This window comes from Epinephelus lanceolatus, chromosome 17 (genome assembly GCF_041903045.1).
Source record: "Epinephelus lanceolatus isolate andai-2023 chromosome 17, ASM4190304v1, whole genome shotgun sequence".
NCBI classification, from domain to species: domain Eukaryota; kingdom Metazoa; phylum Chordata; class Actinopteri; order Perciformes; family Serranidae; genus Epinephelus; species Epinephelus lanceolatus.
In genome coordinates this window covers 13,639,505-13,927,862 of record NC_135750.1, presented here as the reverse complement: position 1 = coordinate 13,927,862, position 288,358 = coordinate 13,639,505, and the positions used below count along the sequence as shown (strand labels likewise).

Genomic DNA, 288,358 nt, shown 5'->3' with positions numbered 1-288,358 from the left:
GAATAATAACTTCCTAGATATTCTTGATCAATGTAGATGAACATTAATGTTTTTGGTGATCCCTTGACCTCCTCTCTGGCGCCACCATCAGGACAAAATGTCCACTTTTACGCATTTTGTATTTGCAAGACTAGGAGATGTAAAATAATGGTGTCTTATAATCTTTTGTGGGATTGGCCAGACGTTTGACATAATACAGAAATAGAAATGAGATGAAATGAATTATGGTACACAAGAAATATTAAAATGTCATTAATGTGAAGACAACTACTTACCAAAACTAGAATTACAGTCTGCCTCCAAAAACTAGTCTGCAGTTTATATCCATGTCTGTCCAGACTCATATTTAGCCATAACAGTTCAATCAATTCAATCAATCAATTTTATTTATAGAGCCCAATATCACAAATCACAATTTGCCTCACAGGGCTTTACAGCATACGACATCCCTCTGTCCTTATGACCCTCGCAGCGGATAAGGAAAAACTCCCCAAAAAAACCCCTTTAACGGGGAAAAAAAAAAAAAAAAGTTGACAATGCTTCAAACGGATGTTAATGTAAAGCAGCTACATATTCTAAAACATGGATGCTTCACACACATCTTGAACCCAACAGCACAGAAGACCTATACAACGGTTTCAATATGGGCACCCAAGATTAGTGTCACCAATTCAGTATCTGACGAAATGTGTCCCCTGCTGTTCCTGGGTTGTGGCGTTAAATAGTGACCAGAAAAGTGTTTTTGCAGAACATTACGACGTCACAGTCAAGCTGGCCTTTGACCTTTAGGATATAAAATGTCATCACTTCACCATTTAATTCTACCAGATATTTTTATGAAATTTTGTCATAATTAGTGTATGAATTCTTGAGCTGTGGCCAAAAGATGTTTTGTGAGGTTACAGTGACTCTGACCTTTGACCACCAAAATCAAAAAAGTTCATCCTTGACTTACAGTGGACGTTTGTGCCAAATTTGAAGGATTGCCCTCAAGGTGTTCTTGAGATATCCCTTTCACAAGAATAGGTGACAATGACCTTGACCTCTGACCACCAAAGTCTAATCAGTACATCCTTGACACAAAGTGTACGTTTGTGCCACATGTAATGAAATGCTCTCCAGGCGTTCCTAAAATACCTTGTTTGTGAGGATGAGATAAACGGACAACCCAAAAACATAATGCCTCTGACCACAGCTGTCGCCGACACCAAGGCATATAAAAACGTAAAATGGCGGCGTCCTACTGAAGGCATTCACGAAAATGACATGGACGCATGACACTGACTTTTCATCGCTGAGTCCAGATGGACGTTTCTACGAAACTTGAAGTAATTCCCTCAAGGCATTCTTGAGATATCACATTCACAAGGATGGGATGATGTGTGGACAAACGAATGGGTAACCCAGAAACACAATACCTCCCGCTACAGCTATTGCCAGTGTGGAGGCATTAAAAACATATATTACTGTGTATCACTTGTCCACTTGTTAAAGTCTTACATTGATGAAGTAGAAAGTGTTCACATTCCCCATAACATCCAGGAACAGATTGCTCTCATAAATCTACCTTATTAATAATACACCCATAATTAGAGTTGAAAAATGTACAGCTGAACAGCTCACTGACTCTCTACTGCGTTCAAACTCTGTCACTCAGAGTCTCTCACAAACTGTCTATCAGGCAAAAAGTAACTTGTGTCTAACAGCTGAAGTCTTTTGGAACAGGTCATCAATGAGAGCAGACAGCTCAATCCATCACGACGCTCACATATTTCATAGCCCTGTGATATTAAGGCACTTGTCCCCTGAGACTCCTGAGACAATCCAGCTCTCCTCCACATAACTTAAAGCCTGCTTAAAAAATGTACCGGGGTCTGTCTGTTAATGTCTGTGGGAGAGAAGTGGATATTAAAAAATCAAGTGTGCCTCAGCCAGGCACTTCACCCATCTGGTGCAGAAGGACTGTAAGACGAAGCCATTATGAAACAAATGTGCCCACACTAAGGCTGTCGATCAACTGCAAGATTAATTAGGATTAACTGCAATCGGTCACATATTTCGACACATATTGAAAGTCCATGATACACCACTTTTAACTAAAACATCTTCAGAATCACAGGTAGAAAGTAAGGCTGCAGCTGCATCCTTCCAATGCTGCATTTCTACACTGACTGCAGCAAATCCAGCTGACAAGACCCGTTTCTCATGTCTCTTTGGATGCATCTGAGAGACACTGTTTCTTTTTGCCGGAAGGAAACAACTCAGGCATCCCAAGGTGCATCGATCAGTTGATCAATGAAGCATCCGAGCGAGACTCCTCCACTTGTTAAGTTAGGGAGTTTTACAATCCCATACTGTATTTATTAGATGGTCTTTTCATGGGATTTTTTTGTTTAACATAGGGCTGGGCGATAAAACGATTTTATCGATTAATTCGAATTTGTAGTTTAGGCCGATTTGTTTTAATGAAAATCGAGTTTCTATTTAAAATCCGCCACTGGCGCTCCACGCTGGGCGAGCGGGGAAGAACTCGTTCTCAAGAAAGGGAATGAGTTCTTCAGCGCTTTTGTGTGCACACCTGTGTCTGTGTCTGTGTGCTCACCTGTGTGTGTATGTGTGTGTGTGTGTGTGCGCGCATCAGGGCCGAACTCCGCCGTGCGCGACACAGAGAGCAGAGAAGGATTTTAGACACGCACCGTGTAGGGACATAAATGGTGTTACCAACGGCAAGCTGGCAGACCCCCGAACCGTAGTAAAGGGACCTCCGAAGACCATTAGCTCCTTTAGCTTGTGTTAGCTTGTTGTGGCAACAACAAATAAACAACGGGACTTTATTTTCAACACTGCAGGGATGATGTACAGCCTCTCCATCAGTGTCTGCCTTTTACATAGAGGGAAATAACTCAAAAACAGCATGCAGAACTGCGTAGGCTTCTTCACTGTGAACAACATAGCACATGCCTCACTTTCTTCCTAGAGCACATCCGTCTGACATCACACACCACACCCGGCGCACTAACATCTCATGCCTCCTACATCAACTGCACACATACACAGCTCCACACACACACACACACACACACACACACACACACAAGCCACACACATCAGGCTCAGCCTGTAACATAAGGCTATTTAGTTTGTTTAATAAAAGGACAAGGTATAGACCTGTTCTATAGTAAAGGTAACCTTAAATGACTTCTGTTGTGATCCAATATGATGGTAAGGGAAACACTGCCGTATGATAAGAAAGGGGTCCGGTGGGGAAAAAAAAAAGAAAAAAAAAAAGAAAAAGAAAGGGGTCCGGTGGAAAGCGATTACAAATGCAGTCGCCATGTATATTGCAAGAGATGTGGTGCCCATATCGTAGGTAACTGGACTTCTTTCGCCTCACATCCAAGAAGCCTGGAACTGAAGAAGCTTCTTGGGTGAGAGGCGAAACGTCTTCAAGGAACGCAAATAAGTCCAGTTGCTTACGATAAAGCACTTATGACAGCACCGACTGAATCAAAGGCTACGATGTTCAACACAATAGCTTCCCATACTGAGTGCACAAGGACGCTGCACGGGTTATTACATCTCCAACTGTGAAGCACTAAATAGAGGGTCATACAGAGTGTGCCAGTAAACCCGAACTCCATTAGCGCTTTTAGCACTTCCGGTTCTCTCGTCTAAAGTCAATACGTTTTTTGAATGGGATTTTGGAAAAATGCCTCAAATAAGGTCTGTGGTTAACAAAAGCTTAAGCGAGTTTGAGGTTTTGTTCTACGACATAAAACACGTCAGTAAATACACTACTTGTGAATGTTGAAGCTTTTATGTGTCGTAAAAAAGGCGGTTGCTAACAAGTTGCTCAATACGACTACAAACCCTGTCGGGGACGTCATCACCCCCAAACAGGCGAGAGTGCTGGCAGTCCGCCATTACAGCTTCTTATTTAGCTTAAACAGTCCGATTCCCCCATTATACAATGTTTTTAAAATAAAGCGGCTGAAATCAGTTGAAAGCTTAGTGGCGGTGACATCAAGAGTCATGCGACCATGGAGTAGTCATGTAGTCCGTAAAAGCCTAACGTTAGCTTTTTACTTCTGGCGATCGCATTTAAGCTTCAAATGCGGTATGAAAGGTGTTCATATGTGAAGATTATCTCGCTGGACAAAACCTGTAAGTATCATAAACTTGTGTTAGCCACAGAGCTTATTTTCTGACATAATCCAAAACGCAATGCAAAAATCACATTCACTTTCTCTTCCGGGAACCAGCGCGATGCTAAACTTCCAGGTTTTGACGTCAGCCCTGGCACACTCTATTATGAAATAACCTAAAGTTTCGTGGGCACTGTATACTGGGCTGTGTCTGTGTGTGTGTGTGTATTAGGTAGCTGCTAGGTTGCTCATCTGGCAGCTGCAAGTCTGTCACTATTTCCTTCCATGCTTCGTCTGTCTTAACGTGATCAAACAGGCAATGCTTCTGCTGCCTCAACTCCACAAGGTTTTCCTTTTTGATGGAATCCCACACATTTCTTTCACTGCATTTTGCCTCCACGGTGAGCTGCTAGCCACTTGTTTGGGTTTAGCGCCAGTGTATGATTTCATGCTGCATTTCTATTCGTAGCAGCAGTCACACAGTGAGATGGTCATGCCAAATTTCTCACACTGTCAGAAATCTATCCCAGGTTGTCTTTGATCGCAAGACTGTGACAAAGGCCATCCTCGAACCTCTCTCACTGTGCGACGTAGGACCACCGTTTTAGAGCCGTGACCAAACATATCGCCACGTTTCTTAAACGTTGCTCATTGTTCATCTGGGACAGCCTGAAATCACACAGTGTATACAGGGCTTTAGCCACACATCCAACAAGCCAGGCTTCACCTTTAAGTGTTTCCACTTGTAAAAATGCTGTTTGAACAACTCTGATAGAGAAATACTTATCTATGCCATATGCTGCTGATTGTTTTAATACTGGAGACACCATTTCACTCACATACACAGACTAAAGACAAGTGATGGAAGAACGACTCAGATCTTACAACACCACAGTGTAGAAATACTCAATTACAATTAAAGGTTTTGCATTCAAACTCTCACTTAAGTCAAAATACAGAAGTTAAAGCACCAATATAAATATATAAAGCACCAAAAGTTAAAGCACTCATTATGCAGAATGGCCCATATCGAAATCATATTACATTATTTAATTAGAAATGTGCACTGTGCATCACTGTAATGTCGCAGCTGGTAACGGTGGGCCTAATATTAATTACTTGATATGCTGTTGGGTTGCTTATACATCACAGTTAATAAGCTGATTTATCTTCTGCATTAATAAGATACATGTGTAAAGCAACTAATAGCCTGTGCTGTGATGAATACATGGAGCTGAATAAAAAGTTCCCTCAGGATGGAGTGTAGGAGCAGAGAGCAGCACCACATGGAAACACTCAAGTAGAGTAAAAGTACCTTACAAGTGTGCTGAAGTACTTGAGTAAATGTAGTCAGCTACCACCACTGGCTATGATGAAAAATAACCATGTGTGAGCTCACCTTGAGAGACGTGTCTTCAGTGACAGGTGTGGGACAGTTTAGTCTCTCTGAGTCCTTCTGCACGTGAAGGAAACGTGTTTTACAACGTTAGCGAGGTCTCAAGTTTATAAATCAGCTTATTTCATATTACTGAGTGAAACTGTTCATGCTGCAGTCCTGTTTACCTCTCCTCTTCTTCCTTCGCCTCCTCCTCTTTCTGTCACGTCTCAACTCCGCCCTCCCGTCTCTGCATGTCGGTAGTTCACTTATCAAACAGCACATAAACTACACTTAAACACTCTTAAACAATTAGCAAGCGTCCATTTTCTGTTCTCGGGCAACGTGTGTTAACTTTCCCTCTCCTCCTTGCTTTGTTTTCGGTTTCTTACTGCGGAAACTGAGCTCTAAAATTCGGTATCCAACAGAACCGTGATTGGGCTCATCACTGTCAAACCTGAGTGCAGGTGTGGACTGAACCATTTGCGGTTTATCCAGAGGGGTGCTGCAGGGGGGGACAGAGATCAGTGGTGTGTTCTGAATCACATAATTTTTGTTTTTACTTTTAGTTGGGACTGAAAAAGCCCTTAAAAAGTACACACTGTTGCATGCAGTACGCACACAGTCGGGACATACTACTTTTTCATTACATTACCCCTGAACTTTGACCCCCTTGCTTTTATATCCGTTACCATGGAGATAAAACAAACGCTAGCAGTAGTTTCACTTTAAAGTTATAACTGCACAGATTGTAGATTCTAACATATTATATTTGCAACAGTGAAATTACATCTGCAGCTCTATGTCATTGGTATTTTTATAGTTATGTCCTATTGTTTGTAATATTTAGGATTATTTTGGTCACTTAAACAATTAATATTCCTGTACTATTCAGCTGCTTGAATGCACTGTCATCCATCATTGTGACTTCTGTCACCTGTCAATGAGCCCTCATCTGTTTGCAGCTCAGTCAAGGATTGTGGGTCTGAATTAGTGTTGTCATGATACCAAAATCTTTGTTTCGGTACCAATACCAGTATGAATTTCGACACTTTTCGATATTCTTCGGTACTTTTCCTAAGGAAAAGTCCTTTTGGATACAAACCTTTAGAACAATAAATAGTAGGGGTGTAACGGTACCAAAAAAATCATGGTTCAGTCAGTACCTCGGTACGGACGTCACGGTTTGGTAACTCAAATCTTCCACCAAGTTTGTGTTGTCTCGTGTTGTCTCCCTTTGCGAGGCAGAATTTCTCTTGTCTTTTTTCATGTGCGCCAGCTGCGAATGTTGATACAGGTGTTGTCATACACACCACTTGCGCAATCTGTGCTCCAATAGGAACAAGAAAGGCATTTGTGTGCATAAATGAATTAAATAAATTAACTAAATTAATAAATTGAATCAATTTCAAAGTACCGGTATTTTCCAAATGCAGTATAGTACCGTTTGGAATACTCTAGTACCACGGTACTATTTTAGTACCGGTATACCGTGCAACACTAGTCTGAATAGACAGAAAAGCATGCTGGCTTGCATACTGCAAAATCACACTGGATGTAGTAGAACATCCTGGTATTTTTGGCATACTGCATTTGACACACTATGTATTGGGACATGCTAAACCTTTTTTGCTGGCATACTGTATGGTATGGTAGAGTGGGTACTGGAATGCACAGACAGTTATTCATCGCACCATGTTAAAATCTGTTTCTTAATCCCTTTATTATTGTTTATTTACATAGTTATGAATATTAGTTTTCTTTTTATGAATTTACTTGTTTTACTTCTCATTCTGTAGGACAGAAAATGTGTGTGATGGAAGTTTTAAGCAGTTTAAACATAAATGTAGAGAGTTTGTACACTTAAAGTGGCAATGTAAATATTAAAAATATATATATAATAATAGTAATTATAATATATACTGGAGAGGGACACACACCTCCCAAAATATTTTAATATGCTCCAAATGTCACCCCCAATATACTGATAAAATACATGTATATATAAAGGACAGGCAACCACACATTAAAATAATTATTGGCAAAGGTGATCAGAATCATAAATAAACATAACAATTTGCCGTTGTTAGTACTGCAGTTCTGTGAGTGGTTTGTCCAAGTATTGTCCAAGTCATCCCCCCTCAAACCCTCGTTCTGTATTCATAAGGTTCATACTGTCTTCTTATTGAGAATATTTTAAGCGGATATATGACACGTCAGCAGCACGTCGGATGGCGCTTCTGAGGAAGACTGGAGTCTCAGTCGAAACTGTCAAGCGGGTAAAACACATCTCCGTACATCCTGTTCTGTCTGAATATAAGAAAACCTTAAAATATCCTCGTTCTGTATATTTAAAAGGGAAGCACAATTCTGCATCAAGACTTTATATTCCTTAAGCAATAGAAAAGGTGTGAAACCCTAAATTTGAAAAACTGAACCCACATTATTTGTTTACATATTTTAATTAAACAATTGTTCAGTCTATAAAATGAATATAGCTGTATTTAACATTGCTAGATTACATCACTGTAACAATAATACTCCAGACACATGCATTAAGTGTGAGCTGCATGAAGTCTCTCTGTACCATCGCATGTCGAAAGATTATCTGCTTCAGGAGAAAGCGCTCAGTTTGATTAATTAGACTGCTGGTAATGAGGTCGCTCTTTACCCCAAACTGTGCATTTTGAATACTCATCCTAAAGGCTTTTATCACCTTGACATATGGAGGAGAGAGAAATGGAATCGTTCTATAATTTTTTGGAGAGTAATAATGGTGAAGCACTTGGCTGACAGTATAAGTGGATGATGCATAATTTGCACTTTATTTAGGGAACTGAATCTGTACTCTAGTATATGTTAGGCCACCCCTTGTGTTTTTTTCTTTCCTATGTTTATCTCAAGGGCCAGGGAGTGTCTTTAATTTAGTTGTCACATTGTAGTTTAGAGGAGGTTACAGTGTAGAATCACACACAAATTAGGTGTGATTCTGATACTGTCTCTGATAGTCAGTGTCCTTAAAGCTGACTGTGCATTTAAAGCATCATGCAGGGAGACAGACTTGACAGTTACTGTAACTGAACAGTTGAATGAATATGAATAAATATATGAAATGTAAAAAATACAAGTTTTGCTTGGTGTCACATACTAATATTTCAGTGCAAAGTGGAGCTGTGTGTTTCTAAAATGTTGCATATTAGTTCTTTTCTGGGCTTGTGCCATAATAATTTTGTTCTTCTTGAAAATGAAAATTGAGATATTTCGACACAAAATACCAAATTAAGAAAGATTTCTTCAAAAACAAAACAGTGTTTCCACATGCTATCGCTTCCTGACAGCTGAGGCGTACATATGCCAGGCTCCTCTGCCTCAGCCCTGATAACTGCACATGCAGGCAGCAGTGGCTCAAATAAAGAAGTCTGGATCAAGTGCAACAGGCTTAAACAAACAAGGCAGCTGGAGGAAATAGAATCACAGATTCAGCTGGTGTTCAGCGTGCAGCGCTTTGGCTCGGCTGATGTGTGTGTGTGTGTGTGTGTGTGTGTAGCACTTGTAGCGATAACTGATTATTTCTTGGAATGCTGATTGTTGACACGCTTTCAGTTTCTCAGGGTCGATGTGTCTCGCACGTCTTGTTGGAATCATTCAACATTAAAAGAGCTTCAAGTAATCTGACCTCTGTCAGCTGCCTAAAAGCCAGAAAAGTCAGCAGCTGCTGCAGAAATCAGATTCTTTAACGATTGACAAACAGCTCTGTCAGACACACTCAGCTCATTTCATGCTGCTGGGCAGTAAATCTGTATTTACCTGACATTTTAACTGTATGCATGCTGTGTAACTGTGTAGCTACATGCTGTGACTTTTTGCTCACAAAAGGTCTTTTTAATTCAGTTCATCCGGTTTAAAACTTCAAAGAAGGACGGAAACATCACAGAGATTGGAAAGCAGTCGATTAAGATAAATTAAGACAAAGAAAATACTGCATGCCTATTACAAACTGTACAGCCAGCCAATCACAGACAAGCTGCTGACCCACGCATTTCTACTAAAATACCAGTTTTACAATCACATTATATGGCCAAAAGTATGTGGACACCCCATCATTTTTGGTACTTTTGGTCTTGGGACTCTCTTAGTCTGCACTTAATCCCTTACTTCCAGTTAAGGGAAATCTTAATGCTACAGCACACAACAATAGGCTCGTTCGGGATGAGCTGTGCCTCGCCTGGAAAGCAAAGACAAGATCAGGCAGTAGCAGCAGGGCGCGGTGATAAAAAGCTGCTGTCAAATTGGACAGTTTCCAGCAAAGATGCTCTGTTTCCTGCAGCCTTCAAAGAATTAAAAGGAAAATACAGGAAATATTTACATTGCATTAGATCCATCTGTAGGTTAGTTTGCAGATCAGATATTATTATTGTTATTTACTACACAAGATGTGTTTGTTAACAGATGAAATCTTCACTGTGTTACATTTTAGACTGCACTGAAAATTAGAAGTTTCTACCAAAGAAGAACCAGTCAGCTCTTTGATCAGGTGACAACCAGGCATTTCCCATCATGCCCTGGGTGTTGCAGTCAGTGGAAAGCAACTGCTACTATGATGTCATCCATTGGCTTGTGGACTCTCATTTTAAAGCCTCAAGTTTGGCATTTTTGCCGTCACTATCTTGGTTTTTTGGAGCCAGAGGTGACCATATTTGAACGAGAGAGTGGAGCTTTGGAGGAGTGAGGAGTGGATCTGACAGGGTGGCTATGGCTGCGGAGGTAGAACAGGCTGTCCTCTAATTGGAAGAGATGTGGTTCCACCCCAGCTCCTCCTGTCTGCACGTTGAAGTATCCTTGGGCAGAATACTTAACACCAAGTTGCTCTTGATGGCTGTGCCATTGTTGTGTGACTGTGTTTACACTGACAGCAGTTGGCACCATGTGCAGTAATGGGTGAGGGTGACTCTGCAGTATAAAGTGTGTTTTGAGCAGACAAAAGACTAGAAAGGCACTAGACAAGTGCAAGTCTATTAACTATCTGACACATAAACCATAACGACGTCTGCATAACGTTAAGCCTTAACAAAATGAAAACAGGTGAGTTATATAAAAATTCGTCCTCCATGCAGTTGTCATGAACAAGTAAATTAGCCATAGAGACCAAAAACGTTTTCTGCACCAGGACATCAACATGTTTATTTCTGCTGTAAAGTTTGACATTTTAACATAGGGGGGTCTATGCGGATTGACTCTCTCCCAGAGTCAGCCTCAAGTGGCCATTTGAGGAACTGCAGTTTTTGACACCCCTGCTTTGGCTTCATTTTTCTGCCTAAAGGTCGGGGCAAGTTCGGCATCAAAGTTGGACACAGATCTAACTTGTCAGTGAAGATTCTCAGTCATCCAGGTCATGATAATCGTAAGTGCTAATATCGTAGGCAACTGGACTTGCTTGCGTTTCTTGAAGACGTTTCGCCTCTCATCCAAGAAGCTTCTTCAGTTCTAAATGATTGGTATGAAGTTGCAGGCTATAAACCCTAACGACACACATGGTGGCCAGGTGGGTCAATGACTCACATTGTGACCTCAACGACTCTGAAACTAAGAGCTCATGTGACCCCTATGACACTGCAAGGGTTCTCACCCACACAGGTTTAGTCTACAACTTCCTACCAGTCATTTAGAGCTGAAGAAGCTTCTTGGATGAGAGGCGAAACGTCTTCAAGAAAAGCAAGTAAGTCGAGTTGCCTACGATATTAGCACTTACGACACAGATCTAACCAGTATGCATTGTACAAGCAGGATATTAATACTAAAACTGGGACCCCAGCTAGTTTTTTTCAATCAGGAGAGACTCGTTCTGAGAGAAAAGAATATTTATTTACATGTGCATGTAAGTATGAGAAATGTCAAAAGTCATTTCACCTATTCCAGGAGGGTGGTAAAGACGCAGCAGATTGGGGAACCCCCCCTGTGGAGTCTAGGCACTGGTGGTGGTGATGAGATGACATGAAAATGAAGCTGAGGATCTGGATGTGAAGAGGAGTGGGCTTTTGATGAGCTCATCCTGGGCTCTGGATAAGGTGACTGGAGATGAATAAGGTGGAGGAGGGTGTGATGATTCAGCCTAAAATGGCAGCTGCAGCGGCAACAGAGAGCCTGAAAGAACAACAGTTCCGACGTGCACAAAGCCAGCTTCCACATTGATATTTTCTCCAATTTGGTGTGAAAGAACTTGACTGAGGCCTGACCTCAACCCTATCAATGACCTCTGGAGCACCAACTGTGAGTCAGACCTGATCACCAACATCAGTCTGGACCTCACTGATGCTCTCATGTCTGAATGAGAGCAAATCCCTGCAGCCATTATCTGGTAGAAAGACTGAAACCAGACGAGTGGAAGCTGTTATAGCAGCACATTATTGCTCAAGGTTTTGGAATGAGATGTTTAACTCATATATGTGTAAATTATTCAGTTGTTCATATACTTTTGGCCTGGCACTGTGTGTAGAGCAAAATAAAAAATATATATATGACTTTACTGAGCAGTACATTACACGTTTCTTTTATGCTGCAACCATACTGTTTTTGTCTTTTTTCCTTTCTTTTATTCTGTACTGTCTGCCTGCAACTTAGTTATCCACAGCACTCTGTTTGGAGTACTTGTTTCGAATTGTTTCCAATACTTAAGACAAGGAAAATAACACCGAATGGCTGATAACATCTCCTCAGCTGCAGTCTAGAATCTACATTTCAAAACGGAAATGTAGCAAGACTGAGCGTTATTTTTGAAAATTGGACATGTTCAATTTTCAGGAACCATAATTTTATCATTAACCGTGTCAATCAAATCAATGACCACACAAAGTCATACATACATAATCAGCACAGGAAGGTATTAAAGGTAATAGAGAGGAGGCTGAGGGGGCGAAAGTGTAGCCTGTGACATGATGGAAACAACAACAATGGCTTGATGAAGATGGATGGATGATGGATGTGATAAACAAGCATGCAAATTGAAAACAGAGTGATCAGTTGCTGTTGTCAGAAGTTGATTGGAACTGTTCTCTTGTTTCAAGGCATGAATTACAGAATCACGAGGACGAGATCTGAATCATAAGACGAATTTTGAGTCAACTTTGCGCCTTTGGTCTCTTGGTTTTGTGTCTCTCTGGGGCCAGAGAAGTCAATTTCATATTTTATGTTTCTTTGAATTTGCTTTCACAAAGCTCATTCTGTATTTAATAGATTCTCAGAACTCTGAATCAAATTATCCTGCTTTCAGGGTTGTAGCCATTACTTCAGAGGTGAAAGGGACAGATAATTCTGGAGCAAGATGATTTTTTTTTGCCGCAGGGAGCCAAACCAAATAACCAAAGACACCTGATGACTAGGAAAAGAGGTCATCTTTTAACGTCAGCTAACTGTTATCAAAAAACGCATAACTCTGGCTTACATGGTTTGATATAAAGGTTTTCTGCCTCTTGCTGGCTTGTTTGCTGCACATTTTTGTTCAAACATACATAACATCCTCCCTGCTCTGCGCCCAGAGAGGCAACAGAGGGAGCGTGCCACCTGCTTTGATAACAAAAGAAGCAGAAAGTGCGCACCTTGCCCGCCCAAATGAAAACGAACTCTGACTTGTTAAAATGAATTGAATGGCTGTCAAACTCATTTTACAATATGGAGGACATAGGGGACAGATACAGCAGCTGCTCGGGGCGACCACGTGCGTCCACGACACCCTTGTGTACTATAATGGCTCCCTAAGTGAATTCAGCATAATAAACTGTCCTTTTCTCCAGAAATCATCAATGCAGTCTCACTCCCAGCTCATCAAATACTGACTAGATGCCGACTCACTGGGGCTCCTTTAAATGTCATAGTATAGAGGGCAAGAAAGTCAGTATCGGTGAACAGGTCAAAGAAACACCAGACTTTCACCCAGCAGACCGCTGCCCATGTTAGACCAAAAGTGTACATAGCATAGTATGCTAATTTGTCCAGCATACTATGCTAATGACAAGTTGCATGACATTATATTATGACAGATGTACTTAAAGCCAAATTATGATGTCTTTTTTAATCCTACCCATGTACTCTATACGTAAAAAAGTCAACGTAAAAACAAAGTAAACCTACGTTGAATATCTATTTTGAAACCAAGTTTTCATTTCCAACACATTCTCACTCCGACCTCATCGTCAACATTTGGTCGTGGACTTGAAGACTATAGTGTTGATTGTTGACATCCTGAGATGCCGTGCCAACTTGCCTGGTACATGCAATGTCGGATTTTCAAAATACACTTTTGGTTTCACAGGAAATGTACAGTTTGTATACAGTCTCTTTCAAAATATAAGCACTACATCGGTACAACACCACAAATTGACGTTTAAACAACAATCACACTTGGTTACATTTAGCCAACACGCATGTTGTTAGGTTTAGGAAAAGAGAACAGGGTTTGGCTTTACAATGTTATGGAACGCAAATGTGACCTCTTGGGTGAAAGTCAGTGGTTGTTGGACCCACCCACCTCTCCTCCCACCCACACTACTGGGACTTCCACTCCCTTAATTTTCATTGTTGTCCCGCCACACGTCCCCCTAATGCCACTGGGTGCCATTAAACAACAATGGTTACCAGCTGTGTATAATGCCGATGTGAAAAGATGGCCCTTCTCGTCGGTGTCAGATGCCATAAGTCTTTGACCAAGCATCAGTATTCTATGACTTTGGAGTGAGATTGACATTTCACATTAAAAAAAAAAGTTTATTTTTAAAGATACTATGCATAGTTTCACATGTAGGGCCACTCACCAAGCATTGGCAGTAGTGTACTTGAGGGTATAGTTTTCCTGGCTGTTTACAATATACCCACCTACCAGCCAAAAGCCAGTGGAATATATAGGAGTATATACTGTTCCTCCTCTGTAATCTACCCATCTTCCCAGTAGTACATCCACCTCATCAGCCACCACTGAGCATTGGTATTTGACGAGTTGGGAGTGAGAGTGTGTTGCAATAATTAAGCACAATATTGGAGTCATGTCACACTCACCGCTCTGCTGCACTCAGTTTCTCATTTAACAAACATACTGTTAATCATTCACCATTGAATTTGTATTGCTTCTACAGCATTAACCACCATTAATGAAACACTGGCAGAAGTTTAAAGCCTGAGAAGAAAAGGAGGGCTGGTGTGTTTTTAACCAGTGGGATGTTTTTAAATTAGAATCACTGAGTGTCATTGACATCAGCTAATTACATAAAAATTGACAGAGCTGAGGCAATTAGAGTTCGTTAGGGAGTAAAAACAGTATCTCTGTCTCTGTTGTTGTACCGAGTAGGTGTTGAGTTTGCAATGACAACTTATGGAACAGGAGATAAAGGCCTGTCTCTATATGGTCTTTGCCACTCTTTAGTTATGATAAATGACATCAACTGTATTTTTTTTAACTGTTGAAATGCAATCCAGTCGCCAGAAGAAAATGTTGGCATGTTTAATTTCTTTCATAACATTTCTAAAGTGACTTTGTCATCTGGAGGTGGAGGGGAAGGTGGATGGTGTGATACTAAGTGAGATGCCTACCAAGCTGCAGGTCACTGTTCAAGATGAAGACGCAACAAAACTGGTAATTTTAAAGCAACCCACTGATGTGTTTCCAGCGGCTTTTTGGCCACCAAACATGGTCATTTTTTTAGCAACCTGTTGCTCTTTTCCACGAGGGATAGTGCCATGAGAGACGATTGTATTTACAGATACATTGCTGCATTTCGTGACGGGATTGTGTCACGGTATTTTAGGCCAAAACACAATCTTATCCTAACCATTATCAAGTAGCTTTTGTGCCTAAACCTTAACACACATTAACATCAGCATTACTGAAACATAAAATTTCAAAATATCAGCATAATAATGGACAAATGTAACATATTCTTGGTTTGCAGAAACATACAATACAAGCATTTATTCTGGCAACTGGGTTGTGAGATGTTGTCACTGCCACACTGTCACATCTTGTCAGTGTAAACCAGTAAGCCAAGGCTAACAACTCTTATTTTGTTTCTTATTTTCCCCCTCAAAAAAGAATGAAATAACATTTGTAACATTAATAATTTTTTCATTGTTCATTTTAATGTGAAAAATACTCATAATACAAAAATTAGAGTGAAAAATTAAACATTTCAAATGCTAGTTGCAGTGGAACAGCTGCATGCCTTGTTCTTTTGAAAAAAAAAAAAAAACCTCTGGAAAATCAGCAACTCATTTTCATTACTATCCATTTTCTTCTTCTCTTTCTAATACCATATGATTTTCTGAAATGTGCTCAGTCTCCTCAGATGAACCTCTGCGGCCAAAAATTGTTTTCATTCATAAAATCCAATGAAGTGTGAAGCGTGTTCTCCAGATGAATGGAAAACTGTGAATTCACAGATGTAATGTAATTACACCCAATTATCCAGATGCTAATTAACTGGAGAGATCACTGCCCGCTCTATTCAGGTGGGTTAATATGCACCAGGAAAACATTATTTATCACAGTGTTGTCTTTTCTCTGTGGCTCATTATACGTTCAGTTCATTTGTATGTTGCCCGCATCTGACTCCTCTCTGTTCACAGTTTGTGTGCAATCTTTTTTATATTCATTGTGCTGTGCCTCTGTATTGTGGTGTGTGATTATGTTGTGAAATCAGCACATCTTGTGGGCGGGGGAGAAAATCAAAGTTTCAAGTCAGTCAAGACAAATACAAGTCTTCATGTCTGAATGCCTATTATAAAAAGTTGCCTATCAGTGCTGTGATAATATTAACATTTACAGCATTGATACAACTGTCCATTCAATGCTGAGGTCTAGATATATACACTCACAGGCCACCTGTTCAACTGCTCGTTAACCCAAATTGCTGATCAGCCAATCACGTGGCAGCAACTTAATGCAGTTAGGCATGTAGACATGGTGAAGACGACCTGCTGAAGTTCAAACTGAGCATCAGAATGGGGAAGAAAGGTGATTTAAGTGACTTTGAACATGGCATGGTTGTTGGTGCCAGATGGGCTGGTCTGAGTGTTTCACAAACTGCTGATCTACTGGGTATTGTTGCTGACCGTGTCCATCCCTTTATGACCACAGTGTACCCATCTTCTGATGGCTACTTCCAGCAGGATAACGCACCATGTCACAAAGCTCAAATCATCTCAAACTGGTTTCTTGAACATGACAGTGAGTTCACTGTACTCCAATGGCCTCCACAGTCACCAGATCTCAGCAGCCGACAAATCTGCAGCAACTGTGTGATGCTATCATGTCAATATGGACCAAAATCTCTGAGGAATGTTTCCATCACCTTGCTGAATCTATGCCACCAAGAATACATTCAGTTCTGAAGGCAAAAGGGGTCCAACCTGGTACTAGTAAGGTGTACCTAATAAAGTGGCTGGTGAGGGTACATTTTCAGCCACTATATATAAATGTTCAAGTCATGAGGTTACACAAGGCCTGTCTGTCTTTGTTTATTATATCTATATATCTAATAATAAGATAAGTGTTTCCTTAAAAGTCCAAGTCAAATTTCAAGTTCAAGTCTCAATCTCACTCATGTAAATTCTGATTGGGTCTCAGGTTCTTAATCTGCTATGAATTTCAGTTACTTGCTAAACATTTGTTATGGTGCTACATGCGTGTGTGTAGAAACAACTGATGCAAATCAATCCATACAAACCAGTTTGCCACTGGGCAGAATGTCTTATATGGATTTTAAAGAGCAGTGAAGCCCAGTTTTGCCCAAAAGCAGAGAACTACTGTGCCCACTCACACTGACAAATTCATGCTATTTGAGTTAGACAGCATCCATTTACTTTGAATGACAACATCAGTGAAACCAATGAGCCTTCTCTTCTTCCAGTGTTAAGTAAAGAAAAATATGCCAAGACATAACAGAGACAATAATGGATAAAGTAAAAGATAAATAAAGAAATATACACTGACATTTTGAAGAGAATGAAATAATAATATCACCCCATGAGTAATAATGTGTCTAACGACAGCTGACGCTTGGAAATATAAAAAAGGAGAATGCTTGTCTCTTGAAATTTGATTACATTAATGTAAGAAACTAATTAATTCCTTCCACTTGTTCAGAGGCCCAGGGGCACAGTATGGCTCTGTGTTAGTACCCCTAATATTTTAATGAGACAACTGTGCTCGACAGAACTTTAATGTGAGGTCCAGCTGAGACCAGCTCTGCTCCTTAAATGTTTGGGCAAAGTAAAATTTAAGTTCTCAGTGTTGAACGGCAGTCTGGTCTTTGGTCACACTTAAAACCTTCAGTACAGAGATGGCCACCAAGAAACGAGCTGTTTGTTCTGTGCATTTCTTGTCAGTCAGGTGACATATTAATAACAGCAACTCCTACCTGATTTGATAGTGTATTAGTGTTACAATCATGTGATATTAAGCTGCTGTTTCTTGCATTCTTGGCTCACACTCTGATTCTAATCTCATTTCATACACTTCTACAGCAGTATAACACTTACACAGTGTTTCCTAAAATGTAGGTCCATATTGTCTTCACATTAGCAATATTAAAATATATATTAAATCCTAAAAATGAGTTACTTCTTTTTGTTGCCATAGGAGATAGGAGGCAGAATCGCCCTTTCCTGCTGGCCTCCTTCTCTAAGTTTTAGCAGTTTCCACATGTTTTCCTGAACTTTTCAGTGGTTTAGACTTCCTAAAATTGGCTCAAATTGAGCATATAGCATGCAATCCATTCGGTTATTTACCTACACTTATTTCCATAATGGCCCAGGCTGCTCTCATGCATCTTATGCATAAGAACAGCCTGCAATCGTACTGATACCTATGAAAAGTAATGCATCCATAATCTGTGTATAACCCATGTAATCAGGCAGGGCGGGATCTTGTGACCAATGTGCTGATGGGAGTAAAGAAGGAGGAGGTAGTATAAAGAGTGAAGGTCCATGTTAGAAGGCAAGTTCGGGTGGTGGATGGGTCAAAAACATGTGACTTTCCCCCAGGAGAGCGGTGTTAAGAACTGTGTGACACCAAGTGAACTTTGAGTTAATCTGAAGTTATGTCGCCATCATGTTTCTTTCCCTAAATCTAACCCTTCTTAACTTTAAGTTAACTACATTACTTTATGTTAAGTTTGTAATGTGATGATGCCCAATCATGTTTCTTTCCTAAACCTTACATATGTAACTTTACGTTAAGAATGCAACATGATGACACCATTTGCAGGGCGCTGTTTTGTTAGAGGTCACACAGACTGTTGTATGGCGATTTACAAACCAGATATACATACTATGTTATCAGGATATGTTAAATGGCTGTGCATCTGGGTTACTCACTGAACCATAGGCCCGTTTCCACTGAAGAAGTTCCTGGTACTATGTGGGAGGCAGGAACTACTACAGGAACGTCCTCCCGCTCGGCCCTCTCAACCGCCGTGTCTCCACTGAGAGAGCGGAGTAGGAGGAAGGTTCCTGTAAAGTTACCAGGCTCTGGATGTGATGTAGTCGTTGCGTGACCATTTTAAGTGGGGCGATTTAGGGGAGTAGGGACGCTGTTAGCTGTTAGCCGATAGTGGTGTCTGTAATAACGCCGGTCATGGTCCGTTAAATTTTTTTTTTTCCAGCAGATGTCTTAGTTACAACATGATTGAGCTAACTGGAGTAGTTTCATGTCATATCTGACAACGGAAGGCTTTTAACAGATGACGTCTTGATGTTAGCTTTGCTGCTGCTGTTAGCTGTCCCTGTCAGCTGCAGCCACTGATGCTTTCTAGACATCGTGATTTCCCAAAACTGAATAAATACCACACAAAACTGCAACACAAAACTGCTTTGCTAGCTCAATCATGTTGTAACTAAGATATCCGCTGGAAAAAATATTTTTTTCACGGACCGTTTATTGAGTTACTGAGTTATTACAGACACCGCTAACGGCTAACAGCTAACAGTTAGCCCAGCTAATCTACGATAACCATGTTATTAATTACAAAACGTCACATCCCGCCTTGAGTATATCCAATCAGCACCAAGTAATCCCCAAACCCCAGCCAGGAGTTTCTCGGGGCCGTTCTGAGTACCTACTCCGAGGCAGGGACTTGTTTAGCCCCTGTAAATGTTCCGGAACTCTGTCCTTCGGGGGTGGTTCCTGCAGTGGAGACAAGCACCAACGGCCCCGGCCCCGTAAATTTACCCCGAAGTTCCTGCGGTGGAAACGGGCCTCATAACGTATAGGTGCAAACCCTCAAATGAAACTTCACTTTTTGATTTGCCAAAATGTTATATTATACAGCTGTAACCAACTAGAAACTAAATGGTGCTCAGGTGGAGCACACAGCTAACTTACTCATGGGCAGTGCTGCACTTCGTTAAGTTTAGTTTACTTTATTTTGCACAGTTTAAAAATACACAAGAATAACAGATAAATAGTACATGGTGCAGGAAGAGGCGAAAAACCCAGTAGGCTTATTTGAACCCTCCACCTAAATTTTAAAATTTCACAATGTTATGTAGAGCACAAAATTAACATACAAAAAGTGATGAGGGCAAACTAAATATATAAAGTAAATAAAAATAATTACCCACAACATGATGGGAACTTTAGTGCCAAAACTTAAAACCAACCTGGTCTCGCTCCAAAGTTGTTGAAAACCATATTTTGGCCAGTGACTTTTGGCATCAGACACAGACAAAAAAATCTGTCCTTTCATGTCGACATGATATGCGCCTAGGTCATTATGGTGTAACGGTGCCTGGCGACATCAGGGGGAACCGTGGTGGGACAACTACATAAGTTAAGTGGGCGAAAGTCTGAGTAAGGTGGGCAGGAGCTGTGGTGAATGGGTCCAACAACTAGTGACTTTCACCTGGGAAGTGGGTGTTTGCTTCCCATGTGATTCCCTTCTTTCTTTTTTCCTAAACCCATCCACATGCTTTTGTTGCCTTAACTCAGCCATGTGCATGTGTAGGCAAAACGTAACCACGTGTGTTTGTTGTTGATGGAAATCCACATTTCCATCCACGTTTATTTTGAAAGAGACCGTATGCAAATGTGTACACTTCCTGTGAAAATGATAGTGTATTCTGACAACAGATAATGCATGTAATAGGCTGAAGTTGACACGGTGTCACAGAACCTCAAAAACCAATGCACTCAGGGTACTTTGCACGTCATATCTCAACATGGAAACTCTACGACCAAACGCCGATATGTGACAAGGTCAGAGTGAGAATGTGTTGCTTAAAACATATACAGATTGCAGATGCAAATGGAGGATTAAAATAAATAAATTGAAAAACAACAACTGAAGACTTTTTCTTCATCAGTATATTTTTTGACAGCACTAAGGCACGTACCATCAACATGGTTTTCAGATGAATGACTACGGCTGAAATGGGACTGCAGGGCTGGTGAATCTCACAATGTCCAGGGCCATAATTTGATCCCAATCTGTCAAAACATGAGTATGATGTTGTGGTTGTCATGCAGCTGTTGTATTGGTGCTGCTCACCCATCAAGTTAACACTAAGATGAGATGAGTAGTGATAGCCAAATGAGAACAGATGCAAATAGTCATCATGTGATGGGGACATTTTCTAATTGCTCGAATGACTTTTCATAACTTTGATTCCACACATGCTCCCGGGAACAAAATGCAATCCACAACATTATAGCAGTCACGAGTTAATTGCCAAACAGAAAAAAATAAAAAGACGCCGACATGTGTGCTGGAGGCCATCCACTGGGCACATCACTTCACTCACTGCAGCTCTGCCTGACTGAGTTTAAACTGTTGTTTAGGGAATGCATGCAAACATGTCAAAGCTCTGATAGGTCCATTAAAATTCAGTATTTCTGTGCAAATATTAGGGATTTTTTAAAACAAACTGACTCATACTTTGACCCAAAGTCCTTCACCAGAGGGGTTGAACAAATATCTCTCATGATGCGTGAAATTTAAATTCCTCTTAATATTGGCCCTTCAAAGAAGTGACAGTGTGATACCCCTGTGAGAGAAAAAAAGAAAAGAGAGGAGCGTTGGAGAACAGATTGGTAATTAACACTGCTGTCATGCCGAGCCATTAGGACCCACACTTTAGACACCGGCACTCCTCTGCAGAACAGACTATAAGACAACAGTCATTATGTTTATATCGCGGAGTCAAATTTGATTTAGTCTGCTTTAAATTTCTTCATTAAACCTTCCAAAATGGAGAGGGTTTGGGTTTTATAGCTCGGCTGTGGGGCATGAAATGAGACTTTAACCACTAACCACTTTGGTAAGTCATTAACAGAAAGACATGGAAAGTCTTCAGAGACATTACTGCTTTTTGTATTAAGCCCAAAAGTGTGTGTGAGCTAGATTTGTTTTGCTTTAAAGAGGTCATGCGATGTTAATTTCACTAACTTGTGTGTAATTCCAAAGGACTGCGCAGAGAGGTTAAATATCTCTGGGGTTTCCTTACATTACTGCACATTACATAGATTTAATGCTTTAAAAACCCCTACTCTGGAATACATTTCAGCCTCTAAATGAAGATTTCAGCCCAGGAAAAGTATGCAGAAAATGGAATTATGCTATGAAACGAGAAAGTAAAAGAAACTCTAATTTGCAAGTTTTAAACACTGGTTTTGTGCTGATGTGTTCAACAGTAACAAGCTGATGTGTTCATCTTATACCCAACAAAACCACATGAAATACTGGAGTGCTCCATTACTGATAAAATCAGTCATCCACCATCCATAAACAACACCGAGTGGGAGTGGGATGAAGGGACTTCGCAGGCAGGTCCCTCAGCTTGGGCGGATTATGAGACAACAGGCCCCTGGGCACAGACGTGCAAATGGCCCCATCACCACCCGACACAGGATCAAGACACACTGTGTTTTGTGTCGCTTTGTAGTTGCTATATATGTATTGTCTGTTGTCTGTGGTCATTTTGTCTCTCTATGTGGTTGTTTTGTGTCTGTCTATATTTGCTTCCTGTCTTACTAAGGTGATATATGGCGCTGTGGCTTAGTTGGTCAAAGCGCCTGTCTAGTAAACAGGAGATCCTGGGTTCAAATCCCAGCAGTGCCTTTTGGGGTGCAGTAGCTCAGTCTATAGGGACTTGGGTTAGGAACTTAAGGGTCGCAGACTCAAGGTCCTGTTGGGACTAAAACTGGAGTGTGGACTGGTAGCTGGAGAGGTGCCAGCTCACCTCCTGGGCACCACCGAGATGCACCTGAGCAAGGCACCAAACCCCCAACTGCTCAGGGCACCTGTCCATGGCAGCACCCTCACCCTGACATCTGTTCATATAGGTGCTGTTTGTGCATGTGTGCATTTTGGGCCTGTGTGTATATGTCTTTCTGCATTTGCGTCATGTCTTACTGATGTGATATATGGCGCTGTGGTTTAGTTGGTCAAAGCCCCTGTCTTGTAAACAGGAGATCCTGGGTTCAAATCCCAGGAGTGCCTTTTGGGGCGCAGTAGCTCAGTGCATAGGGACCTGGGTTGGGACCCGAAGGGTTGCAGCCTCAAGTCCTCATCTGGACCAAACATGGAGGTTTGATCGGCAGCTGGGGAGGTGCAAGCCCACCAAATGCCCAGGGCACCAGCCCATGGGCAGCACATGCGTGGGAAAAATTGAATATCCCCACGGAGATAAATAAGGTATGTCTTCTTTCTTCTTTTGTGTCTTTTTTGTTTGTTTTTATATGTTTTTGTGGTTATTTTGCCTGTTTTAGTAGTTTTTTTTTTCTTAAGTCTCTTTGCAGTGCATTTGCATGTCTTACTGTGGTCATTTTCTCTCCTTTTGGTTGTCTGTGTCTCTTTGTAGTTGCTTCATGTCTTACTGAGGTGATACATGGTGCTGTGGCTTAGTTGGTCAAAGCGCCTGTCTAGTAAACAGGAGATCCTGGGTTCAAATCCCAGCACTACCTTTTGGGGCGGCAGTAGCTCAGCCCATAGGGACTTGGGTTAGTAACTGAAGGATCACAGACTCAAGGTCCCACTGGGACTAAAACTGGAGTGTGGACTGGTGGCTGGAGAGGCCCCAGTTCACCTCCTGGGCACCGCCAAGATAACCCTGAACAAGGCACAGAACCCACAACCACCCATGGGCAGACCCCCCACCCAATGCATGTATAGGTCCTGTTTGTGCATGTGTGTGTGTTTCGGGCCTGTGTGTATAAGACGACAGAGTTAAAAAACTTGAATTTCCTTCAGGGATTAACAAAGAGTAACTCTTCTTTGTCTTCTTCTTCTTTGTTTTTTTGTTTGTTTTGTGTCTCTTTGTGGTTGTTTTTCCTGTTTTAGTAGTTGCTTTTTTTATAAGTCTCTTTGCAGTTTGCATGTCTTCGAGGTCATTTTATGTCTCCTTTTGGTTGTTTTGTGTCTCTTTGTAGTAGCTTCATGTCTTACTGAGGTGATATATGGTGCTGTGGCTTAGTTGGTTAAAGCGCCTGTCTAGTAAACAGGAGATCCTGGGTTCAAATCCCAGCAGTGCCTTTTGGGGCAGCGGTAGCTCAGTCCATCGGGACCTGGGCTGGGAACTGAAGCATAGCAGCCTCAAGTCCCTGTTAGGAACAAATATGGAGTCTGGACTGGCAGCTGGAGAGGCACCAGCTCACCTCCCGGGCACCACCACGATGCCCCTGAGCAAGGCACCAAACCCCCAACTGCTCAGGGCACCCGTCCATGGCAGCCCCCTCATTCTGACATCTCTTCATTTAATGCATGTATAGGTGCTGTTTGTGCATGTGTGCATTTTGTGCCTGTGTGTACAAGACGACAGATTGAAAAAAAAATTGAATTACCCCTCAGGGATTGATAAAGTATATCTTCTTTTTTGTTTGTTTTGAGTCTCTTTATGATTATTTTGCCTGTTTTAGTAGTTATTTTCTTTCTTGAGTTTCTTGAGGTCATTTTGTGTCTCTTTGTATTTGCTTCCTGTCTTGCTGAGGTGATATATGGCGCTGTGGCTTAGTTGGTCAAAGCGCCTGTCTAGTAAACAGGAGATCCTGGGTTCAAATCCCAGCAGTGCCTTTTGGGGCAGCAGTAGCTCAGTCCACAGGGACTTGGGTTAGGAACTTAAGGGTCGCACACTCAGGGTCCCGTTGGGACTAAAACTGGAGTGTGGACTGGTGGCTGGAGAGGCGCTAGCTCACCTCCTGGGCACCGCCGTGACACCCCTGAGCAAGGCACCCAGGCACCAAACCCCCAGCTGCCTGGCGTGCTGTCCATGGGAACTTCCCCCACACAATGCATGTATAGGTCTTGTTTGTGCACTTCGGGCCTGTGTGTATATGACAACAGAGTGAAAAAATGTAATTTCCCTCGGGGATTAGTAAAGTATATTTTCTTCTTCTTCCTTTGGGTCTTTTTGTTTGTTTTATCTCTATTTGTAATCCTTTTATGTCTCTTTGTGGTCATTTTGTCTCCTTTTGTTAGGTTTTGTGTCTCTACGTAGTTGTGTCATGTCTTACTGTGGTGATATATGGCACTGTGGCTCAGTTGGTCAAAGCGCCTGTCTAGTAAACAGGAGATCCTGGGTTCAAATCCCAGCAGTGCCTTTTGGGGTGGCAATAGGTCAGTGCATATGGACCTGGGTTGGGAACTTAAGGGTTGCAGACTCATGGTCCCATTGGGACTAAAACTGGAGTGTGGACTGGTGGCTGAAGAGGTGCCAGCTCACCTCCTGGGCACCACCAAGACACACCTGAGCAAGGCACCAAACCCCCAACTGCTCAGGGCAGCCACCTCACCCTGACATCTCTTCATTTAATACATGTATAGGTCCTGTTTGTGCATGTGTGCATTTTGGGCCTTCTTTCTGATACATGGTGCTGTGGCTTAGTTGGTCAAAGTGCCTGTCTAGTAAACAGGAGATCCTGGGTTCAAATCCCAGCACTACCTTTTGGGGCGGCAGTAGCTCAGTGCATAGGGAGCTGGGTTGGGACCCAAAGGGTCACAGCCTCAAGTCCTCATCTGGACCAAACATGGAGGGCGGATTGGTGTGTACATGTCACCTTGGAGATATATAAAGGTATATCTTCTTCTTTTGTGTCTTTATTTGTTTATTTTATGTCTCTTTGTGGTTATTTTTCCTGTTTTAGTAGTTATTTTCTGTCTTAAATCTCTTTGCAGTTGGTTTGCATGTCTTTGCAGTCATTTTGTTTCTCCTTTTGGTTGTTTTGTGTCTCTTTGTAGTTACTTCATGTCTTACTGAAGTAATACATATGGCACTGTAGCTTAGTTGGTCAAAGCGCCTGCCTTGTAAACAGGAGATCCTGAGTTCAAATCACAGCAATGCCTTTTGGGGTGGCAGTAGGTCCGTCCTTAGAGAGTTGGGTAAGGAACATAAGGGTCGCAGACTCAAGTTCCCATTGGGACTAAATATGGAGGGTGGACTGGCAGCTTGAGAGGTGCCAGCCTACCTCCTGGGCCCTGAGCAAGTCACTGAACCCCCAACTGCCCAGGGTACCTGTCCATGTCAGTCCCCTCATTCTGACATCTGTCCTTTTAATGCATGTATAGGTCCTGTTTGTGCGTGTGTATATTTTGAGACATGTACATATGACAACATGTCTCTTTGTGGTTATTTTGCCTGTTTTATTATTATTTTTTTCTTCAGTCTCTTTGCAGTTTGCATGTCTTTGAGGTCATTTTGTGTCTCCTTTTGGTTATTTTGTGTCTCTTTGTATTTGCTTCATGTCTTTTTGAAGTAGTACCTGGCGCTGTGGCTTAGTTGGTTAAAGTGCCTGCCTAGTAAACAGGAGATTCTGGGTTCAAATCCCAGCAGTACCTTTTGGTAGTAAATGCCTTTTGGGGCGGCAGTAGCTCAGTCCATAGGATCTTGGGTTTGGAACTGAATAGTTGCAGATTCAAGTCCCCTTCACGACCAAATATGGAAGGTGGACTGGCAGCCGAAGAGGCGCCAGCTCACCCCCCAGGCACCACCAAGATCCCCCTGAGCAAGGCACAGAACCCACAACCACCCATGAGCAGACCCCTCAACCCAACACCCCCCCCCATCCAGTGCATGTATAGGTCCTGTTTGTGCATGTGTGTGTATTCTTGGCCTGTGTATATATGATGACAGATTAAAAAAATGAATTTCCCTTCAGGAAATCACAAAGAGTAACTCTTCTTCTTCATCTTATTCTTCTTTGTCCTTTTTGTTTGTTTTGTGTCTCTTTGTGGTTGTTTTTCCTGTTTTAGTAGTTGCTTTTTTTATAAGTCTCTTTGCAGTTTGTTTGCATGTCTTTGAGATCATTTTGTGTCTCCGTTTGGTTGTTTTGTGTCTCTTTGTATTTGCGTCATGTCTTACTGAGGTGATACATGGTGCTGTGGCTTAGTTGGTCAAAGTGCCTGTCTAGTAAACAGGAGATCCTGGGTTCAGATCCTGGGTTCAAATCCCAGCACTACCTTTTGGGGCGCAGTAGCTCAGTGCATAGGGACCTGGGTTGGGACCCGAAGGGTCGCAGCCTCAAGTCCTCATCGGGACCAAACATGGAGGGCAGATTGGCAGCGCCAGACCACCAAATCCCCAACCACCCAGGGCACCCGCCCATGGGCAGCCCCCCTACCCACCCAGTGGTCCTGTTTGTGTATGTGTGTATTTTGGGCCTGTGTGTATATATCACCTCAGATATATATAAGGTATATCTTCTTCTTCTTTCCTCTTTTGTGTCTTTTTTGATATTTTTTTTGTGTCTTTGTGGTTATTTTGCCTGTTTTAATAGTTATTTTCTGTCTTAAATCTCTTTGCAGTTCGTTTGCATGTCTTTGTGGTCATTTTGTTTCTCCTTTTGGTTGTTTGTGTCTCTTTGTAGTCGCTTCATGTCTTACTGAGGTGACATACTAGGAACGGGAGTTTAAAATTAGATGTAGCTATAATTTTTACAGCACATCAGGTAATGTAATGAAATGAATGAAACTATTTTAATTGCCTTGTCCCTATTAAATTAAATTAAAATTCAGATTCAAACATATGGCACTGTGGCTTAGGACTGCGCAGAGAGGTTAAATATCTCTGGGGTTTCCTTACATTACTGCACATTACATAGATTTAATGCTTTAAAAACCCCTTCTCTGGAATACATTTCAGCCTCTAAATGAAGATTTCAGCCCAGGAAAAGTATGCAGAAAATGGAATTATACTATGAAACGAGAAAGTAAAAGAAACTCTAATTTGCAAGTTTTAAACACTGGTTTTGTGCTGATGTGTTCAACAGTAACAAGCTGATGTGTTCATCTCATACCCAAAACCACATGAAATACTGGAGTGCTCCATTACTGATAAAATCAGTCATCCACCATCCATAAACAACACCGAGTGGGAGTGGGATGAAGGGACTTTGCAGGCAGGTCCCTCAGCTTGGGCGGATTATGAGACAACAGGCCCCTGGGCACAGACGTGCAAATGGCCCCATCACCACCCGACACAGGATCAAGACACACTGTGTTTTGTGTCGCTTTGTAGTTGCTATACATGTTTTGTCTGTTGTCTGTGGTCATTTTGTATTCTTTGTTTTGTGTGTGTCTGTATTTGCTTCCTGTCTTACTGAGGTGATATATGGCGCTGTGGCTCAGTTGGTCAAAGCGCCTGTCTAGTAAACAGGAGATCCTGGGTTCAAATCCCAGCAGTGCCTTTTGGGGTGGCAGTAGCTCAGCCCATTTGGACCTGGGTTGGAACCTGAAGGGTCACAGCCTCAGGTCCCCATCGGGATCAAATATGGAGGGTGAACTGGTAGCTAGAGAGGTGCCAATTCACCTCCTGGGCACTGCCGAGACACCCCTGAGCAAGGCACTGAATCCCGAGCTGCCCAGGGCACCTGTCCACGTGCAACTCGCTCACATACTATAAAGTCTATCTTCTTCTTCGTTTGTCTTTTGTTTGTTTTATGTTGAGGCAGTTCAACTTAGGACCTAAATGCAAACAGGATCAGGACATGGGAAACATTTAAAGGGAGTTTATTGTAGTTTGAAGAAATGGAGCTGAGGGCTTGAATGAAATGATGGCTGAGGTGGGCAGGGAGTGGCGCAGCAGAGCAGGCAGATTATCTTAAGGCAGAGCAGTCCAAATCGGAGACAAAGGACAAGAACGAGGCTGGACATGGCAGGTTATGGTTGAGGCTGGCGTGGTGAACCTGGGACACAAAACAGTGTGAATTGATGTCCAAAAGTACAAAAAGAAAAAGTGTCCAAAAACTAGAGGCTAGAATTGATGTCTGTAACACAGAGGAGACTGAATGATCTGGCAGAGTCTGGGTGTCTGAGCCGGGGTTTTATACTGCAGTGGTTTGATTGCAGATGTGGTTCAGGTGTGCAGGTTCAACAGCTGCTGGCACTTAAAAGGATTGGCAGGGGGTGCGAACCAGAAGACCACGCCCACCAAATGCACAGAAACAGACTGAAAACAAATGTCTCCTTGCGTTTGTATTTCCCATTTTTGTAGTTATTTTCTTTCTTAAGTCTCTTTGCAGTTCCTTTGCAAGTCCTTGTGGTTATTTTGAGTCTCCTCCTGGTCAGTACTTTTTCATTTTTGGGCTGCAATGATCATTTTTATTATCGCTTAATATGTCAGTTATTTTCCCAATGATTTCACAAGTTGTTTTGTCTATGACATATCAGAAAAAAATGTGAAAAAAATGTTGATCAGTGTTTCCCAAACTTAAGATAGTGTCTTCAATGTCTTGTTTTTTTCAAAACCCAAAGATATACAGTTTCATGGTTTCTTCATTCCTCTATGACAGTAAATATTCACATTTAAGAAGCGTTTTAGAGTGAACCTCTTGCCCACTTTCCCGGGAGTTAGCATATAACTCCCAGGAACTTACATGTACTTTCCCGGGAGTTAGAGCATAATTCCTCCCGGTCACGTAACATATACTTTGCAGGGAGTTAGAGTATAACTCGCGGTCACTTAGCATATTCTTTCCCGGGAGTTAGAGCAAAATTCCCGGTCAATTACCACATACTTTGCCAGGAGTTAGAGTATAACGACGCAGTCACTTAGCATATACTTCCCCAGGAGTTAGGGTATAACTCCCGGGAAAGTACATGTAAGTTCCCTGGAGTTATACGCTAACTCCCGGGAAAGTGGGCGAGAGGTACACTCTAAAACGCGGGCTGTCTTATTAAGTGTTACCAAAGGTTCCCTTACACTTTGGTTCCTCGGTAGGCTGGTTCAGTAATCCATCCATGTCCCTCAGCAAAGTCTTGAGTCTCCAGGGAATGACAGGAAGTAGGAAAACAGAAGCCATCAGGAGTGCTACTGAAGCAGCAGAAGGATCCTCTACATGGCTGTGGATCAAACAGTCCATCCTGGTGGGGTTGCCTGGCTGAGTGCGTGATGTTGAAAGACCCCAAACCCCCAGTGACCCCAGGCTGCATCACTTCATCCGGAGCTGTATGCTACAACCAGTGTAGGTGCTGTGAGTGGGGGAGCTTTTGTTTTACGCCTGCTTTAATTGTCTGTTATACATCAGGATAACTTTAAAACTTGTTGACAGATTTTAATTAAACTTGACAGGAAGTTAGCACACAGCCCAGAGGAGAAGAGATTAGCTTGAGGTGTAGATCCTGATCTGGGCCCCGGGATTTCGGGAGAGTTTTCTTGATGTTTTGTTTGTTCATGTGTCTGGATCATTTCTTCCATGGATTATAGTTCTGAACTGATTGATGCATGCAGTGAGTGATTGGCTGCCAGACATGATTATTGTATTATGGGCATTACACACTCTGCAGTCGACACGGCACACTGTGATTCAGAGTGCTGGTTTTAAGGACTTTTGCAGCAGGAGAAATTACAGGAAAGCTTAAAGGAAGTAATTACACAAGACTGATTGTCCTATAAGAAGTGATTTGCAATGATTTGGAGATTATAGATGATCCATGTAAGTCTGTGCTTTGAAAAGTCCCATGACGTCTATCAGGGGTTTTCACACACACAAACATCAGCCATCATTTGTTTTCCATTTGCTTTCCTTATGGAAGTGACTTCCATCTTCTGAAGCATTATGGAAACCTAAATACCAGCAGAGGAAAAGCAGGAAGCTTTTGTGTGAGCTCATTCGCTACATTACAAAGTCACAACCTGCACACTAATGTCTTGAGGCCCATAAATCTAAAGTTACTTTCACTTTGCCCTGCACAGATGAAGTTGCAGCTGCTCACAGAGAGTAACACCAAACTCCTGAACCATTAATCTTTCCAAAAAAATAATCATGTTGTTCTCCACGTGAGAACAGAAATTTGTTCCATACATCATAGCTTCAGTCTCCATGCTCCACATGCTTCACAGGCTGACAATTTATTCCATGCATTTCCATCCAGCTCAGTGCAACTATTTCATGGTGGCTTCCACTGCACTGATGGACTCACACCTGTAGGCTACGGCTTCCAGCTTCTGCACGAAACACAACCTGAATACATATCATGGACAAAAATGGAAGGCATGCATCGCTCGCTGCCTATACGACATTGTGAGACTGAATATGAGGTGGTGTTTTGTCTGTATTATGTGATGTACCTCTGATAGTAGCTGAAAGACTCAAAATGTTCAAAATGACATTTTTTTCAGGTTATTGTCTGATGTACCTGCATAAAAAGCTGCAGGGCGATGAAATGAGGCAATACCACAGAGCTACTTGAATGTTTTATATTGCTTTGGTAGTTGGGGATGTAAACTGAGCCTTAGGCTGGTTTATAGTATTGATGACAAGAGTGATGTGTTAATGAGTGTGGTCCGCTGGGCTGAACTAAAGACACTGAAAACAGGCCTCAAGCTCAGACAGTGCAAGAATCTTAAAAAACAACTTAATTTTAGTTTTATAGAATTGAGACTTTACTCACAAAACATGTGGGGATGTCACCTGTACCAAACTCAAGTTTTTATTCACAGGTTGCTGATGCCTTGCTGATGCCACGTTGGGGCTCATTTATACTTCCTTAACGTACAAAGAAAAATACGTCCGTTTGAGATGTTGTAAAGGTCACTGCCCTCATACATCCATGCATTCTTTATGATGGCATAGATACAACCAAAAAAATGGCACTGGAGGGCAAACGTTTCATACAACAACAAACAAGGTGATGAGGGACAAGTTTGTAATATTGTACCTTTAGACAGGCAGCGTTGTAGATGGTGGTGGTCTGTGAGGCCATTACATACATTGCTACTATCTTGGGGGCCGTTTGTAAAGTGGCTCTCACTGAAATTAACTGCAACATTTTGCCACATTTAGCCTCAAACAACATATAAAAAAGCGGTCCAGTTAGGAGGCATTTTGGTGCAGTGGATTGGTCACAAAACACAGGACTTTCCCCAAATAACTCTGAGTCATTTTGAGTTACAACCTCACCATGTTTCCTTTCCTAAACCTAACCAGTTTAACTTAACAGTAATTATGTAACCTTATGATCAGGATGGAATGTGACTCGTGGGGCGCTAATTCGTAGGATATTGTTTGAGTGAAATTGTGCCATATAAAACATAATAGCACGAACTTTAGTTTTAGTATAGTATTATATTTTTATCTACCATCATGTGTACACAGACTGTTTACAGTGATGTTAAGATGTTGAGAAGATGTTGTAATGTTTTCCCATGACCATCAGGAGACCATAATGGAGAAGGGTTTGTCAATTCCAAGGGTATATAGTGTGGCGGGGGCAGGAAAGGAAAGTTGTTGCCTTGGGAATTTCACCCAAGGAAGTCATTAAGACTGCTTTAAGCAACTAAGCTCACACAAGTTTAAATGAATCCACAGGGTCAGAGATGTGTTACCAAAAGAAGAGCAAATGTATTTGACAAAAATGAACTAACAAGATGCAAACAGAAACAGCTCCAAGTGGGGCGATCTGTGTCCCCCAGCAAAAGCTGTCAGCCACACTGTACGGATGAAAGGAGTGCTAAAGGTGTGCCATGATATCGACCACGCTGTCAACCACACCAAACAAAGGCTCCATCGCAGAGAGATCAGATGGAGAGGAAGGAGAGAGAAGGAGATGTGGCAACCCACCTGGATATATAGGTGTGCATGGTGCAAACGGCACTGCCTATAATGTCATGTGAGTTTTTCTTTGAACACAGGCGTATTTCCAGAGTGGCAATCTAAATTACTTGCAAGGGCCATTCTCCGCCATAGACGTTGTTGTAGGGCCAATTCTCTCTAAGGGCCCCGGGGGAACTGCATTACCTGCATTGTTTATATTTACGCCCCCATCCTGCTCCAGGAGTTCTGCTTGTTCGGGTCTTAAATCTCATTTGTGTGTTGTGTATTCTTATAAACATTGTTTAATTTGCAACTCTGAGTTTTTTGCAGAGGCATCTTGCAGTGTGTGTGTGTGTGTGTGTGTGTGTGTGTGTGACTGCACTCCCTCACTCATTAAATACTCCCCTGACACTTAATAGTTTACTCAGTGAGCAGTACATTTCGGGCTCTTATGAATTATCATAATTTCCATAATATGCGGTGCATTGCATTGTGGGATTGTTAGCTGAAAGTAGTGTACACATAAAAGCTTTTTACATTTTAAAGTGAGCATTGCAGAGGACACAAGGTCACATCACAGAGTGGCACAGCAAAGTTAATCTACACATCCTTGTTGAATAGGTGGTGCTAAAAGCTTGGTCACTGCTCACATGGCTGTTTGTACCATCAAGTCCTGTGTGCTAATGTCTGCACACTGTCTCTTTGAAGCAGACAGTGAGACACAGCTGAGCTACAACCTCAAACGTCAGCAGTGTCACACTTTGCTATGGGTCAATGACTCAAAAGTTAAACTTGATTTCACAGATTGACTTTGCCCCTGTGTGTAAATTACTGATTTATGTTTAAACGCTGGTATTAAAATTCTATACAGGCACTGAGACCAAAATCCCTCTCTTTTTCCTCTCTCCATCTCGTCTGTCTATCCTCTTTTATCTCCATCTTTGTCCGTCTCTCTCTTCCTCTCAGACTAAATGAAATGGACATCAGGATTACTGGATCTAATGACTGTTGCTGACTCCATCTACGGGGAGAGTGGAGGCTAAAACTGCTTTAGAAAGTTTGTTTTCTCATCAAGTTGAATCAATCACCAGCTGACATGCGCAGTTGTTCTGCATGTGGAAGATTCGCAGCTACATTCAAATGTAAAAGCAGGTACGTATGTGACAGTCAACTGGTTTGTCCATTTTTGTCTTTGCTGAGTTTGAGAATAACTTTAGTTTGGTTTCATGATAATTCTTAACGGTGCAGTGAGTAGGATTCAGGGGTATATAGTCACAGAAAGAAATATAAGTATGTTTTCTTTAGTGTATAAGCACCTGAAAATAAGTAGAGTAGAGGATGGGTCAAACAAACTCCGGACTTTCATCCAGGACCCTGCTGTTTGTTCCTGTCTGAATTTTAATCCAAATAATGGCCAAAATGCTTTTGTTTCCTAAAGTTAAGGATTTTAAGTTATTTTGAAAAGACACAATACATGTCATCAGTGTAAACTGTCATGCTGTCCGTATGTTCATGGTCAAAGCTGCAGTACTTGAAGAGTAGGGATGAGAATGCGTTGGACGACATTGGCAAGTGGCCCATCTGCGACTAGAAACACTGACACTAGAAACTGCTTTTTGCAGTGTTTTTACCAGGTCTAATCACCTCATCAATTTGTTTTGGAGAGGATGAGACCTCTGCAGATAATTTGGCTCCTGAAAATGACCTCCTGAACAATGAACACTGAAGGAACCTCATCGGGAGTTCAAGCTTGGCACATGGGAGACGTTTCAGGTGGTTGCAATTTGCAGTCCTCAGCACTAGATGCCACTAAATCCCACACACTGCTCCTTCACTGGCTTCACTGGTTTATAACTTTGATTAAAACCTAAAATACAGTGAACAGTGATAAACAAATTAACCAATCAGTAAATAAGCCTACAGTGTTTCCTATTCATGATCTGACTTTTAGGGACAATAATACACATCGTTTTTTTGTTTTGTTTTTTTTTTGCTAATAGCATCCTTATCCTCCTCAGACCCTGTGTCTTCATATGTGGACATCACAATTGGGTTTACTTGACCTTATACTTCATTTTACTAAACTTAGACCCGTTCTCGTTCGTGAACACTTTTGTGCCATCTAGTGGTCGTAAGAGCACAATACACTAATCCATGTAAAAACAAGATGGCAGCCATCTCTGCCAAGTCAGTCTGCAGCTGATCCCAACACCAATGTGGACAAGGTCCAAAACCCGATCACATTTTATGTTTGAAACTTGATTATTCATGATTAATAGTGTTTGTAGTTTGTTTTTTTATCAAGACGTTGGGACCTTATTGTTGACTTTCTTATGGTCTCGTTTGAGGACATTGGGACTTAATTATCGTCTCGTTTGAGGACATTGGGACTTTATTATTGTCTTGTTTGAGGACATTGGGACTTTATTGTCATTGACAATGTTTAGTTTTTTAATACTTATCAGGTCCTACTGATCCCAAATAGCTAGGGGACATTAAAAATGCATACCAAACAAGAGTTTGGGTCTCAGGAGGATACAGTAGCTGTATTTGGTGGGCACATAGGATGATCATTTTTTTATTTAAGTTTTTATTAATTAATTTTAAACAGACAAAAACAACGGAAACAACAAAACTGACACATTGTTCCAAGTGATGCAAACAAGATACACAGTAAACATGAGTCAGTAAAAGAAAATTACCAGAAAAATAAATAAAAACACAACAAACCCCCAATTAAAAGGAAAAAAAAGGCAGCAATAACGTATCAGTTTTACATCTCATGAATATCACAGAGCTTATACATATATATGTAGGGATGCATCGACCTGGGAACTTCGGCCAATCTCTAAAATCAACACCAATACCGCCGCTATGGCCGACAGCAGAAACCCACCAACAATGACATGATCTCTACAAAAACAAAGACATGCCTATACTAAAATCAAATTTTGTGCTAAAAAACACTATATAGCCTAAATTTGAAAAAAATAATATCCTTTTTCACCTCCAAAAAAAATTTCAAAAAAATCCAAAAATCATTGGATTACCATTTTCTCTCAACAAGTCACAGCCACCCCGAAGATCACAAGCAGCCAGCAATAATAGGCCACTTGTACATCCGAATGACAATGAGATGTCGATCTGACAGCCATGTTGAGGAAAATAAATAAATAAAAATATATATATATATTTTTTTTTTTTGAATAGTATCAGCTGATACCGACCTAGTTACTGACACATCGTGCATCCCCACACATATAAATACACATACCCATCCTGTCAGCTAGGACCCTACACCATCCCTAATGCAAGCCAGAAAAGCCTGCCACATTTGGCTTATTTTGCTTGGAACATTGTTTACCCTGGCAATCATATTCTCAAAAGCAGCTGTCTCTGTCATAAGCTTAAGCCACTCTGCAAATTCTGGCTTACATGGGCTCTTCCAGTTCTGTAAAATGATTCTGGCCGCTACCATACAGCCTGTTAATATCAATCCAAGCTCTGCCTTTGTTATGCTTGATGGTATGAGAGACTTGTCTCCTAACAGACATAGCTGTGGTGATTCTAATAGAGGTAATTTAAGCCACTCTTCAATTTTTTTCAGTATCATTTTCCAGAAAGGAAGTACCCTTGGACAGTCCTATATAGCATGAAGAAATGTACCCTCTTCTTTATTACATTTCCAACACTTTTTGTCCTGGGTTAATCCCGTTTTAAACAGTTTCAGGGGTGTGAAATAATATCTATGTACAATTTTATAGTGGATAAACTTACATCTCACATCCCTCGTAGCCCATCCCACATTTGAAATCACATCTTGCCATGTTTCCTCATTAATCTTTTTACCAAGGTCCTTTTGCCATATCAATCTCAGACTTTCCCACATTCTTTTTTTGTATATTTGACATTTTCTTATAAAATCCTGATGCAGAATGTAAAGTATGAGGTAAATTAAGAAATTTTTGGACCTCATTCTCCTCTTCCTCTACCCTTTCCAGCTTAAAAGTGGATTTCATACTACTCCTGAGCTGCAAATACTTCCAAAAATCCCCTTTATCAGTTAAGGATGGTCATTTTTTGAGTAAATCAAACTGTAGCTAAAACTCAATCTGAGCAGAGGTGACAAATCTCTTGTGTCTCAGTGCAGATGGAATTCTCTTCTTCATTGAAGCCACACCTGATGATTTGGCTGAATTCTGCAGTGTTAACATTGTGCTGTGGGACTATGCGCTGAAAAACTGCCCATCTGACAGAAACTGGCAGTGTCGCAGAAATGCTGATGAGATCACGTGTCCCAGGGAAAATAAACTTGATGAAGTAAAGTGGTGGAAATGTAAGAAATATAATGACTTGGGCGTAGAGGAGTGTTAATTATCCATCTGCTCTTTTTCTTTCACTCACTCCTGTTCATTATTCTGCACTTCTTTTCCCACTGCCAATTCACTCTTTCATTCACTCCCTCATTCTGCTGGAGCGATATCACAGTCTCTCCTCTCCGGCCTTGCCTCTCCTGTTGGCGGGAGAATTTTGGGATGGCAGGAGGCTCAATGGGTGTCGGGAGGTTTAGGCGCAGAGTCCAAATGAGAGTGAGAAAGAGAATAGGAGGATGAGGACACGGAGGAGGGTGAGGATGAGGAGGCGGCGATGGATGAGATAATGAAATTGATGCAATGAGAAGAGGATGCAGTAGGCCTAATGGGATGATCAGTGATCTAAAGGGAAAGGAGGACATGCTAATGATGAGAAATGGTGTTAATTCAATTTGGATGGAATAGGGGACAAAAAAACCTTCAGCTGTTTCATTATTTCCTTTCTCCATCGAGTCTTCCTTTTTCTCACACACTGACTCCAAGTCAGTGCATCTTCTTTTGTTTGCTTTTTTTTCAAACTAGAAAACAGTATGTTCCTTTTCTCTTTCTTCCCTTTATATTGTGTCAGTTGAATATCTTTGAGTTTTGGACTGAAGTTGGATGAAACAAGCACACTGAAGACGTCGCCTCAGGCTCTTTGAGACTGTAATGGGATTTGTTTCACTGTTTTCTTGCATTTTATAGACTAAAAGGATAAATGGACTAATGGATTTATGGGGAAATAATAATCAAGAGCTTAATGAATACATTAAAAGGCACTACCAAACATTTACATCCTCTCAGTCATGCAGGGAAGCTCTTAAAACAGGTAGACCTATGAGATTCAGACCACCATCCTCACATACAAAATGAGACACAGAGGCAAAACAAGTTAAGACCCAAAACACCTACTGACTACAGCCTCCTTCCGCTCAACCGGTGCCTGCTGCTTAGCTTTAACATTAGTAATGTTGCTCTGTACCCAAGTGCACTTGCATCATCAGCAACCTGACAATTGTTTATGTCGGTGCTACAGTGTGGAAAAGATCCCAAGCTCACACAATGATGTTGACCTTCACATTATGCCTACTATTGTTGATTTTTTGGAGAAAATGTCAAGAAGGACCCTCTCACCTGTTTTCCTACTTTATCACCTGTGGCAGGTTAGATGATGAGATTAAGGGGTATTGTGGGTATGCACATTTGGTCCGTTTCCAGGTTTTGGTACAGTTTGTTTTCACACCTGATGCAAACTGTACCCAAGTTCACATGAACTGCTGACGAAAAAGCTCCGCAGAGGCTGATAAAAATGGCAGAAAGAATCATCGGCTGCCCTTTGTCTTCTCTGGAGGATAGCTCCAGCTCCCGGTGCCTCTGCCGAGCCAAGAAAATTATTAAAGACTGTTCCCACCCTGGTCACAAACTGTTCTCCTCTCCTGCCCTCCTGTAGAAGATAGAGGAGCTTAAAGTCATGCACAAATAGACTCAGAAACTATTTTTACCCGTGGGCCATTGTTGAATATTCTTTTATGACAATAAAGGCTTTCAATTCTATTCCATCTATTCTACCCAAGTACACATTAACTGTACCTGAATTCACATGAGCCGTACCCAAGTACAGAGGAACTGTACCCAGGCTTACATGAACCATACCGAAGTACACATTAACTGTACTATAAGTTCAAATGAATCGTGCTGAAGTACACATGAACCGTATTTGTTATTTGAAACACCTAGATTGTGCGGCTTGGACACATCGTCAGTGATGAACTCAGGGTCATAGGGTGTTTTGGGTCTTAGATCATCAGACACCCTCACCTGGGCGACCCAGCCGGCGGTGATCAATCCCCAATTTGTGTCAAAGCAGTGCGCTACACCATGGAGCTGCCCTCTTGATCCACAGCCACCTTGAGGCTCTTTCTGAAGCCTCACTGATGTTTCTGGTGGCTTTACTCTCCTGCAGCCCTCTGATGCCAAGGAGCCTGAGGGCCCGGTGCACAGATTGCCCTGAGAAACCCCTGCAGCCCACTTCGATTGGCTCACAGCGAGCCTTCCAAACACTCTCTCTTTGGGCCTCTAACAGCTCAAGTTATTTGCCCTTCTCTCACTCACAGACCTCCTCCATTCGGTCTTCCCAGGGGACTGTAAGTTCCAGAAGCACTACTTGCTTTGTGGAGTCAGATGTTAAGACTACACTTGGCCTAAGTGACGTCAGATTTGGTCTTAACATCTGACTCCACAAAACTACCTTTTCAAGTGGAACCTGACAAGCCATGCCCACTTATGGTACACAGTGTTCCCACTTATCAAATGAACTGGACTTTGGAATCAAGTGTGCTCGAATCCAGGCCCGGACTCCTGATGTAAAAGCCTCCTTGATCACAACAAGCAGACAGACACAGCAGATAAGATTTGACAAGGACAGTGTACTAGCGGTGTAACAACACATCGATCTGGATCGATATATCAATTCAGTGAACAACAATCCAAGATTATTGATGCAAAGTTAAAACATCAATACATATCCCTAACTACTCATCTCTAAGATATGCCTTTATTTTGAAATTCTCACGGCATGTCTGTGTCCCCATTTCCATCCAAGTGCACCCCTATCCTGAACATTCAAACAGTGCTAGTGGCCTGGCACCAGGCAGATAATGGTAAGGAGCTAACAACAAGACAATTAGGATATTAACTGACATTGTCACATATTGATCACCAACAATCACATGATATCACTTAAGACAGTTTATCAGATTTTACAAAGCTCAATCTGGAGCCACAAAAATAAAATAAAATAGAATAAATTAAATTAAATTAAATTAAATTAAAGTAATACAAATTTATACAACATGTTTTCCAGATTCAGTAGCTTTCCCAAACACCTGAAAACAGACTCTGATGTTTATACTTGGTGTAATTCCCCTTTAGGTAAGACTGTAAATAATACTTTCTGTTTGGTATTTTGTCTTTGCCTCCTCACTATAATCAGAAATGCAGCCTACAGCTGTGCATTAAAACCGTACCCACTGGCAGAGATAGCACTTGCTCTTTAGCAGCTGGAACGTACATGTTATTGACTACCTCATCAAATTTTGTACAACAGCACTTCAAGTTTTCCATCAAATGTCTTTGGGGTCTGGAGGCACCCCAGACAGTCATTTTTGGTTGAGTGATGAGTTGTAAACATCCATGTTTAACAGCATGAGTGGATGTGTGTGTGTGTTTGTGTGTGTGTGTGGGAAGCATATAGACGAGCTTTTAGTTCACAGCAGGTTGTGTGTCGTATCACTGTGATCCTGCTGAGAGATTATGGGGCCCACACAAAGCAAACTGCCCACTGTGGTAACACACACACACACACACACACACACACTTCTCCTGAGTGAGTGATGAGAATCATTCCTCATAAGCCCACTGCTGCACTGTTCACTCACACGAAACAATAAAAAAACATACTCACTTTATTTGTGTGTGTGTGTGTGTGTGTGTGAAGGAGAGGGAGAGACAGCGAGACAGAGAGACAGAGAGTATGATGTTCCTCCAAAATGACGAACACCATTTGGATGGCACCATATTCATCAATGAGTACATTAAGGCAGGCGTTTCCACACGGACACTGTTCCTGAGATAATGAAGCGATCCACATCATCATGTTCCCGGTACAAACATGGCGTATGTATCCAGCAGCCGTTATTTTGATTTTGTGAGAATATCAGTGAAAAAAAGGAAGTCTGAGTGCCTGACAAAGATGAATTAACATACTGATGAAAGATGACGTTTTTGGGTAGGTTGAATCATAATGAAGTGGAACAAAACTCAAAAACAGAGGGGACACCACAGAACTGTGACAAGGCAAAATATGTGAGAGTGCAGAGCATGTGAGCGGAGTGGAGCGGGGAGCGGAAGGATTTTGTGTTGAGCGAGGAGCGGCTATTTTTTAAAAAAGGTGGAGCGGAGCCTTATCTCTTGCTCCAATTTCGCTCATGCCCCACGCAGAATGCATCTTTGCACCTGCGCACACCCACACTATTTCCTTCCAGAACTATGGAGTTTACTGTGTACTTCAGAAAAGAAACTGAGAAGAGAAGCAGCGGTACCTTGGAGAACGGTCCCTAACTGCGGGGAGAGGGGAGAGGGCTTCCCTGGAGAATCTACCAAGCTCATGTTTTATTTGTGAATAGAAGATTACAGGTTAGGGTAGTACAACGCAGTTTTTTTGAGCGGAGTGGTGAGCGAGTGGAGCGGGATAAAATTTATGATGGAGCGGAGCGAAGAATGCGCAGAACCAAGCGGAGCGGATGAGCGGCGCAAAGTGACAGGTCTGCGAGCGAGGAGTGGAAATTTTCACCCGGTCTGCTCCGCTCACATGCTCTGTGAGAGTGTAAAGGTAACTTGTTAATTCTCACAAACATCAAACTTCTGATTATTTGGTTCCACATGAATGTGTAGAAACTGGGTTGGCATCAGGGATAGTGCCTAAGCCTAAATAATTATCAATAAGAATTTTTTCAGTAGTTGTCAGTTATTTGTCCTCTGCTGTGGCCCATTTGTCCTTTGATGTTCCCCAAGGCTCCAGCCTGGGTCCCCTGTTGTTCTGTGTGTACATGCTGCCACTGAGACACATCATACACAGTAAACACAGTTTTCAAAACAACTGTCATCCAGATGACATGAAAATTGTCTAAAATCTTCCTTTTTGATCCATCCATCTGGCTATCCATCCATTTTCAACCACTTATATCTTGCCAGGGCAGCAGGTTAAGCAAAGTATTCCAGATGTCACTCTCCCCAGCAATATTTTCCAGCTCCTCCTGGGGGACCCCAAGGCGTTTCCAGGCCAGACGAGATATGTAATCCCTCCAGCGTGTTCTGGGTCTGCCTGAGGGCCTCCAATTAGTTGGACGTGCTCGGAACACCTCTAACAGGAGGTGCCCAAGAGGCGTCCTAATAAGATGCCTGGACCACCTCAACTGACCTCTTTTGACGCCAAGGCGCAGAGGTTCTGCTCTAAGCTCCCTCTGGATATCCAAGCTCCTTAACCAATCTCTAAGGCTGAGCCCAGCCTCCCTTCTGAGGAAACTCATTTGGGCTGCTTGTATCCGCGACCTCATTCTTTAGGTTATTACCCACAGCTCATGACTCGTCTTTTTGATCCTCCAAAGTCAATCACAATTCACAAAATCACCCTGGACTCTTGTCTACAAATGTCAAACCTGCAGCCAGAAACCTACTTGATGACCCCCTCGTTTGAAAAACAAGTTACAAATGTTGCTCAACTGTATTTTTATCAACTAAGGGACTTCCTCAATTCAAGACCAAAAGAGACAGAGATTTTGCTGTCAATGGTTTCCTAGATTGTATTTTAGCCAATGCATTCGGCCTCTTTTACTCTCGATGTGGACTTTTCCCCTTCATGCAGCCAAAGCCTGCTCAAATGTGATTGGCTGATACTATTTGTACTACAAACGGACTACAAACTCGAACATGAATGCTTTCAGTACCAAAATATTGTCTTGTTGCCTACACACTCTGCATTCATAAGCAGAGATCTGTTTAAAGAGATTAAAAAATATCAGGCTTACTGAATCAGCCACATCTTTTTAATCCCTTTATTTAAAAAAAGCCTTTTATTCATGCTAACATATGTTTACTTGATTATTTTATTGTTTAATGTGTTTTGTCATTATTACTATCATAATCATTTTTAATTTAAATTACTGTTGAATATTAAGTTATATTTTATTTTTAAGAATATTTTAAAATAATATGTATTTTACTTTCATTATCTGATTTTTTTTTTTTTTTTTTACGTTACAGTAGTCCTGGATTTTGATTTAAGGTTCAAGCATGTAAAGTACTTTTAAACTTTGTGCCATAAAACAATGTTAATTGTTATTATTAGTATAATGTCTGAAACTCTTGTAGTATTAGAAAGTGAAAATAAATGTGGTATAATGCAACATATATTGCTAATTATGCACCAATTTATTTCTATTTGAGGAAAAAGATGTGTTAAGCCTGATTCATTCATTAATTTGTTTTTTATTAAATAAAGTGGTACTGTAAAATTGTAGACTTCTCAGTTAGCTAGTTAGTTTGTATTGGATGGAAAAACAAGGCACTGACATTTACAATGTCATTACATTTTTGACCAGAGTTTCTTTCATGTCACTGAGGTTGCCAAGTGTCTTAGTTGGCTGAGCTAATGAAGTCTAACTCAGGTAAATTATTTCTGCTTCCAGAGCCACTCTGCTGTTCCACAGAAATGTTTGTTCAACTCAAAACCTAATGTGACATCGCCTGATGTCAAGGGTGGGTGGAGGAGAGCTGGGGGCTGAATTCGATTAAAACATGTTGTAACTTATTTATTTCAGATGTAATTTAAATTTTAATGATTAGCAAAAAACAAGCTTGAGCGAAAACAAACTCCAGAGTAGATTCAACAAATTTGTTGCATTAAAAAGTGAATCCAGGTGCAATTTGACTTTCACATGTGCCAGTTTAATGTGTGTGTGTGTGTGTGTGTGTGTGTTGTATGACAGATGAGTCATCCGTCACTCTGTTCTCAAGTGAATGAGTGCATTTGCGGTGCTCGCCAAGTGAAGTCAACAGACCTGAGTACTTGTTTCCCTCAGAGAGGAGATCTGGCTGCGCCGCCGTGATCCCGGCTGTGTTTTCTTGGCATGGTTTAGGTCAGAGATGAGCGACCGCTGAGGGAGAAGAGCCTGTAGGGTTTCACTCCAACCAAACACTACACTGATTAGTACACCTTCAGTTCAGCTGCTGTGCTGTTTTGCAGGATAGGAAACGGTTGCCCAGTCATGGTTCGGGGCCACTGAACACCTCAGAGAGTCATATGAAAGTGCAATCAAATACAAAGCTGTTCTGTGTGATCATATTCATTCTGCATCTCTATCCTGGCAGCAGCAGGAGGTTGATAATGAAAATGAGGTGATCCATAAACAGTGGTTATGGGAATTGTGCATATTTTCCATCCTGGATTTTATTCTCTAAAGGTCATTGAACTAAACAAGCCCCCTGCTAACTGCATAGGTGTCTGTTTACAGGGATGATTTTATTGCTGTTTCTTACTGTGTGCAGAGAGCGGTTCAGCCGGCCTTGGTCTTCTCTTTATTAGACCGTCCTCCCAAGAAAACCAAATAATCAGTAATTTCATCAAGTGCCCAAGAATGATAGATATACGATTTATGTGCGTTAGTGTGAAAAATCCCTTTAGAGGCTGCAGTAATTATGATGGAAGCAAAGGAGGAAGTCCGTTGACGTTATCATAGAGTGACAAAGTCCTGATAGGGAGGAGGTCGGGATGGATGGATTGATGAACAAAACATCAGACTTTAACTGAGGAGAGAGCCGTTTCATTTCCTAAGCTTAACCTCATTTTATTTTTTTAAAATTGATGGCAAAGGGGATCTCCTCTGTTGCTCTTCCTGACGTTCCTTCCATTTTTTTTTCTGGACAACCGTCATCATAGAGGTCCCAGAACAGAGCCATGCCATCAAATATGAAATTGTGAATAGAAATAAAGCTGTCATTGACTAAAGTAGTCCTGACTGAATTGTTATTTGTGTTATTGGGCAATATGATAGACTGTAAAAATAATGGACATAGCTAATATGACATCAGCCAACAGTTTGTGGACCCTTGTTTTCTACTGCAGAGACTGGATCACTTAATTGGCCTAAAAGGTTCTGCACTGAGCTGGTTTAAATCTTATTTATCTGATCGTTTTCAATTTGTTGACGTTCGTAATGAATCATCCTTACGTACCAAAGTTTGTTTTGGAGTTCCACAAGGTTCTGTGCTCGGACCAATCCTATTTACTCTATATATGCTTCCTTTAGGTAACATCATTAGAAATCACTCTATAAATTTCCATTGTTATGCGGATGATACACAGTTGTATTTATCGGTGAAGCCAGAAGAAAGTAATCAATTAACTAAACTCCATAACTGCCTTAAAGACATAAAAAATTGGATGAGCACCAATTTCCTGATGTTAAATTCAGACAAAACTGAAGTTATTGTTCTTGGCCCCAAACAACTCAGAGACTCTTTATCTGATGACATAGTTTCTCTAGATGGCATTGCTCTGGCCTCTAGCACTACCGTAAGAAACCTCGGAGTAATATTTGATCAGGATTTGTCTTTTAATTCTCATTTAAAGCAAACCTCACGGACTGCATTTTTTCATCTGCGTAATATTGCGAAAATTAGGCCTATCCTGACCCGAAAAGATGCAGAAAAATTGGTCCACGCTTTTGTTACCTCAAGGCTGGATTACTGTAACTCTCTATTATCAGGTAGCTCTAGTAAGTCCTTAAAAACTCTCCAGCTAATTCAGAATGCAGCAGCACGTGTACTAACAGGAACTAAGAAACGAGATCATATTTCTCCTGTTTTAGCTTCTCTGCACTGGCTCCCTGTAAAATCCAGAATTGAATTTAAAATCCTACTGTTAACTTATAAAGCTCTAAATGGTCAAGCTCCGTCATATCTTAGTGAGCTCATAGTGCCATATTATCCCACCAGAACACTGCGCTCTGAGAACGCAGGGTTACTCGTGGTCCCTAAAGTCTCCAAAATTAGATCAGGAGCCAGAGCCTTCAGCTATCAGGCTCCTCTCCTGTGGAATCATCTTCCTGTTACGGTCCGGGAGGCAGACACCGTCTCCACATTTAAGACTAGACTTAAGACTTTCCTCTTTGATAAAGCTTATAGTTAGGGCTGGCTCAGGCTTGCCCTGTACCAGCCCCTAGTTAGGCTGACTTAGGCCTAGTCTGCCGGAGGACCCCCTATAATACACCGGGCTCCCTCTCTCTCTCTCTCTCTCTCTCTCTCTCTCTCGTATCCTATTACTGCATCTTGCTAACTCGGCCATTCTGGATGTCACTAACTCGGCTTCTTCTCCGGAGCCTTTGTGCTCCACTGTCTCTCAGATTAACTCATATCGCAGCGGTGCCTGGACAGCGTGACGTGTGTGGTTGTGCTGCTGCCGTGGTCCTGCCAGATGCCTCCTGCTGCTGCTGCCATCATTAGTCATTAGTCATACTTCTACTGTTATTATACACATATGACTATTGTCACACAAGTATACTGTCAGATATTAATACATACTTTCAACATATTGTACCACAGTAGCCAGAACTATAACTATAATATTATTACTTTCATTAATGTTGTTGTAACCTACTGTCATTACCTGCATCTCTCTCTCTCTCTCTCTCTCTCTCTCTCTCTCTCTGTCTCTCTCTCTCTGTCTCATTGTGTCATACGGATTACTGTTAATTTATTATGCTGATCTGTTCTGTACGACATCTATTGCACGTCTGTCCGTCCTGGAAGAGGGATCCCTCCTCAGTTGCTCTTCCTGAGGTTTCTACTGTTTTTTTTCCCCGTTAAAGGGTTTTTTTGGGGAGTTTTTCCTTATCCGCTGTCAGGGTCTTAAGGACAGAGGGATGTCGTATGCTGTAAAGCCCTGTGAGGCAAATTGTGATTTGTGATATTGGGCTTTATAAATAAAATTGATTGAATTGAATTGTTTTGAAGCCTAAAGATAGGCATACGGCTGTTGCCATCATGTTTTTGTTTTTTGTTTTTTATCTAGAAGTGACAAGATTTGGGCGAGAGGGTGGAGCTGTGAAGGAGTGAAGGGTGGCTCTTGGTGAGAAGCCAAGGAAAACTTCACCCCTCATACAGTTGTCATGTGTAACCGGTGGTGTTACAAATGAACAAGGAAATTAGCCATAGAGACCAAAACTGTTTTTTGTACCAGGCTGTAAACATTTCTGTAGTAAGGTTGGGCAACATGAGGGGTCTAAGTGGATTGACTGGCTTCTGGAGCCAGCCTCAAGTGGCCGTTCAAAGAACTGCAGATTTTTGCACTTCTGCATTGGCTTCATTTTAATAATGAGTAATGAACCAAAATCCTTACATATCCCACAGTATGATGAGCCAGCAATTCATGCATAACCCACATATTTTGAAAGGCTGCAATCACGTGACCAATGCGCTTATGGGAATAAAGAAGAAAATGATCCCAAGCCGTCCAGTTGGGAGGCAGGTTGGGGCGATGGATGGATCACAAAGCACAGGACTTTTCCCAGGAGACCGGAATTCGTGCAGTGTAAACTTTGAATCATTTTAAGGTATGACCTCACCAGGTTTCCTTTCCTAAACCTGACCACAGTAACTTTACATTAATTATGTCAAGGACAGAACGTGGCTCGTGGGGCGCTAATTTGTAGGATATTGTAAGAGTGAAATTGTGCCACGTAATCATAATAGTACAAACTTAGTATTAGTATACTATTGAATTTATATGTACCAACTTCTTTACACATATTTAGTGTTAACAGTGATGTTCTGGTCTCAGGTATTTCCACAAGTTGGTGCTGTTCAGGCAGCTGGTAGTTGGAGGAAGAAGAAGAAGGAGAAGAAGACGGGAGGTGAGGTCATAGGGTTCAGGAGGTGTAATGGCTTGACTGACCCTGTGTTGGGACTTTACTAAAGTTATAAGGAAAACCCAGAACGTGTTGGCATGTTTCATTCCTTCTCATACACCCACGTTGCTTACAATATCATACAAACTATTGTGTGCGCATTTTCTTTGGAATATCATATGATCAGTTTTATGAGGATGTTGATAGAGAAGAGGCTTTAAAGGAACTCCCAGCCCTTGCTTTAGGTTTTGCTTTGGTATATCACGGCACTGTAAAAAGTCTTGACCTTTCAAAATCATATCTGGCTTACCAGTGACTTCACTGATCCTCACTCCTTAATATTATCAGAGAGCATTTTTACAGCACTGCCATCGAAATTCCCTCTGCCTCATCCCTGCAGTGGAGTTGTGGGATAAAGATGGGGTGTTCATTAATACCCTGAAATCCTTTACATTTCATATCCATGCAGCTCCAGCCAAGAATAGAGAGTGTGACCTACGTGATCAAGGTGAAATTGAAATTAATTTCACATTCCACTGTCCATTTCTCCCTGTTCCTGTCCATTTCATGTCACTTTCTCAGTGTGTTTGATGTGAGTTATGAATGCACGCTGCAGGACTGTTTACACGCTGACACTGTTGCAGGTCAGTTTTTTGTATTACATGAATATCCTGATCAGAACCCTGCAGTCTGAATGCCCATGGTCTCCTGACTGGCGCAGAGATGGTGGTCATTTGTTCCTCCCACGGCAGAAACTCTCAGCTGGTCGTTCTGTTTTTCTCTGTTTGACGTCTGGTTCTGTTTCCTTTGTTCTTCCCACTCACGGGGCAACTTGGAGGGTTTCTATATAATTGGAACTGGAAACTTCTCCTCATGAACCACATGTCCCAGTGGGAGCAGGATGAACTGTGCCTGTAAAGTTACAGGCACAGTTATTATCCCTTCACCGGTAACAGAATATCCTCCTGAGACCCTGTGTGGACATGAGGACATCACATTTTGGGTTTACTTGTCCTTATACTTCATTCTGCTTAACTGAGACCTATTGTCCTTGTTCGTGGACACTATTTTGTGCCATCTAGTGTTAATAAGAGCACAATATACAAATTCATGTAAAGAAAGATTGCAGCCACCTCTGCAAGTCTGCAGCCGATCCGGACACAAAATTGGACAAGGTCCAAAACCTGATTATGTATTATGACTGCAACTTGTTCATTTATGATTAATAATGTTTGAAGCTTGATATGGATATATGGATATGACAAATTTGACCAATTTTAGCAATGGAAACAAGCTAAGACACTGTTAATTAGGAAGTACTCATTTGAAAACACTGGTACTTTCTTATTGTCTCGTTTGAGGACACTGGGACTTTATTATTGTCTCGTTTGAGGACATTGGGACTTTCTTATTGTCTCGTTTGAGGACATTGGGACTCTATTATCGTCTCATTTGAGGACACTGGGACTTTATTATTGTCTCATTTGAGGACATTGGGACTCTATTATCGTCTCATTTGAGGACACTGGGACTTTACTATCGTCTCGTTTGAGGACATTGGGACTTTATTATCGTCTTGTTTGAGGACATTGGGACTTTCTTATTGTCTCGTTTGAGGACACTGGGACTTTCTTATTGTCTCGTTTGAGGACACTGGGACTTTCTTATTGTCTCGTTTGAGGACACTGGGACTTTACTATCGTCTCGTTTGAGGACACTGGGACTTTATTATTGTCTCGTTTGAGGACACTGGGAGTTTCTTTGTCTTCTTTGAGGACACTGGGACTTTATTATCATCTCGTTTGAGGACACTGGGACTTTACTATCGTCTCGTTTGAGGACACTGGGACTTTATTATTGTCTCGTTTGAGGACACTGGGAGTTTCTTTGTCTTCTTTGAGGACACTGGGACTTTATTATCATCTCGTTTGAGGACATTGGGACTTTCTTATTGTCTTGTTTGAGGACACTGGGACTCTATTATCGTCTCATTTGAGGACACTGGGACTTTATTATTGTCTCATTTGAGGACATTGGGACTCTATTATCGTCTCATTTGAGGACACTGGGACTTTCTTATTGTCTCGTTTGAGGACATTGGGACTTTATTATTGTCTCGTTTGAGGACATTGGGACTCTATTATCGTCTCATTTGAGGACACTGGGACTTTCTTATTGTCTCATTTGAGGACATTGGGACTCTATTATCGTCTCATTTGAGGACACTGGGACTTTACTATCGTCTCGTTTGAGGACATTGGGACTTTATTATCGTCTTGTTTGAGGACATTGGGACTTTCTTATTGTCTCGTTTGAGGACACTGGGACTTTCTTATTGTCTCGTTTGAGGACACTGGGACTTTCTTATTGTCTCGTTTGAGGACATTGGGACTTTATTATCATCTCGTTTGAGGACACTGGGACTTTACTATCGTCTCGTTTGAGGACACTGGGACTTTATTATTGTCTCGTTTGAGGACATTGGGACTCTATTATCGTCTCATTTGAGGACACTGGGACTTTATTATTGTCTCATTTGAGGACACTGGGACTTTCTTATCGTCTCATTTGAGGACACTGGGACTTTGTTATCGTCTCATTTGAGGACACTGGGACTTTATTATCGTTGACAATATTTAGTTTTTTATACATATCGGGTCCTACTGATCCCAATAGCTAGAAGATATTACAAATGCATACCAAACAATATTCAGGTCTCAGGAGGATATGGTGAGAAATCCCCAGTGGATCCTCTTCTCTGTCTGATTCAGGGAAGCCCTAAATGTATTCCTTCTGGAGACGACTTGGCAGCATTAAAGTGTGTTTTAGTTTCTGTGAGGTTGCTGACACAGTGACCCGAGCCAAACACCCGTGCTGTACGGGACAAAGTCCACCAACCCTGGTCATGTGGTCTGTAAAATGATGTGACACGAGGTGATGAGTGTGTACCGAATGGAGGCAGTTAATTATGATTTATGTCAGTCATTATGAGTCATTTTTTCTGTCATTTCCCACCTTTCATTATGACTCATGTAGATACTATGGAACAACATGAGAATTTACAGGGGATTAAATTAGATCAGGGGTTAGCTGGAGGTTACTTAAAGGAATAGTTTCCAGTTTCAGCCTCTTTACACTGGCTCCCAGTATGTTTTAGAGTAGATTTTAAGATTTTACTGATTACTTTTAAGGCTCTTCATGGTCTCTTTCACAGCTATATCTCCGACCTCTGAGTGCCGTATGCGCCAGGACGTACTTTGAGGTCCCCGGGCAGAGCTCTTCTGTCTGTTCCAGAGGCCCGGCAGAAAACTAAAGGGGACAGAGCGAAAGTGTGTGTTGTAGCCAATCTCTGATGACACCATGTCATAGGGACACTGTGTGCTTCAATGGAGTTTGCCCTGTCTTTGGTAGCTGTCACTGAGGAGAGTTCTTTTCAACACATGAATAACATTGCCTGTGTTTTCTGATGTGCCTTAGTGCTACATACTGAAGGCCTCTCCTTTACACCGGTGACTCTCTTTACAGCCATCTGAAGGCAGCAGGCATCTGTTTCATCTGTGCTCTCTAACTGGAGGGATGTTGTGCTGCTTACATTTTGAGCGACCAGCGCAAGGGGACTGTGAATCTTTTAAAATGTCTCGCTCTGCTTACAACTCTCTCAGGACGGTCTGTTCCTGTCATCCTTTCACCTGGTGAATCCATCCTAAACACTGTTTAAGCGGGTTCACAGCTGTGTGTCATCTCTTCTTTTTAAATGAGGCTGCCCAAAATATCGCCTGGAGCTCCACATTGTTAATTATAATACAGGTCGATGTGAGGCTCTCAAGTCCCAAAAAACAGTAAGTTCCCTCTGGAAACTCTCTGCAGGGGTCTCAAACTGTCAGTGCATCATGTTGGGTAGAGCCCTGCGATTAAACTGGGACATAATAAGCCATGATTTACACAGCTTTCAATGCACACACCTACTATAATGCAGTCTGTCTGAGCCCTCCGTGTCCCAGTGCGTTATATACGCGCCAAGGGAGTTTGATCAGGGAATTACCAAAAATGTGTTTGGCACGCTCCTCATGCACTTGGCAGGGCGCACCTGACTGATGTGGCCATGCTTGGTTCACAATAGTAGAGCCTGTAGTGTCTACCTGTGTGCACAGAGAGTCTTATTGTCTTGCACATATGCTCTATGGGGTGTCCTATGCGTGTGCAGTTTCAACATTTTCTAACTGCACAGACGTGGACTAACACTGATGGCAGATTCATCTATGAAACCATGCTGTAGACAGTTTTTGATACACTGCCCCCTATAGTTTGGGAAGATACCAGCTTGCTTTGAGGAGAAACATGCAGAAAGTATAAAATATTCAAATGTTTCTTTATCACGATACTGTGTTAGCTCATGTCTGTGTAGAGAGCATAACTGAGGCTTCAGAGTTAGATGAGAAAACTGATATCACCCTCATGTCTCTCATCCCAGCCAAGAAATAGGTATCAATCGTCTCATTTCGGCGCTAGAAGAAGAATTCAGGCATGTTTGAAATTGTCAGTATCTCTTAAATCAGGGTTAAAACTGTCTCTTTTTCTTTTTCAGAAAAAAATGGACAATTTCTAAATATAATTCAAGTTTTTATTGGTTTGTAAGGCTCAGTAAATGGCATACATATATATATAAGGCATGTCTTTTTTATAATATGGAGGTGGACTCCAGAAGATAAAGAAAAATGAACAAATAAGTCCTGAAGGAAAGACAAGAAAACACACTAATTAACAACACATGTCACACATATGTCCTCATATGACACTCTACAGGGTCACATAATCATAGATCAAGTGTATAATTATGTAGGCTTATCTTCCATTTTGATATGACTCCATAACCGGTCCCAACGAGATGCTCCTTTCTCTTGATCGCCATTTAATCTTCTGAGCAAACATTCATAACATGCTATCTGAATCAATGAAATGGACGGCATGATGGTGCAGTGGTTAGCATTGTTGCCTCACAGTTTGCATGTTCTCCTCGAGTCAGTGTGGGTTTTTTTTGGGTACTCCAGCTTCCTCCCACAGTCCAGAGACATGCAGCTAAATTGTCCGTAGGTGTGAATGTGAGTGTGAATGGTTGTCTGTCTCTATGTGTCAGCCCTGTGATAGTCTGGTGACCTGTCCAGGGTGTACGTTCACTTGTTCACTGTCAGCTGGGATAGGCTCCAGCAGTAGCAGTGCTGTACCCTGAAACTTAAAGCTCCTTACAGCCAACTTTCATACATTTTCCACAATCAAACTGCAGCAGTAAAAAGGAAACTTCAAAGCAAAAGTTCAGAGTTTGGTCATGAGTTAAGACACATGTCTGTGTCCTGCATACAGCAGCTCTGTGTGCAGACTCTGCAGAAACCCGTATTTATACACCAACTACTATCACTGTGTGCTGCAGGCGGTGTGATATGCAACAGAGCTGCAGCCAACTGTGAAGTAGCTGAACTGTGCCAAAAACACACCGAGAGTTTGTAATGAGGACTGAAGTGAGGAGTAATATCCAGTGTGTGAAATTGTTATTCGACGTCAACAGGACATTTGTCCCGAGACTGAAGATAAGCTTCATCCTGACTGAACAAAACTCAAATTTATATGTAAATCCACTTCCTCAATTGAAACTAAAGTGATTCCTTCCGCAGCTCTCTGAAGTAATATGAAATTTATCACATTAATGTGATAGAATGCGGTGTTTTTCACAGATACTCGTTATCCTGAGCTGAGCCTGCTGAGAGGACAAGCTCAGGGTGTCAATTACAATTTCTTTATTTTTTGTTCTGTTTAAATTCTAATTTTTTTTTTTTTAGTGACAATAATAACTTTGTTATCGCTGTCACTGCGGGATGAATGCCTACTGCTGCTTACTGTCCGCTGCTTTTCCTGGCTGTAATTATCTTATTATTTAATTAGTCTTTCTGGGAACAGAGACCTGCCAAGGGCCTTCTCACTCTTCTAATGTATAATTATTGATGCATCAATTGGTGTTTGCCTCACCGGTGTCATCCTGATGACACTGGGACAAAACCAGAGGAAAAAAGAGAACAACTTTAATCCTGTTCGTGCAGATTACCGCACAAAAAAGCTTCTGATCAACACATCACCGAAGGCAAATGCAAGAAAACAAAAACATCAAGGTGAAAATGAACCATAAAATGAAATGACAATAGGATAAATTATGGCGGAGGCAGAACAATGAAAGACATGGAAAGAGGATCACGTAAATACATATAATCCCATTTCACCTTATCTGGCCTTTTTTAACTGCAGTAAAATTTATTGCATCAGCAGATGTTTTTTTCCACATGAGTAAAATTTAAGAGCATGTAACAGATGTCACCAGATGTTCAAGTGTGCTGCAAGGTCACTGTGTTTTCTTTTTTTCTTAAAATACATGAAGTCATGACCACATGGGAAGCTTTGCACAGTCCCCACATGACCTTGTTGTCCTCTGCATGATATCAGTTGTTCCACACTTCTGCTGTACATGTCTTAAAGGCACAGTTTACAACAGGATCACAAATACATATTTTCCTCTTATCTCTTGTGCTATTTATCAGTTGTTTTGGTGTTGGAGATACCGGCTGTAGAGATGTCTGCCTTTTCTCCAATATAATGGAACTAAATGGGACTCAGCTTGTGGTGCTCAGAGTGTCAACAAAATTCATTACAAAAATAAATAAATAAATAAAAAATCAACAGCAAGATCTCTTTCCAGAAATCATGGTAACCCACAGACCTTGTTGTGAGCAGTTTCATGTAGGAACTATTTTCTGTCTACTAACTACACCTGCCAACTGTATCACTGCGCAAAAGGAAGAGTGCATCTACTCATTTTAATGGCGTCCTCCTCAGCTGAGCTATAATGTTAGCTAGCTCAGTGAAGCCAAGTGAGCTAGTAGTAGATGCACACTTCCTTCTGCGCAGTGATACAGCTGGTGGGTGTAGTTCAGTAGAAAGAAAATAGTTCCTACATGGAGCTACTTACAATAAGGCCTGTGGATTAGTGGGTCATGATTTTTGCAAAGAGACATTGATTTGAGTTTCTTTTTTTGGCGTTTTAAGCACCACAATCCAAGTGCCATCTAGTTCTGTTATATTTGTGTCAAGTTTAGACTTTGAGTGTGTCTCAACTTGCATACTTCTGTTAGTACACTTCAGTGTGACTCACTATGTACACTGCTTATTGCATGGTGCACAAATGTCAACAGGGTAGTGTTGTCTCAAATCGCGCACTGCCATTTTGCACTTACCAGAAGTGACGACAGCTATTTGCTTTAACTGCCTCTTCTTCTTCTTCTTCTTCTTCTTCTTCCTCTTCTTCTTTGTCTTCGCTTTAAACAGCAAGTTGCAAACAGGTGGTGGAGCATTACCGCCAACATTTGACCATTATCGTCACCCACACATAAACCAAACTTGAGCCAAAACATCAATGCTGATTAAAATGTGCTGCCATAGCTAGGTGCAAGTTAGCTAGCTAGTGAATGCTAACATTAGCTAGCAAGCCAACGCTAGCACTCGCATTGTTGTTGGCGATACCAAATCACTACACACCCAATCTGGAAATCCATCGGTAAAAAAAAAACAAAAAACTTTTTTTCCTTCCTCTACCTCTGGAGGCACAGCCTGGAGTTTTTCGACTAACGGAAGTGCAGGGGCCTCGGCGATTGCTCACGCCCTGCACTTCCGGCGGTGCTCCCAGGGAATCGCTGTGTTGTTTACAAATACTTCCCAACAGAGTTTAGCTATATATCACATTTTTCATCTCACTGTATCACCGTGTAGACTAATCTGATGTTTGTTAAGCCTATAAACACAATGGTTGAACAAACGTTACTATTTGTGTGTGCACGTTTTGTAAATAACATGGTTATCGTAGATTAGCTGGGCTAACCGTTAGCTGTTAACGTTAGCCGTTAGCGGTGTCTGTAATAGCCATAGACTGTATAAAAATAAGGTAATAACTCAATAAATGGTCCGTGAATAAAATATTTTTCCAGCGGATATCTTAGTTACAACATGATTGAGCTAGCAAAGCAGTTTTGTGTTGCTATGTGTGGTATTTATTCAGTTATGGGAAATCACGATGTCTAGAAAGCATCAGTCGCTGCAGCTGACAGGGACAGTTAGCAAAGCTAACATCAGGACGTCATCTGTTAAAAGCCTCCCGTTGTCGGATACGACATGAAACTACTCCAGTTAGCTCAACCATGTTGTAACTAAGACATCCGCTGGAAATTTTTATTTCTTTTCATGTTGACGAGACGGCGTTTTGGGTGGAGCGGTCACTATGGACACGGAGCTTGCTGTTTCTGTAGGTACACATTTCCTGGGGACACCTGCACGTCTTGGTCACGCCCCCTCCATTGTGATTGGCTAAAGCGCAGCATCGTTCAAACTCAAACCCCCGCCCCCCCCTCCCCTCTCTAGTCGTCTTTCACAGAGAGATTACTACACACCCAGCAAACATCACTGACAGCTGTATTTGACAACAGTGTTGGTTCTTAGTGCAAAAAACATGTATAGCTTATAGCGGTATAACGAGGCGGTGTTCACTGTAGCCAGCTCAGGCTCCTTGTTATCCCCAGCCGCCATGTCAGATGTTCCCACTATGTCACAAAGATGGCGACTGTTGAGGATGAGAAGTGTCCACCATTCTACACTCAACTTTTGGATCCTTTTGAGGTCACCAATGAAACAATTCATTTTCCCATACTATACTAACACACTCAGCGCACTGGTGCACTCAAAATATTAAGTGTTTAGCACAGAGGTATTTGAGACACTGTTTGTCTTTCCCTTCTCCCTTTGTTTCTCTGTGTTTCCCCCTCCCTGTTGTTCCTGGTTGGTTCATTTCGACACTGGAATCGAAGTGTTGTCATTCAGGCTCACATAAAATCATATTGTGAACATGACTGTCTATGACGCAAATATATGTCAGCTAGGAAAGCTACCACTGGTTTCACCCTGTCAGCCCACATTGTTGTTTGTTTTGTCAGCTGACAGTTAGGAGATTGCTACCACTGCCTGACAGACTACGCCCCATTAAACAGCTCTCCCGGCCCTGTTACATGCTAAGCAGCACTGATATGGAGCCGACCCAGTGTTTGTGTGTCTGGCTGACGCTCCGCTCACCTTCTGCTGCCAGTTGCCCTGCACACCTGCAGCTCATCCACTAATCACAACTCAACAGTGTATCTCCATGGTTCCTCACTCCAGTCTTCATCAGTTCATCATCAGTGTGGTATTTTTTTTAGACCAGCCTGTGTTCTGGCTCAGTTTTTTTCCCAAGTTGAACTTTTGATTGTCTGGTTAATCCTCGCTTTCCAGTGTCCCAGGTTAACTCTTCATCTGCAATCCTCGTCAGCCTGCTTTAACCAGTCTCCTGCCAGCCAGCTTCCACGCCTTCCTGCTCTGCCTCAACCTCCTTACTTCATCATTAAGATATATTTCACTATCAAATAAACCTTAACTGTCAAGTTAATCTGTGTTCTGCTTTTTGGGTCCACTATTTGGAAACACAACATCTCTATATGACCAATATCTCCAACACTTGGCAACTCAAACTAAAACAATCTAGACTGTCTCTTTAAAGCAGTGGTGCAAATCCAGGTGTGCCGTGGGATTTTGTGATAACCACCAGTATTTTTGCAATATTCAACTGGGCCTGTACAAAAAGTTATGAATGATTTTTTAATTGACTGTATCAGTATATTCTGCACATCCATTCCCTAATAAAGAGGCAAAATTTCAATTTAATTTAATTTAAAAAAGCTATTTGCTGCCGTTCACGCGTGGGAATTATAAGTGTGTGACACTTCACATTATCTTACATTATTTCCCATTTAAATAGATGTGTTATTGGTGCTTTGATGTAATTTTAAAAAGTTTAAAATGGATTCTTGAATCATTTTATTAATAAATATCTCATGAGTAATAGTTGGTTATCAAATTCATGCTGTGGTAAGAGTGATAACACATGTTATAGAGGCTATTGTGCAGATACAAATTTACATAAAGCTCGAAAACCACTGCTTTAAAAGGGACCACTGTCAGTAATTCCACTTTTTAAAAAAAAAAAAAAAAGTCTAGACATATTCTGCATTTTTTAATATCAGTTAATCCCATGAAAAACAAAACAAACAAAGCATGATGCCTCATATTCCTCTGTGAAGTAGAGCTCAATTGTAATAAAAAAAAAAAACGATTAGAAAATCATCAGAGTCACAATGTTGCACTGGGTGACATATTCCTCCCTGCTGCTTGTAAATATGTCAACATAACTAAATGATTAAATAAACTATATGTTTATGAGCCATTTTTAAAGACTGACATCTTCAGCAGTAACTAGTGTGCTTTGGGATGAGAGCCACAGACAGAGTATAGAGACATTCCCACCTTAACCTTGTTTCCTTGTTTGTTGCATCAGCTCATACCAGCTTGCAAGAGGTAATTATTTTTCCTACTGTTTATTGCACCCTGCTAACTTCAATAATCCAAGGCAAATACCTTGAAAAGCTGTGTCCTAGTTATAATATCAGACTCTCTCTTTCCCTGTTTTTATGTTTACTAAACATTTTGGTTTAAATTCTCTCCCCCACCTGTCCTGTCCATCCACAGCTGTCTTATATCAATAAAGGCAAAAACACCCAAGAAATGGCTGATGTTGACAGCAGCATGAAACACCTTTGTTACATTTTGTCTCACCTTAGGAGTGCCAAGTAAAGGACAAATGTAAAATACATGAATAAATAACTGATAAACTGCTGCAGCAGCTCTCTGACAAACTCACAGGTTGCTAAATGAGTTGTATATTTCTATACTGTGCGCCTCAGTTTAATGATTACGGGTCCTTTTTTTCTTGTCTCACACCCACTGTCAGGAAAGTGTTGCTCAAGCAATTAACCTGAGCTGATAACAGCCGAGGGGCATCATCTCTAATAAAGATCTGTGGCATCCCATGAGTGGCAAACACAGATTCCAGCCCTGCGACGACATGTTAATGATGATATCTGTTGAATCTGTAACACGCCAACACCAGGCTGCCGGCAAGTTCCTGTCCTCTGAGAAGCTCAGAGTTGTGCACAGACTGTTTCACCGTCATGTTGCGTAACTCATGTATTCCTCCTATCTGTCTTCCCCGATGCATCCGCCTTCCTCCGCTTTCATCCCTCACTTGACATGTGTCCATCATGCACCCCTGCAGCAGGAATTTACACTTCATAGGCATGCCTCCTATGGCGGCGCAGCGCTGTGGTAGGTGTGATGTGGCTTAAGCTGTAATGGCATGACTATGGGCGCTGTAGAGAATGTATATCCTGTGATAAGGCTCGAGCTGACATGCGGACTACCTTGTAATCACAAACGGAGGAGTCTGAGATGAAGGCAGTGGATCCTGGCTGGCAGCTCAGATGCTTTTCCTCTGTAGTGAAGTCAGGAGTGGCTTTAAGATCTGTCTCATGAGGACAAAGTAGAAATGTTAAATTCAAGTTGTCTCCCGCTTTGCCCTGTCCTTTTCTGCACTTTATCTCCATTATCTCCATGATTAAGCATGACTCTGAAGATAGAGGGGAAGAACTCTGCTCCGAGCCTGTGCTTTGTACGCGACCCACAAAATGACTATTACACGTCAGCTTTTATAACTTAGAAACCTTTCTACAGAGTCCCCATTTGTTCCCACAGTGCTGCAGACTGCTGGCCTGTTGCCATCAGCCACTAGTCCCAAACTGCGGTTATTGAGTCGACTGGAAAGAACATCCCTGCAGCCCTGCCATGGCAGGAGGTCCCACACAGGCTCCTGTATTTCAGCAATGTTAAATAATACAAAGAGCCTAAACCCAAACATATTTAAATTTGAATAGCATGCGCATACTGAATTTACCCAAGGAGACACCACTGGTTATGTACATTCCCGAGCCATATTTTCCATTTGCTCACATCACTGAGTGTGTATCAGTGTCTTTTGGTCCAGCAGACACATCAGGCAGCAGCTACCAGCCTGTTATATCTGCACCAAGGAAACCAGATGGGAAAATTAAAATGAAAATAGAAACACCAGCATGGTGCCAAACATGGCTCTGAAAACAGCAGAATTTACTGCCAGGGTTTCTAAAATCACAAAGATGTTTGGAACCTCAAATCCTATCAGTTGAATCCCGTCAGAGCAGGATGGTGAGCACCGCGGACAGCTCCCGTGTCCCCGAGGGTTCCAGGATCAGCACCTTGGACAGCGGTCAGGACACGCTGCAGCAGAGTGCTGTAAGTGATCAGAGGATGGTTGTTGGACTCAGATGGTCGACCTGGTTAAGACTAATGCAGCCTGATACAACAGCAGTGGTTCCTGCCTTTATTAATGTTGCAATGTTTAGAGATGTGACTCAACTTTTCAGCTTTTATTTGAGAGTATGTAGTTTGTTGTACTGTTGCAGAGCACCAGCACGTCCCACAAATGTTCGATCAGGTTGGGATCTGTGGTATTTGGAGGTCAGGTCAACGCCTTGAGCTCTTGGTCCTTTTCCTCAGGTCATGCCTGAACAGTTTTTGTGATATGGCATGTTGCATTGTCTTGCTGGGGGGCCACTGCCATTGATAAGTGCCATTGCCATGAGGGGGTTTATTTTGTTTGCAACCATGTTCGAGTAGGTGGAGCACATCAAGTAGCATGCACATGAATGCCAGGACCCAAGGTCTCCCAGCAGAACAATGCACTGTAACAAGACGATCAATGTTATTCACTTCACCCACCAGAGGTTTTAATGTTCTCGCTGATCGGTGTATATGTTCCTTGGCATCACTGAAAATGAGGATTCTCCCCCAATGTGTTTGTTCAGATTACACGTATATGAGCTGAATTTCTCATCAGCAGGAGGAGAGGATGGTGGATGGCTTGTCACCTAGGCGAGATGGCTGCCAAGCAGCAGACAGCAGCAGACCATTGCTCAAGAACAACAAAAGCCTACATTTTTTAATTGGAGTTTGGGACCTGTCCATTCATGTCTGTAGCTGTGTCTTTGGGAAAAACATAATGTTTTGACAGGTAGTTGTTGTGCCCTAACAAAACCACACATTAATCACAGCTTTCTCACAACATAAAATTAAAACATAAAGAAATGTTTCAACATATAAGCCTAATATGAAATGTAATAATAATGCATTTTATGAATAGGTGCCTTTCAAAGCACTCGACACCTTACAAGACACTGTATCAACAACATAAACAAAAATCTTACTTATACTTAACACTAGGTATAAAGTCATCATCATGAAGTTTCTGTGTGTGTGTGTGTGTGTGTGTGTGTGTGTGTGTGTGTGTGATCCAGTAGCTCTGTGGGTAGAGTGGTGCTGCTTTGGCCTCTGTCTTTATGTGTCACAAACGTATTTCACATCACATTAATAAACAAAACACAGAGTGAAATTCCAAAACAATGATATTAAATGACCAGGGCCGTTTCTAGAATTTGAAGACATGGGGGCGTAGCTCGGACCTCTTTAGGGGGATCGGGGGGAATCCTTCGCCAGGATATTTTTTGGATAAACAAGCTCTATTTTAATACTTTTTTATGCACTCTGGCATCTTATCTACCCTTAAAAACATTATTTTCCCCAGATTAATTACAAATTGTTATTTAAAAAAATATTAGTATCTGTTGGTAATTAATATCAAGTTAAAACAGAACTGCTACCATTAATATTTAGAGCATTTTGAGGTACTTGTACTTGAGTATTTCCATTTTATGCTACTTAAAACTCCTCTAAATCTCAGGGGGAAATGTACTTTTTACCCAACTACATTGTCTACTCTAGTTACTCAGGGTCAGATTAAATAAACAAAATGTAATCAAATAATAAATGATGATGTATTATAATAGATTTAACTACCTAGTAGTATACAAAGCATTAAAAATGAGCTCCATCTTTATCAGCTGCACACGCACACAGAATATGTGCTGCTTAAATGACACAGAGGACCCAAAACCTGCAGTATCACACACAGTGTAGGGGCTTTAATGCATGACCTGAATGACAGATTAGTAGAATGAAGGCTTTTTTATTAGATCTGGGGCTTTGACAAAACATTTGGAGCTGAAGCCTCGGACCGCCAGGCCTAATAACGCCACTGTTAATGGCTGCCACGTTAGGACTCTGTTCCAAGTCGAAAATAAACAAGTGAAGTCTTTTCCGTCGGGTGTTGCAGCCTGATGAGATGAGCAGCTAATTGATACCAACACATGTGTTGTTGTTTTGCTTATCTCCACTTCAGCAACAGTATTGGAGCATGTTCGGCTTAATGACACAGAACGGTTCACTTACAGATTTTATGCTACAGCAGAGAGTTCTGCCATCAGGCTAAATGGATTCGTTTTCATTTCCTTCATTAAGTTGATTTCTGCAGGGCTTGGAGGTGCCTGTGATGTGTGCTAGACTCCTAATTTAGATATCAGACAACTTCAAGAAAATGACACATATCTTCCATAGTTTTAGGCAACAGGATTTTGGAGAGCAGAAGACTTCACACACCTTCCATCTTCTTACACCATTTCCTCTCATGCTAAGCTACACTTCTGGCTCATTCCCCTCTCTGCTTCTAAATGAAATAAAATCCAATCAGTGAGCCGCATATTTCTCTGTATTTTATCCCTTGCATATGGGATCGACTCACTAATTTGTCGATGATGCCAATCATCTCATCTGTTCCTGTAATTTTCTCCCCTCAGAGCAGCTGAAGCTTTTTATTATGTTTGTCCTGCCAGTGAGGGTCTCTGTTTCTCCACATGTTCATTCCCTCACTTTTCTGTATTTTTTCTGTGTATTATCACTCACCCTTTTTTAATGTTTCCAGTGGATTTTTAATTTCGTTGACAAAGATTTTTCATCAGCAACCTTTATCGATGACGAAAACGAGACGATGACGAGCTAAAATAGATCTTGATGCTAAAAACTAAGATGAAATCTATGCTTGATTTTCACTGATGGGACGAGAGGTGACAAGAATGTTTGTGGTGGACTATCGGACATTGAAAGCTGTGAACGGCCGTGCCTCAAATTACTTTCAAATGCTGCGTGAGCAACAGGCTTTCAACTACAGTAAATAGGATGTTTCACTAGCCAGCAAAAACACACACCAGAGCAGTGTCAGCTGTTGTTGCGAGTTGTGAGCTGTAATTCAGCATTGAATAATCAGCTGTGTGTGTCTGACTGTGGATGGTGGAGCTGCTGAATGGATTTGTGGAGTTTGTTAGTTGCAGCGGTGGCAGTTAGCTCCACTAACTGGTCTTCACAGCTCATCTCCGCAGGACTCCACTCAGTCTGGACTGTGTCAGGAAGGTTTATGGTTTGATGGTGTTTGACAGACAGGTAGGAGGCTCAGTTATCTGTGAGTGTGGCTGTGCTGTAGCAAACAGTCTGATCTAAGATCAGTTTTCTCTGACAGAGAATAAAGTTAAGTTTTAATCACCAATTCTGGAAGACACGAGTTTAAACCTCCAGACTGTCATGTTGCAGAAGTTACTTTTCAGCTTCTTAACAGTCAGATGGAGAAGTCGGAGTTTACAGTGAACCTGGGGACAAATCCTAATTGTCTCAGATTAGTTATTTGTGGAGTCAAAGTTTCTGAGAGGATAATCAGAGAGATGTTGAGCTTTTCAAATTATCAGTAAGTGTGTGCTCGTAAATCAGCCCTTAATCCTGTCAAACACTGCTGGAGAAATGACAGTTTGTAGTGTAGAAATTATTTGTAGTTGTAGAGACAAATTGTCTAAATGAACTTTGTATACAACTTGTGACCTTGATTCTAATTTCTGATACATGAAGTAGCCAAACTGGATTAGTTTAAAGATGAAAAAAAAAAAAAAACATATAGAAAATCATAAGCCCCGTTTCCAAGCACTTTCAGTATGGCACCTTTGGAACCAACAGTAACCCTTCAGACATGGTACCTAGACCCTAGCGTTTCCACTGCAAACAGTACTCTTTAATGTGGGCGGGGTTGTTGTCACTCACTGCTCTGTCCAGCACTCACTGTATTTCCTTATTATCGGTGACACAGATGGAAGTCTGCACCTTGTTTATCGTACACAGAACGAGGCTGCACGCCCACATTTTCAGAACAAACTAAAACAGGCTGCAGTGAGAGTCTCTCTCCATGGGATATTTAAAAATAGTGAGTTTAGAGTCAATTAATCTAATGGGATGGTCAAAGTTGTCACAGTGAAATTTAAGGTGTGCTGATGGATTCACATCATCAACTCATGCACTGAGTTACATTACAAGTTAACGTTCCACCTTAAAAGTTGCCGGCAGTCGGCCCAGTGAATTAAGTTATTTTTTCTTTGACTCCAGCTGCTGTGAGAGGCAGCAAAACATCCTTTTATTTTATAGTTACAGTTTACTACTAAAACTCTCCACAGTATGAACGGTGGTTACATGAGCCTCAAAACCAGCCACAACTCAGCCCTGAGCAGAGTGACCGTCCTCTACAGTCAGACTGCAGTGTTCACAGCTCCACCTTTTAGTACCAGATCTGTGTGCTAGGTACCCCAACAGAGGGGGGACCAAACATGGGGACGGTACAGAACGGTTTGTTGGTACCATCCACAACTTTTCACAGTGGAAACAGAAAAAAGTGAACTGAAGTGAACCAAACTGAACTGTACCGTACTGCTCGGTGGAAACTGCTAAATCGACTAAAAATAATGACTAAAATTACCAATTATTTTTACTCCCCCAGCCCATGATATCAATATGCTCATTCCACTACCACCAGTGTGACTACATTTAGAAACAGATGATGAGGGAGGAAATATTTTTTCTTTCCAAATTCAATGGGTTTTTGCCCTGTAATTATCATTAGCCTGTGATAGTCTGTTTATTAATCAATAAAATCTTACACCTGCCTCTCCTGATTAAAATTCCTCCTCCTAATCGCGGCCTGATGAAGCCTTGCCCTTCCTGTCTACACGACATGTAACACCTTCCAGCCCATCTGAGAGCGTCTGACATCTGCCTTTAAAAATGTTCACATCTTGGTTATTTTCCAAAAGACGGAACACTAAAGTGGTCTGTGCCAAATGGGGTCAGTAAAGTGGTGAGCGCTCAGCTTTCTGGGACGTGTAGTATCTGCCAACAACCCTGACCAGGCACCTCACGACTGAACACCTTTGATCCATTCAGCTGTGCCAACAACTGTTCTGCTGAGTAATGTTCCCGCCGCAGCCTAATTTCACTTTGTTGCGTCTGCAGATAGTGTGTTGTTGCTGTAGGGCACTGGCGCCACGCACACACAATCCCCTCTCCCTTTCTTCTTTAGACTTCCTTTCTCTTCATCTCGTCTTTTAGTCCTGTGGTGGAATGTGGATTCTTCTGGAAGCAGCTTTGTCTTTCGACTCTTTTTATCTTGTAATCCCTCTTTGGTCCGCCGACTGTTGCTGCCGATAGATTCTCTCCTTTTCATCTAACATGCTAAAAACACGGATCAGTTTGTGCTCTTCTGCTGCAGATAACTCAAAGTGAAACCATGCCACTTTCTTTATAACATGGCAGCCAAGTGCACACAGAGCAGTCAACCATGTGCTGTTTTGACATTTGAAGGGTCACTGAAGACTGTGTCATGGACAGGGTGCACCATGGAGCTCACCGGGCACACTCGTGCAGCTCTTTGTAACTTTTACTGGATCTAATGCATCACACTGTGACAGAGCAGACTTTACTAAATGTGTGATGCTCAGAACATTTTCTTCTTGATTCCTCTTCTTGATTGTTTATAGAGAGCAAAAAGTATTTTTCTCAACCACCTGCAGCTTTTTAGATGAAGCACAATCTGTGATCCACAAAACAATTTTATGTCTTGTTAACTCCACGAAGAATTGAGTCTTTTGACAGTCTGTGCACTCACAGCTTTCTGCTGCAGCGTCTTTTTAGTTTCTCTCTGTGATATATTGCTCTGAGCCGGTTGACTAAATGGCCTTTATTTTACCTTGTATAGCTTTTCAACCTCAGGCAATTGTCAAGCTGACCATTAATGCAATTACTGTATCCCTGTTAAGGCTGAGCCCTGAAGCAACAAACTGTATCTTCTAAACCCTTGATCTTTGAGGGAACCTGTGCTGCTCAGCTTCAGAGCAGGTAACATTTCCAGGGGTTAGGGAGGAGCAGAGCAGTCACCAGGAGAAAACTGCAATGAACGTTTCTGCAAAACACAGATACCATACATGTGTATGTTTCATATGTTAACATATCACATTTAGTTCTGATTACATGTGCATGAGCTGACTTTGGCATCCGAAGGTGTAGGGAAAGGTAGATGCGTGACACCTAAGCAAGACAGCTGCCTCGCTGCAGACCATTGTACCAGACCAACAAACAACAAAACTGATTGTTTTTAGCGAGGCTTTAGCTTCATTTCCAGCCACGATTGTGCCACTAAAAGCAAGTGGTTTTTATTGATGTCAGAAACATTTTCAGCAATGCTAATGCCACCAAAAGCTGGTGTTTTTTGTAAGACATGCAGGGCATTTCCTGTTCTGATTGTGCTGCCAAAAGCAGAATTACAGCAACATTTCCAGCCATGACTGTGCCACCAAGAATAGGTGTTTTTAGCAAAACTTGGGTGGCATTTCTACCCACAAATGTGCCACTAAAAGCAGGTGTTTTTCACTGAGACAGTCGTTGCAATTAATTAGCAAGACTTGGGTGGCAATTCCAGCCATGATTGTGCTGCTAAAACTGAGTGTTGGGTTTTATGCAGGACTTTTGCGGGCATTTTCAGACAGCCACAATTGAGCCATAAAAAGCCGGTATCTTTTATCAAGACATCAGGGGCATTACCAGCCATGACAGTGCTGCTAAAAGAGTGTTTTTTTTACCAAGACCGCAGCAGCATTTCCAGACATGATTGTGCCACTAAAAGTAGATGTTTTTTTTTTTGGGTTTTTTTTTGCGAGACATGCAGGGAATTTCCTGCTGTGATTGTGCTGCCAATAGCAGGTGGTTTTGGCAGAATTTTAGCAACATTTCCAGCCACTAATGTGCAACTAAAAGCTGTTGTATTTTATCGAGACATCAGTGTTTGTTGCAATTAATGAGCAAACCTTGGGTGGTAATTCCAGCCATGATTGTGTTGCTTACCGAGACAACAGCAGTATTTTCAGCCACAATTGTGCCACCAAAACCAGGTGATTTTTCCACTATGACATCAGTGGCATTTCCAGCTGTGATTGGGTTTTAAGCCAAAAAAAGAGAAATATTTTCTGAACCATATCCATAAAGTGGTTTTTGTGCCTAAACATAACCACACACTCACCACAGCATTGCTGAAACGTAAACAAGACGTACGTTTGGATATCTGCCTGACTTTAAAGCTCTATAAGAACAAGGATGAATGAATCGGTTGGTTCTCATCATTGTGTATACAGCAGGTGTTCTATTACAGTATTTCTACATGTTACTGTGCATCTTTTATGTTTTTTTTTTTGTGTTGTTGTTTGGCTGTAACTTTTTTGTATGCTGCTGTCTTGGCCAGGCCGCTCTTGTAAAAGACGTCCAGGACTTATCTGGTTAGATGAATAAAATAAAATATATCTGCTACATAATAACGTACAAATGTTGCATATCCAATATTTTCAGAAATGTTTGAGCCAGTGTCTATTGTGGTGATTGGGCTGAAGAGTTGTTTAAATGGTTTTAAACTTTCTACATGACTTTTGGTGTTCGTGATGTGATGGAACTAAAAATCGAAAATTCAATTTCGCAAACGCATCATTTCAGAGACAGCATGATATTACAGCAGGCATACAATAAATGTGCCACTTCTACAATGTCTAAATGTTGAGTTTCTAAACGATGGAGAAGTCAAAGTGATGGAATTCTGTTCAGTATTCATATCCTGCACTGTAACTACAGTGCTTAATCCTTTTCACACATTGGGACACAGCTGAGGGAACGAAATGACTCCCTAATGGGAACGGATCACTGTCTCCAGGGGAGAAAATGAAATATAAGGAAGAGAGATGTGCAGGGCAGGACAGGAAATCATGGCACCGTGACTTTGACATGTCAGTCCTCTGCTTGTAAAAATATACCGACTGAAGTTTGAGGTGCACACAAGTCTGAGTGGCTTCCAGAGTTTGACGTTATTAAAAAAATTAAAAAGTAATTTAAGTTCTAATCATTACAATTCTATGTTGTTATATCAAACACTTTCTCATAGCTTGTATTTTGTCAGCAATAGTTGTTCCATGTATTTGCATCCTCCAGGGCCTCTCTGTAGAGCAGTTTTCATCATAACCAGAGGAGTCTGCAATTCCTGCACAGCGTTCACACATGGCTTCAGACATGGGTTTCACAAAGAAAATGCATGCATGTTTTCAAAATGATATGTAAGAACATATTTCATGTAATGCAGAAAACAGGATTTAATCATATGTTCAGTGTTGTGTATCATTGCTGACTCTGGTCCTTTTTGTGAGCAGCATGATGCAATGAACCCTGTGAGCCTGGTGTGTTTGCTGGCCTCAGTGCTGGGTAGTGCATGTTGTCATGACGTGGTGAGGGAGAATGCAACAAGAGAAGGACCCAAATACAGACAGTCAAAGCAGCAGGGTGAACAATAGAAGGCCAGGATGGGCACAGGCAAAAAGGCAAGAGCTCAGAACAGACAGCAGGAATCAGAAATTTATAGGCAGATGACTAAAACCCACATTGCAATCTTGACGAGCTGACAGAGGAACAAAGGATCTGAGCTGGTGTATGTGGAGAGTGTCTGATGAGGGAATGAGATGCAGGTGAGGAGGTGAGCAGGGAAGGCCAGGCTAGTAAATGGGATCAGGTGTGTAGATGGGAGTGGCCCTCAGGTAATGAGGGATGGAGGGAAAGTTCCAGGGCATCTGGTGGCTGGATGGAAAATGGCAATGGAGGCGCATTAGGAGTTGGGAATGTGGCTGGAGAGGAGGGACAGAGAGACACACTGACACTTGTGATTTTAAATGAAACTCTTGAAAGTGATGAACCCACAGAAAATTATCCTTTGAGTGTTTCCAATCATTCTTTTGATTTACAGCCCTTTAGCAGCAGCAGCTGTTCTCATTACACAAGCTGTAAAAACCTATGTGCGACCTGCCCAGAACCAAACACCTGAAAGACACAGTTAGCTGCTAAAGATCCAGGGGTCTCATTTATACAACAGTTCATAGGATCCATACTAAAAATGCACATACGGACACGAGCCAGAAATGACGTGCGCCGAAAAAAATATAATAATTTCTACAACCAGGCTTCCACCTCACCATCTGCGTCGCCAATTTCCCTTCTCCAAAAAGTTCATAAGCATGGGTCAAAGATTCTTCCGTCAAATCCGTTTTCATAGATCACACCTTTTGCGTGGGAAGTGCCGTACGCCTCTTTCAGGCCTTGTTTTGTGCATATGCAACATTTATAAATAAGACCACAGATATTTTTTTCTGAAGTTGGTGAAGACCAAATCAGAGCTACAATTTTTTGTCAGGATGTTGCTCTGTGTGTCCTTTATGTGTAAATAGGTAAGTGTGAAAAAGTTTGCCACAAAAACATACTAAGATAATTATGTCAGAGTTTTGAGCTCGTTCACCAACTTTTACGCATTAAAACTTTAGGGACTGAATTGGGAGGTGTCCTGGACTAAGAATTTACATAGGCAAATCAAGTTCCTCCTTTCCTTCTTGCTCACTGATTTACATTCTCAGTTGCAAATTTAGTTATCATTTTTTTCCCACAGCAAACAAAAGAGTTCAAACACCCAATTAAAGATGCAAGCAGCACACAGCTGTTTCTCCATGATTTCGCCTGCTGATTTTGTCAGAGAAAAATTCACAAGTTCAAAAAATATTTAGCACTGTGCAAGGGCCACATTCTCATGTCAGTGCTTTGATTAATACATTTTTATCAACAGAGGCTATATACCATATATTGCTATATTACAGGGGTCAGCAACCTTTACTATCTGAAATGGCATTCATAATTTATGTTTTTAGGTCCAGTTTTACCACTGTAAAATGTAAGAATCACTTTAACCCTGTAGCAATGAAAAATTGAAACTAAGATGTTAAAGAATAATCTTTTCCATATAATGTTTTGTAAAAGCCACATAGAGCCACTGGAGAAGGGATGAAGAGCCACATGTGGCTCCAGAGCTGCAGCTTGCCTACCCCTGCTGTATTAGCAGAAACCAGTTAAGGATGTTTTCACACCTGCCCTGTTTGATTCGGTTCAACTGAACTCAAGTTCGTTTGCCCCCTAGTGCGGTTCATTTGGGCAGGTGTGAACACAGCAATCACACTCAGGCGCACAACAAAATACTGAACCGAGACCTTCTTGAAGAGGTGGTCTCGGTTCAGTTACAAACGAACTCTGGTGCAGTTTGTTTGTGGTGAGAACGTGTTCCGACCTGGATCTGAAGCAACTGCAGTCACATGACACGTTGTTTGGGTAAAACATGAGCATGTTACAGTCCTGGAGGATTATTAATGTGCACCTCCTCCTGTACTGCCTTAATATGCACATTCAGCACATCCAATGCATCAAAACATTGTTTTCTAGTTGGAGCCGCGCCTCGTTTTCAAACTGTATGGTTTGACTAAAATGAACAATGACAGAAATATAGTCCACGATGAGCAGCGCTAAAATCAACCTGCGTAGTTGTCCCTCCATTGTGACATTAGAAAGTGTCACATTTATCTTGCAAGTGTACTCTTCTTCAACATTTGGTTTACTTCCTGGATTTTTCCCACATGGAAATTCTGACCAGTCAAAAGCAGCTTTCTCACACAAGGCATTTGATCTGGTCCGCTTGTAAATGCTGCCGTGAGAACACGAACCAACTCTGGGCAATTATACAACTTTTTTAACAAAATCAGTCAATGATTCAGACCAAAGCAAGACAACTCTAGGTCTGAAAGCTCTAATTCTACGTAAAATTAGTCATTTAGCACCCCTTTATAGCCTGAATGGAATGGTCCTTTGTTTCATAACCACATTTTCCCCCAACTGCGCTGATTTGACTGTGAGATTGGCGGTTAGATTGAGCTCCTTAGATCGAATCAATTAATCAACAATTTGGAGTCACCCCTGACTGATCAGATGGAGCTCTGGATCACTGAACATCACCTCAGTGGCACAAAATAACCACAAAACTGTAATATGTTGTCGGACTGCTATGTAATGTAATAAATCAGAATCCAAACACGCCAGAAAAAACAACCCCAAATCGTACAGTGAGGGATTATGGGTATTAACAAACAGCTGTTATGATCTGATAGTCAACAGTTACTCAGGCATTTAAAGCTGAGCACAACTCAGCTCAGATTTCACTACAAAACTAATCCTGTCTGTCCTCTCACCTGGCAGTGTGAGCACCAGAGCAGGCCAGTGGCAGATGTCAAATATGTCTTTTTTGTGTGTATGTTTAACGCCACGCTGAAATCTCTGACGACAGACGAGCAAATAACAAGTTGATTCTGAGTGGCACCAACCAAATCCAAAAATGCATCAAATTAAACTTTTCCACTGTGGCTCAGATCAAAGAAAATGAACTGCACTTTACCTGTGACTGCAAACTGATTATACCGCCTCACTAAGTCACTCTGGATAAGCGCTTCAGCTGAGAGACACTTGGTGGCAGAAACGGAGTCAGCTGAAAGGAAGGCGAGAGACAGACAGAGTGACGGACAACGGCAGTGACAGACGGCGAGAATAAAGCAGAAGAAAGACAGCAAAGTGAGAGAAGCGGAGGAAGAAAGAGACGGAGCGACGGGGCAAAGAAGATATGAAAGAATGGCTAGTGGGAATGAATGAGAGCTGTGAGGATGTTTCCGGAGGCTGTTTAAGAATTAATCCAACAGTGAGCAGTAAGCAGAGCACAAATACATGACAGCCAACCGCAGAGCTCCCTGTGCTGAGGCAGCTAAAAGGGAATATTATAAAGATGCAAATGTGGCCCATTTACTGAGGTGCAAAAACTCAGATTGGAATTTTGGATGCGTGTGTGTGTGTTGGGGGTGTATAGACGCATAAAATCAGAGACAAGGACAGGGAGGCAGACACACAAATCCTGGCACACACCACCGATTAAACATAAGCACACACACTTTGTACTTTGATACTTGTGAGGATCATTATTTACATAATACACTCCCTAGCTCTTTGCCTTTAAAGTGCAGTGTGTAGGATTTAGGGGGATATACTGGCAGAAATGGAATATAATATAATAAGTATGTTTTCTTTAGAGTATAATCAACTGAAAATAAGAATTGTTAAGTATTTGTTGCATTAGTATGAGCCGTTAATATCCACAGAGAGAGCTTTTTCCATGGAGGTCGCCATGTTGCATCGCCATGTTTCTACAGTAGCCCAGAATAGACAAACCAAGCACTGAATCTAGATAGGAAATATTAGCAGGTGCTGGGCTCGCCGCCCGTCTCCAACACGCCAAACAGCATCAGAGAAACACTGACTTGTAACATGAAACTGTTTTTTTTTTACTATTCAAATCACCTGGGATCTCGTTTATAAAACATAGAATCCATACTAAAAATGTACCTACGGACAAAAAATGGCGTGTACCAAAAAATGTTTAACAATTTCTCCTATCAAGCTTCCACCTCACCATCTGTGTCGCCGATCCCCCGTCTCCAAAATGACCTCTGCTCTGATTGTTTAGAAGAGGAGACCACTGCAAACAATTCGGCTCACAGTAAAAACCTCCTGAACGTCTTGATCAAAAATAAGGGGAGAACACATCAAGGTTTCAGAGAAAACAGGTAAGCACACATTTGCAGGTGTTGGGCAAGGGGGTCGTCTGCGATGTTCCAAACCATATAGATGAAACATTGATTTTTAACGTGAAACTGCTTTATTCAGTGTTTTTCCTGGTTTTAATCACCTGATCTGTTGGCTTTGGAGAGGAAGAGACCTCTGAGGATAGTCTAGGTGCCCCACCATCCATCATCCCCTCCACTAACAGATGACAAAGTCGGCTCATGTACGACATCGCTTTAGAACAGGAGTGTCAAACATACTGCCCGCCAAAGGGTCAAAATCGGGTGCACTAGAAGACTTTGCACACGAACGCATTCTCACTCCGACCTCTTCACATATTGACATTTTGGTCATGGACTTTCCACGTCCACATACGATGTGAGTACGTTTGTTGTTGACGTTTTTGGACACTGTGTCAAGATCTCTACTTTCAAGATACACCTTAGTTTTCACAGGAAATTTACCATTTGCATACCGTCTCTTCCAAATTAACGCACTACATCTGAGCAACACCGCAAATTGACATTTTGTTTTTTCCTTCAACAACAAACGCATGTGGTTAGGTTGAGGGAAAGAGAACAGGGTTTGGCTTTAGAATCTTAGAGGACACAAACATTACTCTCTTGGGTGAAAGCCTGTGTTTGTTGGACTCATCCACCACCACTCCAGACCGCCCTACTTGGACTTCCGTCGTCTTAACTTTCGTCCTTGTCCCGCCAAGTTTCTCCCTGACACCGACAGGTGCCATTAAACTATAACAGCAACCAGCCACGTATCATGCCGATGTTAAAGGACACCTTTTTTTGTTGGTTTCTGACATGCCAAGTCACTGCCCAAGTGCCGAATTTCGACGACTTGGGAGTATGACCGTGCTCTGCAAACCTTATATTGATACACCTGTGAATGCTAAGAGGTGTCAGGTTTAAACAGTGAGTGGACACTTAATGTAAAATGCTGCGTCAGAGGCTTTTCGCCCTGACCAGAATACAGCTCTCTGAAATAACAATGAATACATACTGTGGTCATATTTAAAGATATTAAATACTGTGAAACCAATACCAGCAGCTTCAGTCCAAAAGAATCTGTGTCTTAAAATTATATTAGTGGCACCCTGCTGCTGAGGCACTGACAAAACTTCAGAGTGTTAATGATTTATAAGGCAGGGGACGACTTAACCTGCCTCTTCAATAGCTTCCACTTTGGTGGGACATTATGAAAAAAGTCGCATGTAATGAAAGTGAGCAGCAGACTGACTGAAAGTGGAAAAACTGAGACACACTGTTGAATTTGCACGTAGTATTTCTGAGGATGTCGCAGGCAGTTTTGTAATGGAAGAACATTTTCACAATGCACTTTTTTACACTAAAAAAAACCCCCAGATAAATCTGAAGGGGTTGTTATTCAAAGGTTATTATGAAGTGGTTCAAAGCGTTGATACAATATATATGAAATATACAAAGGTAACACATCAGTGGTTTGAAGAAACTGCCAAAGAAAATGCCAACATTTTCTCCTGGCAACTGGGCTGCCTCTTCCTCCAAAACAAGCTAGCTACCTCGCTGCATTCATGCAAAATTCAGCCAGAAAAAAAGGGTCACACATAATGGCGACAAGTGTGTATAAGATCAGAGAGGATTTCAGGTAAACTGCTTCCAGCAACAGCTCATTTTCAATGTCAAATGAAAATGATCATGGCGGGATGGATTCATCACTCAGTGTGATTTGTTCGAGAAAAACACAACAAGAATGACTCCCCTTCCCCAAAAACAGGAACACAATGTCAGGCTGAATGAATGGAGCGAAACAAAATAGTAATTCAGTCTGATTATCAGCCGGCTCACTCTCAAGGTCTGAAACTCAGATTGGTCCTCACTGAGATAGAAATACACACATACACACACAAAAACCACACACAGCCCTAATTCAGCCGGCTCTGAATAGATTACTCCTCCTACATTCAGAGGCTCGAGGCGTTCGCCATTAGCTCTCTGCAGCCCAATACCAAACCCTGAAGGAATCCAAACATTATAACAGCCACAAAGGTACAAAAGTGCTGCAGGGAACAAAACATTTCCCCACAGGAAAACGTCTTCATGGAGGCTCCCTCATATTTTCACAGTGTGCTCATTTTCCCAGGTGAGCACTCAATTCCAGCGAAGCTTCAGGGTGCCGTCTGAATAAACTTTCATTAAAGGGTTTCAGTCAAATGGAGAAATTTCAGCTGTGCTGCTACATGAGAGGAGGATCTGAAAACTAGTCACCTTCTCTGCCGCTCAGCATTGTGTTGCTGTCCTTTGTACGCGCTGATTGCTAAGCAACTATGAAATTACGGGAATTATAAATGCCAGCTTATTCCTCTGCGGTAATTATTTTAGCTTTTAAGTGTTGCTGTCTCACAGTGGCAGCTTAATGCCTCCATTATAATTATAATTAGTGTGAGAGGGCGTCCCTCCACCAGAAGGTCACCGGTTTGATTCCAAGAAGGTCCAACGTGTCCGTCGCCTTCAGAGTATCCTGAAGCTGAACTCTGGAGGCTGACAGTGATTGAAGAGAAACTGTGACATTCTCTTATTTCCTCGTACTTAAAATTGTGGAGCAGAGGTACAAACGAAATGCGGTCAGGGTCAGGGTGGTATAAAAATACACTTTTCCTTTAATACTCATGAGCTGTGCATTTTGTTTTTGTTTGTGATAAAGATGGTGGTCTGTGGTGAGCCCCCACCCTCCGTAACATCCCTTCAGAAAGTGTAGCGTGTAGTGTGCTACAATTGTGCTTCCAGCATCAGCAAATATCCTACTCTGTTCACACACGCAATACGTTTACATGCAAAGGTAAGTCGAGACTGGGCCGTTTAACTGGACAACTGGCGGGAGGGGAATCGATGTATTGTCCAAAGTTTATCCGACTCCACTACGATAGCTGGCTATAAATGCCCCCTTTCAGCTTGTTAGTATTGGACCTGTTTCCAGTTGACCTATTACGTCACAGACCAAAAAATCGACAAACAAGTTAGTTAGCTAGCTGCAAACTGGTACCATGGCGTGAACTTCACAGCTCTGTAGATTTCATATGTGCTGTTGAATACTGAACTCTGTCAGCTGACACAGCATGAACTGTGTCTCCTCTTAAAGGACAACTTCGGTATTTTTCAACCTGGGCTCTATTTCCCCATGTGTATGTGTGCGTATGATTCATGGGTACCACTCGTTCTAAAATTGGTTCAGTATTGAGCCGCGAAACGAGCTAAAACGGTAACGGGGGCAAATGCGTCCCGTATAAAAGTGCTTTTTTTCGCCACTGACCGGTTCAGATCGCCAGTGTTATCTCTGTAAATAGCATATGGTAGCGGCCCTGGGGCAGTGGTGAGTGTGAATGAGTGGAGTCAGCTGTCAGTCAGTGTTGGGACAGAAAGGCGGAAGTTGTCCCCGCTTGATAATGTAAATTAGTATGGGACGCATTTGCCCCCATTACTGTTTTAGCTCGTTTCGCGGCTCAATATTGAACCAATTTTAGAACGAGTGGTAACCATGAATCATACGCACACATACACATGGGAAAATAGAGCCCAGGTTGAAAAATACCGAAGTTGTCCTTTAAGTCCAAAAATGCACGGCCCTGGATGTAGATTTCACCATTTGACTTCCGGGTCAAATCTCTGGGCAGAAACTGTGGAGCATGGCCAGTTTGGGTCTGACTGACTGTATACACGCAGGAGTAACTCAACTTCCAATCACATTATTTGGGTGTGTTAGTCCGACTCAAGGAAATTCGATATGGTATGATTTCAGTTGGACTAACAGGTTTATGTAACCCGCTGCCTCTTCACCTCCCCTGGACTCTGTGTTGTGATTTTTCGTTATAGCTGTGGTCGTGCAGAGAGAAGGAGGCAAAAACATGGCATCCTCGGGGCATCGGTAGCTTAGTGGATAGAGCAGACGCCCCATGTACAAGGCTGTTGTCGCAGCGGCCCAGGTTCAACAGCGCCTCTTACTGGCTGGTAGCTGCTGGACATTTACATGTATTTCTAAAGTCTGGTTTTAGTCAGACTAACACAATTAATAGATTTTCTCTAATGTCATATAAACGAACCGACTGTCAATGCGCAATATACAACACTGGTTCTTAGCAGTGTTGCCCCACCCTGACCGTTGGCCTTGGATTATTATTTAGGATATAAATTTCATCTCAGTATCCCAATTTAAGGACATGACCTGAACACAAGCTGTACTGACTGAGCCTTTAGGGTTCCCTCACATCTCCATGTACAGCCTTTCCAAACTTTTCCAAGACTTCTTAAGCATCCATGAGAAAGATTTTTGGCCTAGCCCCACTTGCCTGGTGATTTTCAAAGATATCAAACTTAAACTCTATTTAAACATAATTTTAGCTATAGCTGGCGTCCATGAAGGGGGAGATGAACCCGGGAACATACTCGATGGTGAACTAAACCATGTCACACACGGACACATATTAGAGCTACATTAAGTCGACAGCTACAGACAATTAATTTGCCATAATGTTACATGACGTGGACGGTTATCCACGGAACAACCAAATTCCATGACTTTTCCATAACTTTCAATGATTTTGACTGATTAAATGACTTAACCAGGCCTGGAAAATGTGATGGTGAAATTCCATGACCGTGGGAACCCCGACTGCCTCGTCCTGCATTAGAAAAGCACACAGTAAAAACAACCAAAGAGCTAACAGAACAATGGCAAAGCGTCAGGGAGAGGAAAGCACTGAATTTGTCAGAAAAGATAACAGAGTATTTTTGTCAACAGGAAAACTAATCTCTGATGTAAGATTCACAGGAAATAATTTGCTCAAAGTTCATTCACTATTTGCGTTAATTGCAAGGGCATAGATTTAATTTCATCATTGGGGGCACACATGAAACGGGAGGGTGGATAGCATCAAGAGCTTCAAACACTTAATTTCCTATAATCTGTTGAATATCCATGCACAAATTTGTGCCTGCATCCAGCGTTAATGTAAGGATCAAATGTCTTTGTCAATAAAAGTCCCCCTGTTATTATTGTAGAGGACAAACGCACATTTTCAACGGTTAATTGTACAGTTTATGAGTTGTTTTGTATTGTTGTGCATCAATTATGTTGTGAAATATCCATAAAATGTGTCTCTCAGTCAGGGGGCTTCAGTTTACTTGATATAAAAGGTGTCCCTGAAAGAAACAGGATGTGAACCACTGGTGTACAGTGTAGTACAGGATGTATTTACAGTACTTTAACGTTCAGTTGTTGCGTATTGCAGCTTTAAAGCTCTAAGCTGCTTGTGTCTGCACAGCCTCAGCATATCTGGAGAGATAGTGGCTTGTTAAAGGATTTTTCGTTAATAAGCTCCATTAGGCCATGTTCATAATGTTCACACAGAATTTTCTATTGTGCTCCAAAAAGCACTGACTGTTTTTTGCCACATGAAACAGCCAACAGTGCATATTGCTTCTGTTAAAGAAGGAAATAAGAACTTAGGTGATTCCTCCTCCATGTTTGCTGTCTGGTGAGACACAAACCTGAGCATCTTGATTATTGTGATTGACATATCACAATAATAATAAAGTGGTGGACGTCACTGAAATATGGTGAGCCGATCTGAAGATATTGACGGTGCAGAGGACTCAAAACACAAATAAAAAAGGGAGGAGAATAAGATTGCATGACTGAGAAAGAAAATGAAATCGGGCTCAATTTTGAGGCTGCACTTGACCATCAAAGCCTGCTGCTCAAACCTCTTGCGTTTTGAAAAAACTCTCAAAACACACAACAACACACCCACAGATAATCTGCCCCCCCCACCCCCGCCACCTCACTGCTGGGTGGAACAGCGTGAGTTAGTAACACTGTCAGTGTCTGGACAAATGGCCCGGACATCTCTGACATCAGCACCACATTCAGACTTGTGTGTGTGTGTGTGTGTGTGAGAGAAGACACCTCCTATTGTTTCACTCCCTCATTTCACATCTCTGCACACACACATTTAGCGCTGAATAAATATACATGCTGAACATCTATCTGACAGTTATTCAAAGCAGATAAAGTAGATTCTTAATTCACCGGCCATCAGTGAGGAGTGTGAGGTCACATCCACGGTGTGCAGACTGCACATGTGATAACTCAAAGAGTGTTCCTGGAAAGTAAAGAGGGCAACAGTTCAGACGGTAATACAGATAATTTGCTTACCGTGAAAGAGTGCTTGTCTGAGAATTACAGCCCACACTAAAAGCAGCCGCACAGCGAGGGAGGGTTGTGTAAGACGACAGCACCGCAAAATACTAACGCTCTGAAAGAAATGAATTAAAGCCTTGCTTGCGTAAGCTGGAACAAACTCTAGGCTCTAGCCTATTCTTAGATGCTTACTTATTTCGATCTGACGTTAAAGCCTTTTTGAGTTCACTGAGCTGCTTCTGATTTAAAGGATACAAGATGAGTTTTGCTTCGTGTTTTTTTTAATTCATCACTTAAAAAACAATGAAATTAAGGTCACAGCACGATGTATGGTGTGTTAATGTAAGGCGAAATCATCATCAATCACTCTGCAGTTACACCTCCAAACCACTAGTAGGTGGTGGGGTTTCTGTGAAGTGCTGTAAAGTTTAGTTGATTCAAAACACACATTAAACACACATTAAACATGGCTTAATAGAGACCATTTCAAACACAAGTACACAAATCAGCTTCACTATAACTCGCAGCATTCACAGACAAATACTTGTCTTTATCTGGACACATTTTCCCCACAAATACAACATGCTAATGTTATTAGCACAAGCCTATGGCATTTTACATTGTATAAATTAGCCTAGCAGCTGGCATAGATCTCCTCTTCTCATATAAAACCTAAAACCTAAAAAACTTTTAACAAAGGTAATGGTACAAAATTCGGCTCCATTACAACTCACAAGATTCACATACAAAACAACTGTCTGTCTTATACTAAACATGATTTCCAAACAAATACAAATGTTAGTAGCACAAGCCTATGACATTTTACAAATTAGCCTAGCAGCTGGCAGAGATTTTTTTTTCTCATATGAAGCCAGGATAAATCACACACAAGACTTAAAATAAAAATTTTTTGTAGAGGCTTTATTGTCTTCACAATTTATTGTTTCTTATCTGTGAAATTAAAGTAAATAAAAGCTTACTTAAATTTCAGCTTACAAAAATTGACAGGAAGTCTGTGTCGCTGTGTACATTTCTGGGGATGGGCAAGTCAGACTAAATGTAACCACACGACACGTCGCTGCGACACAGGGGGTCTGCCCATTGGTCCGACAGCCCGTTGTTCCAACCATATTAAACCCATTGTTTTGAAGTCCTGTTGTTCATCATGATGCCCTGTGGTTAAGGTCTGGTTAGGTTTAGGCACAAAAACCACTTGGTTAGGGTCAGGAAAAGATCATGGTGTGCCTTAAAATGAAAAAGAAAGTGACAAACACATAAGCTGTGAGCCTGCTTCGCCTCAAGCCTTTCCCAGCTGACCCAGAGCCGGTCGCGGTGCACCATCTAGGCAGAAATACGCCCGCCAGGAGCTGTTCAGCACCGCAGAGAGCTCCCCACACAACCCCGACCCCAGAGTTAATAACAGGAGGTTATGGTGTTTCATTCTCTCCTCTCTATGACACTTGTATCTCGACCAGTAGCCTACTTTTGTTGCGTTGCTGATCCTCTATGGTACACAAATACAGTATAGCCTAGTATAATCACATATCGGAACAATGGGAGGTCGGACTAATGAGAGGTTGGAACAATGAGAGGTCGGAACAATGCTACGGCACCACGACACAGACCTCCTGTCTACTTTTCTAAGCTGAAGCCATTTCCCTCAGTGGAAATGAAGCTTTTATTTACTTTGATTTCACAGATATGAAACAATAAATTGTGAATACAGTAAAGCCTCCACAAAAATGGCATTTTAAGTCGTGTGTGATTTATCCTGGCTTCATATAAATCAGGATATCCCCTCATCGCTACGCTAATTTATATCATGTAAAATGCCATAGGCTTGTACTAATAACGTTAGCATGTTGTATTTGTGGGGAAAATGTGTCCAGATAAAGACAAGTGTTTGTCTGTGAATGCTGCGAGTTATAGTGAAGCTGATTTGTGTACTTGTGTTTGAAACTCTCTCTATAAGCCATGTTTAATGTGAGTTCAATGTGAGTTTAATGTGTGTTTTGAATCAACTAAACTTTACAGCACTTCACAGAAACCTCCACCGCTGACTAGTGGTTTGGAGGTGTAACTGCAGAGTGACAGACACCACCGCACAAGTATAAATGCTCACAACAGTACAGGCTACGGTGCAGGGTCTGCCACACAAGTGTAAATCCCCCTCAAGTGTCCATAAACCCACTTAGAAATAATAATAATAAAAAAAATGCTTCAGAGCTTGCCAGATGTTTTTCTGTTTTCTTCAGTATCAAAGTAATCCATCGAGAGCTGTCTGTAAATCTGTGGGTATTTCTGTCACTATTCATGTGAACAACAGAGTGAAACACTACGAACGCCTTCCAAGAGAGACTGTCTGAAAATCTGCACCATTATCACAACATTTAAACAATATAATGCTGGATATAATCCACTGGAAGAAAGGACATTTAGATGTGAAACTTAATCCTGTAGTCTAGGATGGTGAACTCTCTGGTCAGCAGTTATTTTTCAAATACATCAACACTCCTTACTCTTGGTTCAGTGGCTTACTTTGAACGATTTTCAATTCTTCTTTACTGAAAAACATGGTCTTTACTTGTGCCCACACATCACAGAGACTTGAAAACAGTCCACCTCCAACATAAGCCACCTGTGGGGCTTGCTGTCAGCAACAGCTTTTAAGCTTGTTGTTCCCACTTCTACACAACAACCGTCTTTAATTGCAAACATCAAAACTGCTGCTTGAAGTCTGTGAAAGCAGAGTGTCATGTACTTGTGCATGTGGGTGATTTATTGCCTGATCTTTGAGACTGAGGGAGTGATGAGTGTTGACGACAGGCTTTCAGAGTGATGGCGTTCTACAGAGGGTGGCCTACTTAAGAGTATCAAAATATTTAATTCTATATTACGTATAAGTATCAAACATGAGATTCTGGGTGTTGAAGCAGTTTATAAATCAAAAGCAAGACAAGTGTGTGACAGAGTGATGTTTTTAAAAGGTATCTTTCCTATTACCAGCACTGAAAAACCCTAAAGAAGTTTAGTTTTAAAACATGAAACAAAGAGTCTGGTCACACCTGGTATTAACATGCATCTTGGGTGCTTAGACCACAAGTGGACAGCCATAATTACAAGTGTAAATGACCACTGAGATGCATTGTGATCCAATCACTCAAACCGCTTGCTGAGATGGTCTGAGACATATTTGACCATATAACTTTTGTAGCGTAAATGCTTAATGTGTCTTGATTTGTCCTCAACAAGGACCATGTCATCAATGCAGGACATGGGGGTTATATTGGTGATGGTGTGCTAACGCTATATAACTTGCCTCTTTTACGACGAGTTGGATGAAGTGTTAAGTGACCATCCATCGTTTGGCCTTATTGAAGGAGACATGTTAAATTCTGCTGGCAGAGAAATCTCCAGTTGTACCCACACAGACATAACGAGCAAGCAGCTAGCGAGACTGTGGGTGTAATAACTTTGCACAGAGCTCTCTGACCATGTTTTGTAAGTGAGGTAGGTGGTAACAAAATTGAACACAAGTGGTCAGCTGGAGACAGAGGTGTAAAGACAATGGGCCTGTCCCAATACCCACACTTCCCCTGGAAATACCCACTTCCACTTGGTTGTGCGCGTTCATGTTTAGGCTAGTGGTGTCCCAAAACAGAATTGAGGTAGTGGAAGTGGTTTCCAACACTTACCCCCCCCCCCCCCCTAGATTCCAAGGGAGACCCGACCCACACTTCCAACAACGTGGAAGATGAAATTTCCCAAACACCTTGCAAAGTCAGCGACTTCGGCAAGTTTTGGAAAAGATCAGAACTAGAAAACGTCGATTTGCATGAAGTGGTGTCTCATTTCTTAGGGAAAGATCTCTACCCTAATATTTCTCACTTCCCTCATCAAAGGTTATCTTGCAAACGAGGGCACTCAATACCAAGTGGAGGATTTAAGGGGTAGACATGGAATTGGGCCAATGTGTCTCGGCTGTCTACTTGAGTTCAGATCATCATATTGTCAATACCAGGCTCAAAGAAAAAATGCAAATTCCGATATATGAGAAGCAAATGTTTGTATTTTTAATAGTCAAATGACTTAAGATCTATAGAAAACATGATGGTATGAGTATAAAGGATGGAATGAGTGAAATATAGAAAAGTGCACATTTTCAGAAAATAAACCTCAGGAATGAAAGTTTTCTTTTAAACATCGTCAGTTTAAACAACATTTTACTGTACATAAGATCAAACAATAAGCAGTCCTTCATCAAGAACATAATAGTGAACTGAAGAGCTCAACATCCAAGTGGCTGCTTTTAGCAGTCGGAGACAGAACCCTGAACTATTACAAGAAGACTGCATGAATGTGTTTCAGTAACAGGTACACAGCAGAACCATTGATCATTTTGTCCAGCCTTACCTAGCTTTAGTGTACGATCACATTTTGTTCCTTTCCTTAAGTTTGTTCGAGGAAAGAGATAAAGTGCAGTAGGAGTCTAGTGAATGTGTAGTGGATGTTTTACAGCTGAATACAAAGTAAACTACAGAGGTGCTTGGCATCTGAATATCTGAACCATTATGAAAATGGAAAAAAAAAGTTGCTGAGAACAATGTGAGACATTTTTAATGCTCCCTTAGCAGCTCTGTTGATATCACTTTCAGAAAATAAGTCAGTGGTTCACTATGAGATAAAGAAGTTATTTCTGCTGTCAACACAACAGAGGTTTGAAAAATGAAAATAAACTTTAAGTGATGGAGCTTACTCAAATAAGTAAAAATAAACAAAAAATACAAATAATAACCAAACTCTAGCCCAGCCCAGATATTTCAATAAAAATTGCACATGAAAAATAAGAAAAAAGGCAGCATCTTATGTCTATGAAGTGAAAAGATATACAAATTTAGAGTGCTTATTATTTAATAGAATAAACGCAGTGACTGGAGGCATGTGATGGTAAATGTGGACAACACAGCATCTCTCGAAGAAAAAAAATCTACAAGACAAAAGTTGATTAAATCGTTTATCAGTTTTTTGAAAGAATAGTTCAGCATTTTGGGACATGTTTTTTTCAGAGTTAGATTTAATAAAGATCCCATGGATAACAGTGGTATTAATCTTCTCATTGAGCTCTGAGCAGAAAAAAGAAAAAGTGGGCTTTCCAAAATGTTGAACTATTCCTTTAACTGCCTGCTTGCCACGTAGCTGTATATTAGTAACGTGGCTCTACTTTAGTATTTAACTATTCAAATAAATGTTTCAGATTAAATAAGATAACTTAAAGGTTATGTTTTTACTTTAGAGCCATCGTAACATAGAACATATGTGTTGGGCTTAAAGCAGCTAAATGCTCCCTTCATTTTATTAAGATAGTGTTCAGCCAAAAATAGATGGTGTACAGTACTCTAAGTGGGTTAATTATTTAGTCATCTTGGGGCGCAGGCGTCTCTTAATGATCTGATGGTCACTTTCCTTCTCCTCTGGCTCTCTGCTGATGATCTATAACGAGACAAGAACAAATTGTTAAAGACGTGTGTGTATTTGTGTGTAACAGTACAGCGGCATGCCAAAGTTTGGGCACCCCTGGTCCAAATTTTGTTTACTGTGAGTTGATAAGTAAGTAGAAGACATGAAGTCTAAGATGACACATTTCTTTTACAGCTTCAAAACAACAAAAATGAAAAGGGCCTGAGGCACATGTTTGGGCACCCTGCCTGGTCAGTACTTAGTAGCATCCCCTTTGGCAAGTATCACAGCTTCTAAATGCCTTTTGTAACCAGCTAAGAGTCTTTCAGTTCTTGTTTGGGGGATTTTCTCCAATTCTTCTTGCTAAAGGCTTCCAGCTCTGTGAGATTCTTGGACCGTCTTCATGCACTGCTCTTTTGAGGTCTATCTACAGATTTTTAGTGATGTTTAGATCAGGAGACTGTGAGGGCCTCTGCAAAACCTTCAGCTTGCACCTCTTGAGATAGTCTATTGTGGATTTTGAGGTGTGTTCAGGATCAGTGCCCTGATGTAAAAGCCTCTTCTCTTTTTTTTTTTTTTATTTACAGATTTCAACTGAATCCATTCTTCTGTCTACCTGTAAAATGTTTGCTGTACCACTGGATGCAACACAATCACAAAGCATCATCGATCCACCCTCGTGTTTAACAGCTGGACAGGCGTTCCTTTTTTCTCCAAACACACCTTTGCTCACTGCACCCAAAACGTTCTGTTTTAACTTCATCAGACTACAGGACTTGTTTCCAAAAAGCACCAGACTTGTTCAGATATTCCTTCTGCAAACTTTCTACACTGAATTTTGTGGTGAAGACACAGAAGAGGTTTTTTTCTGATGACTGTGTCACAGTAGAACAGTGCACCACCACTCCCGAGTCTGATCAATCTTCCTGCAGGTCATACAGGGATTTCTATTTGCCTTTCTAACAATCCTGCAAGCAGCTCTCTTGGAAAGTTTTTCTGGTCTTCCAGACCTCAACGTGACTTCCACAGTTCCTGTTAACTGCCATTTCCTAATTACATTACAAGCTGAGGAAACAGCTACCTGAAAACACTTCAGTCTTCTTATAGTCGTCTCCTGCTTTGTGGGCATCAGTTATTTTAGTTTTCAGAGTGCAAGGCAGCTGTTTAGAGAAGCCCATGGCTGCTGATTGTTGGGACAGTGTTTCAGGAGTCAGAGTATTTATAAAGCTTTGAAATTTGCATCGCCTGGCCTTTCCTAACGATGACTGTGAACAAACCAGAGCCCTAAGAAGCTAATTAAGGTCCAAGACCCTGTAGAAGTTTTCTGAGAGGTCAAATGTCTTGGGGTGCCCAAACTTTTGCATGGTGCTCCTTTCATTTTTCTCGCTCTAAAATTGTACAAAACAAACAACAACAACAACAAAAAAACTCTGCTTAAAATGTTGAGAAGCATGATTCATCTTTAACTCCATGCCTTTTGGAGATCAGTTCATCTTCAACTTCATTAGCTACTCACAGTAAACAAAATTTTGACCAAGGGTGCCCAAACATTTGCATGCCACTGTAAGCTTTAAGAGGCACAGACCCAATCTTTTATTGTGCTTTGAGAACTTAGTCACAATAATCACACAAGTTAGTTATAATTAGTATTGATTAATAAATGCATCTTTGTTTATTTTTGCACTTAGGTGACATAACTGTAAAAAGGTCAGTTCCAACTGATCTGATGTGATCTACATAAACAATGTAGAAAGCAACTAGCCTTTACTAAGATACAGATAATTACCATACAACACGTACTCTGAGAACCACTCAATACAGTGCAGCATGAGAAGAAGTCTGCTGCTATTCATTTTTTATGGCATGTCACTGAATCCCTTCTCAAGGCTCTGTGGGATAAGTGCCGTGGGATTTACAAGTGGTGCGAGAAAGAGATTTGGAGTTGAAAAATTGTAAACTTACACAAATGAGGGAAACATTTGCAGCTGCGTAGAGACACAGTATAACAAAAGTATGTCCCTTGCCCCAGATATTACTAATGCAAGCAAAAACTAAGTGCTACTTGGCACCAAGACTCATAAATAGTTGAAGAAAGTGCAAGTTGCTTAAGAAAAACCAAGCAACATTAACACACTCACAGAAAGTCTTAGTTGTAATAAACTGGGATGCAAATGGAATTTGTTTGTGCTGCTCAAAGCACTTAAAAGTTCTTTAGTCAAACAATTCCTTCAGTGGAATCAATGAAAACTGTCCAGAGTGAAGAACTACTACTGCTAAATGGCAAATATTTGGTTCAACTAACTCAGCTGTTATCTCAAAGCTGTTCCTGCTGCAGTATAAGTTGCTTTATGGCTCACTAGTTTCCCATCTTTAGTTGCAGGGAGTACATCATAGGTGACGAGCCTTGAAATGTTAAGGTCAGGTTGGACATGGACATGTTTTGCTACTTAGACTGTCCAGTAAGGCAGCTGAAAAAAGACTAGAGTAAATAAGTAAGTGCTCTGATATCTAAAACAAAAATCTGTTTCCTAATACCAAATACAAGCAATGAGGTATAAAGGATAGTTTTTATGTGATAACCTGTCAGGGTGACTCTTGATTGGGGTATAAAGCTTGGCATCCATTAAAATTCCATATCAATACTTTCATTGATACCCTATTTTGAAGAATACAACCATTCTTCTACAGTCTACAGATTAGCTGGGCAAAATCAGCATAAATGCCGTTGGAAGAATTAAATGAGGAGGCACCTTCTTTCAGGGTTGTTTGCAATTTGGAATACTTAAGAGCTTTCCATCTATCCTTCCCTCGACACACTATCCACTTACAACTACAATAAAGTCCTAAATGATATTGATGGCGACTTAAAGAGATGGGGTGTGCTCCCTATCTCGACTCAGCCTAGACTTTCACTAATTAGAATGAATGCATTGCCTCGTGTCAATTGTATTAGCTCAATGGTACCTTAAGTCCCACTGGATAAGCGCTGGAAGAAGTTGCATTCTGTTAACAGCACCTTTTTGTGGAACAAAACTCCAGAAATAAAGCTTCTACTTTGAAAAGAAAAATGACCAGGAGGCACTAACCTGCATAAGATTGAATGGTACTAATGCTAATTTGCTCTGTGTCTACTTAAATGTTGCTGAATCCGAAGACTTGTGTGTCATGGTGCCCCGCTGAAGAGCAATTACCGTATCCACATCACCTACCATATTTGATATATTCCAATATGCCCACTAAGAAAGTGAAACAGAACTTTGGGACAAATATATCATTCTTCCGCACCAACATTAAGTCCAGAAATTTTTACTTTTGAAAAATAGGAAGCCAATACTTTTTCCATAGTGGGGAGACAAGGGTGTTAATACTCTACAAGACATAATGGGGCGACACGGTCTACTTAAGTGTTATTACAGTTGTGGGCAGCAATGTGTGTTCATGGTGTCCCATGTGGCAATGATTTAGAAACTCACCCCCTAATTGACCCTTTGCTAAGTCCTACCCCTGAACTGGCCAATCGTGACGTAGCATTGGGCCAGCTCAGACCAGCGTCCAACAACAACAATAAAAAAAAACACAAAAAAAAACAGCTGTGCTCCATTGACTCCAATGCAATCGTTTCCGCTTTCCTTCATTTTCAGGCTGGTTTTTTCGATTTGGAGCTAAATGTTGTGCCTGGGGCACGTCGTGTATTAATGATACTCGTTAAATGGAGAGGTTGGAAAAACACATACGTTTCTTCCCTGTTCCAAAACCAAAATCAAACCCTGAAAAGTGTAGGGTTAGCTAGCTAGCTACTGAAGATATAGCCTACTGAATGTATACACATGCTGCTTTTGCTTTTCAATGATTTTAACAGAGAAAAAAAGACCAACCCTGCTGTACAGGAACCAGATATTGAACCAGCTGTGTGGCATCACAGTGTGTGCAGATGAACGGTGTTTGGCTTCACCCAGAGCTCTCTGCTCATCCGGCAACGGGGGTCCGGGTGCTGGCGTCGGCACGGGGGGGAAGCCTGCTCACCTGCACACACTGCGATGCCACACAGCTGGTTGAATATCAGCAAAGTTTCCCTTTATATTCATTGTCTTCTGTGGCGATCAGCAGTGATGTAGTGGTTCACTTTTACACTGTGATCTGTAGCCTATAGTTCGGCTTTAGCTTCTATCTATCTTTGTCTTTTTAACCTGTTGTTGCTGCTGAGTCAGTTTGACATCCTGGATATATCCTTCAAACACAGACTGTAGACCCCTCTGTCTGCTTCTCTCTAGAAGGCTTATATAAACCTTTGATATTAATATCTCGTCAGATATGGACTGGCAGGCTACATGGTCAAATATCTCCCCATCGTCCAGAAACCCAACCCATCAAATGATACATTAACTCACAGGTGTTATCTCACACCTCGAATATTACATCAAATGAAACAGAGCTGATCCATATTGTGACTGATGTCCAGGCATTACTGTTGGCACTTTTCTTCATCTGGTTTGGCAGTGCCCAGAGATTAATAGATTTTGGAAAATGTCTCAAGTATCATAACTAATTTTTTTATAGAGCCATCCCTTACTCACAGTGTCTGCTATTACTCAATGACAACTCCTCTTAGGCCCTAAGTACAAATGATGGGCACCTCTTGTTAGCTGGTCTCATAGCTGCCAAAAGAATAGTAGCCTGTCATTGGAAACCAGCACGTGCACTGTCAGTGAGGGAATGACTCTCTTTTTACCGGGACATTGCACAGCTGGAGGTTTTTACAGCACAATCACATTAAGCCAGCCACACAAAATAGTACCTGCTGGTAAAAGCTACTAAAGAAAGAAACTGTTTTACTATAAATATTTGTGGGTAACTGGCTTTTTTAGGTATGTTTTCATGTCTTTTGCCTGCTTGTTTACTCATTCAAAATATTATCCATGGTATATTTTGCATTGGTTGGTTTTTATATAAATATCTCTCCATCAGTTGGTACACATACATGTCTCAAAACTAAAATCAATATGTCCCGTGCTCTTACAACCTGATATTGTCAGAGCTGATTACAAGGGGGGGAGTTTAAGTCAAATTTAAAGGACTGAGAAAATGCACTATGGGTCATTGTGATTGCTCCTAACATTTTTACTGAAAATTATTCCTGTTTATGTATTTAAAGTGTTTTTTGTATGGTATTTTAACTGGATCTTGTGCTTGCTCATTTATGGTGTGTGACAGTTGTATTAGTCTGTTTGTGATTACTGTAATGATGTTTATGCTGCCCTCGTGGCCAGGTTGCTCTTGAAAAAAGACTTTTAATCTCAATGAGACTTTAACCTGGTTGAATGAAATGTGTGTGTTTGTGTACAACAACGACTCTTAGTGCTTATATAATGAGCTCCTGTATGACAGCACTTACTGGATGTGAGGGCATGTCCATGGGCGAGGAGATCTCAGGCCTGTAAAGTTTTCTTTTGTTCTTCTTGGCTCTTAGACTGAGGGATGAAGAGGAGGAAGACGAGGCTGCTGAGTCTGCATCAACCCGACCGCTCACCAGACTCATCATCTTCTTGGCTGCAGAGATGGAGACAATTTCAGAAGAACATGCTGAATAGAAACTTTAGACAGATTTAGATCTTTTAATTGATTGCTTAATTTTATGTTTAAAGGTTATCAACTGTGCTCGGTGTGTGAATTTGACTATGAATACATCATTTTAAGAGCAGACACATAGCATTAGTGTAATTACTGTAAAACCCGTCACTGAGTGGCCTGTCAGACAATACTTGTTAGCGGGATACCAGGGTTTTCCCTGGGTTTTTGGAGACCAAGGTGGCAAAGGCCTGTGGCGGGGGGCATCTTGACAGCTGTACTTTTAGATACGTTCCCCCCTCTATTAAATATGAAAGGAGGCCCCCACAAGCTTTACACTGCTGGCTTGTATAATCAGAACAGACATGTCCCGTGATTTTCAGCCTTGTATGATTATACTTACCCTTTACAGCAGGCACATCCTGACAGCTGAGAATATGACTGTCAGGTATTGTCCCCCCCTAAATGTGAAAGGAGGCTGAAAATCACAGGACATGTCTGTTCTGATGATACAAGTCAGAGGCGACGTCTTTCCACATACGGGCTTCCTTCGCCTTTCATATGGGGCAGAGCTCTGTGGGTAACAGTAGTAGAGACACAGCCCGAGTGGGAACCGGGATCTGACACAGCACCGGAGGGAGAAGCAGGTCCGTGGAGCTGTGCGCCAGACTAAAAAACAAGCATGTCGCAGCGAATGCGCGCCGCTACGGCGTTGCTTTGGGTTGTCAGCGCACATGATGCGCGTCTACATTAGAAAGTAATGGGTTTGTGTGTGCAAAAGACGCTACATCTGAACGCCCCTCATGCACACACACACACACACACACACACACGCTTTAATCAAGGCGGCGGCCAAAATCACCCAGGCGGCCCGCCTTTGTCTTAGGCAGAGAAAACCCTGGATACAGTTTGTCACCATGTCACTTTTATCCTTTAATCACTGACATACTTATCTTTAAAACATTGTAGCATCTGTAACACTGTCATGGTTTTAATTTACTGTTCAGGTGGAGGAAATAATCAAAGGAGCAGACTGCAAGGTATAGAAAGAAAAGGATGGGAGGAGGAGAAAGATCAGTGATAAAACGGATGGAGGAGGGAAAGGACGGAGAAAGAACAGTAGATGGTGAGAAGGAATGAGTGATGGAAGGAGGGAAAAGATTAGGAAAGAAAAGAGCGAGGTGTTGGAGGAAGCAAAATAATGAAGATAAAAGACGACGAGGGACAGGAGGGAACTGCAAGCGGCAGAGAGAGAGAGAGAGAGAGAGAGAGAGAGAGATGGAGGGAGGATCAGATGGCGGCAGACGAGCACCCTTGCGTCGGAACCCCGGGGCGACAATTAATTGACCGAGTGAAACTGCCGGTCCCCGAGGATAAAACTCAGAGATGACTCCGGTTGATTCCAATATGTTCCCTGTCTTAACTTTCTCCTCTAAGCCATCATTAGTGTCCCAAACTTGCTGCCCTTGCCTGGTTACTTTGTCAAACCTGTGTTATCCTTTGCCAAATAACTCCGGCAGGAACTCGGAGCTTTGTCCTTGTGTGTCCTACGTTGTTTTGCTGCACACAGGTTTTCAAATAGGAGATTTAAAAAAACTCTACAAATCCATCTGGGCCATGCGATTGCCTCCTGGACTCTATCAGTAAATGACTGGAAGTGAATGAATATAATGCATCACAAAGCAGAGGGGAAGATGCATTGTATATATATAAGCAAGCTTCGGTGTTTTTATGCATGTGTGTGTGTGGGAGGGTAGATTGGTTCTAGAAAGCCCCAAGCCAGTGACCTTGGTGTTCTTTTTGATCACACTTTGAATATTAAAGCTCATTTTAAATCTCACCAAAAATGATTCTTAGTATCTCAGTAATATTGCATCAGTAAAGCAATTTCTGGAAAGGGCAGATACTGATAGACTGATGCAGACTTTTATCATTAACAGGCTTGATTACTGCAGCGCTCACATTTTCTTCCAAGATGCCTTTAGATAATTTGCCGATCATTTAAAATGCAGCAGATCATACGCTCACCAACATTAGAAGAGCAGAATGCATTACACTTGTTTTAATCATTGCCTATTGGTTTCAAAACAGACTTTGACAAATCTCATGAGAAGACCAGAACCAACAATGTTCATCTGTCTCTCAATACTCTGACTTCCCAAAACAGTTCACAGATATATAACGTCATTTTCTTTAAAAGGCTACTATAGTTTTAAACAAACACTACTCAAACAGGAGGAAATAGTTAATTCGTGGGGGACTATTTCCAGTGGTGGATTAATATTTATTTGGTAAGTCTAGTGAGAATTTGTAGCAGTAGGATGGTGTATGTGGGACAATAGTCAAACTAAATTAGTGTGTGCTTTTATGGTAATGAGGGAACATGTCACACAGTGCAAGAGACCTGAGGAAGCAAGAGTTGATCAGCATTTTTAAATTTAAGTAACTTGGAGGGCCTTGTTTGGTCTGTACTCAACTCAGAATTTCGTCAGTCAAACTGGATTTGGTCGTTCAACATGAATATTCAACTATTCATTCCATTTTTCTCCATACAAAGTTTGAACAGGGTTCGGCAGGACAGTGCAAATCATGTAGTAAACAAATCAAGTTTGCTTTTCGAGCTAATGCGTGCTAACTATACTGATAACCTATCTGAAATGTGCAACCTTTTTTTTTGCCAACACCAGATATCGAACTCCAAGAGACTGTATCATATTAAGTTGTGTGAGCTGCAACTTCACCACTTCTATACAGAAGGTCTCTCTTTCTTTAGGCAGCTGCCTCCATCTCACGCCGGATTAACACTGGACGTGGAAGGGCTGCGAAGTGCAGCGATTTTCTGTGGAGGGTTGCAACGTCCTTTCAGTGCCAATGTTAAGCTACTCGGCTGTTCACACAAGATGCGTTGCTGCACTGAGCTCCAGGGCCGGCTCACTAGATGCAGCATGTCTGGTGTGAATGACCAAGCGACTGCTGACGCGATAACTGACATATTGAGGCGCTTCCATGTCCACTGTGAACATGACGTCACTCGGACTCACCCTGGGTCTGGGTCTGCAGCTGTCTGTACCGAAGAGCAGTGTGAAAGCAAGGAACGCGGAGATTGAAACAACACCAGAACTGAACTACACACTGACTGCCAAAAACAAACAAACACAAAAAAAAAACCAAAAATACATAAATACCCAAACAACTGCACGACTTGAAGGAATCTCAGTCTACTGAGGGGTCCCTCACAGATCATTTGAATTTCAGGGGGCAGCCCAAGCCTTTCTTGACTTCAAACGAGTTTAATTTTTATGTATTGCACTTTTAATCATTGAACCTACAAATTTAATTTACTGGATTTTAATTTCTTATGCAACATAATCTGTGGTTTTTGGAAAGTACTCTACAAATGAAGATCAATATATTTACATAATTTGTAAGGGGCATTCTACTTCGTTTGAGCCAATGATTTTTCTTTTTTTCTTTTATCTTTGCCACATTCTAATTAATTGAATAACAAGTGTGCTTACCCCTTCCTGCTCAGAAATGTCATCAGCTGATTAAAAAACCGGTATGTGATGTCACTTTGCTGCGTCATCATATTTAAGTTTGAAATAAAATATTCGCTCCTCACTCTCATAAATCTCCAGATAGAAGAAGCAGATAAAAGTTAAATGTCTCCCACAGTAAAGGATCACACACTGACACACTAACACACTAACCTTTACTGCCGAGCAGCGTGGGGGAGCTCTGCAGGAAGTCTCCGATCTTCTGCAGAGTTCCTTCCTTTCTGCTGTGGATGCTGCTCTGGGAGTTATGGCGACCCGCTGAGGAGGAGATCTGATCACAGACGACAGTGAACCGAGGTTACTCTACCAGCACGTACAGTGTAAAAAGCTGCGGGTGGCTTACAGTACAAACATACTGAAAAATGACTGGTCTAGTTTAAAATAAAAACTAAGATGGATGACAAACTTTACAACATCTATGAATTTTTAGAAAACCACTTCATGGGTCACAGTGGAGCAACTGTACTTAGTGTAATTGTGCACGCATACAGAAAGCAGAAGACATTTGCTGTGTGTTCTCCATAGTAATAGCAACTCCATATCTAAGCAATTAATCTAGCAAGTAAAATATTATAGTATAAATCACACTGACAGCCAAACCTACAAAGACAGAGGACCTTGTGCAAAACAAATGTGGCCTCCTGATGTAAGAATATGATGACTTCAACTTTGCGCTGTATGAGTAGGTTTTGCTACAATGACGCTTTAACTGTGAATTATTTATGTTAAGCAAGTATAGCATGTATCAGAGCACATCTTTATGGTTATGAATGTGTCTGCACGTCTGTAAGTGTGTGTGTTTCTGTCTGGTTGTCACCTCCTCCTGGTGTGGGGTCAGCTTTGGCGTCAGTTTGGTCCTTGTGTTCCTTCTGTTCTCTGCCTCCACCTCTTCCTATCAACACACACACGCACAAGGACATACACAATGAAGACACACAAACAAACCAAGTGTTGAAGCTCTGAGTGTGTACTGAGTCATCCGTACCAGAGGATTAGTAAGAGGCTGATGAGCAGAGAGGTTAGGAGGAGGCACACAGTTAAAAACAACCATGAAATGTTCCATAATGACAGGAGAGTTTGGACAAAATGGGGCAGGTCATTAATACGATGTAGACATCAGGAGAAAAACATTCTGACAATTTGCGCACCGGCCTCAGCGGTCGCTCAATTCCACTTTTACCACTTTTCCAGCTGGAATAATTCTCAGGGAGCGAAAACGAGCTCCAATTTAGGGTTATTTACCTGCCACAGGGGCTTGAAGAGTTGACAAGCTTAACTGCTACCAGTCAAAATATGTTGTCTGGGAGTCTCAGAAACACCCAATTAATCTTTAGTTTTTTACTTTCAAACAAGATTCCAATGTCAGTGACAAGCACCATTGTCAACCATGTGTGGAAAACCTTTCATTAAATCTAAACAAAGAAAACAAAAACGCGTGTCTGACGTCTGCTGCAGTTCCTAGTCAAAACAATCTTGGAGGGAAGCCTCTGGCTCTCAGGAAGAAAGTAAAGGAAAATCTTTAATGGTGTAAAATACTTCCTTTATCTCTTTTTATACCCCTGGCATGCCAAGGATAACCAGGTTGCAGGTGTTTTTCATTAAGTCAAGCATCTGACATTTTTCTCCCTGGTCTGCTGTCTGAGAGGTGATGAGTTGAATGACATGGCGTATGGGTAAATGGAGAATGATTGCATAAAAAATCTAAATTGGGACATTTACATTTTTCACCTTGACACTTTTTTTTTTTTTTTTTTTTTAACAGAAACCTTCAGTCAGCCCTCAAAATCAGATTGTTTCTGATGTGTCAGTTTCCCATGTTTCTGGTCTTCTCTTATTTAAGTGATATTCCACCTTGGGCTGGGCCATGTGGACAAAAATTCCTATCCCGGTATTTACAGGCTGACTGGCGACACGATATATATACACGATATATATTTCTGTATTTTCTGCGAAATGGGCTATATGTTCAGTTGCAAGTCGAAGCCACATTTAAGATGTCATAAAGAAACTGTGATCAAAATAAAATGCGAAGACAGGGATTTATTTCCCTGTTTGAAAATATACAGCTGCACAACATGTAAATGAAAAATGATATAAATTAAAATAGCAGGGCTGTACATTAACATTTTTGCACACAGCACTGGAGCTACAGAGGGTTAAAGGTTTGCAGCACAGGACACAAAACTATAACATGACTATAAAAGTATCAAGTCGGCCTAAATCCAGTGCAGTTTGAAACAATTAAAAATCTTTATGAGGGGAGTTAAAAAGTGGTTTTCCATGGCCTTTCAAATTAATCTAGTGCTGTAGAATTATTTAAATATTTTTATTTATTTAGGCTATGAATCTTATTTATACATGTAGCATCAACAAAGAGGCTGAGGATCTGAAGGAGCAAGAGACACGTCTGTGGTGTCGCTGCATTTTTAAACAGATCTGTCTCCTGCATCCATGCGTGTTTCCATATTACACATTAGACCACAACTACCAAGAAGAACAGGGCCGCGCTACGATCCACCTCACACATAAACTAGCAGCAGAGCGCTGGATTGCACGTGTGCTGTGGTAATTTCATCACAATGACTGATTTAGCCTAGCACATGCAACAAACAGACTGATGTCACACTGTAGACACGTGAGTGAATGAGAGGGGCGGAGCTGCGGTGAGTGTGGCAGAGGAGGGACGAACAGTGGTGTGCGTATGTAACGCAACCTGACCCTGGATCGATATAAATCTTGTTGTGTAAATTTATATCTGTACACTTGCACAGTCGGCAATCAAAGACTAACTAAGATTTGAATTTTGCTTTGCAATGTGCAAAGTATCAGTGTAGGATGTTGTTTCACTGATGACTGAACCTTTTTATGGCAACCAGCCTCTTTTCAGAACGTCTACTGAGGTTTCATTTCAGGCATCCAGTAGACAGAGTAAAAATGATTCAAACGTTGCATGTCATGTTCTGGATGTTGTTTTAGGGCCAAATCAAATTGGATCAATTAAATTTTCTTCCATTCCTCAAGTTACACAAAATAGCTCTCGCTGTCCAAGTAAAGATTTACCAGGAAACTTTCCAAAAAACCTTTACACTCCTACTTATTTTGCTACTGGCATGACTAACTGTCTCACTATTTCTTGACTCAATACTCAAATGAGTGTGGTTAAATCTCTGGTGTCGTCTTGCCTTTCTTACGGCCTGTTTCCACCAGATGCGTGTTGGTTGCGTCTCCGCTCGGCACGGCAGCGGAGCCGATAGGATTAAATTCTAGTCAATGTGTGCATTTCCACCAGCTGCGGCTGTGCTGCGTTCCGGCTCCGTCACAGCTCCGGCAGCCCGGAGCCTTCCCCAACAGATACGCAGGACTTCTATTTTTGCCGGACGCCGGAGCACAACGCAGCAATTCAGCACAGAGTAGATCGTGCGGGGCAGGAAGTCGTGCACAGAAACACGATAAAACATCCTGTTAATTTTCAAAACAAAATACACAGTGTTCACGCGGATCATATTTCCCTGCACTACACCTTGAAAACTACATAATGGGCGGAGACAGGCCTGAAGTCAACAGGTCAGAGGTTTTCAGACGTCATTTCACCCCGTTGACACCATGGACGAGGAGATATTAATCATGGCAGTGCACCGAGATGTCTTCCCGGTGGAGCTGCACCGCTCCGTACAGCAAACACAGCCAGTGGGTATTGACGGACGGCGGAGCACGCAGCGGATAACCAGCGCTGCCATTCCGCAACGGACACGCATCCAGTGGAAATCTAGCGTTAGGCTTCCAGTTACTCATGTTTTCTCATTGATTCGTGGGTCTGATCACTTTAATAACCAGATCTAGAATCAAGATGTTATTTTTGCTGTTCACTGACCATTTAACCTTTAATTTATCCCTAGGGGCACCCGGGGGTAAAACACCCACCAACATTGGGACCTGGGTTAATTTTTCCTCAGCAGTGCTCCCAGCTTTCTGTGGTCAAACAAACATAATTGTCATTGTTTCAAGGTCGGGAAGCCAGTGAGGGATGGCTCTATATCTTACACAGACTAACAGTGGGAGTCAGCAGTAACTAAGCCCACAGGGGAACCGGCCACCCCAAGGTGGGAGGAAAAAGAGTGTAAAAAAAAAAAAAAAAAAATTCCATAATTCAAAACACTCACACACAGACACAGAAAAACTTAATAAACCAACAGAGTCAGAAATGTGATGCATTTGTACAGTCCTGCATCCCTAAACAAATCCCTTGACATATTTTGCTACTCCAGCAAATGAAGCGATTCTGACTCACGACTAGCCGGTGGGGACGAGGCCAACCTGAGAGGGTGGCTCACCAATCGTGGTGGACGGTGTAAACACGCTCCACTTTGAAGAGCAGAAAAAGGAGTCATCAGTGACTCAGTAGATGCTTTTAAAAATAATCTGAGGAAGGAAGGAAAGAAGACAGGAATGGAGAAAGAAAAGTGTGGAAGTAGAGATTGGTAGAGAGAAAAGAAATGTGAAGAAAGTACACAATGGAGCTGAAGCGTATGCGTGCGTGTGTGAGAGAGAGAGAGAGAGAGAAAGAAGTGGAGAGATACCGATGAGTAGTGATAAGTGATAGCGATAAACCATAATTGGAGTGTGTGGAGAAAGTAAACAAGATAATATGTGCGTGTGTGTGCGTGAGAGACAGATGAGATGAGATGATAGAGGGAGCATGTGGGGAAAGTAAATGAGACATGAGATAATGTGAATCAAGGCTGGGGATGAAGAAAGATGCAGAGCAAATAGTGAGCGGCAGGGATGTGCTGCGAGTAGAAGGTTTCTTGCTAATATTCCAACAACTGACATGCACACTGGATTCAGGTCCACCACAACTGCCCCTTACCACAGTGTGAGCATTCTGCACTCTGTCATTAGCATTAGCAAAGAGAACTGTACAAAATGTTTAGGTAGCAGTGCTGGGGGGTTTTTGTCAGTTAAAATGACAATCGTTGCCGGGGGGAGATCATATCAGCTGTCGCTAATTAATGTTAATTCCATGAGTAAGTTGATAACAGGCCAAATTATACTTGTCTGTTGTCTGGTTAAAGTGCTCTCTACAAGCTGCTGTCTGCACTCTCAGATCTTTCATTCACATCATGTTAATCATTAAAGCTTATAAACCTTACACTTTTGACCCCAGTGTCTACAACTGTTATTTCAATGTGTCAGACACATGCTTCAGCATGTACGTGAAGTACTGGATTGGACTAAGCATCAGCAGATATCTAATATTAAAGCAACATTATGCAACTTTATTTTTAACCTTAAGATAACAGCTTCAAAGACTGAGAAGGACAGGTATGGACATCATGACAGACGCGAAGAGAACTTTGATGGAGGAAGTAAGTAAGAGGAAAAAAAGAGAGTGACCGAGCAAGAGGGCAGACAAGAGTAAACTAACAAACTATTATAGGGTTGCAAATTGTTTATACTGTCCCAGTGTAAGCTGTAGCAATCTGCTTCATGAAATGACAATCTGACAGTAGTGCACATCCCTGCCAATGTTACTTATGAAAGAAAGCGTAACCTTATTGGTGTCATCCCTGTCTTGTGAGGTTTTGAAGGTGTTCCAGATATCAAAAGTCACATTTAAACGCTTAGCGCACTATGTATTAGGTTTTAGCAGCATCATGGTATTACAGGTGCTCATCTTTCTATTTACCCCATACTGGAGAGGTTGTCTTCATAGTGCACATCATGCGACACTAAAGGTCAGTCTGGTGGAACAGGCAGCTGAGCAACTGCGAGTGGTGGGGACAATATTGCAAGTCTAAATAGCTGGCCAGTGCTGTGTCCACAACATCAGACAGAGAGCAAACATTTTTATTTTAGGGTTTATTTGGAGATTCTTGAAAGAGTGGAGATACTAACTAAAGGACTAACCAAGACGGTTTTGGGAAGTTGCATTCTGTTTCTGTTGAGTTTGAAATGTTTTTTTTGTGATCTGTTTTATGATGACTTAACAACAGTTAAATTTAGTTCGGTTAAAAAGAGAAATGAGAATTTTGTATTTGTCTGTTTAATAAGGAAAATAGGTGTAAGAATATTCACTTTCTTGACGTTTTTTAATGGGCGAGGCTTTCTGATTAGGTGGACATGATAACCTTTAATACATATAACATTATTCATACCCACAACAGAAAATACTTTTTCCCTAACCTGATATGACGTGTGTGCTGCACATGCAAGCGTTTTTGATAATTGCCTCCGTCCAGTCCGTCTCATCGCATTTAACCATAGTTAGACAGGCAGTGGCAGCTGGTTTACAATAAAATGTAAGTTTTGAGCCATGACTCCTATTCTGGCACACAATAACACTTTGACACTCCTATCTAGCCTCCAGCCAACATCACGATTATATTGTGATGTTGGCCTTAAAGGGGTCAATTAATTCGACTAAAAACGCCAACAGATCGTAGCGACATTGCCAGTTGAGGGGGGTGGGCAGTACATTAATACTGTCATATAACGTATACCCTGTTGAAGGTATGAAAGTATGAAAAGGTTGGTACCGCCCAAGCCCACATAACAGAACAGTGTTTCAGCAAAACTTAAGCCACATGTCATTCTTTTTTTTAAATTTTAATTATTTTTGTGTTAGTGTCACAGTGTACAATATTTCTGTAAAATCCTCTGTTACTGTACCCTGTCAGTAAACATGGTTATTTGGCTTCTGATGTTGTATTCACAGGTTTCACACCCTTCAGCTTGTCAACAAAAGCTCGTGTTCAGACTCTGTCAGACAGGAATGACACCAATCACATTAGAGCCTTTGTCATAATCATTTATATATAACATTGGCACTAGAGTTTTAGACTGTCGCTTTCCATGGCAGAGCACTACAGCCTATGCCAGAACACTATAAACAGTTTGCCTTTCTGCAGGCTTATGCATTCACGACAGTGGTGTACCACTCAGAAACTGTGGGGGCACCAAATCTCAAAACTACCAATTCTTGTGTAATGTTGCTTTTAAGAACTTGGATCAGGATCAAAATACCAAAAACATCCTTGTTTGGAACATGACTAATATATTTGACACATCTATCTGCAATAAGATAATACTGGCCTTACATAAGTACCACAAAAAGTCAAACAATACCAAGTGTTTTATGTTTGTGGCCAAACTTGCTGTTGCATTCCTGCAGACAGTAAGTCAAGGCAAAAGTTAATCCTCCACATACACATGCATCTCTTTAAAAATCAATCTGATCAGAAGATTTTTGTTTTTTTGTCAGCCACTATTATTATCTTGGAACAACTGATGACTGACTCATCTAAATACACTGTGATTTGGAGGAGTAGAATACAAGCGGTGAAAACAGAGGACTAAGGGGGAAAAAGACTACATGCTGTACTATAGGGAAATACCAGTTATGCAGTACAGTTTATCAGTGTGTATGACAGGTCGACTCCACGGTGCACAGGGCCACACCGACATCAAAATCATATGAGCTAAAAATTCAGATAAAGATTTTCTGGGACAGCGGCGAGGTCTCTTCTAAAGAAGAGCCACAACATCGTCAATAAATCATTAAGAACTCATCTGCTGAACAGACAGACATGGCTGGCTGGGAGAGATGCGGCTTCATGAGAGGAGGAGAAAGGAGGATTGAGAGTTGGAGGCATGCCTGAAAGATGTTAAAGGACAGAGAGACAAGAAGAGAAAGAGAGAAAAATGAGAGGGCGAAATGCAGAAGGACAGAAGAGAAAAAGATTGTGTGCACAGAGTAAAAGCTGAAGCACTTTATTTGCTCGTGTGTTTTCACGTTGTGCCAGTTTACATGATCCAGCCTGCCAACACTCCATTATCTCGGAGAAAAATTGAATGGCGCAGGAGTCTGGATGGCTGATGAAATCGGCTGCTGTATCGCTGTGGGTCACTGCCTACAGATGTCAAACTTATCAGATAAGAACCCACTTTTCCGTGCAACTCTCCGCCTCTGTGTCACAACGATGAAATAGAAGCACTCTATTTAAGAGGTAGCAATTAAATTTGCATTATTCCATTGATTTTGACAGTATAATTACTTCAAAAACAAGACAATTGGCAAGAAGAATAGAAACATCTACTTTGCATTTAATATTGTTTAAAAGCAGGAACCAGAAAGAGGAACACTTCTCCTGTGACAAGAATTTGGCAAGTTATCCCAATTATTTTATAATTTATAATGAATAAGAAACACATTAATACAACTGATACATAGATCTTGAATTAAGCAAAAAGTAAATACGGATGCAAATGCAGCCTATCCATTTGCTAACAAAATTGCCAATACAGCTGTGATTGACCAATACTGGCAGATTGATCAGTAACGTGATGAAGCAGAAGCCAAGAAGGTTTCCTTGAATAATCTGAGCACAAAGCTGCTGCTCGGAGCAATTTGAAGATAAAAGCTTTCACAGAAAACACTCTGATAGACAGAGAGAGAAGCATACTACTTTTTTTAGAGATACGAATTGAGAAATTAATACTAAAGGTCAAGTGTGTAGGAGTTAGGGGGATATACACATCAGCCACTGCAGTTCTCTACATGTCTGGCCCATAGGAGAAGCTACAGTTGGTTGCAATCTGCAACCTCACTGCTAGATGGCACCAAATCCTAAACACTAGACCTGAGTTTACTCTAGACTTTTTTTTTGGACAGCCATTATGGCCATCATTATCCCAGAATTCCGGCCATCTATAACAACTGCTGGTCACGTGTTTTAAATAGCCATATGATAGCGTACTTTTAAAAAACAAAAAAACACAAACCCTCTGATCCTCTTTGTATTCCAAGTACGTCAGATTAAATAACTTGAATATAAGGAAGTCTCAATGAAGAAGCAATCTACTAATCCGAGTGATGGGTGGCAGAGGCAAAGGATGAAAAGGACTTGGTAAAGGAGGTGCCAAGCGCCACAGTAAAGTCCTTTGTGATAACATCCAGGGAGTCACCAAGACTGCTATCTGTCGTCTGACTCGTTATGGTGATGCGAATCTCTGGACTGATCTATAAGGAGACCTGCGGTGTTCTAAGGGTCTTCCTAGAGAACATGATCTGTGATGCCTTTACCCAGACAGAGCCTGCTAACTGCCATGGATTCGGTGTATGCTCTAAAGAGGCAGGGAGGCACTCCTTCACGCTACGGTGGAAAAATAGATCTGTCTGTTATAAAAATCTGGTCGATATCATACAAGTTTATATGTAATATGTCTTGGCAATATATCTTAAAGGTCACACAATATAGGCTATCCAAAAAAAAAAAAGGCATATGCTGGCTAACGTAAACACTGCACTAGACCATTAAATATTTTTATTGTTTGAATAAAATGTTTTCTCCAATGTATAAAATTGTGATTGGATGTTCTGCACAGCACAATCACCATCCCCATCCAGAAAGCTCTGGGAATGACATGTTCAGCTTGGACTGTGCAGCCTCATTATTGCATTTTATCAAGTTGTAATTTCTAAGGACAATTTTTGTAAATGCAGCAGTACAGGACAAAGTAATTCCAGTGGCAACTCCACACTCAGCTGGGAGCAGTGTGGGTCTTTGTTCATACAAGCGACACTGTAAAAATAATTTCCCACTTCGACCCTGAGTTATCATTTTAAGTGTCCTTGAACAAGGAACTAAATCCCAACAATTTCCAGGAGCACTGCCCCGTGGCTCAACCTCCAATCTGACCTCCCTGTAGCAGGGAGAAAGGCTACAGCTAGATTGTACTCTCCTAAAGACTTCAAGAGTCTCTGTAGTGACGACAGCACACAAACCAAAGCTCCACTTCATTTCTCTCCAAAGACACTCAGGTAAACATGGCGCAAATAGAGAGATGGAGGGAATCAATAGAACACTTATGGCACTAACTCTGCTTGCACTGGCTACGTGTTTACACACACCAAGAATTAAATTATAATGTGATCAAGAAAGAGGTAAAAGCAAGGAAGAGGACATTTATAAACCACACTGATTAAATGTTAATGTGAATTATGTAATGGTTACATGCGCATGATCAGAGTAAGATATCTAGAGAAGTTTTAAACAGTTTGCAATGTAGCCGTTGGACAAAAGTTCTGCAACTCTCTCCTGCCCCATCTTACAGGAAAAACACATTTGGACAGCAGCCCTACACTATACCACAAGGCTATACCACATTAGCATCATGGATGTGTTTATGGGGGTGATTACTAGAGGGAATGTATGACACTGCAGAATAATGTGACGGGGCGTCTTCAGGCATTAGTCACTTTGCTCTGTAGCATGGAAACGGGTAAATTAATGGAACGCTCCAACAAGCGACCCATGTAAACATCCTCATTGGTGTGATGCCTCACTCTGCTTATTGGCTATAATCAGATTATGTGCAAGCAAATGCAGTCTCTATCTCTCTGTCTCTCCCTACTGTAAAACTCAGGAGAAAGAGTGAGACAGTCACACCATCTGTTTTCAAATCTTTACCGAAGCAGAGAAGGTTGGATGAACACAGGCAGTGTTCTGCATCACCTCTTCACTGTTACTCATTCATTCCTGAATTTACTGTTGGCCAGGAGCCAACGGAGAAACTGGAGGTGCAAAACACTCTTAAAGGACAACAACTCAGTGTATCTTAAGAGAAACGTTTCCCCAGTTTTCTAGATTCTGCTAGATTTGTGAGGAAAGTTAGGGATGATGCCACCATACTGGAACTAACTGTATAAAATTCTTAACAAAATGGCGTTACATATTTATGGTAAGTAATGATTTGGTAGCACTGCAAGTTTTAGCCCAAAAGTGAAAGCTATACTGATGAGGTAAATGATGATGAAAAGTGTGATGACTGTGATGAGCAATGTCTGTTTGTCTTTGGCTTATGAGTATGGAAGAATGAAAACGTGATGCTGTTTAAAAAAAATGTACCTCTTGTGTCGTTCGTCGTTTACTCCTCCTGAAAATGTGAGACTTCAGAAAAAAACAAAAAGAACGTGGTTAAATGCAAGCCTGTAATATAGTCCTCAGTTGAACAACAAACTAACTGCTCTATCAGAAAACTTTGCCATGCATTAAAGTGCGACTATAAACCACTAACTGAGAAACAGAAAACGAAAACTGAAACCATCAAAGTTTTAAACATATTTTGGTAGGTACCTGGTCAATATGTGTTTGATGATTATACTGTTACTAAAACCATGTTTCAGGCATGTTGTGACAATGGTCTAAACCAATGCATGATGTTTACACACAGTCACACCTAAGGACTCAAAGACAGGAGAGGCAACAGGATGCCAGCGTCACCCACTAAGCAGCACAATGCGAGGAAGGTGAGTTCTTTATGCAAATGTCTTATGACGTGCACGAAAAAGAACCAATCATGCTTTTTAAAAAATTCTTCCGAGACACACGCAAGCAAAAACTTGCCTTATTTTCCACTCCACTAAATAAAGGAGGTTCAAACAACTAGAATTAACACTGCCTGGTTGTTTGCTTCAGTGCCCCAGTCAAGATGCACTTAGTTTACATCAGTGTCTGTGAAAAAAAATGGATGCTTCACACAGATCTTTCCCCCGGCAGCACAGAGGATCTATACAATCAGCACAGTTTCAAGGTGGGCACCCAAGATTGGAGTCACCTATTCAGTATCTGACCAAATGTCTCTTCTGTCCCTGAGTTATAACCTTGAGTTATGGCCAGAAAAGTGTTTTGTCATTACAGTAAAGTTCACCTTTTACCTTTTGGATATAAAGTGTCATCACTTCATCATCATATCATATTAAACATTTGTGTCCTTCTGTAATAATTACAAATAAATTCTTGAGTTATAGCCAAAAACATGTTTTGTGAAGTCAGTGATCTTGCCCTTTGACCACCAAATTCAAATTAGTTCATTCTTCAGTCCAGGTGAGCGTTTGTGCCAAATTTGAAGAATCTTTCAAAAGGCCTTCCTAAGATATTGCTTTCAAGAGAATGAGACCAACGTAAGGTCACAGTGACCTTGACCTTTGACCACCAAATTCTAATCAGTTCATTGTTGAGTCCGAGTGGACGTTTGTTTCAAATTAGAATAAATTCTCTGAAGGTGTTCTTGAGATATCGTGTTCATGAGAATGAGACAGACGCAAGGTCACAGTAACCTTGACCTGTGAACGTTTGTGCGAATATGAAGAAATTCTCTCAAGGTGTTTTTGACGTATCACAATTACGAGAATATGAACAACCTGATAACAAATGCCTCCAGCCACAGCTATTGCTGGCGCAGAGGCATACAAATGGAAAAGTTGATTTTAAGTCAACTAGGGCTACAGCTAACGATTATTTTCATTGTCGACTAATCTGTCGATTATTTCTTCGATTAGTTGACTAATCATTTTATCGAAAAATGTGTTAAAATGTTGAAAAATTATGTCATCTAATGTCTTGTTTCTTACTCACACCAAAGGGTTTTAGTTCACCATCATGGGAAAGTGTGTAAAGCTGCCAATATTTGAACATAAGAAGCTGCAGTAAGAGTATTTTGGGGTACTTTTCTATGAAAAATGACTCAAACCGATTAGTTGACTACTAAAATAGTCACTGATTATTTTAATAGTCAATTAGTCATCGATTAGTCGACTAATCCTTGCAGCCCTCAAGTCAACAGCTTCCCCATTCTCTTCAACATGACTTCAATTAGCTACCAAGACTTGCATAAAAACAAACAAACAAAAAACCCACATCATTCTAAAAACAAACAATGTCACGCACTAGTTTAGTTGCAATGTCAGAAAATAACTGCCCCACTTGAGCCAAGAATGTTCAATGCTAAACATGCCTGAAAGCTACAGGATGATGAGACTACCTGCCTCTGTCTTCACATGTGGTTGCCATGCAACCTGTGGAGGAAGTTACTGCGTTTTGTTTCTAGTGAACAGGTTTGACAAGAGCCCACGAGTTATTCAAGTATTGGCTGTCTGCTTGATAATATATGTAGTTTACAGCACTCTTTGCACAGTACCAACGCTGTTGAGAGAAGTGGTTCACAAAACACTCACATGCTCGCACACGCACACGCACACACACACACACACACACACACCAACCACCGTTTCTTTTCAGTTAGAGTTTGAGTTTGTCATGACCTATTCAGACACTAACGCAATGGAAGAACTTATATGGTTTACTGTTTCATGCCCTTTTGAAAGGCAGCATTACAAGTTTATATAGTTCAGGTCCTGATGGGATTGTAGATGAAGTGCCACTGTTGCCACCTTGGGGTACAGAGTCTCTTTTAATAAGCACTATTGGACTCCAAGTGTCTCTCTACTCCTGCTGCATTCATGTTTAATGTTCAAAACCAACAGGCTCTGTGTGTTTGAAGATGCATATTACTTGTATAAATTCTGTGTTGTTCATATTTTGGACTCACAGACATGCCTTTTATGAAAATGCCACAAAACACAGCAACTTCAGAGAAACATACCCAAAGAAGAAAAACACATGTATGACTGAAATGGAAGCAGTGGAAGCATTGTTCAAGATTTAAGAGCCGCTGAGGTTTCCAGGAGCATTAAGGTCTGTGTCTTCAGGGGCCACAAGACTTTTCTGGTGGCTTTGAAGAGAGCACAAACGGATATAACAGCTTTAGCTTCCCATCGGAAAGGGCTGTCTGACTGCAAGGTAAAGTGGTGAAAATATTCTAAATATAATCCTGAACTGATATTGATTTTTTTTTCTCTTTTTGGTGGGCCTTTTTGTAAGGGAGCAAAAAGGCATTTTGCCGTTGCCTTCATCCACAGCAGTACATTGCTAAACTTTTGTGGTGGTACTCCTGCCTCCTTCTCCAGTGATGTTGCTTGGTACTTGTCTTTTGTCTCTAACAGATAAAAATCTTAAACTCACAATTGACGCGTCCAGGGAACACACCCTGTTACTTTCCCTAATAAAAATACATGTGAACAAGTCCATGTTGTAATCATGGAAACAAGTAATAAGCTACTTGACATATGTGTTCTATGGTGTTGTATTTGTTTTGCCTTTTTTACTTTCTTGTGTTGTTTGTCTTTTGGTGTTAAATGTCTGAAATGAGATGTGATGGAAGTCTGTTTTACTGCTTTACATATAGGCTTCTCAGTAAAAATATTTTAAATCATAGAAACAGTGGTGTGGTGTGACTTTTCCACTAGGTGGGACCCTATAGTATAGGTAGCTCTGTGTATTTTTGTGCCTTTAAACATTAGTATTATGTCACAGAAACCACTGAGAGTGAAACTTATGTTTTGGATGTTATTATCATGCTGTCAGTGATGCGTCATTGTTTTTGTTCCAGTGCTCTGCACAGACCTGACACCTGCCTTTCTGCCTGCTCGCACCCCTGCCTCTCTGAAGCTGTGGGTGCCACCTTTGCTAGGCAATGGAGTTGGTGGCATGAAGCTCCCCGGGGAAGGCCAGTAGAGAATAACCCTTTATTTTTAGGTATATGTAGGATATTACCACAGACATAACTCTAATCTTCCGTCACAATGTATGCTGTGACAGCTGTGGAAATATAAATGACTTTGCCTAGCCTGACACCTGCTTGCGGCTTTGATTCTGGCAATTGAGTTGCTTCCTTTTGTTGAGCAAAAAAGGGTTTGAACCTGGAATGGCCACCTACGTAATGTTTTTGTGTGGTGTCCAGCCAATATGGTCTCAAATAACTTAGATAATCTCTCCAGAATTACTGATGCAGCAGCAAACAAAAGCAAAAGTGAGTAACTTGCTGACTCAAAGGTACTGGAGAAAATCCATTTGAGCTCCATAACAACACAACTTTATTTAATGTGGTACATTCTCATCTCTTTTCCCTTTTGTCTACATTTCGTTGATGCATCACAACCACAGCCGCACGGACGCTCACACACCATAAATACTCACCCACTCTATCCAATTAATGAAGAGCTAAAGAGTGAAATTGAGCGAGATGGATGGGTTGTTGTTTTTGGTTGAGTGACCTGAAAAAATGCAAATCTGCTATTCTGGCTGAAAGTGCCGAGGACTTCACTGTTTGTCTTAGCCTGTCTGCGCGTTCTCCGACTCTCCCTCGCTCCCTGACCTCTGTGAGGCCCTATTAAGTGATGTCCCATTAATCAGTGGTGAACCTGTTCTCTGCCTGTGCTTCCGCTGACTCTCAGCTGGATCAAGGATAGGCCAAGATCCTGCTGCCCTGGCAGACAGACTCACACAGAGAGAGACCGAGTGAGTGGATGAAAAAGAGATATGCTGTAGGGGTCATTTTCAGGTGATTGAAAACACCCTCTGGCAAACTGCATATTCTCTTTCCCAGAGGCAACATTATCTCTGAGTGGCTTAATGTAACACACAATACCTTCTGTACAAATTACCAGCGTCAAAACAACCAAATAAAACATGTAATTCATATTTTCTAAGAGGATAGCTTAGGAATTTTTCAATCCATGCTATTTTGGTAATTTTTACATGGTAGGCAGTGATATGTATTTTACGAAATATAAGGGGCCTTTAACAACACAATATTAGTAGCAGAATGCAGAGTATTGAAGCAAAGAGGCAGACAGACAAATCCAGACACAGAGTCCTAATGCACCACTGTCCTACCAAGTTGTAGTTGTTAACCTGCTAACAGTTGACTATTTACACATCCAGCAGACACAAAGTCTGGTTTGGTCACCTCAACTCCTGAGAGCTAAAATTACCAATCATGATTGTATGCCTCCACGAAACAGTCAAGTTGCAGTGACAGTTACATCCATGTTACACATGCATCCACAGGTTTTATGAGGTCACAGTGACCCTGACCTTTGACCATCAAAATCTAATCACTTCATTGTTAATTTCAATGGTTCTGCCAAATTTGAAGAAATTCCTTCAAGGTGTTGAGATATTGCGTTCACAAGAATGAGACGGACACAAGGTCAAAGTGACCTTGACCTTTGACCACCAAAATCGAATAAGTTCAAACTAAGTCCAAGTGGACGTTTGTACCAAATCTGAAGAAATTCCCTAAAGGTGTTCTTGAAATATTGCGTTCATGAGAATGAGACGGACACAAGGTCAAAGTGACCTTGACCTTTGGCCACCAAAATCTAATCAGTTCATTGTCCAAGTGGACATTTGTGCCAAATTTGAATAGATACCCTCATGGAGTTCTCGAGAAAGCGCATTCTCAAAAAAGGGCTGTACTTACGTATGTACAAACAGACAACCCGGTAACATTATAACTCTGGCCACTGCTATTGCCAGCATGGAGGCATAAAAATATATGGCTATTTAAGAGACTTTAAGAGACCTAACACCTTGGTAGTTCTCCAAGATGGGTGTGGTTTTGCAGGACGCAGCAATGCACGCTTCCGTGAGCTCTGTGACTGTCTCAGCCCGTGCTCTTATTTAGGGCTGGGCGGTATACCAGTTTGTACCGAAAACCGGTATTTATTTTCGTTATGATATGAATTTTTCATATACCACAATACCGGTGAATAGCCCAAACAACATCCAGAACATGTGCGGTGGGAAAGTGTTTCATCGGGGACCCATTTCACCGCTGCACACCACAGGCATGCTTGAGCGGGTGAGAGTGAGAGCATAGAAAAGTTTAGAGGCGAGAATGGCTGCCGGAGAGACTCCTGAAAGCAAAGCAACTGTACACGAAGACCCAGAAGAACTCATACCAAAAAGAGCAGTGTTTCCCCTATATGCAACTAGCAGCGGCGCACCGCCGATTACAATTCTTCTCTGCCCTCTGTATCGCGCACGGCAGAGTTTTGCCCCGATGCATGCGCGCGCGCACACACACACACACACACACAGACAAAGCGCACACACATAGGTGAGCACACTAGAGCACGGCTCGGACTGCATTTTCCTGACCGAAGACGACCCGTCCCGAGTCCGAGACAGTTACGGCCAGGCTCCACCGGGCACGTCAGCGGCGCGACACGTCTGCAGCACGAGTCCCGTAGCAGCTTGCCCCCCTGTTAATCAATTACAGCGGCTCCACTGGCAACGGGAGCGGCGCGACAACTCCTGTCTGTCACGCGACAACTCTCTATTTTACGGGGCTCTTTTATTTTTGTCGCGCTACGCTCCCCTACGCGACCCTCCAGCAGATAAAAACTACATGAAATAGTGTGCTAAACTAGCACAATGTGTTTTTAAATGAATAAACCATTATCAGAGGTGATATGTGATGATTTTTTTTTCATGCATTTACCCATGTTTATCCGTGACATTGTGTAAATGTCCGTGGCAGACTTTTGAAAGCGAGTAGATGACAAACAGTGCAGTAAACCTGGAGATAACTCAAATATATGTAATAACTTAGGTGGAAAATGCTTTAACATTTCATGCAGCCTCTTGGCTCGGCAAACGGTAAACAACCCCGCTGGCTTCTCTACGTATCGCTTCTGTACGCAGTCAGTGGAGCCCAAATGAATGGAGCGGAGCTGTGTTGTGTTCAGGCGTTGTCAGGTAAATAACAAATTCCGGCACTTGGATGGGCCATAGCACAACACAGCAGCATGTCAAGTTGGCCGAACCTGAGCAAAATACCGTGAAACTGATATGATTTTTTCTTAAAACCGTGATATGAAAATTTTGTCATACCGCCCAGGCCTACTCTTATTGTACATTAATTATATGATAACCTGTGTAAACCTTTGTATGAATACAGAACAGAAATCCTAAATTATTTTGGTTTGATGAAATGAGAAGTCAGACTGAGTGGCGAACGTCTGGCAAGTTTTATTTCTAAAGCTTCGAAAATTCGGCAAATGAGTGAATTTTGCACTCTACAGGTATGAAGACATACAGAACATACAATTCATGTTTCCCTTAATTTGTACAATAAGTTGGTCATAAATCTATGTACAGGACATAGAAATTGATTTTCTGCCTTGTAAACCTATTTGGGTTGGACATTTATTGATACAAGATACTACACTGATATCAGAATACAGACCTCCCATCTGAGACGATTTTGTCAGTGGACACAATTCAGTCCATCTAACTGTAAGTGTATTTTAGCACCATTAGTTGTACATATTGTCCTGTACAATGTTGTGATGGTCAGTTTTAGAATTTATCAGCGGTCAGGTAAAAGAAATTTGAGAATCTGTAAGGAAGTGTTGCCGCCATGCCAGTAGTACAAGGAGCAAAAATCGAATTGTTTCTTCATGAATCAATGATCACAAAATAATATAAAACATATCTGTGTTTGAACATTAAGGCGTGAGGTGTCCTGTAGGTTTAAGGCAAAGATTAGGTTCATAAATAACTTTTCAAGTCACGGTTTTGCTGGCTTATCCAAAAAGTGACAAAACGACCCAATGTGAGTAGACAGGAACAGGACATCTTGAGCTTGTACATCTTTCTTTGCCACTTACGTATCTCAAACTTTATCTGTCTGCTTTCTGGTGCTGAGCAAGTAGCATACATGAGTTATTCATCAGAGCTTCTGCAGATGAGTGACCCTGATTCTATCTTAATATCAAAATTATTATTTAATAGGGCTTTACAGATATTCTGGGACTACATGCAAATGTCATGAATGTTCTTTTCACAAAGAACACACACTTAAATGTTAAAAAATTAGTCATTTACTTACAAAATCACCAAAAGCTGTCCTCCTATTTTAAAGCTAACACTTAACCACCTAAAATGATTTTGGCAAGGTCTCAGGAGGATTCTTATCCTGTCAAAATGCTCCACCACAACTGGTGACGCAAGTAAAATTTCCAAACATAAGACCTCCTTGGTTAAATCATAAGCCAACACAATAGTTTATCTGTCTTGCCTGGCAATCACAGTATATATTTAGCTGCTATTTCCATGCAGTTGTTTCTCCAGTGAGCCTCCGTGATGACGACTGACGCAGTTAGTAGGAGTTTTGTGATGGAACTAGAAAGCCTCTATTACAGGCTGTGTAACCGGAGTGGGAGAGGGACAGTGAGAGCTAGCTGTGATCAATTAGATGTTGTGTGAATGAGGACAGGACATTTCACTAAATATAGAATGCTTTATACCGTGTGGTTTTAAGTATACATGAAATGACGCAAGCATACAACATACACATTTCCAGATTTCGTAAAATTTTCTATTGTGCAATAACTATGGGCAGAGTCACTTTTAAGGAGTCTCTAAATGTGTGACTGAGCAATATGTTAAGGCACTATCATGTTTGTTGAGTTTACAAGTTAATTAGTATAGCCTATGTCTTTTTTGTCATGGTAAGGTCAACACATTGCACCATGTGTCTGGGTCTGGGAGGTAATAATTGTAGGCTATACTGTGTACTGACATTAAGACAAGTTGTTGGGTTTTCGTTGGTACAGTTAAGTATACACCCATCATTTCAAAATGTAAAGCGAGAGCATGAAGGAGATGTCGTGTTAATGGATGTGTACATTAAGTACAGGCTTTGCAGTTAGACTCCGCTCAGATCTGAACTCTCTCAGCAGCAACTGTCACCACTGTGTCAGCTTCTTCTGCTCTCTTTTACTCTCCTCCACTGCTTTTTATTGTGTCTGCTCCTATCTAACCACCCTACCCACAATCCCTTTTCTTTCATCTTGCCATCTAACTTCCCTCCACCAACAACCCCCCCGCACCCTCCCTCCTCCGTCTCAGCTTGCCTGCCACTTTTATCTTCCCCTTCTCTTCTTTCCACCCTGATTTCTCCTTTTTTCCTCCTACCCTCTCCACTCCACTGCTGTATTCCCTCTGCTGTCTTTCTCCATCTGTCCTTCCTCCCAGTCTTGTTTCATTTCACTTTCTTCTTGGCACATCCCCCCCCCCAAACCTTAACCAATCTCTCTCAATTTATTCTTTCTGTGCTGCCTCCACCTCCCTCTGCACCCTTTTCCCCACTTTATTTTGGCCCATTTCTCTCTTGGTTTAAAGCTCACCTTCCCCTCTTTGTTTTCTCTGCACCTTATTCTCTCGCTTTTACTGTTGTTGGGTACAAAACGTTACTTCAGCTTTTTTGTATCGGCCTGCTATTGTACAAAAGTTGACAGAGTCATTGATGTGTTGACACTCACATGACCCTTGACACTTCAAATTCCCTCTATCGTTTTCTCATGTATAGATGAGGTAAGCTCTGTTGCTTTCCAAGTGGAAACTGGGTCATCGCAGCAGCATGAAAAGAGGTACTGGTTAGAGAGAGTGTACAAAAAGGAAAACAAAAGACAGGCCATGTCTATGAATCTGAAATTACTTTTAATGATTAAAAAAATATGCAAAAATAGCAATCCAGAATTTAGGTTTAAGGATTTTTATGTCATCAATTTTTTATTTCACTGTTAAGGACAAAAAAATATCTTATCCCAATATCTGTCTCCCAACTTCTCGTCTTAGTCGTCTCTACTGCCTTTTTATAGAGATGCGTTCATGTTCATAAATGTTGACTAAAGTGCCCTAGATCCCCAGAATAAAATCTGATGCAACATCACATCACTTTGGATGATCCCCTCCCCAACACAAACACCTACATCTTTTTGTGGGCTTTTCACTTCACATCCCTCCCCTCTGCTTCTGTTCCAGTTCTCTCTCTTGAACCCAGGTCAGTCAGCAGAACTGCAGTCATTAGTGGAATTACTTTGGGGTTTCGTCGCAGAGCTTTCACCGCTGTATAAATACTCCCACTGCTGGTATCAAAAGAGAAAATGTCATTGTAACAGCAGGGGTACAAGAAGTCGTAAGAGCCTAGCCACATTGGAGGAGTACTTGTTACATGGATGTGGCCATATATGTTCTAGCTAATGAGCTTTTGCCAGAGTATGTAGGCACATCACTAACATGCCTTCACACAGATCTAACTATTGACAGGCTTGAATTATTGAGGAAGGAAGAAGTACAGTATTGGGTGTCCTTATTCTCACTGTTTCTAGTCTCCTGAGAAGGAATAAAATAAACCCAACCACAGGTTTGTCACACTCACAAAATTGTTTTAATTACTGTACTTTTTGTTTTCCTACGAACCAGTGAAGTGACAGTATTCCTCACTGCATTACAAGCTCGACTCATTCTGGTCCTTAATGCTTTTGATTTTTCTTCAGTACCACCTTACAACAAAATAACTATTCCTCAACACAAGAAAAGGGTGATCAAAACTACATGTGAACATTCTTTGCATGCAAATACTGACTTTTAAGGGCACTGAGTGTCTAGTTATGTTGTGTACTTATTCTTTAATCCCACTTTTGCTGTGCACACTTGATTTTGTCTGCATAAGTTCTTGTATAGCCGATTGTGTTTCGGCAATATTCAAGATTTGAGAGGTCTGGCTTCTTTTGGTAAATTCAGGGATCCCACACATTTTCATGGTCAAAATTTCAAAACTTTTCTATCAAGGAGCCACAATAAAAATAAAACTTCCCTGGCATTTTTTTTAACCATGACAGATTCAAATTCTAGTTAAACATTATATCAGGTAGCTGGCAAACTTAAAGGGAGAGAGGCAGAAAATAAAGCAACGTTCATGATGACATACATACAAAAAGTTCGACGAAGGCAGCAACAGAAAGTTCATTTTCCAATGTGTTACATTACGTGGAAGGTTATTCACTGAGCAACAGCAACAGTTTCATTACTCACAACAAATTTCTGTGACTTTTCCAGAACGTTCAATGATTTTTCCTAATACCATGACTTTTCCATGCGTAGAAAATGCATTTGTGATATTCTATGACTTTTCCAGGTTTTTCATGGCTGTGGAAACCCTGTAAATTAACAGAAGAGTTTTGTACAAAAAAATGTGTTATTTATTTGAGTAAATTATCAAATAAAAGTATTAAAAACTCTGGTATTGGTCCGGCACTAGTATTGCAAAATTCCTCTGCCCTAGTTATGTGAAAACTTTTATTTCAAACTTTTAATCAAAAACTTTCTGCTTCACAATGTTGACTCATCCATTTTCAAAATAGCATTTCTCTTGGTGCCATCTTAAAACAATCTTTTATACAGCAAGGTTCGCTCTCCGTTGAATGAAGAAGTGTCAAGATGCTTCTCAGAAAACTGAGTCTCAAGAACAACAACAATTTTGGTTACAACACCAAAGGAACATTAGCTGACTGCTGCAATTACAATGCCAATTTTCCACTATTCCAACACTTCAATGTGCAAACCAGTGTTGTTTTACTTTCATTTTAATGAAATGTAGCAGTACTTTTACCACTGATCTGACCTTTTAAATGCTGAAGCCATCAGATTTTACAAATTGCTCTGCACACAAGGCTGACAGCATTCAGTAGAAATGACAATTTATTTGTGGAACAAAATGGTTTGGTGACTTATTCCTCTGTTAAATATACATCTACTATGGGGACATTTAGCTTTTACTTATGGAAAAATAGCATAGAGGATGTGCCATGTTAAATGTGTGCCAGATTTTTTCACACCATGTGATGACATGTATGTGCATACTTTCTTTTCCATTGGTCTTTTTGACGTTTGCCTGCCAAATCACTACAAACTAAAATATCCTTCACAGTTTTACTGTTTCCAACATGGTAAAAAACCTCCTTGTATTCTGATGTGCAGTGCATTCATACCCTTGCCCATGGTTACAAAATGTTATTCAGGGAAGCTTGTTGTTGTCACTGAAGTTGTGAATATTGCTGTCAAAATACAGCCAACAAGTCCCTGAGCAAGAGTGTCAGACTGATTTATATCTGCCAACCTGGCTGCACTAAGATGGCATGGCACCCTAACCACAATCAACCCAAAATAGGTGGGGCTGCATACTGTTATACAGCTGGAGTAAAACTTATATGGATGCGAGGAAAGTGCAGTGGGTCTGACTCATAAGTCCCTTTTACATGGCCTGCTCAAGGTGGGCCTCACTGGAATTAGGGAACAGAGTTGTCTCCCTTCTGGATCGGGAACCAAGGTAGTAACAGCACAGAAATACTGTCTGTATAAATGGGACAGCTGACAGGATGGGATCATGAGCGGTGTGAGTGTGACATTTAGACGACGAGTTACGTATGCAACCCACCACGGGAGATTTAAAAAGCAGCCAGCAGCAGTTAGCAGCTAATTCAAAGAAGAAGAAAAGCAGCCCAGAATGTCCGCAAATTGGGAAAACAATGAGATTTGGGTGCTCCTTACCCTCCAAGCAGAGAATGAGATCACCCACTATATAACAGAGACTGTAAATGATTGTAATTGCCATGTTAATGCCATTGGTAGTTTGTAAAGCAATGGTGACACTTGCAGCCAACAGAGTTGTGTGTCACGTCAAGCTCGTCACGCCTAGCCTGAGTGTCAGACTGAAACTCCCAGAACCTTCAGTCTGACATTGCCTCCATTGAAGGCGATTTACAAGGGGGAGGGAATTTGATTTTTCCCTAACCAATCAGTAGAGATCAACGACTCACCCAGAATCTGATGTCATTAGTATCCATGCAAGCGAGCATTGCCCGTTTAAAATGTCTCCGTCGTCGTGCACGCCCAGCTACATCGCTGTTAAATCCAGTTTTGACATTTTCCAATACTGTAGATATAGCTACATAACAGCAGTATGGTAAATGAAAGCAAATAGGGTGTTCTAACTGATAAAATAACTGTGCCTCACCTTATATGTTTTATATATAAAACAAAAAACAACTAATTTTGTTTGTTTTCAAGTACAGCTTGCTCAGGAACAGTTTTTAAAATTGTATTTAACATTATAAAAGGATACCATTATATAATCATTTTTACAATATGAATCAAAATGAAGTCGACAAACAACTATTTAATTCTGAAAAAAATAATACCATTGTATGTTTTGTTGGCTAATATAAGAAAACAGTTGCTACTGTGTGGTGTTGAAGTGATAAAGTACATTGAGCAATGTTACTGCGTTCATATGTGTTTGAGTGCTTCTCATGATGCTATATCACAGAACAAAATATGCAAAACAAAAACTTGTTTGCAGGTTGAACTCTTGCAGCACTGTTAATTTAGACCTGATGACATGAATGACAAGTGGCCTGTTGACTGGAGCATTAAGCAAGTCACCACATGATAGCTGCTTCACTCAAAGTTCGTCTCAACCATGACTATCAAGCAAAACACAGCCTCCTTTATTTGTCCTTTTCATATTATCTTTATATTATCATTTCCTCATTCTGGTTTGCTGTGCACGAAATTGGCTGCCTCAATAATGGCTTGTATTGCAGTTGCTATTAAAGTAACTTTATCAGTTGTAAACTTAAGACACAGCACGTGCAAGAATGATTGAGCAGGCATAAGGTGTTTTCATGCCTAACAACTCTGAATAAATCAGCACCTCCCAAGCACACTGCCGCTTGGGATTATGCGGAAACAAGGGAAATTCAGTGTTTACAAGATGAGCAACAAGCAGCCAAGAGCGTAAAACTGCATTAATGATGATTTATGATATTACTGGGCCTTACTATGTCGCTATATTTGGAGCCGTGGCGTGGAGTACAATATCTGTGATCTAGAGGACATAATGAAAGAGGCAGCAGGAAAACACTGACTGGTTTATATGTGTTATCTGCTATTTGCTCAGAGACATCTTGTTTTTCATATTCGGAAAATTAACATTCATGTATTTTTTGTCTGTAATTACTTTTGTATAGTTCATATAACTACTTATATTCCTATACTAGTTGCACAGTATATATCTCTAATTGTATTCATACTAACTTTTTACTTGTCTATTTATCTGTACTTGTTTCTGCCTTTGTGCAGAAATAAGTACAGATACATACATACATACACCTGAATCTTCCTCTGGGGCTAATTAAAGCCTTATCTTATGTTAATAAAGTCAATGAGAGGAAATAATGAGTAGAAATAATGGTGTACCTTTGCAGTTTTTCTTCTTTTTGTCCTTTTTCCAAATGCAAACCAACATGTGTTTTTTAAAACTGTTGTCAAAGGTAGAAAAAGAAAAGAGGAAGTAGTGAAGGATTTCTGAAACAGGAGTTGCACAAGCTGCAACCAGCCTTGACCTCTGCAGACAGTGACAGAGGAACAGTGATGCGATGGGTGAACTGTGCCCGACCTTGTGTCTCTGCGCGTGGGATGCTTGTTTAATATGATCTCTGGGGGGAGTGTGTGCCTTTGCTATCTCTAAAGTGAGTGTGTTTCTCCTTGTAAGTGGTATTTATGTTTAATGAGCTTGTTTTCTCTCACCCCTATGTGAATGGTATATGCATGTGTGAGTGTTTTACTGTATGTTTAATAGCCACAATTTATCACATGGTGTAAAGTTAACACCACTAAAATTAAGGTTTTATTGGGGGTTTGAAGAAAATGAGAATATTCCGTCAAAATTAAGGACACATGCACATGAAGCAAAAATCTGGCCTTGAATCATGTATTACATCCTGTTTATTTCGATGCCAAAGATCTTTGGTTGTAGGATTAAGCATTGTTTTTTTTTCTATTGAGGCCGGCAGATTGAAAAACATTCAAGAGGGAGAATAGATTGTTTGAAGTGTATGATTTGGCAAAAGCTGCATTTTTTTTTCTTTCTATAATTACTTCCTGTCAGAGAACATTTTTCACAAAAATATTCAACACTAAAATATTCTGCTGTACAAATATTCCAAAACTGGAATGGCTGCCAATTTTGGTATGTTTAAGTTAGCTAAAAAAGGCTACATGCACCATTTTATTTAATTCTTTGTTATTTTCTCTACTCATAATTATACAGTAACCATAGAATATGTTTTACCAAGAACGTTTTCTTTGTTGTAGACAATAAGGTCGGAAAATTTACCATGAATATGATGTGCATTGGTTATCTTTTCTTTTCTTTCTTTTTTTTTTTTTGGGAAAAGATGTCTGTGCTGCTTAATAATAATTTGTGGTGTCATGTAAACCCAAGCAGTGCAAATGTGTATATACATGTGTCACATGCCTTTGGGAGCCAAACGTAGCAGAGGCATTAGCCTACTTCCCTTGCATTAGTCTGAACAAACAAATTAACATAAGTGCAGCTCCTCTGCTGCATTTAATCAAATTCCAGTGAGTCGGTGTCCTGAAAACAACCTCAACCCGGTTCACCCTCCAGTGAAGCTTCACTTTTCTACAGAGTTTGTCTCACATTCTGGAATTGTTTCCATGGAGCCTCTTTGGCCTGTTCTGGGATTAGCTCTCCAGATAGTGTGTGACTTACAATTGGTTTCAGAGAGCATCTATAGTATCGACAAATTCATAGGATGAAAACTTTGTAATCCCTTTCTAAATGGTACAAGTGGGATTGGCTTGTGACTTTGTTACTTGTACTAGTCACACATTGCCTACACAGTATACAAATTGCATTCACTGAGCTTCTGGCAACTGCACAACACTGGGGCCCATAGTTAAAGACAACACTTTTCCTACTTTTTAAATGTGCTTGTGCACTACCTAAAACTTTAGAAAAAAAAACATATTGCATATTTTGTATCAATTTTATATTTGTGACATACAATATTCTCATTTCTGTGTGATTATACAGCCATATTTGCATTAGCAAAACGGTCTGCTGCTAAAGAAATGATTTCCTTCTGAGCCACAGCAACATATGACAGCTGTGCATTACACTGTATCGTTTGCTGAATTCAAAGATGATGACAGTCAAAAGCATCTACAATACTTCGCAGGCAAAAGTTACAACATGGATTTATATAACAAAAGGCCAAGAAAATCCTCAGCGGAAAACCCTGTTGTTGACCACTGAAACATCTAGAAGAGCATTAAAAGGATTATTACCTTAGTTACACATTTAGCTCTACTCACCACTGCAAACAATGGACTGATGTATTACAGGACAAATGCTACTCAAGGCCTTCTCCCAACTGTTCTCCATGTTGTGTGTGCTTTGAGGATCACACAGGACTAGAGCACACGCTGACAACTACTGAGGTTGCAGTGCACCAAAACAACCAAGACCAAGACCTTTTTTAAGAGGTGATCTTGGTCCAGTTACAAACAAAATTTGGTGTGGTTCATTTGTGGTGAGAACGTGTTCCGACCTTGAACCGAACCAACTGCAGTCACATGACACACTGTTTGGGTTAAGCATGAGCATGTTACAGTCCTGGAGGATTATTAATGTGCACCTCCTCCTGTACTGCCTTAATATGCACATTCAGCACATCCAATGCATCAAAACATTGTTTTCTAGTTGGAGCCGCGCCTCGTTTTCAAACTGTATGGTTTGACTAAAATGAACAATGACAGCAATATAGTCCACGATGAGCAGCGCTAAAATCAACCTGCGTAGTTGTCCCTCCATTGTGACATTAGAAAGTGTCACATTTATCTCGCAAGTGTAGTCTTCTTCAACATTTGGTTTACTTCCTGGATTTTTCCCACATGGAAATTCTGACCAATCAAGAGCAGCTTTCTCACACAAGGAATTTGATCTGGTCCGCTTGTAAATGCTGCCATGAGAACACGAACCAACTCTCTGCAATTATACTTTGTGACAGAATTAGTCCCTGATTTGGACCAAAGAAAGTAAACTCTAGGTCTGAAAGCACTCTAAGTTACAATTATAATCTTGTTACTAAACACAGAGGAAAACATTTTTCAAAAGTGTTCTACAGAGTAGAGAAAACACTTAGTTGATTGCCCTTCAATTAAATGTGTCATGCAGTTACATTAGCTGTCTATATGTTTCCATTAGAAAAACAATGGTGCCACTAGGAGTCATGGGGGAAAACTGTGATCTCAATTCTAAGTGGGGGGGGGGGGATCTTGATTCTGAATTTGACCCTTTTATAAGTTGTGCTTCATTATATGTAAACACACAGAGAGAGGTACAGAGAAAGAGAATCGCGGAATCACAAGAAATGAGGGTCTAATATCGGCTTTATGACCAAGGTTCTTGCAACCACAGAGTTTGCACCCAATGACAACCCCTTTACATACTTTTTAATACCTTAATATTTCATATACTGATATATCATTTCAAAACCAGTACACATAGCTTCAGGGGAAACTTTTTGAGTTTGCTATGTTCTAGTATAGAAGTGCCAAATTTACGACTGCCATTACAGTTGCTCCTTTCTCAGAAGTAACTTTTAAAACAAACCTGCAGTACTGGTGCTAGATTGATAGCAGCTGAGGGAAAGGTTTCACACTAACATTTTCTCCACAGAACGTGTGAAAAATGAACTATCATCCCTGAAAATAACTGAAAAAGCCCATCTCTGAAGCTCATGCCACACAGTTGTTTTTTAGTTATCAAGGGAGGATTTATTTTTAGGAAACCTGGTACATGGTGTACAGATGCAGGTTCGTGCGGCGGGATGTTTTCACGTGCACCATGTTTTGTCGTTGGATACAGACAGTAAGAAAATGTATCCACGAAAATGTTCAATCTATTCAAAACTTAAACCGCCATACTGATGACCTCGCTTATCAATAATATTCATATATCTCTTACTTTGGATATGTTTTAACACCTGGTGAATGTGTGGGCAAGCTGTTTTTGTTTGATTGGATCTTACCTTCTCCATCTCTCCACTCTTCCTCTTGCGTGTGGAGCGGGTGATTTTGACGGTGACGGCGCTCTCCTCTCCCTGGCGTCTCAGAGCCATGCGGTTTGGCTGCAGAGGGCTGAAGGAGATCTCCAGCTCTGGCCGCGGGAAGCGACTCGTCCTGCCGTTCTCTGTGGAAATCTCAGAGGATTCTAGCACTGATGGATAGCCAGCTGAGCCCTGTGGGACAACACATGATTTGAAGGTTTAAGGTCATTTTCTGGTCACTCAAGAGATAAATGTGTCTGGGCCTGTAACCTCTGAGGTTACAGGCTGGTCTGTCAGTTACTGCAAGGTGTCGAGGTCAAGCCACCCAGCAGCCTACACCTGTGGACTGTTGCTGAGCAAGATAGCATCCGAAAAGTTTTGTGCTCCTGTCCAAAGTAAGTATGCTATGGGTTCTTTTTGGCCTGCTTTAATTGTTTACTGTTGTTATTTTCTACTTTGTTGTGCTGCAGTCTACAGACAAAGTTAATACCGTTTAAGTCCAGTTATGAACGACATGGCTCAAAGATTTCAGGCTGTGTTTTAGTTATCAAAAATACATCCTCCCTCATTATTTCATTGTATCTATATTTCACACAGTGCCTGTTTGCAGGAGAACTCAATCTGCTCTGTGAACGCGCTGCAGCTCCTAAGAAAATAGACAAGGCTGTATTTTGTATTAGCTTCTGGGACACTTCTGAAATGCCCTGCAGTGCATCTGCTGGAACATAATTGTCTGGAATGGCCATGATCATCTCTGGCAGCCACCTGGCGGGGATCTGCACTCTACTGAGTGCACTTTTCTAGTTGTCTGATGTTCCTGTCTGACCAGCTGCAGGCTCACTGACATACCTCCCACCACATGATTTGTAGACGGAGATAATGTCCAGACCAAAATGTCCTGACCAGTGACTGCCTCAGACCACCTTATGTCAGCTATCTGGAGCTTTACTTAAAATGGGATGTCTTTTTTTGTTTGTTTTTGGCAGTGAAATTGTGGAGCAGGCTAAGTGTTTGGCAAGTTTGAGAAAATAAATGTAGATAAATCAGCCTGTTCTGCAAAGCGAGTTCAATTCAAAACGATGTTTTGCTATAATTTTAGACTTGCATCAAAACTGAATTAAAAGATATATTCATGAAACATTGTGAAAAAAATGAACCTCTATATTTAATAACTTCAACGTGTGTTTGCAAACCCAATATTAAAGTTTTTGACTTGATTCATAAAGTATACTACTGATGCATTTCTTCCATATTCATGTCATCTCATGAGCTTACCTGACTGCTGACTGATGCTCTGGTGTCCCTCCGACCTCCTGACTTTCTTTTAATAGTGTCACTCTGGGGTTTTCCAACCAGTGTAGCAGGGCTGTTGTTGCTTTTAGTCTGTCACAGGCAGAATAAGAAATTGAAAATACCATAAATCATGACTTCAAGCATAACATCCGGAACATGTTGATACATTTAATGCATTATTTAATGCATTTTCATCCTACATTTATCTGCCTGGTGCAACCACAGCCTCTGCTGTGGATTTCAGACTGACGAAGCTGTACAGATAACAAAGAACACTATCCTATGCATTTTAAAGTGAGTTCTCTGTTTCTGGAGTAGACAGATTCTCACATACAGATGCTGTTCAATCCACCACACACAGTGTCAGAAAAGGTTACCACTGGCAACCAATCCATGTTGTACTTTGCTGTACTCAAGTTCAAAACAAGAAATTCAGAAAGATCAAAGTCATGACAGCCTGTGGTCTGCTGTCCACATTTTTGTTCACTTTGAAGATGGAGAGCACCTGAGGACAATCCATGAATAAATAAAGTAGGAAGGTGATAGCCCGGCGGGCAAAGACGCTTTCCTTGTCACTGGCATGCGACTTAGAGTTCTGAGTCTAATCCATTAATTCTCTTCCTGTCTTTTATTATATTCTAGTTCTCACTGTGTAATTACACCTCACACATATTTGAACAAGGGCTAAAAAGAAAAACAAAACAAAAAAGGAGTCAGGTTAAACCACTGAACAAACAAACAATCAATCATGTACCCTCCCAGGCTCGTACTGTATCTCTATCCTGTGTGCTCCGACCTGTTTACTCCTGACTTGGCCATAATAAATATATAAACAAACATCAGTATTAAAACCTAAGAGCAAAACTATACTGTTGCCTGTCATCCTGCAAACCACAAGCATCTCTGGCTTTAGCTACAAAACAAAATCTACAAAGCTATGTTTTCTTAATTCAATTTAAAAGACCATTGCGAAGGATTTAGGGGGACATATTGGCAGAAATGGAATATAATATAATTGGTATGTTTTCTTTAGTGAATAATCACCTGAAAAAAGGTATTGTTGTGTTTTCGTTACCTTAGAATGAGCTGTTAATATCAACATAGGGAGTGGGTCCCCCTCTATGGAGATCGCCATGTTGCACTGCCATGTTTCTACAGTAGCCCAGAACAGACAAACCAAATACTAGCCCCTTTTACACTGCCAGATTTTCCGCGAATGTTGGGCTGTTTTGCCGGCAAGCTGCGAGTGTTTATACACACAGAGACGGATTGGCGAGTTGATCCAAGGCACCCAATTTTCCTCCTCGTAGGGTAAAAATATTGGCGGAACCCTTTAAGTTTAAACAGACCGAGGCGGCCTTCCGCCACGGGAGGGGTTGTTGAAGACTTGTGGGTTGAGCTGTTGATGATGCCGCACGTGTGACCCACTGGCGATGGATAAACAGGAAACAGCTGATAGCAGGAATTAGTGAGCAGCTAGTAGCAAGAGGGAAACGCAAACCTGACAGACACTGTAAAGATGAGCAACTGAGGAGACAAGGAATTGCGCGCACTCCTTGCCCTCGCAAACGAAGAGGCCATTAACCGGCAGATGACGGGGACGGTGAGGAACGGGCCGATTTACGAGAGAATCGCCGCTTGACTAGCCGTGGCTTCCCTCCCATGTCACTGTTTACGTCACACGCTGAGCCACATGTTTTGTTACTTGCTCACGTCCCCCATTGCCCCGAAAAAGGGGCATTCTGTATAAACAAAAGTAGGTAGGCGGCATTTTGCTGCACTCCCCGATTTTGTTTTTATACTGCCAATGCTGAAAAAAGACTGATTGGGCTTTCCTGCAAATTTGCACAATTCCTATCTAAAAAGGGCTACTGGTTCTAGATAGGGCCATGTGCGTTTTCAAGTTGGCCACTGTAGTAAGCAGCCCCTCTGTGATGAAAGCTTTTTTTTTTTTTTTTTTTTTTTAACCGGAAAATGTTTTATTCAGTGTTTTTACCCGTTTCAATCACCCTCAGGTCCATTTGTTTTGGAGACGCATTTACAGATAACCTGGCTTCTGGTAGAAACCTCCTGAATAGTTAACAGTGAAGGAGAAGTTTAAGCTGGTTGCAATCTGTCATCCTCATCGCTAGATACCACTAAATCCCCCTAAAGCTTACACAGTGGACCTTTAAAGTTCCAACATTCATTTTTTTTTAATGTGAGACTAAAAGTACAATCATTTTCAGTACATGGCTCTCTTTGACACTGTTTGGAACAGAGTGACCATTTGGAAGGACACCAGAGGAGTGCTTCATGGCGCTTCCTTGGTTTTCACAGATTCTTATATAAAGATAGAGCATTTAAAGCTCAGGTGGGTTTAAAACAGAAAGAGCATTATGATATATTAGGTGCTACAAAACTCCTTAGAACATGTAATGTTTAGATCCACCACGAAAACATTCTCAAAGATATAAAATCAAAATGAGCACTGCTGCTATTCTTTGTGAAGGACAATACCACAAACCTTTAAACAGCCACCTTTCAAGCAGGCAGCTGTGGTTAAATGATACTGAAAAGATCATAATTTGGGTTGAGTATCCCTTTAAGACTGACCTGTGTGACCGTGGCCTCCTGCTTGGCTTTTAAGGCGTTGAGCTCTTCCTTTAGTTGTAGGATCTCTGTTTCTCTTTCAGACAGAGCAGCCTGCAGTTCCGCCAAGCTGACGCCGCCATCACCACTCTGTAACAGGAAATCCATGAAAACTGAGGAGGTTATCTATCGTCTCTTCAATGTTTTCCATCATAAATGTTATCCTGAGCTTAGACACCTTAATGCAATAGAAAACAAGATTAAAAGATTTAAACCTGAAACTTTACAAGCAACCAATAATAAGAAAACTGAAAGGATTTTTCTTTTACAGGGAGGCAGGCTACAAAACTGTTATTTATCAGTGAGCATCGAAAAGTTTTCATCTCAAAATTCCATCAGCATGAAAATTGGCAGGCATTACACTTTGCTCAAGTATCACTTGCATCTAAAACTCCTTAGCAAATACAGCCTTAAGGATAAGGCACTAGTTATTCCTTTTGAATGCATGTTGGACATGCAAACACAGTGAAATCAAAAATTGCTTTGCTACACAAAGCTGAGGTTGTCATGTATGACGGAGATGTACAGTTCATATTCACGGAGACACAAAAACAAAGCGACATCTTGAGCAAGCAAGGAACCGTGGAAACCCATATAGGTATGCCCAATATCCCCAGGCAAATGTACAAGACAACAATCAGTGGAAAACTCTGGAAAGATTGAGCTGTATGTGAAACAAATGATGGAATTGCTTCTAGTGCACCATGACTCTGATCCCGAACGTTTGTCTCACCCTGAAAACATAAAATGCATTCGTTTAGACAGACAGGAGTCTGATCCTGGAGCAAAATATAGCATTGGCATGGAGTGATGTGTAGCTGGAATGCCTGAAAAAGAGGACATGTCTTTAAAATGTATGAACAAAGAGACAACTCTGCTGAAGTTTTTATCAAACATTGAAAGGTTCTATCTAAGTGTCTAAAACACTCTCCTCAGATGTGGACATGGGAAACAGTGCATGTTTTTCAGTGCACATTCGCCTCTGGCCTCGGACCTGTGCTGCAGTCAGTTCCTTTTAATGAAGCTTATAATATTTTGGTTTGGTCCTGGCTGTGTCAGAGAGGCGCTCAATAAACTCCATGGCAATTTTTCAGGTCATTGGTACAAGAACTTGGTATTGTATTGTGTTGTTTTGCTACCCAAATTTCAAAACAATACATTGTCCAAAACAATACATTGTTAGTTATTTACTTGGTTGAATATTAACAAATTATTTGCTAATAACTTTCAGTTAAACCTCGTCTCAGCACAAAGAGCTGCATAAACAGTTTGCCTCAACAGTATAAAATTGACAAAATCGTTAATTAAACCTACAAAAACAAGACAATCACAGCAGAGGGGAGGAAAGTGTCTGGTTTGGAGACCTCAGAACTGCATCTCTGCTCTTTGCAGATGATGAGGTTCTGTTGGCTTTATTACAACGTGATCTCCAACATGCACTGGGGCGGTGTAGCTGAGTGTGAAGTGGTTGGGATGAGAGTCAGCACCTCCAAGTCTGAGGCCATGCTTTTTTGCCAGAAAACAGTGGATTGCCCTTCTGGGTTGGGAGAGAGTTACTGCTCCAAGTGAAAGAGCAATAACAGAAGTATCTCGGGGTCTTGTTCACATGTTAGGGTATAATGGAGTGTGAGATGGACAGGTGGTTAGGTTGGGCGTCAGCAGTGATGTGGGACTACTGTAGTGAAGAGGGAGTTGAGCTGAAAGGCAAAGCCTTCAATTTACCAGTCCATCTACGTTCCAGCCCTCACCTATGTTCATGAGCTCTGGGTAGTGACCGAAAAAATGAGATCGCGGATACAAGCAGCCAAAATGAGTTTCCTCTGTAGGGCGGGTGGGCTCAGCCTTAGAGATAGGGTGAGGAGAGCGGATATTAAAGCTCAACACTCTTAGTCCTCATGGTTACTGGTGTTCCTACATTTGACTGCATGATATTAAAAAGGAGTTTACAAGTTCTCCATTAAAGTTAATTAAGGGGAGACAAACATCTCTATAATGTAATTTAATATTCACATTTAAGGAGCCAACATTTCAACACAATCTAACGCAGCTGTCTAAAATATGAATAGTCAATATGAAATATTATGGGGTATACTAAAGTGTACTTTTCAAGCACTGGTTGAAAAAAGAAATATTTGTGCATAAATTTGGTTAAAAGTCCTCTAATTTAAATTAAATTTTGAACCATTACAGCATCCTATGAGACACTGTACTTGTTCACTATTAATAAAAGAGTCAGTACTTTTAATAATCCCTGTATATGTAGGGATTAGTTTGGATGTGTCCCTGCTGTGGCAGATTCTGCACTCTGCCACATGTATCGCGTTTTCTTCATATCATTTGTGGTTTTTCAGATAAAGATGCTTGCATAAAATTAGGTGCAATTCTCCCAAAGTTTTAAATCAACACAGCTGTACCAGACGCTGAGCTGCGCATCAATTTGATTTGGTGTATCATTACAGCGTGCCCTTCACACTGTCTGTCCTGTACTTATCCTGGGAAACTGTCTGCTCACAATGAAAGAAACCGTTATTTTGAAAAACCAAACAAAAGCCCAGTGAGGACAAAATGTGAGAGAGCAATGTGCAAAATACTAAAATGCAACGTGTGTGGAACAGAGATATGGCTCCACATTGACAATGCTAATTCACCTACAAAAACCTCCTGCAGTTTACCAGACAAGGTGCTGAGAGAAAGATGGAACTGGTCCAGACTCGAGATTTAGCCTCTGGGGGTAAAGGCCAATATTTCGGGGGTTCCAGTGTAGCCAGCAGATAAGCAGATAACCGGATAACGGATATCGGGGCCAAGACTTCCTGTTCTGTGCACCGTTGATTGTTTACAGTGTGATTAGCATGCTAAGACACTACATACACAGAGTCTAGGCGTTCTATGAACAGATATCTGCATATGAACACAGATCTTTTTTTAAAAAAATGTAATATAAAGCTAAATCTGCATCGGACGGGAGCTTTCTGAAATTGCATTTTGGCTGATGCGTTCTACCTTTTTTTGCTGTCCACATGGACTGTTCACCCACTGGCAACCACAGCCTGCTCAAATGTGTTCCAATACTACTCAGATTACAAACAGAAACCAGGACGCTTCTGATACCGAAACCTTGTTCTGTTGCCTACAGATTCTGCGAACATATGCAGATGTCTGCGTATAGTATAGATGGCGTTCACTGATGGTAGTGGCCAATGTGTTTCCCTTGTGTCACATCAATTTTGTGCAGGCTAAAAAGCATGACGATGGCATCCCGTTTTCTTAGGGACATGGTTGGGATGAACAGAGATCTTCTCCAGGATGCGGATGCCATAAAGGATGCAGTACACTCACTACAGTTGTTGTATGGGATAGACCCTATTGTTTCCCTGATAATGCTACATTGCAAACGTTAGCTGTTAGCAGCAGATGGCTGGAACTAACAGTGGATGGAGGCTGCACTGAGTGACTTTCTGATGCGTTCAAGATTTTCTTTGGTAAAAATGAGTACTGGGTGAAGGTAAATTGTAATGTTTTCATGATGTGTTCAAATGTAATCTTGTAAAATGTAGTTTTCTGCAATAACCTTGAATAAATCCAGCTGTTTGAAAGAGAAATGTGTTGATGTTTTGACAGCAATATAAAATAGATATTAAAGAAGGACTTATATAAAGTAATAATGGCTTTTGAAGCAGTTTTTTAAAATGTTTTTAATGTGAAAAAAGTTACATTTGTTTGTTGTTTTATAAATGTTTGTCACTAAATTTGTCCTGATTCAAAGGTAATGCAATGAACGACTGAATGACTTTAAAACAGTTATTATTTTTATAATTAAAATTTCTTTGATTCCCTGTCACAAAAGGGGGAATAAGTAATAACAAAAACAAAATACACAACAGCAGCAAAACATTGTTATCAGCTAAATTGTTATTTTAATTTTACAACTGATGCATCCCTAGTTTATAGAGATGAGAATTAGTCTTTCTACTGACCCAAGGCTTAATAAGCTGCTCAAAAGTGTTAAACAGAAAAAGGCACAGGCAAGTAATTCCAATTTATCGTTATCTGGTGAATTTTGTCACAAACAAAATTTACTTATATTCCCTTTTTTATGACTGATTTTATTTGATCATTCCTGTATTCCATTTAATCTCTTAGGAAAGCACAATGGTCAGTGCTTGTTGTTTTTAAATGTGCTCTACAAATAAACCTGACAAACTGAGATCCAAAGCTGCCCCTCCCTCCCTCCCTCCTTACCTTCTGTAGGATTACAGTAAACTTGGTGCTTGAGAGATGTTTTAAAGTCTCTTTCCCTGCACAGCACTGGGGTCTGTTCTCCCAGTACATCTCATCTAAAGAGTGAATCAATGCTAAATGAAATGGGGCAGAAAACTGTTGATGCAGTTCAAACTTTCAGTGAAGTTTCACCTCTGGCTAAACCCCGATCAATGATTCCACAGCAGGTGTTTTTCCTTGACGGATGATAGGAACTAACTGCTCTGACATCATTGATTGGAGTGTGTAGAAAGGTGAAACATACTACTATGATGTTTCAAATGGAGGACAGCAGCGACTTGTTTTAGTTTTTGTTACTGAGGGTTGAAAAATCCATTAAAAGCCTTTACAACTCAAGACGGATGTTATCTGACTGAGAGATGTGAGACACTAATACTTCCTCCTTGTCTCCATCTCCCCTTTAACTGAAGCACATCTAACTTTTTAAAAACTATTTCACCTACATTCTCGTGACAACTCTCTTTGGTTTAAAATGCAGCCTGCTCTGACACTTTACATCTTCAGTGAGTGGTCTCTGTGTCCGTCATCATCTTTATGTCATACTGACCTCTTGTGGCGGCTGTGGGTTATTTTGACGCAGCTGTTGGATGAGTTTGTCTTTCTCCGTCTGGCTGGAGAGAAGCTTCTGCAGCTGGACCTCCAGAGCTGCTACCAGAGTGTCTCTCTCCTTCCTCCACTTCTCCATAGCCTGCTCCTTCTCAGCCAGCTGGGACGACAAGGACTCCTGATACAGAGGGGAATGTACATTCAAAATGTACTCTTAGACTATTACCAAAAGTGTGGCAAAAAAACATATCACCCAAATCAAAATGGCTTATCCTCTGTACGGTGGCCATTTTGGACATTTCAGACTTAACTCTATATTGCCAGATTAGTTCAACTATCATCAGCCTCAGCTGCAGGTGTACTTTAGCTCAGCTATGTGTTGACATTCTATCATGGTGGCATGTTTACATATCAAAGTTAGTGTTTAGTGTGTTTGCACATCATTCTCAGCCTACCAACTGGCTCTGCTGTCGAGTGAAGCGCTCTCTGTCGTCTGCGAACTTCCTCATTTCCTGGTTCCTCTTGTCCTCCGCCTCTTTAGCTTGGCCGATGAGGGACAGCTTCTCCTCCAGCCACTTTTTGCGTTCGGCCTGGTGTTTATCTGCACACAACTGAACACAAAATGGTTAAGACAATTTAACCTGATCTGACATCAGTCTAGTCTCATCTAGATTTAATTAAAGAACCTAAGCACATATATGTGATCAGGTTTTTGAGTTGTCGAATGCAAAGGAGGGATGTACGAATTCAGCTGCCTTAACTTGTGTGGATGACGAAGTTTCCTCACAGACACATATCAGTAAAATATTCCTGATTTATTAAATTTTCAACAAGCATTAACTAGTTGTATATTAATAATCAAAACTGTTGAAATGTTACATTTTTAATGTTTCCTTCCCTCATGCTGCAATCCAGGACAAACACTTCTGCTCCCACCATCTCACACAACATTTGAAAACAACTTCCATTCATTACCTTCAAGCTCTCCTGAGCCCGGGCAGCTTCCTGTTTGGCCATGTTAAGGTCATCTGATGGGTTGTCGACTTGACGCCGTGTGTCGTTTCCACGGCGATCCTGCTGCAACAACATCCCTTTCAAATTGTCCACCTCTGGAATGATTAAAACCAAAGAACAAGACATACAAGAAAAAAAAGTTTTAACAAGATTAATACTTTTATGAGCCTGTGACCTCATTTCTGTGTGTATGTTAAGTTTCCTTTAGGTGTTTTACCGCATTTGATTTCATGTGTGCATCATCTTGCGGTGTGCTACACTACACACTGTGCACCCTGTATTCCTGTTCTCACAGTGACCCAGACCTAGCTGACTCACTGAATTGACTTTGGTATCCAATTTAAAGGCGTTGTTGTTGTGAGAAAAACACAAGTTTTCTCCAGTCTCAGTGTCCAGTCAGTTTCATTTAATGTCTTTTATGGACATTCTTGTTTCTCTGCAGCTTGCAAGGATAAGAGGATTACACTAAGCTGTCCACGGGCCAAACCCCCTTTTTTAATTCAAAACAATAAAAATCCACATTCTTTTCACAGTGTCTGTGTTTGCTTTTCATGTTCTGTCATTGATTTTTCAGATTCTTACCACTGGAGAGCTCCTGAATGAGGTTAAGTTTCTCCTCCAAGGCCTGCTCCATCTGGTCCTGTGTTTCCTCCTGCTCCGTCAGAGCCAAACGCATGTCCTCTATCACACGCTCCTTAGCTTCAAGTTCTACAAATCGACAAAAGCACACCCAGCCACCCACAAACAAAGGTACAGATTTAAATACAGAATGCCAGAATTAATTAAGAGAACACATGGCTCCCACACAGCAATAAATGAAGCATAAAATGTTGATCCCTGAGGGAGGTGTTCTCCTTTTTGCTACTACCCTTCTGTAAAACAGCTCAAAGGTCAGCCACAGATTTACTCAAACATTTTTAACAGAAAAGCAGCTCAGGAGATTCACTTCAGGCACAGGACAAACTTTCTGAAGAAATAATTTTCTGCTTCTCTTTCCATGATTGTGAACTGAAGATTTGGTTTCAGGCTGCTGGTCTGACAAAACAAGAAATCTGAAGAGGTCACCTTGGGCTCTGGGAATTTGTGATGGGGATTTTTTTCTTTTTTTTTTTTAGACCAAATTATTAATTTAAAAAATAACATAGATCAGTGTTGACAATAATCATCTGTTGCAGGCCGACAAGAGTGCCCACGATGATTTCAAAAGCAGCTCCCTTCCCACAAAGATGACAAAATGCCTCTAGTGAAGCACACACACAGACACGTATCATTTACCTTTACAGGTCTTCTGGTGGAGTGTCTGGTCAGTCTTGGTGTCAGATGATTGATCCTTGATAAGGAGAGGATGAAAAGATGGCAAGCGTATGAACATGGCACATCAAACTACCAGTATGGAGGCAGTTAAAGAGAAATCTGTTGGACTGCACAGTGGCACACAGAGGGAAGAGGGTGCAGCTCTTCCAGTACAAACAGAGTTAAAGCCTTCAGAGATTTGTTCTGGTAAATGAAAAAGTGAATGACACATTATCTCACCACTTTGAGTAGCTGAATGGTTCTGTCTCTGTTGGCAACATCAGACTGAAGCTGCTTCCTGGCTTTCTCAGTGTCAGCCAGCTTCTGCCTCAAAAGCTTTTCCTCTTCCCTCATGGTCGAGATCTTCAGGGGAAAGAACAAGTCAAAATCAAAAGATAACACAACAACATAGGTCAAAGTAATTTAAGCCATCTGCTGTTTATATCAGTGTCCAATTAGTATCTAGTTATCCATTTTTTTGTGTTCAAATTTCCCTGAAGAAAAGTCAAATCCGAAGACTGCGACACAATGTAAAGCATGAAGGTGCTTTTAATAACCCAAAATGACCAGCGTGTGCAACTGTGTCGAGTTCTGCTCCATCACAACTTGTGGAGATAATCTGCTGCCGTTTTAGATGAAAATCCACTAGGCGTGAGACCAGAGTGTGCGCAGTGACCCCTTAACCAGACCCTGTCTTTACACACTGGGTCTAATTTTGCTTAGACAGGTGTCAAAAACTGAACTGATCACCAAATAATATGATAATTGATTAATCAGCTTGAATAAAAGTCAAAATTCTGTGATTCCACCTTCTTAAATGTGAGTATTTTCTGGTGTCTTTACTCCTCTGTGACAGTAAACTGACTGTCTTTGGGTTGTGGACAAAACAAGACATTTGAGGACGTCATCTTGGACTTTGGAAAACACCGATCAGCACTTTTCAGCATTTTATAAACTAACTAAATTATTTGAGAAAATAATCAACAGATTTATCAACAATAAAAATAAAGTGGCAGCCCTAGTCTCTGAAGTGTGAAATTTATTTATGAATGTATTAAAATACCCATTTCTAGTGGCAAGTGACCTGATGACTTTGTCCAAACACATATATAACAAAAACATTTTTTTTTGGTTCGTCAGCAAGGAGCAACAGAGCAAAACAGAAGGACAAAGAGGAGAAGGGGAAAACTTGTTACCACATCTGAGTGGGACTAAGTCCATTGTTTCTGGCTTAGATTTCAAGATTAGCTCAGACTTTTGACACCAAAATCAGTAATGTAATGTTTGGAAATTCATTAGATAGCATCAACAATACTTCAAATCAATACGTGACTGGCTGGAACTTTCAGTTGTACATTTCTTGGACTTAAAGCATGTTTAAAATGCACAGCTGTTGGAAAATGTCAACAAATTTTAGTAGACACCGCTTTGGGGGCTACAACCCCCCAAATAGTGAAGCAATAAATCTGCTGCATACTGACAGTAACAACTTACAAATCAACTACTTATTGAAGGTCGCATAGGTTTTCAAAAAACTACAAGTACCTCCTTCTGGACCTGCTGGATCTGCTTCTTGTAGTCGGCGAGTTTCTCTTTGAGATCTGAAGTGTCGTCCTCTTTCCTCTGAAGGTCGAGGCTGAGGCTCTTGACTTTGTCCGAGTCCTGTTTGGCATTTTCTTTTAGTCTTGGAGAGTGGGATGAGATAACAATGAACTGCAACCAATTCTTTAAACAAGACAGGATAGTACATTGTGGGCCAGAGCAGCAGCACCATCGCTCCTCAGACTCTTTAATGGAGTTGGTAGATGGATGGATTAATGCAACTCTCCCTGGACACCACGGCAAGGTAATACAGAGAAAATGTATTTCACAATGACAGAATAATCGAGTCTACTACAGAGCCACAAGCCAAGGTGTAACAGAGAGAGACTGCTTTACCTCTCAGTGTTCATTAGTTTTCTCTGTAACTCAGGGGGGGGATCATCTCAGGCAGGGGAGGATAATTAACAACTCCATAATAACAGTATAACATACGCTAATTTAGAGACACTGCTCTTTGACTGTTAAGTTAATGCCTAAAAGCTAGCATTGCAACAAGACTTGCGAATGGAGGAGCAATGCAAAATTTTACATACTCGCTATTCTTGATGACCATCATTGACGGACATTGTGGAGATTAATTTGATGTCAAATGTAAAAACAGATATTGAGAGACCCAGGACTCAATGATCCATAATAAAAAATATATATTTTCTTGCGGAACTTGCCATTTTCCACACCTATAGGAACCCTGTAGACTGTTTCAGTTACTGAACAGAGAGGTACATTGTGACTGACTGGCAGAGCAACAAAAAAGAATGTCTTTGGGTGACTTTGTGATGAGTATCTGTCTTTGTGATTACGCTGCAAACCAATTTCCCCACGGGGACAAATAAAAGTATGTATCTCTCCATCTATCTATAAAAGCACTGTACTTGAAAATGGCAACGCAATATATTTTAATGGAGCAAGACTTCTTTTTGACTGTTGTATTAAAACACATTAAGTTGTTAAATCCTGTCTGGCTTTAAAATAAATTCAAAGTATTCTTGTTTCATCAAGGGACTTGGAGAATGGCAGACAGTACAGGAGTCATAAAATAATCAACATTTTAATGGGAATTTAATGTCTCTAATATGTCTCTGTTAAAGACTTCAAACATCTTCTGAGACAGCAGAATATAGTTTGGGTAAAGCACAAAGTGTATTTCTTGTATCACATAGGGAAGCCTGTGTAGACTGGTTCTGAGAATAACCCGTCTCTGTGACCAGGAGCACACCTGAGGTATTGCCGTCCAAAAAAGCTGCCTAAAAACCAGGTGTTTCCCACTGACAATTACCTTGACCTTGTGTTTAATAGGCAAGGAAAAACTCAAAGCTTGTATTTGTTAACCCTGGATAAACAGTAAGTCCTGGGCTACAGATACACATGAAAATCAGAGGCCAAACTGAACCATCATCAAAATGATCAGAGTATGTGGATGGTGAGATTTGATTGGATAGCAAACCAGAATTAAAACCTAAATTTCCACCAGTGATCTGGAGCCAGGTCAAGTCAGGGACAGACCTTCCTCAGAGCTTGGTTTTAGAAAGCCAAGCTATGAGTCAGGACATCCCACATTCTGTGATGCTAGTGTCGACCAGGAGTGACAGAGCTATAAAACTGGACTAAGTGTAAGTTAAGGTTTATAAAAAGACACCTTATTATAAATATGGTCCAACCTTTACGAGAACTTTCAAGATGTAATTCCCACCCTGACAGTAAAAGGAAATAACCGCTTACCTGTTGATCTCCTCGCCTTTCTTCTCCAGCTCTATGTCCTTCTGAGCGATGGCCTCATGCGCCACAGCGAGCAGCTCCCTGCGTCTTTCCACCTCCCTGCGCCGGGCCTCCTGGACCGCCTGGCTCTCCTCCTCCTCCCGCTGCTCCTGCGCCTTCTCCAGGCTCTTCTGGAGCGATGTTACCTGTGCTTCCTTTTCCAGCAGCTTTTTCTGCAGCTCGGCTTCTCTCTCTGCAGCTGCTTTCTCCACCTCAGCTAGCTGCTCTTCCATCTGTTTGTCCTCTTCTTTAAGCATTGCTTCCATCTCTGAAGAGGCGAGCTGAGCTTCAGTTTCTTCCATGTTGGAAACCTTCAACCTCAGGGATGCAATCTCAGTCTGAAGATCAGAGTTCAACCTCTTGAGATCAGCAGCAGAGCTAGAGGAACTATTTGCTTCTTTCAGCTGGGCCTTGAGCAGCTCTGCGGTTTGCTCCTGCTCACTTAGCTTTTGCTTGAGATCATCTACATGTTTGCCAAAGGCTGCTTCTTGTTCACTCAGTTTGTGTTTCAGCTCCTCCAACTGCTGTTGTGACATCACTTCTTGTTCTCGCAGCTTCTCATTGAGCGCCTCTACCTGCTTTTCCGCGGCCTGCGTTTGTTCCTCAAGTTGTGTCCTCAGCTGTTTTACTTCTTCTTTGGAAGCATGTTCTTGACATTCGAGTTTGGATCTGAGGTCATCCAGTGGTTGCCGCGACATCTCTTCTTGCTCCTGAAGCTGCTTTCTGAGCTCTTCAACTTGTTCTTTTGAAGCTGCTTCTTGTTGATTCATCTTCTCTGTTAACTGTGTCAGCTGCTGGTCGGAGATCTGCTCTTTGCGTGCCTGCTGTTCTTTTGCCTGTCCTAGCTCTTGCTCCAGCTCCAGAATTTGTCTTTGCTTGCTCTCATTTTTGTCCTTTTCCTCTGCCAGATTCTTCTGAAGCTTCGACACTTCCTCTCTCAGCTGATCACTGTCACCCTCAGATGATGCTGCTGACGTCTGCAGTTCCTGTTTCAGGTTATGAACTTCCTGCGTCAGGGTCTGGATCTGGGAAGATTTCTCTTGGATGTCCTTGGAGTGTTCATCCAGTTGTGCCTGAGCAGTTTGTAGTTGGACTAACACTTGTTCAGCTCCCTCTGTCTTGCTGGTCACCTGTGGTAATTTCAATAGATATTAGTTTCATTTAGTCATGTAGCACAAAGACCATTCAATCAAACACTAATTATTATTCCAAGACACATGCTAAACAACTTCATGGCAAGTAGAATCACAATACTGCCACATTTACAGGTTGATTTGATCAAAAGGTTAAAGTGTGGCCCACCTGGCACTCCGCAGCTTCCAGTCTGGCAGTCAGCTCTCTGACGTCTTGTCGTAGAGCATCACCCTCCTGTTGCATCTTTTCTCTCTCCTCAACCAGCCTGCTGATCTCCTTCCTCTCAACCTCCAGAACAGACTGAGCCTTCTCCCTGTCACTCCTCTCTTGACCAAGAGCAGCAACAACGTCATCTCTGCTTTGCTTCTCTTCTAAATGGGCTGCGATGGCACCCTCTTTGGCTCTCCTCTCAGCTTCAAGGACTGCCATGGCTTTCTCTCTGCCTCCTCTCTCTTCTTTAAGGGATGCCAGCGCCTCCGCTTTGTCTCGCTTCAGCTCCCTGAGTGTAGCAAGGGCCTCCTCTCTTGCTTTCCTCTCCTCCTCTAAAGAGGCCAGGGCCTCCTCTCTTCCCATGGTTTGGTACTCCAAAGCAGCGAGGGCCTCTTCTCTGCCTCTCTTCTCCTTTTCAAGGGCAGCCAGCACCTCCTGGGTGATAGGAGAAATGATTATTTTGAATTTTACTTTATTTTGAATAAACTTAACAAGGATGGCAATGGCGGATTTGCGTGTTTTAAATTTAACTATCATACACCCTACATTACACCTCAGTGTTAAGATTTCACACTTACTGCGTAGCATCTAGTGCCCTTTATTTAATGGCCAACTGGGAAAAAATAAATCCGCTGGTAAGAAGCATTTCATTCATTTATAATTTCTTGTTTTCGTGATGAAACCAGAAATCACTTGATTTATTCCCGATGACTAAGTCCAACTTTACATGGCAACCTATGTGAGCTAGGTATGAGTAAGCCCTGGACATAACATGCATGGCATAACAAACATCACGCTAATTCTATGTAGGCCAGTGACAGCCTGGGGGTGACAAAGACAAGCTTGGGAACAGGTCATTGGTTAAACTCCATGAACTGGTAAAAATGTGAGTGGACAAAGTGAAATGGAAACATTTTCCCTTTCTGCTGTTGAGGTACCACTGAAAGAGGCATCAACCTCAGACTGATTTAGCGGAGATGCTCATGGGTCAACTTCACAAGCCTGCGGCAGCATGAATTAACAGAGCTGCATAACCATTAGGAGGGGAAGTTTTGGAATTGAATTTATGTTTCTCCAGATAAAACTAACTTGTTTAACTATATATAATTAAACGATACAGTTACAGCTGAAAATCAAAACAGAAATCAACATGATTTTTGATATTACATATCTTGACAAATGCAATCAACTGCCAGTTTTCTACCTGGAAGTGATTGTTGTTGGTAGCACGACACCACAGTGATTCAGTCTACAGGGGATTCAGCACCTCGTACACCTTTGCCCCGGGTTCTTACCTGCAGCTGTGAACCCCCCTCCTCGACCAGCGAGGAGCGGCCCTGTGAGCCCTGCTCTGCCACCTTCTGCAGGTCTCCCACTTGTTTCTGCAGCCGGTCAATCTCTGCTGACTTCTCCTGGAGCTGAAAGAGGAGCCTCCTTTTCTCCTCATCCTCTACTCCGCTGGTTTCACCTGGAAAATAACACAAAAAATGCAGACATAAAACAGTATGTGAAAAGTAGGCCAGAGCTGACATGCTGGTATCCAACTGTCAATTTTGGAAGTCATTTTGCACTATCAAATAGATACCTTATATTACTCATATGGAGGTTGATATATTTTCTGCAATTCTATTATAAAACATGACATTTCTATATAAAATATTTTGTTATTGTCAGTGACAGGCTGTCTTTCAGTCTGTGATTTTTTTTTCTTGACATAAAGATAACCCACACATTGCAGTTGGTTTGGATCTGTGCTGTGGAAATCATTTCAGTGGTGATGCTCAATAACACTGCTGCTGAAGTTTTTCAAATGTACATATTTCTTTGCAGAAATCACCTTCCTTACACTGAATAATCCACAGAACACACTGTGAGCAGCTGTCTGTGGAGCTTTTGCTGTAGCATAATTGTGAAATGGGTGAACTGATCCTTAAATGTGTGCTGGGTGTAACAAAATATCCATGGAGGCCATGAAGTCATGCTGTTGGATGTCTGGAATATTTACATTTATCTGTGCATCAGTCCTCTAGACACCACACGAGTGAAAGAAACACTGCTCAGTTTTTTTCTTGCACAGTCTGCCTGTCTGACAGATGAAGACACTGATCAGTTCTTATACATGTCTTTTTACCATTGTGTTTGTGCACCATCTGCTCCTGGATTTTCCGCTGGTGCTCATTTAGTTCTAGCAGCTTCCTCTCCAGCTCCTCCACAGCGTCTCCTCTGCTTCCCTGAGCCCCTGCTCGGCCTGAACCCAGATATTTATGAGCAGCCTCAGCGGCCTTCTTTATTTCTGCCAATTCAGGGGGGTAGGAGTCCAGAGATGTGTCCTGGAAACATCAGAGAAACTAGTTAGGGGTGATGAGTGAGCACATCGCCACAATCAGAACATCCAGGTTTGGTGCCTTGAGGCTGTTCAACCACACCTGTCAGAGTATCCTGGAACAAGGTATTTAACCCATGCATGCTTGAGTAGCTACATACGCCTTTCTGCTTGGGAAATGAATATGGGATGTTAAAAAAGAGATCAAACAACTTGTCTGACTTTGTATGAAATGTTAGAAACCTTTCCATTCCCTTTGCTCTCATAGCGAATAAAGTCGCTCCAACAGGAATCATTATTATTTCAAATGCAAGCTGTAGGCAGAGGCAGGTCAAAGACAGGTCAGACTCAATAATTGAGGCAGCTCTGTTACTGAGAGCTGGATGTGTGAAGTGTAGCACAAGAATCTTGTCACTAAGATGCAATATGATACGTATCAGACACAGCCTACATTAGGGCTGGGTCGATTTCCAGTTCTGCCAGTCTGGTCTGGTCTACCAGGTTAAACTGGCTGAACTGGCTTTTGTCATATTGACAAGCTCTGACAAATTAACCAGTTCCCTACATCCTAAACCTGTTTAGATGGTTTCACAGTGCTAATTCCAACTTGTATTACATTAGTCATAAGTATTACAACAATGTGACTGACATAATATTGTGTTTGTTTATAAAAGGTTTTGAGCTGCACTTCTACCAGATGCCCTGTTTCTATTTATTGCTCACTTTAAAGGTGTCACAATGGATAAGGAACAGCTGATTGATGAAGTCGTAATGAGTTATTATTTGTACGATTCCTTTGTATTTCACTACAAAAACCAACATAAGGTGACCGCTGACTTGAAGCAGACTGCAGGGAGCTGAGCGTTGGCTATATTGTAGGTCATTTCCTGTAAATATCACACTATATAATGTGTGTTTTCTGTTTTAAAGTAATGTTACAAACGTAGGAAGACAGCAAGCAGGCTACTTACCCACCTTTTAAGTGGGCATTAATGGCTACTGTGTGGACAGAGAGCTCCATTGCTACGTGATTGTCTGAGGGTGCTTTCAGACCTAGAGTTGTCTTACTTTGGTCCGAATAAGGGACTCATGTTGTTCCAAAGTTGTATAATTGCCTAGAGTTGGTTCATGTTCTCATGGCAGCATTTACAAGCGGACCAAGTAATGCCTGCGTGAGAAAGCTGCCCTTGATTAGTCAGAATTTCCATGTGGGAAAAATCCAGGAAGTAAACAAAACATTGAAGAAGAGTACACTTGCATGTATGAACTTGAGTTCGACTGAACCAAACCAAACAGGGCGTGTGAAAGCACCCTGACACTCGTTTCCTGTTGGGACACAGTATTGTTACGTTCCACTCAAAAGCGGCTACTATGTCAAGTGCGACATCAAGTGGTAAAATTCTGTATACCGGTCCAGCCTGGTGCGGCTCTTGATATCAAACTGGTTTGAAAATTCTTGCACTGGCCCAACCCCAGTTACCATGGCTTGGGAGTCTTGACTGGGTCCAGTGGTGGCCATTTTGTCAATGAGGTTCTTGAAGATTTCCAGCCTCCTCTCTGCTCGCTCCTCCAAGATTTCTCTCTCCCTCGCCAGGCGGTCACTGAATCAAACACACACACACATTTCTATGACTTAAATATCACACCCCAAACTTTCCAGGCTACATCATATGTACACAGTATATATACTGTATGTATATATAAAAGGTCTCACTTGTAGTCATTCTGCATCTCAGAGAAGAGCTCTGAGAACTCTCTGCTGATTTCCTCTCTGACTCGAGCCTCCATGAGCAGGCTCTCCGCTCGCTCCCTCTTCAGCTGTACCTGCAGCTGTTTCAACAGCGCCGCCTGCCTCTGAGGAACGGGACGCAAAATGGCAACACACAACAAAGAGTTAAACACTGACGAAAGACTACTGAATATGTTAAGTTTTGTCGTCCTGTTTGATAAAAATAAAATGTTAAACTGGTTCTACCTATCTAGCTATAGGCATCAGAAACTGCAGCACCAGCAGAACTTAAACTCTGAGAGAAATTTAATACATGAAATTCAACACCACATCTACACTGTGTGACTGACCATTGAGAGCAGTTAGACTGGGGTGTCAAGACATTTTTTAAGGGGGGCAGATAAGATAATGTGAAAATGCCTGGAGGCCTGAAAGCAGCAACCCGCATTGTCAACTTCATGCTTCTTTGCTGTGGCCATGTCTGTGCCTAGCAGTAGTTTTAAATATCTATGTATTTCTTGTAATGATATGTTGAGCAATTAGTTACAACTTTTTTTTGCCAAAAGCACTTCATAAAATTAAAATAAGGGACTGACCTGGTGCGACCTTTTACTGACAAGAATTTTTTCATCATTTTCCTTGCCGTCTCCATCATTGTCTGTCTGATCCATTGTGTCCTCCATTAGGCTCCTTCCGTCCTCATACTCATCATCTTCATCCTCCTGGACAAAAGATTTAACATAATGTTGTAAAATTGTTTCTTGTGATAATTCAAGCCAAGTAAAGTAAGATTTAAACTGCAGCAGTTAAGTGACATAGAAAAGGCATGAGCTTCCTGATGTGCCACTGCCTCTTCCCTACCTGTACGTCCTCCAGGCTACTATCCCAGCCAATCAGGGAGCTCCTCCTGCTGCTCCTCAGAGTCTTCCTCTCAGCGTTGTTGATGATGAAGGATACTTCACTGGCGGACCTCTGGGGCATGATGTGAGGGGGCCTGGTGGACAGGACCACAACCTGGAAACAGACAAGAGCAAAAGAACAAGCAAATTAATATCATAACTATTAATACTGCAGTGTCATGATGTTTTAATATGTTAGAGCATTTATGAATTTTGGTCAGTTCCTTTATCTAAAAGGTGATGAGTGAGGACAGACAGATAATTATGACATATGGACAAATTTACTGTTTTTGGTCTTATTGCATCTTCCAGAAAATAAAGACAGATGACTTTAACTGTCCAATCTATGGATGCGATTTTCTGAATTAAAAAACAGAGAACAATCTCCGAAAGCAAAGCACAATAAGAGAGAAAATGTAAATGTGCTTGCACCTTCTGTGCCACAGCAGAGAACTTGAGGACGTTGAGAGTCTCGTCATACATGGAGGCACACTGGTTGATGTTGACGATCATGCAGGCTTTTCCTCGTCCACAGAAGAAGCCCTGCAGGTAGTGGGTCAGCTTGCTCTCCCTGAAGGGAACGTGCTTAAGCAGCCTGAAGAAGACGACAGCTTAGTTGTCATTGATATATGTGCATTCTCAACTGTTTGTGCTGCTACAATCATGAAACTGAACTGAGGACTTTTGCAGATTTTTCTAAAAGCGTTTTGGCCACTAGGGGGTAGAGGAGGAACAGCAATAAGCCACCACATATCACCAGCTTATTAAGCTCTTAAAGCAAATGGCTTCCTATTTATACATCCAGCAGACACTGTGAAACTTAATCATTTTATTAAAGTTGGGTTTGTGTCCACTTGGTGAAGGTAAGTCAAACATTCACACAGAAAAACATCTATTAAGCTGCTAGATATCAACTTTTGTCCACAGCTGTCAGTTGTTAAAAAGCTCCAAACAGTTTCAAAGTTCAGGGTTGACTTTCTGCACTCTCTTAAAATACATAAAGTCTTCTGATTCAAACTCAACTGAAGACATATGACAGACAGGAAATGATCTCACTTGGCCTGCTGATTGTGTCGTAGTGCATTGATGCATTTTCCCAGGATGAGCAGTGAGGTGTTGATGTTTCCGGCCTCTTTCAGACGCTCTCCTTTATTTTGGGTCTTGGCGCATCGCTCCGAGCCAGCCAGGTCACACAGACACAACCTGATGACAAACACATTTAAAGGACATGATAACGTTCACTCAAAAACCAGACGCTGTATGTTCACATTCATATTCAGCTCCCACAAGATTTTATTTTGTGCACTTTGTCCATAGTACCTCACTCACAGCCACACAGTTACACACCTAAAACCATGTTTACATATGCCAGTAAAATAGAAAGTTTCACTCACTCGCTGACTGCATGGACCCTCGGAGTCCCAATATCTTCAACCCTCAATATGCGGATGGAGAACATGCTGTGACTGCAGAAAACAAACAAACAAATGTTTCAGTAACTTTGAATAAAGACAGAGCAAAAAGACTCTGGAAAGAGAAGTTATCAGAACAAACAGGCACAAAAACATTCATAAAATGAATATGCAAATGATCATGTTTAATGACTGCACTCCTGCTCATGAACAGGTGGCACTCATTATCCTCATACGAGAAATTTATGACACATTTGTGCAGTTATGAGAGTTTGTTGAAACTGACTTGGAAAAATTGCACAAGTAAACTTTGAGGAAAAAGTATGAGAGTTCGGATGATAAAAACACGTTCTTGCATGAGGTCCATGCAAGTAGAATATTGTTGAGGTACAATATTTTGACACAAAACATACCAATAGTTTCTTACTGCTGCAGACTAAGGTAGGAAGCAATGCTTATTTGACTTTTGCACTGCTGCTGCGTGACAAAAAAAACTTGAAGCTGAATATGTGTAAATGCTGCTGGCTGTCATCCTCACCTCCTGCTGGAGAGCTGGTTGAGTCGGGTGGAAGAGAAACTCTGGTTCTTCCTGCCCAGCTTCATCACCTTGTACGCCTCTTCTGCATTATTTACCTGAACCCAACGCAGATCTGAATACAAATGTACAAAAACAGGTTATTCATATCAAACTGACTTTCTTCTTATGTCACTTCTTTGGAAGCTTCTTTACACAATGGTAAGAATTAAAGAACTCCATAAAACTGTCAGATCAGTAGTTTGAATATTTGCCCCAATATGTTGAGTAACATGGCTGCTCATAGAGCGGTGGAAAAATGAGTCCTAAAACGCAGAAATTAATCAGTATTTCAGCACTCACAGTTCCCTCGTCTCAAAGTCAGTTGGTTGGTCAGTAAATACCCCACCCCTGAATTCTGAAGTTTTGATGTGTCTTAAAAAAGTTGCTGATATGTGGCTAAATGAGACGACAAAACATCATCACCTCCAACAAGGTTTTACAGCCTCGGTGTGGTGGCGACATTGAAGTTATGCAACCGTGGTGTAGTTTGTTTATAGCCTAATGTTAGCTTTTTACTTCTGGTGATTGCATTTACGCTTCAAAGATCAGAAAAGTGGTGTTAATTTGTCAATTTGTCTTGCTGAACAAGCAGTAGCGCGCACCGCATATCATGTGATGACAACCAATCACAGCCGGCAAATATTTTCCCCTTCTTCCATAAGTATCAGTCTGTGGTAAATACAAAGAAGAGGCTGATCACTTTAGAGCAGTGCTACCCAGAGCTTTACATCTGTCAGTATTTTGTGGCCCAAGACACACTGAGAAAACAGCACTTGGAAGATCAGCTCTGCACTCAGGATTTATAGTAAGTAGGCTATGATACAGTGTTGGCTATGGTCGCTTAGCAACCTCCAACACAACCTGCCTCCATGCCCTTCAAAGTTGCCACAAAGTAGGCACAAGGGTCATGCCCAGCGCTTGACCTCATGTTTTCCAGGCAGTTAAAGACGCGGCATGAGAAGAAACTGCAGCACTTATTCCAGCTTCTATTGATGAGCATTTTATTTTGTCACCGTTCAATATTTGTTTAAAACTTCGGCATTTTTTAAATATAAAAACAGCTTCAGACTTGTTTCAAGTGTTATAGTTTACGTCTGCCCTCCCTGACCCCTCCAACCTTTGACAAAAGCGTTGCCCTTGACATCTTGTGACAGGCGCAGTGCGGTCCTCTTTGGGGCCCCGCTGGGTACCACCTCCAGGAGGTCATGAATGTTCTCATTATAGATTTCACAGAAAGAAACCCAAACAGAGAACTTGGTGTGTGTTTCCACTGCCAGGCTGATTTTGTCCTCTGCTGCTACAGTCATTCCCAGCATGGAGGATCCTGCAAACCACAAACATTAGAAATCATCGCCCTGTAATAACACACTCTGCAGTAGTGCTTGCGGGGACAGCAGTCATCTTGTGCTTCACTTTAATGTACAACAAAACACAGTGAGAATTTTAAGCATTACTGCCCCAGGGTTAAACAGAAAGATCTGGAAATAAAAACAAGGGCTGACAGTGCTGTCAATCACAATTACCAGTAGTGCAACATTATCACAGTGCACAGGTGGTTTCAGTGGCAGATTTACGAATGCTGCCGAGCTGAAAGGCAGAAACACAACAAATAATAGATTAAAAGATAAGTCTGAATCTTGCCTTCAAGGAGAGTCTTATTGGTTGAGTTCAAAAGGCTGGTATTGCTCTTCTCGCTCTGAAAGACAAAGGGAGGAGATGAAAATGTTAAAAATGCACCAACGACACTTACATTCTTCAGAGTTATTTACATGTTTATTTGTGTAGCAAAACAAACAAACAAATAATATACATTAACAACAAACATTTCTATACCAATCTACAAAAGCTGCATTTTTAAAGGCATTATGTACGGGGGGGAGTGAGGTCCACTAAATTTTAGGGATGCACCGAAATGAAAACTTGTGGCCGAAGCCGAAGCCGAATAATATTAAACGCTTGGCCGAATGCCGAGTACCGAATACTGAATATTGTTGTTTAGTTTTTCATTAGTTTTTGCAGATGAACCCCCTCCAGATTAGTGTTGTCACGGTACCAAAATTGGATCCCACTGTACGATACCAGTGAAAATATCATGGTTCTGAGTAGTATCACGATACCACAGCAAAAATGAGGCAGATGTGCCTTTTGTCATTTATAAAAAGATAAATCACTTTTCTATAATACATCAGTGATATTTCAATGGAATAAATTACTTATTGACTTATTCATACTTCAAAAACAGCATCAATGAGTGATGAACATAGGGGGGATAAAAATAAAATAAATAAATAAAATAAGAATCAACCAGCCACCCTCCTCCCCTGACAAGTCCCTCCATAAGTAAAGAACAGTCCCTAAAGTGCGGTGAGGTTTGTGGGCCGTGAACAGCTCGTTTCTCCTCTGACACATCGCGTACGGTCTGTGTTCGGCTGGCTCGGCTGTTCAGGTACTTTTGGGCAGTCATGACGCCAAGAAGAGGATATTATTGGAGCCGACTTCCCGTCGCCGGTAAGACGATGGCCGCCGTATTTGACAGGAATACATTACTGTCTGTGTCTGTGACCCCCGCTCAACCCACAACCGTTGGGATTCACCTTTCGTTTCTGCTGCTGGTTGAAATCTGTAGGCTGCTCGCACAGCGTGCTGAATGATTTAAGCCTATTTTGCTCACTCAAAACTATTTTTAGTCGCAAATGCGAGTGCCGTGACGGGCAGATCGCCACACTGCCGACATTTTACTCAGCCCGTCACGGCACGCTGTTTGATTGCGTTATCAAAACACGCCGCTATTATTTGACCTTGCTTTTAACTTATTCCACCAAATACCGAATGTGTGGTTTTTTGCAATATTCGGCCGAATATAGTTGGTTACCGAATATTTGGTGCATCCCTATTGAATTTGCCTTAAGAAAAGGATGACCAAAAACATACACGCTTGGTAGTGGCAAGAGATATACTGGTATGTAGTATGAGTATGTACCTGGGGCGGTATTCACGAGGCGTCCTAGTGCTAAGAGATGCTCCTAGTAACAAAAGTCTAAGAAAATTCTTAGAATTGTGACGTTTTCTTAAAATTTCCCTTTAAGGTTAAGACTAGGTCCTTGTAAAGATAAAATTTATTCACAAAGCATCTTAGACCTTAAGAGAGCTCCTAAGGTGAAAAACTGTTAGGAGCAGGGAGGAGGACTTTTAAGTGGTTTAAGAGTTTCTTTATCAGAGGAGAAAATGGTGAAAAGATGAAGAGGTCGTAGAAACGGTCTCTAGACAAAAAATGACAGTGAGTAAATGAAATGCTACAGATGACATTGTGCAGAAATAATGTTTGAGGTCGATCTCATTTGGGATATGCACACATTTCCCACCTAACAAAATAACGCTATGACGCCAGAAATAAAACAATCACAACACTAAGATATTTGAAAAACTGTAAAAATGTATCAGTGCAGCAGTGATGACTTTGGTCTGTGTTAAACCTTCCATCAGCAGAGTGATCACACTAACACTGAGCACGTTTACATGCACACTAATAAACCGATCATTATCTGATTTCTGGAGTTACCTGATTATTCAAGTGGTCATGTAAACAGCATAATCCGATAGGCTTTATCAGATAAAAGCCATTATCTGATTATGAGAAATCAGATAAACACACCTAGCTTTTTCCCCAATAGTCAGATTATTCGGTGCATGTATACCCTTTAATCTGGTTTCTTTTGGGTTTTGCTATTTTATACTCCCACTCTACTACATTTTAGAGGGAAATATTGTACTTTCTACTCCACTACGTTAATCTGACAGCTTTTGTTTCCTTTCAGATAAAGATTTTACATAAAATAATATATTTTTATATTCTCAGTGTTTAAATTGTCACTTTTATTTTATCTTACTTATGTTATGCACTTTGTGTGACAAGTTTTTATACAATACACTTGTATATTGCACTTTGCAGTACTTTTACTCCGAATCTACCCAAAGTATGTAAAATTGGCTCCACATTGATAAACTACACATTAGAATGCTCTCACATGTATTTGTTAATGATAAAAACAAACAGTACTGTAAGAATATAAGCTGTCAGAATGATGAGTGCTTTATTTTGCAAATATATGACTTGCGTACTTTTCGAGGTATTTCAAGGATATGAGTACCTACTGTAACAGGAAGTTTGAGTTTTATGTCATGTACTTGAGAAGAAATCCAACTGAAAGACTGAATCATGTAAACCAGGTTTTTCTGATTATCAGATTATTGAAGTGCATATAAACGCGTCAAATCGGATTATTACCATTACCAGATTATTCCCAGTTATCTGAACAACATGCTCACTGACAACACTGTCAAGCTCATATTATGATGCAGTTCATTTCATTTCCACTGGGTGTCACTGTCCATACCTTGAAGGACCACAAAAGAGCGTGTCTGTGACAACCAATCACATTTGTTAAAAGAAAGCATCACACCTAGCAACAGGCTCATCCACACCCCCTCAGTAAGATAAAAGTTTCTGTCCCTTCCTTCCTCAGAGTTGCTCTTACGGAGCGATCACACCGAGATGAAACGCTAGAAAATGCGACACCAGTAAAACCACTGTTTTCCTATGATACGGCGCATCTGACCGGCGTTCAAGCGTCTTTTTAGACGTGCGTTTTTCCGGCGTCTTTTTAGACGTGTGTTTTTGTAGACGCTTCTTTTTAGACGCGCGTCCAGATGCTGAAAAGTTAAAATATTTTCAACTTTTTGAGCATCAGACGACAGTAGCTAGTGCACATTGAATAAGCACTTCCAGCGTTTCAAGTGTCTTTGAAGCGTCCACGTTTCTAGCGTCTCATTTCTGTGTGATCACCCCCATAGAACTCTCCTAAGTCACTCCTAAGCTAAGACTCTTAACTAAAAGTTTTTAGGCTAAGTTAGGAGCTCACTGAGAGTGCTCTCAGAATGTTTGTGAATACTGCCCCTGATCTTTTAGGACTCTCAAACTCCGAAACCTTCATCATCAAAATTGAGGGGGGCTGCATTTTACCCCTTTTCCATCAACATTGAACTGGTTCCACCTAATTTTGAACTGTTCGAAGTCTTTTGACCAAAAATAAATTGGCTCAGAGGATGGAGAAAGCAACAGAAGAGAACTGAAGAGAGAAATAATCAGAACAAAGAAGGCAATGGCATCAATAATAGCTGGTGCATGGTAGTTTTTTAGGGGTATCAACAGGTATCTGTAATAACACAACAAAAGTGTGCAGGTAATCAGTGTAATCAAAATCCTCAATTTTTACTCCTCAAAAAAAAAAAAAAAAAAAAAACATGTTCCCTTTCAATAGTCACAGTAATCTATGAATTTCACTTTGTCATCTAATCTGTCTCTGCCGTTTCCTCTAGCAGCCACATTTGTTTCAAGCCCCAGCAAGTGTCTTTTGGCTGCATTTTTTCAGTCGTCAATCTCAAACACATCTGACAGAATAGATTCACTTCTTTTTTTAATCAATACAACAGTCGACACAGACTGTATAATGGCTCGCATTTCACTCACACTATACATGTGCAGCTGCAATCTGAAGCTTATTTTTATGCTTCAAGTCAATTTTATTCTATCTTATAGGAATAACTTTAGTCTCTGTGTATTGGGTTCTGAGTGCAGCAAAAACAGAGGTGACCTACACCTCAGTACTATGCCTAAATAACCCCCATGTAGACACTAATCAAGGACTGGACCTGCTGCGATGCTAACATGCTGCCACTTCTATTGCTCGTCTGAACCTCCACGGCAGCCTCAGACAGACGGGTTACCTCTTTAATTTGTCTGAAGAAGCTTCTCTTGAACACCGCTTCCTCAGCCTGCTGCTCCCAGGTGAGCCTTGTGAACTCTCTGCAGCGGTGAGGTTTGATGCTCATCCCAGTGAAGACGCGTTCATCGATACTGCTGAAAATGACGTCGAGAGACCTGGGCAGCATACCAGCATCAGCATCTGGACCTGGAGTGACAAGAGCACATTGTTGGATTGTTTCAAGTGAAGGTACTTCCATCATCATTAAATCTCAAGACAGAAACATTGGCCATCAGATCAATGACAATTTTATACTGATCAGACATAAGATCAGACATATGGGATGTGGTGTCAAAAAGATGCAGGGAACTGCTGAGGAGAATTTCCCTGCACCTGATCTGAATAACCACTGTAGCAATCCATTTAACTTAGTTTAAATAGCAGTGCTAATTAAAAGTATATTAAAGTAGAACAGACCCAAGAATGTGAAGGTCTTCCCCGCGTTGGTGACTCCATAAGTGAAAACCAAAGAGTTTCCCCCTTCGAGAACATCTTTCACCAAATCCTTTACGGTGCCTTGAAAAAGCTCTCTCTGTGTTGTCTCAGGACCATACACCTATTAAAAATAAGGGAATGAGTGGGGAGTTATTCTAAAAAAAAAAACAATGAAAACACTCCATCTTTTATATTAGGAAAGTAGGGTCTGGAAGTCGAATAAAATGCCTCACATACAAGTATTGGTATATTCAAATAGAATGCTGTATTAACAAAGTGCAAATCAATAAACTTTTCTGGCCTTCGTATCTGCCAGGAAACACCAACCTGAGAGAACTGGAAGCGCTGTCCAGTCTGTGGGAGTGATTTTTCAGTACTAAGCCTCGCTGAGAGAGACAAGCTGGGAGGCTTCAGCAGAACCGTGTCAGGGGGCTCAATGGTAACACAGTCCTGTTAGAAACAAAATACAGGGAGGCAGACAGAAGACATAAAAGGATTTCTCTCTCTTTCAGAATCATTCTGTTTTGGTTTACATTCATTTAAATAATCTGTAGCAGCTTCGATCAAGTTATCAGGGAATTTAGTCACGTTTGAGTCTTGAAAATTCAGCAAGTCAACAAAGTTGAGACAACAACAAAACCAAGCAGGCTGCTATTCATTTTATATCAACTCCCTGCATATGAAGTATCTTATTTTTCTTTATTTTACCTGTGACTCTCCATTATCATTCTCTGCTGAGCTGAAAGGTCGGATGCGGAGGTAGACCTGAAGGTGTTCCCTCTCCTCGTTGCTGGAATGCTGCACAACAAATCAGGTTTTAATCAAAAACAGCAAGAGGAAAGTGACAGACTACATTTGAACTCAAAGCCCTCAAACTGATGGGTGTACATTTCTTTTCCAAAGTCTGCCATAAAACAATAGATTTTAGTAGGTGCCCATATGAACACTGAAACACATTCTGTTTGCTGTAATAATTCCTCCTGTTTGCATAGAACATTTAAAAAAGCACTTCATAAAGCATTTTTATTGCAAGTGTTTAGGGGACAAAATCCACAGTCCTCACTCTATGAAAAAATATATTTCAGAGTTTATCTGAAGTTAACATCTCAACTGATGAAGTCTGATAATAGCTCATATGACACCAATATCACAGGCTTGCAATACTGGAGCACAGGTATTTTATTCCTTACATCATTTGAACTCAGTAGTTGATTTCCACAGGTAAGATCTTTAGCCGTTTGTAGATGCATCATGCATAAATGTTGAAACAGGTGTGTACATGTTGTTGTATAACTGCTTTATTTAAGTATTTCAGCAAATTATAGGTGTATTCTGCCCACTGTCAACTGTATGGAGACACAGTTTTGCTTCTAAGTTTCCATACCCTGGCAGAATTTGTACTGTGTACTATTCTTTTAAGTAAACAGGGGTGATCAGGCAAAACACATTTCTTTTATATCCAGTGGGATTCAAATTAAACTTTAAGGCATCACAGAATAGTACAATCACTAAACAAAACATAACAATATACTGAGAAAATACTGAGATCAAAAGTTTGCATACCCATAGTTCTTAAGAGTGTTTATTAACCCTTTTAGCATCAATAACAGCTTGCAGTCCTTTGTAATAGATGTGGAAAACGCTCTTTATTTTCTCAGGTGGTAAAGCTGTTGTGCTGCTGTAGCCACTGCGGGTCGACTTGGCCTTGTGTTTTGGGTTGACATGTTTGAAGGTCCAAGTGTGTCCCATGTGCAGCTTCCACACTTACGTGCTGTTTTCATTCCGGCATTAATTTTGACTAAAGCCCCACTGTAGGTCAATACTTCACAGTAGGGATGGTGTACTTTCATCCTAGCCCTGTTAAAACCCCTCCCTAAACATGATGTTAAAGTTCAGTTTTGGTTTCATCACTCTAAATGACTTTGCTCCATATGTTTTGAGGGCTGTCTAGGTGCTGTCTGGCGTACTGTAAGTGGGCTGTATTATCAGTCATATTATGGTTTTCACAAATTCTGCCAGGGTATGTGAATTTGTGAGCACAACAGCACCAATATAATGATTGTGGGCAAAGGTATTCATAGTGATTGATTTCCCTGTTACTGCCGGGTTTACCTGTGGGTCTGGTAAGGTGCTGAATTCTGATGAGAGATCTCTCTTCAAGTCATCCACCTCTATCTGTTCCCGTCTGTCAGCCTTGTTGCTCAGGCATGATTCCATCATCCTGCAACAATTGAATCAGGACAAGACAGTGAGCTAAAAAAAAGGCAAAAGGTCAAATATTCTCACTTGGACAAACTTTGCACCAAAGCCAAAATAATGGGAGGGAACTTAGCTAGCATCTCGCGGTGGGTTTGGCTTCCTATGGACAGTAACGTTATGTTAAGTGACGTCAAGCCCTTCAAAAACGGTGCACACTGCCCTGATTATCTACACATGTACACATCGCTAGGGCTTATCGTGAATTCATCGTACAAAAATCAGCTCGGTTAACCAACAGTTGGTCCGCATATCGCAGTGATTCAACTGAAAATAACGTAACGTTAACTTTAAGTCAATGTTAACACTTTGAAATAAAATGTCTCAGGGTTATGTAGGCGGTACTAATGAGTTCAAGCCAAATGCTGCTTAGCTTTGTTAGCTTTATCCGTGTCAGCTAATATGTAACTCAGTTTAATACATTCGTTACAAAAGTTTCAATCTCTTCAAATGACTTTCACCAACGTTTCTTGGTCGAGCTAACAAACAAGCTAGCTGGTTAGCTGGATTTTTCAGCCGACTAGCAGCCGCACCTGTCAACTGATAACTGTCACACAGTTTAAAATGTCCGTTTACTTTTCTGAAACGAACTAAACGCTGACACCACGACTTGCATATTACTCAACAAAACACTTACCTGACAGCTATATGTCTGACATTAGGTACTGAGACAGGATAATATTCTTTTGTGTGCTAGCTAAACACAACAACACAGCCGCGGTCTGAGTTTGAAACGGACCAATCGGATTCAAGCACAGACTGCGCATGCGTCATATCTATGTTGCGTTCACTTGTTTGATTTGTGTTTGGAAATCAGTGAATCTCATATAGGAATCCAATGGCAATGGCGTGTTTATGTACACTGTTAACGTCCAGGCACGGTAGGAATTTATTTATTCAAAACTTTGCTGTCAAGATATGTAAAGCGATTCCTCTACCGTTGATTCAGCTGATTAGTAAGAAGTTTAAAAGTACTGTCTTCAATGCAGGGTGTTTAATGATTATTAAAGACAGTTACATACACAGGTCCCGGAGGCAATAACCTTATCTTTTATGGATAAAGCATATTCTAAATTTATCAAGTGGCCTCCTTTCCCAAACTCATCTTTTCTTACTATATAATGACGAAAACTCTGTGTGTGGGTGTGTCTGTGTCCCTGTTCCACGTTTTTCTCCTCAATGACTTGGTCAATCCATGTGAAATTTGGCACAGTGGTAGAGGGTCCTGGGAGCATGCGAATGAAGCAATATTACATCAATTGGCCAAAGGGGGGCGCTATAGCAACCGATTGAAATCGATCTCTTCCCAGGAAGTTTGACCAATCTGCATGAAACTCGGTGAACATAATCTAGGGACCAATATGTAAAGTTCCCTCTTGGCAAAAGTTGGAAAACTAAAACTGAGCTTCTATAAGGCAATGAATATTGCGGAGGGCGTGACTCATCACATAAAGGTGTATAACATCTCAAGGGTTTCACCCATCACCACACAACTTTGTAGGCATATGACCACACATAATCTGAGGGGACCCCTCCATTATTGACCCCATCAAACAAAATGGGGGCGCTAGAGAGCTAATTTCTTATCTAGGCCTAACCGCCATATCGATTTTTACTAAACTTGGTAGATATGTAGAACAGGACACCTCAAGGTGACTGGAGAAATGTAACTCTAATTGGCAACTGGGTGGCGCTATAACAACAGAAAAATGCTTAAAAATGGCTAAAATGCGACCGATCGCTGTGGCGCCCCCTGTGGACCAATGTTTGTTGTTTTTTCTAATTTTTGGTATGACTAAGTCATGGTATGGTATGCTGTACATAATCACAGAAACTGTCAATGTGTCATTCTGTCTGTCAGTCATTCTGTCTGTCCCACGTTTTTCTACTCACTGACGTGGTCAATCTATGTGAAACTGCACACAGGCATTGAGGATTGGCATAGGCAGAAGGTGACAAAGCTACCAATGGCTATGGACTAGTTCTAAGGTAATTCATAAGATTTATCCAAAAGCTATGTTTGTTAAGAAAAGGTTTAAATTCAAGGTCGACCCCTGTACCCTTTGTGGTGAGAATAACGTAATCTTAGAGCACTGTGTCCCACAGATTTTGATCTGATTAACTAAATAAAATTAAATAACATAAAAATTGCAGGATAATATTGTAAATGATTCTGAATTCCCCCTCCATAAAAATTCCCCTTTCTTCAAGCTAAATGAAAATAATCATCATGATAATAATGCATTGCATTTATATAGCTCTTTTCATAACACAAAGTGATTAAACAGGCTGGACATGCAAGTTCAAGTTATTTATTATCATATGCAAAACATTAACAGAGATATTGAAGCACATTTCCACAAATGTGATGGGGGGGGGAGAGATCATAATGACAAACGTCCTTGAAATAATGAGGTAGTATTACAAAATAATTAGAATCTTTCTCAAAATAATGACTTAGAATCTCACATAATAATTCAGCATTCAGTTAGTTTCTCAAAAATTACACACCACACCAAAATCACACCACCAGTGTGATGAAAAAAAATCAAAAGATCCTGTCAGTCATTAAATTGAGAACATTTCTTAACGTAACGATTTAATATCTCTAATGATTAGATAAGATTAGATAGATAGATAGATAGATAGATAGATAGATAGATAGATAGATACCTGGATGTCATTTTAGACTCAATGATCTCATTCCAAGCACACATCGAATCCATCACCAAATCTGCGTTATCACCTCTAAAACATGTTCAGACTCCGACTAAGGCCCGCTGCATAGGCAGTTTTATGAAAAGACTATCTTTTTGAAGTCTTGCTCATTGTTCAAGATGCTCAAAAAGCATTTCGTCATTTCACCCATCTCGTCAGGGGATTCACCTCACCTGTGGCCTTGTCTATAAAGGCATGGCCATTCCAAGATGGCTCTCTCTCTCTCCTTCCTGGATGGCTGGGGCCTCCAGGCAACCCCAGCATTGTTTAGTTTGGTTTGGGTTGTGTTACGTTGGCTCTTTTGGTTCCTTATGATTACACACATACACCTCATACATCCAACACCTCTCACCACACCACTGATTACTGATCTGCACTTAAATCTTATTCTTTAAATAAATTTTTGGTTAATCTAACTGGTTGCTGTGTGGTTCTCCCTCTTTTGTTGTGCTCTTAAACGAGCTGGGCATAACAATAGCATGTTAAGCGAATGTGATCGTGCCCCCAAAAGGATGGCTGCTGTAGAGACAGGGTACGCTTCGCGGGTTGTGGACGAAGGGCTGGGGGTGGCTGAGTTTATTTATTACAAAATGTTGAGGGAGGATAAACGAATGAGAGAAGGGGATAAACATGGGGCAGGAGGTTGTCCATTAATACTTGTCTGGGACGGATATACAAGGGTCTGGGAGGAGGAAATAGTTACAACTGTTGCCAACGTGGCAGCGAATGTGGTGGCCAGCGGTGGAGGCTGCGTTGATTTACTTCTCAGGAGTGAAAACGAGAGAGAGTTGGAAATATGAAGTTGCGTTTGAAAAGTGGGATGAAGTGGAGGGTCAAAGATGCATTGGGGCGATTCAGGGCACTGCAGGAAGTGACAAGCCACGGAGGCTGCGCTGATTTACTTCCGAGAGTGAAAACGAGAGAGAGTCAAAAGTATGAAGTATGTAGTGGCCTGAAGAGGATGGATGCAGGGCTAAGAAGGTCGGAAGTTGGTGGCAAGCGTTTGTCGTAAAAGCAGAAACCTTTTGCAAGTACTGGTTAACATGAGAATGTATTTAGCGGTTCGCAACTGCTGGTGGCTAGATTAATGGAAAGCTGGTTTGAATAGGTAGCCTAGTTGTGGGTGGACAAGGTAATTTTTTTTTTAATAGTATTATCATTATTGTTATTATCATAATTATAATCATTATTATTATCATTTTATGGATACAATGCGTGGTAAAACTGAATGAACGTGACGTCTTAAGAGGAAAAGGGGGGCTGACGCTGGCTAGTAAGGTGGGCTAAGGGTGTGCTTTGGACAAGACCATTACGATAGCTTTCTGTGAAGCTGATGGAAGGTTTTCCGGTTGTGGATCTGATTAAACGGCTGTGACGATATGATGAAGCCTTCGAATGCAGAGATGACAAGAATGACGAAATGATCTGAGAAAGGACAAACACATAGGGTTATAGTTTGTTAGTTTGTTTTACTTGTGTGGTTTCCCTTTGTACGAATTAAATGAGCAATGGCTACTTGAAAGATTTCCCTTAATGCGTATTTAATGAGCATAGACAGAGGGAACCTGAGATTTAAGATGACCATTTGCCAAACAAACAAACAATTGTTTCCTCTAATTGCATATGACAATGAGTAACTTAAAACTTGAAACCATACAACCTGGCTCCCTGCTAGTGGGAGCTAATGGTACTGGCTGCTGTCCTTGAGGGGTGGGAGTCTGTGATGTCATGGGCAACGATCCCAGCGTGGAATGTCTCTGCGAGGGCTCCCAGATGCCGGCAGTTAGGTAGACTTGGCGTTTAATGAGGCGGCGTTGGAACCCAGCTGTGTGGCTGCAGCTGGAGGGAATTCCTTTTCTTTTCAGGACGCGTTGGAGACTGTGATGTCCGGTTTAGATTGTGATGTGGAGAATGCTGTTGCGTGGAGAAGGCTGTGCCATGACTGCGCGGCGATGGGTGTTGGAGGCAGGTGGAATGGAGGAGCTGGTGAGGCTGAGGTATGGGAGCCGCAGAACGCTTGCGGCTCTGCCTGGAAGTTTGTCTGTAATCCGACTGCTGCAGGAATGATATGACTCGAGGATAATCACCTTCGGGTGGATTTTGTCTGGATCAGAAGGATTGTTCTGCAGCTCTGGATCTGTGGTAAGTTGATTAATTGATACAATAAAAACTAGAGTTTGTCTTACTTTTAGATTGAGGTAAGCCTGTGGTTACACGTGAAGTACACGTCAGTCGATGTGAGAAATGTGTTGAAGGTAGTGATGTTATGCTCGAGCCAGTTTGCTCGACACAGTGTCGATCTTTTGAAGCGCAAGTGTTCCGAGGCAGTGTTTCGATCCCTGCTTCGGCACGCCCACAATCACGTGACTACCGGGAGCGAGGCCTCTTACAGGCAGTCTTGAGGCTTTTCCAGGTCTTCCACTTAGATGAAGTTCTGACACACAGCCAGCAGATGTCACTCTTCTGACTGTATGAAATGCTTCGAAGCAGTGTGTCATTCTTGAAGCAGGTGTGTCAAAGTGGTTCAATGCTTCATTAAGCTTCGATTTCACCATCACTAGTCGAAGGGAAAGAGACTGCATCAGGTGTGTTTTTACTGTTGGGCGGAAATGGGATGTGTTTAAGGCGTGGTCTTTGTTCCTGAACCTAGTTATAAAACTACATTCAGTCAGTCTGACACCAGCTAGAAGAGCAGACATTCAGCATGGCTGTTAACATCCCAGGAGTAATAGCAATGGTGTTTTTCTACCTGCTGGTACTTGGGACTGGCATCTGGGCTTCTTTCAAATCCAAAAGGGAAAAGAGGAAAAGTGGAGCCCCTGGAATGGAGATGACACTGCTGGGCAACCGCAGCATTAGCCTGGTGGTGGGGATCTTCACAATGACAGGTGAGGAGAGCACAGCTGACAAAAGTAGGATGGAAACTGTGAATTATAAAGTCAGGATTATTAAGGATATAAGATATCTTTAAACTTCTTTACTGGGTAGGCTCACACACACACACACACACACACACATATATGTGTGTGTTGGCCGATTGATCGGTCGACCTCTACAAAAAAAAAAAAAACATCTAAGATAACTCATGATTTCAACTTGCAGAATAATAATTATGAGCCATGTTTTAAAAGAGGTCTAGAGGGCACCAACTGTTCCAAACAAGTGCAATCACCTTTCTCAGAATTTGGTCATAAATCAATGAGAGTTTGTTCAAACATCACTAAATTCAGTGGACTATGTTTTAACTAAACCATTAAAGCATGTCCCCAAAATGTTTCTGCAGTTGACCAATAGGAAGCAACAGAGTTTCCATTGAAGAGCGTGGCCCAGTAGAGGTTTGGACATGAATGAATGAGCATGAGCATTGTCATAAAACCTGTTGTTTATCTTTAACGCAGGTGTCCTTGAACTGTCAAAGAGCTCGATCTCACCCAGCTTTCAAGTTTTAAATGTCAATGCTGGCTTGAACCCCATTTGAATATTTATTGGAATTTTAATACAATTAATAATAAGTTTAAGTATGGGGAGCTAAAATGTAAATATATATTTGATATTCATAGCAATGAAGTAATAAATATATTAAACAACAAAACCTTTCCAGAGAGCATCAGAGACACCAGATGGCTGATTGCGCTACTTAGACTCCCAGTGAGAGCGGTAGTAGCAGCATCTAACTACCCCACCTTCACCACACTCACCAGGAGCCCAACTCCCCCCGCCTCACTGCCACCACATTCACCAATGAAGGAGTTAAACTTAAAGCTGCCACAATTAAGCACAATGAAATGGATGAACTATTACACAAACATCAGTACTCAGATGTCTGTCAGAAACTAGCCAGATCCCATGCTGCTTCCTTGAGCATACCGGTGATCCTAAACAGCCGGTGGTATGGTGGTCAGACATATCATAGAACTTACAGGCCATCTGGTACCTCTTTCAGTCATCTTAAATTTGTCATTGTCCAGCCATAACCAGTCTCCTCTCCTGTCACAGAGTCCCTGCAGCTGAAATTAGCTCTTCTTAATGTCTGATCATTGACTTAACAAATCTTTCCTGGTTGATGATTTGATAACCGAAAATATTTTGCACTCATTTTTTTTTAGTTGAGACCTGGCTAATCTGGTGTAGCAACACTGATAAGAAGCCTGTCCTCCAAACTATAGATGTTATCAGTCAGTCAGCTGTCTTTTCTACATAGTTTTTGTGTAATGACATTGACCTGGGTGACTTTATACTTTCAAATACCTTGCACTTGAGCTCAAAGCAGTGCTATCAGTGCTCATCATTACATTTGTTACGTCACCCAAGGTGGTCTAGGGGTGAGGGAAGCAACATAAGGCTAGATGGGGAAATGAGGAGTCAGGTAGTGTAATTTAACCCTTTTATTGCCAGATATGGAAGCATACAAGGAACAATAGATGAAACTCAAGAAACGACAGACGCCTCGCAAAGTTAAATTTGAGAACAAGAAGGTAGTAGTAGTTAATAGTTCACAGTTCACTGTAATTTGACAACCCTGTGTCTAACAACAACAAGACTGGCTGAACAAGTAACAGTACTTCAGTTTCAGTTTATTTTATTTATAAAAAGGACAGTACACATTAATCAACATTACTGTAAATGTGCCAGTTTTAACCAGCTGGCTAATTCGCAACTGTATTCCTCCAGCAAGATGTTATGAAACCATAACCTAAAACAGAAGCATTAAATGTAAGATACAGTATTTACAACAGAACAGGACAACATAATAGTACATAATAGCCATGCAAAAAGCATAAAACAGCAGCATGCAGTCTAATAGAAGTCAAGCCATATAGTCATGTATGCAAAGCAGCGATAGACAGGCAGAGCAGCAGAATAATGATAAACATGCAAGAAGCACAGAGCAGCAACATACAGTCCAATGGTAATCAAGCAATATAGCAGCCATGCAGAGCATCAGAACTTGAGCAAAATAAAATACAATCTAGGTATTAATCAGACTATTGGGTGTTACTACATACCAAGCCATGCAAAACTGGGGGCCTGACAATGGACAGAGACATTTAGCAGGTTAGCAGCAAGTTAATAAACAATGGTAAAATACATCTTAAACTAGTTAGGAGTGATCACATCTTTGTTTTTTTAAAAGCCAGTACTTTAGATTTTTTGTGAAGGTGTGATAAGTGGCACAGTATCTTATTTCAGTTGGTAAGGTGTTCCAAAGCTGTGAGGCTCTAACAGCAAAGCAAGATTGACTGAAGGAGCTGGACCTGAAAGGTACAATACAGTCCCCTCTCTGGGCAGATCTTGTAGACCTGTTGTCAGATGTTTTTTGTTTAACAAAAGCACTGAGAGATGGAGGAGCCATGCTATTTAGGATCTTAAACAACAGACAGGCGTCAGCGTATTTTGTTAGGTTTTCCCAGTCATGAAGCAGAATTTGGGGCCCGGAATTGGGCCTGGTGGGTCCCGACCTCGTCTTCAACTTTTCGACTACTTTTGCTCTTGTCCAAAATAAGTATCTTTAAAACCAAATACTCAGCAGTCAAGGAATCACTGGAGACACGTAGAATCGAGTGCAACTGAGTTTAATGTGTTCGCAGGCAACAACACATACAACTCAATGAGTCAAGCTCCGGAGCAGGACTGAAGTTTTGCTTTCTGTGTGCTCTCTTTTATGCTGGCGAAGATTCTGTCGAATCTCCACCTCTTCTCTTTAATCCTTCCCACATAAGCCCGAACATGATGGTGTTATACATGAACATCAAATCCTATCAGATCAAACATACAGTAATGGTGTCACACATGCACATCAAATCCTATCAGATCCTAGGTACTTCCCACTTTCGTCCTTGAACATCAGATCCTATCAGATCCTGCATCCAATACAATACACCAATGAGTGTGTGTGTGTGCACATTATGTGGATACATGAAACAATAAACCAAGGTGTGACTGGTTATGATCGAGCAGAGTATACTGCCTGGACATGTATTTTTAAAGGTCAACTGATACTAAAGCATAAGACTAAACAGGTACATTACACTACACCAGCTGAGGATGTTATATTTGCTGAGAATGTGACAATGATGGTGAGTATTTTGCTTGTACAGAGAGAGAATGGGTTTCAGCATTGCACTTTTTGCATGGGTCCAGCTTGTCATACTGTATGTTAGATGAGAAATGATCATTGCATTCATATAAAGAAGCGCAGCAGTGGATGTTAGACAGTTCCTCATGTATCTAAAATTAGCCAAATTATATTTGGCAGTCTGCATTACTCTTTTTACTTGTTTTTTGAAAGACAAAGTAGGGTCAAGGACGACACCAAGACATTTAAACTCAGTGACTACTTTGATCAGTTCTCCAGTGACACACATTTCAGGATTGATATCCGATGTTGAGCTTGCTTTTGTAAAATACATACAAACTGTTTTCTTAACATTAAGAAACATTTGAGACTCACTGAGCCAGTTGTTGACCTTCACCATTACAGCATTCAATTTGGCAGCTGCCAGTTCTTTAGTTTTTGCATGAGCATAAATAACGGTATCATCTGCGTACATCTGAACTGCGCACCCTGTGCAGATGGATGGAAGATCATTTATAAATAAATTAAACAGGAGAGGTCCCAAGATGGATCCCTGGGGCACACCCACTTCATTGCTCAGAAAGGGTGATGTCTCACCTCCAACCCTTACACATTGGACTCTATCTGCAAGACAGGACTTCATCCAGTTCAGCGCGCCAATGGAAAAATTATAGTTTGAGAGTTTGCAGAGGAGTATCTGGTGACTGACAGTGTCGAATGCCTTCTTAAAATCTAAAAATATCACACCGACAACACCTCTTTTATCAATTTTCTGTTTAATATTTTCTAAGAAGAAGCAGTTTGTTGTCTCAGTGGAGTGGTTGGTCCGAAAACCAAACTGCATTGGGTGCAGAGTGTATGGGCTACTGTTAATATGGGAAATTAGCTGTTCAACAACACATTTTTCAGCAACTTTGGAGATAACAGGCAAAGTACTGATTGGTCTATAGTTACTTATAGTAGTTGAGTTTCCTGATTTAAAGACTGGTACCACAATGGCTGACTTCCAGTCATTAAGATATTTATCTCCTTTGATAGAAGCATTCACTACTTTTGTTAATGGTTCAGTGAATGCATCTATATTCCTTTTTAGAAAAATTGAGTCCAGGCCAAATACATCTTTAGACATAGAGCTTTTGAGGGAATTCAGAATTTGAACAATAAACAATGTGCAGACTTCCATCTGTGTCACTGGTAATGAGGAAATACAGTGAGTGACAACAACTCCGCCCACATTTAAGAGTACTGTTTGCGGTGGAAACGTTAGGCTCTAGGTACCATGTCTGAAGGGTTACTTTTGGTTCCAAAGGTACCGTACCCAAAGTGTTTTGTGGAATCAGGGCTACACAGAATTCTGGACTACAGCACAAAGTGGCTTAGCAACACCCCAACAAAGCAACACATGGCAGCAAACAGAGGACCAGAAGAGCAGCTTCTAAGCCTTTACATATCCCAGATGGTCTGATTGGCTACTGGTCTCCAGCCAATGGCGCAAGAGAGGGGAGGAAGTGCTAGAGTCACAGCACAGGTTGATCACCCATTCACCTATGGGGGATTGTAACACATTATATCAGCCACCAAAATATTCATCAATATTCCTCCAGGAATTCTCAGAGCTGATCTCCCTCAATATCACTCGATATGATAGATTCATCTTGAATAGAGACCTGAACATTCATATCAACAAAAAGAAAGACTTCACAGCGACTGAGTTTATGAATCTGTCTGACAGCTTTGAACTTACTCGACATGTAAATGAAGCCAGTCATCAGCATGGTAACATTCTAGACTTAGGGGTAAGCACTGACAGTGTTTCAGTATCTCTGACCATCACTGTGTGTTTTTTGGTGCCAAACTACAATCAGCAAAGACTAAAGGTGAAGTTCTGGTTCAAAAGAGATTTCTAGACGGCAAGGCTGAGGCAGAGTTCTTTAACATCTTGGGCTCTAGTTTCCCAGTGCAGTGCAGGGTGGCGCAGGGTGGCGAACCCCGCGCAGAGCTAGTTTTGAGCAGCGCAACCCAAGGCGCGCTCAGTTTGGTAGTTTGGCAGACCGAGGTGCGCTGAGATGGGTGTGGCGGCGCAGCAGGGGGAGGTGTCGACAGATCCAGCTTGGCGCAGTGACAGTTTCGTGCCAAAAGGCTTCGCCGAAGGTGCGCTAAAAGCTCGCCAGCTGGAACCACATCTACTGTCAGTGCAGGCGGAGCGCAGACGGTGTAAGCCGAAGTTTGGCTGACCGGCGGACAGTGCGCACATGTCGCCAAAACCTCACAGGCAGGTTTCCAGAATAAAAAAAAAAAAACCCACTATTCAATGCATCTGCAATCAGCACATAAATGTATCTCTATATCGACTGTCCCGTCACATCTGATGTCAGATCAAAGGGGATTGGCACCATTTGGCACGCGTAATGGAAACCCAACCTGATTTGATTAACACAGCTGCAAACTAATGAGTTCACATCCCTCTCAGCCAACCACAAACAGCCACAGCATCAGATAGGGAGTATATATTCAGTATCTGTCATCTTAGAAAAGTCAAAAGAAAAGAAACAGAGTGAGACTGCGAGAGAGAAAGAGAGAGAGAAAGAGAGAGCGCACGCGCGCACAAGAGAAACGCAACATTGATTTACAATTGTGGTGACCTCCTCCCTGGCTACCTTTGCATCATCAGCCCGTGGAGGTCTGATGATGCAAAACATCACTTTCCTTCTGGGAGAAGTTTGGCCGTCTGACGCTGCTGCTTTCTTCTGCCCTGGCGAATTGAGTAAACTCTCATTACGCCTTCGCGCGGCGCATTTAAGGGCGAGGAAAGGGGCTCATTTGATTGGTGTGAAGTGTGTAAAATCCACTCCATGCCTTCTCTCCTCCCTCTTTCCGACTTGCGCAGGTAGGAGGGACGGAGGTGGCAAAGAGGAGTAGCTGCGCTAGGCGCACGGTGTGCCAAACTTGCAAGGTGCGCTGCGCCTCCGCCTCGCCCGGTCTGCGAAACTAGAGCCCAATGAGTCAATAATCATTTGAGTCTTCATCTTCTGCTTTAAATACTGTCGTTCCACTAAAGGTTAAAGAAAGGATGACAGACAGAATTTCCCCATGGTTAAACAATAACAGTGTTGAAGAGACTAAGAGAATCTGAGGAAAACTAAGCTCGCAGTTCACTTAATATATACAAAGAAGCCATGACTGCCATAATAATACAGTTTATTATTATTATCATTATTATCCTCTGTCCAAAAAGCTGCTGTTTGTCCACTACATTACTTGCTGTGTGTTTATTCACCCTCTAGCTACGTGGATTGGGGGAGCCTTCATTGTTGGAACGGCTGAGATGGTGTACACATCCTCTATGGGACTAACCTGGGCGATCGTGATGATGATTGCATACAGCTCTTCTTTTATCATTGGTAAGAGTTTGAAATCACATCTGACAGGATACTGTATGTTTGTATGTGTAACAAAACAAACATAGCCTAACAATCTCTGATCTCAAAAGACAGGAATAGGTCATTAATAATGATGCTAAGGGATTTTCTAAGAGCAGTCTCACTGTTTTCATCTCACAACAACTGTAGAAATTGTGAGGGAATGTTGAAGACACATCAGAGGTGGTTTCACGTCAACATATTCATGACTGAGCAAGCTGTTGACATCACAACCTTGAAATATGTACAATTAAGCAAAGTTATAACCATGATTTGTTATTCATTCATTCATTTTCTGTAACTGCTTATCCTGTTGGAGGTCAGAGGGGAGCTGGAGCCTATCCCAGCAGGTCACCAGACTATCACAGGGCTGACACATAGAGACAGACAACCATTCACACTCACATTCACACCTACAGACAATTTAGAGTCACCAATTAACCTAACCTGGATTTATTTGGACTGTGGGAGAAAAACAAATGTGAAGATGGGAGCAGAACATGCAAACTTAACACAGAGGGGTTGGAGCCTCCCACCCTGGATTCAAATCAGGAACCCCCTTTGCTGTGAGGTGACAATGTTAACCACTGTACCACTGTGCCGCCCCTGTGATTTGTCACATTTTTAAAATTATTTATTGATTTATTGATTGAACTCACAGATATAAAATGTTTATGGGCTGCCACTCTCTATAATGGCAAATTTTTATGCTGAAAAACATAAGGTACTAAATATTGAAATGGGTTATATTGCAATTTTAGGACGGTCCCTAACTATGCCTATAGTCCCAGGTGCATTGGACGGACATTTGGTTTGTTGCGCTCAATTGCATTGTCATTTCTGATTATTTTGAGTTGACTAAAATATCTGAGTTGTGAAATATCAATTAGATATAATTATTATGCACATTTAATAACAATTTGATCCCCTTAATAGTTGTTACTGACAACTATATAGTGAAATAGTTTTTTAAAATTAGAATAATTTATCTATTGGTAAGAATTCATAATTGATCTTACATTGATGAATTTGCCTGACCACTGAACAGAAATATGCTTGTAGCAGACATTACTACTTTGTTTTACCAGTCTTTGCTTACATTATTTAAAGATTACTTACTGAACCTCAGGCTGTTGTACAATTTTCTGCTTTTTAAAATGTTGAAAAACCAAAAAGAAATACATATAAAAATTCACCTAGCTGTTGTTTTTTTTTTTAAAGGGATAGTGCACCCAAAAATGAAAATTCAGCCATTATCTACTCACCCATAGAGTCCTCACATCCCTTGCGGAGATCGGCGGGGGCAGCAGCTAGCACACCTAATGGCAGACGGCGCCCCAGACTAACGTCCAAGAACACAAAATTTAAACCACAAAATATCTCCAACATGTTCATCCGTAGTGATCCAAGTGTGCTGAAACCCCGACATAAAAAGTTGTTTGGAAAAACGGGGTGATTGGTGATGCACGGTCTCTCAAGAGCAGCAGTCTCGTCAGTACTGATGTCCAGATTCTCAAGTGCAGGCATCGCCAATTCCCAGTGTGAGCAGCAAAGACTTTCCTCGTCCTTTGGTATTGCTTTGCATTTGAAACAACTACACCACCAGGTTTCCAATGCTCGACTCCGGTATTCTGCAGCTGGCTGAGGCTCATGAGCTGCGGCGGCTGCTTTGTCCAGTAGCCTGAGTTCTGCGTCCGTATACTCGGGCTCAAACAAATATGGCTCAACAAAGAAATGCTGTTCCTCCTCAATTTCAAAGTCTTCAGACATGTTGAGCTGTCCTTTGCTAAAAGACCGTAGTGCAAAAGATCTTTTAGCTACTGTGGTTACTGTTGTCTCCCCCTGTGGTGCACGTCACGTGATGTAAACACGGGTGAGCAAAGCCTGATCTCACAGAAATACGTGAAATGACCACGACCTCTTAACACCGCATTCCGTGGTGGCAGCACGTAACGGGTTGAAATGACCAATGTAAAGTCAATTAGGGTCCTCTCCCGTGGTGGACACACGGATTCCCTGATTCAATCACGTCACGTCAACCTCGTTTTCCTCAATATCTTTAACATTCCTGTATACACACAAAAACGCGGTTGTGTTCTTGATATTAAAACGGCAAATACATTCCCCTGTTATAATTTCCCACCAATAATAATAATGATAATAACGTGAAAGTTCGGCTGTTCACAAAAACGCCGTTTCTAGAGAACTTGCTAAAATATCTGAAATGAACCATCATGCCTACTTTTTCTTAACATATTTCATCTAGGTGCAGTGTCATTACTAGTTCAGCTTTACTAGACATTTGATATACTCGGTAGATGTATCTTTTAACAGAGACTGTAACAGAGATTTCCTGTACCGACTTTGATCATTTTGTCGATAGCGCCGTAGGCTCGCTGCGAACAACACTTGACTCTGTAGCTCCTCTTAAAAAGAAGTTAAAAAAGCAAAGAAAGTTCGCTCCTTGGTATAACTCTCAAACCCGTAAGTTAAAACAAATATCGCGAAAATTTGAAAGGAATTGGCGATTGACCAAACTGGAAGAATCTCGTTTAATCTGGACAGACAGTCTCAAAACTTATAAGAGGGGCCTCCGCAATGCCAGAGCAAACTATTACTCAGCATTAATAGAAGAAAACAAGAACAACCCCAGGTTTCTTTTCAGCACTGTAGCCAGGCTGACTGAGAGTCAAAGCTCTATTGAGCCTTGTATTCCTTTAGCCCTTAGCAGTAATGATTTTATGAGCTTTTTTAATGACAAAATTCTGACTATTAGAGGCAAAATTCATGACCTCTTGTCCTCAGATACTACCTATCTAACCTCAAACACAGCTGTAAGACCTAATATATATTTAGATTGCTTCTCCCCAATTTCTCTTCAATAATTGACAGCAGTGATTTCTTCATCTAAATCATCAACGTGTCTCTTAGACCCCATCCCAACTAGGCTACTTAAGGAGGTCTTTCCTTTAGTTAACACTCATATATTAGATATGATCAATATATCCTTATTAACAGGCTATGTACCACAGTCTTTTAAGGTAACTGTAATTAAACCTCTACTAAAAAAGCCCACCCTGGATCCAGAGGTGTTAGCCAACTATAGACCAATATCTAATCTTCCCTTTATGTCAAAGATCCTTGAGAAAGTAGTCGCAGACCAGCTGTGTGATTTTCTCCATGATAATAATTTATTTGAGGAATTTCAGTCAGGATTTAGAGTGCATCATAGCACTGAGACAGCACTAGTTAAAATTACAAATGACCTTCTGATTGCTTCAGACAAAGGACTTGTCTCTGTACTTGTTTTATTAGATCTTAGTGCGGCGTTTGACACAATTGACCATCAAATTCTACTGCAGAGACTGGATCACTTAATTGGCATAAAAGGTTCTGCACTACGCTGGTTTAAATCTTATTTATCTGATCGTTTTCAGTTTGTTGACGTTCATAATGAATCATCCTTACGTACCAAAGTTTGTTTTGGAGTTCCACAAGGTTCTGTGCTCGGACCAATCCTATTTACTCTATATATGCTTCCTTTAGGTAACATCATTAGAAATCACTCTATAAATTTCCATTGTTATGCGGATGATACTCAGTTGTATTTATCAATGAAGCCAGAAGAAAGTAATCAATTAACTAAACTCCATAACTGCCTTAAAGACATAAAAACTTGGATGAGCACCAATTTCCTGATGTTAAATTCAGACAAAACTGAAGTTATTGTTCTTGGCCCCAAACAACTCAGAGACTCTTTATCTGATGACATAGTTTCTCTAGATGGCATTGCTCTGGCCTCTAGCACTACCGTAAGAAACCTCGGAGTAATATTTGATCAAGATTTGTCTTTTAATTCTCATTTAAAACAAACCTCACGGACTGCATTTTTTCATCTGCGTAATATTGCGAAAATTAGGCCTATCCTGACCCGAAAAGATGCAGAAAAATTGGTCCACGCTTTTGTTACCTCTAGGCTGGATTACTGTAACTCTCTATTATCAGGTAGCTCTAGTAAGTCCTTAAAAACTCTCCAGCTAATTCAGAATGCAGCAGCACGTGTACTAACAGGAACTAAGAAACAAGATCATATTTCTCCTGTTTTAGCTTCTCTGCACTGGCTCCCTGTAAAATCCAGAATTGAATTTAAAATCCTACTGTTAACTTATAAAGCTCTAAATGGTCAAGCTCCATCATATCTTAGTGAGCTCATAGTGCCATATTATCCCACTGCGCTCTGAGAACGCAGGGTTACTCGTGGTCCCTAAAGTCTCCAAAAGTAGATCAGGAGCTAGAGCCTTCAGCTATCAGGCTCCTCTCCTGTGGAATCATCTTCCTGTTACGGTCCGGGAGGCAGACACCGTCTCCACATTTAAGACTAGACTTAAGACTTTCCTCTTTGATAAAGCTTATAGTTAAGGCTGGCTCAGGCTTGCCCTGTACCAGCCCCTAGTTAGGCTGACTTAGGCCTAGTCTGCCGGAGGACCCCCCGATAATACACCGGGCACCTTCTCTCCTTCTCTCTCTCTCTCTCTCTCGTATTCTATTACTGCATCTTGCTAACTCGGCCATTCTGGATGTCACTAACTCGGCTTCTTCTCCGGAGCCTTTGTGCTCCACTGTCTCTCAGATTAACTCATATCGCAGCGGTGCCTGGACAGCGTGACGTGTGTGGTTGTGCTGCTGCCGTGGTCCTGCCAGATGCCTCCTGCTGCTACTGCCATCATTAGTCATTAGTCATACTTCTACTGTTATTATACACATATGACTATTGTCACACATGTATACTGCCAGATATTAATACATACTTTCAACATATTGTACCACAGTAGCCAGAACTATAACTATAATATTATTACTTTCAATAATATTGTTGTAACCTACTGTCATTACCTGCATCTCTCTCTCTGTCTCTCTCTCTGTCTCATTGTGTCATGCGGATTACTGTTAATTTATTATGCTGATCTGTTCGGTACGACATCTATTGCACGTCTGTCCATCCTGGAAGAGGGATCCCTCCTCAGTTGCTCTTCCTGAGGTTTCTACCGTTTTTTTCCCCGTTAAAGGGTTTTTTTTTGGGGAGTTTTTCCTTATCTGCTGCGAGGGTCATAAGGACAGAGGGATGTTGTATGCTGTAAAACCCTGTGAGGCAAATTGTGATTTGTGATATTGGGCTTTATAAATAAAATTGATTGAATTGATTGATTGATTTTTACGACCCTGTTTTACAACAAGCCGCAAAAAACCTACCGTCCCAAAAACGCCGTTTTTAGAGTACTATCTAAAATAACTACGATTAGCCAATATCTTTGCTTTTTTTCTTAACATAGTCCATCTAGGTGCAGTGTAATAACTACTTCGGCTTTACTAGATATTAGATTTATTCAGTAGATCTAGCTTTTTACAACCCTATTTTACATGCCGCAAACGAACCTAATGTCCCAAAAACGCCGTTTCTAGTGTATTAGCTAAAATATCGAAAATTAGCGGACATCTTTACTTTTTCTTACCATAGTTCATCTAGATGGAGTGTAATAACTAGTTCGGCTTTACTTGATATTAGATATATACAGTAGATATATCTTTTTACAACCCTATTTAGAGCCCTACTTTGCAAATCAGAAGAACTACAACTATGTTGCTGATATGTATCAAACTGCATGGCGCGGTCCCAGGAAACTGTAGTTTTTTAAAAATCTAAGTGTTTTTCCCAGATTTGGAAGTTGTAAATATTGAATTGAGAGTACACTGTGGACTTTAAGGGGATGGTAAACACATTTGTGAAATCAGATTTTAAATATCTAATTTCTAAATGGGTGAAAATTAATTTTATCCATATTTTATCCATATCTGACAGCACCCACAGTTGCTGACTACACTCACATGATAGCTGAGGTCAAGAGCTCTCTATAACAGTTGGTCCCATGTCTGTACCCCCTTTCGTTGCTGAGTTATAAGCCCTCAAACATGCACTGAGGTCAAGGTTCAAAGGTCAATGGCTGAAAGCAGGAGCCATGTAGAATCTTCATACTGACATATGTTACTCTCCAGGTTGAGACCTTTCCAATGATGTATTTGGTTTAGCTCTATGACGAAGTTTAGATTTTTTCATTTTTTGGACACAAGCCATGCCAGGTGTAGTTTCAGAGAGCACTTTGAAGGCCCCGTGTATAAAATGAGTTTTGTTTGTTTCTTTGCTTGTTTTTATCTTTTTTACTGTAGATAGTTAGTAAAATGAGTCATCCTCAGACAATACAATACTACTAAAAAGTAAAACCAATAATAACAATAATGAAATAAGCAAAAATAATATTAAAATCATATTGAAATGTTAAACTCTATTTACAGAGTGGAATGGTAGCCTAATAGATAACTTAGATAATATTTATTATTGTTTAGACACTTTATTATTGCTTAGATACTATTTAGCCTATTATTGTATTTACTTTTAGCATGTTCTACTTTTGAGTAATTTCCGAGAAGTTATGATAAAAAAAAATAAAAAATTACAGACTATAGGAGACAACCTCTTCAGTGTCTCACGTCAATTAATTAACACGATTTGTCGGCTTTTTATAATGCCTTTTTTTTTTTTTTGCTGCTGCTGTCTCCAGTTGAGAGTGGTGATTTGCTAAATACATTCTACAATAATAATTAGATTAACATTTGGTCTATAATATTGTTGGCTATATTACGCATTTTAATTTAAAAAAAATGGAAGAATAAAAGAAATAAACACCGAAATAATTACTTTTTATTGATACTCCTCTCTGAGACACACACACACACACACATTGAACACGCGATTGAATCAATGAATGAATGAATGAACATTGGAAGTGGTTCAGCTGCAGTCCCGCCGGCTGGCTCACATTGAGATTACATTTGTTTTTTATTACTAACAAAATGTTTTATATTGACCGTGAATGGTTTCATTTTCAAATAAATATTTGGAAACGAAAATATGCTTTGGTGTACTTTTACAGAGTTTTGCAATATGTATATAGCCTACCTGTATCAAAATGTATAATTTTCAGCAGCGGACGTATAACCAGCGGGGCAGCCGTTCTGTGGCGCTGGCTTGGGGTCCACTCTCCCCTGGTGGAGTGGAGGGTGGCCAGGTTGCCAGGGGCAGACGGCTCCATGTGATGGTGTTTCCTCTCTGGTTCTTCCGTGCTCAGCCTTATTTTTATCTTCTTATTTATTTATTTATTACTGGCGTTTGGATTTAGTTACGGCAGACGGATGGCAATCTGAAATGGAATGAAGCCCACAGACGGCGGACAGCAGCTACAAAACAGTAGTGGAACGCGCCCCATCCGCCCACAGCACCAGTGTTGCCAAGTCCGCTTATTATAAGCGACTTTGGGCTTGTTTTTCTGTAAAGTCGCTTACAAATATTGGTAGTCACGGGTCGCGGTTTTTTTGGGCTTGTCTCTAAAGCGTAGTTGCTTATTTGGGCTTGTTCCCAGCTCCATAATAAGTTGTCAAGCAGATTTTTTTTTTTTTTTTTTTTCCCCACCCGCATCCTGCTTCTAATTGGCTCTGACTCTGATGGCAACGAGTACTAGCCAATCAGAGGCAGAGCAGGGTAATGTGTTTTATTTCTGGTTAGGAAAACATCAGTCCTGTAACTAAAAGAAAAAAGTTAGATGAGTGCATAAAAAGCAATAATAAATAAAGAATTTGTGAATTCAGGATGATATTTATTTGTGTGTGCAAATTTTAATTATCAGAGGTTTACTGTGTATATAATGTACTTGGTACATCAGTCTATATTTGATATCCCATCTGTTTTCTAATGTTAAATAATGTTAAAAGGTGGTTTAACTCCCTCTTGTAGTCATTGTCCTGAAGCTCAGGGGGGAGAAAAATAAATAAACTGTGTACCGTGGGTACAGTTTTGCAAAACTGCGCACAGTTTACAAATCTGTCCACATGGATGTAAATTGACAATCTGTACCCACAGTTTAAAATCTGTCCCCAAGGACTGTAAAACCGTGCACATATTTTATTTAATTTTCTCTCACTGGAACCTAGGGGGGCTCCGTAGAAAAAGTCGCTTGTTTTGGGCTTGTTTTCACAGGCCTGGTTGCTTATATGTCTCACGAGATCTGGCAACACTGCACAGCACAATGCTCTTAAAGCCCCACGCTATCAAAAGCTGGCAAAATACATTTATTTTATTTTATGGCCTTGACATTAACCTGTCATATTGTTGAGTTATCAAGGACACTTCCGTGTTTTTGTGTGTATACAGGAATGTTAAAGATATCATTGAGGAAAACGAGGTTGACATCACGTGATTGAATCAGGGAATCCGTGTGTCCACCACAGGAGAGAACCCTAATTGACTTTACATTGGCATTGTTTTCGTGGTGGTAGCACGTAATTTCAACCCATTACGTGCTGCCACCACGGAATGCGGTGTTAATAGGTCGTGGTCATTTCACGTATTTCTGTGAGATCAGGTTGTTTCGCTGGTCTGTGAGCGCGGAGCACAGAGAAGCAGTCAGAGCTACAGGCTACAGTGAGGCTAAAAACGTTCAAGTTCAACTTCAAATGACGTTTTTCGAAACAACTTTTTATGTCAGGGCTTCAGGACACTTGGATCACTACGGACGAGCATGTTGGAGATATTTTGTGGTTTCAATTTTGTGTTCTTGGACGTTAGTCTGGGGCGTCGTATATAAGTATTTTCCCCCTCGCTTGATTAATTTCATTTTTCTGATTGTGATGTCTTCTTTCCTCTTTCACGTGAAGCTGGCTTCGTGTTTGCAAAGCCATTCAGAGAAAGACACTGTGTGACGATGCTGGACCCTTTCCATGCCAAGTATGGAAAATCAATAACAGCTGGACTAGCCATGGCTGCTCTTATAATGGATCTACTGTGGGTTCCCACAATGCTAATTGGTTTAGGTACAGTATATACAGACCTGTAAGCACCATACTTCCATGTAACAGTGCACACCACAAATGAATAAACATCCATCCATCCATCCATCCATCCATCCATTTTTTGTTTGGCAGGAGGAATTATGAGTGTGGTCCTGGATTTGTCCTACACTGTGTGCATCTGGATCTCTGCTGCCGTTGCCATTACCTACACACTGCTGGGAGGTCTCTACTCTGTGGCCTACACAGATATTATACAGCTTGTGCTCTTATTCGTCAGCTTGGTAAGTTTGCTATACCTCAAGTATTTATAGTGTCAGTCTATTTGTTTGAAGGAAACAGAAACCACTCTCACACAAGGCATCAAAAACTTCAAAGTATGTCTTTAAACATTGTGTGTGTCTCCGTTTGTATTTGTCTCTGCAGTGGATCTGTGTTCCCTTTGTTTTGATGAACCCATACTCTTTGGACATTGGACAGACACTGACGAACAACACCTTACATGCTCCCTGGATTGGTACACTGGGGCTGAAACGGACCTGGATAATGATTGATAATTCCTTTTTTTTTTTAAGGAAGCAAAAATACGACCTGTACAAAATGCAATCCAGACTCCAGTTGTAATACATATCTTCTGATATGATATATATATATATATCTGAATGATGATAAATAACATAAATATTCTCACAGTGGACTGTTTTCATTTTAAATAAAGAATAAGATGGAGCCTCTGTTGTAGGCACAGGCTTTTATCTGAAACAATATATTTATAAATGTCAAGGTAAGACTAACTAACTGTAGCTGCTAATTTTAAGTTTCATCTGAAAGGATGCTTCACTTCTGACAGCAGGCAGACATTTTGCAGCTTTTACTCATGAGGATAACACATCAGTGATTAAATCAAACAAATAACCGTTCTCCTTTTAAGGCACTGGGGAGCACGGGATATCAGTGCCTCCACCAGAGGACCTTGTCGGCATCTTCCACATCCACAGCCAAGATCACTTGCTTTATTGCTGCTGTCATCTTACCTACATTTGGGATACCTCCTATACTGCTTGGGGCAGCTGCTGCATCCACAGGTATGCATAGCTTCTACATACTTGGGTAAACTGGGGAAACAAAAAAGAATGTCATTATGCACCTGTATTCATGAAAGAACAATCTCTGTAAATCCCTGTAAAGAGTTAAGTCACAGAAACTAAAAAACACTCACATCTTAACTTTGCATAACTTGCTCATCAAGCCTGAGGCATTTAGTAACCAGACACAGCAAATGGTGGGTTTTGAAACCCAGGTTGTACAATTACCATTTGAAATAAAGGGCTGGATGCTGTAAACATCTCCTGTAATTTACATAAAAGTGGAATAGTGGGAGTGGACATAACATCATTTCTACAAATGGATCACCATAGCACACTGCTGCTTTCATCATTAAGCCAGATGCCAAAATATTTCTGTTGCGCAATCTTCCAAATATTGAACCATTTATTCATTTATTTATTTGAATCCCCATTAGCCACAACCAGGGTAGCAACTACTCTTCCTGGAGTCCACGCAATTAAACATTACATAATAATATAAAACTAAAAATCCTAGGAAAGAAGGACAACAAAAGAAAACAAAACAATAAATCAACAACAAGAGAACTACTAATGCCAATAATTACAACAATGACAACAAGTACCGTCACTTTCTCTAAATAGTCAGTAAAACATTTGCTACGGCTCAAATGATATGCAAATTGATGTAATCTATATCTATGGATGACAAAACAGTGAATTTGTTGTTTTTGCATGAGGCTTAAAAAAGAGTTACACCTTCTAAATGTCTACATAGACAGAATCAGCAAAACAATATAGAATATTATTTTCAATATGAAGATTAATTTCAAGCACAAGAGAGACAAAACAGTAGGTCAATTGTAAACAGAAGAGGGCCCAAAGTGGATCCCTGTGGCACACCCTTGGTATCAGCAAGAATACACAAGTTATGAGCATCCTTTCATGGGATTATCTTTTCAACTTTGTCGAAACATTTTAATGGACTGTGTAACCGGATGTGGTGTATGTAACAACATGTTAAGTTTCCCACGATCTAGCATAATGCATCACACCAACTTTTCTTTTGACAAATGGATAATTTTGTGCATATATGTTATTTGTTCACATTTGATTAGCTCATTTATTAATATTTCAAGCTGTTGAGGAGAATATTCTTACTGTAGATTACATGTACCAGACTGGAGGCCATATGCTCAAGGGTCGATATCAGTTCCTCTGCCATTCAACTTTACAACTTAGTATGTACAGTAGGGTCTTCTCAAAATCCCTCAAACAAATAATGTGACCATTTTTCACTGTTTCCGTCTTTTGTGTCCGTGCCTCAGACTGGAACCTGACCTCCTATGGTTCTCCATCTCCATATGAACGTGGGGAATCAGTTCTAGTTCTTCCCATCACCCTGCAGCACCTCACCCCATGGTTCGTCTCCATTATTGGTACTGGATGTGTGGCTGCTGCCATGATGTCATCGGTTGACTCTGTGCTGCTTTCTACCGCTTCTATCTTCACCTCAAACATATACAAGAACATTCTCAGGCCTCAGGTATAAAAAATACATATGTTCTTTCAGTTTGGTACATCACATCAAAGAATTTTTTGATATATTGTGCACATTTGATGATTATTTTGAAAGAAAGGGAATGGAATGCAAGGGAGTATAAATGGAATAAAGTGGCATGAGACCGAAGCAAACTGGAAAGAAGAGTTTATAAGATAAAGAAGCAGCGAGAGACATTAAAACAGGACAGTCTCCATCATTTGCTGTTAATCTGTTTTTTTTCCTCTCTATTTTCTTCTTCAGGCATCAGACAGAGAGAGTCAGTGGGTGATCCGTGCGTCTGTGTTGGTAGTGGGCTTGGTTGGTACGTTACTGTCCAACCTGAAAAGCAGCATGTTTGTGTTCTGGTTCACTGGCGCTGAATTGGCCTATATCGTAATCTTCCCTCAACTTGTCTGCATCCTCTTCTTCAACATCTCAAATGGTTATGGGGCTATGATGGGTTTGCTTTTGGGATGTGTGTTGAGACTGCTCAGTGGAGAGCCCTCACTAGGATTACCACCAGTCATACACTTCCCAGGATGCACTCTTGAGGACGGTGTTTATGTCCAGTACTCTCCAGTCAAGACCATCTCCATGCTGTCTGCCATTGCTGCCATCTTGTTGTTCTCCTATCTGGTTTCTGTGCTCTTCAACAAAGGACTGCTTCCTGAGAAGTGGGATGTGTTCAAAGTGAAATCTCAGCAGTCACCACAACCACTGACACCAACAGATGGAGCCACAGAAAATAACGAAAAGGAGAAATTAAATAGAGACAACTCTCAGACCTTGGCTGCAGTCGAATAGTCTTTTTTGCTTAGGAAGGTTCCTAACTGAGTGAAATGACCCGGAAGTATCTAAGTGGCAGCCATGATAAGAGCTGGTCGAATTCTCTAAATTTTAAGGAAAGGTACTTAAATGCTTCCTTTCTAATCTCCTTTAGCATAGGGTACACTGGACCATCCTTTACGAAAGGAAAGGATATAATTTCGTCCCACAAGTCCAATATTTAAAGCGACCAAGCAACTCACCATTCACAAACTCAAATGATTAGGAAAGAAAAAGATCAACATGACTGAGAAAGGAAGGAGATCACCATGTACGTTACCGTTGTTTATGAAGCATTATACATCTCATGCCATAACATGTCCATATGCTATATGTTTTCAACTTTCAACATTATGCTACTATTGGTGCACCCTATTGTCCACAGCTTTGTTTAACTTGTTTTATAATAGGTTAAACAAATACACAATGCATTATTTTAATGTTCCAATTTTTGTCGAAATGAGAAAAAATGGAAATCCACCTGCTTTTTACGTTTTCGTCCTCAAATGGCTTATTGAAATAGAAATTAAACCAAAACCACAAATCTACTTGTTTTTCGCCTTGATTGTGATATCTATATTATCTGGCCCTACTGCATCTCAAAACATTGGCATTGGCTATGCTTATGGCCTAGATAGATAGATAGATAGATAGATAGATAGATAGATAGATAGATAAATAGATGGATGGATGGATGGATGGATGGATGGATGTTCTGCTTCTCTGTGCCCCCCCTTTTCTCTCTCAACCCAACCAGTCAAAGCGGCTGCCCACCTAGAGCAGGGTTCTGCTCGGGGTTTCTTCCCGTTAAAGGGGAGTTCTTCCTTACCACTGTCACCAAGTGCTGCTCATGGGGGAATTGTTGGGTCTCTGTAAATTCAAGAGTATTATCTAGACCTGCTCTATGTGTAAAGTGCCCCGAGATGACTTTCTTTGTGATTTGGTGCTATATAAATAAAATTGAATTGAACTGAAAAAAAAAATAGATAATCAATGAAGTAACGTTGCTGTGCCTCGTGCGTAAATGTGCATATAGGCCAAACACAAGTTGGTTACTGGTTGTGGTCTAATTTCTATTCCAATTCCCATTTGATGAAGAAAATGGAAAAAGCATGTAGGTTTCCATTATTTTTTTATTCACATGCAAAAACAAAATAATGCATTTAATATTTGTTTATCCTGTCATAAAACAAACAAGTTGAACACAGCTGTGGACGGAGGGGACACGCACCGTAACATATGTTCACTTTGCATCAGTCATTTATTCATTTGAGCGTTGTTGTATTGCCAGCCTTTAGTAATATCATTAATTCATTTTACTACTTGGGATTCAGATGGGTGAGTGTGAGCAGTTTTTGGCTGGTAGCCTATATTACTTTTTCTAATTCAATTCCGACCTTAGTAATTAAACAACATCTTTCGTGTTGTCCACATTTATATATCCTGCATGAATCAACACAATGAGGACATACAGGGTGCATTATCTAAGATGCGCTTTTTGTAGTCCATCCTCAGAACATTGTAGTTTCACCACAGCCAATGGCGCCACCAGGGGGTGGCCAGGGGTGGCCACGGCTCCCCCTATAAATTTGCTGGCCACCCCACTGGCCACCCCACTCGCCAGTGGGGACCAGGCGTTAGTGCGACCTCCCATAGGTCTGACTACCCATAAGTCTGACTACCTGCTAATCCGACCATGCAGGTCTACGGCGCGTTTTATCGTTTTAGTCCCATAATGTCGACTGCCCTTTAATCCGACCACTTTAATGCCATTATTCCGACCGTCGGATTTCATACCCAGTAGTCTGACCGCCAGTTAGTCCGACCACAGCACTTCCAACACGAAGCAGTCTGTGCATTTCTCCCTCACTGTGCCGCCACGGACTGTGAGGACAGTTGCGTTTATCTCATCGACGGGAAATCACATCCATCTGCTATATGTGACGTGCATGCCCTTATTTGGATTACACATCCTATCTCATTGACGATTTCCCGTCAATGAGATAAACGCAACTGTCCTCACAGTCCGCACATAGAGACATTGCAGCTGTTTAGTGCTACCACTGCTCTGTGTTTACTGAAAGGGGGAAGTTGCCTGGTCCCCCCTGAAATGTAACTTTACTGCGGTCGGATTTTTGGGAGGTCGGACTAATGGAATTCAAATACTAGGTCGGACCTTTGGGAATTTTTTCTTGTAAATCTAATTCTTTTTCTATTACATTAAGCAAAGATATGAGTGTTTGTTAAACATACTGTATAGCCTGGTAATCAGAATAAGAAAGACTATTGATCCCTGGTGGGAAATTCTTGTTACATAAAGCAAAGATATGAGTATTTCTGTACTTGCTTCTGTTTGTATCTGCCAGTACCTGCTTTTTCCCAGTAATGGTTTTGATTACAATAAATGTACACCTTTAAATTAAGCTGTATATGTGTCTTTTTAAGGAAAAGGATAACTAGCCTATTTTAAAAACAATGAATCGCCTAACATACATAACACAATGAAACAAGATTATGGTGGAACTCAAAATGTTAACTGTATTGTTATTAGTCTATGCATATTAGATCATTAGTAACATAAAATGTAACACAATAAACCAAAGTATATCAGTAGGCGTTTCCTTAAGTCTTTGTGATTTTTTTTTTACTAGCCCATATACTACAACAGTATAATAAAATCCTGGCTTTTAGTTTTGGTGTGCCACCCCAAGATTTTAAGTGGCCCCATCTGGCCACCCCTATGAAAAATTTCTGGAGGCGTCCCTGCTGCTGTGGTGTGGGAGCGGGGAAGGGAGGAAATATCTGGAGATTTTAATATATATGATATATTTCTAAACGCGATATTGCACGGGACAATATCGCTTCTATCAATGTAGGCCTAGTTCATTTTGCGTTAAAATGACAATACATGGGCCGCAAGTTTGCACCTATTTCTCCTCTCCCTCTCCCTGGGTCCATCTCACACACACAACCTCTCTGCTCCACCTCCCTCGCTCTGTCACCACCCCTCCCCTCGCCTCCATTCTCACCTGTGCTCAGCGACAACATGGAGACAGAGAGTTGGTCAGTAAACGAAAAAACAATGGCTCAATAATTTGGAGATGGTTTGGTTTTAAAGTGTCAGATGACCAGTAGCAAATTGTTTTCTGTAAAGAATGTCGAAAACTGGTCTGGTGCCTATCTCTGACGAAGCGGTGCGCCGTGGAGCCTCTGGGACACTCCAGACACGCTGTGGAAATGCAGCTATTCACTAGAATGGGAGCGTATCTGCTACGTGGTGCAGTGCGCGGCGCTGACAGAGTATGTGGAAATTGGGGGTAAAGTGTTGAGCCCGACAAATCTCTTCCACCACTTACAACAGCGCCATAACGTGTGAGGAGTGTGTCATATACGTGCTGCTCAGACCACAAAGCTGTTTACTGATACTGTTAAAATTGTAACACAGCGTATTTACACAGTGTATTCAAATTAATTAGGCTACTGTGTGTATTTTTGTCATGCAGGAAATGGATTTTTTGTCTTTTAATTCAAGGAGCATTTTTTCATATATGCAGACAGCTTTTTTGTTCAATTTGTTTTAAACATTTTGATATTGTGCAGAGTGACCTCTGTTAATAAAGGTGCCTGTGTGACATTTGGCACATGGCTTAAACTTATAACTGACCTTTTTTTTTTTTTAAGGGTTTGCCTCTGAACAGGGACGCTATGCTATAATGCTTTGTGGGAAACCCTAATTACGGATCTTAAAAAATATTGATATATATCGAGTGTTGCCATTCAGCTAAAAAATATCGAGATATGACTATTAGTCCATATCACCCAGCCCTAGCTGACGGTGATCTGTAAATGTATACCCCCAAAATTTTGCAGCACGCGCAGACATCACCACCAAAGCCCCTTTCTGAGCCAGGGAAAACCCTGGAGGAGCTGGCAAGGTTGAGGTATGGGAGCCAAGGAACGCTTGCGGCTCTGCCTGGAAGTTTGTCTGTAATCCTACTGCTGCGGGAATGATATGACTCAAGGATAATTGCCTTTGGGTGGATTTTGTCTGGATCAGAAGGATTGTTCTGCAGCTCTGGATCCGTGGTGAGTTGATTAATTGATACAATAAAAGCTAGAGTTTGTCTTACTTTTAGATTGACGTAAGCCTGTGGTTACACATGAAGTGCACGTCAGTCGATGTGAGAAATGTGTCGAAGGTAGTGATGTTATGCTCGAGCCAGTTTGCTCGACACAGTGTTGATCTTTTGAAGCGCAAGTGTTCTGAGGCAGTGTTTCGATCCCTGCTTCGGCACGCCCACAATCACGTGACTACCGGGAGCGAGGCCTCTTACAGGCAGTCTTGAGGCTTTTCCAGGTCTTCCACTTAGATGAAGTTCTGACACACAGCCAGCAGATGTCACTCTTCTGACTGTATGAAATGCTTCGAAGCAGTGTGTCATTCTTGAAGCAGGTGTGTCAAAGTGGTTCAGTGCTTCATTAAGCTTCGATTTCACCATCACTAGTCGAAGGGAAAGAGAATGCATCAGGTGTGTTTTTACTGTTGGGCGGAAATGGGATGTGTTCGAGGCGTGGTCTTTGTTCCTGAACCTAGTTATAAAACTACATTCAGTCAGTCTGACACCAGCTAGAAGAGCAGACATTCAGCATGGCTGTTAACATCCCAGGAGTAATAGCAATGGTGTTTTTCTACCTGCTGGTACTTGGGACTGGCATCTGGGCTTCTTTCAAATCCAAAAGGGAAAAGAGGAAAAGTGGAGCCCCTGGAATGGAGATGACACTGCTGGGCAACCGCAGCATTAGCCTGGTGGTGGGGATCTTCACAATGACAGGTGAGGAGAGCACAGCTGACAAAAGTAGGATGGAAAGTGTGTGTGTGTGTGTGTGTGTGTGTGTGTGTGTGTGTGTGGGGGGGGGGGGGGGGTATACAGGCTTTTCCCTGGCTCAGAAAGGGGCTTTGGTGGTGATGTCTGCATGTGCCATAAAATTGGGGGGTATACATTTACACATTACCGTCAGCTAGGGCTGGGCGATATGGACTAATAGTCATATCTCGATATTTTTTAGCTGAATGGCGATACACGATATATATCAATATTTTTTCTGTGACGTAATTGGGGTTTCCCACAAAGCATTATGGCATAGCGTCCCTGTTAGTTTAATTTAGTAAAAAAAAAGGTTAATTAAAAAAGATCAGTTATAAGTTTAAGCCACGAGCCAAATGTCACACAGGCACCTTTATTAACAGAGGTCACTCTGCACAATATCAAAATGTTTAAAACAAACTGAACAAAAAAACTGTCTCCATATATGAAAAAATGCTCCTTGAATTAAAAAAAAAATCCCTTTGTGGTGACAGAGCGAGGGAGGTGGAGCAGAGAGGTTGTGTTTGTGAGACAGGGACACAGGGAGAGGGAGAGGGAGAGGAGAAATAGGTGAGAACTTGTGGCCCATGTATTGTCATTTTAACGCAAAATGAACTAGGCCTACATTGATAGAAACGATATTTTCCCGTGTAATATCGCGTTTAGAAATATATCGATATATATTAAAATCTCAAGATATTTCCTCCCTTCCCCGCTTCCACACCCCTCTTTGGCGGAGGGGATTTTCCATTGGCGGAGGGCAAAAACAGCTTTGGCAGCCACCAAAATATTTTCTATGCAGGGAAAACCCTGGTATGTGGGCGGATGTGTTTAAGTTAGTGTGAGTATTTTGGACATCACAAAACCCCCGTCCAAGATAACTCATGATTTCAACTTGCAGAATAATAATTATGAACCACATTTTGAAAGAGATCTAGAGGGCACTAACTGTTCCAAACAAGTGCAATCACCTTTCTTTGAATTTGGTCATAAATCAATGAGAGTTTGTTCAAACATCACTAAACTCAGTGGACTTTGTTTTAAAGAGGCAACAGATAGCATCTTTTCCTAAATATATCATTATGAAAATAATGTGGGTTGCACAGGGTAGTGGTCACAGTAAAATCAGACTATCAGCGTTTACATAGGTTAGGTTTTGGCTGATCTTTTACACGTTTTTTCCCCCCGTTAAAGTTTTTTTGCGGGCGCTGCGAGGATCCTAAGGACAGAGGGGTGTCGTATGCTGTAAAGCCCTGTGAGGCAATTGTGATTTGTGATATTGGGCTTTATAAATAAAATTGATTGATTGATTGATTGATTGATAGATATTTGACAGTCTGCATTACTCTTTTTACTTGTTTTTTGAAAGATAAAGTAGGGTCAAGGACAACGCCAAGATATTTAAACTCAGTGACTACTTTGATTGGTTCTCCAGAGACAAACACTGGAAACTTGCTTTTGTAAAATACATACAGCTGTTTTCTTAACATTAAGAAACAGTTGAGACTCATTGAGCCAGTTGTTGACCTTCACCATTACAGCATTCAATTTGGCAGCTGCCAGTTCTTTAGTTTTTGCATGAGCATAAATAACCGTATCATCTGCGTACATTTGAACTTTGCACCTGTGCAGATAGACGGAAGATCATTTATAAATAAACTAAACAGGAGAGGTTCCAAGATGGATCCCTGGGGCACACCCACTTCATTGCTCAGAAAGGGTGATGCCTCACCTGCAGTCCTTACACATTGGACTCTATCTGCAAGACAGGACTTCATCCAGTTCAGCGCGCCAATGGAAAAATTATAGTTTGAGAGTTTGCAGAGGAGTATCTGATGACTGACAGTGTTGAATGCCTTCTTAAAATCTAAAACTATCGCACCAACAACACCTCTTTTATCCATTTTCTGTTTAATATTTTCTAAGAAGAAGCAGTTTGTTGTCTCAGTGGAGTGGTTGGTCCGAAAACCAAACTGCATTGGGTGCAGAGTGTATGGGCTACTGTTAATATGGGAAATTAGCTGTTCAACAACACATTTTTCAGCAACTTTGGAGATAACAGGCAAAATACTGATTGGCCTATAGTTACTTATAGTAGTTGAGTCTCCTGATTTAAAGACTGGTACCACAATGGCTGACTTCCAGTCATTAGGATATTTATCTTCTTTGATAGAAGCATTCACTACTTTTGTTAATGGTTCAGTGAATGCATCTACATACTGGCTTATGATCGCCAAGCACTCCTGGATATTCGGCTTGCAAGTGCAAATTTGATCAGGTTTGATCCGTGACAAAGAAGGCTTCCTCCACCGCTTCTTGCGGGATTGCCTGCCCACCTCTACGCAGCTCCTCTCCCCAGACGGAGGCTTCACAAAACCCGGTCCTGCGGTAAACGCAGCGGGTGACTGGTGAGGCTGAAAGCCGCTCTGGTGTTTTTTTCAGCGTCTACTCTGGCTGGATATGGATCGACCCATCGCTACTCTGTCTCCCGTCGCTCTCTCGAGCCTACCGGCACCTGGCTGGTGCCTGTCATCGGCACGGAGTTCCATGCCCGCCTCTGTTCTCCCCATCTGCGCAGAGGAGGGGTGAACCAACGTAGCCTTCAACCTGTCGCCCGAGCTCCCAGGACGGATGATCGCCTTGCTGCTCCGCCTCCCGCCAGGGTCGCCCTGGTGAATACTAGATCGCTAGCAAACAAGACGTTCATCCTGAACGACTTATTCATCACACGTGAACTGGATTTCTTGTGTATTACGGAGAGACATGGCAGAGTGCCGGTGAGTCAAGCTCCTTCTCTGAACTCTTGCCGCCCGGCTGTTTGTATTTCAGCGCTCCGTGAATGTCTGGCCGGGGAGGGGGAATTGCGACCGTTTTCAAGACTTTGACTGTAAACAACTGTCACCGGTCTCATTCTCCAGCTTTGAACTGATCATGTTTGAACTGGGTCGCTCTCGCCCTGTACTGTGCACGGTGATATACCGACCCCCAAAATATAACAAGCACTTCATCTCGGATTTCTCAGACTTCCTGGCTGAAATAATGCCTAAATATGACCATGCTTTAATTCTTGGTGATATGAATATACACATGTGTTGTCCCTCCAAGCCCCCGACTAGTGAATTCTTAAATCTCATTGGTTCATTTGATCTTGTGCAGTCTGTGACTGGTCCCGCACAAGAGCACGGGCACACACTTGACATCGTCCTATCATATGGTTTACCAGTTTCCAACATTGAAGTTTGTGGTGCATTCTTTTCTGACCATATGCCTGTTTTGTTCGATGTGTCTCTCCCATGTTACACTGACAAACAAATCGCACCAGCTTGTCGATGCTTACAAGTCCTTGATACTGTCGCTCCCTTAAAAACCAGACGCGCCAAACCTAAAACCGAGCCCTGGTTGAATGACAGTACACAGGAAGCCAGAAGAGAATGCAGGAGGGCTGAGCGTCAGTGGAAAAAGGACAAGCTACAGATGTCTTTTGATATTCTGAGGGACAGCTGGCGTAGTTACCAGCAAATTGTCAAGGCTGAAAAGATGAAACACTTTTCTGATATCATTTTAACCAACTGTCACAAGCCTCAGGTCCTTTTTAAAACTATTAATGATATTCTTGATGCCCCCAGGTCTGTCTGTCTGGATGCCTCCTCTGAAATGTGAGCTCTTTCTACAATTTTTTATTGACAAAGTAGCCAATGTTAGAGCTAGCATCACTACCCCGACACATGACCCCTCTACTACGGCTGCCTGCCCCGCCACTTTTAGCCATTTTGAGCCTGTGTCTCTTTCCCAGCTAGAGGAAATAATTTCCCACATGAAACCCTCTGGCTCCCCCTTAGACGTCCTTCCCCCTTGCCTTGTTAAAGAGACCAGCAGGGCTATAGGGCCAAATGTCCAAAGAATCATGAATAAAAGCCTGGCAGGAGATGTACCAGTAAATTTTAAACATGCTGTGGTGCAACCGCTGATTAAGAAGCCTAGCCTCGATGCCTCTGTCCTTTCCAACTTTAGGCCTATCTCCAAGCTCCCGTTTCTTTCCAAAGTTTAGGAAAAAATTGTGCTTGTCCAACTGATGTCATTTTTGAACACTCATGGCATTTTGGAAGTGTTCCAGTCCGGTTACAAAGCACTCCACAGTACCGAGACTGCACTCCTAAGAATTTTCAATGACATATTTTTGGCCACAGACTCTGGTGACTCTCTCATTCTTGTGCTGTTAGACCTCACTGCAGCTTTCGACACTGTAGATCACATTATTTTGCTTTCCCGTCTGGAGCACTGGGTTGGCATTAAAGGTTCAGCCTTGGAATTTTTCAGGTCATACCTGTCTGGGAGAAGCTTCTGTGTCAGCCTAGGAGACGCTACATCCTCCACAGCATCTCTCCACTGCGGAGTGCCGCAGGGCTCAATCCTTGGGTCGATTTTGTTTATGCTATATCTGCTCCCCCTAGGATCCATTTTTAGAAAACATGGTGTCTCCTTCCACTGTTACGCGGATGACAGTCAAATCTACCTGCCTCTAAAGCGAAACCATCCTGACTCCTTAAAACCCTTGTTTACATGCCTAGAGGATGTCAAAGCACGGCTGACTGCTACCAATCTTGGGGTAAAAATCGACTCCGACCTAAAGATGGACAAACAGATAAATGATGTAGTGCGAAAGAGCTTCTTCCAGCTCAGGAGGCTGTCCAAGGTTAAATCCTTTCTATCATGTTCTGTTTTTGAAAATGTAATGCATGCTTTTATGACATCTCGCCTTGACTACTGTAATGCCTTGTATGTTGGTGTTAGCCAGGCCTCCATCTCTCGCTTACAGATAGTCCAGAACGCCGCTGCTCGTCTGCTAATTGGTACACGTAAGCAAGAGCACATTAGTTCTGTACTTGCCTCCCTCCATTGGCTTCCTGTGCGCTACAGGATTGATTTCAAAATTCTGCTGTTTGCTTTCAAGTGCCTTAACGGCCTGGCACCCATCTACCTCTCCGACCTGCTGGAACTCTATGTCCTTCCAAGGTCCCTCAGGTCCTCCGATCAGCTTCTCCTAACTGTCCCTAAATCCAAGCTGAAGCTCAGGGGAAATTGGGCTTTCGCAGTGGCAGCTCCAAAACTTTGGAACGAGCTGCCTTTGCATGTTAGGCAAGCCCCCACTCTGCAGGTGTTTAAATCACGCCTCAAGACACATTTTTATTCTTTGGCTTTTTCAAGCACAGCCTGAGTGATTGGTGTTCTTCATGTGACGCTGTGTATGTTTCTTATTTATGAGTTGTGATTGTGCATTGTTACCTGTTTTTTCTTTTACTTGCAAAGCACTTTGGTCTCAGCTCTGTTGTTTTAAATGTGCTATATAAATAAATTGGTATGGTATGGTATGGTATTCCTTTTTAGAAAAATTGAGTCCAGGCCAAATACATCTTTAGACTTAGAGCTTTTGAGGGAATTCAGAATTTGAATACTTTGACACAGTTTAATCTAACATCAGTCTTTGCCTTCTCAAGTTTACTAAGAGTCAAAAGCTCAGTTTCCACCGAGCAGTACGGTTCAGTTCAGTTCAGTACGCTTTTTTGTCTGTTTCCATCGTGAAAAGTTGTGGATGGTACCAATGGAACTGTTCTGCACCGTCCGCATTTTTGGTCCCCCCTCTGTTGGGGTACCTAGCACACAGATCTGGTACTAAAAGGTGGAGCTGTGAACACTGCAGTCTGTTGATTGGCCAATAGAGGATGGTCACTCTGCTCAGGGCTGAGTTACAATCTCATTGCAGCCTGTTTCATTTTGTACTACAAATGTTGGCGTGCAGCCTCATTCTGTGAACAATAAACATGGTGCAGACTTCTATGTGTCACCAGTAATGAGGAAATACAGTGAGTGACAACAACCCCGCCCACATTTAAGAGTACTGTTTGCAGTGGAAACACTAGACTCTAGGTACCATGTCTGAAGGGTTACTTTTGATTCCAAAGGTACCGTACCGAAAGTGTTGTGGAAACAGGGCTACACAGAATTCTGGACTACAGCACTAAGTGGCTCAGCAACACCCCAACAAAGCAACACATGGCAGCAAACAAAGGACCAGAAGAGCAGCTTCTAAGCCTTTACATATCCCAGATGGTCTGATTGGCTACTGGTCTCCAGCCAATGGCACAAGAGAGGGGAGGAAGAGCTAGAGTCACAGCACAGGTAGATCACCCATTCACCTATGGGGGATTGTAACACATTATATCAGCCACCAAAATATTCATCAATATTCCTCCAGGAATTCTCAGAGCTGATCTCACTCAGTATCACTCGATATGATAGATTCATCTTGAATAGAGACCTGAACATTCATATCAACAAAAAGAAAGACTTCACAGCGACTGAGTTTATGAATCTGAACTTACTCGACATGTAAATGAAGCCAATCATCAGCATGGTAACATTCTAGACTTAGGGGAAAACACTGACAGTGTTTCAGTATCTCTGACCATCACTGTGTGTTTTTTGGTGCCAAACTACAATCAGCAAAGACTAAAGGTGAAGTTGTGGTTCAAAAGAGATTTCTAGATGACAAGGCTGAGGCAGAGTTCTTTAACATAATGAGTCAATAATCATTTGAGTCTTCATCTTCTGCTTTAAATACTGTCGTTCCACTAAAGGTTAAAGAAAGGATGACAGACAGAATTTCCTTATGGTTAAACAATAACAGTGTTGAAGAGACTAAGAGAATCTGAGGAAAACTAAGCTCACAGTTCACTGTAATATATACAAAGAAGCCATTACTGCCATAATAATACAGTTTATTACTGTATTATTATCATTATTATCCTCTGTCCAAAAAGCTGCTGTTTGTCCACTACATTACTTGCTGTGTGTTTATTCATCCTCTAGCTACGTGGATTGGGGGAGCCTTCATTGTTGGAACAGCTGAGATGGTGTACACGCCCTCTATGGGACTAATCTGGGCGATCATGATGATGATTGCATACAGCTCTTCTTTTATCATTGGTAAGAGTTTGAAATCACATCTGACAGGATACTGTATGTTTGTATGTGTAACAAAACAAACATAGCCTAACAATCTCTGATCTCAAAAGACAGGAATAGGTCATTAATAATGATGCTAAGGGATTTTCTAAGAGCAGTCTCACTGTTTTCATCTCACAACAACTGTAGAAATTGTGAGGGAATGTTGAAGACACATCAGAGGTGGTTTCACGTCAACATATTCATGACTGAGCAAGCTGTTGACATCACAACCTTGAAATATGTACAGTTAAGGAAAGTTATAACCATGATTTGTTATTCATTCATTCATTTTCTGTAACTGCTTATCCTGTTGGAGGTCAGAGGGGAGCTGGAGCCTATCCCAGCAGGTCACCAGACTATCACAGGGCTGACACATAGAGACAGACAACCATTCACACTCACATTCACACCTACAGACAATTTAGAGTCACCAATTAACCTAACCTGGATTTATTTGGACTGTGGGAGAAAAACAAATGTAAAGATGGGAGCAGAACATGCAAACTTAACACAGAGGGGTTGGAGCCTCCCACCCTGGGTTCAAATCAGGAACCCCCTCTTGCTGTGAGGTGACAATGTTAACCACTGCACCACTGTGCTGCCCCTGTGATTTGTCACATTTTTTAAATTATCTATTGATTTATTAATTGAACTCACAGATATAAAATATTTATGGGCTGCCACTCTCTATAATGGCAAATTTTTATGCTGAAAATCATATAAGGTACTAAATATTGAAATGGGTTATATTGCAATTTTAGGACAGTCCCTAACTATGCTTATAGTCCCAGGTGCATTGGACAGACATTTGGCTTCTTGCACTCAATTGCATTGTCATTTGAGTTGTGAAATATCAATTAAATATAATTATTATTATGCACATTTATCCCCTTAATAGTTGTTACTGACACTAACAAAATAGTTGTTTAAAATTAGAATAATTTATCTATTGGTAAGAATTAATAATTGATCTTACATTGATGAATTTGTTTGACAACTGAACAGAAATATTCTTGTAGCAGGCATTACCACTTTGTTTTACCAGTCTTTGTTTACAGAATTTAAAGATTACTTACTGAACCTCAGGTTGTTGTACAACTTCTGCTTTTTAAAATGTTGAAAAGCCAAAAAGAAATAAATATAAAAATTCATATAGCTGTTGTTTTTTTTCTTAAGTATTTTCCCCCTCGCTTGATTAATTGAATTTTTCTGATTGTGATGTCTTCTTTCCTCTTTCACATGAAGCTGGCTTCGTGTTTGCAAAGCCACTGAGAGAAAGACACTGTGTGACGATGCTGGACCCTTTCCATGCCAAGTATGGAAAATCAGTAACAGCTGGACTAACTATGGCTGGTCTTATTATGGATCTACTGTGGGTTCCCACAATACTAATTGGATTAGGTACAGTATATACAGACCTGTAAGCACCATATGTCCATGTAACAGTGTACATCATAAATGAATATCCATCCATCCATCCATCCATCCATTTTTTGTTTGGCAGGAGGAATTATGAGTGTGGTCCTGGATTTGTCCTACACTGTGTGCATCTGGATCTCTGCTGTCGTTGCCGTTACCTACACACTGCTGGGAGGTCTCTACTCTGTGGCCTACACAGATATTATACAGCTTGTGCTCATATTCGTCAGCTTGGTTAGTTTGCTATACCTTAAGTTTTTATAGTGTCAGGCTATTTGTTTGAAGGAAACAGAAACCACTCTCACACAAGGCATCAAAAACTCCAAAGTATGTGTTTAACCATTTGTATTTGTCTCTGCAGTGGATCTGTGTTCCCTTTGTTTTGATGAACCCATACTCTTTGGATATTGGACAGACACTGACGAACAACACCTTACATGCTCCCTGGATTGGTACACTGGGGCTGAAAAGGACCTGGATAATGATTGATAATTTCTTATTCTTTGTAAGGAAGCAAAAATACGACCTGTACAAAATGCACTTGACTCCAGTCGTGATACATATCTTCTGATATGATATATATATGATATCTGAATGATGATAAATAACATAAATATTCTCACAGTGGACTGTTTTCATTTTAAATAAAGAATAAGATGGAGCCTCTGTTGTAGGCACAGGCTTTTATCTGAAACAATATGTCTATCAATGTCAAGGTAAGACTAACTAACTGTAGCTGCTAATTTTAAGTTTCATCTGAAAGGATGCTTCACTTCTGACAGCAGGCAGACATTTTGCAGCTTTTACCCCATGAGGATAACACATCAGTGATTAAATCAAACAAATAACTGTTCTCCTTTTAAGGCACTGGGGAGCACGGGATATCAGTGCCTCCACCAGAGGACCTTGTCGGCATCTTCCACATCCACAGCCAAGATCACTTGCTTTATTGCTGCTGTCATCTTACCTACATTTGGGATACCTCCTATACTGCTTGGGGCAGCTGCTGCATCCACAGGTACGAACAGTTTCTACATATTTGGGTAAACTGGGGAAACAAAAAAGAATGTCATTATGCACCTGTATTCATGAAAGAACAATGCCTGTAAATCCCTGTAAAGAGTTAAGTCACAGAAACTAAGAAACACTCACATCTTAACTTTGCATAACTTGCTCATCAAGCCTGAGGCATTTAGTAACCAGACACAGCAAATGTTGGGTTTTGAAACCCAGGTTGTACAATTACCATTTGAAATTAAGGGCTGGGTGCTGTAAACATCTCCTGTAATTTACATAAAAGTGGAATAGTGGGAGTGGACATAACAACATTTCTACAAATGGATCACCATAGCACACTGCAGCTTTCATCATTAAGGCAGATGCCAAAATATTTCTGTTGCGCAATCTTCCAAATATTGAACCATTTATCCCCATTAGCCACAACCAGGGTAGCAACTACTCTTCCTGGAGTCCACACAATTAAACATTACATAATAATATAAAACTAAAAATCCTAGGAAAGAAGGACAACAAAAGAAAACAAAACAATGAATCCACAACAAGAGAACTACTAATGCCAATAATTACAACGACAACAAGTACCGTCACTTTCTCTAAATAGTCAGTAAAACATAGCTACAGCTCAAATGATATGCAAATTGATGTAATATATATCTATGGATGACAAAACAGTGAATTTGTTGTTTTTGCATGAGGCTTAAAAAAGAGTTACACCTTCTAAATGTCTAAATAGACAGAATCAGCAACACAATATAAAATATTATTTTCTATATGAAGATTAATTTCAAGCACAAGAGAGACAAAACAGTAGGTCAATTGTAAACAGAAGAGGGCCCAAAGTGGATCCCTGTGGCACACCCTTGGTATAAGCAAGAATACACAAGTTATGAGCATCCTTTCATGGGATTATCTTTTCAACTTTGTCAAAACATTTTAATGGACTGTGTAATGGGATGTTCACATTTGATTAGCTCATTTATTAATATTTCAAGCTGTTGAGGAGAATATTCTTACTGTAGATTACATGTACCAGACTGGAGGCCATATGCTCAAGGGTCGATATCAGTTCCTCTGCCATTCAACTGCATGAAGGCGATCTGAACTGTCTGTCTTGGTTAAATGATCAGCCGGACCCACCACACTCCATACTTCTCATCACGGATTGCTTACTTTATAACTTAGTATGTACAGTAGGGTCTTCTCAAAATCCCTCAAACAAATAATGTGACCATTTTTCACTGTTTCCGTCTTTTGTGTCCGTGCCTCAGACTGGAACCTGACCTCCTATGGTTCTCCATCTCCATATGAACGTGGGGAATCAGTTCTAGTTCTTCCCATCACCCTGCAGCACCTCACCCCATGGTTCGTCTCCATTATTGGTACTGGATGTGTGGCTGCTGCTGCGATGTCATCGGTTGACTCTGCGCTGCTTTCTGCTGTTTCTATCTTCACCTCCAACATATACAAGAACATTTTCAGGCCTCAGGTAAATAAAAATACATATGTTCTTTCAGTTTGGTACATCACATCAAATAATTTTTTGATATATTGTTCACGTTTTATGTTTATTTTGAAAGAAAGGGAATGGAGTGCAAGGGAGTATAAATGGAATAAAGTGGCATGAGACAGAAGCAAACTGGAAAGAAAAGTTTATAAGATAAAGAAGCAGCGAGATACATTAAAACAGGACAGTCTCCATTATTTGCTGTTAATCTGTTTGTCTTCATCTCTACTTTCTTCTTCAGGCATCAGACAGAGAGAGTCAGTGGGTGATCCGTGCGTCTGTGTTGGTAGTGGGCTTGGTTGGTACGTTACTGTCCAACCTGAAAAACAGCATGTTGGTGTTCTTGTTCACTGGCACTGAATTGGCCTACATCGTAATCTTCCCTCAACTTGTCTGCATCCTCTTCTTCAACATCTCAAATGGTTATGGGGCTACGATGGGTTTGCTGGTGGGATGTGTGTTGAGACTGCTCAGTGGAGAGCCCTCACTAGGATTACCACCAGTCATACACTTCCCAGGATGCACTCTTGAGGACGGTGTTTATGTCCAGTACTCTCCAGTCAAGACCATCTCCATGCTGTCTGCCACTGCTGCCATCTTGTTGTTCTCCTATCTGGTTTCTGTGCTCTTCAACAAAGGGCTGCTTCCTGAGAAGTGGGATGTGTTCAAAGTGAAAGCTCAGCATTCACCACAACCACTGACACCAACAGATGGAGCCACAGAAAATAACGAAAAGGAGAAATTAAATAGAGACAACTCTCAGACCTTGGCTGCGGTCGAATAGTCTTTTTTGCTTAGGAAGGTTCTTAACTGAGTGAAATGACCCGGAAGTATCTAAGTGGCAGCCATGATAAGAGCTGGTCGAATTCTCTAAATTTTAAGGAAAGGTGCTTCAATGCTTCCTTTTTAATCTCCTTTAGCATAGTGTACATTGGACCATCCTTTACGAAAGGAAAGGAGATAATTCCGTCCTACAAGTCCTTGCGGCACCAATATTAAAAGTGACCAAGCGACTCACCATTCACAAACTCAAATGATTAGGAAAGAAAAAGATCAACATGACTGAGAAAGGAAGGAGATCACTATGTACATTACCGTTGTTTATGAAGCATTATACATCTCATGCCATAACATGTTCATATGCTGTATGTTTTCAACTTTCAACATTATGCTACTATTGGTGCACCCTCCGTCAACAGCTTTGTTTAACTTGTTTTATAACAGGTTAAACAAATACACAATGCATTATTTTCATGTTCCGATTTTCATGTGAATAAGAAAAACGGAAATCCACCTGCTTTTGCCGTTTTCATCTTCAAATGGCTAAAAAAAGGGGAATTCTTCCTTACCGCTGTCTCCAAGTACTGCTCATGGGGGAACTGTTGGGTCTCTGTAAATTCAAGAGTATTATCTAGACCTGCTCTATGTGTAAAGTGCCCCGAGATGACTTTCTTTGTGATTTGGTGCTATATAAATAAAAATGAATTGAACTGAAAAAAAAAAAAAAAATAGATAGATAATCAATGAAGTAACGTTGCTGTGTCTCGTGCGTAAATGCGCATATAGGCCAAACACAAGTTGGTTACTGGTTGTGGTCTAATTTCTATTCCAATTCCCATTTGAAGAAGAAAATGGAAAAAGCACGTAGTTTTCCATTATTTTTTTATTCACATGCAAAAACAAAATAATGCATTTAATATTTGTTTATCCTGTTACAAAACAAACAAGTTGAACACAGCTGTGGATGGAGGGGACACGCACCCATAACATATGTTCACTTTGCATCAGTCATTTATTCATTTGAGCGTTGTTGTATTGCCAGCCTTTAGTAATATCATTAATTCATTTTACTACTTGGGATTCAGATGGGTGAGTGTGAGCAGTTTTTGGCTGGTAGCCTATATTACTTTTTTTAATTCAATTCCGACCTTAATAATTAAACAATATCTTTCGTGTTGTCCACATTTATATATCCTGCATGAATCAACACAATGAGGACATACAGGGCGCATTATCTAAGATGCGCTTTTTGTAGTCCATCTTCAGAACATTGTAGTTTCACCACAGCCAATGGCGCCACCAGGGGGTGGCCAGGGGTGGCCATGGCTCCCCCTATAAATTTGCTGGCCACCCCACTGGCCACCCCACTCGCCAGTGGGGACCAGGCGTTAGTGCGACCTCCCATAGGTCTGACTACCCATAAGTCCGACTACCCGCTAATCCGACCATCCATCCATGCAGGTCTATGGCGAGTTTTATTGTTTTAGTCCCATAATGTCGACTGCCCTTTAATCCGACCATTTTAATGCCATTATTCCGACCGTCGGATTTCATACCCAGTAGTCTGACCGCCAGTTAGTCCGACCACAGCACTTCCAACACGAAGCAGTCTGTGCATTTCTCCCTCACTGTGCCGCCACGGACTGTGAGGACAGTTGCGTTTATCTCATCGACGGGAAATCACATCCATCTGCTATATGTGACGTACATGCCCTTATTTGGATAACACATCCTATCTCATTGATGATTTCCCGTCAATGAGATAAACGCAACTGTCCTCACAGTCCGCACATAGAGACATTGCAGCTGTTTAGTGCTACCACTGCTCTGTGTTTACTGAAAGGGGGAAGTTGCCTGGTCCCCCCTGAAATGTAACTTTACTGCGGTCGGATTTTTGGGAGGTCGGACTAATGGAATTCAAATACTAGGTCGGACCTTTGGGAATTTTTTCTTGTAAATCTAATTCTTTTTCTATTACATTAAGCAAAGATATGAGTGTTTGTTAAACATACTGTATAGCCTGGTAATCAGAATAAGAAAGACTATTGATCCTTGGTGGGAAATTCTTGTTACATAAAGCAAAGATATGAGTATTTCTGTACTTGCTTCTGTTTGTATCTGCCAGTACCTGCTTTTTCCCAGTAATGGTTTTGATTACAATAAATGTACACCTTTAAATTAAGCTGTATATGTGTCTTTTTAAGGAAAAGGATAACTAGCCTATTTTAAAAACAATGAATTGCCTAACATACATAACACAATGAAACAAGATTATGGTGGAACTCAAAATGTTAACTGTATTGTTATTAGTCTATGCACATTAGATCATTAGTAACATAAAATGTAACACAATAAACCAAAGTATATCAGTAGGCGTTTCCTTAAGTCTTTGTGATTTTTTTTTTACTAGCCCATATACTACAACAGTATAATAAAATCCTGGCTTTTAGTTTTGGTGTGCCACCCCAAGATTTTAAGTGGCCCCATCTGGCCACCCTATGAAAAATTTCTGGAGGCGTCCCTGCTGCTGTGGTGTGGGAGCGGGGAAGGGAGGAAATATCTGGAGATTTTAATATATATGATATATTTCTGAACGCGATATTGCACGGGACAATATCACTTCTATCAATGTAGGCCTAGTTCATTTTGCGTTAAAATGACAATACATGGGCCGCAAGTTTGCACCTATTTCTCCTCTCCCTCTCCCTGGGTCCATCTCACACACACAACCTCTCTGCTCCGCCTCCCTCGCTCTGTCACCACCCCTCCCCTCGCCTCCATTCTCACCTGTGCTCAACGACAACATGGAGACAGAGAGTTGGTCAGTAAACGAAAAAACAATGGTTTGATAATTTGGAGATGGTTTGGTTTTAAAGTGTCAGATGACCAGCAGCAAATTGTTTTCTGTAAAGAATGTCGAAAACCGGTCTGGTGCGTATCTCTGGCGCCGTGGAGCCTCTGGGACGCTCCAGACACGCTGCGCGGCGCTCGCTGTGGAAATGCAGCTGTTCACTAGAATGGGAGCGTATCTGCTACGTGGTGCGCTGCGCGGCGCTGACGGAGTATGTGGAAACTGGGGGTAAAGTGTTGAGCCCGACAAATCTCTTCCACCACTTACAACAGCGCCATAATGTGTGAGGTGTGTGTCATATACGTGCTGCTCAGACCACAAAGCTGTTTACTGATACTGTTAAAATTGTAACACAGCGTATTTACATAGTGTATTCAAATTAATTAGGCTACTGTGTGTATTTTTGTCATGCAGGAAATGGATTTTTTGTCTTTTAATTCAAGGAGCATTTTTTCATATATGCAGACAGTTTTTTTGTTCAATTTGTTTTAAACATTTTGATATTGTGCAGAGTGACCTCTGTTAATAAAGGTGCCTGTGTGACATTTGGCACGTGGCTTAAAAAAAATTAAACTAATAGGGATGCTATGCCATAATGCTTTGTGGGAAACCCCAATTACGTCACAGAAAAAATATCGATATATATTGAGTATTGCCATTCAGCTAAAAAATATCGAGATGTGACTATTAGTCCATATCGCCCAGCCCTAGCTGACAGTGATCTGTAAATGCTGCGGGAATGATATGACTCCAGGATAATCGCCTTCGGTTGGATTTTGTCTGGATCAGAAGGATTGTTCTGCAGCTCTGGATCCGTGGTGAGTTGATTAATTGATACAATAAAAACTAGAGATTGTCTTACTTTTAGACTGAGGTAAGCCTGTGGTTACACGTGAAGTGCACGTCAGTCGATGTGAGAAATGTGTTGAAGGGAAACAGAATGCATCAGGTGTGCTTTTACTGTTGGGCGTAAATGGGATGTGTTCGAGGCGTGGTCTTTGTTCCTGAACCTAGTGAAAAAACTACATTCAGTCAGTCTGACACCAGCCAGAAGAGCAGACACTCAACATGGCTGTTAACATCCCAGGAGTAATAGCAATGGTGTTTTTCTACCTGCTGGTACTTGGGACTGGCATCTGGGCTTCTTTCAAATCCAAAAGGGAAAAGAGGAAAAGTGGAGCCCCTGGAATGGAGATGACTCTGCTGGGCAACCGCAGCATTAGCCTGGTGGTGGGGATCTTCACAATGACAGGTGAGGAGAGCACAGCTGACAAAAGTAGGATGGACTGTGAATTATAAAGTCAGGATTATTAAGAATATAAGATATCTTTAAACTTCTTTACTGGGTAGGCTCACACTTTAGCTGAATGGCGATACTCACTATATAACAATATTTTTTCTGTGATGTAATTAGGGTTTCCCACAAAGCATTATGGCATAGCATCCCTGTTAGTTTATTTTTTTTCAGAGGCAAACCCTTAAAAAAAAAGGTCACTTATAAGTTTAAGCCACGTGCCAAATGTCACACAGGCACCTTTATTAACAGAGGTCACTCTGCACAATATCAAAATGTTTAAAACAAACTGAACAAAAAAACTGTCTCCATATATGAAAAAATGCTCCTTGAAGTAAAAAAAAAATCCCTTTCCTGCATGACAAAAATACACACAGTAATTAATTCATACATTGTAAATACACTGTGTTACAATTTTAACAGTATCAGTAAACAGCTTTGTGGTCTGAGCAGCACGTATATGACACACTCCTTGCACTTTATGGCGCTGTTGTAAGTGGTGGAAGAGATCTGCGTGCTCAAAGCTTTACCCCGAATTTCCACATACTCCGTCAGCGCCGCGCAGCACACCGCGTAGCACACCGCGTAGCAGATACGCTCCCATTCTAGTGAATAGTTGCATTTCCACAGCGAGCGCTGTGCAGCGTGTCTGGAGCGTCCCAGACTGGAGATACGCGTCAGACCGGTTTTCGACATTCTTTACAGAAAACATTTTGCTGCTGGTCATCTGACACTTTAAAACCAAACCATCTCCAAATTATCGAGCCATTGTTTTATCCTTTAATTCTCCATCTCCATGTTGTCGCTGAGCGCAGGTGAGAATGGAGGGGCGGGGGGGGGGGTTGGGGGGGGGGGGTTGTGGTGACAGAGCGAGGGAGGTGGAGCAGAGAGGTTGTGTTTGTGAGACAGGGACACAGGGAGAGGGAGAGGGAGAGGAGAAATAGGTGAGAACTTGTGGCCCATGTATTGTCATTTTAACGCAAAATGAACTAGGCCTACATTGATAGAAACGATATTTTCCCGTGTAATATCGCGTTTAGAAATATATCGATATATATTAAAATCTCAAGATATTTCCTCCCTTCCCCGCTTCCACACCCCTCTTTGGCGGAGGGGATTTTCCATTGGCGGAGGGCAAAAACAGCTTTGGCAGCCACCAAAATATTTTCTATGCAGGGAAAACCCTGGTATGTGGGCGGATGTGTTTAAGTTAGTGTGAGTATTTTGGACATCACAAAACCCCCGTCCAAGATAACTCATGATTTCAACTTGCAGAATAATAATTATGAACCACATTTTGAAAGAGATCTAGAGGGCACTAACTGTTCCAAACAAGTGCAATCACCTTTCTTTGAATTTGGTCATAAATCAATGAGAGTTTGTTCAAACATCACTAAACTCAGTGGACTTTGTTTTAAAGAGGCAACAGATAGCATCTTTTCCTAAATATATCATTATGAAAATAATGTGGGTTGCACAGGGTAGTGGTCACAGTAAAATCAGACTATCAGCGTTTACATAGGTTAGGTTTTGGCTGATCTTTTACACGTTTTTTCCCCCCGTTAAAGTTTTTTTGCGGGCGCTGCGAGGATCCTAAGGACAGAGGGGTGTCGTATGCTGTAAAGCCCTGTGAGGCAATTGTGATTTGTGATATTGGGCTTTATAAATAAAATTGATTGATTGATTGATTGATTGATAGATATTTGACAGTCTGCATTACTCTTTTTACTTGTTTTTTGAAAGATAAAGTAGGGTCAAGGACAACGCCAAGATATTTAAACTCAGTGACTACTTTGATTGGTTCTCCAGAGACAAACACTGGAAACTTGCTTTTGTAAAATACATACAGCTGTTTTCTTAACATTAAGAAACAGTTGAGACTCATTGAGCCAGTTGTTGACCTTCACCATTACAGCATTCAATTTGGCAGCTGCCAGTTCTTTAGTTTTTGCATGAGCATAAATAACCGTATCATCTGCGTACATTTGAACTTTGCACCTGTGCAGATAGACGGAAGATCATTTATAAATAAACTAAACAGGAGAGGTTCCAAGATGGATCCCTGGGGCACACCCACTTCATTGCTCAGAAAGGGTGATGCCTCACCTGCAGTCCTTACACATTGGACTCTATCTGCAAGACAGGACTTCATCCAGTTCAGCGCGCCAATGGAAAAATTATAGTTTGAGAGTTTGCAGAGGAGTATCTGATGACTGACAGTGTTGAATGCCTTCTTAAAATCTAAAACTATCGCACCAACAACACCTCTTTTATCCATTTTCTGTTTAATATTTTCTAAGAAGAAGCAGTTTGTTGTCTCAGTGGAGTGGTTGGTCCGAAAACCAAACTGCATTGGGTGCAGAGTGTATGGGCTACTGTTAATATGGGAAATTAGCTGTTCAACAACACATTTTTCAGCAACTTTGGAGATAACAGGCAAAATACTGATTGGCCTATAGTTACTTATAGTAGTTGAGTCTCCTGATTTAAAGACTGGTACCACAATGGCTGACTTCCAGTCATTAGGATATTTATCTTCTTTGATAGAAGCATTCACTACTTTTGTTAATGGTTCAGTGAATGCATCTACATACTGGCTTATGATCGCCAAGCGCTCCTGGATATTCGGCTTGCAAGTGCAAATTTGATCAGGTTTGATCCGTGACAAAGAAGGCTTCCTCCACCGCTTCTTGCGGGATTGCCTGCCCACCTCTACGCAGCTCCTCTCCCCAGACGGAGGCTTCACAAAACCCGGTCCTGCGGTAAACGCAGCGGGTGACTGGTGAGGCTGAAAGCCGCTCTGGTGTTTTTTTCAGCGTCTACTCTGGCTGGATATGGATCGACCCATCGCTACTCTGTCTCCCGTCGCTCTCTCGAGCCTACCGGCACCTGGCTGGTGCCTGTCATCGGCACGGAGTTCCATGCCCGCCTCTGTTCTCCCCATCTGCGCAGAGGAGGGGTGAACCAACGTAGCCTTCAACCTGTCGCCCGAGCTCCCAGGACGGATGATCGCCTTGCTGCTCCGCCTCCCGCCAGGGTCGCCCTGGTGAATACTAGATCGCTAGCAAACAAGACGTTCATCCTGAACGACTTATTCATCACACGTGAACTGGATTTCTTGTGTATTACGGAGAGACATGGCAGAGTGCCGGTGAGTCAAGCTCCTTCTCTGAACTCTTGCCGCCCGGCTGTTTGTATTTCAGCGCTCCGTGAATGTCTGGCCGGGGAGGGGGAATTGCGACCGTTTTCAAGACTTTGACTGTAAACAACTGTCACCGGTCTCATTCTCCAGCTTTGAACTGATCATGTTTGAACTGGGTCGCTCTCGCCCTGTACTGTGCGCGGTGATATACCGACCCCCAAAATATAACAAGCACTTCATCTCGGATTTCTCAGACTTCCTGGCTGAAATAATGCCTAAATATGACCATGCTTTAATTCTTGGTGATATGAATATACACGTGTGTTGTCCCTCCAAGCCCCCGACTAGTGAATTCTTAAATCTCATTGGTTCATTTGATCTTGTGCAGTCTGTGACTGGTCCCACACAAGAGCACGGGCACACACTTGACATCGTCCTATCATATGGTTTACCAATTTCCAACATTGAAGTTTGTGGTGCATTCTTTTCTGACCATATGCCTGTTTTGTTCGATGTGTCTCTCCCATGTTACACTGACAAACAAATCGCACCAGCTTGTCGATGCTTACAAGTCCTTGATACTGTCGCTCCCTTAAAAACCAGACGCGCCAAACCTAAAACCGAGCCCTGGTTGAATGACAGTACACAGGAAGCCAGAAGAGAATGCAGGAGGGCTGAGCGTCAGTGGAAAAAGGACAAGCTACAGGTGTCTTTTGATATTCTGAGGGACAGCTGGCGTAGTTACCAGCAAATTGTCAAGGCTGAAAAGATGAAACACTTTTCTGATATCATTTTAACCAACTGTCACAAGCCTCAGGTCCTTTTTAAAACTATTAATGATATTCTTGATGCCCCCAGGTCTGTCTGTCTGGATGCCTCCTCTGAAATGTGAGCTCTTTCTACAATTTTTTATTGACAAAGTAGCCAATGTTAGAGCTAGCATCACTACCCCGAAACATGACCCCTCTACTACGGCTGCCTGCCCCGCCACTTTTAGCCATTTTGAGCCTGTGTCTCTTTCCCAGCTAGAGGAAATAATTTCCCACATGAAACCCTCTGGCTCCCCCTTAGACGTCCTTCCCCCTTGCCTTGTTAAATGAGGAAATACAGTGAGTGACAACAACCCCGCCCACATTTAAGAGTACTGTTTGCGGTGGAAACACTAGACTCTAGGTACCATGTCTGAAGGGTTACTTTTGATTCCAAAGGTACCGTACCGAAAGTGTTGTGGAAACAGGGCTACACAGAATTCTGGACTACAGCACTAAGTGGCTCAGCAACACCCCAACAAAGCAACACATGGCAGCAAACAAAGGACCAGAAGAGCAGCTTCTAAGCCTTTACATATCCCAGATGGTCTGATTGGCTACTGGTCTCCAGCCAATGGCACAAGAGAGGGGAGGAAGAGCTAGAGTCACAGCACAGGTAGATCACCCATTCACCTATGGGGGATTGTAACACATTATATCAGCCACCAAAATATTCATCAATATTCCTCCAGGAATTCTCAGAGCTGATCTCACTCAATATCACTCGATATGATAGATTCATCTTGAATAGAGACCTGAACATTCATATCAACAAAAAGAAAGACTTCACAGCGACTGAGTTTATGAATCTGAACTTACTCGACATGTAAATGAAGCCAATCATCAGCATGGTAACATTCTAGACTTAGGGGTAAACACTGACAGTGTTTCAGTATCTCTGACCATCACTGTGTGTTTTTTGGTGCCAAACTACAATCAGCAAAGACTAAAGGTGAAGTTGTGGTTCAAAAGAGATTTCTAGATGACAAGGCTGAGGCAGAGTTCTTTAACATAATGAGTCAATAATCATTTGAGTCTTCATCTTCTGCTTTAAATACTGTCGTTCCACTAAAGGTTAAAGAAAGGATGACAGACAGAATTTCCTTATGGTTAAACAATAACAGTGTTGAAGAGACTAAGAGAATCTGAGGAAAACTAAGCTCACAGTTCACTGTAATATATACAAAGAAGCCATTACTGCCATAATAATACAGTTTATTATTATTATCATTATTATCCTCTGTCCAAAAAGCTGCTGTTTGTCCACTACATTACTTGCTGTGTGTTTATTCATCCTCTAGCTACGTGGATTGGGGGAGCCTTCATTGTTGGAACAGCTGAGATGGTGTACACGCCCTCTATGGGACTAACCTGGGCGATCATGATGATGATTGCATACAGCTCTTCTTTTATCATTGGTAAGAGTTTGAAATCACATCTGACAGGATACTGTATGTTTGTATGTGTAACAAAACAAACATAGCCTAACAATCTCTGATCTCAAAAGACAGGAATAGGTCATTAATAATGATGCTAAGGGATTTTCTAAGAGCAGTCTCACTGTTTTCATCTCACAACAACTGTAGAAATTGTGAGGGAATGTTGAAGACACATCAGAGGTGGTTTCACGTCAACATATTCATGACTGAGCAAGCTGTTGACATCACAACCTTGAAATATGTACAGTTAAGGAAAGTTATAACCATAATTTGTTATTCATTCATTCATTTTCTGTAACTGCTTATCCTGTTGGAGGTCAGAGGGGAGCTGGAGCCTATCCCAGCAGGTCACCAGACTATCACAGGGCTGACACATAGAGACAGACAACCATTCACACTCACATTCACACCTACAGACAATTTAGAGTCACCAATTAACCTAACCTGGATTTATTTGGACTGTGGGAGAAAAACAAATGTAAAGATGGGGGCAGAACATGCAAACTTAACACAGAGGGGTTGGAGCCTCCCACCCTGGATTCAAATCAGGAACCCCCTCTTGCTGTGAGGTGACAATGTTAACCACTGCACCACTGTGCTGCCCCTGTGATTTGTCACATTTTTTAAATTATCTATTGATTTATTAATTGAACTCACAGATATAAAATATTTATGGGCTGCCACTCTCTATAATGGCAAATTTTTATGCTGAAAATCATATAAGGTACTAAATATTGAAATGGGTTATATTGCAATTTTAGGACGGTCCCTAACTATGCTTATAGTCCCAGGTGCATTGGACAGACATTTGGCTTCTTGCACTCAATTGCATTGTCATTTCTGATTATTTTGAGTTGACTAAAATATCTGAGTTGTGAAATATCAATTAAATATAATTATTATTATGCACATTTATCCCCTTAATAGTTGTTACTGACACTAACGAAATAGTTTTTTAAAATTAGAATAATTTATCTATTGGTAAGAATTCATAATTGATCTTACATTGATGAATTTGTTTGACAACTGAACAGAAATATTCTTGTAGCAGGCATTACCACTTTGTTTTACCAGTCTTTGTTTACAGAATTTAAAGATTACTTACTGAACCTCAGGTTGTTGTACAACTTCTGCTTTTTAAAATGTTGAAAAGCCAAAAAGAAATAAATATAAAAATTCATATAGCTGTTGTTTTTTTTCTTAAGTATTTTCCCCCTCGCTTGATTAATTGAATTTTTCTGATTGTGATGTCTTCTTTCCTCTTTCACATGAAGCTGGCTTCGTGTTTGCAAAGCCACTGAGAGAAAGACACTGTGTGACGATGCTGGACCCTTTCCATGCCAAGTATGGAAAATCAGTAACAGCTGGACTAACTATGGCTGGTCTTATTATGGATCTACTGTGGGTTCCCACAATACTAATTGGATTAGGTACAGTATATACAGACCTGTAAGCACCATACGTCCATGTAACAGTGTACATCATAAATGAATATCCATCCATCCATCCATCCATCCATCCATTTTTTGTTTGGCAGGAGGAATTATGAGTGTGGTCCTGGATTTGTCCTACACTGTGTGCATCTGGATCTCTGCTGCCGTTGCCATTACCTACACACTGCTGGGAGGTCTCTACTCTGTGGCCTACACAGATATTATACAGCTTGTGCTCATATTCATCAGCTTGGTAAGTTTGCTATACCTTAAATTTTTATAGTGTCAGGCTATTTGTTTGAAGGAAACAGAAACCACTCTCACACAAGGCATCAAAAACTCCAAAGTATGTCTTTAAGCATTGTGTGTGTCTCCGTTTGTATTTGTCTCTGCAGTGGATCTGTGTTCCCTTTGTTATGATGAACCCATACTCTTTGGACATTGGACAGACACTGACGAACAACACCTTACATGCTCCCTGGATTGGTACACTGGGGCTGAAAAGGACCTGGATAATGATTGATAATTTCTTATTCTTTGTAAGGAAGCAAAAATACGACCTGTACAAAATGCAATTGACCCCAGTCGTGATACATATCTTCTGATATGATATATATATGATACCTGAATGATGATAAATAACATAAATATTCTCACAGTGGACTGTTTTCATTTTAAATAAAGAATAAGATGGAGCCTCTGTTGTAGGCACAGGCTTTTATCTGAAACAATATATTTATAAATGTCAAGGTAAGACTAACTAACTGTAGCTGCTAATTTTAAGTTTCATCTGAAAGGATGCTTCACTTCTGACAGCAGGCAGACATTTTGCAGCTTTTACCCCATGAGGATAACACATCAGTGATTAAATCAAACAAATAACTGTTCTCCTTTTAAGGCACTGGGGAGCACGGGATATCAGTGCCTCCACCAGAGGACCTTGTCGGCATCTTCCACATCCACAGCCAAGATCACTTGCTTTATTGCTGCTGTCATCTTACCTACATTTGGGATACCTCCTATACTGCTTGGGGCAGCTGCTGCATCCACAGGTACGAACAGTTTCTACATATTTGGGTAAACTGGGGAAACAAAAAAGAATGTCATTATGCACCTGTATTCATGAAAGAACAATGCCTGTAAATCCCCGTAAAGAGTTAAGTCACAGAAACTAAGAAACACTCACATCTTAACTTTGCATAACTTGCTCATCAAGCCTGAGGCATTTAGTAACCAGACACAGCAAATGTTGGGTTTTGAAACCCAGGTTGTACAATTACCATTTGAAATTAAGGGCTGGGTGCTGTAAACATCTCCTGTAATTTACATAAAAGTGGAATAGTGGGAGTGGACATAACAACATTTCTACAAATGGATCACCATAGCACACTGCTGCTTTCATCATTAAGGCAGATGCCAAAATATTTCTGTTGCGCAATCTTCCAAATATTGAACCATTTATCCCCATTAGCCACAACCAGGGTAGCAACTACTCTTCCTGGAGTCCACACAATTAAACATTACATAATAATATAAAACTAAAAATCCTAGGAAAGAAGGACAACAAAAGAAAACAAAACAATGAATCCACAACAAGAGAACTACTAATGCCAATAATTACAACGACAACAAGTACCGTCACTTTCTCTAAATAGTCAGTAAAACATAGCTACAGCTCAAATGATATGCAAATTGATGTAATATATATCTATGGATGACAAAACAGTGAATTTGTTGTTTTTGCATGAGGCTTAAAAAAGAGTTACACCTTCTAAATGTCTAAATAGACAGAATCAGCAACACAATATAAAATATTATTTTCTATATGAAGATTAATTTCAAGCACAAGAGAGACAAAACAGTAGGTCAATTGTAAACAGAAGAGGGCCCAAAGTGGATCCCTGTGGCACACCCTTGGTAAAAGCAAGAATACACAAGTTATTAGCATCCTTTCATGGGATTATCTTTTCAACTTTGTCGAAACATTTTAATGGACTGTGTAATGGGATGTGGTGTATGTAACAACATGTTAAGTTTGCCACGATCTAGCATAATGCATCACACCAATTTTTCTTTTGACAAATGGATAATTTTGTGTATATATGTTATTTGTTCACATTTGATTAGCTCATTTATTAATATTTCAAGCTGTTGAGGAGAATATTCTTACTGTAGATTACATGTACCAGACTGGAGGCCATATGCTCAAGGGTCGATATCAGTTCCTCTGCCATTCAACTTTACAACTTAGTATGTACAGTAGGGTCTTCTCAAAGTCCCTCAAACAAATAATGTGACCATTTTTCACTGTTTCCGTCTTTTGTGTCCATGCCTCAGACTGGAACCTGACCTCCTATGGTTCTCCATCTCCATATGAACGTGGGGAATCAGTTCTAGTTCTTCCCATCACCCTGCAGCACCTCACCCCATGGTTCGTCTCCATTATTGGTACTGGATGTGTGGCTGCTGCCGTGATGTCATCGGTTGACTCTGTGCTGCTTTCTGCCGCTTCTATCTTCACCTCCAACATATACAAGAACATTCTCAGGCCTCAGGTAAAAAAATACATATGTTCTTTCAGTTTGGTACATCACATCAAAGAATTTTTTGATATATTGTTCACGTTTGATGTTTATTTTGAAAGAAAGGGAATGGAATGCAAGGGAGTATAAATGGAATAAGATAAAGAAGCAGCAAGAGACATTAAAACAGGACAGTCTCCATTATTTGCTGTTAATCTGTTTTTCTTCATCTCTACCTTCTTCTTCAGGCAACAGACAGAGAGAGTCAGTGGGTGATCCGCGCATCTGTGTTGGTAGTGGGCTTGGTTGGTACGTTACTGTCCAACCTGAAAAACAGCATGTTGGTGTTCTGGTTCACTAGTGCTGAATTAGCCTACATCGTAATCTTCCCTCAACTTGTCTGCATCCTCTTCTTCAACATCTCAAATGGTTATGGGGCTATGATGGGTTTGCTGGTGGGATGTGTGTTGAGACTGCTCAGTGGAGAGCCCTCACTAGGATTACCACCAGTCATACATTTCCCAGGATGCACTCTTGAGGATGGTGTTTATGTCCAGTACTCTCCAGTCAAGACCATCTCCATGCTGTCTGCCATTGCTGCCATCTTGTTGTTCTCCCATCTGGTTTCTGTGCTCTTCAACAAAGGACTGCTTCCTGAGAAGTGGGATGTGTTCAAAGTGAAAGCTCAGCAGTCACCACAACCACTGACACCAACAGATGAAGCTACAGAAAGTAACGAAAAGGAGAAATTAAATAGAGACAACTCTCAGACCTTGGCTGCGGTCGAATAGTCTTTTTTGCTTAGGAAGGTTCCTAACTGAGTGAAATGACCTGGAAGTATCTAAGTGGCAGCCATGATAAGAGCTGGTCGAATTCTCTAAATTTTAAGGAAAGGTGCTTCAATGCTTCCTTTTTAATCTCCTTTAGCATAGGGTACACTGGACCATCCTTTACGAAAGGAAAGGAGATAATTATGTCCCACAAGTCCTTGCGGCGCCAATATTTAAAGCGACCAAGCGACTCACCATTCACAAACAAACTCAAATGATTAGGAAAGAAAAAGATCAACATGACTGAGAAAGCAAGGAGATCACCATGTACTTGTTTTATAATAGGTTAAACAAATATACAATGCATTATTTTAATGTTGATTTTCATGTGAATGAGAAAAAATGGAAATCCACCTGCTTTTCACGTTTTCGTCTTCAAATGGCTTATTGAAATAGAAATTAAACCAAAACCAGAAATCTACTTGTTTTTCGCCTTGATTGTTATATCTATATTATCTGGCCCTACTGCATCTCAAAACATTGGCATTGGCTATGCTTATGGCCTAGATAGATAGATAGATAGATAGATGTTCTGCTTCTCTGTGCCCCCCCTTTTCCCTCTCAACCCAACCAGTCAAAGGGGCCGCCCACCTAGAGCAGGGTTCTGCTCGAGGTTTCTTCCCGTTAAAGTTCTTAAAGGAGTTCTTCCTTACCGCTGTCTCCAAATGCTGCTCATGGGGGAATTGTTGGGTCTCTGTAAATTCAAGAGTATTATCTAGACCTGCACTATGTGTAAAGTGCCCCGAGATGACTTTCTTTGTGATTTGGCACTATATAAATAAAACTGAATTGAACTGAAAAAAAAAAAAAAAAATAGATAATCAATGAAGTAATGTTGCTGTGCCTCGTGCGTAAATGTGCATATACTTGGCGTATCTGGAGATTTAAATAATCAATGAAGTTACTGCTTCCCACTTTTTATTCCCCTATACAGTGTTTCCCTGCAAAGCTACAGTGGAAGGATCATAACAAAAAATACCAAAGACTGTAACGTTAAAAGATATCTGCTTGAGGTCATTAAATACTTGCAGCAGGCAATTATTATTATAATTATATTTAATATTATGATTAATATTATTATTTATCCATTATTTTTTTATTCACACAGAAAAACAAAATAATGCACTTAATATTTGTTTATCCTGTTACAAAACAAACAAGTTGAACACAGCTGTGGATGGAGGGGACACGCACCGTAACATATGTTCACTTTGCATCAGTCATTTATTCATTTGAGCGTTGTTGTATTGCCAGCCTTTAGTAATATCATTAATTCATTTTACTACTTGGGATTCAGATGGGTGAGTGTGAGCAAGCATTCTCAATGTGACAATTTCGTTTCAGTTTTTGGCTGGTAGCCTATATTCCTTTTTTTAATTCAATTCCGACCTTAGTAATTAAACAATATCTTTCGTGTTGTCCACGTTTATATATCCTGCATGAATCAACACGATGAGGACGTACGGGGCGCATTATCTAAGATGCACTTTTTGTAGTCCATCTTCAGAACATTGTAGTTTCACGACAGCAGGCCCACGTCAATAACATCCGCCGTCGCATCATTACGTAGCCATGTGTAAGTGCAGTCGGATTCTCTCAGCACCGCAGTTGTCTTTTCCTAAATCCTTATGAAATCTCCTTCACATCTTCCCTTGACATTGTGACGTTTTCCACCAAGGTCAAGGAAAAGTGGTTAGGAAAAGACGATAGGAGAGACTTTTCAACCGCAGCCCTTGTCATCAAAGCCGATGATTAGCAAGAGCTGTAGGTGTTCATGTGTGTAGAGAAGTATCTGTTTCTTGAAGCATAAAATAGACTAAATATTAGAGGTGGGGGAAAAAATTGATACAGTATAGTATTGTGATATTGTATCGATAGATGGACATCAAGTATCAATATTTTAGCAAAGATGGTGTTCAGTGGTAAAGTAATGAGGTGACAATATGAGCAGAACTCCAAAAGACGAGTCACAACTAGGTGCAGAGAATTTGTTGATCTCAGACTCCCAGGGAATTATTTTAGATCATTCTCAGTCATCACCTTAGGTCTAAACATAAGGCAACAATTTATTAATTATCCAGATACTGAAAATGTAAATATGTTGTACACATGTAAACAAGAAAACAGTGATTAAAACATCAGAATGCTACGAATAAAAGAGTCCAAAAATGTACCTTGTATGATTCATTGCCCTGATATAGTTAAAGACCCTGAGGGAACTCAACACATATCTTGTCATTGTAAGTTTCATCTCACTATGAAAAACTGAAGATAGAATGAAAGTGTTTCTCACAAGACAGAGGTTTAAAATCCGGCAAATACCCCACAACATTAAACATCTTAGTAGTTTCTATAATACACAGTCACTCAGTCAGTTGGACATCAGCTAGCGGAGACAATCAGAATCCATCATGGCTATTAACATCCCAGGAGTCCTGATCTTGTGACAGTTATTTTGGATACCCTTGTGGTTCTCAGTTCAGAGGCCAAATAATAAAACCTTGTTAATAAACCTTGCTAGAAGTGCCACTGCCCAGGAATGATAGTGATGGTGTTTTTCTACCTGCTGGTCCTTGTGGAGCCACTGGAATAGAGATGACCCTGCTGGGAAACCAGAGTATTAGCATGGTGGTGGGAACCACAGCATTTATAGCCTAAACTAATTTGCAATGCCCTCCCTAGCTGGGCCTTAAGATACGAAAGACTCAGCAAGAAAAACACAAGTGACAGTGCAAAGAACAAACAACAATAAAATACAGACAAAACAACACAAGACACAACTTGTAGTTGGAGTGGTGGTTGTTGGAGTCCTCCACCACCCTTTCTTTGACTTTTGCCCCCTTAACTTGTGTTGTTCCACCGTGTTTCCTCCGATGCTGCCGGATGCCGTTACACAATAACCATGACCACCCTTGCATCATACCGGCATGAAAGGACAGCTTTTTTTTGTCGGTGTCTGACGCCACAAGTCACTGCCCAGGTGCCAATATTTGGCATCTTTGGAATGAGACCGGGTAGACACAACCTATAAGCTATCTAAATGGAACCTCACCATCACCCCTTCAACTGGGTGACATTGATTGATTGAGAAACTGAAAAAAAAAGTTTTATAAATTAAAATATTGTGCTTTGCATTGTAAATAGCAACTATTTACAGTGAAGATGTATAGAAAATATATCCTTCAGTTGAAGAGAATTATCTTACATTCCAATGATGCTTTGTTTGCGTACATATTTCACACAATTTTTTTAATGGGAGAAATTTACACAGACTACAGCTAAGAAGTATAGGTTTTAAGCTTCATTTTGATGTATGGGTTGGGGGTTAGAAAGAATTTGGCTGTAAGACCTGGGGCCATATTCACAAACATTCTGAGAATACTCTCAGAAAGCTCCTTATGCAACCTAAAAACTTTAAGTAAGGAGCAACACATTCTCACTCTGATCTTGTCACATATTGACGTTTTGGTCATGGACTTTCAACGTCCACATACTACGTGCAAGGTACCCTGGGGGGTATTCCATCAGGAGCGTATCTATGTTTCCAGGGTTCTATGTTTTTTTTTTTTTTTGCAGGGTTAAGTGGGGAACATAGAACCCGGGAAACATAGAAGCCTGGAAACACAGGGATGACCCCATTCCATCAATTTTAGCTAAGAATATCCAGACTAAGGTGTAATCTTGAAGTTTGACTAAACATCAACTCCCAATCTAGTGCCAACCCGTTCCATCAAGTGAAATCAGCCGGCTCCAGTTGACGCTAATTCAAGCCTCACCTGTTAAGCCTGAACTCATGCACGTGCCCAGGGAAAATAAAAAGCCCACACTAGTCAAGTGCCGAAAATGTTGCAAAATGTCAAAAAGCAAAGGAAAAGAGTGAGCAGAGGCTTTTTCTGCAGTGAAGCAAACGCTCCTTATGGAAGTGTATGAGGACTATAAGGACATAATTACGAAAAAGGAAGTACTGCAGCAATTGACCTATGGCTAAGCTACGCCCCCCTCCACTCACTTGGACAAACTATCAACATTCAGTGAGTAGCGCTATGGCAGGTGTCACAGTACACGGCATTTCGCAGGAGGCAGTTGATGATTTTTGGAGACATAACGATCAGATGTCATTGAGGAGTAACCAAAAGGGCCTAAAGTAGGCATTGGAGGGATATAATCATCATTTTATTGTTGAGAAGATGAAAAGCTTAAATTACAAGCCAAAATTTACAGGTCACAGTGTACGCTTAATGTGAACCGCATCTCGTTGCCGTCGCCATCAAAGACAACAAGTTAAAGTGCCACTGAAGTTAAGGTTTTTGGCTCAGAATATGAGAAAAGGATAATGGCCTTCTTACCATCTTTACCAAGAGTGTCTCTCCGTTAGTTTGGTGCTACAGTATTTACACTGAATCATTCAGCATAACGTTTGCCAACCTTTGTTATCTCTGCGATTACAGATAGGTTAATGAAGCTAAGCTCCAGAAGCTAATGTTAGCTTAACTAGAGCCCTATGGACAACAGCTAACAATGATGTACGATCACTAAAGTACAAAACTAGAACAAAATAGGCTAATGAACTCCCAGCAAACAAGGTGGCATGATGAACAACGCAGCTATGAGCTAACGTTAGCTAACGTTAGCTAGAGATGTTAAAGATAATTATATTTCTTTCCAGCAAAGTGACAATATGTTGCCTCAAACACAATGTTGACTTACCTTAAAACAGATGTAGACATCCTTGTTAATCTTATTCATGTTGAGTTGATGTTGTGGTCTAATGTCACCGCACAACTTTATCCAAAGGAGACACTTTTCTCGGTTGAGATGTGGTTTAGAAAAGGGTAAAAAATACACCTCGTCACCCAGCCTCTCAGGATACCTTGTGTTGGAGTTGCATGTACCCCATGCACACCGTTTGACCATTTTTAAACTTCAAATCTCCAAAAAAGCTCATAAAACCAAACAAAACTGACATTCTGTAATGCATTTCAATGAACATCCAGGCAGAGAATGTCCAAGTGTATGGGAATGGCTATACGCACTGTGATTGGCTCATCGCGTTTGAGGGCGGGACTTTGATTTGATTGGTCCATTAATAGAGTAAGGGATGTGGCGTGGCGGAATATTGCCGACAGGCTAAATGCGGAAGTGACAAAGAAAATTCAGCATTTCAGCATAATATCATGTTATATAAATCCCGCATCAAAGGGACAAAATACAGTACAGGCCAAAAGTTTGGACACACCTTCTCATTCAATGCGTTTTCTTTATTTTCATGACTATTTACATTGTAGATTCTCACTGAAGGCATCAAAACTATGAATGAACACATGTGGAGTTATGTACTTAACAAAAAAAGGTGAAATAACTGAAAACATGTTTTATATTCTAGTTTCTTCAAAATAGCCACCCTTTGCTCTGATTACTGCTTTGCACACTCTTGGCATTCTCTCCATGAGCTTCAAGAGGTAGTCACCTGCAATGGTTTTCCAACAGTCTTGCAGGAGTTCCCAGAGGTGTTTAGCACTTGTTGGCCCCTTTGCCTTCACTCTGCGGTCCAGCTCACCCCAAACCATCTCGACTGGGTTCAGGTCCGGTGACTGTGGAGGCCAGGTTATCTGCCGCAGCACTCCATCACTCTCCTTCTTGGTCAAATAGCCCTTACACAGCCTGGAGGTGTGTTTGGGGTCATTGTCCTGTTGAAAAATAAATGATCGTCCAACTAAACGCAAACTGGATGGGATGGCATGTCGCTGCAGGATGCTGTGGTAGCCATGCTGGTTCAGTGTGCCTTCAATTTTGAATAAATCCCCAACAGTGTCACCAGCAAAACACCCCCACACCATCACACCTCCTCCTCCATGCTTCACAGTGGGAACCAGGCATGTGGAATCCATCCGTTCACCTTTTCTGCGTCTCACAAAGACACGGCGGTTGGAACCAAAGATCTCAAATTTGGACTCATCAGACCAAAGCACAGATTTCCACTGGTCTAATGTCCATTCCTTGTGTTTCTTGGCCCAAACAAATCTCTTCTGCTTGTTGCCTCTCCTTAGCAGTGGTTTCCTAGCAGCTATTTGACCATGAAGGCCTGATTGGCGCAGTCTCCTCTTAACAGTTGTTCTAGAGATGGGTCTGCTGCTAGAACTCTGTGTGGCATTCATCTGGTCTCTGATCTGAGCTGCTGTTAACTTGCGATTTCTGAGGCTGGTGACTCGGATGAACTTATCCTCAGAAGCAGAGGTGACTCTTGGTCTTCCTTTCCTGGGTCGGTCCTCATGTGTGCCAGTTTCGTTGTAGCGCTTGATGGTTTTTGCGACTCCACTTGGGGACACATTTAAAGTTTTTGCAATTTTCCGGACTGACTAACCTTCATTTCTTAAAGTAATGATAGCCACTCGTTTTTCTTTAGTTAGCTGATTGGTTCTTGCCATAATATGAATTTTAACAGTTGTCCAATAGGGCTGTCGGCTGTGTATTAACCTGACTTCTGCACAACACAACTGATAGTCCCAACCCCATTGATAAAGCAAGAAATTCCACTAATTAACCCTGATAAGGCACACCTGTGAAGTGGAAACCATTTCAGGTGACTACCTCTTGAAGCTCATGGAGAGAATGCCAAGAGTGTGCAAAGCAGTAATCAGAGCAAAGGGTGGCTATTTTGAAGAAACTAGAATATAAAACATGTTTTCAGTTATTTCACCTTTTTTTGTTAAGTACATAACTCCACATGTGTTCATTCATAGTTTTGATGCCTTCAGTGAGAATCTACAATGTAAATAGTAATGAAAATAAAGAAAACGCATTGAATGAGAAGGTGTGTCCAAACTTTTGGCCTGTATTGTATATGTAGATAAGAACACCTATTAAATGTAACAATTCAAGTATGCTTAATGAAATTCACCAAATGCATAAATTAATATTATAAATTAAATTAATAATTAATAAATTAATATCATCCAGAGATTTTCTGATGTTTCGTACCACATATTTGCTGATGATATCCAGCTTTACTGCTCTTTCAAGCCGACTGAGCTCCAGAGGCTAAATTCCTTAGTTCATTGCTTGGTGGAGATAAAACAATGGCTAAGTGATAACACCTTGCAGCTAAATGTGGACAAAACAGAAACACTGGTTATTGCCCCTGATGACTCAATTCCAGGGATTAACCAGTACTTAGGTGACTTGGGCCAGTCTGTTAAACCAAGCCTAAGAAACCTGGGTGTTGTATTGGACAAAGACATGTCATTAGTGCAACACTGCAAACAGCTGACCAAAAATTGTTTTTTTCAGCTGAGGAAAATTTCCAAACTCAGGAAAATGGTGTCACAAAATGATTTGGAGCTGATCATTCATGCATTTGTGTCTTCGCATTTAGACTACTGTAATAGTTTGTTTTCATGTCTGAACAAGAAGGAGCTGTCTTGCCTGCAGTTAGTGCAAAACTCTGCAGCGTGAATTCTGACCCGCTCTAACAGGAGGACACACATCTCCCCTATTCTTAAATCTCTTCATTGGCTGCCAGTTTCCTCTATGATCAATTTTAAAATTCTGGTTTTAACTTTCAGATCTTTGCAAGGTCAGGCTCCACCTTACATCAGTGATCTGATCCAGCCTTACACCCCAGCTCAGGCTCTGAGGTCTGTGGATCAGAATCTGCTGATGGTTCCGCGCGCTCGTTTCCGGACCAGAGGAGACCAATCCTTCCAGGCTGTTGCTCCCAGGCTTTGGAACGATCTTCCGCTCTCCCTGTGTTCGATGGAGTCTGTTGACTCCTTCAAAAGGCAACTTAAGACCTATTTATTTGTTCAAGCTTTTGCTTAATTGTCTTGGGGCTGCTATGATTGTCACTGAGTTGTCTTGGCCTTTTTTAATTTAAATTTGTATGTACTTCTTAACTGTGTATTGTTTTGTTGTAATTATAAAGCGCTTTGTGACCCTGGTCTGTGAAAGGCACTGTACAAATAAAGCTTACTTACTTACTTACTTACTTACTTACAATACAGACTGACTGCACAGTGGTCAGAGACTGGCTGCAGCATGTGATCTTTATAATGTATGGTTCCTGCAAACTCTATAGATACACTATGCTTTGCCTGCTGAACCGGTACCTCTCCCACAGATAGGAGTCCGTCTGTATCAATGGGTTGGTCCTGTCCTGGAAGACCCTTGGGGCTGGTGGTGGTTGGAAGGCCCTCTGGACAATGTGGGCCTCCTCATCAACAGGATCCTCAATGAAGGGGCGTGCCATTATTTCCTAATTTACTCTCTCTTGCTCTGTCTCTGTTTCTCTCTGGGTGTGTCCCTCTCCTTCTCTTGGATGCACTCCTTATACGGCCGTTGTCAGTTGACCTTAATTGGCTGTGAATTTGTAAGCCAATTTGAAACAGAGTGGGGTGGGGATGGGAGGGCAATCACATATTCGTGTAGTTTGGTGTACATATACAATCTTTTTTCAATGCTTTAGTTTCATTTTATTATAGTTTTATTTTTATTAGTTTGATTTTGGCTTTATAGAGTGTGCCAGGGCTGACGTCAAAACCCGGAAGTTTAGCATCGCACTGGTTCCCGGAAGAGAAAGTGAATGTGATTTTTGCATTGCGTTTTGGATTATGTCAGAAAATAAGATCTGTGGCTAACACAAGTTTATGATACTTACAGGTTTTGTTCAGCGAGATAAACTTCACATATGAACACCTTTTATACCGCATTTGAAGCTTAAAAGCGATCGCCAGAAGTAAAAAGCTAACGTTAGGCTTTAACGGACTACATGACTACTCCACGGTCACATGACTCTTGACGTCACTGCCACAAAGCTTTCAACTGATTTTGGCCGCTTTATTTTAAAAACATTGTATAATGGGGAAATCGGACTGTTTAAGCTAAATAAGAAGCTGTAATGGCGGACTGCCAGCACTCTCGCCTGTTTGGGGGTGATGACATTTAATGTCCCCGACAGAGTTTGTAGTCGTATTGAGCAACTTGTTAGCAACCGCCTTTTTTACGACACGTAAAAGCTTCAAAATTCACAAGTAGGGTATTTACTGACGTGTTTTATGTCGTAGAACAAAAAGCTTTTGTTAACCACAGACCTTATTTGAGGCATTTTACCAAAATCCCATTCAAAAAACGTTTTGACTTTAGACGGGAGAACCGGAAGTGCTAAAAGCGCTAATGGAGTTCCGGGTTTACTGGCACACTCTATTGTATTGTTGTAAGTGTTTTTTAATTATCTTATTTTTATTACATTTTAATTTGTTTTTTAATAGTTCATGCTTTTTGATTAATTATGTTAAATATTTTATGATCTACATATTATTTTATCATTACAGGACAGTTGTGAGAGGGAGGCCTAGGCCTACATTGATAGAAGCGATACTGTCCTGTGTAATATCGCGTTTAGAAAGTCAGTCAGTGAGTGCCAAGCAAGTCCTGTCGCCCTGCTATCTTTATAGTTCCCATAACACATGCACATCAACAGTCAAAATATGTGGCGCCTTGACATTCCTAAAACACAACATCTCTCAAGACTAACAAGGACACTTGGTGTCTGAGCTTTCCTGGCTTGTAACCTTGGTGTCTCTCACTGCTGTCACAGTAGGGGTTAAATGAGCACCACACATCATACATCATAGCAATACCAAATACCACACATTATAGGTCAAACATGGTTAAAAACAGAATTTTCCCATCACAATTTCTAAACGCGATATTACACAGGACAGTATCGCTTCTATCAATGTAGGCCTAGGCCTACCTCTCCCTGTGTCCCTGTCTCACACACACACACACACACACACACACAACCTCTCTGCTTTGCCTTCCTCGCTCTGTCAACAGCGCCATAAAGTGCGAGGTGTGTGTCATATATGTGCTGCTCAGACCACAAAGCTGTTTACTGATACTGTTAAAATTGTAACACAGTGTATTTACACAGTGTATTCAAATTAATTACTGTGTGTATTTTTGTCATGCAGGAAAGGGATTTTTTTTTTTTATTCAAGGAGCATTTTTTCGTATATGCAGACAGTTTTTTTGTTCAGTTTGTTTTAAACATTTTGATATTGTGCAGAGTGACCTCTGTTAATAAAGGTGCCTGTGTGACATTTGGCACGTGGCTTAAAAAAAATTAAACTAATAGGGATGCTATGCCATAATGCTTTGTGGGAAACCCCAATTACGTCACAGAAAAAATATCGATATATATTGAGTATCGCCATTCAGCTAAAAAATATCGAGATGTGACTATTAGTCCATATCGCCCAGCCCTAGCTGACAGTGATCTGTAAATGCTGCGGGAATGATATGACTCCAGGATAATCGCCTTCGGTTGGATTTTGTCTGGATCAGAAGGATTGTTCTGCAGCTCTGGATCCGTGGTGAGTTGATTAATTGATACAATAAAAACTAGAGATTGTCTTACTTTTAGACTGAGGTAAGCCTGTGGTTACACGTGAAGTGCACGTCAGTCGATGTGAGAAATGTGTTGAAGGGAAACAGAATGCATCAGGTGTGCTTTTACTGTTGGGCGTAAATGGGATGTGTTCGAGGCGTGGTCTTTGTTCCTGAACCTAGTGAAAAAACTACATTCAGTCAGTCTGACACCAGCCAGAAGAGCAGACACTCAACATGGCTGTTAACATCCCAGGAGTAATAGCAATGGTGTTTTTCTACCTGCTGGTACTTGGGACTGGCATCTGGGCTTCTTTCAAATCCAAAAGGGAAAAGAGGAAAAGTGGAGCCCCTGGAATGGAGATGACACTGCTGGGCAACCGCAGCATTAGCCTGGTGGTGGGGATCTTCACAATGACAGGTGAGGAGAGCACAGCTGACAAAAGTAGGATGGAAACTGTGAATTATAAAGTCAGGATTATTAAGGATATAAGATATCTTTAAACTTCTTTACTGGGTAGGCTCACACTTTAGCTGAATGGCAATACTCAATATATAACAATATTTTTTCTGTGATGTAATTAGGGTTTCCCACAAAGCATTATGGCATAGCATCCCTGTTAGTTTAATTTTTTTCAGAGGCAAACCCTTAAAAAAAAAGGTCAGTTATAAGTTTAAGCCACGTGCCAAATGTCACACAGGCACCTTTATTAACAGAGGTCACTCTGCACAATATCAAAATGTTTAAAACAAATTGAACAAAAAAACTGTCTGCATATATGAAAAAATGCTCCTTGAATAAAAAAAAAAATCCATTTCCTGCATGACAAAAATACACACAGTAATTAATTTGAATACACTGTGTAAATACGCTGTGTTAAAATTTTAACAGTATCAGTAAACAGCTTTGTGATCTGAGCAGCACGTATATGACACACTCCTCGCACTTTATGGCGCTGTTGTAAGTAGTGGAAGAGATTTGTTGTGCTCAAAACTTTATCCACAATTTTTGTGGTCACAGAGCGAGGGAGGCAGAGCAGAGAGGTTGTGTGTGTGAGACAGGGACACAGGGAGAGGGAGAGGAGAAATAGGTATTCCATCAAGCAGGCTAAAGGCAAATCCAGGCTGAAATGGCCAAGTCTGGCTAATGCGAGCCAGAGTTCTGTTCCATCAAAGTGGCTAAGATTAGCTTCGCATCGGTAACCATGGAAACCATGGTTCTGGCTAAGCCTGATACATCAAGCTAAACTCCGGTTTCCGTTCCATCAACCTGAGCCACAATTCTGTTCCATCAAGGTGGTTAACCTGAATCCCAGCCTAGTAACCATGGTAACTTGTGCTGCTAGGCAATCCTGGTCTCTAGCAGGATTAAGGTGAGGATTAGCTCCATCTATGATAAGAAAATGTTCAATAGACAAGAATAGACACCTTTTTTTTTTTCTTTTTTTTTTTTCCCCCTTTATTGAACAATAAAGCGTTAACAAGCTGGTACACCTCAAATGGGACAGTGCAAAAAATACATACAAGACTAGAAAGTGTTGGTACAGACAAAAAGACAGGACAATAAAAAGAAGCAACAGAATTTAGTCAGAAGATGGGAAAAACGTTTCATAATGACCGATAAGTTTGATACTTTTACTGTTTTCAATTAAACGTCAGGATTTCATAGTGTAATCAAATTCTAAGAGGAAGGTTTTGAAATTGGGGCAAGATTGGGCAAATTTTTGTTTGTGAATGTAAAATTTAGCATGAAGGATTACAAAATTTAGTAAAAATTCAAAATCTTTGTTATTTTTGTTAGTGTAGTAGCAGATGATATCTCTTAATGTAAAGGAGTATTTGATATTGGCAGAGTTAAAAAAAAATGGAGATAAAGAGCTGACCTGAAAGCTTTTGTGATTCCACAATCAAAAAAATAAATGTAAAATAGTTTCAACACATTGGTTACAAAAAGAACATAAATCATCTATTTCAGTAAATTTGGCGATAAAACAATTAACAGGGTAAATTTTATGTAAAATTTTAAAGTGAGTTTCTTTAATTTTGTTAGAAATGCAGTATTTGTGGGGTAAAAGCCAGGTCCTTCGCCATCCAATGTCCACAATCTGAGAACTCCAAAAGAACTTCCCTCTAGGTACAGAATTGTTCTTTCTTTGAAATATTTGACGAATATGCTTATTATTACACTTTTTGTCCTTCAGTTCCAGTCCATTCAACATCAACAAAGGTTGAGCAGTTCTGTGTCCATTGAAAGTCAGATGATTTTTCACAGCATGAGACAACTCCTTTGGAATAGCCTGGATTACAGCATTAAATTCTTTGAAAGGAACAGGAAAATTATATACAGTCATAAAGCGTTCATATGTAAACATATTGTCATTCTCATCAAACAGATTAAACACAAAAAGAATATCTCTTTGACACCATTTAAATAAAGACAAAGATTTATTCCTTCTAAGTATATTACAGTTGTTCCAAAGGAAGGTTTTGTGTGGTGACAGAATGATCGGTAATTTGTTGGGTAGAAAGTTGCACTTTAAAAGAAAGGATAGGCCCCCAATTCGGTTAAAGATATGGTTCAGAATAAAGTACCAGATCGAGTCTCGATCCAACAAACATCTCCTTAGCCAATTGATTTTAAAGATATTAACAACATCATCGAAGTTCAACACTTCAAGGCCTCCCTCATCTCTGTCATTTGAAAGAACTTCTTTTTTAATTTTGTGTGATCTGTTTTTCCAAATAAAGTTTAAGAATATTTTATTAATTTGTGTGGCTGTCAAATTGTTTACAAATAGGGATAGGGAGGGATATACAAGGGGCGACAGACCTTCTGCTTTAGATAGTAGAACTCTTTCGTACATCGAAAGGTCCCTTTGCAACCAAAGATTAAAAATTGAGGTTGTTTTTTTAAATTCTATTGGAAAAGTTGAGGTGCTGTCTGGTTATATAATTTTTCGTTACATAAATGCCCAGATATTTGACTGAATCTTTAACAGGAATGTTTTCAATTGAAGAGTATTCACAGTCATGGATGGATAAAATTTCACATTTCAACATGTTTAATCTAAGGCCAGAGGCACTGGAGAACTGGTTGATCAAATTAATAGAAATAGATACTTGGTCCTTATCTCTTAAGAAAATAGTAGTATCGTCCGCCAATTGGGAAAGTTTTAATTCTTTGTCAAAAATCAAAATTCCTTTAAAGTTTATATCATTTTTAATGTGGATTGACAATAATTCGGTGACTAAAATAAATAAGAAGGGCGAGATGGGGCAGCCTTGCCGAACACCTCTGGTAATCTGAAATCTCTTAGAAGTACTCAAGTTAATAATCACTGAGCTGTTAATGTCGTTATAGAACATGGAGACAATATTAATGAACCTATTACCAAAGCCAAAAGTTTTGAGGGAGAGCAAGAGAAAGTTGGGTTCAATAGTGTCGAAGGCTTTATAAAAGTCTAGGAATAAAATGAGTGCTTAAGAGTCTACTGCGTCTGAATAATCCAAAAGGTCTAATATAAGTCTAATATTGCAGCTAATGTGTCTATTTTTCATAAACCCAGTTTGAGTTTCACTAATAATGGTGTCTAAACCTTTTTTAATCTGTTAGCATATGATAATTTGTCACCAATTTTCTATGACTGTGGAATCTTTTTCAGGTTTAGGTATAAGGGAAATTATGCCTTGTTTCATAGATGGTCATTTCGCCTTGAGTGATACATTCCTTTTACATGCCTGATAAAGGGACTCGAATGAGATCCCAAAAATGGGTGTAAAATTCAGCGGATAAACCGTCAACTCCAGGCAACAAGAACAGACACCAAAAAGACAGTTCTGCCAGTGCTTTTACACACTCACAACTGTCATGTAATGATAAATTAATATGTAGATCATAAAATATATAACATAATTAATCAAAAAACATTAACTATTAAAAAACAAATTAAAATGTAATAAAAATAAGATAATTAAAAAACACTTACAACAGTAAAGCCAAAAGCAAACTAATAAAAACAAAACTATAATAAAATGAAACTGAGGCATTAAAAAAAGATTGTATATGTACACCAAACCACATGAATATGTGATTGCCCTCCCATCCCCACCCCACTCTGTTTCAAATTGGCTCGCAAATTCACAGCCAATTAAGGTCAACTGAAAACGGCCGTATAAGGAGTGCATCCAAGAGAAGGAGAGGGACACACCCAGAGAGACACAGAGAGGCCGTTTACACGTACACAGTGATTTTGATAAACGGAGACATCTTCCTTCCTTTGTGCCCTTCGTTTACACGCAAACGGAGATTTCTCCTCTGAAAACGAGTCTTTCTAAAAACTCCGGCCAGAGTGGAGATTTTGGAAAACTCCGGTTGCGTGTTTGCATGTAAACTGAGATAAACGGAGATAAACGGAGTTATAGGCAGCTGACGTCACAGCATGCGCCGGAACCTGCGCCTGTGTCAAAAGCGCGACCTATGTTGCTATGGTGACAATGGATACATGGAAGGCTTGAGCTTCTCGTTACACTGCCACCTACAGGTTTGGCATGCTCTTGTGTATATATACACGGGTAAGTGTAAACGAAGATCTTTTTGAAAACAGAGACGGTGAAATGTCTGTATATGAAAATAGCCGGCAACATGTAAACGGCCTCAGAGACAGAGCAAGCAGGATGTTCTTATATTTTATCTTGACCTGCTGCCAAGTTCTCCTCTGGCAACTGAGATTGCTTCTGTTGAGACATAACAGTGAGGGATGAAGATGGGACACACACCGTTGTGGTTTGTCTGTTCCTCATCCTATAGCACATTTCATACATTTAAGAAGATTTTCCTTATTTTGATATAATAAGGGATAGAGCTTACAGTTGACTCCCAAATGATGAGAAATAGATAATTGATTCACTATCACCTGCATTCACTTAATAGGTTTCCTCATCTCTACTGAATTGATGGATTTGCTAAATGTCATTTTCTACAATCAATAGATAAATGTCATGTGATTATTTCCTATAAACTGATCATTTCGGAAATCTCATAATCTACAATCAATTATGTGACAAATGCGACGATTCACTAAAATAGTTTGATTAAATGCATCATGTGACATTTACATAGAAATCAGTAGATACATGTGATAAACAGTCTATCACTAATATTAATTTATGCATTTGGTGAATTTCATTAAGCATACTTGAATTGTTACATTTAATAGGTGTTCTATCTACATATATTTTGTCCCTTTGATGCGGAATTTGTATAACATGATATTATGCTGAAATGCTGAATTTTCTTTGCCACTTGCGCATTTAGCCTGTCGGCAATATTCCGCCACGCCACCTCCCTTAATTGCTGCAGTACTGCCTTTTTCATAATCATGTTCTTATAGTCCTCATACACTTCCATAAGGAGCGTTTGCTCTGCCGCAGAAAAAGCCTCTGCTCACTCCTTTCCTTTGCTTTTTGACATTTTGCAACATTTTCGGCACTTGACTAGTGTGGGCTTTTTATTTTCCCTGGGCGCGTGCATGAGGCTTAACAGGTGAGACTTGAATTAGCATCAACTGGAGCCAGCTGATTTCACTTGATGGAATGACCATGAAGCATCCCGTGTTGATTCAACTGCTCCTGGATTTACAGGCGACAAGAACTTTTTCTTTTTCTTTATTTTATCTGGTACTTATGAGATCCTGATCTCATAATTACGAGATATGGTGTCTAATTTTTTTTTATCCAGTGAATGCAATGTGCTTCCGTAAAGCCACTCATCAGCATGGTAACATTCTAGACTTAGGGGTAAACACTGACAGTGTTTCAGTATCTCTGACCATCACTGTGTGTTTTTTGGTGCCAAATTACAAACAGCAAAGACTAAAGGTGAAGTTCTGGTTCAAAAGAGATTTCTAGATGACAAGGCTGAGGCAGAGTTCTTTAACATAATAAAGAGTCAATAATCATTTGAGTCTTCATCTTCTGCTTTAAATACTGTCGTTCCACTAAAGGTTAAAGAAAGGATGACAGACAGAATTTCCTTATGGTTAAACAATAACAGTGTTGAAGAGACTAAGAGAATCTGAGGAAAACTAAGCTCACAGTTCACTGTAATATATACAAAGAAGCCATGACTGCCATAATAATACAGTTTATTATTATTATCATTGTTATCCTCTGTCCAAAAAGCTGCTGTTTGTCCACTACATTACTTGCTGTGTTTATTCATCCTCTAGCTACGTGGATTGGGGGAGGCTTCATTGTTGGAACAGCTGAGATGGTGTACACGCCCTCTATGGGACTAACCTGGGCGATCGTGATGATTACTGCATACAGCTCTTCTTTTATCATTGGTAAGAGTTTGAAATCACATCTGACAGGATACTGTATGTTTACATGTGTAACAAAACAAACATAGCCTAACAATCTCTGATCTCAAAAGACAGGAATAGGTCATTAATAATGATGCTAAGGGATTTTCTAAGAGCAGTCTCACTGTTTTCATCTCACAACAACTGTAGAAATTGTGAGGGAATGTTGAAGACACATCAGAGGTGGTTTCACGTCAACATATTCATGACTGAGCAAGCTGTTGACATCGCAACCTTGAAATGTGTACAATTAAGGAGAGTTATAACCATGATTTATTATTCATTCATTTTCTGTAACTGCTTATTCTGTTGGAGGTCAAGGGGGGGCTGTTGCCTATCCCACCTGACACTGGGCGAGAGGCAGGGTACACCCTGGACAGGTCACCAGACTATCACAGGGCTGACACATAGAGACAGACAACCATTCACACTCACATTGTCATTTCTGATTATTTTGAGTTGACTAAAATACCTTGAATTGTGAAATATCAATTAAATATAATTATTATTATGCACATTTAATGACAATTTGATCCTCTTAATAGTTGTTACTGACACTAATTAAATAGTTTTTTAAAATTAGAATAATTTATCTATTGGTAAGAATTCATAATTGATCTTACATTGATGAATTTGTTTGACCACTGAACAGAAATATTCTTGTAGCAGAAATTACCACTTTGTTTTACCAGTCTTTGCTTACAGAATTTAAAGATTACTTACTGAACCTCAGGTTGTTGTACAACTTCTGCTTTTTAAAATGTTGAAAAGCCAAAAAGAAATAAATATAAAACTTCATCTAGATGTTGTTTTTTTTCTTAAGTATTTTCCCCCTCGCTTGATTAATTGAATTTTTCTGATTGTGATGTCTTCTTTCCTCTTTCACGTGAAGCTGGCTTCGTGTTTGCAAAGCCATTGAGAGAAAGACACTGTGTGACGATGCTGGACCCTTTCCATGCCAAGTATGGAAAATCAATAACAGCTGGACTAGCCATGGTTGCTCTTTTAATGGATCTACTGTGGGTTCCCACAATACTAATTGGTTTAGGTACAGTATACAGACGAGGAAGCGCGCACATTCAAAAATAAGGATCGGGTGCTGGACAGAAAAGTCAAAACGTGTAAGATAAAGGAAAAGAAGTCTGCACACCAAAAAATCTCCAAGGCCCTTCCTCAGACCATGGTCTGAGGAAGGGCCTTGTGCCCGAAACATCACCCATCCATGCAGTGATTAAATTTTATTTGCATTGGAGCTTTTTTGGTGTGGGGACTTATTTTCCTTTATCTTACAGTATATACAGACCTGTAAGCACCATACTTCCAGGTAACAGTGTACACCAGTGTACAATGAATATCCATCCATCCATCCATTTTTTGTTTGGCAGGAGGAATTATGAGTGTGGTCCTGGATTTGTCCTACACTGTGTGCATCTGGATCTCCGCTGTCGTTGCCATTACCTACACACTGCTGGGAGGTCTCTACTCTGTGGCCTACACAGATATTATACAGCTTGTGCTCATATTTGTCAGCTTGGTAAGTTTGCTATACCTTAAGTTTTTATAGTGTCAGGCTATTTGTTTGAAGGAAACAGAAAACACTCTCACACAAGGCATCAGAAACTCCAAGGAATGTCTTTAACCCTATGGGCCCTAGGCATTTTTGGGGTATTTTTACTGCCTTTACTTCTAAGCTCATATCACAGTCATTATAAAGGCTACATACACATACTATATCTTGTTTTTTTTTTCAGGACAATGTGGGCTATCCAGATTTTCCATCATTACATGTCCTTCTATGTGCCTGTATTTTATATTAATTGTTATATCAATGAAAAAAACAAATCTGTGTGACTAAATTCTTACATTTGTACATGTATCTCACCATAGCAAGTTGGAAAATGACATATTGTGCCATATATGAAGAGGGGAGACTCTCTGGAATCTGGCAATATAAGAACCATGATGCTGGGACATTCTGTCACTTCACAGCTGTCCAAAGCATGTGGTTTGTGCCAGGCGGACATGATTGCCAGTATTTTTTCATTATTGCAAGAAATTCCATTGATTCATTCACAAATCAAAAATGTGTTTTATCTGAAAGAAACATGCAATATTTACTTCCAAGATCATAGAAAAATAGTCAACCAAGTGCAGTGATGTCCTCCAAGATAATATTTGCCAATTTGCAGTAAACAAAGTTTGTTGTTGTTTTTCAGTTTTAGTTATATACTGGGGGGGCATTTTGGGCATTGGGGGGGGGGACATGTCCCCCTCAATGTATATGGTGACTACAGCCCTGTCAGGCATGCATAACTAGGCTACAGTTGTCTGGGTGCGCAAAGGTGAAGTGCGCTGGTCTTGTCATACAAAGTTTGATGGAGTGTCAACTGGACAATAGGGAGATATTTGCATCTTGAAAGCCGGACTGCAAATGTGGATAGACAGGGAGAAACACACGCAAGCCTGAGACGTGGTAAGATACAATATTCCTCACTATATGAAGTGACTGATAACAAGATCTGTATAATGGGTTGTAAAGAAATTCGTCAGGTTTTTATTTTGTAGACAATTAATCTGGATTTATAGCATGATGGGATGACAGCACAGTGATGTGTGTGGTATCACTGGAAACCTCTGCTCCTGCACTTTCATGTGATATGCGTGGCATTTCTGTGCGAGCCTGCATTCACGAGTAATCCATCCAAGAGTAATGTGTGTGCAAAGCTGTATGAAAGCTCTGTTATACATAATTTTAATGGAACTTTATCATTCTTTTTCGCTGTGAAAACATTGGACTACCGACAAGTGCTTGGCCTTGTCGGAAAGCTACAATTCCGCTGTTTCACGTGATATGCGTGGCTTCTCTATTGATGAAAATCAATACAGAAGAACAGGTGTGAATTTGGACGCACTATGCGTTGTTTGGGCCCATAGGGTTTAAAGGAGCAATAAGCGAAATCGTTTCACCGCTAGGTTTGCTGTCATGCACTGCCTGTAGAGCAAAACAAAGTGTGTCATGAGCCACACCTTCCTCTACCCCCCCCCCCGCCTCGTCTTGCACTGCAGCACCTCCATGGACTATCACATCCAGACGGTCCTGGTGTTTCTTCCGCAGGCTCCGCTTCATTCAGCTTCACTCAGCTGCCCAATATACCCGCTGCTTCTTCCCACATTAACCTGAATAACAAACCACGGCTCGGTGCTCAGGTTGGATCCAAACGGAGAGCCTAATTGGCTGTGCTGGCAGCTGAGTGAAGTGGAGCATGAGGAGGAAGCACCGGTTAGCCCCCGCTTTCACTGCAAGCAGATTCACTCGCCACAGAGGCGAGGAAATAAAACCTAAACAGCCAACTTAGTTTAGCTTAGTTTAGCAGTTAGCGATGTCTTTCACTCATTCTCGGTCTCTGCTGTGTTTAGCTATTACCCTGCTTTCCTGTTAGCGTTAGCACTAGTCGGCTGCCACACTAACCCTCCAACTGAGCCAGGAGCCCGGGAGCCCGCCAGGCTCACGGTCTCACGGAGAAACGTTAGCATGGCAGCCAACTAGTGCTAACGCCCCTACGCTTCTCCGCCAGGCTCAGTGAGCCGGAGCCGAGAAGCGCGGGGACATTAGTATTAGCACTAGTTGACTGCCATGCTAACGTTCCGGGAGCCTGCTTAAGCGCGGGGGCGTTAGCATTAGCACTAGTCGGCTGCCATGCTAACGTTCCAACTCTTCTCCGTGAGACAGGCTCACGGGCTCACGGAGAAAGGAGAAGAGAGGAATGTTGGCATTAACTCCCAGAGTTATCACTAGAGCTACTACGGCTACTGGAGTAGCTTGCAGCTATGGAGCGTTTCTACCAGCTCTTCTATTCACTGAGCCTTGCCTCCATTTCAGCAAATATATTACATTTATTACAGGTACCATCATCATTGAAGAAGGCAGGGGAATAGCTAACGTTAAACACAGCCCGCCAGGCTGCCCGCCGGGCTACATTTTACAACGCTAATTGCAAATGTTAGCTGGGCTGCCGGGCTACTCACCTAACACAACCGTAATGCCTGACCCATTGCTGGGACCGAGCCGCTAATTACTCAAGCTCCGGACATTAACCCATGCTACGGTTGTAACATTAAATTTAATTGAATTGACATAGCGACATGTGCTTAACGTTACTGTAACACTAATTAAAACAGACATTTGACTTTATGTTGTACCTGTCCAGGAGAAGAAGAGCTAGCTCCGAGTCAGATTGTAGCCCCTTTAGCTTTTTGCAGTGCTCTCCACCTTGGAAATGCAAGGCCAATGTTAATCTGAGTTCTGTCCCTTTCTTTATCCGACAACTTCGTTGCCAACAACCGTTGTTTCTTTAGAGGTAATTTCAGATCCTGGTCGTCTTCAGGTGGACGTTCCGCTCTCTGCCATTTCACATGAACGTACATGAACGCGCAGCCGGACCGGCTTGTAAACAATGGGCTGGAGATCAACACAGAGAGAGGGTGTGTGAGGTCATGCTATACTCCAGATGAAATTACACCTCTAGTTCTTCACTAACAATTTTTTAATTCCTTCAACCTAGAAATGATGAATTTCGCTTATTGCTCCTTTAAGCATTGTGTGTGTTGGGGCATCGGTGGCTTAGTGGTAGAGCAGGTGGCCCATATACAAGGCTGTTGCCACAGCGGCCCGGGTTCGAGTCCAGCCTGTGACCCTTTGCTGCATGTCATCCCCTCTCTCTCTCCCCCTTTCACACTTAACTGTCCTATCAATTAAAGGCAAAAACACCCCCCCCCCAAAAAAAAGAAATCTTTAAAAAATCATTGTGTATGTTCATCATCTCCGTTTGTATTTGTCTCTGCAGTGGATCTGTGTTCCCTTTGTTTTGATGAACCCATACTCTTTGGACATTGGACAGACACTGACGAACAACACCTTACATGCTCCCTGGATTGGTACACTGGGGCTGAAAAGGACCTGGATAATGATTGATAATTTCTTGTTCTTTGTAAGGAAACAAAAATACGACCTGTACAAAATGTACTTGACTCCAGTCGTGATACATATCTTCTGATATGATATATATATGATATCTGAATGATGATAAATAACATAAATATTCTCACAATGGACTGTTTTCATTTTAAATAAAGAATAAGATGGAGCCTCTGTTGTAGGCACAGGCTTTTATCTGAAACAATATGTTTATAAATGTCAAGGTAGACTAACTAACTGTAGCTGCTAATTTTAAGTTTCATCTGAAAGGATGCTTCACTTCTGACAGCAGGCAGACATTTTGCAGCTTTTACCCCATGAGGATAACACATCAGTGATTAAATCAAACAAATAACTGTTCTACTTTTAAGGCACTGGGGAGTATTGGATATCAGTGCCTCCACCAGAGGACCTTGTCGGCATCTTCCACATCCACAGCCAAGATCACTTGCTTTATTGCTGCTGTCACCTTACCTACATTTGGGATACCTCCTATACTGCTTGGGGCAGCTGCTGCATCCACAGGTACGAACAGTTTCTACATATTTGGGTAAACTGGGGAAACAAAAAAGAATGTCATTATGCACCTGTAATCATGAAAGAACAATGCCTGTAAATCCCTGTAAAGAGTTAAGTCACAGAAACTAAGAAACACTCACATCTTAACTTTGCATAACTTGCTCATCAAGCCTGAGGCATTTAGTAAAAAGACACAGCAAATGTTGGGTTTTGAAACCCAGGTTGTACAATTACCATTTGAAATTAAGGGCTGGGTGCTGTAAACATCTCCTGTAATTTACATAAAAGTGGAATAGTGGGAGTGGAGATAACAACATTTCTAATGGATCACCATATCACACTGCTGCTTTCATCATTAAGCAGGGTTCCTACACAAGTATGGAAAGTATGGACAAGTATGGAAATAAATTTGATCAATTTCCAGGTATTAAAAAGTATGGAAAATGAAAAATAAAATATGGAAAAATATGTTTTCAGACAATTACCACTGTTCTAAAATATTGTTTTCTAAAATAGAAAATTAGGTATTTCCAAAAATAATTTAATCAATCCGGATCGTGTTTTATACCGGGCCAAGCAAAGTTTGTGTGAGAGCAAACGTCTCAGAAAACATACCGCCCCTTTTACCTGATTGACAAGTGGTATGTCTAGTCCGCTGCCCCATGATCCTCCTCCAGCCCCCCAGGTATCAAGTTTCACTCCAACACTGCACCTTCGACAAGAAGACGAGTTTCACGTGGTTCACAATGTGTAGATGCAAGTTTTTGGATGGATGGTTGGCCAAGGAGTCCCAATTCACACACAGAGCTAGATGCAAGCTTTGTGTGAAATCGTTTGACATCGTCAACATGGGGGAGAAGGTGATTCTGAGCCACATGAAAGGAAAAAACACCGACATCTCGTTACTGCATCGCTTGCACCCAGAGTCCCAACCTTTTTGCCTCAGCCCAGACATTGAACTTACCTGAGTTTTTATTTCCATGCCATTATGGTACTTGGCTACAATCGCCTATTAAGAATAATTAAATATGATGTGAAATATGATACACTGATATATTTACTCAGATGTCGCATATTCTCTGAAAAAAAAAAAAACAACAATGCAGAGAAGTCTGGAAATTAGGGTATGGAAAAGTATGGAATTTTGAAATTCCAAATGTGTAGGAACCCTGATTAAGCCAGATGCCAAAATATTTCTGTTCCACAATCTTCCAAATATTGAACCATTTATTCATTTATTTATTTGGATCCCCATTAGCCACAACCAGGGTAGCAACTACTCTTCCTGGAGTCCACACAATTAAACATTACGTAATAATAAAAAACTAAAAATCCTAGGAAAGGACAACAAAAGAAAACAAAACAATGAATCCACAACAAGAGAACTACTAATGCCAATAATTACAACAATGACAACAAGTACCGTCACTTTCTCTAAATAGTCAGTAAAACATTTGCTACAGCTCAAATGATATGCAAATTGATGTAATCTATATCTATGGATGACAAAACAGTGAATTTGTTGTTTTTGCATGAGGCTTAAAAAAGAGTTACACCTTCTAAATGTCTAAATAGACAGAATCAGCAACACAATATAAAATATTATTTTCTATATGAAGATTCATTTCAAGCACAAGAGAGACAAAACAGTAGGTCAATTGTAAAAAGAAGAGGGCCCAAGGTGGATCCCTGTGGCACACCCTTGGTATCAGCAAGAATATACAAGTTATTAGCATCCATATTTCTCCATACTTCTCATCACGGATTGCTTACTTTACAACTTAGTATGTACAGTAGGGACTTCTCAAAATCCCTCAAACAAATAATGTAACCATTTTTCAGTGTTTACTTTTTTTGTGTCCATGCCTCAGACTGGAACTTGACCTCCTATGGTTCTCCATCTCCATATGAACGTGGGGAATCAGTTCTAGTTCTTCCCATCACCCTGCAGCACCTCGCCCCATGGTTCGTCTCCATTATTGGTACTGGATGTGTGGCTGCTGCCGTGATGTCATCGGTTGACTCTGCGCTGCTTTCTGCATCTTCTTTGTTCACCTCAAACATATACAAGAACATTCTCAGGCCTCAGGTATAAAAAATACATATGTTCTTTCAGTTTGGTACATCACATCAAAGAAATTTTTGATATATTGTTCACGTTTGATGTTTATTTTGAAAGAAAGGGAATGGAATGCAAGGGAGTATAAATGGAATAAAGTGGCATGAGACAGAACCAAACTGGAAAGAGTTTATAAGATAAAGAAGCAGTGAGAGACATTAAAACAGAACAGTCTTCATCATTTGTTGTTAATCTGTTTTTCTTCCTCTCTACTTTCTTCTTCAGGCATCAGACAGAGAGAGTCAGTGGGTGATCCGTGCGTCTGTGTTGGTAGTGGGCTTGGTTGGTACGTTACTGTCCAACCTGAAAAACAGCATGTTGGTGTTCTGGTTCACTGGTGCTGAATTGGCCTACATCGTAATCTTCCCTCAACTTGTCTGCATCCTCTTCTTCAACATCTCAAATGGTTATGGGGCTATGATGGGTTTGCTGGTGGGATGTGTGTTGAGACTGCTCAGTGGAGAGCCCTCACTAGGATTACCACCGGTCATACACTTCCCAGGATGCACTCTTGAGGACGGTGTTTATGTCCAGTACTCTCCAGTGAAGACCATCTCCATGCTGTCTGCCATTGCTGCCATCTTGTTGTTCTCCCATCTGGTTTCTGTGCTCTTCAACAAAGGACTGCTTCCTGAGAAGTGGGATGTGTTCAAAGTGAAAGTTCCGCAATCACCACAACCACTGACACCAACAGATGCAGCCACAGAACATACTGAGAAGGAGAAATTGAATAGAAAAAACTTTCAAACTTTGGCATCAGAGCCACTGACTAGCACAAGCTTTTAGTTTCTTTTTGTACAGTCGTATGTTTTCTTGAAGCATAAAATACTGTGCACTAAATACTACTATATTGCTCATAGAACTCCAAAATAAAAATTTTTTGCACTCCTAAAATGATCCCTCTTTTTCTTAGTAGCTTTTGAGATGTACATTCATTTGATATGCACATTATGTTTTTTTAAGGTCTAAGAAAGGTTTAACACTTTTTTTCTTTCTTTAAAGCCCTTACAAGGAACTTTCATTTTGAGTTGATTTTGGCGACCCAGTGGACAAAAGCAGTAGTGTTTTGCCGGAATGAAGCCTACATTTCCCATGAGCTCTAGCGTGTATTGTCATAAAGAAGCTTATCTGGCTCGCGCATGTGTTTGTTTTGGGGATGAATGAAACAACAAGACGGGAAAACTTTGCCCCCGCTCCTATCGGGGATCCCAGCTCACCTCTGCCGCGCCCCAGGTTCACCTCTCTGGCGTAAGCGCCACTGCCACCGGGGTAATCGCAGCGGTCGGCTGGTAAGGCTGAAGGCCTGTTTGGCGAGCACTTCCATGGCTTCTTGGACTGAGTATGGAGCGGTGCCTCGCCTCTTTATTTTTTGGCACTCGCTGGACCCTGTCGACGCCTGGCTGGTACCTGTCGTCGGCCCGGATGAGGTGTTCCAGCCCCGTGGCCCCTGCTCTCCTCGTCCCCACTGGCATGGGGTGAATCTGCGCAACCTGTGGCCTCTGTGTGTGGCTCTCCGGACAGCTAACGCCGTGGACCCGCCGGCTCCTGCCAAGATTGGGCTGGTAAATGCTAGATCGCTAGCGAACAAAACGTTTATCCTGAAGGATTTCCTGACTTCCTGAGGATTGGATTTTCTCTGTGTGACTGAGACGTGGCTGACTGTTGGTGAGTCCAGTGCTTTCACAGAACTTTTACCCGATGATTGCTGCTATTTTAACTCCCCGCGGATGTCGGGTCGAGGAGGAGGAATAGCGACTATTTATAAGAGTCACTAAATGTAAGCAGCAAGGTAAGATGACGTGTGCCGTCTGAGTGCCGTAAATCGCTTTGTCCTGGAAGCGACCTGGGATGGACCCGGAGACAGTTTCCTAAAGGTATGGAAATACACTATATAGAAATAGCTTATCTTCACACCTCATTTGCTGTTGTAGGTCACACACAGACATCAGCAGAAACGAGAGACTTTTGCATATCCAGTTAAAAGTTCCTTGTAGCGGCTTAAAAAAAAAAAAAAAAACCCAATCAAAATCAGAATAATTTACATCAGATTTCTGGTCATTTGTGAGTGATGTAGCAACTGGTTTCTACAAATTAAATGTAGGGGCGTTACCAGTCAGCCCTGTATGCTTTACATCATCATGGGGGATCTCATTAAAGCTACGAGACCAGCTAGGTGATGAAAGGCACCTGTCACGGATCGATCAGGGTTCCACCACGGGCCAAACGGAAATTTGAAGTGGCTACATCTGTAAGTAGTTGCTTCAATAACTTCCAGCAAAGCTATAAAGTTCTGCTTTTTAGGGACCTCTGCCAAAGGCAGCGTTTTTGGTACGTTTATTATTATTATTATTATTATTATTATTATTATTATTATTATTATTATTATTCTTTCTTTCTTTCTTTAGTCTTTCTCCCGCCGTCTTTGGTTTGGATTTTATGGCCTCTTCAAGGTGACGTCACAAATCACACGCTTACGCCCCTGACCTAAATCCAACAGGAAGTGAGCTAGTGCCTCTGAAGGTAACATGAGCAAATGTGGAGAAATTGTCAGCTATGAGCTAGAGTGGAGAGTAGGGATGCACAGAGACGTCATTATCTGTATCTGTATTTGTATCTGTTCAACCAACAAAATTATCTGTACTCGGATAAAAACCGGAAGTGGGCGTGGCTTATGCCGGAAGTTGTGTTACATTGTATTTTCTAACTTTATATTCATTGGCAATGCAATTTCTGAGCATTCAAAGCATCAAATTGATTTAATATTGGCATATAATAATTCTGAAATATATTTCCATATCCTCATACTTCATTTTCAATAATAATGATAATAATAATAATAATAATAATTATTATTATAATCTGTTTTGCATTGGGAATAGTTTATATAAGACCTAGTTTATATAAGAATAACACTGACCAGACAATTTGAACTAGGAAAATGAAGATTTAATGAACACACTCTTTTAAACATTTTGTCACTGAGCTTTTTGTTAGGAAATAGGCTAGGCCAGTCTCTAATATGGGTCAATGAATGATCAGTTTGGACTGGGAGAGAAAACAGCTTTACAAATCAAATCCACCAGTCACTTTGAAAAGGTCAAGGAAAAATATTTGTGGCTACAGCGGGGATCAAAATAAAATTAATAAATAAAATCAACCAGCCACCCTCCTCCTCTGATAACGTAAGAACAGTCCATTATCAGTGCATAAACCAGACACATCATGCAGCCCAGTTGGTATATTTTAGTATATTCCCTAATAGACCCACAGTGGGTTAGGTGCTAACAGTCACTGGGGAGCATGACGCCAATGAAGAGGAAATTATTGGAGCTGGAGCCGGTAAACGTTATCTTGCGGTGGCCATAGTGCTCCGCTGTATTCCTGTCTGTGACCCCAATTCAACCCACAACCGGCAGGATTCGCCTTTCGTTTCTGCTGCTGGTTGAAATCTGTACTCGCACAGCGTGCTCCTGAATGATTTCTTTTGCTCACACTAAACTATTTTTAGTCGCAAATGTGAGTGAAATGCTCGCACCGTAGAGCTCTCAGCAGCCTATGGGACATAAGTAGGCTTAGCTACTGTCTAGTCTCAGCCCAGTACAGGGTCGGAGTTACACTAATACGGTCGCTGTGAATAACAGCAATGGATAATTGGATATAATGTCTGCCGGTGGAACGCGCTTTCAAAGGCATTATTAATGCCTATACGAATAGCGTATTTTTATTCAAGCACACCCCTAGTGAAGAGGGGTCTAAAATCGTCTAAAACTTTTGTCTTTAACTGTCTACGTGAGCTGGAGGCCGGAACGGCGTGAGTCCGAGGTCCCGCCCAATGCCAAGTAGTAACTTTAATGTTCAATGGTGAATGTTCCATAGGCTTAAGATGCATACATACAAGTTCTGTATGTTTGCCAAGTTATTAAACCTGCCTAAACCTGCAGCCAGCCAGAGGGTATTGTTAAACTGGGGGAGGATTCTGTTTTCCCTGTTCTGCTATGTTACCCCTGTTTTCTGTCATTCTCAGTCACTCAGTCAGTTGGACATCAGCCAGTAGAGAAGACAGTCAGCATCCATCATGGCTGTTAACATCCCAGGAGTGATAGCCATGGCGTTTTTCTACCTGTTGGTCCTTGGGACCGGCATCTGGGCTTCTTTCAAGTCCAAGAGGAAACAGAAGGAAAGTGGAGCCCCTGGAATGGAGATGACCCTGCTGGGGAACAGGAGTATCAACATGGTGGTGGGGATCTTCACAATGACAGGTGAGGAGCACACAGCTGACAAAAGTAGAGTGATTATTTAGGAAATATGTTAATAGGGATATATTAATATCTTCAGTGTTTTGTTCAGTGTGAGTGTTATATAGCTGCAAAATTTAAGATGAGATACACCTTTATTGGGGAAATTCAGTTGACATAAATATCGATTAGCGACCATCTTATGATGGGATCGCACCTGCCGCAGTGGTGATTCTGTGGCTTTAAACAAACACTGGCCAGGGGCTTAAAGTGGGAGGGCCAATAGCTCCTTCTCTAATTCCTATCCCCCTACTTCCTGCACCCTTGCTTGGACCACACCCAACTTAGAACTTGGCCCTCATTATGATCTCAATAACACACCTGTAGATCTGACTGCACCTTGCATGGTTGTGATGCTATTGCGTTGCCAAAATCTGTTCACAGACAGACAGACAGACAGACAGACGTCACGCAATAACATCCGACATACACACACACAAAATCAGAAGGTTATAATACCAGCCCCACTGTCAGAGCTCATAGACAGTATAGAAAGTAACAGAGAATTAAATAATAAGAAGTTTATTAACTAAAACAATATTACAATAAAAGTAGTCTGCTCTGTCTCTTACTTTAGAGGGCATCAGTGTTGTGATACCAGTCCAGATTGTTATCAGTTTCGATTAAGCAATAAGACTCATAGCTCAGAAAGACAACAACCTCTTACACAAAAGCACAACAAAGACAGTCAGAGTAAAACAAAAGTTCTCATTTACTGAGTTCTAAAAGCAGGCAAGGGTCGGAACCAGTCAAACTTGTCCCTGTCTGGACAAGTTTGACTGGTTGCGACCAGTCACCATAAATCTGTCCATCAGGCATGCACACACAAAGGCTGGAAAGCTAGCGCAGGTGCGAACTTGACAGACAGCCAGGAATGAGTGCCGATGGATCAATATGCAGACAATGCGAGGCTGATAGAGAAATGAGAAGCAGGCGAGTGGCTGGATGGAATGAAGCATGCAACAGAATCAAAAAGATAATTGTAACCATCATGGAGCAGGAATCATGCGGGGCTCAGTATATATCACAATCAGAAAGATATTTGCAAAGATATTTAAATTAATGTAATCAACTCTCCTCCTCTGTCAGACAAATCTCTTTACATATCATCTAAGATTTTCTCCTTTTGTCCCCTTTCCAAATAGCTGCTGTTTGTCCACTACATTACTTGCTGTGTGTTAATTCCTCCTGTAGCTACGTGGGTTGGAGGAGGCTTCATCGTTGGAACAGCTGAGATGATCTATACGCCCTCTATGGGACTAACCTGGACACTCATGATGATAATGGCGTACAGCTCATCTTTTATTATTGGTATGAGTTTGAAAGTACATGACAGGATACTGTCATATTTAACTGTCATTGTTTAATAAGTTGACACACAAAAATGACTCCATGTATCCCTGACAATACCAACAAACTTGAGTTGTGCTTGGCTGTATGGAAGCTAAACAGTAAAGCAGGAAGAAATTAAATAATGACTCACTAAGACAGCACATTTAAGATCACAGAATTTACAGAACACGTATGCCTGATTTATACTGATGTGGAAAGAGCTTCCAGAACCACAGAGACATGCCAAAACATGTGACTACATGCCAGGCATTGCAGACACCACAGATTTTTCTTGGAATATATAAACTGGGAGGAGATTTATGAACAAGTACCTCACATCTGTTACAACAGCCAGGACAAGCATGGACCAGTTTGAAGAGCGGCTAGCAAAGCAAGTTAGACGATGTCGTCACTTGTATGATCCCTCCTCTAAAGATGATTTAACCCAAAAAAAGAGAGCAATATAGCAAGTGAACTGGAAAATGGAAGCTTCTGATAGACAAATTAATAAGAAAAAAATGTTTGCATAATGTTGGGGGAATGCAAGGGATGAGAAGGTGCTGGCCTAGTAATGCTGTCCTGGCATCTCTATGGAGCCAACCAGAAAACAATCATACTGTTTACTAACAGTCAAGGGATCTATACATGCCTAAACTCCGTGAGGTGAGCCTGCAAAGAATGCATGGTCACACAACAACAGATGTATAAATTGCACTTTACTGTACCTCAGGGTGTTATGTTACATTTGAATGTTTCTTTCTCTTGTGTTCGGTGTGTCCCATCCTTTGATTATTATTTTTGTTTTCTAATTTGTTTTCTAATAATCTTCTGACCTCTTTTACATCAAGCTGGCTCAGTGTTTGCAAAGCCTCTGAGAGAAAGAAACTGTGTGACCATGCTGGACCCTTTCCATGCCAAGTATGGAAAAGCACTAACAGGTGGACTGAGCCTGGCTTCACTTTGTGTAGATGCACTCATGGTGACCACAACACTAATTGGATTAGGTGCGGTATATGCATATATGCAATTCTCTTTAATATATACACATTTTTGTCACTGCTTTTATCATGTCAGTAAAATAAATGTAGCCATGAATGTAAATTTCCTGTTATACTGCTTAATTTCCCATTTGTATGCACTGTGATTTTGGATGGCTGTGTCGCTAAATATTACCGCGAAGTCCTGCTGCCTGCTGCATGTTTGGTAATTCTTTGTCACAGCTCAAGTAAGCAGGGTAACAGGAATAAGACCCAAACACAGTCTACTATGCAGACTGATACAGTTCAGGGACTTATCAATCACATAAAAGGGTATATAGTATAGTTTATGGACTCATGAGCAAGATCATGTGTCCATAAAAGGTCAGGTGGTCAGGTCCAGTTTAAATTTCAGGTCAGGGTATCAAAACAGTTGCTAATTTATTTTCCTTCAATTCATTAATTGACTAATAGTTCCAGTTGTAGGCCTACTCATATGTGTTTTATGTTTTCTGTGCAAAAATATTTATTGGTAAAGTAACTAGTATCTAAAGCTGTCAGAGAAATGCAGTGGAGTAGAAGTAGAAAGTGGCATAAGGAGAAAAGACTCGGATTTGTACTTACAGTATCTAAGTTAATGTATTTAGTTACATTCCACCAATTGGTGCAACTTATTTTGTCTTTATGAGTCTGAGAGGATAACGTGACTTGCTTGATTCTCACCACAGTGACTCAGGACTTGGTTAAGGCTTGAAGGTTAAGATTTAAGACTTGCACATGAGTGACATACTACCACCTCTGGCAGATACTGTCTTCTCTGAAAGACACACAAACTACTGCCAACTACAAGCAAATGAGGACAACAGTACTTCAGTACTTAGGAAGGAGCTAATCAAATTGCAGGGGTGCACCAGGCAATCAGTCCTGCTTGACATCAAATTTGTGCCAAATCCACTGCAAGTCTTCGATATAATGTGTTTGCAGGAGGAACCATGAGTGTGGTCCTGGATTTGTCCTACACTGTGTGCATCTGGATCTCTGCTGCCGTTGCCATTACCTACACACTGCTGGGAGGTCTCTACTCTGTGGCCTACACAGATATTATACAGCTTGTGCTCATATTTGTCAGCTTGGTGAGTTTTCTATACTTTAAGTTTTAGAAGTTCCAGGCTTATTATTTTGCTAAAAAACTGCTACATAAGGCATCAAAATCTCCAAATACTTCTTTAAAAGTCGTGTGTGTTTGTGATTACTATTTGTATTTGTTTCTGCAGTGGATCTGTGTTCCCTTTGTTTTGATGAACCCACACTCCTTGGACATTGGTGAGACGCTGAGGAACAACACCTTACATGCTCCTTGGCTTGGTAGACCGGGGCTGAAAAAGACCTGGATAATGATGGACGATTTCTTATTCTTTGTAAGGAAACAGCATATATACTTACAGTATATTGAAAGCAATTCCCAACAGGCTTGATAGATATCTTCACAATGACACACAAGTGATTAAATTAACCAACTAACTGTTTTACTTTTAAGGCACTGGGGAGTATGGGATATCAGTGCTTCCACCAGAGGACCTTGTCTGCATCTTCCACGTCCACAGCAAAGGTCATGTGTCTTATTGCTGCTTTCGTGTTACTTATATTTGGGATACCTCCAGTACTGCTCGGGGCAGCTGCTGCATCCACAGGTATGAACAGTTTCTACATGCTGGTAAATCTGGAAAATTGATGTCTATATTCTCATCTTGCAAAGACAAACTTAACATAAAAGTCAAGGAAGACTGTCCATCTGGAAGGTCTGTGGCAGCCACTTTACCCTCCGCTGAAGTGTCTCTGAGTGAGGTTCTGGTGTCACTGCTGGTCTCTTATCTCTTAGTGGAGGGGCAAGAAATTCCACTCAGGTACCAGGAAAGTACTTGAAATTTGGTCTTTAACTGCAAACAAGCAGGCCTGTAATTTAATGATTTGGAAATGATAATCTGCCTTCAATGGGCACATAGAGCTAAGTATCATGAGCATACCAGATGCAAACTGATTCCATGACTGTGTCTCATTTGGCCAAAAGGTGAGATGTAAAGAGAGAAAAATTGAGGGTCAAGAACAGAACACTGAGGTCCCTATTCACATGATAAAATATCAATGTAAAGATGTGTATGAAACACAGTGTTTTCTTAGATAGGTTAGATTTAGAGATGCCAAATTGTCAAATGCCAAAACAAGTGACAAGTGGTTTCAAAAACTGCACTGAGATCCAGAAACATAAGCACAGAGATGAAATCTAAATCTATAGTGAGCACAACATCATTATGACTTTGTTTTGGTGTAGTGGCAAGCCCTGAAAGCAGGTTACAAGGCTTAAAAAATGCTATTAATTATATACAATCCAATAGTTGCTTAGATAATTCATCCTGGATCAAAATAATAGATAGTCTGACCAAATGGCATTGCCATAACGTGATCCACCTGTAGGGTGGCCAAAAAGTCGAAGTTAAAAAGAACGATCAATTGAATCAAAGAGTGTTAGTGTGATGTGCAATTATCCTGAACACTGGAGCACCCCAGGGCTGTGTTTTGAGCCCCCTGATGTACTTCCTGTACACACATGATTGTCTAGCCACTGTGGACTCTAACATCATCATCAAGTCAAAATGAAAAAGCCTAACTGAAATAAGCAGAGCACCTAACCCGCTGGTGTTAAGACAACAACCTACTACTAAATGTCAACAAAACTAAGGAGATGATAGTCAACTTTTGGAAGAAGCAGTAAAGGAACTCTCCCCATCTTAATATCAACGGGTCCTTGTTGAGAGGGCGGACAGATTCAAGTATCTTGATGTGCATATTACCAAGGGCCTGATCTGGGAGCTGCAGACTGACTCAGTGGTGAGAACAGCAGGGCAGAAACTGTTTCACCTCAAATGCTTGAGAAAATTACAGGTACCCCCTCAAACACTGAGGAATTTCTACTCCACCATCGAGAGCATCCTAAGGGAGAACATCAAGACCCCATGTAAGACCCTGTTTGGCTGAACATACAATAGGTGCTGCTCTACCTTGCATAAAGGATGTTTACACCAGGTGCCGCAATAATACGTTTAGGAGATCCCAACCACCTGCCTGCTGAGGTCAGGAAGAAGATATGGCTACAGCAGGCCAGCACTGAGGGGGCCAAGAGGAGGTTCTTCCTTCAAGTTCTACCCTCATGTCGAAAGGATCTGTGATGAAGACACTACTGAAACTCCCCCATGTGTCATGGGACAAATAATTTATTTGACTGACTGTTAACTGGGGTCTGGGGCATGTTTGAACGCTGCCATTCTTCATTGTTTCCTCCTTTTGTGTCCATGCCTCAGACTGGAACCTGACCTCCTATGGTTCTCCATCTCCATATGAACGTGGGGAATCAGCTATAGTTCTTCCCATCACCCTGCAGCACCTCACCCCGGCCTTTGTCTCCATTATTGGTACTGGATGTGTGGCCGCTGCTGTGATGTCGTCAGCTGACTCTGCATTGCTTTCTGCAGCTTCTGTCTTCACCTCCAACATATACAAGAACATCCTGAGGCCTCAGGTGAAAATCTTCATGTGTTCCCTCTATTTGTTACATCACAACAGGAAATCTGACTACACTATTTGCTATTGTAGAGGCATGGCATTTATTTTGAAAGTGATTCTCTACTGTCTTTTTCAGGCATCAGAGAGAGAGACTCAGTGGGTGATCCGTGCTTCTGTGTTGGTAGTGGGCTTGATTAGTACATCGCTGACCAACCTGAGAAACAGCATCCTAACATTTTGGTTCACTGGTGCTGAAGTGGCCTACATTGTAATCTTCCCTCAACTCGTTTGCGTCCTCTTCTTCAACATCTCCAATGGTTACGGGGCTGTTATTGGTTTGCTGGTGGGATGTGTGTTGAGACTGCTCAGTGGAGAGCCCTCACTAGGATTACCACCAGTCATACACTTCCCAGGATGCACTCTTGAGGATGGTGTTTATGTCCAGTACTCTCCAGTGAAGACCATCTCCATGCTGTCTGCCACTGCTGCCATCTTGTTGTTCTCCTATCTGGTTTCTGTGCTCTTCAACAAAGGGCTGCTTCCTGAGAAGTGGGATGTGTTCAAAGTGAAAGCTCAGCAGTCACCACAACCACTGACACCAACAGATGAATCAGAACATAATGAAAAGGAGAAATTAAACAGAAGCAACTCTCAGACAGCAGCATCAGAGCCAATGATTAACACAAGCTGTTAGTGCTTCTGTGTGTACAGCAGTATCTGTTTTCTAGAAGAATAATATGGACTAAATATAGAGTAAAACTAAAAGTAGCCAACGTCACTCTGGATATTACTGCAACCAAAACATGCATGTTTTGATGCCTAAAATTATAATTCATTTCTGATTCAGTCTTTTATTTTATGAAAAAAAATATATATAAAGAGTATGAATTTAATTCTACTTGCATTAAAGGGATAGTGCACCCAAAATTGAAAATTCAGCCATTATCTACTCACCTATATGCCGATGGAGGCCCTGGTGAAGTTTTAGAGTGCTCACATCTCTTGCGGAGATCGGCGGGGGGAGCGGCTAGCACACCTAATGGCAGACGGCACCCCAGACTAACATCCAAGAACACAAAATTGAATCCACAGAGTATCTCCATACTGCTCATCCATAATGATCCAAGTGTGCTGCAGCCACGACATAAAAAGTTGTTTTGAAAAACGTCATATGAACTCTGTTTTTAGCCTCACTCTAGCATGTAGCTCTGACTGCTTCTCTGTGCTCTGCTTTGCTCACCCGTGACACGTGCACCGTAGGGGAAGACAACGGTAGCCACAGTCGCTAAAAGATAATTTGCACTATGGTCTTTTAGCAAAGGACAGCCCAGCATGTCTGAAGACTTTGCAGTTGAGGAGGAACAGCATTTCTTTGTTGAGCCGTATTTCTTTGAGCCCAAGTATACGCACGGAACTCAGGCTACTGGACGAAGCAGCCGCCGCAGCTCATGAGCCTAACCCTCAGCCAGCCGCAGAATACCGGAGTCCAGCACTGGAAACCTGGTGGTGTAGTTGTTTCAAATGCAAAGCAATGCCAAAGGACGAGGAAAGTCTTTGCTGCTCACACTGGGAATTGGCGATGCCTGCACTTGAGAATCTGGACATCAGTACTGACGAGAGTGTTGCTCTTCAGAGACCGTGCATCACCGATCACCCTGAGCGCGCACACGTGAGCGCGGAGCACAGAGAAGCAGTCAGAGCTACAGGCTACAGTGAGGCTAAAAACAGAGTTCATATGACGTTTTTCGAAACAACTTTTTATGTCGCGGCTGCAGCATACTTGGATCACTACAGATGAACAGTATGGAGATACTTTGTGGATTCAATTTTGTGTTCTTGGACGTTAGTCTGGGGCGCCGTCTGCCATTAGGTGTGCTGCCCATTCCCCCCGTCGATCTCCGCAAGGGATGTGAGGACTCTAAAACTTCACCAGGGCCTCCATCGGCATATGGGTGAGTAGATGATGGCTGAATTTTCATTTTTGGGTGCACTATCCCTTTAAGGTATCTTGTATTTGTAAATACATTCTATTATGATCTTTTTTTTTTTTTTTGCAGTCAGCCCCTGGGACAAATTGACAGCAATGTGGATTTACGATACAAATATTTCTACAAAGAATATGATCCCAATGCATTGTGTTGTATAGATATTATAATGTTGTTATCATGCTATATTAATTAAAAAAAATACTACAGAGAGACATAAGTGGTGTGTAAATTATTTCAGGTCGTACCTATGAATTTCATTTTCAGTGAGATGTGAAATTTTGTCCTATCTTTGTTATTTATTGGACTTTTTGCTTGAAGACTAGAACAAATAAGGTGAAGCAGCCTTCAATCTGCCCATGTGTGACTGCTGACTCCTTCAAATTAAACGTAAATATTATATTTTAAAGAGAAACATGTACAATATGTCTTGCACCTTGTCATTTTTGATTTATAGTGCACTTTTGTCTTTGTATTTTCTCTGTTTGTTTTGACATAGATTTATTCTTTCATTTACTTCTTGTTGTTAAATTATTAAAATCATGTCTTTTTGGCTCAAACTTCTACAACACTCTTTGACTTAATGGGACAGCAATGTTCTGGGTTGTTGTTTTTTTTAGCTGTGGTGGCCAAAGGCCTAGCTTTGTTTTTCTCCTGTGCTTGTTCCGATTCTTTCTAAACCTGTAAAAAAATATTTTTAACATATACACAGGAGGGAAAAACAAAATGGCAAACACATCTGTAATGGCCGCATGTCCCTTAGTTGTCCCTACTAGCCAAAAAAAGCTTTTAGTGTAGCAGGGCAGACTTTAAACGTCCCATGTTTTGTCTTTATATTCAGGTTCATACTGTTTGGGTTTCTACCAGAACATATTTGTGTTTCTGCCACCTGTGGGATGACTTGTTTCCTTCCATTTCCCCTTTTTTGTCCAAGTTACTGAGTTTAGAATTTCACTCCAGGTAAATAAGAAGTGGGCCAGCATGAAGATCAAGACTAGTAAGTCTAGAAGCATCTCAATACGTCAAGGGAAGCTAAGTGACAGGAAGTTTGTCATCACAACCTAAGAGGAGCTGAGTAATAGCTTGAGGTGTTGGTGTTTGATGTAGTTTTGTCATGACAACAACACACAACTGTGCGTGTCATTTTTCCTTTAACTGTCAGTTAACTATCCAGAGAAACCTGGATGGTGACTTCAAAATGAAAATGCATCACCTGTTGACCTAATGCATGGAGTTATGTCACAGTCTCACAGAAGTCCATTATCCCGTCTAGTGAAAATAGAGGAATTTAAAGCCATCTAATTTAAAAAAAAAAAAAAAAAAATCTGTGATGCCTCTTCAGCTAAAATCAGCTTTGTGTGCTCACTCATTTTCGACAATAAAATCTGTCTTTAACATCAGGGCATCTCTCCTAACAAAACTACTAATGATTTCTTCTTAATTGTAACATTGATTTATAGATGAGCCAAAAAAGTGCCTGCTATTTACAGTATTTGCAGTATTTCAGCACATTAATCTTGAGACAAGAAATACTGGTTTCATCTTTGGCTTTTCTATCTAACTTTCCAACTACATACAGTATGAGGAATGCAGTATGACAGCATTTTGTCTTTTAAAGAATGCTATAATGGGTAACTCTATCTCTCCCCAGGATCACAGAGAGAGCTTTGCGTGCTTTCATTACATCTGGGCTCCATTACTCAGATTCACTTGTCACAGGTCTCCCCAAAGCAGTCAATAAATCACACAAAACCACGTGTAAACAAGCAATAGATACGGACTGTCTTGTAGAGGGGCCCTGTGTCAACGTGTAGTGTTTATGTATTAATATAACTATTACTTTCCTCCTATTTTAAAATTATATAAAATTATCTGCTTCTTCCTTTTGGGGTTTGTAAACAACACCTTCATTATCTCAGTGTGTATTTTGCTTAAATGGTGTGTGCTGGGAAATAAATGAATATTTTATGAAATTACCACACAACAAACTTTATTTATATGCTTGTACCCTGTGCCTGATGGATACTTAAAGACAGTTGGATACACAGTATGGGGGTGTTCACTAGGGCCACAACTCATGTTTATGACATGATACCTGATAGGTGGTTAATACAGCCCCACAGTCACCGCCATTGGCTTGTTTCTGGCCGGGTATCGTTAGTCAGTGGCTTTAAAGAAACACAATGGAGGCAAACAGTGAGTTTCCTAAGTAGATGGTAACAGCGCCAGGTCACCATCGGTCGGGCATCCTTCCTCCTCTTTCAGCTCTCGCCAGCGTGTGAAAGCCAGGCCAATATTAATCCTTGTTTGAGCTCTTGTTTTATTGCTCTCCCGTTTTCTTTTCTTTGTCTCCTCGGACAACACCTTCACCTTCTTCCTTTTCTTTGTCGCTTCAGCCATGACAACCACATCTAACTTCGTTTACCTCGGATCAGTTATACGCTACTCTAAAAAGAGGAAGGACATATGATGTATGCCATAAAGCAGCCAGATTTTGTAGTCTTTTTTGTGTCCGGGTTCCTACCCGAACCCCCAAACTGCATAGTGCCAGTGCAAGTGAAACAGACGCTCTCAAGCAATGACAGAGGTGTCATCCAACCTATTGTGAGTTGATGTACTATCACAAGGACCTTCAATATATATTTTGAGGGCTCAAAACTCCATTGTGTTGCTTTAAAGTATTGACTGAAATCACCAAATACCATACACAACACAACACATTCTCACCCCAACCTTGTCACATATTTGGTCACGGACTTTCTATGTCCGCATACGACGTGCAAGGTACCCTGGGTGCATTGGTTGTTGACATTCTGGGACACCGTGTCAAGTTCTCTACTTTCAAGATACACTTCTGTTTTCACAGGAAATTTATCGTTTACATACAGATCTTACAAATCAGTTGTTGCATGGTCATGAAGAGTACAACTCAGCTTTATGTATTCTGTGTCAGATACTGAAATGTGCTTTGCCCTTCAGTCAGGGAATTCCTCGCACACCTCGCACAAAATGAAGGTCAGCTGCAGCATGTGTGTACATTTCACAGCTGCAGTGACATTGTAGCTGTGAAATGAAGTAACTAGCAGCCATGGAAAACAGGTTAGGCCACCCAGTGAAGCAGCCAGGTGACAGTTTAGATGAGTCAAGAGTCATACAGAATGTAAATTGGTTGCTGTCGTCTTGTGGAGAATGTCTGGCTTTTATGTTGTATATCCAACACACTTGTTCCTCAGTGTGCTCTTTCCATCTGTGAATAGAGATCAGTCATGTTCTTTGTTGTTCCAAACATGAAAGTCAAACAGTTGACGAATGGGAATGCCTCAGTACTGAAAGAAATAAGCAAGAGACTGAAATGGAAGAGAGAACACACTGAGATCCTCAGTAAAAAAAAAAAAAAAGTGCCTCCTGGGAATTATGTTTATATACTCATGGTTTAAAGTTCTCTGGCACCCTACTGGGGCCATTTTAGATTGAAAATAGGTGATTAGATGTAGATAATTATATGTCTATAAAAGATGTGTATGTTTCAACTTCGCCTTGCTCTATTTGAATATGTATGAATCTTGTATGTATCTTGCTTTAGTAATTAGTGTTCACAAATTCCTTGAGTCATGCTGGATTTAATATTGTCTTTGGCATGAGACTCCCGCTTCCAGCCTCTGTCTCTTGCTCTCTCTCCAAAGACAATATTAGTAATATGAATTAGTAATTCGTCTGCATAAATAAGCTCCAGAATCATTTTCTCTGTCTCTCAATAAAGAAGGCTGGCATTCAAACTTAGTTTTATTCAATTAATCCATAAATACAAGGCAAAATGTACATCCATCTTCAACAATAAAAAATAAATCTGATTACAATTCATATATCAAGATCTGTTTCATCCACATGAATACTTCATGTCAAACATCCTCTGAACCAACAAAGACTTTTCAGCTTCTTCCCTCTCACACTCGTTTGCTTGTGTGATCATTTTTATTGCAGCAAAACAAAAGGGGCCAGCAGCTGGCATGCCACGGTCATACTGCTGTAGAGTCGGGGCCAGTTGAAGCTCTTCTTGTATCACATAGGTGATGATAAATTGTTTGGACCCAAGATGCTCAAATTGAGCCTCAGTGGGAGAAACTGGGAAAATGGTAACAAGATGAACTTTGTCCGAAGGCTGCGTGAGGTCGAGACCTACAGACGTCTAAACAATGTGTCTGAGGAAGATTAGATAAACAAGGTTGTTGGGTTGCCAACTGTTTGTGACAACAATAAATAATAAACTGAAACAAATTTTTACAATAATAAATAATGTTTTGAGTCTGAAGAAAAAAGTTCTCTTAAATATAATGAATGAAATAACTGAGACTGGACTGGAAGACGCTCTGTGAAACAACACATCTTAAGGCCCTGATCACACACAAAGTGTTTTAGCAGCTGGAGGCGCCTCTTTGTAATGGTTTTGAAGGAGAATGAAGCTTTTTGCTCGCCGTTTTTGGGTTGTGAAACACCTTGGCTTCTGAGCTCTAGGCACTAGGCATTTTTGCTGGAGGGTTCTGAACTCGTCCAGTTGAAAAAACTTCAACTCAGAGCAGAAAAGTGCCCCACGTCAGCTCTTTTTTCGCCATTGTCCAATTGGATAATTTGAGAGGCGGGCTTTCTCTCTGGTCACAATAACAAGTTTTCAGTTGGTAAAAAATGGAGGAGAAACTGGTGGTAGCGGTTGCGGGATACCCAGAGCTATACAGCCCGACGATAGACAGCAGGTTGTCAAACTGCCCCCGAGTCATCCTAAAACATCCCCTGGAAATGTCCATAATGGATGCGAAGCTCCTGGACCAACAGGTGGTACTCCCCGTGATCCACCCTCTTTTTTAGGGTCTCATGTACCCACACTGATCTCTGCTTCCCTGTGCCCAACAAACTATTTACTGACAGCCTCTCTGCCTCAACCAGAGCTACAGCAAGTACCCTCTGCCTCAACATTTTAGGAACGAGATACTAATTACTGAAAAGTTACTGTTTTGCTAAGGCACTTGGCAGTTAAGTTTTGCTCTTGTCCAGAGAAACTAAAACAAAAACCATAGTTAAAGTGTAAATCTTATCATCAACAAGCGGAGTGGAGATATTTCTCCCATCCTGATCAAAAACGTACTTCATCCTGTCTTATCGCTCAATGTTACAATGCATAAGACCAAAGAACTTGGTTTAACTCATCTGAATGTTTAAGTATAACAACACACATCATCTAACAGCAAGAGGAGGCTCCACTCCTCCATTTTTATAACTCATACAGATAAATAACTTCAGTTTAACATTGGAATTGATCCACAGTGTGCTGATTCAATGGGACTACAAAGACAGTGAACCAGGTGATGTGCATCTGAAAAAAACTCATCACTATCGCCCAGTTGCTTCCATTGGTTAGTAAATGAAAATCAGTACATTCTAAGTTAATATAATTGGTTAACCATAAAAAATAATCAAACCAACTACAGTATAACTCTAGAAAGTCACTCAGTCATTAAGCAAAATGAATCAATCAGACCCAATAAATCGATTGCTGATGGTTGTCAATAATTAATAAATATGTCATCTTCTCGATGCAGTATTGCTGACTTCAACTCAGCTTTGAGTAAAAATTAAGAAAAAGAAGGAAAAAAAAACATCTTCATGTTGTCAGCCGAGACATTGTCCAGCAATATTTGGCGATCAATGAATCTATCAGTGCTAATAGTCGTATTATTAACAACATCCTGATTAGAATTCACATTGTTGATCATTGTTTAAGTTCCTGCTGCTCATGTGACTGTAAGATGTGTAAAGAACATGTCATATGTGATAGTCTAACCCTGCCGGTAGCGTTCAGGTTAGTGAGGTTGCTAGTTCAGATCCCTGAACCAGGTAAGGACCAATGCTCTTTAAATTAAGATATCTTCCAACATCTAAATGCTCCAGCTGAGCTAACTGTAGATTTAATCGCAGTCTTTCCCTGAGGGGGTCGATATCTGTCCGTCAACATGTGAGACAGTTTGAATGTGAGGTGAACACTCGGCACAGCCTCACTGGATAAATAGATATTAAAAGAAGACTTGTGTGCGTCGTGCACCGCAGTATGGAAATGACCAGAATGGGCTAGAAAAATAGAATTTTCTCTTTTCTAACACTTTCTTTCCTGATAAGCCAGCAGATCTTGTGGCTGAGTTTCATGTCGAATTCCTGGTTTTACTGGAATGTGTCGGGCTCTACTGGTTGGGCTTCTCCTGGCTGAAGTTACACAGGAGGCTCTTGGCTCCATTCTGCCATGAATTCAGTGTCTCCAGTGGAGTTTTTCCATCCTGCACAGAAGGAAGAAACACACAAGACTGTAAATAAAAACTGAAAGAAGCAGTAGACAAGTAAAGTGCAGTACTTAGGTTAGGTGGCACAGTGGGCGAGATGTGATGCGAATGACGCAAAATACGCAAATTAAGCAAGTAGCACAGTTTCATGTTGTGCTTTTTCACGAGAGCTGAAAAATCTGAATGCCGATGACATTACAGGGGGAGCTCCACTTGATTCATCGATATTAGGCATGTATAACGCAAATTATTGGCATGTAAGAAGCAAAGCATTTAAACCCGCATGAGTAACTCAGTAACATGAGTTATTAGCTTCTCGACTGGTACTGGACTAGTACTTAACATGATCAATATTGGTACTTAGGTTTCCATCCAAACGTAATGCAAATTTTAACTGATTTTTTGAAAGGTGAATTATGAAGATTTGGGGGGATTTGGTGGCATCTAGTGGTGGATTGCAGATTGCAACCAGCTGAAACTTCCACTGGTCAGAATTCCAAAATATTCAGAGACGGACAGACTAACAGACTTAGTTTGCCCTGATGTTGGTGCCTCTACATATGTTGTCTTTGGATGGGTGAAGCTCTGCAGTGGCTGCTCTGTACTTACACAGTTCTTGGTGTTGAGACTGGCCCCGTACATCATCAGCAGCTTGATCATCTTGAATCTGTTTATCCTCACAGCATCATGCATGGGCGTGTCTCCGTCCTGCAGTCACAGAGGAAAATGGGTGTTCAGCATAGGCAATCATTTCCCATTGAATCTTTTAATTTGTGCTTTGAACTGTGATTCAGAAAGAATTCCTATTTGTTGTAACCTTTACTCTAAAAACACTGCTGCTAAGCTGCAGCTAACACTGGACAAGCCCCTCAGTTCTGCTACATTACCTTAAAGATTGATTCACTGCAATTATTTTGTAGCTACAAACTGTCCGAAGATGCACATCCACAATGAGCTAAAACTGTGTGTGTATCTATTGTTGCTTCTTTTATGATTTAACAAGAGTAGGCTAAGTACAAAGTGTGTAGCACTGCATTTTGCTTCTGTCAAATCAGCTTCTATCAATTACTGGCTACGAGTTACATTACTTTCACAGTAAATTACTGTCATTTCTATCGGAAATTGTTGTGAAATGACTGCTGTGTACTGTGATATCACAGTATTTATGCCTGCAAATTACTGTGATTTAGCGGTTTGCTCCTGTAAAATGACAGAAATTAACTGTAACTTTACAGTTTATGTACATTTGATTACTGTGATTAAGCAATATGCTCCCATAGATTTACTGTATGTCACTATAATCACAGTTAAACTCCATATAATAATGTGATTTAGCAATAGGCTCCTGTAAAATCACTTTATTTAACTGTAAAACAGTTAAAGCCCATTACATTACTGTGATATAACAGTATGTTCCTGTAAATTACTGAATTTAGCTGTAACTTCACAGTTTATATACATTTAATCACAGTTAAACTCTATATATTAATGTGATTTAGCAGAATGCTCCTGTAGAATTACTGCATTTCACTGTAATCACAGTTAAACTCTATATATTAATGCTTCTGTAAAATTACTAGATTTAACTGCATGAATTTCACAATAAAATTCTGAATTTGGTTAAATGTCACAGTAAAGCCTGTGAGGTGATAATAATGTAATTTATTGTGAAATATTACAGTTACATATTTTAACTTCCTGGAAATAATTTGCAGTGTAGCTGTGAGTAGACTGGTGATGTCTGTGTTAAGTTCTTACTCTGTCTTTGGCGTTGACGTCTGCTCCACAGTGAATAAGATGCTCGGCACACTCACAGTGTCCTGTCCTCACAGCAACATGGAGAGGAGTGCTCTGCAGCTGAGGGGATGAGAGGGTTTAAATATTTTGTGTACAGCACTGTAGATAAATTCAGAAATCATCAAAGACACTGCTGTTTTTTTGTTTTTTTGTTTTTTTTTACCACCACCTGATGGTGCCAAAGTAAGGGATTTCCATAAGCTGCACATGTTGCCTGCCCAGTGTGTGTGTACCAACCTTGTCTCTGTAGGTGAACTTGGCTCCCTGGTCAAGCAGCAGCTGCAGGGCCGGCAGGCTGCCTCCTCTGCAGGCCCAGTGGACTGCTGTGGCCTCCAGCTGAAACAAAAACACCACACTGTTGGACTGGTGGCGTTTCTGTGTGTGTGTTTTTATATGTATATGTTTTAGGTTACCTTCAAGGACACATAAAGACCAGTAAAATAGGGACAATGCCATGTCCCCAATTCAGAGACAGCTGATTTTTAGGTGAGTGAGGAAGGTAAGGGTTAGGGGTTGTGGTTATGGTTGTGTAAGTCTGTAGGAAATGACTGTAAGTCTATGTATATTCCTCAAAGGTAACCTGAGTACACGTGCATATATGAGAGATTTAAGATGTGAGTTTAAAAATGTTTCACCTTGTCTTTTTTCTCGATGGAAGCACCGGCCTCCAGAAGTCTTTTCATGACCTCCACATGTCCTTTGAATGAGGCTTTGTGCAGAGCAGTTCTCTGGAACTGGACAGTGAATAGAAACAGTTGATGAATTAAAAATTAATTCATGATCAATAAAAGCAAAACATAAAACATTCCCGGACAAGACACTTACATGGTCAGCTGCGTTGGGGTTTCCTTTATCAGCCAGGTACTTCTCCACCACAGCCATTTTGTTCTCCATGGCTGCTGTCAGAAACATCTGCTCATCCACAAACTCTGGCTGGAAGGTTAAAAAAAAGGCAACAAAAAAAAAAGAACTTTAGGTAAAGGAGCAATGTAACTGGGTCTTTACTGTATCCTGTTGTATTTACTTTACCTTCTAGTTACCTCACTGCAAAACAGAGTTTTGAATGTTTCATGTTATTTGTTAATGTTTCGTCTGTTTCCTGTTTTATTTTGTAGGCTTATTCCTCACGTGTCATGTCTGCTTTTACTTCCTGCCACCTTGCTGAATGCCTGCCCTGCCCTGATTTGTTTCACCTGTTCGTCATCAACCCTGCTGTCCCCAATCCCTCGTTATCTCCCTGCTCTCCTTGTGTATTCAGTCTTTGTGCTCCCCATGTCTTTTGGCAGGATGGAGGAGGAAATCAGGTTGCAGCAGGATTCAGAGAGCGAAATCAAAATTGAGGACACAAGATTTGAAAGGAAAAATAAAAGGAAGGGGAAAAGGAACTCAAGGATCCACATGTGGTTGGAGAGCTGATTACAAGAAGTGGAACAGTTATTGTTGAGTGTGTGTCGAGGCACCTGATAGATATTGACCTGAAAATTCAAGTATTTGAAGACTATCGAGACTTCAGAGGTGAAGTGGAAGGGAGTAGTGAATGGAGTGGCATTGTCAATGAAGGACAGGAAATCAGCGTGTTTGACGTTTAAAGGGGAACTCTCCAAGTGTATCATAATTATGTGTTAGTGACAGAGAGGCAAAGTTCCTGCACTGTGGGGGATATCCTCATATGGGGTCAGCACAATGTCCAAGAAGAGTTAAAGAAGTAAATTTGAATAAATCCAGAGTGGAAGAGGGATTATCAAATGCGGAAACCTCCAAGAGCAGAGAAAAATACCTGCATTGAAAACACTGGGACATTCATCGCCATGGTTGCAAAATATGCAGTTGAAATACAAATCAGAAAGAATAAAGGTGGTGCTCATGCTGCCTGAAGACTCCTGAAGATCATGGACATTTCGGGGAAGGACATAGACAATATACTTAGGGAAGGATTTGCACCAATTCATACAAATGAGTCTGGGTTATAGAGCAGAGAATGTGTGAATGGGACCACACTGGGTTGACACTGTAAACAGTTTGCACTGCCAAACTGATATATTCCAGTAGGTGGCGGTAATGCAACACATAACGATGCCAGCCATTATAAAACTCCACAAAGGAGAGGGAGAAGGTCTTTTCTCAGTCTGTCTACTTCTACTGCAATTGAGTCCTCTTTTGTACCTTGTTACGTGACAATAAATAGTATAATTGCATCACACAGCATTAGTTTTCAGTTTATCTATGTATACTGTATCTGTCCTCATCAGATAACTAATGAAAGCTGTATCATTTGTTGTTTAAAGAAAGAAATAGACCCCAAACAGAACAGTGGTATTATAATAACTGTATATGTTGTACTTTTGAAAAGGAAGTTTGTTTGTGGAGACATCAACTCCACAAACAAAGAAATAAAGAATCTAATCTCACCACGAGCTCAGGCTCTGGCTGTTGTTTCTTGTGGACGGGAGCCTTCCTTTCCCTCCTCCTCTTCCTCAGCTGCAGGATGTTGAACAGGTCATCCACCGTCTCCAACTTCAGCCTGCCGCTTTTATCCGTCTGACAGGGCAGAGAGAAGACATAGGGCTTCAGCACACAGCAACAAAGAATAAACTTTATTTAAAAAGCAGCTTCTGCTCCTCTACTCACTCACTGAATAATAAAGTGAAATAATACTAAACACTGCAACCCCTGCTTTACATGCTAAACGAGTACTTGGCGGTAAAGTGTGTTTTAAATATAGAGAGTAGGGGTATGTGTTAGTATATGTCAGAGTGTGATTTAATCATACTGTGTATGTTAGCTAATGGATGTATAAAAAGTGAATAGTTCCCCCGTGTAATAAAGTTAATCAGCAGTAGAAACAAAATGGAAACACCCAAGTTAAGTACCATAACTTCATAACTGTACTAATAATATCACTCTTCTTTTGATCTCCATTATTAGAAATGCAGCATTCACACTGTTGTGTTTCCTACCTTTTAACCATCACTATAGTATGTGTGAAAATCAGACCATGAAAAATGAATCATACACATATGACATGAACATGGTGTTTGGACTCACACACACTGACAGCACAAAAAAATAAATTGAATATTGTGTTATACTCCCACTTGCCTCTAGGTGGCAGCATGGACCAAGAGACAAACTCACTTTCAAACTTTCAAACACTTGATGTCAGGCTCGGTCCAGGTGGGCTGCACATTTCAATGTAATGTAACTGACTAACTACCATGGTGGAATGTAACAAAGTACTTTTACTTTACTTGAGTATTTTCATTTTATGTTTTTTTATACTTCTACTCCTCCCCCTCCCTCAACAAAGGAGAATACTTTTTACTCTAAACTACAAACTATAAACGAATGATTGACTTTATTTTGAGCAAACTCCTTTTTAAATTTGGACAGTTTCAAAAGGAAATCATCAACAACTATCCCAAACTTATTTACAACCACTAATAAAGATAAATAAACAACAGTCTTAGATACTGAATATACAAACCCCATCTCAACCAAGCATCAGCATCACCCCTCTTCATCTGCATACCTCGTAAATATACTGTTTGTACATATATTTAAAGAGCTCTGTAGTTGTGCTTCCCTTTAACTCCTCAGCTAACCCATCCCATAAATCCACCCCACACACTGAAGTACACAGACTTGTCAAAGTTGTACAAAGACAATGTTTTTTTTAGATTTGAAAAATACTCGTTACAAGCTAATGCATCAATAATATTGATCCACTAATATAATAATACAACACCGACAGCATCTACTCTACATGACAAGTACTTATACTTTATATTCTAAGCACATTCAGCTGATAATACGTCTGTACTTTCACTTACATAAATGTCAGAGCAGAAGTTTTACTTGATAGGGAGTAATTACTGGTATATTGTGGAATTGCTACTACCTGATAACAACAGGTAGTAGCACTGCTGTTTGTCTCCTGTGCTCTTACATTGAGAGCTGCCACGCTGACTTCCTCATGTTCACTGCCACTGTCGCTCTCCTCTGACAGACCTTCGCCCACCAGCTCGCTGTGGGACCTGCGGTCATCCTGCTTCTCTTGACCGACAGCCGCCTCATACTCGCCCCCTTGGAAGTCTGCTGCCTCCTTGCCCTCTGCCCTCTTACCGGATACCTGAGGGAGAGAAGAGATGGAGATGTTGCACGCTCTGAGCCTGGATCATTACACAGGAGACATAAATGCAACCTGATTTAAGATGTGTTACACTGATGCGACTGTCTCTGTGGAGCACACAAACACCACGAGACCTGAATCCTCCTCTGAGTTTTCATAAAAGGTCATAAAAGTCTAAAGCTCTGTCTTGATCTTTAAAGAAAGTGAGCACTTCTTAAATTTCTGTGTATTTTGAGTGGAGACAAAAAACTAGAGCTTATAAGAAAATGGCTAAACTGCTATCAGACTCCCACAGTAATGTCTTAATCTCAGTTTCTGTTTCATATTGGTCCAGAGTTAAACACAACAGCAGCTCTCAGCGTTCAGCTGCTGTAAAGCAAAGTCCTGCTGCTAACAGAGGAATGTAAACACATCACAGCTCCAACACATTAACACACACACTTCAACTCTTTAATGAGGTACAACTGTTTGTATGTCCAATTACTGAACCACTCATGTAATCATTCAACCCGCTAATAGCCCATTAATCATATGACTTAACTTTTAATCATTAGGGAGGAGGACCCCTCAGATAAGATATTAGATGTAAATGTAAAAGTGCAGTAACAGCAGTGATGGGTGAAATAACTGAGATGAGATTGCCTTAAATTGTAGCAAAGCAGCGTGTGCACAGTAAGAAACAATTAAGCAATTAAATTTGGTCATTTAAGGAACCCTGAGTTAAGGTAAGAGGACATAAATGAGGTAATTCTGAGTTGTTTTTAAGGATTGTTGGTCCTGATTAGCTGGTTTCCTTTCCTGATGTCACGTGTAAAAGTTTTACTTCACTGCTGCAATGATCAGTTTGTAAGTAAAGAGTGCTTTTTCTTTCCTTTCCTTTCATAGGTTGTCTTCTTCATGTTTTCACCTTTTATTATATGCAACAATATGTTAAGTGATAGTATGTAGGACCCTCCTAACTGCTCCCACAGCTGTGGAACTCCTTACCTGAGGAACTCAGGTTAGCAAACTTAGTGTTTTTATTCAAAATGCTCCTCACAACATATTTTTACAGAAAGGCTTTTCAACAGTAAATGTGTTGAGTGTGTAGTTTCTATCCTTCTTTTATCATTTTTATTATTTATTCATTTTTATTACACAGTGTTTTTATTGCTGTCTTTATCTAGATGGTGTTACTATGTTATTATTTTATTTCTTATTATATATCATTCTTATTATAGATGGATTGGAACTGGCATACAGTTTACATGTATCTTTGTAGTACTCTCATTAGGTGTTTTATATTGCTTGTTTAAGAGCTGTATATTTTTATTTTGTGCTTTGGTTCCATGTTGTCTGTTTGAAACTTTATGTTGCTGCCCGTGTTGGCCAGGACACTCTTGAAAAAAGGGGTTTTAAACTTGAGAGGTATTTTTTTTTCTTTTTCTCTGATTAAATAGAGGTTAAATAAATGAATAAATGACAAAATGATTTTTAAATATCTGTGTGAAAGGTGTCCACAGTTGACTTATTCTAAGAATCATTAATTTCAAGCAGAGTATATAGTATGAGTATATAGTAGTATATAGAATGAGAAGAGCTTATTTTCTAAAATAAATAAGTTGTAGTTCAACAAATTTTGAGAATTGTTTATCTACTGAAACCAGAGAAAAATAACCTATTTGCATGATAAAAAAAACTTGAGCATCTTATGTGTTATTTTAAGACCTGAACATTTCCTGAAATAGAAATTATACAGCTTATTTTTTGTTACCTTTCTTCCTCCTAGTGCCCTTATGATAACAACAACAATAATAATAATAATAATAATAATAATTTAAAAAATAATTTTAAAAAATAATAACATTTTTAAAGCACCCAAGGATGCTTTACACAGTTACAAAGAAATGCTATCATACACACACATCAGCAGATCTTACCAGTTCCTCAACACTGTGCAGTCCCATTCTTCTTCTTCTGCTTGATATAAAATAGTTCAATAGCACTGTGCGTAATTGGAGCTAGAGTTTAGTCCACTGGTAGCCTGCTGTGATGGTCAGCGTCTCTCTGTCTGTCTCTTCTGCCTGCAGCTGGAGCCTCGGCCTCTTATATAGCCCTGTCAAATCTCTGCAGAAAAAAATAGGGGGCCTGTCACTCAACTCAGATCACATTACTGTCTTCATGTGCTCATTTGGCATGTTCAGTGCTACTGACATCCCCTTCACACTCAGCCCCTCCCACTTTCAGTTCTGCCCAGTTTGGGCTGCTGCTGGCTTCTCTGTGTCACCCTGCAAAGATGGAGGTGAGGTAAGAGATGTCACTCTGCCTCAAAGTCTGACGACTTAAATCTTGGTAGAGGAGCTGGAGGGTCACATTTGTGGTAACGTTTTATAGTTTAGCTGTCGTTACTTTTGGTTATGTTTACGTTTTCTATAATATACCAGCTTCATTATCGAAATCTGAAAAAAATTTGAATGTTGAAAATGCTGATGGTATTTTTCAGAGCTACATGTGGTTTACCTTTAACCTATAAGACCTGTGCTCACAGCAGTTCAACACCAAAGGACAGTTCGGATAGCCTTGTCTAAAACGGAGGATTTGTGTCTGACTGCTCCTGCTACTTGCCCAAAAAAATCAGCATGATGTTTATTACATGCAACAGTTTCAATACACTTGTAATCAGAACAAGTGTGCGGTAAATAGTTTGAAGTAGCGCGTTTATGCCTTCTTTCATTTTATGCAGTCTGGGTGAGAGTGATGGCCCCAAATAACATCATGAAGACACCTAAAAACTGCACTTGTCTCCTCTGATTAGGTGCAGCTTAACAACAGTGACCACACATGAACATGGCCATATGAACTTCCTACTGGAAACAGATCTGCGGGTAGAAAGAGATCTTGTGATTGAATTTAGAATTTATTTTGGCCTGCAAATAGAAATAAGAAAGTCGTTTATTAATCTACAAATTCATGTAAATAAAGTCACAGCCTCTCACAGAAAATGACTTAAATAGTACAGTGCAAAGCATTACAATAAAGTAATTTAACCAACAAATTCTCACTCTGACCTCATCACATATTGACGTTTTGGTCATGGACTTTCCACGTCCACATACGACGGGAAAGGTGCGTTAGTTGTTGATGTTCTGGGACACTGTGTCAGCTTCTCTTCTCTGAAGATACACTTCCGTTTTCACAGGAAATTTAACCTTTACATACAGTCTCTTTTAAAATAAACACACTACGTCAGTACAACACCCGTGGTTAGGGTTAGGCAACAAAAACACGTGGTTAGCTTTAGGAAAAAAGAACAGAGATTGGCTTTAGAGTCTTATGGGACACGAACACCACTCTCTCTGCTGAAAGTCGGTGTTTGTTGGACCCATGCACCACCTCTCCCACCTGCCCCAATCGGACTTTGGCCGTCTTAACTTTCGTCCTTGTCCTGTTGCAAGGGTGCGGTTAAATTATAACGGCAACCGGCTGTGTATCGTGCCAATATTGAAGGACACCTTTTTGTTGGTTTCTGACACCGCAAGTCCCTGCCCAAGTGCCGGATTTCAATGACTGAGACCAGGCTCAATTAATATAACTTAGACACTTCTGCAGTCCAAAAAAGGTGTTGGCCAAAGCCACGCCTTTAAAACACTTACACTTTTAACAGCACATCATATTTCGCAATCAACAACAAAACAAAACAAAACAGGCAAACAACTAACAAAAGGCAACTTACACACTTTAAGTTCCCACACCCTGTTCTTCTACAATATTACAGTCTGATCATCCATTTGATCAATATGTTATTCTTAAACTTTTCTTTAAACCTACTTAATGTTCTACATGTTTTCAGTTCCTCACTACAACTCTTCTATTAACTCACTCCTTTAACTGAGATGCTATGTATTTGGGCATTGGTCCTCACTGATGAAAATACCTCTCAAAGCATTTTGACTGTCTCTCATTTGAAACAACTTTTGGATACTTTCAGGTACTCTGTACATAATAATCTGTACATATAATTGTTCATGGAAAACTAAGCATATTTAAAAATGAAGAGAATAAAAATGCACACCTTTGTTGTCTAACTGTAGACTAGAACATCAAAAACCAGAGGAGAGAAGCCGCACACTTAACTGAAGCATTTAATGACAAAAGGAAAGACTCAACTGAGGCACATATTCAGCTGTTACCTAAACAACCTAAACTCAACACTCTACAGGAAAAGTTACCAAACTTTTGCTCAAAAACAAGCTGCTTGTGTGAGGCAAAGAGACTTTTGCTCAGAAGCTCCAGTTGAAAATGTAAATGTTTAATGTACTTTCTCTTTAAATGTTCAGACATTTATGTGATGTTAGAGAAATCAAACACGCTTTAACGTGAATGTCCTTTTTTAGTAAACTAGTTTTCCTTTCCTGTTATCTGCAGAGTGATTCATCTCCTCAAACATAGACGGTCTTTGGCAGCGTCTCGTCACGCCGGGCATGTGGCCACAGAAATGCGGTGATATCACTGTGAAGAGTCAGGTTCATGGTGGTCAAGAAATAAATAGTCACACTTCCAAACATCCTGTCGCTGCACCGCAGCCAATCACAGATCAAGGTCAGAGGTCAGCAGCATGCCCGAGTGTTTGAGTGACGACGTCATGTCAGGTGCTTTCTGTGCTGCTGGTAAATATGGTCAAACTGCATATTATACATTTCAGAGTGATGTACAGTACATTCTCTGACAGTGATGACACCTGGCAGTATGTGACGGTCACAAGCTGCGTGAGCTCACTGCTCGGCAATCAGAAGCCAGCAAGCGGAGAAGTCAGGTGTGCATGAATAAAATAATTTAACTGCTGTAATGACCATATAAAGACAAGTTAAAAAATGGCAGCATGCAGGATAGAATAATTTAGATCATGTAGTGGGTGTGATATTAACATGTTAATGTCCAGAATAATTATGAGCATTGCATTGTGGTTCTTTATAGTCCGACTCAGGATCAAGAACCATTCATGTTTTTATTACAGACAGCATTGTTAACCATTTGACTCAAGAAACAAACGCTGACATAAAAGAGTCTCTAATAATAATCAGAGTAAAATAAAAAGGTCAAGAAGGTGACGATAAATAAAATAATAGCAGTTGTCTTTTTGCTCTTCTTTAGACCTCTGACATCAAAACCGTCTCTCATATGTTTGCCGCCGCGTCGTCCACTTCTGACCTTTCAATTCCTCTGAAAGTGAATTCATAGCTGTGAGCTATTTTTGAAACTGACCTTGCGACTGAAATAGACGGTAAAAGGGGAAACTGTTTAGGATGGAGACCCTCAGAGTTACTGCACAATACTTTTAACACCCAGCAGGAGCTGTGTTTGCAGAGTCTTGCTCAGGTGCACGACGGCAGGAAGGAAAGGGTTCACTGGACCGAACCTGCAGCTGTGAAAGCATGGTTGTGACTTTGTTAAGTGGTAGATGCTGTTACAGTTGTCCATTTACAAACTGAGACAGGAAGTTACAGTTAAGGTGCTCAGTTTAAAGGACATTTTAATCAACAGTTGCTGTGTGAGATTCTCGTACAGGTCTCGTACAGGTTGGGGATAGGTCTCTGTCCGTGTGGTGTGAATGTGAGCATGAATGGTTGTCTGTCTCTATGTGTCAGCCCTGTGATAGTCTGGTGTCCTGTCCAGGTTGTACCCTGCCTCTCACTCAATGTCAGCTGGGATAGGCTGCAGAGGATAAACGGTTACAGTTACGGAAATGGATGAATGAAGTTCACCATCTGTTGTCTTGGTTTCGGCTCTCTGTCCTTAACCCTGTTGCTTAGAAACTATGTTTTTATACAGCTAATTTGCACCAGCAAATACATTTTTTAAATAAATGTCATATGAATTACATTTTTATTCATTAATATTTCATACACTTTAATGAACCTACTTGCAAAGTCAGAAAATGCCATTTGCTTTTCCAACAACAACAACATAACAACCAAAGCATCTTTTTGTGTTAAGTTTCAGCTCTGTTTCCAGCTGCCGGGAAGAACTGCTGCATATGTGAATATGTATAAAGTGTGAACAATCTTTAGTGTCTCCGAAAGAGACGCTGGACGAGGTGATGTCACATGAGTCAGCGTCGGTTAAGGACTTCAGGAGGTGTGAAGTTAGACAGAAGAGAGATGTCTGCTGGCAGCACACATTCACTGCTGCTTTCGTAATACACTCTAATCTCGAACCAAATTGCACTTGTGTAGCACCTTTCTAGTCTTCTGACCACCCAAAGTACTTTTACACTACGAGTCACATTCACCCATTCACACACTGGTGGCTGAGGCTACCATACAAGGTGCCACCTGCTAGTCAGTAGACATTCACACGCTGTCACACACTGATGGAACAGCCATCGGGAGCAACTTGGGGTTCAGTATCTTGCCCAAGGATACTTTGACATGCGGACTGGAGGAGCCGGGGATCGAACTGTCGATCTTCTGATTGGTGGACGACCCGCTGTTGTTAGTCAAATTGCATTGTGGCTCATGTGAGCATCAGACAGAAATGTGACATCTCTAATTGTTCTTCATGGATTTTGATTCTTTTGGGAAAAATCACGTTTATGGTTAAATGCTGGAAAGGTCGACAGTGACATGAGGCAGGACACAGTTTACATTTTTAACATTTAATCAAAACTTGTATACATCCAATACACACTTTTCATGCACCAAAATTGTTAATATCCTGCATAATCATGAAGCAGTTACTTGTGTATAACCCTCGTATTTGGGAAGGCAATGATTACATCACACGAGTAGAAATAGAAATGTAGTATCTAGGAGACAGAAAACAGACTTGTTCTCCAAAGAGGATAAATCTGAAAAAGCAGGTGATTTTATTGTTGACAAGGAAACCTGAAATTTCAGAAAATTCTGACAAAGACAATTAAAACAAAGCGTAGGTGATAATTGAAAGCAGAATGAAACAGAGCTGAGTTTTGACCAGGTGACGCTCAGCAGAGTAACAGATTGTCTGTCCCACTTCTCAGCAGATGTTGTCTGTCTCCTACGTTTTTTTTATTCGTCAACCAAAAGCAAAGATGAAGAGATTTTTCTCTTGTTTATCTGTTTCAGTGTGAACAAAAACGTGTCACACAAAGGGACAGAGTTATCAGATTCAGTTGGCGTACACCTACATGTCCACTGGATCCCACTGTGCTGTGTTCCGGTCGCCTTCTGGCTCAGCTGTCACAGAAGCATTTGAGAAGCGCAGGATTACTTTACTTTCTCACTTACTGTAAAAACATACATGCATGTGTGGACTTGAAATGATCCAGTTTCATTTCATGCAAACACATCCCATCAGCTCTATAGTTATTAAGTATTCTCTGCCAGCAGCAGCACCGACCCTGCAGTTATAAGCAGACACGAAAAGCAACAACTTTTAATTCAGTTATTTTTGTGCTGTGATGAAGTCTGTGATTGCTCTGCTGACGGCTTCACAGCTCGATCAGGAAGAGCAATATCACGTCGTTGCAATGAGCACTTGGCACCAACAATGAGACTGCATAAAAAAGGTGCAGTTTATTAAAATAAAGTCTCATGGGCCTATTTCAGCTGCCACTCCCTCCTCTCCAGCACATACCTCATATCCTTCTCTCATATTTGTTAGCAGTCTAAAGTGAGACAGTGTGAGGATGACACTATCTATATACAGTGTGTGTGCTGAGTTCCTGTGCAGCCTGGTCAGCGGCGTGCCGGTAGTCCAAGACCGTTAAAGCACAAGGGATACATCATAGGGTTCTGTAATTATAAATAGTCCCCGTGCAGAATTCCTTCTCTGGAAATATATCTAGTTTACTCTATTATTAGCTGTGTAAATCCTCCGCTCACCCAGAGGAGGGGGGGCCTGCATCTGTGAGATCGATTGCAGTGCCTCAGCACTGTTTACGAGTGTGTCATCGTATGAAGATAATCCTTCACTCAGAGAGACAAACCGTCCGGTCGTAATTCACGACGCTGTTTGCTTTCTGACAAGCGCCTGCAGGCTCCGCAGCCCCCCGACTGACTTCTATCCATCTGTCTGAAAGAGCTGTAACTCTGACAGGGATGAAATTTAAAGGTAATTTGTCACGCTGATGCCACATTCTTCAGAAGAGACACGGAGGCGAATGACAGCAGAGATGGGACGAGATAAATTGTGACATGGAACTTATTGGAAGAAAGATTGTGCTCCGTCATGTCCATGTAAGGTCTTTGCATACAGGGCTGTAGCATGTTAGGCAGCATTTTACATGAAATGGTCCAGTATCCAAAGGAATTATGTTTGTGCTGGATGATTTAACCTCTCAGGATATACGTCCAACCCAAACATTCAACACCAAAGCAGGAAGTAGTGAGCATTCATCTAGGAATGCAGGAAAAGGTAAAGGTGTGGACAAGTATTAGAGAAACAAAATCTTTCGGAGTGGTTCAGACTATAGAAATAAAATGACGATTGAATGAGTAATCCCATTCAAATCAACATATCGAGATGGTCAGATGTTAATTAATGTGTAACATCGCCATTGCAACCATTGCAGCAGGCTACCTTGAATATGAACAAACCAACTTGTGGCAAGTCACAAACTCACTGAGGTGTGGTTTTGCAATAACTTTATTTTTTAAAAGTTACCGTAACTATTATTTCCCCGTTTCTTTTACTGCCATTAACCACCTGCGTGTTGAAACATGTAAACTGAAACTGAGGCTGCCTCTGCTGCAGAGACCATGGGGGATCAATAGCGTGCAGATCAGCATGTTTTCATGGGTCAAACTAGAGTTGGTGTTTGCTAAATCTGTAGCAACTACTATCAATGAAAGAAGCCGCTAAGAGGTGGAGTAGGCTCTTATCTGTGACTTGTTCAATGAAGTCCAAAGCTGCATTTTTACGATGATTAATTAAACAAACAACTGAACAACTAAAGCAAAATGAGATGAAACAAAATATTACTGATGTGATTCAGTAATTGCGTGATTACGTTATGTGATGACTGTCAACAGAAAATATCAGAACCACCACAAACCCTCTTTGTGTAAAAGCCGCCACACCAGAATTAACAGGTAAAATAATGTAAAACCCCACACACACTTGTGCCAAATACTACCGCAAGTATAAGTGGCCAAAAGAACGTGTGCAGCCTAAATAAATAATAAACAATGAGGGTTAAATACACACTCTTGCTCCCATAAAATTGTGGCACTAACCAGGTGGATGACTAACATAAATAATTAAAACAGTTTTGGTGAGTTTAATTTTGTTTCTGTCGAAATTAATAAAGTATGTTTTACAGTGAGATAACAGGGCAGTGATGCTAACGTTAATCTTGGTTTGGCAAAAGAAAGTGGATTGGTGTACAGTTGTATTTTTCTCTTTAATAAGAAAATTAAGAGTAACAATAGACCACAACAGTATTCTCAAGCTAATGAGTGTGACATACTAAAGCCAAGTTAAAGGGGAACTAATGTTTCAATGAGCTCTGCATCCATGTACGTCCGTGTACTCTGTGTTCAAATAAATACGGGCGGTCATCAAATTCAAATGGCTCATTGAAATCCAGTTGGTGAAAATCTGGTAAAAATTCAGCCATGACTACTCCTCGTGTTTGTAAAGTCACTCCAGCGGTAACTTCCTGCAACAACTCAAATCTCACGAGACCAACTGCCGTAAAACACCATAGACTGTATAGGAAAACACCAAAGAAGAAGAAGAAGAATATTGCGAGACATGAGCCAGACTTTCACTCTCTGAGTGAGTGTTTTGACTTGCCACAACAAACATGTCCGAATTTTTACCCGATTTTGACCAACTGGATCTGGATGAGCCATTTGAATTTGATGACCGCCCGTATTTATTTGAACACGGAGTACACGGACGTACACAGAGGCAGAGCTCATTGAAACTGAAGAGCAGACGAGGAGAGAGAGGGAGCAGCAACAGGCAGAGGAACATGTCCAAATCCAGCTAAAGGTAAACACAGACGTTCATTTCTCCTTTCCGTTATGTTGTCGGATAATTATACTAACAATCTGAGCCTATCTGTGTGAAAAAAATGCACTTTTAGTGGATGTATTTTGACGTTGTTTGACGCTGTCTGAGTGCCCTATTATTTAATATAGCGCGCACTCACGGGCTGCAGGCAGGTCAGCCCGAGCTTCGTACTGGAGAAATGTCAAATATTGAACATCCCATCACTCATTTAGACAAAAGTAGATCGGAAAATAGGGCCCAGGTTGAAAAAAAAACATTAGTTCCCCTTTAAGGCCAATGATTCATGACGAGCCACAAAATAATCCTGAAAAGCTGGATATCAGAACGGAAGTACAAAGAGTTGTTGCATAGAGATGATACGCCATCTTATCTACTTGTCTTGGTGTGAACCGACAGGTTTTTAGAACGTTGCAGAACGGCACGAGTTGCATGTGGTTGCAATTAATTGCCTGTTTCAAATTGTCTTTTCGCAATTCTTTCATCTGAACTGGGCTTTAAGGGCCTCACAAATGCACACACAACTGTTTGTACAATATCCTACAAATCAGCACCCCACGAATGACGCTATATCCTTAACGTAAAGTTATGAAATTAACAGTTAATGTGGTAAGGCTTAGGAAAAGGAACGTGGTTGGGCATCTTTAAGTTTAGGCAAGTAATGTTACTTTGGTTGGGTTTAGGAAAAGAAACGCTCAGGACCACTTTCTTGTTTACCCTGTGAGCTCATTGGTCAGTCACATGATCGCAGCCTTCCAAAATACATGGGTTACGCACAAATCACTGGCTCATAATTATGTGGGATATGTATGAACTTGCATACCTACCTTTAATAGGAAAACCTACAAATAGTTTATGAGAACAGCCTGACTGATGTGTGTTGTCACCATAATAAGTAACAACAATGCCCATTTTCTTTTGTACCAGTCAAACAACCATGGCAAACAGCTGAATATCCTTTCTACTCATTTTATCTCTTTGGTTCAGATGTAGGAAAACCTCACTAGAAATTACACTGACAGTTGCAATATCACTAATTACTAAACATCCCATTTTAGAACATTACTTACTCAGATCGTGTCACTTTACATGTCTAAGGTTCAAATATCAGTGCTTATGCAATATTTCTGTTTTTAGCAGCTGAACGCACCACACCCTCACTCCCCTGTCATAGCTGATGCATGTTTGTTGGTTTTCAAACTCATGATGGGTTGGACCTCTTGACATAGTTCATACCCTCTACACTTCTCCTCTTACCTCTCTTGCTAGAGCATTTTGTTACGAGCACAAACTGTACATGTCTGTGAAAACAGAAATGTATTTTGTATTAGTTGAGATGCCGTCTATGAACGTCCAAAACCGACGCAGGGGGATACCTACTGTGTCAAATTTTGACATTTGAGTCCACTGACAAAGCAATTGTGTTTGATTTGAGTTGGGATGGGAAGACATTAGAAATACTTCTTTAAAAATGCATCAGTGCTCAATAATGTGCAGCTGTTACAACAGTACAGCCTCTTTAATTTACCGCAACATAACTACTTCCATGTTAAGACGAAAACACTGTGAGCTGCATCAGTTCAACTCCAGCACTGATGCACAGAGATGTTTCAGGACCTGTTGGTTCAGGTGTTCCCTCCAGGACACAGCTCTCCAGGAAATAAAGTTTGTTGCTAAGCAGCACTGGCCAAAACTTGGTTTACTGGAAAAAAACGTATTTGTTGCCATGCAACATTATCTCATTGGCTGTGCTGGGGACTGCTGGGAAATACTGAGGTCTTCAGTGTGGGGAATAAAACTGTGGAAGTGTTTCAGTTTATGAGTCATGCTTATTAACATGTTCATCAGTGGGTTGATTGTGGCACAGAAGAGCTACAGTGTCAGAGAGTAGAAAAAAGATTCACATTTATGTTAGTCTCAGCTATGTTTTTTAGCACAGTGAAGACCAACAAAGAGCAGACTGGAAAGCAGCAAAGGATAGAGAGTTGTAATACGTTAGTGGTTAAACCCTTTCTATTTTAAAGCAGCTATAATCTATACTTTGATGCTAACAATCAAATGATGACTTTGAGGTCATCATTTAGCTGCCCGGCTGCAACTTCACTGTTTTGGTTCACTCTCACCACTCTCTAAAGTGACATTTTCAGCCCCAGCAGGTGGTTGTTTTTAAGGAAATGCTCTAAAAATAAACACTCTGGTGAATCAGTGAACATAGTGGAGCATTTAGCAGTTAAAGATCCAGATATTTCCCTCAAAAGTTGGTGGAGCTGAAAGACAGTGCTCGGGAGGATGTAAACATGAGGCCCAAATGAATGACAAAGGTGCTGTGTAACTGCTGGGTGTTTACATAAGCAGCTGTTTGCTAACAAGTTCATCACATCAATTTAATATTTATAACAGAAAGGAAAGGTCTTTGCAGGTATTACAGAAATTCTCCTTTAGCCTTCAAGTCTGTGAGTCAATGGTCAGTGTATGTGTTTGACTGACAGCTGAGCTGGCAGGCGCACTGAGACAAAATACAAACAAACTGGTGCTGGTAAATGTAGCTTCGAGGCCAAGGACAGACAGCTGTGTTAGCAGTTGCGGTATAAAGTATGAATGACCCATTTACCTTCTAAAATTTCTAATGTTGACATTTTCAGGTAGACGTTTTTGGAGGGGAAGTGTTACTGACAGGTCTGTGGCTTTGCACCATGAAGAAACAAATAAGAACATGGTGATGCCTGTCTTCACGCAGAAACATCCTCCAATGTTTAAAGGCCTCAGTGGTTCCCAGCTGGTGGGTCGAGGTCCAAAAGTGGGTCGCAGGCCCATTCTTAATGGACTGCAAGTGACTCGCAAACCAACACATTCTCACTCCGACCTTGTCACATATCAGCGTTTGGTCATGGACTTTCCATGTCCACATACGACGTGCAAGGTACCCTGGGTGAGTGGGTTGTTGATGTTCTGGGACATTTTGTCAAGTTCTGCCTGTTACATGCATTGTCTTCTTTCAAGATACACTTACGTTTTCACAGGAAATTTAACATTTAAATACAGTCTCTTTCAAAATAAACGCACTACATCAGTACAACACCATGAATTGATGTTTTTTCCTTTAACAAACACGTGGTTAGGTTTATGAAAAAAAGAAAAGGGTTTGGCTTTAGAATCTAATATGACATGAGCACCATCTCTTGGGTGAAAGTCGGTGTTTGTTGGACCCATCCACCACCTCTCCCATCTCCAGTCGGACTTCCGCTGCCTTAACTTTGGACATTGTCCCGCTGCAATTCCACCTGACACCACTGGGCACCGTCAAACTATAACGGCAACTGGCCGTGTATCATGCTGATGTTAAAGGACGCCTTTAACATCGTCACTGCCCTAGTGCCGGATTTTGACGACTTCGTAGTGAGATTGTGCTCTGCATATGTGTCAGTTTTGTGAAACAAAAAAGAGTGACTAACGAGAAAGAGACAGCAAACTAGCTCAATGACATGGCCAAACACAAGTATGATGCTGAATGTATTAAACAGGCCTCAAACTAATGACTAAGGAGAAATCTGGACCCCGTGGCAGGACCAGTTGGGAACCACTGCTTTAAAAGAAGCTCATTTGATCATCCAGCAGCACCTGAAACCTCCTCACTAATGCTGGAATTGAAAGAGTCTACATCCAACAAGTTTTGTTACTTTAAAGAACAGACAATCACTTGTCAACTCCCACTAAACTCAGTGGTCCATTTTGCAGAGGTACCAAAGCAGGCGGGGTTTTAACTTCTCCATCAAGCTCTTTCTTTTCATTCTTAACACAGATACTTCAGTCAGTTTTTGTGTTTACAGCACAGTCCAACACGATGACAAGGAAAGACTGCCCAAAAGTGTAACATTCCTATTTGATCTGGTATGGCTGAGAAACACCCTTTAAAATAAATAAACTCTGAGGGACCCTGATATAGAAAAAACTCCCAGACTAAAGAGATTTGTTTTGAGGAAGAAATTCTATTTCTGTGTTGTATCTTCTATCAGGAGTGTGTGACACAGTCTGTTTTGATGCTACAGTTTATGACAGTGTGAGAATGAGGTCAGCAAGGATGTTGTTCGAAGGGATATGAGCTATCGGTCACTCCCTCTGCCCTGACACCCACACACACACATACACACACGCATAAAAACCCACATGCAAATAAACACTTCCTGTGTGAGCACTTATAGAGCTTAAGAGTGAAACATCTCGGAGTGTATTAATAGACACAAAGAACTTGATGGCAGTAATGAGGGTATTTAAGATAGTGGAGATGTGTTGAGATTTAACACAAGTGTGACACTCACGTATATATGATCACAATTTATACACACACTACACACACACGTGCACACATCAGCATATATGGACGCCAATAAAAGTTAGAGAGATTCACTGCTCAAGGTCACGGGATAATCGCTCGTGTGTGTGTGTGTGTGTGTGTGTTTCACGTGTGCACATATGATCATCCTCATAAAAGTGGGGGCAAAGTTCAAGTGCAGCGAAGCAGCACCTGCTGTAACCAGACACTCGCTCACACATACTGCGACATAACACCCTATACAAGTTATTTCTGTCTGACACCTCTGATGATAAACAATCCATAATCCTCCTCTAATCTCCTTCACGCTTCCAACAAAGTTACACTCGGTATAACAGAGCAGTCTGACAAAAGGAAGTCCAGCTGCAGTGCAGAACACAGGACACATCATCAGCTGTTGTCTCAACTCAAAGAACCTGATAAGATAAAGTCTGACTGACTCTCTGTGTACACACATATATATATTTAGTATATAGAATTACTATATTAAAGCATGTTTTATATGAATTACACTCAAATGCAATTTGCGATATTGTTTTTTGTTTGCTGTTTTTTATGTTTTATATCAATCAATCAATCAGTCAGTCAGACTTTAATTATATAGCACTTTTCATACAAAGAAGCAGAGGTGCGGTCCATAGTAATAAAAGGCTGCCTCACCGTGGGTTATTGTTTTAACTTTTGGGATAATTAAAAGGCCACTACCAGACAACCTGAGGGGAGGGTTCTAGAGGGTTCATAGGTTAAAAGCAAATCTGGTAAATAGGAAGGCTGAAGATCATTAAGTGCTTTATAAACCAATAAAAGGATTTTAAAATCAATCCTGAAGCTGACAGGTAGCCAATGCCGACACTTTAAAATTGGTGTAATGTGTGCTCTCTCTGGGCTTTGTCAACACTCGTGCAGCTGAGTTTTGAAGTAACTGTAGGTGAGATATGTTCTTTTTTGGGAGACCAGAAAGCAGAGCATTACAACAGTCAATTCTGCAGGTAATAAAAGCATGCATTAGTGTCTCTGTGTTGGCTTGGGAGAGAAATGGACGTACTCTGGAGATGTTCTTCAGGTGATAAAAAGCATTTTCTGTTATGTTATCAAATATTACTCCAAGGTTTTTTGCTTGTTGACAAGGGTTCAATGGCAGTGATTTCAGTTTGGGAATGAGTTTCTCTCTGTGAGCTTCAGGACCAATAATCAAGACTTCAGTTTTGTCCTGGATGAGCTGTAGAAAATTCTCTGCCATCCACTGCTTGATATTTAAAACACAATTAAAAAGGGCATCGATTGGCCCTGGGTCATCAGGATATATATTTATATTATTATATTATATTAGATATTTTTTTTATATTATTATTTATTTATTTTTTTTTTTTACTGTGCAAATAGTTTTGCTAGTTGTGCACTATGTGGCTCATGTCGTCACTTTGTCTTCTATATTTCCTTTCTCGTTGTATATTGTGAAGCACTTTGTGACCTATGTCTACCAAGACCACTATATAAATACATTTTACTTACTTATTTACTTACTAACAAAAACGAACATATGGCCACAATGCTTAAAAGTCCAGTGTGTAGGATTTAGGGGGATATACTGGCAAAAATGGAATTTAATATACTAAGTAGGTTTTTTGGGATGGTCTATAATCACCTTGTAGCCGTCTTGCTACAGTCCCCCAGCACAGACACACAGATTCAGCACTCTGTCTAAATGCAATGCTTTTATTTACTGCTGCCCAGCACACAACAACAACAAAGTCAGTCCACAACATGTGACTATGGCCGCCTGGCTCCTCCATCACATGTCTCCCAGTCCATTCAGTCTTAAACCAAAAACTCAGGTCCTTCTCCTTGGTCTGGGCCGCAGTCATCCGAGGGCCATCACACTTCTGCATGGAAAAGGAAGAGATGTAATCAGAACAAACCAGCAGCAGCTGTGTCAATCATCTTATTTGGTACTTAGTTAGCAGCCCCTCTGCAGCGAGAGCGTCAGAAAAACAGAAAAAAGCAGTTCCACGTTGAAAAAGTCAGTTTTTACCAGGTTAAATTGCCAGGTCCGTTTGCTTTAGAGAAGAAGACCCTCTGGATAATTCATCTCCCAGTAAGAATCTCCTGCAGATCTGAGTCTTAACTTATCAGAGAAAGAATGTAAGCACACATTAGCAGATGCTAGGCTAGGGAGCCACGTCCGACATGCCAAACAGCATTGGAGAAACACTGAATTTTAACATAAACTGCTTTATTTGGGGATTTTACCTGCTTAAATCCCCAGGTCAGTTTGTTTTGGAGAGGAAGAGACCTCTGCAGATGCTGGGCTAGCAGCTCGTCTGTGACGTGCCAAACAGCATAGGAGAAACACTGATTTGTAACATGAAACTGCTTTATTCAGTGTTTTTACCGGTTAGAATCACCGGGTCCATTTGTTTTGGAGAAGAAGAGATCTCTGTGGATAATTCGGCTCCTGATAAAAACATCCTGAAAACTGAAAGAACTCTGACCGGGAGAAGATTCAGCTGGTTGCAGTCTGCAACCTTCACCACTAGATACCACTAAATCTTTCGAAGTCTTCAACCCTGCCACTTTAAATTGCTTCTATAGTTTACATGTAAATGTTTGTCTGGCATACACATGACATACTGTGTTGGTGTTGAATTCATTAAATAAAAATTGTATTACAAATGTATAAAACAAATATTTCTGTTACATATTAGCATATATATACTTTCATGTGCCCAAAATAGAGATGTAACTTGATATATATGTTCATAAATGGATATATATCAGATTTTTGGTCTTCGTTTGAACTTCTGGTTGTATTTTTATACAGAATGAGGACTGTGGATTTTGTCCCCCACCTCTCACACTGGAGAGAGAGAGAATTATGACAGCACTCAGTCACTCTCTGAATCTACATATGGGCATGTGAGGATTGTATTAAGATGGATATGATAGAACATGAACATCTCCTTTAAAAACCATGATCTATTTTTAGCTGCGTGGCGTGGATATTACATTGACATACACTGAAGTCGCTGCTCCACATGCTGTGGACAGACACTGATGCTAAACCAGACATCGAGGCAACAATCCTTTGGCATGTATCCGTGTGTGTAATATGTGTGTGTGTTTTCACGGACATATGTGCTCAAGAATGCCAACTACTCGCCATGAACAGGTGGAGTGGGCACAGTGGCGGGGCGTCAGAGATCGTGCGGTGAGGAAAGGCTCGCCAACACCAAACAGCAGCTTGAGAGGGATCAGTGCTGATCCTCAAGTTCAAGGTTAAAGACAAGAGGGAGGGAGGGGGAGGGCTAATAATGATCAGATTAATGAAATAAAACACTGCCAGAGAAGAACACTGGCTTGTGAGATGATTCTGCAGCGAGGTTAGTGCCATGAAGTAAAGACTAGTTCTGGTTTATTCCAACTTTATTTACATGGTTTCATTTTCTCAGTTATAATAGCCTGTAAACACTGATGTGAACAAATTAATTTTTGCACAACACATTTTCAAAATATGTGCTATGCCAATAATTTATGAGGAAGGAAATGCACTCAACACATTGTTAGGCCTCAAGGATTCACACAGTGAGTTTTAGACACTGAACATAAACAGAACTTCTGCTCATTTTCTAGAAAGTTCCACAGCGCCCTTTTAAAGATCCAGTGTGTAGCGGGTAGGGGCATCTATTGGCAGAAATTGAATATTGTGTGTTTTCATTACCTTAGAATGAACCATTTATATATAGATCGGCATGTAACATTGCCATGTTTCTACAGCAGGACATGGCGAAACACAGATATTGTCTAGATGACATGACTTAAAATTTAGTAATATCCAAATAAGATATGTAACAAAGAGAAGACTATTGTGAACAGCAAAATTTTCCTTTGGGTTGGCACATGGGAGAAGTTTCAACTGGTTCCAATGTGAAACCTCTGCTGGATGCCACTAAATCCTTCATAGTAGACCTTTAAGTTTCCCCAAATTCTCTTGAGTCAGTTGTGAAGATATTAACTTTGGATGATTTGACTGAGAGTGATGCGGCTCCTCCTGTGTTTTATTCTTGTTTTACTTTTGTGATAAAACTGTTTAAAGGTTTATCTGTGATGCCAACACATTCTCGCTCCATCTTCGTCACATATCGACATTTGGTCACGAACATTCCACGTCCACATACTACGTCCAAGGTACCCTTGGTGCATTGGTTGTTCATGTTCTGGGATGCTGTGTCAACTTCTGCCTGTTACATGCATTGTCTTCTTTCAAAATACACTTCGGTTTCCACAGTAAATCTACTGTTTACATAAAGTTCTTTCAAAACAAAAGCACTATGTCAGTACCTCAAATTGATGTTTTTTTTTTTCCTGACGTATGCGGTTAGGTTCAGGAAAAAAGAACAGGGTTTCTGGCTTTATAATCGTACAGGAGGCGAACACCAATCTCATGTTTGTTGGACCCATTCACCACCCCTCCCACCCACCCCACTTGGATTTCATCGCCTTAACTTTCGTTCTTGTCCCGGCATGTTTCCCCTTGACGCCGCCGACCGCCATTAAACTATAACGACAACTGGCCACATATGCTGACATATAAAGACGGGTTTGTTTGTTTTTTTATGATGTCGCAAGTCACTGCCCAAGCGCTGGACTTTGAGACTGGGTTAGAGATGCATAAATTAGTCTATTCAAGTTGGATTTTAACTCTTCATTTGTGAGAGCAAGATTGAGTTGTTTTTTTCTTACAAAATTTTCACAGGATAACATTTTAAGAGAAGCAGGAGCTGCCAGACATTTATAACTCAGTCATCGGCAACACTGTGTTTAGCATTTAGTTCGGATAAGGCACAAAACCCACTAGTCATGGTTAGGAAAAGATCATTTATTTGCCTAAAATACCCAGTTTCAGGGGCACAATCTCGGCAGGAAATGCAGCGATGTCTTCATTCATTCAAGACCTTTATTTGTCCCCGAGGGGCAATTGATTCTGCCGCAGTAGCAATAAAAACAACAGCAACAAACAACAATGACAACAACAAGGTTGACACACACAAGGCAACAGTCACATAAAATCAATCGTAACTAAATAAATAAAAACACATACTTGAATAAAATATGAACTAATGATGATGCTACGTGTACTGTACAGAGTTAAGCAGTGAGATGGCAGAGGGTATGAAGGAGAATTTGTATCTGTTAGTTTTGGCTAATGGTTGTCTGAGACGGGAACCAGAGGGCAGAAACTTAAATTCTGAATGCAGGGAGTGAGTGCTGTCGGACATAATGGATTTTGCCTTCTTTCATAGCTGGTTATTGTACAGTTCTGAAAAGGTTTTTTGCTGAGTGCCAATGATTTTACTGCTGACTTTTGTTATCTTGGTTAATGAGTTTTTCTGTTTCAGATTGAGTGATGCAAACCAGCAAATAAAAGAAAAGGTGACAACAGACTCAATAAAAGATCTATAAAACATTGTCATCAGAGATCTGTTGACCTGGAACTTTGCCAACTTCCTTAGACAAAACAGACGCTGCTGGCTTTTCTTGATCAGCATGTCGGTGTTTTCCTCAGAAGTCAGTTTGTCGTCGATTATGATGCGCAGGTACTTGTACGAATCGACAATCTCCATAATTTCTCTTGGTAAAAAACAACCACTTTTCATGGCACTATCCCCAGTGGGAAACAGTGATGGGTTGCTGAAAACACCCATGTTTGGAAGCTGAAACTCAGGGATGATTCACTAAAAAACAACTGGTTTTGTTTTTTATTGGTCTTGCATCTTGGCAGGCGTCTCGTCTCGGCGTCTTGTGGTCCACCATCCCCTCCACCTCCAGATGACAAAGTCAGCTCATGCGCTCCATCACTTCAGAAACATCGATATGACATGTATAAAAAATGATGTATCAGAGGTTTGGAGAAATGTACAATGCCAACATTTTCTTCTGGTGATTGTGTGTGGTATTTGTTGTCTGGCTCAAAAACAATCAATGTGGTTATTTGGTTGCCTCCTCTGACTCACCCTACAGACATGTGGCGCCCTGCTGCCTAGGAGCATATCTGCGGTCAGAGCTGCTGCGTTGAAGGAACTCCATGCACTGGTGCCCATCACGCCCTGAAAATAATCCCAGTTTGGTATTTTCTGACTCAGCTGCTGTTCAGCTGCCGCGTGCCTCATTTAGAGGGTTGGGCACTCAAGCCGAACATTTGGCAATATTGAATATGAAATAAGGTTAAATTTGAAGGAGCTTGGAATAAATCAGCTGCAATTAATATGTGAGGCGAAAGAAGTGACACAAACGTTTCTCGGAGGGATGCTGAAATTTCTACGTCTTATTTGCAGTTGCTGTTTCATCCTATCATAAGTTTGACTGGATTTTCTGCTATAAACAGATCTGATCTAAACAGGCTGTAGTTATTTAGTCCTAATAACATCAGTCATGCAGTCACTTGAGCGGCTCAGCTGATAAAGCATCAGACTTTTAGTGTGAGGGTCAGGGTATTAAATTAGATGATCCATGCACATTGTTCGGATTGGTTGATGCACATCCTATATCATTGCCACTAAATGGGTCAAAAACTTGTGCTGAAGCAGTTAGTGGAGTTTCCCCTTTAAAATTGACAGAACAGAAGAGAAGAGCTTTTCTGCGTCTCTCTTGTTACTTTTTTTAGGACCTTTCAATCCTATTTCTGTATTGAGAGCAGATATGTGTTGGTGCATGTCAACTCCAAAGCTGAATGCTAAGTTGCTCAGCTGGACTGAACTGACATGACAATGACAAATCCCGGCTTCTGACAAATAGCTAATAAAGTAATGTCTTGGGAGTTTGATGCTATCGGCCACAGCAACAAGCCACAGACTTTGAGGTGGCCCAGCTGTCTCACTGGGTTACCCCAAGTAGATGAAACATTTACTGGCAGATGTTTGTCAGAAAACTTGGTGCTCAATGAACCATGTAAGAGGAGAAGAAGCTGCAAATGATATGTTGAAACAGTTTGGTTCTATAAAGGCTGAGATCAGAAATCAGAACCTAGAAGGTATGTAAAAAAAAGTGCAGATGTCAGTACTCCCAATACACATCCATTTATTTTCTTATCTGTTCAGGGTTGCAAGGGGCTGGAGTCTGTCCCAGCATGCACTGGGCAGGAGGTTGGCTACACCAGTACCATCACACAGTACGGACTGCTGTTTAAAGTGTACATTAGCATCACTTTACGTTGGGGAGCATTAGGCTAAAGATCTAATACCCCTTTGTGACAGTCATGTGCTGGCTTGGCTTGGCTCGGTTTGGTTTGGTTTGGGCAATCATGCGGTGAGTGTGATAGGGATTTGCATATCCAGTACAACAGGATTTTCCTCTTGAAGGTGTGTCTTTAACTGTCTTGAGTGATGACGCTTCAAAGCAGCGGCCTGATCCACAGCTTAAGTCCCCTGTTATTCTTGCTGCATGTGTTTTCCACAGCAGGGCAGGTAAAAGAAGTTTACCTGTTGTAGGTGAGCTGTTTGCAGAGGTGCAGGAAGAGCCTGTTGTCTGCAGCTCTTCATCAACATCTCACTGTGGCTGTTTCTGCTTTCACTTTCCTCCCTGTCATATCATTAGACTTGTCTTAACTGAAGAAAAGCCGCTAACAAAGTTCCGCTGATAAAGTGATAAACATATTTCATTTCCTATAGATTCTTCACAAGATTCTTATTTTGTTACGTGAAAAACGTTATTGTGGGGCGCCAATATAAGGAAATGTAGAGCAGCACAACTTCTAATACGGCTGATAGCAAAACATGAAACAGTAAAAACGAATCAGATATCCAAAGCAAAAACAGGATGCAGAACAGAAACTAAACTCCAAACCACAGAGAGTCAGTTAGAAGCTAGAGAAGAACTTATAGTAAAACACACAGAGACTGAAAAATTGCCTGTAACATTACCTAGTAATTAGCCTAACATTAACACTGGTGCATCCATGTAACATTAGAGTGTTGAAATATAAAAGACAATTACCCTCAAACACTTTCAATCAATCAATCAATCAATCAATCAATCAATTTTATTTATAAAGCCCAATATCACAAATCACAATTTGCCTCACAGGGCTTTACAGCATACGACATCCCTCTGTCCTTTGGACCCTCACAGTGGATAAGGAAAAACTCCCCAAAAAAACCCTTTAACGGGGAAAAAAAAACCGGTAGAAACCTCAGGAAGAGCAACTGAGGAGGGATCCCTCTTCCAGGACGGACAGATTTGCAACAGTATGGATTATAATTAATTTATTGAAAATATTGTTTTCCTTTATTGTTATTATTATTATTAATAATTCCAAACGCTTGCTTTGGCAATATGTACAGTGTTATGTCATGCCAATAAAGCCATTTGAATTGAATTGAATTGAATTGAACTGAACTGAGAGAGAGCGAGAGAGAGAGAGAGAGAGAGAGAGAAGGAGAGAAGGTGCCCGGTGTATTACAGGAGGTCCCCCGGCAGACTAGGCCTAAGTCAGCCTAACTAGGGGCTGGTACAGGGCAAGCCTGAGCCAGCCCTAACTATAAGCTTTATCAACCAGAAACAAGACAGCAGTCATTTCCGTCGTGGATCCAACCTCACTCAAAATAGTTATACTCCACTGTGCTCTTGTAAACTTTTATCGGCTTGCCAAAGACGAGGTCAATTATCATGTCCAGATGACAACAAAGAAAACAGTCATGTCAGTTAAAGGGCCAGTGTGTAAAATGGGTTGAAAACAGTGACATCAGTGGTCAAATTCTAGATTGCAGGGCTCACTCGCTCACCCCTCCCGTTGGGTAAATGACGGCGGCCTCGTAGGGACAAAAAGCCTTGCGCACGAGTTTTTCAGGAGTAGGTCTATCTAGCGACGAGGTGAATATTTATTTAGAAATCTAAACCATGTTACGATATTGTAATGAATCCCTCACGAGCAGGAGACCAGAGGAGCGTTCGGGAAAAAGGCCCGTGTATTTGAGCACTCCAAAAACTCTGGTAACACTCCAGGGGGTAAAAGACTCCGTCCCAAACTCTGACTCTTCTAGCGTAACAGACACACTTCATACACACATACTTGTTTACCATACCGAGTGGGCACCCCCTCCCTCTCTGCTCCACCATTCACTGGCTGACAGCGTAGCCGGTAAACAGAGCTCAGCTGTTTATTTAGCCTAGCAATATCTCCGGACTATAGTAGCTGCAATGGACGACTTTGAACGCGATTTTGAAGAGTTTCTTGTAGCGGACACAGACCCAGAGCCATACCTGTTTGAGCCGGAGCATACAGATGAGGAACTCCATGTGTTGGATGCTGAGCAGGCGAGAAGAGAGGCTGAATGCACAGAATGGGATTCGGTGCTACTGCTACCATCGTTGGGAAGATATATCACCAGGAGGAAAAGCGCCGCAGAGAGTCAAACACAAGGAGTGAAGTTGCGTCTTCTTTTCCTCGCAGATGACGGTTCGGGTTCATTCTCTCCTGTTGCGTGGTAAGTGTGGTCCATTCGCAAACTTTCTAACTAAAAAAACCTTTCACTACTCTCTATCGACGAACTACTAACACTCTCTGCTGTTTCCTCCTCCTCCTACTTCCTTCCGCTGTCTTCGTTGGTTCATTTATACACGCGAAACGCGTTCTCTGGCTGGCTGGATTGTCCACTCGGTCTGCCATACATACATGGCAGCGCAAGATGGCGACCTCTCTAAAGCAAGGCCCTTGATATATATATGTATATGTATATATATATATATAAAAGCATAATTATAAGACTACAAAAACCAAATGAATTTTATTTTATAGCAATTATACACTTATATAAACATATTAATGGGTAGAATATTCAGATTCAGATTCAGATTGACAATCAACCATGCCAAATATTACACACTGGCCCTTTAATTGTTCACTATGTAGGTATTTATTCAACAAAGGCGTCTCCATATCCCGTATCTCATCAACTCTTTGACAAATGCAAAAACCTTTCACTGAACTTTGCTCTTCAAAATGCACATAAAAAATGTTTATGGTATCACAGCTTCTGTCTGAAGTGGCTGTTGCCAGTTTTTGTGGGCTGGGTGAACACATCATAAAACTACATTTGTATTGAATGCACAGATGAAAATTCCATTCATCCTCTAATTTATCTCTCGGTAAAATGGCAAATGAATGGATTTCCCAGAATGGTAAAGTACCTATTGAAGCATTTAAGCATGAGAAATGTCTCTGAAGGTTCAAGTTCATTCAAGTTACACTGTAGCTTGTTGAAGTTCATAGTCAAAGGCAACTGAAATTCTTTCAAGCTCAAAATATACTTCCTGTGTCCACATAGCCACACGAGTCAGAGTGATGTCAGTTTTATCATCTGTCCACATTTGCCAGGGTCTGCACAGACCTTAGATGCAGATGTGGACACTTTTGTCCAGATCAATTTCAGGATATAAAAATGAACAGCACAAAAATCTCAAACTATAAAAAAGTAATAGAAGTTAAAGAGTTAGAATGGAGCATGTGGCTTTGAGCTTAGACCACTGCCAGTAAAGTAACTGCAGCTCTTCAGCTCTCTACTGTAAAAACGTTTAGTGCTCCCTTTACCCATGCAGCTACTCATCCGCAGCGCTGCTTGTAAATATGGGAGTGTTTCTCTAAATGTGACTGATGTAAATCATGCACCAAGAATAATGAGTCATTCAAAGTGAAATGATGACTGAGGATGAGTCAGTCAGTCAGTCGGGAACCTGCTGAGGGAGAGACAGAAAATAAAGATGAGAGGAGGGGAGGACGGATAAAGAGAGGATGATTAAATAAACGGGAAAGAGGTTAAATTAGAGGTTTAGAGTTAAAAAGGAATGGGAAATAATGAAGAAGCAAAGTAGAACTGCTGAGGGACAGGAGTGGAAAAGATGTCAGAGAAAATTGGACGAAAAAGGAGTTTAAGGCTGAAAGGGCTGAAAGAGAAAAATGAGGGGAACAGAGCACATCAGAGAGAAAAGGAGAGGAGAGGGGAGTTCATAAAGCAGTGGTCAGTAATTGGGGGGTTCAGAAGTCGATCCACATTCCTGTAGAGTGAGGATATAGAGCAATGGCTGCCAGCAGTGAATGTAGGGCACTGAGACACCCTGAGATCCTGTTCAAGATGAGAGAGATGAGGAGGACAGATGCTTCTCTCCATTTTTCATCACTAACATTTAGACTGAGGAAGATCAGGAATCAGTAATCAGTCATATTTAATCTTAACTAATCCTCACAAATTACTCCTGGGGCATCAAAATATGCCGCTTGGGCTTGGGACCCTCAGGCGTCTGTATGAGATGCACCTGGCTTTCAACCAACTCTAATGTAAACCTATCCACATCCTCATTTTCAGATGTTCAGAACAACAGATGTAGAATTTAGAGCGAGAAAGTCCACTCAGGGAGGGTGGGAGTTGAGGTGGACGAATCCAATAAGCTCAGGACTTTGAGCCAGGGGACCGGTGTTTGTGTCCTGTGTGAAACATGTGGCTAATATCAATCACAATCTTTTCCTAACCCAAACCAAGTAGCTTTGTTGCCTAAATCTACCCGCTGACCCCTTCTTTGCCACATAGTCGACTCATATGATTAACCACCAACCCCATCTACACCAAGGTACGATGCAAAAAGCTGCCCAAGTGTCAAAGTATGACGAGTGAGGTTGAGATTCAGTTGGCCGATCACAGTTATCATCACATTTATTTTTCAGTTGAGACATTCCACTTGCCCAAACACAGAGATAACTCCTCCTGGACAAGTGTTAATGCCGAGCCCTGTGCAGGCTGTTCTCACAAATCTTTCATATGTTTTCCTACGAAAAGCAATGCACCGGAATTCGTACATATCCCATGTATTTTGAAAGGCTGCAGTCACCTGACCAATGCGCTAACAGCAGTAAACAAGGAAGCAGTTCCAAGCGCTTGTAAGGAGGCAGGTTGGGGTGGAAGATGGGTCACAAAATAACGCACTGTTGCCCAGGACTTTTCCCAGGAGTCACGTGTTCGGATTGTGTGACCTTTGAGTAAACTTTGGGTCATTTTAAGGCATGTCCTCACCATGCTTCTTTTCCTAAAGCTAACCTAAGACATAACGTCATTCCTAGGGAGCAGATTTGTTGGATATTTTACGAACCGTTCTATGAGAATACCTTGCCCCTTGACAGGGAAAAGCGCATTTAGTACACTGTGGCGGTTAAAGCCTAGTTCACATTACACTATTTTCACCGCGATTTTGACGTCGCAGAGGATCTTGAGAGCCACCTTGGGTCGGAGGTGAGTTGGCAGATAGTCTGCCACGACGAGTCCTCATGTGTGAACAAGCCTACGAGCAGGTCGCCTCCTCGTCTGTGACTGGGACTGGATATCTGGCATGCTAGAAAACTGGAGAAGTCTGACACGACTGACAAAGAGCATCAGCCAATGAGAGGCGGGATACATCCCACGTCAGCTCGCAGGAGGACAGAAGAAATGTGAGGAGGACAAGCTGCATTGTTGCCAGGTCCGCTCATTAGCTGCAACTTTGGGCTTGGTTTTATGTAAAGTGGAGTTGCTTATTTGGGCTTGCTGTCTAAACGTCACCTTTCAGTATACATATATCAGTCTAATAAGTTAAATGCATGATAGTCGCTTCTTTTGGGCTTGTTTCCATAGCCCTGGTTGCTTGTTTCTCTCCCAAGATCTGGCAACACTGACAAGCCAGCAAGCAACAACAACAATGGCTGCGTCCACAGGATCACAGGGAGCGCGTTGTTTTAAACCCAGGCCCTGGATGCAGATCTGATTCAGCACTGGGAGGAATATCCATGCCTTTACGATGTATCGTCTCCAAGTTTGGTGACGTCACATCTTGTGGTGTGCACACACTTCGTAACGCAGTTGGTGAGACTCCCACTGACAGAAACACACGTCACCAGGTATGAACACTCAAAAGATTACGATTGACTCTGCGACGCAAAATCAGGTTGAAAATCGTGTAATGTGAACTAGGCTCAAGTTAAACTAGAGATAATGTGCAGATCTTTTCCCCCCATCAACCAATCGATGGTTGAAGAGTAGATAGCATTTCAGTCGACCAAGATTTTTTTCGGTTGATTACAGCCCTAGTGGACTGTGCACATAGCAAGCACATGGACCAGAGCATGTGAGCAGAGCGTACCGGGTGAAAATTTCCACTCCTCGCTCGCAGACCTGTCACTTTGCACCGCTCGTCCGCTCCGCTTGGTTCTGCGCATTCTTCGCTCCACTCCATCATAAATTTTATCCCGCTCCACTCGCTCACCACTCCGCTCAAAAAAAACTGCGTCGTACTACCCTAACCTGTAATCTTCTATTCACAAATAAAACATGAGCTTGGTAGATTCTCCGGGGAAGCCCCCTCCCCTCTCCCTGCAGTTAGGGACTGTTTTACACAGTACCCCTGTCGGCAGGGTGGAAATAAGTCAAAGTGTGGAGGAGACGGACCGGGTTAGCGGCCGACCTCCGGGGAAGCCCTCTCGCCTCACCCCGCAGTGAGGGACCGTTCTCCAAGGTACCGCTGCTTCTCTTCTCAGTTTCTTTTCTGAAGTACACAGTAAACTCCATAGTTTTGAAAGAAAATAGTGAGGTCATGAGCGACCGGAGCGAAATTTGGAGCGAGAGATAAGGCTCCGCTCCACCTTTTAAAAAAAATAGCCACTCCTCACTCCACTCCGCTCCACTCACATGCTCTAACATGGACTGCTCATGGTCTAGTTACAAACCACATCCTTCTTGATCCACACTCCAGTCCCTGGTCCTCTTCTCGTTCAGCCATCACACATTATATTTTTCTCTTTTTGCATCTTTCTTGTTGTTCCAAAAACAACCAACACATGACCTCCTCTTGCTATCATGAGGTCGACATTTTCTTTTCTAATGTCCCTTTTTCTTCCTCTTCTTCTTCTTCTTCTTCTTCTTCTTCTTCCTCTTCTTCTTCTTCAGCCTTAAGTGTGTTATCACCACCAACTGAAATGCAGTGAGGATCAGGAAATATGCATGCCTGGAAAGCTAAACCGTCGCAAACCCTCAGCTGTATGAATGGAATCGCGTCCACATAATCAGTACAAGTCTGCAGGTGTCCACGAACACAGGAACAGAGAGTCCTATGTGTGAGCTTTTAGTTTTCTTAGGAAGTACTCACTCCCCCTGCAGTGGTAAAATGATATATGAATAATCCCCTGAAATTATAATAATGCACACACACACCCACACACGCACATAAGCACACACACACACACACACACACTTTCTAAGACACATGCACACACAGCTATAAAAATTATACATATATATTTAGCTCCTGTATCTATGTAGACTAGTGTGCACGTTACACAATAGATGAACTATGACGCTGTGTGATTTAAATAAACAGATAAAAATACAAACTGGTGAAACTGTTGCCATGTTATAACCATCCTAAGAAGACAGCTGAGTCTCTCACTCTCTCTCACACACACACACACACACACACACACACACACACACACACACATCCTCTCTCCTCTTTTTTTTCTGTCTTTATTAATCTCCATTTTCTTTTCTTTCTTTGCAGCTGTCCTCTGTTTTCCGTTGTTTGATATCCAACCCCTGGATCTGTGCCCTGTCACTGTTTGTCTTTTTTATCTCTCTCTATTCGACCCTCTTCCTCTTATTGTTTTTCTCTCCTGATCTCAGTCCTGCCCTCAATTCTTTCACCCTGTCTCTCCTCCTTGGTTTCATTCCTTCTCTCGTTATCTTAAATGTAAAGTATAATCTCTCTCTTCCATCACTTTCACTTCCATCATCTCTCTGTTCCCTTTTCATCTCTCAGTCTCTGCTTTGTCTCATCAATTTATCTATATCTGTGTGTTTTGCTATCTTAATGTGTTTTACCACACTTCTCCTGACCTGTCAGCACCCTCCTGTCGTGCTTTCTCAGTCATAACCTCATCTGTCCTTTCTCTTTTCTCCCTGTCTCCTTTTCTAGATTCTAATTCGGACGAACATGAAGCTACACTAATCCTTACAGCTGGCACTAATTGGTCTAATGAGAGCAAAAATTACTGGTCAGAGAACTAAACACTGAATGATGGGTATTAAACTGATACAATATACATTTATTCGTTTATTATTATTTTTACTGTATTTATCATCATCATCATTCCCTCTGTGGTCGTACTTCACACATGAACATGAACACAAATATAAATTAAAATGCAAATTTTGGCATTAACATACACGTCCGAGTTAATCCCACTGCTCTTAATCCCACTGCTCTAAAAACACAGTTTCTGTTTCCTTCCTCTAACATTTTTGCATTGCTTTATTTTTTATAATAAAAGCCCACAAAAGTTTTGGATATAAAGCAATATATTGTTTTGGCTCAGAAAATATATTGCTCCATATTTTAGCCCACTAGCACTAGTTTGCAGTCGACATTTCAGACGCTAAAAAACCATTACTGTCACACTCCCAGTCTCATTTTCAAGATCTATCTCATCACTGATTGACCCATTTGGAGCCGGCATCACTCACAGGGGACGATCTGTTTACTGTTGCCTCATTATAGTAACAAGAGGGTAAAAAATGCAGCAAGCGAGTTGCTCTTCTTCCTGAAAACAGGTGCTATTTTCATTTTGTCAAGTCATCTGGCAGGTCAGAAATAATGCATGAAGTCTGGGCCAACTTTAATGAGAGCTTCCTGCACCTCTGGAGACGGTGTGAACAGGTTCATTCACAGATCCCGACAGTTGTCCCTCAAGAGAAAATGACACTGAAATTGTTGCAGGGCAAAATTTTCATTTTGGAATTCACAATCTCGAGAGCTGTCCCACTGTGTGACTGGGAACTGTGTTGCCATGGTAATACATTCCACTTCCCAAAACAAGAGGTCATATCCCACAGGGTGATGTCACTGAAGACTTTGTTTTCCCTCCAGTGGCCCCTTGTGTGTGTCAGTGCAGGACCAACAACTCGGCAAGACAAGAAGTTAAGAAGAAAAGAGAACAAATACAGGCATTTCTCGAATTCTTTTGATTTAAACTCACACAAGAAGGAGTTTAGATTTGACTCCAGGCTAGAAGTGGTATCAGGTACATTAAGCCATCATTAACAGTCCTGACATATAAAACTCAAAATTCCAAAAAAAAAGTTGTGATGCTGTGTAAAATGAAAATAAAAACAGATTGCAATAATTTGCAAATTATTTTTGACCTTTATTCAATGAAATACTTTACAAAGACAACATATTCAATGTCCAAACTGATTAACTTTATTGTTTGTTGTAAATATACACTTATTCTGGATTTGACGCCTGCAGCACATTACAAAAAGGTTGCTGTTGAATTCTCAAAAACACCAGTCTGGACCATTCCTCAGGTTAACAGGTTAAATGGTAACAAATAACAGAGGGGTATGAGGGGGGCATCCTCAAAAGGCTCACTTGGTTGGGGTGGGGGGGCTGGAGCCTATCCCAGCTGACATTGGGTGAGAGGCGGGGTACACCCTGGACAGGTCGCCACACTATCACAGTGCTGACACATAGAGACAGACAACCATTCACACTCACATTCACACCTACGGACAATTTAGAGTCACCAATTAACCTGCATGTCTTTGGACTGTGGGAGTCACGGGGGAGAACATGCAAACTCCACACAGAAGGGCTCCCCCAACCCGGGTTCGAACGCGGAACCCTCTTGCTGTGAGGCAATAATGCTAACCACCACACCAACGTGCCGCCAGTATGGGAGTTTATTAGTGCCTAGCACATCCGTTAAAGCAACATGAATGCTGAAAGGTACATACAGGTTTTGGAGCAACATATGCTGCCATCCAGACAACTACTTTTTCAGGAATGTCCAAATTCTGTACATGTTCCGACAGCGTGGCTTCGTAGTAAAGTGTGCAGGTATTAGACTGACCTGCCTGCAGTCTAGACCTGTCTCCCACTTAAAATGTGTGGCGCACTATGAAGCACAAAATGCGACAACAGAGACTGTTGTTGACTGAAGTCATTCATCAAGCAAGAATGAGAAAGAATTTTACTTTCAAAATGTCAACAGTTAGTTTCCTCAAGTTCCCAAATGCTTACTGAGCATTGTTTAAGGAAAAGGTGACGTAACAAAGTAGTTAACATGCTCCTGTCCCAACTTTTTGGAACTTGTTGCAGATATCATATTCTAAATAGGGTGAATTTAAAGTTTAGGAGTTGAACATTAAATACGTTCTATTGTCTATCACAGTCTTTAGACTGTGTTTAATTGAATATAT

General features: G+C 41.0%; 7 protein-coding genes and 10 non-coding genes across 21 annotated transcripts; 15 read left to right on the top strand and 2 right to left on the bottom strand.

Annotated features, from left to right (window-relative positions):
- Positions 1-22,545: 22,545 nt before the first annotated feature.
- On the top strand, positions 22,546-22,619 carry trnat-agu (transfer RNA threonine (anticodon AGU)). The gene has a single exon. It is a non-coding gene; the product is annotated as a tRNA-Thr (tRNA).
- A 307-nt stretch (positions 22,620-22,926) lies between these two features.
- Positions 22,927-23,000, top strand: trnat-ugu (transfer RNA threonine (anticodon UGU)). The gene has a single exon. It is a non-coding gene; the product is annotated as a tRNA-Thr (tRNA).
- Positions 23,001-23,390: 390 nt separating this feature from the next.
- On the top strand, positions 23,391-23,464 carry trnat-agu (transfer RNA threonine (anticodon AGU)). Its single transcript has one exon. It is a non-coding gene; the product is annotated as a tRNA-Thr (tRNA).
- Positions 23,465-23,958: 494 nt separating this feature from the next.
- trnat-agu (transfer RNA threonine (anticodon AGU)) lies at positions 23,959-24,032 on the top strand. Its single transcript has one exon. It is a non-coding gene; the product is annotated as a tRNA-Thr (tRNA).
- A 463-nt stretch (positions 24,033-24,495) lies between these two features.
- trnat-agu (transfer RNA threonine (anticodon AGU)) lies at positions 24,496-24,569 on the top strand. The gene has a single exon. It is a non-coding gene; the product is annotated as a tRNA-Thr (tRNA).
- Positions 24,570-25,022: 453 nt separating this feature from the next.
- trnat-agu (transfer RNA threonine (anticodon AGU)) lies at positions 25,023-25,096 on the top strand. Its single transcript has one exon. It is a non-coding gene; the product is annotated as a tRNA-Thr (tRNA).
- Positions 25,097-25,365: 269 nt separating this feature from the next.
- Positions 25,366-25,439, top strand: trnat-agu (transfer RNA threonine (anticodon AGU)). Its single transcript has one exon. It is a non-coding gene; the product is annotated as a tRNA-Thr (tRNA).
- An 817-nt stretch (positions 25,440-26,256) lies between these two features.
- trnat-agu (transfer RNA threonine (anticodon AGU)) lies at positions 26,257-26,330 on the top strand. Its single transcript has one exon. It is a non-coding gene; the product is annotated as a tRNA-Thr (tRNA).
- A 536-nt stretch (positions 26,331-26,866) lies between these two features.
- On the top strand, positions 26,867-26,953 carry trnat-agu (transfer RNA threonine (anticodon AGU)). Its single transcript has one exon. It is a non-coding gene; the product is annotated as a tRNA-Thr (tRNA).
- A 1,150-nt stretch (positions 26,954-28,103) lies between these two features.
- On the top strand, positions 28,104-28,177 carry trnat-agu (transfer RNA threonine (anticodon AGU)). Its single transcript has one exon. It is a non-coding gene; the product is annotated as a tRNA-Thr (tRNA).
- A 54,204-nt stretch (positions 28,178-82,381) lies between these two features.
- LOC117248694 (kinesin-like protein KIF20B) lies at positions 82,382-153,309 on the bottom strand. 2 transcript variants are annotated; one of them, XM_033613913.2, is made up of 35 exons: positions 153,214-153,309; positions 152,433-152,541; positions 151,029-151,118; positions 150,648-150,770; positions 150,303-150,441; positions 149,848-150,032; positions 145,705-145,759; positions 145,181-145,387; positions 144,025-144,136; positions 143,469-143,540; positions 143,131-143,277; positions 142,507-142,669; positions 142,037-142,189; positions 141,772-141,897; positions 141,161-141,300; positions 140,927-141,047; positions 139,255-139,453; positions 138,419-138,591; positions 137,082-137,558; positions 135,744-136,909; positions 133,968-134,106; positions 132,663-132,785; positions 132,405-132,459; positions 131,712-131,837; positions 131,091-131,224; positions 130,571-130,726; positions 130,117-130,293; positions 125,253-125,378; positions 122,640-122,747; positions 121,347-121,556; positions 103,819-103,860; positions 93,729-93,803; positions 93,065-93,182; positions 89,182-89,336; positions 82,382-83,822 (listed from the first exon to the last, which is right to left on the bottom strand). In XM_033613913.2, the coding sequence occupies exons 2-35, from the start codon at positions 152,538-152,540 to the stop codon at positions 83,742-83,744; spliced, it is 5,781 nt and encodes a 1,926-aa protein (XP_033469804.2). In that variant the 5' UTR covers position 152,541; positions 153,214-153,309; the 3' UTR covers positions 82,382-83,741. The 2 variants fall into 2 exon arrangements, with proteins under 2 accessions (XP_033469804.2, XP_078016762.1); XM_078160636.1 differs by lacking the exon at positions 103,819-103,860.
- A 4,682-nt stretch (positions 153,310-157,991) lies between these two features.
- Positions 157,992-177,417, top strand: LOC144458282 (high-affinity choline transporter 1-like). Its single transcript, XM_078160629.1, has 8 exons — positions 157,992-158,182; positions 164,655-164,771; positions 173,553-173,708; positions 173,820-173,968; positions 174,111-174,253; positions 174,615-174,769; positions 176,077-176,294; positions 176,553-177,417. Exons 1-8 carry the CDS (start codon positions 157,999-158,001, stop codon positions 177,093-177,095), a joined length of 1,665 nt encoding a protein of 554 aa, XP_078016755.1. The 5' UTR covers positions 157,992-157,998; the 3' UTR covers positions 177,096-177,417.
- Positions 177,418-181,711: 4,294 nt separating this feature from the next.
- LOC117263859 (high-affinity choline transporter 1-like) lies at positions 181,712-195,887 on the top strand. Of its 2 annotated transcripts, none has more exons than XM_033637549.2 (8): positions 181,712-181,948; positions 188,849-188,965; positions 190,232-190,387; positions 190,491-190,639; positions 190,767-190,910; positions 191,270-191,423; positions 192,694-192,911; positions 193,171-195,887. In XM_033637549.2, exons 1-8 carry the CDS (start codon positions 181,765-181,767, stop codon positions 193,711-193,713), a joined length of 1,665 nt encoding a protein of 554 aa, XP_033493440.2. In that variant the 5' UTR covers positions 181,712-181,764; the 3' UTR covers positions 193,714-195,887. The 2 variants fall into 2 exon arrangements, with proteins under 2 accessions (XP_033493440.2, XP_033493449.2); XM_033637558.2 differs by lacking the exon at positions 181,712-181,948 and adding an exon at positions 187,902-188,158.
- Positions 195,888-197,210: 1,323 nt separating this feature from the next.
- LOC144458386 (high-affinity choline transporter 1-like) lies at positions 197,211-210,202 on the top strand. 2 transcript variants are annotated; one of them, XM_078160821.1, is made up of 8 exons: positions 197,211-197,812; positions 203,107-203,223; positions 204,519-204,674; positions 204,782-204,930; positions 205,073-205,216; positions 205,576-205,729; positions 207,015-207,232; positions 207,448-210,202. In XM_078160821.1, exons 1-8 carry the CDS (start codon positions 197,629-197,631, stop codon positions 207,988-207,990), a joined length of 1,665 nt encoding a protein of 554 aa, XP_078016947.1. In that variant the 5' UTR covers positions 197,211-197,628; the 3' UTR covers positions 207,991-210,202. The 2 variants fall into 2 exon arrangements, with proteins under 2 accessions (XP_078016947.1, XP_078016948.1); XM_078160822.1 differs by lacking the exon at positions 197,211-197,812 and adding an exon at positions 198,754-202,421.
- Positions 210,203-218,304: 8,102 nt separating this feature from the next.
- LOC117248754 (high-affinity choline transporter 1-like) lies at positions 218,305-233,284 on the top strand. 2 transcript variants are annotated; one of them, XM_078160848.1, is made up of 8 exons: positions 218,306-218,836; positions 224,643-224,759; positions 225,670-225,825; positions 226,163-226,311; positions 229,622-229,765; positions 230,124-230,277; positions 232,143-232,360; positions 232,616-233,284. In XM_078160848.1, exons 1-8 carry the CDS (start codon positions 218,653-218,655, stop codon positions 233,174-233,176), a joined length of 1,683 nt encoding a protein of 560 aa, XP_078016974.1. In that variant the 5' UTR covers positions 218,306-218,652; the 3' UTR covers positions 233,177-233,284. The 2 variants fall into 2 exon arrangements, with proteins under 2 accessions (XP_078016975.1, XP_078016974.1); XM_078160849.1 differs by lacking the exon at positions 229,622-229,765 and having other exon boundaries at positions 218,305-218,836.
- Positions 233,285-236,441: 3,157 nt separating this feature from the next.
- Positions 236,442-243,389, top strand: LOC117250356 (high-affinity choline transporter 1-like). The gene is made up of 8 exons (XM_033616415.2): positions 236,442-236,649; positions 237,880-237,996; positions 238,866-239,021; positions 239,979-240,127; positions 240,269-240,412; positions 240,532-240,685; positions 242,351-242,568; positions 242,689-243,389. Exons 1-8 carry the CDS (start codon positions 236,466-236,468, stop codon positions 243,244-243,246), a joined length of 1,680 nt encoding a protein of 559 aa, XP_033472306.2. The 5' UTR covers positions 236,442-236,465; the 3' UTR covers positions 243,247-243,389.
- A 4,918-nt stretch (positions 243,390-248,307) lies between these two features.
- Positions 248,308-258,862, bottom strand: ankrd1a (ankyrin repeat domain 1a (cardiac muscle)). Its single transcript, XM_033613919.2, has 9 exons — positions 258,706-258,862; positions 256,604-256,786; positions 255,067-255,195; positions 253,483-253,590; positions 253,293-253,391; positions 252,895-252,993; positions 252,619-252,717; positions 251,470-251,568; positions 248,308-250,857 (listed from the first exon to the last, which is right to left on the bottom strand). The coding sequence occupies exons 1-9, from the start codon at positions 258,730-258,732 to the stop codon at positions 250,765-250,767; spliced, it is 936 nt and encodes a 311-aa protein (XP_033469810.1). The 5' UTR covers positions 258,733-258,862; the 3' UTR covers positions 248,308-250,764.
- Positions 258,863-288,358: the final 29,496 nt, after the last annotated feature.

What these genes read in the sequence shown, in the direction of transcription:
- LOC117248694 (XM_033613913.2), bottom strand. Translation starts at nt 152,540, where the DNA reads ATGATGGAATCATGCCTGAGCAACAAGGCTGACAGACGGGAACAGATA. An exon ending in TCCAGCAGGTCCAGAAGGAG is followed by an intron (nt 132,786 to 133,967) that starts GTACTTGTAGTT and finishes TTTCCCCTGAAG; the next exon opens with ATCTCGACCATGAGGGAAGA. An exon ending in GAGCATCAGTCAGCAGTCAG is followed by an intron (nt 121,557 to 122,639) that starts GTAAGCTCATGA and finishes GTTGTCCCACAG; the next exon opens with GGCTCAGCTGGCTATCCATC.
- LOC144458282 (XM_078160629.1), top strand. Translation starts at nt 157,999, where the DNA reads ATGGCTGTTAACATCCCAGGAGTAATAGCAATGGTGTTTTTCTACCTG. An exon ending in CAGCTCTTCTTTTATCATTG is followed by an intron (nt 164,772 to 173,552) that starts GTAAGAGTTTGA and finishes TTTCACGTGAAG; the next exon opens with CTGGCTTCGTGTTTGCAAAG. An exon ending in TGCTCTTATTCGTCAGCTTG is followed by an intron (nt 173,969 to 174,110) that starts GTAAGTTTGCTA and finishes TTGTCTCTGCAG; the next exon opens with TGGATCTGTGTTCCCTTTGT.
- LOC117263859 (XM_033637549.2), top strand. Translation starts at nt 181,765, where the DNA reads ATGGCTGTTAACATCCCAGGAGTAATAGCAATGGTGTTTTTCTACCTG. An exon ending in CAGCTCTTCTTTTATCATTG is followed by an intron (nt 188,966 to 190,231) that starts GTAAGAGTTTGA and finishes TTTCACATGAAG; the next exon opens with CTGGCTTCGTGTTTGCAAAG. An exon ending in CACAATACTAATTGGATTAG is followed by an intron (nt 190,388 to 190,490) that starts GTACAGTATATA and finishes TTTGTTTGGCAG; the next exon opens with GAGGAATTATGAGTGTGGTC.
- LOC144458386 (XM_078160821.1), top strand. Translation starts at nt 197,629, where the DNA reads ATGGCTGTTAACATCCCAGGAGTAATAGCAATGGTGTTTTTCTACCTG. An exon ending in GGGGATCTTCACAATGACAG is followed by an intron (nt 197,813 to 203,106) that starts GTGAGGAGAGCA and finishes TTCATCCTCTAG; the next exon opens with CTACGTGGATTGGGGGAGCC. An exon ending in CACAATACTAATTGGATTAG is followed by an intron (nt 204,675 to 204,781) that starts GTACAGTATATA and finishes TTTGTTTGGCAG; the next exon opens with GAGGAATTATGAGTGTGGTC.
- LOC117248754 (XM_078160848.1), top strand. Translation starts at nt 218,653, where the DNA reads ATGGCTGTTAACATCCCAGGAGTAATAGCAATGGTGTTTTTCTACCTG. An exon ending in CACAATACTAATTGGTTTAG is followed by an intron (nt 225,826 to 226,162) that starts GTACAGTATACA and finishes TTTGTTTGGCAG; the next exon opens with GAGGAATTATGAGTGTGGTC. An exon ending in GGCAGCTGCTGCATCCACAG is followed by an intron (nt 230,278 to 232,142) that starts GTACGAACAGTT and finishes TCCATGCCTCAG; the next exon opens with ACTGGAACTTGACCTCCTAT.
- LOC117250356 (XM_033616415.2), top strand. Translation starts at nt 236,466, where the DNA reads ATGGCTGTTAACATCCCAGGAGTGATAGCCATGGCGTTTTTCTACCTG. An exon ending in GGGGATCTTCACAATGACAG is followed by an intron (nt 236,650 to 237,879) that starts GTGAGGAGCACA and finishes TTCCTCCTGTAG; the next exon opens with CTACGTGGGTTGGAGGAGGC. An exon ending in CAGCTCATCTTTTATTATTG is followed by an intron (nt 237,997 to 238,865) that starts GTATGAGTTTGA and finishes TTTTACATCAAG; the next exon opens with CTGGCTCAGTGTTTGCAAAG.
- ankrd1a (XM_033613919.2), bottom strand. Translation starts at nt 258,732, where the DNA reads ATGGGACTGCACAGTGTTGAGGAACTG. An exon ending in TGCACAGTGTTGAGGAACTG is followed by an intron (nt 256,787 to 258,705) that starts GTAAGATCTGCT and finishes TCTCTCCCTCAG; the next exon opens with GTATCCGGTAAGAGGGCAGA. An exon ending in ACCCCAACGCAGCTGACCAT is followed by an intron (nt 253,392 to 253,482) that starts GTAAGTGTCTTG and finishes TTCACTGTCCAG; the next exon opens with TTCCAGAGAACTGCTCTGCA.